This window comes from Pomacea canaliculata, linkage group LG5, assembly GCF_003073045.1.
Source record: "Pomacea canaliculata isolate SZHN2017 linkage group LG5, ASM307304v1, whole genome shotgun sequence".
Taxonomy (NCBI): domain Eukaryota; kingdom Metazoa; phylum Mollusca; class Gastropoda; order Architaenioglossa; family Ampullariidae; genus Pomacea; species Pomacea canaliculata.
In genome coordinates this window covers 30924504-31168296 of record NC_037594.1, presented here as the reverse complement: position 1 = coordinate 31168296, position 243793 = coordinate 30924504, and the positions used below count along the sequence as shown (strand labels likewise).

Here is a 243793-nt window from a genome sequence, read left to right as displayed (position 1 = left end):
GTCACAGGTGCAATTCTCACCTGGAGGCTAGTTATTGTGGGAACGAGCTCAGTGCAGTCTCCACCCTCGCCACACTCGTGTCTCGCAGGTCAATGAACACCCCTTGGATTATGAACATGATGTAATTATTCACATGTATGGATCTCAAGAACAAAACGAGAATAAAGTCAATAAAAATTCGTCCCCCACCACCACCACCACCACCACCACACACACGTAAATATTACAGAAAAATCTTAACATTATGTGACAAGTTTCAACAATATCAGTTAAAACAATGTACTACGACTAAAAAAGGGGAAAAACATCCAACCAGTATGCATTTTTTTCAAAGCGGTTGCAGACGATGTGAACGCAATGGTTGGTGAAATAAATATGAGCGTGACCACGCGGACATATACTAAGTGTGAGGAGAATAACGATATAACATGTCTGATATAGCGATGAGTCAGTCGTGTTGTTGCTGCTGCTGTTGTCGTCGTCCTTGCAACAAGCTAACGGCACTGAGTGCAAGTGGATTTTGTACTCCGTACATTTGTCTTCTTGCTATCTTTGCAATCATGGCCTGCTTGTCCATCGGTCTGCCATGATCGGGTCGAGCAGCGCGCGAGGCGACTGGCGGAACCTCCTGGTGATGCTGGTGTTGACTGATGCCTTTGGAAGCAGACCGACCCTCGGGCGCTGGTTTGGGGTTCGCACGCCTGGCCCCTGCAAAACACACATACACTCACAAGTAAGCAGCTTCATCGAAGTCGATACAAAAGTGGACAAAACGATGAGCACTACCTATCGGGATAGTGACAATAACTGTCAGAGTTACCATCCTTCATTCCCTTGTGCCGTAATAACAATCTAATTCTCTCTCTCTCTCTCACACACATGCACATACACACAAAAGCACACGCAAATTAAGCAATAAATTGCCCTAACAGATTTTACACGATCTGACGTGTTTATCCAGTTATCTCGCGTTTCCTTTCAAAAATACCGTTCCTATATTTAAATCTGCATGACACACTTTCCGAAAATAGAACTAGCGGTTCCCTATTATTACATTATTGATTCCAACCATTAATGCACTAATGGAATATTAAAGCATGAAGGTTCTGAAATTACTTTCTTATGCAAACTTTACAACTTCTTCAGGTGCATCTTGAATACATTTTTACAATTCAACTTGAATTCCGCTAGAATTAATCTCATACGGCATCCTCCGTGATGTTGCGTGCGTCCGTATGTCTGCTCACATTATTGTTGTTGTTGTTGTTGTTGTTGTTGTTGTTGTTGTTGTTAACCTTTCTTTTCGTGTATAGGAGATATTTTAATGCTTAACCTTTCTTTTCATGTTGAGGAGATATCTTTTTCCGCAAGATAACGTCGGGAGTTCTTTCCAGCTGATGAAGGTACTTTTCATTTAGACGACGCTTATGATAGTTTTCTTCTATTTCAGTCCTTGTTCTTGGAATTCTGATCTCCATACAGCAGCACACCACAGTCACTAGGCAATAAAACAACAATCAAAAAAAAAAAAAATGAATACGAAGCACTGGGGACCGGGATGGAGAAGGGAGGAACTAGGAATTAGGGGGAGAAGTCATCTTATTATCCAGCTGTTCACAAAGACAATCTCTTTAGAACCCAGATAAATTTAATCAATTTTGATGCATTTTACCATTATACTTCGAGTATTTGGAAGAATATTTCACACAGAATATTGTCTTCATCAGGTTCCACTATACAGGTGCATTGCTACGAGTTTTTGTTTTAGATTTTCGTCATCAACTAAAAACATACTTACAAACAACAAGAATAACACTGCCGACGATGAACACTATGTGCCAAATGCGCAAAGGTCCAAGAACCTCCTTTTCAATGCCTTCTCGTTCGGTCTCTGCGACGCTGCTTTCAGGAGACTTGATAGTTGTGTTGCTGTGAAGGACAAATATTTCATTCTGATTCACACACGCACACACACACAGACAAACAAACAAACACAATTTTAGAGAAAAAAAATGAAGGTCCCATTTATTTCTTCATTAATTACCTTTCTTTCTCAGGTTGTCTACCCCTCTATTTTTCAGAAATTGGAGGGGTTGAGAGACAGTCTAAGCCCATCACTGCCTCAGACCTGTCGTACGTCGTTATCAAACACCCCTTCTATGTTATTTGAACGACACATCTCAACACGATGATTGGTACAAATGGAGCAACTTAAATAACTCACTGAACCAAAAACAATATCTTAATGCACTCATCTCGCAACATCCACTCAGAACCTACTTGTAGACATCCGACGATAGGAGATGATGTCAAGATAATAAGCAGGGTTTCACCAAATGACTTCATTGTTGTGAAAAAATCCTTCCCGGGCATGCAACTCAACTCTTCAGTTTCTGCAATGATCACGGTATCATCCACTAAACTTCAAGAGGACGATTCCTCGCACTGAGTAAAGCCATGTCCGCGTGTCACTTCGCAGGAAAAACGGATTACAAATTTCCTACCGAAAAAAAGGCAACAACGGGTTCGATGCTTTTTCTACGGAGAGACTTCAACAGCCTCGGCCGTCGTCTCGGTGACGGTAACGATTATTGCTGATGACATGATGCTGGCAATGTAACTGAAGGCCTGGCTATTTCATTGATTGCCATGCACTTTTCCATCTCCATCGGCAAAAGGACATTAAGCGCAGCTATACATTTACAGAGGACAAGTTTACAGGCGATTGAGTTGGTGTCACAAAGAGAGAGAATACAAGTGATTTAACTATCAACTCCAGTCTTATCGAGTTTCTTTTGTAGACTTCAATGCCAAGTTTTTCGGAGAAATAAGGTAAAATAAATTTCGTGGTAACCTGGGTGTTATGAACCTTTGTATTCTTGTTCATTTTCTTCACGCTAACACATTTGCACACACACACACACGCACACAAACACACACACAAACACACAAACACATGCATTTGCACATACAAAAACATGTGCATGTGTGGCACTCTAGTAGTGTACTAAGTTATGTCTTTGTAGAGGAAAGGGGTCGAACAGCTCCCAGAACTGTCCCTTGTGTACTGAGTTATGATGTGTTGGTTACAATTTAATTGTTCACGAAAGAAATAGATCACATGTTTGTATATGCATGGGAGCATGCTTGCCAGCACATATAGGGAGCTATGCAGTTCCATAGCAACAAAAACCCACAGCCTCTCTCAAAAATGAAGAGAACCAAGCAAAGAGGATAGGAAGGCTGAGTAGGATTAAGACTTCATGACTTGGTGATCCTTATCTTTATCTAGTCCTCAATGGACATATTACTTGCATTTGCCTTTATACTATGGTATTATATTATACAATGGGCAACAGAACTGAAAATATGTGTATCTAAGTGGCAGGATTTCAGCACATGGCAGAAATGCTTGGCTTCTGAGTGAACGAGATGGAAATGAGCAAGAATGAAAAAACATGTGTAATTGTGGATATTGATGATAACAGACAGCTGTGGCGGTCAGGGTGGTATGGAGATGTTGTAGTTCAGAGGAGGCACGTACATTGAAGACATCTATAGACGAACATGACCACAATGGTCACTATACTTCAACAGGTTGGACCTGACTTGTTACTATAAATGTATTGTGACATATATATATATTCACTCCACATTAATGCAATAGCAGTTAAATTAGACAGACGTTAATATAAACCAATGCAAGAAAACAAAGCAACCCAACCAAACAAAAACTAAAATAGTCGGCCTGTCCCTCGATCGGTTCATCAAAGGCAGTTCATTTTACACAACTCGATCCTAGCCCCACTCTTATCTCATCGGCAAGCAGTACGCACAAACTAGCAGAGGAAGCAGAGAATACTGGCTTAAAGATCAACAGAAAGAATTAAGACTGAAGCGATGAGAATCAATGATCGCAAGCAGTAACTCCCAACCCAACTTCAAGGAGAGCTAGAACATCATGGAAACATATCGCTTCGTGTATCTGGGGAGCATTGTCCAAAAAACCACATCAACAAGGCCAAGCATGCTTTCAACAGCCTACGGCCCATCTGGAACTCCCGAGCATTATCCTTCCGCAGTAAGATCCGCATCCTCAATAACAAATCCGACTGTATACCCAGCCTGTTAGTTAGGAAACCTGGAGAGTGACAAATACCAACAACAACAAGCTCCAGACCTTTACCAACTGATGTCTACGCCATATTCTGGGAATAAGATGTCCTGAAAAGATCTCCAACTCCAGCCACTGTGCCAAGACATCAAAAAGCGCAGATGGGGCTGGATAGATTGTACACCCTGCGCAATCTACTTGACACCATGGCCAAGCAGGCACTTGACTGGAATCCTCAGGGAATGAGGAGAGTTGGGAGACCAAAGCAGACTTGGAAAAGAACCTTAGGACGTGGGAACCACATGTGCCCAACTGAGGGTAATGTTCAAAACCGGGTCCAGTTAAGGTGTTGCGTCTCTATATGCTCCTCGAGGAGTAACAAGGAATAAACCTCGCCCCACTCCACACTTCCCCTGTAAACAATTAATGGATCGTACCCGAGCCTCTCTTCCCTCTAAATAGGATCGACCTACCTATGACGTACTCCCGACACTCGATAAAAAAAGTGCGGTCATGTACAGGTAGCAGCATTCCCTGAAATGCTAATAATCCTGTTTTTGGATAAGACTTGTGCAAGTGTCTCTAAAATATCACTATTTTCACTTAAAGATTGTTTATATCAGTTGCCGAGGTGCCTGTATTAAATGAAAAATCATTAAATGTTCTGCAAGTGTCATACAATGAGAATGATATTTTCCCTTACGCTTAGACATCTCTGATGGAGCGATCGGCGTGATAGCAACCAGGGCGACTGAGGCTGCCTACAACCGAGCCTGCATGCATACCCTGTTTAGCCAAAAATATGACTGCGTCACAAATTGTTGCTTCAAAAGAGGTATTATGGCTTTTTTTCATGGGATGAATTATTTTTCCTGTAAAACCTACATATAAGTACAAAATTATATTTTTCTAATACAGTCCGGTCATCTTCATTTGGCACATCCTCATAACGCGGAATATTAATATGTCCGTCGTTTCAACGATCCCAGAGCTTATGTTATCAGAACCCGGTACATTTATTTACCTTTATGAACGAGGGGTCATATTAGCTTAGAAGCTTCAACATTCTAAATTAACATTACCAGCTGCACAGATCGCAATCGAGCAACTCATAAAAGACAATGGGCAATGTCTACAATAGCAACTATAGGTATAAACTCAGTCTTCGACCAGCAACAAAAGAGATGTTTTCCCACTAACAATCACATCCTTCCTAAAAGTAAACGAAGCCGCCACATGGAACAATAACAAGCGGTTGCTTTTAGGTTGCCCGTTTAGAGCAGTCTAAGTGATAGAGCCACTTATGGTTTCTAGTGCAAGTCTGTATTAAGATACTATGCGTACTTAGAAAGGAAGTAATTTAAAGGTCAAAGTGCACTTGGGTTGAAAGTTCAACATCGAGACTTTGGACCTGCACGGCAGATGTAGAAGCTTACCTTCGCCGTTGTCATTGCTACATCACGACATTGACAAAACGGTATAATTGAAAGATACTAATTTGTGGAAACAGAATAGAAAATGGAGATCATGAGCTACTCGTCTTGTCAGTGTGTGTTGGCAGAGTGTCAGGACTATCAAACACCAATAATCGGAGATATCACTGCCCATAAATCATTTGATAATTGTTAAAACATCATATTTGGAAAAAGTTATCATATGATAAGAAAGCTTTTTTGTATACCAGCATTTAGAGCACACTCGTCCTCCGTTACAGGTACAAACTTGCAGATTTTCACTACTTAAGGGAAGTGCCAGAGAAGTGATTGAGACATATCATTGTATTGATTTTACCAGATATTTTTTATTCTGTTTTTAAATAAGACATGTAAATTTTAATAATTTTTGTATGAAATGGAGGTGAAACTGTCAAATAAAGATGTTTATTTTCCTATGTGATTGGTAGCCATTTCTCACTAGTTTGAACAAGCTATACAGAGTGTTTTCTGTCAGGAAAACTGTTCAAAATAAAATTCCCAGAGATAACTGAAAATAAGGAAAAATGTAGTTGGATGTAATATAGAGTTGATACTAATGTAGTAATGAGAGAGTACTAAAAATGGTGAAGTGTGACTTTCTATAGTTGGTCTCTGTAGTTACAAAGCCATCTCATTGAGCACCAATTGCAATTTCAGTGAGTTTTAGGACATTGAAGCTGATTTGAAAAAGAGTTAAAGAATTGTGAGGAAATTATATAGTTTTTTCATAAACTATTTTATAGCCAGACATACGTACTCTTATTTGTATACATGTATATATAGTACATGATTTATAAATAAAGCTATATATTTTATCTTTTATCACACATTACTGTAGTAAGCAGAAACTTGAATAAGCTGAGATGCTGTCAGATTTAGAAAGAGCTGTCTCCTGGTGGAAACTGTGATAAAGTGACATCTCCTATTTTCATGAACAAAATATTAGTGGTACAATTCAAGATTGTAATGTAATAACTCTCATTATATATTTTTTGTCCAGAAAGAAAGATGGAAAATATAGATGCAATGATGATGTCAACAAATGAGAAAACATTCCAGTATCAGAATGAACTTCCATCTTTGCCTGTGCCACCACTAGAACAGACAATCCGCAAATACCTTGACTCAGGTGAGATAATCAGTTCTCCAGATTTTAATATGAGTTTTAGATGCAGATGATAATGGCAGTTGACTCTTTCGCAGTAATATTAAATACGTTCACCACACATCATCAGAAGGAGGAAAATGTACACTTTTGCAGACATGGATATACATGTATACATGTATATATCTTACCAAAACCATTTCATATCTTAATTGTTATATCCTTAAAAATTAAGGTGAACTGGCTACAGTAAACCTATTTTATGTGTGATAATATGGCATAAAGATAGAAATTATGATGACAGTGCCACTTCAAGTTAAGTTTGCAGTCTTATCAGAGGGCACTCTAGTGCTAAAGTAGTAATGTGTTTGTTGTCAAGACAGTGAAGATTAGTACTGAGTTCAGATGTTATCTCTGACACATGTTTTCCCTGTTTACGGGGTTTGCTTTCATAAAGTTTTCATTGTGAACATGCCAAAAAATTCTGACAAAGAAACTGATCACTCAAAGTTTATCAACCATCTATGAAGTAACTTAGGGCTTTATGCACATGTTTTCTAACCCCTGCTCCACCACCTTTTAATTGGAAAATGAATTTCAAAAAAAGAAAACAAACAGAGTATATTTGTACTAGTCGAATGCATGTGTATATTTGGCATTGATAATTGACAACTGAAAGAAGTGAAACAAAATGCTCTAGTAAAGACCAGGATATATAAGTAAATATTTTGCATTTTAATTACAGTTGCAATTAGTTGAATCTCACATCAGTGCAGTCCATCTTCCTTGAGTTTCATAGGATCAGTTACATCCTACTCTATCTTTCAGTTTCTGCCTCCAAAGGCCTCATGTTTATTTTTATTTTGCTCTGGCTGGATTACTGCAACTTTCTTCTTTTGGATCTTCCTAATTGCTGCTGGACAAACTTCTAAGGGCTCAGAATAATGCTGCTGATATTGGCTTCCTTGGGTGAAAAGTAGACCTTCCTACAACTCCATGAGCTTCACTGGTCACCAGTCAAAACTTGCAGTGATTACAAAATGGCAACACTGTGGTGCTATTATCGCCAGCATGCCTGTCTAAGCTACTAATGCCTTTAGCATCTGAGTCAGTCAATTTGGTCAGTTTGTGCTTCCCTCCTCTCTGTGCCACAGATCAGATGTGAGAGGTTTGTGTTATTCTATTATGCACTTTACAAATTCAGTTATTTTTATTATATATTTTCAGCTTAAGATGTGGCACATCTCTGTCTGTGTCATCTATTAAGATAGTAAAGAAGGATCAAGGGTATTTATATAAAGCGCATCTTTTACTGGCTCATAAACCATTTACATGTTAGCAAAGTATGCTTTCAACCTGATAATGATCACTGTCATGTTGTTTCTTCAGCTCCAAGTGTTTAGTGTAGTTTACTGATATCATCTTTTAAAGTGTGGGAAATATTTTTGTTGACAACAGATGATAGTAACACTGATATACATATTCACTTTCATAAATGATATTCTTCCTTCCTTTTTCACAACGAGATCCATGAAACAGGCCTTTAAAAAATACAAATAAAGTTCTTGATGTAACAAATAGCAGTTGCAAACAAATTTGTAAAATTCAGTAATAATCAGTCTTATATCAAGATCTTTACTAAACTTGTCATGATAGGATGTATGGAAAGTTTCGACATACTTCAGTACCATGTCAATACTTTATTTTGTTCCTACATCATACATTTTGTTTTTGATGATATGTCCTATTTTTGTGTATATGTGTGTGCATGTTTCAGTAAAACCATTCTTGACAAATGAAGAGTACCAAGCAACAGAACATCTGTGTTGGAAGTTTGCCCATGGTGAGGGGCAATTTCTTCATGATAAATTGGTGTTGAGATCTAAGCAGCGTAGAAATTGGGTAAGCTTAAAGCTATTTTGAGATTATTTTAAACTATTTTAAGTGTTTGTAAGACCATCGTGTATACAGTATTGACCTTCCTTGTCATGGGTTGTGTGCTATAAAACAACGATCATCAAATTATTTCTGACCATGTACTATAGGTACAGATACAGTGCATCATAGATAGTCTCATAATTAGTCACTCTTAAGTGAACTGTTTGACTGGACAGAGCATGTTGGATAAGACATCAGGAAAGCCAGACTGACAATGAAGAGTGCTGTATAACCTTTTTGCACATTTTGAAAGGCTAACCAAGTGCAGAAGTTATTTTTAAGTGAGAGGGGCTTAGCTTGTTAAAAGTAGGATTCTCAAAGTTGAAGTGAAAAGTGTAGTCTGACACGCAAATTCTGCAGCCAAGGATTCGGTTATATGATTCTTTACGCCATATACCTAATGTGTTAAGGACTATGTTTTATGTAATTCTACATTATCTCCTTCAGCACATTTAGGCATTTAAAGACTTTTTTCTTGCTTCTTTTCACTTTTATTGAGGAACAAAACAGTTATTTTCTTTGCTTGTGTGCTTTCCTTGCTGATTTGAGATTTCTTTTGGAATTACTTTACAGTATATCCACTGTCCAAGTAACTGCAGTCTATAATTTAAATGTTATAAAACACAAATTTTGTTTGCATTTCTCAGTTGTTGATATTGTGCAATTTTTATTTTCTGTTTTGAAACTGATATGTCTTTTGCCTACACATACCACACTTTTTGAATTTACTAGCTGTAAGACAACAAAACCTTAAAATTTGAAAAAGTCTTCTTTTTAAATTGATGTAAATAACTGTCTTTTTATAGTTATTTAGATATAGGGTTGGAATTCATTTGGTTTTGTGAGAAAATAGAAAATGTCACTTAGAATAAAGTGTGCATGATATGATTCTCATCTCTGTTAGCAACATTTGCTTTTAGCCTCATTTTTGATGCACACATGTATGGACACATAGCAAACCTAATACCTGTATGGTCATGTCATAACCAGGCTGAAAATATATTTATGTAAATCAGTGTAGTTGTAGATTATGAGAGCATATATCACCCATTTAGCTACAGGAATGGTGGGAAGACAGTTACTTTGAAACTCGGCTGCCTGCACCACTGATGAACATGTTTGGACCAGGCCCTTATATTTATGATATTTGGAAACCAGAAACAGGGACGCAGATTCCTAGGACTGCCATGTTGCTTTTCTTCACCCTGCAATTCTGGCAGTCGATTCGCAGGTAACAGCATATTATTTTCAAGATATTCAGATAAAGTTACGATTATTCTATATTACTTATTTTCTTTAAAGTACAGTTTTAGAGCTAATATTCATTTTTGGATGGGTAGGGTTATGCAGTCTTTCAAGAGTAAAAGTTATGTAAGTTAAATATAGTACCTTTGAAGATTTTTGAAATGCTTATGATTTTATTTCCATGCAGTCTTAAAATTAGATGGAAACATTATAAAAAAAATTTAGGTGTACAGTAAAACTTCCTCAAAGTATTACAACCCCAGCGTTAGATGCATCACAAAATTTTTTCATGGATGCAAATGTTATCTCTTTTACGATTTACGGCTGACAGTTTGTGCTTTATTATATGACTTAAAAAAAAATAAATTATGTACATTTTAAAATAGACTACTTCTGGCCAACCATTTGCCATAGAATATGACTTTCTACAAAATTAACATAAATAAAGAACATAAAGAGACTGCTTGATCACTGAGTCACCAATCATTTTGACTCGAAACCATAGTGACCAACTGCTTTTAAGGGAATCAATCCTGCCATGAACTGTGTTTGACTATAATTATTGTCCCTATACCAAAAGTCAGATCAACCCAGGCCGAAAAAATTCTTGGACACCCAAAGCTAAGAAACAGTCCTGGGTCACAAGAAAGTTGCTGAGTTTTGTGACCACTATTCATCCCTGAAGAAGGAAAAACTGAAAAACCCCGTGGCAGCCACTATTTACTGAGAGGAAATCCACGAGATACAGAAAGGCATAAAGGGCAGCCTGGATCAAAGAGATGATGCAGTGAGATTGATGATGGAGTGACTACCAGAAGGTATACCACCTGCTCAAGACCCTTACTATCAAGGGCCAGCAGAAAATGTCTATGATCGAAGACAGAAATTGCTACCTGCTCTCTAATGGCAAAGCTGTTCAAAACTGCTAGATGGAGTGCAGCACTGAGCTTTACATCTTCCTGCTGATGACAGATCTGAACATTTCCCAGGACAACCATGAAATCAGTGCTGATCCAGAGGACTTGCAGTTCCTACTTGAAAAGATAGAGCAGGCAATTCAGAGCCTGAAGAGAGGAAATTCCCCTGGAGTGGCAATGCCCCTGCAGAGTTGATAAAAGTGGCAGAGAAGAAATAGCGAAGAATCTTTCCATCATGTGTTGGAAGATCTGGGCAACCAAGCAATGACTACAAGAGTGGATGCAGCCACTGGTCATATCTCTGCCTAAAATAAATCAAATCAAATCAAATCAGACTTTATTGTCTGTCGAGGAGACCCAAGACAGAAATTTTTCTTTTGCTTACAAGGGCAGGCATACAAACTCATACAGACATCTAACACTCACAGTTAGGAGTAAAGATACATTATCATGGTAGTTGGATCTCCATCCATAATAAGGAAATGTGAGGCAGTGTCAGAACTATCCAATGATCAGCCTGATCAGTCACCCAAGTAAAGCTATGCTGACGGTGATCCAAAATCACTTCCATCACATAAAAATATAAATTGTTTAGGAGAGTTTCAGATTTTTGTTAAGGGGAGTCTGCTAATGTAAAAGAATTTATGTTGTAAGTGTCATTTGCATGAACCATTAATAAACAAGACATTTGAATGCTGATATTTATTTCATTATTGCTTATCAAATGTCAGTAACAGTTTTATATGCCTAAAAATATGAAAATCAGATTCTTCATACCAAGGATCAAGATAACAATTTTCAACGATCTGTACACTTTCTCCAAGATCTCCATAATTTTTACTGAAGGTTTGAAAACCCCTAATGGTCTGAAAACCCCATGCATTTTATGGATGGGGAACTGTTTATTAATCATTAGCTATTGTGAACTAGAGTTTTATGGGTTTTTTTTTTTTTTCAATATTTGGGTTACCTGACAGAGAGCAGTTAAAGCCTCAAAAGGATGGAAAAGGAACACCACTTTGTATGGAGCAGTTTCATCGTCTGTTCAATACATGCAAAATTCCTGGTGTTCTTAAGGATCATCTTGTTGAGCATTTTCACTCAGGTAAAGACTTTGGCATTGTTGCACTGGTGTTTTCCATGTCTCTTGTCAAGTGCAAATCTAAAACTAAATTTTCAAATTTAGTGGAAATGTGCATAATGACTAATTTTCCTGTCATTTTTTGCTTATTATTATACATATATTGCTAGAATGTAAGTCTTAATGAATGAACATGTTTTCAAAATTTGTGAGAAGTTTTCCCTTTAGATGGAGGACTGTATGCTTAGTGTTTTGGATTTTTAATAATAATAATGCTGAAAAAATGTTCACAGAGCTGGAAGGTGCATGCCCAAGCCATGTGGTGGTGATGTGCAAGGGTCATGTCTTCAGTTTTCAGTGTCTAGATGATCAAAATAACTTGTTGACTGTCCCTGAGCTTCAGGCACAATTACAAAAGATCATTGACAGGGCAGCATTACTGCCAGAGGCTTCTGGCATGCATTATTTCACTGCTTTAGAACGTACTTCATGGGCAGAGGTAATCCCACAACTGCTAGTAGATTTCAACAGAACTAAGATTCTCTTATGTTCTTTGTGTTTGCAGTTGGTATATGTGTGTATATGTACATTTAGGTGTGTGAATGAGAGGAATGGGAAAGAAAGAATTTGCATGATGTGAAGGAGTGAGTAAGAGATCTCTGTGCATATTTGCTTAGAAATACAAATGTAGCAGTGTTATGTTTTTCTCTAAAATCTTATGATTCAGTCATTGAGTCACAAATCAAAATTCAGCATTCAGAGTTATTTAATCACTAAAATTTAATATTTTTCAAACTTGCAGACTGACCAACTGGAATTGAATGTACCTGGTAATTTAAGAGCTTTAAAATGTTGTGCAAAAATGTTATAGGTACGGAGCCACCTGCTTGCACTACACCCTGAAAACTTTCATACTTTAGAAAAGATTGAGGAGTGCATTCTTGTAATGGGACTTGATGATGATAGCCCATCCAATGCAGATGATGTAAGTATTCTTTCTCAGTTTAGATGTTTTCTGTCCCTTTCAGTCTGTATATGATTACACTATTATTCAAGGTTAAGGTTTATATATTTCTAAGCTGTTTACCTTATTTTGAAAAGTTCAGGGGGTTTAGTTTTGGTTGGTGGGAGAGTAATCACCTACCACAGATGTAGGCATCATCTTTTTGGCATGGCAAATCAAAACTCAAAGTGGTGTTTAATTATTTTTAAGCATTGACCTCATCAAGACAAATATTTCTGTATGGTAATTGGGTGGATAAAAAGCAATACTTAAAAGCAATATTTCAGAAAGACATCGAAGTTCAATCTCCCAAGAATGTCTATGAAAGCATTATGTCACATCACGCTCATGTTTCTCTGCTCAGCCATGCATGCATTACAACATTCACACATTTTTTTACTTCACACCAAATGCAAAACAAAGCAATTGGCCTTTCTGTTTCCTGGTTATGATTACAAAGGCCAGATCGAAGCTCATACCCTTATGATACAATTTTTTTCTATTCTCACATCAAAATAGAACCACAATGCCTGAATCTCTCATATCTGTTTATATTGGAATTAGCTGGATGTCTGAATCAAAGGCCACATAGGCAGCTTTTGAGCCCTTTTTGTGCAAAGGAAGGGGGGAATAGTAGTTGAATGGATGTATTATCCCTGGCTTTGGATATATGCATAAAATATATATTACCATATTTGAGGATTGAGAAATCTTTGACCTGCCACATGGCAAATTAGCCAGTTGCACTGGTTTTCCTTTTGTTCACATATCTTCTAGATTATCTAGCAAAATTAGGTTGTTTATTTTATTTTATTTTTTTGCAATATGCTTCAGTTTTCAGTCTTTGCAGATAAGCTGTAATAAGCCCACCTGTGTTTATGTCATGATGCATTTTGTATCATTTGAACTGGCATTAACTGGCATGTTTTGAATAAAATGTTCATGAATGATTCAATTTTGTATCATTATCAAAGTATATTTTGTAGATAATGGTTATAAGAAGTTTTATTTATATTTTTCTAGCTGTCATTGAAAGCACTTTTTGGTAATCCTTTGAACAAATGGCTTGATAAGACATTGAACTTCATCTCCTTCAAGAATGGAACATTTGCCACAACTTGTGATGTAAGTAACTGAAACAATACTTAAGAAGTTTTCTGCAACACATGATTTTTATCTTTATTCTTTTATTTGACTGGAGAATCAACAATCCTGTGATATCTGTGCCTGTGTCATTAACATAAGCAAAAATAGACATGCTGTGGTTAATGAGAATTAATGCTGAAAATTTTATCTACACCTAATGAAATATATCTACATTCGCTGGGAGTTGTGTTATCAAATACAGTAATGTTCACTCCATGAGTAGATTAAGCTCTGAGATCTTTCTTTTTAACTCTTTAAAGCTTTGAAGTTGTGTACTCAGACATCCTATTCCTCCACAAATATTCTGGGCTGTATAGTTTATAGATAATCCTTGAAACCTCATCTCTTTGCCAATTCTGCATAATCTGTGAGAAGGATTTCAAAACTATTGTAGAAGGGAAGAACCTTGGTATCATTTGAAAGTGATAGAACATTATTGTCCTTTATTGCCATTTTAAAAATGTGGTTAAAGCTTGTCAGTTTCTTCACTTTTTAAACATATTACAATAAAACTATGAGAGATGAAATATGAAGTTAAATTATCAGTCAAAGCTATAAAGAATGTGATCTTTCCATTTAGTTTTCTGAATTCTTTCAAATTTCTAATCTCATAGGAAAAGAGGTATCTGGAATGACATTTTCAAGTCATGGAAACAGATGCAAAATACACTTCTGTTAAGCATAAATTGCATTTCCTTTTGAAGGGATGTAAAGCATGTTAGCAAAATGTTTATTTTCCTGTAAAAAAAAAACGTTTGAAGCTGCTTCCTTAAAAAATAGTACTTTAACTTTTTTTTTTTAACATTTTTTATTGCCCCCTAAACTGAGTTAAAGCTATACTTCCTGCAGTATACCTGATTTGTTAGGTTTTGTAGGAGTAAGTCTTGGCAATTTCCGACGCAGTCCCAGATGGTGGTAGTCAAGTAATGATACATTTCTTTTGCTAAAGTCTCATATAAGGTAAAGATTTTGAGTGAATAATACAAAAAGATTACCATCCCTGCACCTTAGCCATCCCTGCACTTAACGACAAGCATGATATTGGATTAAGAGAGTTGTAGGAGCCTGTAGCCAAATGGTAAAAGAAGCTTTTTATAAAGTTGAGATTGGCACTACAAAGTGATTTGTATACCAAGTATGTTAGATGATGTTTCTTCTTGAGCATGAAAATTATATTCAACATACAGTTGTGTTAACTGACTAGAATTTACCTTTAAACCTAACAAAACAAACATTACAAAGGCATTACAGGCTTTTTTTCAAACTTCTTCTTTCTTTCTTCTCTATATGCTGTTCTGTTTTCCTGGGTGCTGTTTTTGTGATTCTTGTGATATATACGTATATCCATAGTTTTGGGGAGTACTGTTGCTTTCTTCATTATTAAGAGAATTATGCATAATCGTCCAATTTTTAGATTCATCTATTTAGGCTTATGAATGTTCATTTTGTTTTGTACTGTTGCATGACTTATCTATAGACTTACCTAAGTTTGATGACTCAAAAATTCTGTTTTCAGCATTCACCGATTGATGGCATGATGCTGGTCTTCTGTACATATTATGTCCACTGCAAAATTCTGGAATGTAAAGGACAGTGGAAGGTAACAATGATTTGTAAACATGATAATAATGATATCAAACATCAGCACAACATATTCATATAGTTTTCATTATGCTGGTTTGATTACTGAAGTCATTTGAAAATAATTTTGAAGTTCATCAGTTAACAGAGCCATGAATAGACCTGTTTACACTTGGGGATTAGCTGTAATTATTACAGGAAATCTTCAGTAGTACAGAATTCAGAATTATATGGCTAAGGCAAAAAATTACCTAGACTTTGTTTTACAGCTTTGTTTTCTTTTTTTACCTTCTTGAGATCTTTGTTTTATTTATTGCTGTTGGATAGCTTTCAAATTGACTAACTGTTGTCACTTACTAGATCTGAGTTTCACATTTTACTACAGGAAATTGATAACGAATTAGTGCTTGCAAATGTTACTTGTCATCATCTTCTGGAGTTAGGAGAAAAATATTGAAAGGGAGTGTTATGAATCTATAAAGCCATATTTGTTGAAGAAAGGACAGAACAGATGAATTGAGCAACAAGAAAGACACAGTGTAGAATATGTTATTAATCAAAGTTAATGTAATATAGTTTAATAATGTTTTATTGAGAGTGATAACAATTATTTTTATATGTAAAAGAACAGAAAACAATCTCTTTAAAAAAAAAATACAGTAGAGACTGAATCATAATAAATCACCTGTCTATCAGAACTCAGTAAAAGTTGAAGAAAATTCAAAATGATTTTCAGAAATGGCTTGGTTAGTCAAAGAAGAGCATGGAATGAGACAGAACCAGACATTAAACATCTGGAAAGTTTACCTGTAGATACGAGGGTTAAGACTGCTAGTGGAGATTAATAGTAATGAAGGAATATTTGTTTCAGTAATTGATTTAATGTACATTGTGAATTTCATTGAGATTGTTGAAGTATTTTACATTGTATTCTTTTGTACATCATATATATAGAGAGAGAGTAGTGAAACTTGGGGAAATTGCTTTCCTTTAACAGATATAGTGTGGGTGTGTAGTGATACTAAAATTTGGCTGAATCAAGGCATGATATCCTTTCCTATTTCCTTTTCAAAAATTTGTTTTAACATACAGAGAATATTGTTATGAGCTGTGGGATAGAACATTCACAGATTGTGGTTTGATCAATATTTTGAAAGAGAAACTTAAGAGTTCAAAACAGTAACTAGAGAGTTAAAGATATTTACTCAGTAAAAACTGGTAAAACATTTACCAGTAGTTAATTTGTTAAAATATTTGAAATTTTTTTTTTTTACATCTTAGTGCACAGCTTCAAACCACTATTACAGTTATGAGAGAACTGTAATGAACCTGTTCATGCAGTGGTTGTTACAACACAGTAAGGCAATCACTCATATAGACAACCAGGAAACACAGTATATTAAATATGAGAATTGTTGAAATAAATAAGCGATCGGATAATATCAATCAAATAAAGAGAACTGATAGTGTTTCCCTACTTAACAGGAGGCTCAATGCATGTTACAAAAGAAGGGCAAAGAAGAATACAAAATCCATTTAAAAAAATACACAACCAAAATATATCAGCAGACAAATGACAGACATTTCAACAGACATAAACAATACAGAAAAATCTGTACTCAAAGAACAGCTCAGCATTAAAAAACAAACAACACGGACTAGCAGACAGCGCGAGTGGAAAAGTGAGTTTAAGGTAGTGAATGGAACCAGAAAAAAACCCAATAATAATTGAGTGTTTATGTAACATCACAACCAAAACAGGTCAAAATCTCTGTGCTGACTAAAGATAATAGATGACATTATCATTTGAGAAAATTTATGGAGATTTTGCAGAAAAAGAGATCAACTCTATTAAGTCTTAAGTTACATAATTTTTACACTAAGCAGGATGTAAATTCATTGCTTTTATTTTCTTTTCTAATGCCTTTTTTGTACTGTTTAAGGGATCTCGGAGAGTGCGCAGTATCCCTGAACCAGAATATCTTCATTTTCATCTTGACAACAATCTGTGTGACAGAATACCCGAGGCAAAAGAGAACTATACCAAACTGGTATAAATGAATAGCTTGAAACAATGTATTTTTGTATGTATATATTATTATGTCCATTCAAGTGTCTAAACACAGTATTGCTTAGGGGTAATTTCTTTATCCAATACTTTTTAAATTCAAAAGTCAAAAATGTGTCAAGAAGTAATTATTATTTTTTATAACTTTTTTCAGATCTATTTGCTGGTGAAGTGTGCTCATGGATAAAAAAATTCTGACAATATTTAGTGATAAATTGTTTTGCAATCAATGGTAATCTGAGCAATTCAGATACCATTTCCAAACTTTTATTTAACCAGTTTTGATTCTAACCTATCTGGCATACAAGTATTCTCTTTACTAATTTTTGTTGCTATGTTTTTGCCTGTTTGAGAAGATCAGTCCCTGTTGGCACCATTATACGAATCAAAATCATCATCATCATCATCTACATCATCCTGATTATCCACTTTTTTTTTTTTTTTTTTTGATAGAGCCAGAGTGTGGAGGTGAAGTGGCACGCTTCTTTGACTATGGCAAAAACTATCCCAAGTCTCAAATATTCACCCTGATACTCATGTTCAGCTAGCTCTACAGCTTGCATATTATCGAATGCATGGCAAGTAAGTAATTTGCTTTTGTAGATAAGCTCATAAGTAATGGGAATTTTTAAGAGGCAGGTTTGGGTAGTTCATATTATGGGATAGTTGGGGTGTTTGTAAGCTTACAACTCAAGAATCAGAGGGGGTTATTCACTGTTATTTAGTTGATAGTTTCTGGTACTAAATTCACTCCAGTTACTTGTAACTTGTGCATGCAGGTAGACCCATTGAAAAAAGAACAGCTGAAAAATCAAGTCTTTCAGCAGCTTCTTGTGTTTAGAAACATCTAGTTGCTTAAGTATTGTGACTTATAACAACTGTTCAAACTTTTTTAAACAGCTGTATGTAAGCCACTATAATTCACTGACTTTATAAATTTACAACATCTATTGATATTTGTTAAAAATATCAAATACAAACTGTTAGTATGATCTTTAACATTGTCTTTTTTAAAAAATTTGGACAATATAAATGAGATATGATCTATGATCTGTAAGCAGCAGCATCTCTTGTTTAATGTGTGTACATAAGTGTAGATTCCATCACTGTTTTCAGGTTTGCTCCAACTTATGAGACCGCACAACACGTCGGTTTTATCATGCTCGTACAGAAACTGTTCGATCATGCACTTCTGAAGCTTGCATATGGTGCCAGACCATGGAAGATCATCACTCAAAGGTTTTTAATGTTTACTTAAAACTAGATATCGAAGCACTGCATCTGTTATACTTCCTTGTAGAAATCATGCTATTTCACCTTCATGGCTTTTGGAAGACCAATTTGGCCATTCTAAACTTTATGAGCAGCCAAATGCTGTTAGACATCAGGTATCATAAGATAACTTTAAATTAACAATACTGCTTCTAAGAATGCTTGCTTCAGATTCTAATCCAGTTTGCATTGCAGTGTGAACATTGGTCACTGGTCAAGGCCAGCCAGAGTTTTGAAAATTCTAGCTATTTTTCTTATTCCATATTTGTTTAGTGGATTATTGCAAAGATATGCTTTCTCTGTGGTTAAAACATCTTTCTTGTAGACCATCCAGAATCTTGATCTGACCATCAACAAATCATTATCTCTTGAATCTCACCTCAGCGCAGCCTGTAAGTCCATCTTGAATTTTGCAGGATCAGTCATATCTGACCCTTCCTGTCAGATTCTGCAACTAAAAACATTTATCTCTGAAGCTTATATTTACTATGGCTTGATTACTGTGACTCTATTAAGTAATCTTCCTAACCCCCTGCTGGACAAATTTTAAAAGGCTTGGAATATTGTCGTATTATCTTTCATAGGCGAAAGGAAGACTATGCTAATGCTAAACCCCTCCTCCTCAAGCTTCACTGGCTGCTAGTCCAAGTTCGCATTCAATTACAAGATCGCCACTCTGTGCTACTGTTTTCACAGCCTTATCCCAGGATATCTGTCTAAGCTACTGACACCCTACCCCTGGACTTGGTCTCCTTGGATTGTCCTCCTCTCTATGCCATGGAGATGAGAGAAATTTATCAGACACTTCTTTTCCTTCTCAGTTCCCGTTGTTTAAAATTCTCTTTCTCTTCAACCCATTTTTTTAAACAAATATTTTGCACAATCAAAAGAACTGTTCTGCTCACTAAATAGTTCTCAGTCCATACACTTACTGTTTTTTCATTGTTTGCTGATGCTTATGTTCTTGTACGTATGTTTGGTTTCTTCGAAGTCTTTCTTGCACAGCACTGTGAACTCACATCCAAACGGGAAAATGCACTTTAAAAAACACAGTTATTATTATTATTATTAAAATGCAATTGAATAAGTCTATCAGATGTGGTAGCTTAAATTTAAATTGTGCGACTGGATAAATGTGTAAATTTCTCAAAAATTATTCATTTTATAATTGTTGATATAGAAAAAGTTATTGACAAACTCCATTCTGCATACATTGTTAAAAACCTTGACAGTATAATTTTTGTTCTTTGCCATTTTTAAGCATTTTTTTTTTTGGCAGGATGTGGACAGGTTGAAGCTGTTTAAGTCTGCTGTTGTGAAACATAATCAGCTCATGCAGGAAGCAACAGCACTAGAAGGTTAGCAATGATCTCTAATTGTTTTAGGTGCTTTAGATGAATAATTTTATTTGTTATTTTGCAAGAATATGATTTTATAAGAATTTCACCCTTTTGCAAACTACATTTCCAGACAGCCACAAATCATTGCATAGAATATTGGTCATATGTTGACAGTAATTGAACTTCTGTTAAGGAGGGGCAATCATCATTAGACAAATGACACACCTATTTATCAGTTTTGTTTCTTTGGGTTTTTTTAATTATAATTTAATGTTTTTTGTTGTTTTCAAGGTTGTGATAGACATCTGTATGGCTTGGCAATGATAGCACGAGAAGAAGGTTTAGAGACCCCCCAAATATTTGTTGATCCAGCATTTTCCAGAAGGTAAATCTAGAAATGACTTTGTTGTTTTTAGTTTCATAGATGTGCCTTTTCATTAGTACATTAGATCAGATCTAACTGAGGCTCCAAAGAAGCAAATCCAGTAGTTCTTTGCTCATAATATGTTACAATTACATGAATATGGGTATTATCAATACATTCACTGTTATCTGCACATTTTACAGAATTAGTAAAATTATGGAATTATCCTGACATGACAGGCTAGTATATATCATATACAACAAAAATATATTTACCATTCTTACAAGAAAACATAAATAATATGCAGATTTGTGCTGAGTAAAACCTCCAGACCATGGTTATAAAGGTCACAACATAAGAAAAGTTCAAAACCCTCAGGTGACTTTTAACATGCCAGGTCAGAGGAATGTTTTCTATGACAGTCATTAATATTAACTCATTAGCATCGTCATAGTGTATGTCATGAAGGTATTAGTACCCTCAAAATTAAAAAATTCAAATGGAATCTTTAAAAAATAAATCACAAAAAAAAAACTAAAAGAATACAAATCAGAACTATAATGAAATTCAGAATATATAGAAATCAACTGTTCCAACCTAATTCCTTCTGGACAAGACAGTATCTCTAAAATCTAAAAGGAGACAGATGTCTACTAGGACCTTTCCATAGTTTTGTTTTAAACACATGGTTATGCCTTCGTTCACATGAATTGAAATTGTTCTAGTATTTTTGTTTTTCTTGTTTGGGCTTTGTAGATATTCGCCCTGAAACCTCTCATCCTTGAGTTCTATCACTTGTAATTTTCTATATGTAAAGCGATATCAAATTTATTCAGTGGAGGTGGAGGTAACTTCATCCTTTCAACAAGTTGCATTGGCTACACGACAGTGTGCGGTGGGGTTGCTCCGATGTGTCCACATGGCTATGGAGTATTTTACTGCATTCAAGAAGACAGGTTGTATTTATGCTTCATATGGTGATTTCCTAGCTGCAAAAATGCTAGTATTGTGTTATTGAAATGACATGTATTTTCATGGTGTATGGCCAGATAAGTCAAAAAACTGATTTACACAGCAGATGCATGAATAGATTTGTTAGAAGAAAAAAAATTTTGATAAATTGGTCTTCATGCAATCTTTGGTCACCTTTATTAGTTTTGTGTTCCTGTATACATATTATCAGCAGTATGTAAAGAAAAGGGGGTTTCATATTTTTGTTTTTGGAAAAGATGGGTATAAATCGTGATTCTGGTACATTTACACTCTTCACATAGTTTCATCAGAACAGTCTGTTAGTGTGGGGCTCATTCAGCTAACTTGATGTAGACATGCACATAATACTAGCATGTGCCAACACAAATTGAAATACTACAGACCAAAATAGATAATATAGATCAATATCTCATTCAGCACAGACACAATACATGTAGAGTGAAAGCAAAACTAGCATGTGCATAGAGCCTTTTATTCTACAAGTGTTTGACTATGCTGTCTTCTTACTGTCATGTTTTGTTACCAGATTAACTTTCCTGATAACATCATGGACAGCAGACAAGGATACCAGCGCCATAAGGCTTGCAGAACAGATATGCCAGGCCTTAAGAGATATGAAAATGCTTCTTGAACAAAAGCCTGTGTCAAATTCACATCTATAACTGATGTGGATCTCAGAGACCAGCAGAAGGCTTAAAATGGCTGATTGACATTCAATATTTTATATTTTTTATTTTATTGAACTTGTTTTACTTTGGTCAAGTGGTTTTGCATGCATTATCTGCTTTTCTAGACTTTCAGTAAATGCACTATCTTCCTAAAGATCATCCAGGCTTGTCATTCATAAACCTATTGATTATAGTGTGTAAAAAAAGTTATAAACTTTCAGTCTGCTCTATTGTATATTATCAATTAATTGTAGCTTATCATTTAAACCATTTATCTAAAATAAGACTGCTTAGAAAATGTGAGAAACCACATTGTTTATCAAATATTTTATCTAAATGTTAAGCACTTTATGTAGATTGCACCAAAGCATCATCATGAGCTGTTGATGTCACATCCATATTATGTTTATACACACACATACACACAGAGGCGGCGTTAGGAACCGTTAAGAACACGCGGGGCCTGGGGCCGACCATCCGCGCGGGGCCGGGGTAATGGAGTATGTGTATCAATATCCCTATTGATGTGATGCCGGAAGCACTGATTTATATACAGTTAGATAGGCTGGATCCATTTCGCGAAATAACGCACGAATTTAGTGTTTTAATTGTTCGTAACCTTTCCCACCGTTTGTGACAGTACCTGCTTTTTCTTAAAGCGCAATAATATGGTGACGACAACTGAATAAACTGCTTGTTATTATTGTCGGGTTTAAAGTTAAGACATGGCTTCAATAATTTGCTTAATTAGAACTTAGAATCGTTTTCTGAACGTCAATTATTTTTGGTCACAACTTGTTTAACACAGCTGGCAATAAGTCATAAAGATGACCTCGGGGCTGAAGCGCGGGGCCCCTTCGAGAGCGGGGCCTGGGGCGGCCGCCCCATTTGCCACCCCCTAACGCCGCCTCTGCATACACACATTCATTCATTTGTTCCTAAAAACAAATTCAATAGTGAGAAAAATTCTTAATGCAATTCCTGATAATTGCATTTCAAACTTTTTTGAATTCCCCACTAGAATTACTGATAATAATGTTCTGTTTTTCAGGTTCTTTTGTTTTTCTTGTACATTGAAGTGTATGTAGTCCAAATCATATAAAGCAAATACAGTAATAATTGTGAAGAACACATATAAGACAGTTAAAGACCAAAACTGTGTGATGACCAAAACTGCCCGGTGATGTTTCTATACTCAGTGACTTTTATAAGGGTGTGATGACCAAAACAGCCCGGTGATGTTTCTATACTCAATGGCTTTTGTAAGTTCTTACTTGTCCCCCTACCCATAAATCTGACCCCACCAGACTTTCTGACACTCTATGGTGCATAGAATTTCAGGGAAATACACTGAACCGAACATTTAAAGTAAAGAAAAATGGAACTATCAAGCTGGCGTTCAGTGAGAGATACTGACTTTCTGAAATATTTATCCTTACAGTTATAGGTTTCAAAAGAATCATTTACTTAAACCCAGGTCTAGAATGGTACATGAAGGCTACTACTTTTGTGTACTCTTTCATTGAGGAAAGCAAACTGCCCTAGTGTGTGGTGTAGTCAAATCTATTTGATAAGAAGTGTCAATTGGTCCTTGTATATTGTTAGAAGTTTGCTGACTGGCCAGCACAAGCCTGATTTGTGGCTTTCAATCTGCCAGAAGCACAGAAAGTCTGAAATTTGCAAAAAGATATAACTTGGGGAATCATTATAAGCAGACTTGGGGTTGCATCCTATCTTGAGAAAAGCAGATTGATTAGAAAAGGTGGGTGCAAGGCACTGGATTTGTTTGTGTGCAGGGAATTCTGCTTTCAGTTCCACCAGTCTCAGTGCAAGTTCATTCTGCTTTGCAATGGCATTGTTCTATTTCACACAGAGATTGTTGGTTCTACAATTTCTTCAACAATCGTTTTGAAGCATGCAATAGCCATGTTGAAACTCTGTCACTGTTTGTAACTTTATCCTCTGTCATGCCAGTATTCTCCAATTCAGACAACTGTTCATTACTGTGCTTTGGTTCAGATTTAACAGCATGACCTCCAGATGCAAGATGCCAGTGTTTTTAATAATGGCATTAAGAGACTGAAAGTTAACACTTGCATTGGAATGGTACTGAAGATGTCACATAACAAGAAAACATGGCAGCTTCAGTGAACCAGCTCAGAGATGTGTTTTAGACATGACTGAAAGTTAACAGCTGTTTTGAAATGTCCAGCATGAACAATTCAGTACATCTTTATCAATTAAGCCCAGCTTGCTAGCTGATTTTAAACTTTAAAACAAGTGGTCAACAAGGGATTAAATGGTGTTACTGTAAGCAATACTTCAGGAGCATTTGAATTTACTAGTTTTACTGAGTGAAATTCTGTGATTTTATAAAACAGTAAAATACTTTGGACTGCAAATAAAAAATATAAATGTTACGATGTTCATTAATGGTATATAATTGTACTGTGCAATAAGGTATTTATGTAGTATTCTGCTGGCTACAATTGTCTTTTCATAGGTGTTTTTATGCATAGTTTCATATATGTAAGTTTTGAAAAAAGTTTTATAAGTTGTACAGTAAATGTTATAGATTTTCTTTCTAGTAGAATGTTGCTAAAGAGTCAAAAGAGGTGTCGTTGCATGTAATGCTTACAGAGCTAATTGTTAATCATTAGATTCTTGGAAGAGAAAAACTCATGAAATGCTCTAAAATTTTAGGCCTTATCCTGCCATAGCTGCAGTTTTAGGTATTCACGATGATGCTTGGGAAATAGATCATACATTTAAATCTAACATTCATGAGATACTTTTTAAATGATTTTTTCCCCCTCAGCTGTACTTGAAACATTATTGCCTCAATAGATGTTTAAGGAACTTGTATTTATTTCACTTCTCATTAGCACTGAAAACTGCTGACTAAAATGTTAGTTTTTATTAAAGGCTATATTGAATGCGAAGGTGTTTTTAGTTGAGGGAGTTCAGCTTCTATTACAAGATAGTTTACTTTCATAATCTAAGTTCACAGTACTGCTCATTTGCAATATATGTTTTGAACATTTGAATTGCTCACCTGCATTTTGGAAATATGATAAAGTATTGCTTACTATGACATCATCAAAGTAGACTTCCTGTTGTGAAACTATTTATATGCTTCAAAGTGCATCCTTCAGTGATGACAGAAGAAAAAATGTTTAAAGTTAGTGAAGTCATGATGTATTTTTGTGTGTCAAACTAGTAAGAGAACTGTGCTCTGTTATTGCTAGCTGCTTTTTGGTTTTAATATTCATCCCAGGTTAATGTGCAAATGACAGACTTCACAGAGAAGAAAGTTCGCAGAACAAATAAAACTGGTGAATCAGAACAGAACCTTGTCTTGGGAAGTTTGGTCACGCTGGCTGTGGATTGTATTGTCACTCGTATATTGACATTTAGATTGAAGTTTTGTTTTCTGAAATCTGTTTTAAAAATTTAATTTGCATTTATATTTCGGTGCAAGAGCAAAATACAAATGTTAACTCCACAAAGAAACTCTTTCGACTTGAAAGCTTTCATTTAATCCACAAAACAAACAGAACCTTTTTTTTTTTTTTTGCAAGCCGTGTAAACACTTGTGAAGCTTAGAAACTATCGTGCAAATATGATCAGTTGTAGCATAGATTGTTGGATAAGTAGCCTGGTCTTTATCAGTTTTCTTTTCGGCTGACACACAATCTTTTATTTAGATAATGAGAAAACTTAACAATAATTTCTCCACAACTGTTCGACATTCTTCCGTCGTCAAGGCAACGAGTTATTGACCTTTCCCCTCTTTCTCTCTCTCATGTCATGTTGTGGCTGCTCCCTTGACTGCACGACTCGGTGTGGTGCACATGGTGGCCAGCCCCGACAGCAAAATTAAGTCTCTCTGATGTTGAGATTCAGTTTTATTTCTCACTTTCACCAGCAACACAGGTGACACAAAGTCAGAGGTGCTTGGAGGTGTCATTTGAAAGTTGGTTCACTACTAATCAGAACTTTGTCAAGACGGTTTGTGGCAGTATCGTTGAGAATGTTATCTGTTTCATCTGATTTCCAAACCCTTTAGAAACCGATGTCAATGGTAGTGTTAGCATCTCCGCCGATAACAATGCCACTGTACCCCGGCTAGAACTGAACCATCACAAGCAGCTCATGCACCACCCGAGTATTGGAAGGGGATAGCGAGTGGTTAAAGCGCTAGCTCCGAACTGAAAGGGGCGCCGGTTCGATACCCGTGTTTGCTCTTCCAAAGTCGACGCTGCTGTGGGAATGGGTACACGACTCCACAGAGGGATGTGGAAGGTAAGGCAGCGAGGATTAGATTTGCCTGCAGGATACTATAGTCAAGCTAGTCTGCAACAACTGCTCCAGCTGGTTGATATTTGTATTGACACACATGTTGGCATCCCTCAGGTACTTAATTTACTGCTATCGCCATCCACAGGTCCAGGAATGTCTTTCCTTCTTCCTTATAAATGCCCCGAGACTTGTGCCTCATATTAAATGTAGAGACAGGAACTATTGACACCCCAAACAGGGACAAACTATGTTTCTGTGTTGGAAATGTGCAGATAATGAGTACAAAGGTTAGGTGTGGTCGAGGGGAACCTTTTAGCCAACATTACAAACGTGTACTACGTCAGCTAAGGTACAAAGTGATTTATTTCACAGAAAGATATTCTTTAATTGAACGTACGCAACAACAAAAAACAAAAAACAAAACAAAAAAACTTGGACAAACTACACTAATTTCCCAGAAAGAGATGTAGCAGAGTTTTGTTGACAAACTATTCGTTTGACTTCATGAGTGTCGAGGTCATCACACCGAGGTTGGAGGGTTGAAGGGGTTGATGCGGTTCTCCAAGTCGAAGCCTCTACTTCTGTAGGGGTAGGGCTTCTCTGGCTGCGACACCTTGTCCAGCTCCGCCATCTGATCACACAAAGAGGTCAACAAGGTTTAGAGTGTCACGAAGTAAGACATCCGGGCTTTCATGTCAACGGATAAACACTCCTGATAGCTATCAACACACATATTTACACGTTAACGCTCAACAAATGAGCATTGGGCAAGAAAGGCAAAGTGCAGTAACATTGCATGATGCTACGAAGTGTGATTATCAGTCATGTTTGGTAAACAAATCGTTGGTGCAATGCAGCAACAACAATCATGGCTACAGTAAAATACAAGCCACAAAGATGTACAACCGTCTGCTGTATACTGAGGTGCACACAGAGGTCACAGGTCGCAGGTCACGTGATAACCTACCTCTTCCGGTGTCAGTGTCCAGCCGTTGGCGGCGCCCATGTTGTCGTCCAGCTGCTGTAGGGTGCGCACGCCGATGATGACGGAAGCCACGAAGTCCTTCTGCAGCAGCCAGCGGAGCGCCACCTGGGCCTGGCTCTTACCTGTAGGACAAGCGGATGAGACAACATGTTAATTGTTGTTTTGACAAACCACGAAACGTTCGACAGATGTACTCGTGATGTGTGGTACAAAAGACAACTCGACCTTTGCTCTCAGCGATGCGTTTGGTGACGTCCAGAATGTTCCACAGCTGATCGTCTGCCCACACTCGAGGGAAGGCTGACGTCATTGTAGCCATGCGGCCAGTGTCGGGTAGGGTGTAGCGGGTAAACTTGCCAGACAGCAGTCCGCTGACACATAGTTGTTGTGTGAGATATAGGAGTTATTGTCGGCTCGGTGAAGAATCATTGCCTAGGTGGCCTTTGACCCGTAGCCTTATTTACTCAGTGATATTTTTATAGCCTTAGTTTTAAAAGATTTTTGACAAATATTTTTAAAAGTTTTATTTATCGCTTTACGGCCTTATATGTGTCTAGTGTTAAGTGACAATTAAAAGTAAATTAAATCCAATGAAAGCAATAAAACTACAAGAGCAATACAACACCAAACTACAAGAAAACAAAGCAATAAAACCAAAAAACAAAAAATTAAAGTTAATAAAAAATAACAAACAACAATAAACATTAAAAAATCAACAATTAAATCCTTTCATACTAGTAGGAGGTTAAGTGAAGAACTCACAAGCTGAGTGGGCTCCATGGCAACACCCCTACACCGCTTCCCTTGCACACCTGGAAGGCCTCCAGCTCTGAGAACCGTTGATGTAGGCTGTAGTATTGCTGTGGACCGCAGTATACAATACGTCACGTGACCTGACGAAGTTGTTTCATAGATTCGTTCATAAATCAACGTCGTTATGGAACAAAAAGAAGAATCCCTATTCGGTTCAGGTTTCATTTGGCACAATGTGAGAACACTAGCATAATGCAAGTCAGCAGAAAAACTAAGAGCTGCGATGTTCAACGTGTAGCGGTGGGCACGATCCCATAATTTCTAGGTAAATCTCACCACAGGATACTATTTACCCTAATCTAAGGAACGCTACTTTACTAATGGGGTGATTCCCTGGACAACCGTGACGTCATGCGTGACATTTCTTTCTGAGGACGGCGCATTTATATAAAGTTTGAGAAATACTCCGGTAGTTTAACTGTGATTTCAAATTTGGCCTGACTGGTCGTCAAAGTCAGGTAGTTGGCTTCCTCTCTAGTACTGATGAGAATAGATGATGTCCACGTGACCTGTAACGTTTCTGACCTCGTTTTCTGATTGTGAAGTCATTGTTTGTAACAGGTAAGGTTAGTGTTTCCTGTCCTTCAAGTTGTCTTTCCTTCTGCTGACTGTCAAGTACAGTCCATGCCGAGTCTTACCTGAAGGGATACAATAGGTTGTACAGTCTCACCTGAAGAGAGACAACAGGTTCCAGTCCCAGCTTCTCTTGCACCCTCAGGTACCTCTCCATCTGCCACCCCGACAGGTTGCTGGCCCCCAGGTAGCGCACCTTGCCACACCTCACCAGGTCGTTCAGGGTCCGTAACGTCTCCTCCAGGGGCACGGCGATGTCCCACAGGTGAGTCTGTCATGACAGGTAATGTCAGTGAGTCTGTCATGACAGGTAATGTCAGTGAGTCTGTCATGACATAATAATAATAATGGATGCTGATATCAAAGACAATGAGTTCTAGTTTACTTGTCCATTTTTACACTCGCTGCCTTCCCGCTAGTATCGGACTTTCCTGTGAGGCGGACCTTGGCTGGGTGCAGACAATGTCTAGAATTTAGGATTAGGCCAGTGAAAGATGAGTCGGAATATTTCATTTGTAGCTTGAGGGCAGCACGACTGAGACCAACATGTGGTCTACACAACACCTAGCAACCTGCATGGCCCGTCAATCAAGCATGGAGGACAGCAGAGTGACCCAAAGATGACAGACAGAAGCCGTTAGTGGAAGATGATGTGTATGTAAAAAATGAGTCCACAACACACACTGAGCAACAATCCATAGCAGAGGCGAAGGCCGCAACAAACATCACAGATGAGTAGGAGAACAAACATCACAGATGAGTAGGAGAACAAACATCACAGATGAGTAGGAGACACCAAAGATCACAGATCACACGTAGGAGACAGCAAACATCACAGACCAGTAGGAGAAACCAAAACTCGAGGAAGATCCATGGAGGAGACCAAAGGGCAAAGAGCCAGGTGTGACAAAGCAAAGGGACATCACTCTTTTCAAGAACATGGGACTGAGAAATTTCTCGAATACCACTGTATGCCTGTCTGTCTGATCTGGACATGTAAGTGCGAATGACGAATGTTGACACAGCCAGCCAGCCAGCCAGCCACACCTGGTAGAGGTCGATGAAGTTTGTCTGTAGACGGCCCAGACTGTCTTGCACGGCCTGTGTGATGTGTCGGCGGCTGAGGCCCACCTTGTGAGGGTTGGCAGGGTCTGTGGGCATGCCCACCTTGGTGGCCACCACGAACCTCTCCCTATCCTGTCTGTAACACAATACTATCCTGCCTATACCACAACAGCATCCTGTCATCCTGTCTGTAACACAGTACTATCCTGTCTATACCACAACAGCATCATCTTATCCTGTCTGTAACACAATACCATCCTGTCTGCAAGGTTACAATACACTATCCTGTCACGGTAACGGTATTGTGTCTGTAATTGTGTCTGTAACGGCACACAATGTCATCCTGTCATCCTGTCTGTGACAGTGCACAATGTCATCCTGTCATCCTGTCTGTGACAGTACGTGTCATGCTGTCTGTATGTGTACACAACACAATCGTGCCTGTAATGTCATAACGACACAACCACTACAAGCATGTGTGTAACCCTGTGTAGATTGTATGTAATTCTATCGGATGATGGCGAGGTTAAAGGTCAAATGGAGTCTGTCAGACGAACTGACAACGGTTCTCGGCGTTTGCCAAACATTGTGTTTATTCTACTCCCCCTCGTGTGCCAACAATGAGCAGGATATCATCGGTCAGTTTGAACATTCTGCCCACACAGTAGGACGGTGACCTGACTAAAGACCAACCCACTGCCCACATTGCCCACTGACCGTTGGAGCCAGTTGCCCACGATGATCTCGGAGGTGCTGGGACCGTAAAAGTCTGCCGTGTCCAGGAAGTTACCTCCCCATTGTGCAAATCGCTCCATCAGCTGATAGGCCGCCTCGTCCTGCAGGTTGTCTTTGAGAAAGTCAGCCGTCTGCAGACAGAATGACAGCTAAGGTGCTTAGGTCACGTCAGGTCATCGTGCTGTCTTGTCTTACATTATGGCCACACACACGGACACGGAGACACACACGCACACACGGACACACACACACGCGCGGACACACACACACATACAGGGACACACACATGGATACATGTACTTACACGTGATTGGCCAAAGGTCAACGTTCCCAGACACAGGTTGGAGACCTTTAACCCCGTCTTGCCCAGGAACACCAACTGACATTTGGACTGGTGCAAGACTGTACTCTCGGCCATCTTCACGGGACTTGGTCACCCAGTCTGTAGACCAGTCTCTGGGGTAGACGATCTGTCGTCGCGTCTGCTGCGATGGAGTGTCTGTATGCAAGTGTAGCGCGTGCTGTGACGGTGGTGGCTTCATGATCGTCCGACACTGGGGCGGGAGGGAGACATGGTGGGTAGGGGGAGGAACACTAATCAACAGCAGACTGACACGAGACGACAATGACTGACAGGCTGGGACAATAGCGCACCTGTTGCAAATGTAATAATAATAGTAAGGTATTTTTATGGTATTATTATTGTCGTTATTACTGTTATTGTGCAGACCTCCTGTGGACAACACAAACTGACGAGGACGAGTGCACAAACTCACGTGTAACTCAGTCTATCAAGACTCCGTAACGAGGGTGTGAGTGTAACAACCGGTTCACCTGGATGACACTGATGCTGGTGTCACCGCCGACTGCCACACAACGGGTGACATTTGTTTTCAAGAAATATTACATTAGCTCTGAATGTTCAAAGCGTTCAAGTGTCAGTGTGTGTGTCACTGTATGTGTGTGTGTGTCAGTGTGTCACCACACAGTATTTTGCCAGTGCTGTTGTCAGTGTGTACAGATATTTTTGCCACGTGACATTGAGAGACCTGTGATGGAAGTGTTGTGGGGCAACAGAAATAGGTAAGAGGGAAACTGATTGAGGAAACAACATCTATGAGAGTAAAGAGTTATAAACCAGAGTTTATTGCGCTTGATATCAGAGATGGCAACATGAAACCGTTACCTCTTTGAGGTACCTGGGAACTGTTTTTGATTGCCAGCTTGAATGGAGGAGCAGGAAGACGAGTCAACACAAAGGTCAATAAAAGCACAAGGTGAAAAAAGGAAAACCAACAAATCAAAGAGCAATAATAATGCAATGTGAATGAAAACGATAAACAACAACACAAACAACAACAAGAGGAATCAAACTTCAAACTGGTTTAGGAGTGGCCGACTTTAATTTTCTTTGTTTGGAAGGCTCGTTGTTGCATGCGTTCTCACACTCATAGGAATAAAGCAGTAATGATCTTGTTGTTTTATTCCCTCCTTGCTTGTGACTACACGAGACACTTAGTGATAATGGGATGGACAACAAATGAGTACATAATGGCGCTCACTTAATGAATTTATTGTGTAAAGTAACAGTTTGAATAGCTCACAACAAAACTTTCAAACCAGCCTTTCCTTTGAAGGCAACCGCCCTCGATGCTCTTGAACGACTCCATCAATGCTATTTGTTATCCTTATACTTTGTGTTAAAATGTTGCGGACTGTCGATTTCTAACGCTGTTGTATTCTATAAATTAAATTTCAATCAAATTAACCTAGTCTGAGAAAAAAAAAAAAAGAAAACAAGTGCACTTCACGTCCGTGGGTTCGACCCGCGGGCTGTACTTTGCCCTCCCTGTTATAGATGACAATGTAAGCTGGTCTGATGTCGTACATATGCGGATTCAATCTAGACTCTTTTTTTCTTCAGTAAATTTTCAATGTGAATATTAAGATACTATATGTTTTATCAATGTGTGGTCCGTACTGTGCTGATGTGTGTGTGCTGTGGATGAAATGTAAGAACGTGTGTTAAACAGTGTAATCAAACGTGTAATATATCAAGACTGACAATTTTATTGTGGGTCAGAAGTGAGCTGAGAGATTTGATTACAAATTAGAGACTGACCACCAGGGTGAGGTGCCTCACATTCAATCCACAGAGGGCGCTACAGGTGTCAAAGAGAAGGGATGTCACACGACTATTACTGCCGACACGGGGAAAGCAAAGGAGGCAACCTCTGGTTGTTCAGGAGGTTTCATTGCTGAGGGCGGTGCCTCAAAGATGCCAGATACCTATTCATCAGTCGCCAGCTATTCACTTACCCGACGTAGAGGTGTTATCTAGGATGAGTTCAAAGTAACAAGGACTGAAGTGATGAAAATGGGAGGGGTAGGAGAGGGGGTGAGGGCGTTGGAGTTGGGAAGGTTTGCCAGCAGTCCAAAGTTGACTTTCTTTCATATAGAACATCAAAAAGATTTACTGGACAGGTGATAGCAAGGCTTGTAATTACAGAAAACGCGGGAAAGAAGCCTGAACAGTCCACCTGGCATTTTACTGTAAGTGAAAACTTTGGGTTTTGATACAAAGATAACCAAAGAAACTCCATCGAGTGTTTTATTTTAAGTGTTAATGTTTACTTTTGTCTACTATTTCAGTAAGAGCAGGGAATCAATTTTCTTTCTACATTATACTTTTTATTGCGAGCATGGGAATCAAGCACAAAGACACAAAAAAGCTTTAATCAAAACAAAACTTGTTATTCCATGTCATAACAATACTCATTCATATCATAACAGTATACAATTTTTACTCATTCGTTATTCGAAGTATTTCGCCAGAAAAAAGGAAATTAGAGTATCTAAATGATAGGAAAATAAAACGCATCGCCTGTTGAAAAATAAATAACATTCGTTAGCAGAAGCTCACTTTTCTAAACCATGATTTGTCCATTCCGCTCCTCTTCTCATTTTGACTGCAAACGTGAACATGGCCACCATGAGTTGGTCAACGTGTGGTCGACCTGGAGGAACGAATATCGATAAGATCTCTCGTAGCAACACCCTTTGCCGCCTGCCCATAGAATTCATTGTCAACCGTGGACAGCGATCTTGGTCAGACATTTGTTGTATGAGTCCAAGCCCGTGACTAATTGGCAGTCACCAACCAAGGTGTGAACTTGTCGTCTATTCATCGCGGTGATTGATGTGGTGAAGGCCTAGTATGGTGGGCCAACGTTGAAAGGTTTTGGCGACGAAGGAGTAAAGGAGTCCGACAATGAAAGTATAATATGTGTATTGTATAAACATCAAATGATATACACGGGGAGACTATCGTGTAAACGAGAGACACTAGCGGTGTCGTGACAGAATGCAAGGCAGAAAAAGAAAATCACGCAAAACAAAACATCAAAACTATTAACAGTGAACTTTGACCTCATAAAGAGCTGGACAAAGGAAAGTTTTCAGTTGTGCGTGGATGAGAAGATGCGCCATTTCGCAGCAGACACAGTCAAAGACAGGTGCCCACGTCTTTTTCTCGTATTTGGGAAGAAGAAGTGTTTCCAAAATGCGATTTTTAACAAATGTAAAAACAAGAAAAACACCCAGTTAAATAATGTTCTGAGGGCAAAGACGACAAATTTGTCAAAGATAAACAGAGATGACTATCACGGAGGTTTCATCAACAACTATCCATAAATTCGTGTCAACAACAACAACAAATGAACATCCACTTCTGCCCTGTTGGTAGCCAAGTTAACACCGGTGAAGTCATTAAACAAACAAATAACGACCCAGAAAGTTCACGTCGAAATGAAAAACAAAAAGAAGGTCATATATAAGACAAGCAGCAGTTCAAGGTTCCCTTGCCCGGAAACTGAGTGCAGACGTCTCGTCACGCTTCAGCAGCCGTGTGGGTGTCTCTATTTCAGGTGAACTAGTCATTTTCGGGTATTTCCAAAGGGCTAACTGCTTAGGCCTGTGATATCAATCGCGATAAAAGAAAAAAAAATGCTAGCAGTATGAGGACCGCACTGAAAAAAAAAAAAAAGAAAAAAAAGCAAATACTGACAGTTTTTTTTTTTTACTGTAGTCATCATTATTTGAATTGATTCCTTTCCAGAAAACATTACATTCTCTCTCACTGAGTCCTCCAGAGAGAGAGAGAGAGTTTGAGAGACAGAGAGGCGTGGGGATAGGTTGTGAATGATGGTATACGTTTGTCTACTATTTTACCGGAGAATAAATACATCACAATGTAGACGTTATTAGAAATCCAAACAGTTCTATCACTCGCACAGCCCAAAGTGATGATCAGCACGTGCTCATTGTCGCGCGTCGCTTGCTCCTTGGAAAGTTTGTCGTCACTGGTGCTGACGTAAGATATGGCTATTACGTAAGAAGAACGGGTAATCCAGAGAGAGACAGGGACGACATATTGAAGGCCCGGGATCGGGTCGGCAGACAAAGAAAAGTTTCTGTATTGAGAAAAGCTGTTGTGCTCGGGATTTGCTGCGGTGCACGTGGGACGGGTACGAGCAACGGATCAGTTTTCTCCTGCGTTTTCTGTGTGTGACAGAATCAACGCGTCACGAACCGAATTGGGTGAGTAAATAGAGCTTTGCTGTCGCCTTGTCGCAGGCCGTTAGCTCGCTGATCAGTGCGCAGACATGATTTTTAAGTACTGGGGCTCTCCCATGCTGGTTTGTTTGTTTGTCTTTTCTTTTCTCTGCAATCTGTTTATTTTTATATCTTTTGAGGTCGGGCTCTGTGACCGCCAATGCATTTCAGTTTCCAGTGGTGTAGGAAGATGTTCGGCGTTGGGGGGGGCAAACTCCCTGCTGACAGTGAACGGCGTTCGCACTCGCACATTACGTAAAAAAGGATGGGGGGGGGTACTGCACGCACGCACGTACACAGTGGTAGCATCACAACACGCTGTTTATTGTTAAAAGGCAAAGCAGCATTGAATAAGAAAAAACAAATTAAAGAATGACTCTCCGGCTAACGCATTCACAAGAAATGTGATAAACGTTATAATCATATAAATCATATTAATCAAGGTTGGCAAGTCAGTGTGCCAAAAAACAGTGCGTCTTCGGTGATTTCTATTAATGAACTCCATTGCAATCTCGTCCAGATTAAGCAGATCAAACCCTCTCTTTAAATACATGGCATAATGAGACAGTTATTCAAGCGCGTTTGTGTCATGGAACTTCTCAGGTATGTTTTTGTTCGTTTTAAGGCAGAAAAACTGCGTTCTGCAACTAATTCGTTACTGGCTTTCTGTGTTCCCGATGGCCAGTGCGGCTCCTTTGGTTGTAAGCGATAGCAGATAATTTTAGGGTGACAGCGAGTGGGTGGAGGATGTTTTATGTTGGTCAAACGAAAACCGCCAAAGAAAAGGCGTCGCATTATGGGGCAGGGGGGGGAGGGAGACGACACTCGATGTACCGATGTACTGTCCGGCTGCTTTCTTCGCTCAGGCTTCAACACAGCCTGCAATTAGCATGGCAAACAATACCAACGGACTGTCCCCGATCTGATCGTCAGAGGTGTTCGAGCCTCCACTTGCCTCAGGGCCCGCTTTTGTGACGGTGATGACCGTCTCCTCTCTACGTTCTCCTACCTTTCTTCAGTTCTTTGCTCTTTGTGAGGAATTACGTCTCAAATATTTGGGGGGTTCAAAAGGATATTCCTGCCCCCCCCCCTATTTTCCTTGGGGGGGGGGGGCGGCTGCCCCTGCAGCCCCCCTGGTTCCTACGCCACTGGTTTCGTATTGTAACTTCGTGTGAGTGTTTTATGTCCACTGAAAAGTGATTGGGTTTGTTGCTCGCGTCGGGCGCGTGGAAGTTTGCCTGTGTGTGTGTGTGCGAGTGTGTCTGAGAGAAAGTCCTGCGACGCCCGATCGCGTCTCGCGACACTCATCCATAGTTGACATATTCACTTCGAGTGAAGAGGCGCACGAGACTGAATGTGCATAAACTTGATCAATAATATCCTTCACCTTGTCGTGCTCACCAACAAACAAACATGGAATTGCTGATGATGTTTTGTTCTTGCATGGGTACATTATATATTCCACTATCTGGACTATCAGGGAAACTGAGGACTTTCACCGCTCAAGAAATTATCCAGTAGAGAGGACTTACATCCCGATTTGTTTTGCCCAAGTTCAAACTTATCATTAAATATTTTTCTTGCTTATTCATCATCAAAAAACAAGCGTGTATCTTTTGTTACAGCATTATACTCGTAGGTTTTAACAGTTCCGTCCGCCAAAGTTTTCTTGCCACGTTTCTTCAGTGGCTGTGGGTTTTTCTCCATTGTAGACTGGTCACACAGGGAGAATCAACCTCTTGTTTGCACCACACTCTCTCCTCTCTACTCTCTCTGTGTGCATTCCACCCAAGTTATGCGTGCGACGTGCATGTAGGCTAGTGTCCATACTGTAGTATTATTATTTTATTTTCCAGTTGTTATGTATACTTTATTTTAAAATTCAGTTGTATTTGTGTTTGTGTCATTTCCGCTGTTCATCTTTTTCTCCTTTTTTTTCTTTATTTTATGGAGAATATACCTTCAATTGTCGGTCCTAACCCTGACAATAAGTTCAGTTGCAAGCCGTTTCAATTCAGGTTTCTAAATACCAACACCAAGTACTCGGCTGAGAAAGATGTTTTATTGCTCGGTTTATCTCCTGTGATCTCCACCCTGCCTCAGGACCAGGGTAGCAATTAGGGAAAACTGACCTCTGGTTCACCACCGGTACGCCCACCTTCCCTCGCACTGGCGAAACCATTTAAAAAATACGCCCACTTCGACATCGGCCTGCCTGCCTCCTCATCACAGCCAGAGACTTGAAAGCCAGCGGGAACTACTGCAAACATCCTTCTTCTGGATTGGTCCATTTTTTGATGACGTCAAACGGTTTGCTGTGCCTTCCCCGAGAACTCCACCCGTGTCCCCCATTGCACGCTGAGCAGTGACAGAGAAAGGTTCAAAGAGCAAGGCATTGAAGAAAGATAACTACTTTCTCCATACAAAACGAAGAAAATCAAAGACTTGTGTAAAAAAAAATTCATTAAGATGAGTAACCAGCAGCCAATCAAGGTCTGTGATGAAGCCTTCCTCCGCTGTGCGCCGTGGACACCAGTTACCTTTAGACTGCAACGGAACAGGGTCCTACAACCAAAGCCAGGCCAGAAAAGACGTTTTCGTGAAGCAATAAAGTGTTTGGAGGCTTTTGGTGTTCGCAGTGACATTGACTCTGTGTGCGCACATCTGAGAACTTTTAAAGGTTCTGAAATCGCCAAGAGAGTGTTCTGCAATATTCGTGAATTGCCACAACAAGAACCTTGCAGCTTACCTGCTGCTGTCGACCTTTCTGTTACCGTGGATACAAGAGACACCATGGCGCACCGAGCTAAAAGGCTCTTTAAGGACTTCCTACGTATCTTCCTTAGTCTCTGCCAGAACCTCATTGAAGATAATCAGTCTCTTGAGCAGAGACTGAAAGGCGCTTTCATTGATGTTTTCGAAGGACTGACAGATTCTAATTTCAGTCTTGAGCCTCACTGGAACAAAAAACGTATACACATGCAAAGCTCCATTTGCTATGCAATACATCTCGTCAATCGCTCCAACATAGAATTTCCAGAGTATTACAAAACGATGACCAGTAATCTGGCCTTCCTTGCTCCTAAAAAAAGGGGAATGTACCAGAGAGGAAATAAGTATACAGGAGACTATACAAATTGGTGTATACCTAAAACATTTAGCGGATTTGAATTGGACACCGAATCTGACACACCAAGGGATTGGGATGCCATGCAGAGAGAAAGGACAGCTTATTCTGAGAGGTCTACATTACTGTCTCCTGAAAAACATAAAAGATTTTCGGATTCGTCGTGTTCGGAGGAAGAAGGATCGTCCTTACGTAAGAGGAGTCGAACAGAGCGCTCAAACTCGACATCGCAGCAGTCTACACCACCTGACATTGTCGATGAATCTACTCCCTCCTCTAGGGCGTTATCACCATTAGAGAAAGAAGCATTTAATTCTCAAGGACTTGAGAGAAACAGAGAAAGTGGCAATATCGAGGAAGCAAACATGGCTACGGATACACCGCTGATCTGTCGTCGTCAGCCTTCCACCTCTCGTGAAAAGGAAGAACCGTCGACGTCTAGAGAAGCAGACGGCAGGGCCGTGGACTCAAACGACAGAACCGTTTCTTCTTTTGCAGAGGATAATGCTGAAATATTGAAAAGGCTATCGTCGACGACTGAAGTTTCCTGGTTTGTGAATGAATGTCTTAACGAACTGGCTCGTCAAAAATGCAAGAAGATGAGAGAGCTATATGGCCCAACTAACGATTTCACAAAATGACTTTAACAAAGTTTATAATGTAACGGATGACTTTGTGAGAAGTGCAATGTCAAAAAAACATTCTGTGAACCCGGCTACAGCTCGAGCAAATGGATTTTTACTCTGTAACAAAAATGGTAAACTTTATTCATTATTTTTTCGTGTAATTCAAAATTTGTAGAGGCCGTTTTTACTTAGACCTTTTTACTTCTTGATATATTTAGTACTGTTGTGGCTATTTCACAACTTTCAATTATTTTTCTAATATTCGATCTTGTTCAATAGTCTCTTGCATTAATCTCTCGTAAGCACTGATTTGTGCTCTGATCTTTCATTCTTTCTCTGCCTGTGTTTATTGTGTGCCTGTAACCCTGTCTTTATTTATCATATGCTTTTGTTTCTTTCCTTCTAAAATGAGGGTTCATGTAACGGACCAAAACACATTATAGCATCTCTTTAAAATGTGTATTCTTCTCTCGTTCTTTTTTCACACACACACGTAGAGTCTCCTGCAAAGGAACCGGTTAGCATAATGATAATGTATATAACTCACAATATTTTGCCATTTTTCGATATTTTGCAATTTTGTATACGGTGCTGGTGTAATAAGGTATTGACAAAATGCGTGAAGCTTTCCTGTTTGTTGATCACAAATAGAAGCTCAATCCACCATTTCAGTTGCCTGTAATGAGGTTTTCTTAACGGCACAAAAATTATCCATTGTGCAACCCAAAATTATGCTCAAATATGACTCAGTATTATCTACCACTGAAGCACATATTACCAATATAACCAGTTGATTTGTTTTATCTTTTAATCTAGGTGTCGTTTCGATACACCTATCTTGGTCTATTTAATATTTTAAGCTATCTACATTTTGATTACAATAAGAACAACTATCTACATGTTTAATAGCTGTTACCTAACAACCGTGTCTTTATTTAATCAGTTCTTCTAAATAGATTTTTCATGTTGTTAGCAATACTTTTGTTTTTTAGTTAAAATCCACAATTTATGATTTTTCTACTTAAACAAACTTTTTTCACGTCTCTTAGTAATTCGTCCTGCCAGGGATAACTACTGTGGAGGATGTAATGCCGAGTTCTATGATACCAGCGGTAAATGCATCCTTGACTTAATGATTAATAGTATAATATAATAATATGTTAATGATTTCTGATGATCTTGTGATGTTTTGAAAGTCCGATAAGGATAACACCATGTCTCTCTTGTCTAAAAGCCTCTGTTGAAACTTAAGTTGAGATGAATTTGTTTTAATTGCTTATTAAAAATACTACATACCACAAAGAGATCAAAGCGTTTCATTTGTGTGTGAGTTGGGGGGAGGAGGAGGAGAAGAAGAAGGAATGTCGTTGACAGTGGGGGTGTTTAACAGTGCTGATGCTGTGAGAAATGATTTAAATGGTGATGTAAATATTCTTTACGAGGTTTTCATCCTGTGTGTATTAAATGCACCTTTGTGGGCGCGCTGTACATACCTAGTCCAGCCCATCGCAGGTGCAGGAGGAGGGAGGGCTTCGTACTTCAACGAAAGCTTGGAGATGAAGATAAATCGTCTAAATATTCTGCCGACAAGAAGATCACAGCAATAAGTCCTGCAATGAAGTGTGTGTGTGTGTGTGCTTTCTTTCACTCAGACAAAAAAAGGAAGATGAGATGTTATTGTTATTGAGATGTTTCGGGCTATTCACGCCCAAGAAAACACTGAAGGATATAATCTTCACTGACCAAAAAGTACACGTGTGTGTCTATCGATAAACACATAACACTGGAAACACTCAAAAAAAACAACAACAAAGGGATATAAATGCAGAGACGCATTAACATTTTACAAAGTCTGACTTGGTTGCACACTATGAACACCAGTTACTTATGTTCACACTAATACTCTGTGTTGCTCATCCGAGAACCTTCAAAGGTTTATACATCTCTTTGAAATCCATTGTTTGATCTTCGTAATTGACAAGAATGTGAACTTGTTGACCTTGCAGCCCACTACAATGAGACTAAACAAACAAAGAAACTAAATCAACAACAGCTGTGAGTCTGTGACTACCGGTCAGAAAAATATTGACGCACGGCAAAGATGGGGCACCAAGAGGGATTTTTTTTTTATATAATTTTCCCCATCATCTTTCTCCATCTAGACAACTCATTCTACAGATATACAACTCTTTTCATAGCCAAACAATTCATTTCATCACGGACGTATTCGTGATTTCATAACTATAGAATACATTCTATAGCTCAACAATTTATTCTATAATTTTATAATTAGACGGAAATTTATTTTTTTTAATAAAAACCTCTTATGGGCCCCACAATAGTGTATTTTTAGCAGGTGGGTCATTCTCCGTGAGGAAAGTGCCGTGTGCACAAGATAATGGGTCGTTTTCACTCACGTGATACACACGTTAGCAACGAGGCACTGTCCGCCATCTTCCTTCCCTAACGCTTCGCGTTTCTTCAGCGGCTCTATATCGGCTTGTGTCACGACACCGCTAGCGTCTCTCGAGCACACCAGCGGAGTCGGACAATTGCGTGCTCTTTCACTCAAATAAACAAAACGATTTTGCCTATACGCGTCTGCCTATGTTTATTGATAAAAAAAAAATAAATAAATAAAAAACCCTATGAAAACACAGTCACTATAACAATGGCTCTTCCTTTCGTCAAACACATTTACCAAGTCCACCGAACTCCTTGCACACTATTAAAACTCACTGTCTTGGCAATGTCTCCTCTAACACAATCACACAAATTCCTGTATCTATTACTATTCAAACTCACTGTCTTGGCAATGGTTCTTCTAACACAATCACAAAAATCCACGGAATCTTCTACACATTATGAAGCACGCTGTCTTGGCAATGGCTCTTCTAGCACAATCACAAAAATCCACGGAATCTACTATTAAAACTCACTGTCTTGGCAATCACACTTCGACTAACACAACCTCCAAACTAAAATGTACTCGATCTCTTACACACTAGTGAGACACACTGTCTAGCAAATGGCTCTCTACTCTTAAACAAGCGTCCACCTCTCTCGGAATCCTTTTCTCTTCTCCCTATTAAAACACACTGTCCCGGCAGTGGCTTCTCCCTTCAATAAGAAACACAATCCTCCTCCCCTTCATTAAGTGTCCAGTTTCACCTCCTCTCACTCATTGCTTGCTACCCCAATCTCTCCCTCTCCAGTCACACCTTTTCTTTCTTTCTTCTTTAACATCAAACAAGAACTTTTGCACATTCAAATGCATATTTATTAATTCTTTTCAGAAAATGTTTGTGTCTGCTGACAGAACATAACATAAAAAAATCATTACAGGGTAAGAAGGAACATATCAAAATCCCAATCTAAATAACATCACTGATATGGATTACTAAGAACTATTGGTTAGGTAATCTAAAATCCACAAAGAAGCTCTGGCATCAATATTGCTCTGAATTAGCTTCTGAGGAAGCAAACGGCATTTGCATTCAAATGACAATAACATTTGATTCAATTATACATGTTTGAGTAGCCTGTTAATAAGCAAAAAATATTAACAATATTCTGTCAACAGCAAATATTTTGATCAACATCATACAAAGCATGACATCTCCAGCAAAGAACAAATTCTATATTGTTCACAGTTTCACATCAACTTACCAAGTAACTTATCTGATCAGTTGGATATCATCATGCTATTATAAATAAAGTGCGAAAGAACACGAAGTACAGTAAGGTAATTGTGCATTTTATATCTGAGAATAACTTCTCTGGTAATGTAAACATATACAGATTGCAAGCATGCATTCTGAAAATAAATGCTGATTTCAAACTAAAAAATTGCACTATAGCTACTCAATAGGCACTGTGGATTTATGTAAATTTACAATGCAGCAACAAAGGCCGAACTATTTTGTCTATGACTGGATTATCATCACCAGGCTTTGTTGCCATCAGGTCAATAGGCACTTTAGACTGCAAAATTCCAAACTTTCTGCGAACAAAGCCTATAACTCTCTCAACATGAATTCGTACAGAGGCTATTTTTCTCGAATTTTCAACTTGTAGTGGGTGAAGTTGCTTTTTCCCATGGGTAAAATCTGAATTATTAATTTAGCTTGATAAAAAAGAACTTCATCTTCAATGTTGAAACCTCTGTCGGCCATAATTATATCTCCTGGTAACAAGTTGGACAACAAAGAAGTATTTTCAATGATGTGTTTGTCTGAAGCCCTGCCACCAAATGCATCTGAAATGTAGCTGATTGAACCTTGTGGCGTGATCCCAATCAGATATTTGGCAGAATGATATTTTTTATAGTTGGAATAAACTTGGATCTGATTGGTTTGGCCCGATGGTTTCTGTGCTTCAAGTTCAAAACAGTCAACAATAACAGCAACTTTATCTTTAAAGTTTTCTCTAAAGCACATAGGCATAGACAGTTTCAGAGCTTCTCTTGAAGGCCAGTGCAACAAAAAAGACAACCGTGCTACAAGTACATCAAGAGTTCTATGAAAACTCCTTTGCACAGTTGACACGGATACTTTCAGCTGATACCCTATATCCTGGAATTGGTAGTCCAGTCTGATCTTAATTAAACACAGCAAAAACTCTTGCTCTTTGGACAGTGACTGTGTTTGATTAGACATGTATGGCTCTACCGTTCTGAAAATAAGGTCCATTACTGCCAATGAAGGAAGTCCTGTGTAGAATGGAACTTTAGCTTCATCTTCAACATACACCTGTCTTTCATAAATAGAACAATGTTGTCTGTTTTTAACTGAATCAAGAAGTCTGGTCTCAGAGTCCTGCATGATAGCATCTATATTTAGTCCAGTCAAATCTGTTTGAGTGTTCTGATCATTTGAACATGAATCTTCTATGCCACCATGTAAACTTTCTTTGCAAGCACTTGAGCAACCAAAATCTGTTTGAGTGTTCTTATCATTTGAACAGGAATCTTCTATGTCACCATGTAAACTTTCTTCGCAAGCACTTGAGCAACCAAAATCACTTTCACATAATTTTTCTTCCTGGCTTGTGTCACTGCTGATTGATTTTCCATTCTTGCTTGCAGTATGTAGAGTAGGGACGGATGCATTACTTCTTTTGCGAGACACAAGCCTCAAATACCTGTTTTTTTAAGTCTCAGCTTCTGAGCAAGTACTTGATCGCTCATGTCCCAAGTGTAGAGTGGGAAGCCAGGAAGGGCTGTTCCGGAAATTCACATATGCTGGCTTTCCTAGACACAAGAATAAAACAACCCATGAATTACATCTTTGTGATATTAACTACAAAAAAATAATAATAATCAGCACTGAAACAAAATAAACCAAATACACGTCTAAAAAGAAAAATAATGGAGTAGAAATAACATTTTTTATCCTCTCTCTCTATAGCTATAGTTTATTAGTCGTGGTCATGCATAATTCAAGTCTTGTTTTGATGTTCACTCAAATCACGTGAACTGTCACCAACCTACAATGAAGAAAATATTTATCACAATGTGTACAACATGCAGAACAACGTTAAATACTTTAGCAATTTGGAAAGCGTCTGGTTTCTTACCGCCAACAAAGTGTTTCGAACAGATAAGTATTTTGTTCCACTTCTCTTCTGTTGTAATATCCTCTCGGTAAAGCAGACGACGTCGTTCTTCTGTAAGTTTTCTTGTTTCGTCGCCTTGGTTCAAAATAATTTTGGGTATCTTATGAAAAGATACATCTAGAGGAACATTTCGTTTACTGCAGGGCTTGTTTCCGCATCCTTTTATGCCGCAGACGACCATGATAACCGATCAGTTGCCAGCAAGCTTCAGTAACCACTGCTTTAAGAGGGGAGGAAAAATGGCCGCTGAAGCAGCTCGCAAAAACTGATGACGTCACGTGAAAACCACCCATTAGCTGGACTATATATACGCAGCTGACTGCCGACACTTACTTATTCCAGTGTCTAGGTGTCACTGCAGCAGTCGTTGAAGATTCTGCTTCTGTTTTGTCTTATCGGCGTCTGCTCGTGCGCTCTCCTGAGTGCAACAGGTAAGCAGAATGCAGACAGGAAAGATGAAAAAAAAATCCCTTTGATGTTGTGGCACCCGGCCCCCGATCTCGGAGGTGTTGGGACCGTAAAAGTCTGCCGCGTCCAGGCAGTTACCTCCCCATTGTGCAAATCTCTCCATCAGCTGATAGGCCGCCTCGTCCTGCAGGTTGTCTTTGAGAAAGTCAGCCGTCTGCAAACACAATGACAGCTACAGTGCTGAGGTCACGTCAGGTCATCGTGCTGTCTTGTCTTACCTTATGGCCACACACACGGACACGGTGACACACACACACACGGACACGGAGACACACACACGGACATATACACACACGCAGACACACACACGGACACGGAGGCACGGACACACACACACACACACACACCTACACACACACGGACATATACACACACGCAGACACACACACACGGACACGGAGGCACACACCCACACACACACGGACATATACACACACGCAGACACACACACGGACACGGAGGCACGGACACACACCCCCCACACACACACACAGACACATGTACTTACACGTGATCGGCCAAAGGTCAACGTTCCCAGACACAGGTTGGAGACCTTTAACCCCGTCTTGCCCAGGAACACCAACTGACATTTGGACTGGTGCAAGACTGTACTCTCGGCCATCTTCACGGGACTTGGTCACCCAGTCTGTAGACCAGTCTCTGGGGTAGACGATCTGTCGTCGCGTCTGCTGCGATGGAGTGTCTGTATGCAAGTGTAGCGCGTGCTGTGACGGTGGTGACGTCATGATCGTCCGACACGGGGGTGGGAGGGAGACATGGTGGGTAGGGGGAGGAACACTAATCAACAGCAGACTGACACGAGGCGACAAACATTGACAGGCAGGCTGGGACAATAGTGCAGCTGTTTGCAAATATAATAATAATAGTAAGGTATTTTTATGGTATTATTATTGTTCTTATTATGATGACTATTATTGTGCAGACCTCCTGTGGACAACACAAACTCACGTGTAACTCAGTCTATCAAGACTCCGTAACGAGGGTGTGAGTGTAACAACCGGTTCACCTGCATGACACTGATGCTGGTGTCACCGCCGACTACCACACAACGGGTGACATTTGTTTTCAAGAAATATTACATTAGCTGTGAATGTTCAAAGCGTTCAAGTGTCAGTGTATGTGTCACTGTATGTGTCAGTGTGTCAGTGAGACACAAAGCTGTCCACACAGTATTTTGCCAGTGCTGTTGTCAGTGTGTACAGATATTGTTGCCACGTGACATTGAGCGACCTGTGATGGAAGCGGGCTGGGGCAATAGAAATAGGTAAGAGGGAAACTGATTGACGAAACAACAACATTTATGAGAGTAAAGAGTTATAAACCAGAGTTTATTGCGCTTGATATCAGAGATGGCAACATGGTCATGAAACCTGATGACAGATGTTAACAAATGACTGACATGACATGTTAATGTGTCCTACTGCCCGCATGGATATGGTTAGAGTCTCTCACCTGTAACCTCAAACACAGATTTTTATTTACCTGTCTGCCAGGACAACACTATCGATGCTCAGGTTGACACTTCAAAAATTTGATCCCCAAGACAATGACGGGAAAAATATTTTAAATTCCGGTAGACGATAGACAAGACCAGATCAGCAATAGCTTAGGAGTGCTTCCCAGTGGTACTCGCAGACTGGAACCCGAAGATCCACCCGGATACTTAACAACATGTTGAGCCTGGGAGAAACCAGCGACAACAGTTTCCCATAGTCTACAGACCAACAACAACAACAGTATCCCATAGTCTACAGACCAACAACAACAACAGTATCCCATAGTCTACAGACAAACAACAATAGTATCTCATAATGTAATTGTTGACAAGCAGGTAGATACAGGTAATGGTCACAAGGTGTCGCCACCAGATGACGTCACTGGACGACACGCATGAACTGCCCCGTCACTGCTGTGTCTTCTTCCACTCGAAAAATGCGTTGAGAAAAATAGTCTCATTGAGCTCCTTGCTCTGCGGCAAGATAAAACAGAACCTGTTACACTTAGGCCGTGGTGTCTGACAGATGGAAGACATGTTACAACTGTACACGTGTGACACCAGTGACATCACACACCAACCTTCCCGTCACCACTCGCACTCGTGGTTGTCAACAAACATACATGTGTCTGTTTGGTGTTGCTTCATGTCTGTCCGTCTCCTGTGTCCCTAAGTGAAACGTTGAGTAAAGGGTTATAGGTCTCTCTCTCTCTCAAACATCTTTCTTCACTCGCTCACCCACCCACCCCGCATCCCCTACCCTGCCATATTTCTCCGACAGGTGGCCCAGGGCAGCCACGAAGGTTTGAGGTGACAGTTCCTTGCAGCAGTCTCGCAGACTCTCGTAGAAACGAAAGAGCTCCACGTCAATTAAATAGCGACCTCGCTCCACGGGCCACAACCCTTGTTTAAGATAGGTTTCCTCCCTTGGAAGCATTTCTTTCTTGCACGCGAGACAGACGCACACACACGCCTGAAGGTCGTGCCGCCCTGGAACATACCATGTGACCTTACAACATACAGTGTGACCTTACAACATACTGTGTGACCTTACAGACAACCTAGAGACAACATACCGTGTTCTTACAAACAACATGCGCGTCTCCTGCCCGCCATTACCAACTGACCTCGTGTGTCGATGATGGTGATGTCGTTGCCAAGCTCCATGCGAAGTCTCTTGCTCTCGCACTGTCGGTTCTGGCACCGGCTCAACCCCTTCCAGTAGATCAGTCGTTCTGTCTCGAGGTCAAAGTTCAAGTATCAAGAAATGTCAGGAAATGTATATATTTATACAACGCCCGATATTTATTTAACTATGCTGCTAAGGTCAAGGTTTACCATGTATACTGCTGTTCCGGTCAAGGAGCAATGACCCTATTTCCTCTCAATTTGTATTTTTGTGTTAATTTACTGTTACCACGACAACCACAACCATCAACACCGCTTAACGATCTCTTGCGGCCAGAAGACAGGACAGGGTGCTTCTCGTTGGCCATGACACGAGGGCGGTCACAAGAGGGGTGAAGGCCATGACACGAGGGCGGTCACAAGAGGGGTGAAGGCCAGCCACACGTTCCTTGTTCCCAACTGAATTGCTCAGGATGCTTAGTCATTTCAGCTTGTTTGTGTGTGTGATGCTGCTGGTTGATTAGACTAACACATTCTTACCTTCGTGAAGGACTTTATACGCCTGGCGCCCTCTGGTGATAATCTCGTGTCCCAGAGTTCTCTCCTCCTCGTCATTGCCTTCTTCTCCAGCTGTTACATGAAGGCACGCGCTCATAATACACACACACATCGTTATACATACACAACCCCTTTGGGTGAAGAACAACAATAATAGTAATCACAGCTTGATCACACACAGATCATCTCAAGTAGATACACGTGTATGTCCCGCGAGTGATGTTCTCAATATCTCTCTGGCCCTTGGAGGCAACAGAGGTCCCCACCCCTGAGGTAGACATCAAAAGAAATGTTATGACAGTCTAAGTGTTACAAGTTATTACAGTTTACGTGTTATGACCAACTGCCATCACAAGAAATGACAAACCTTCCAGAACAAGTCGCTGCCTGTCTTTTGCACGAATCGTCAAAGTGTCTTCATCATCTTCCTCGTCCTTTACCTCGTGAAGGTCAGTCGGTAGCGGTCCTGCAAAAACATCATTTAGATGTAGACGAGTAGATGGTGTGGTTAGAGAAAGTACTTCTATCTTTTAGCAAGCTTGTACAGAGGGGGACGCAGTTGTCTATACACACACACTCACACACTGAGAACTCTATCATACCACACACATACACGCTGAGAAATCTATTCATTCACACACACACACACACTCACACACTGAGAAGTCTATCCATTCACACACACTGAGGAGCACGGGGTCAATATTTCCGATTGTAGCTTTAATTCCTCGTCATTGTCCTAATAATCACAAAATGTGTTGTTCATCATAGCTTGTAGTCCTAATTAATACTAATTATATAAACGGGATTTTCTTGCTACTGTTGTGGCAGACATGTCTTGATGGATGTTTGCAGAGTCACAAGGGACGCGTTCTCTCTGATGCCGAACATGACGAGCCCCCGAGAGCGCTTCCTTACCATTATGTGTACAAGTAAACATGTAAACAAGACCTTTAATCACAATCTCGGCCTCTGCTCCCATCTGAATATCCACTGCGCCCTTCTGGATACTAGCGCTGGTCACCTCCCCTGCCACGTCCATGCCTGAGGGAACAGAAAAAGTCGGTAAATGAAATCCTTCAGAAAAATTGATCAGGTGATTATTTCAAGTCAAATAAGGCTACACCCCGGCAAATAGGGTTATATCATGGCGGATAAATAAGGCTATATCACAGCAAGGCAGCCAGCCCTGTGAAATGATGTTCCAGACAAAGAAAGAATAGCGTGTCCGAGGCGAGATCTGAACCCAGGACAGGCAACCCTCACTCTCTTGGTGACAGGCATTAACCCTTGCGCCACCAGACCACCTAAAAGAGCAGGAAGAGTCAACACAAAATAACACAAAGGTCACAAGGTGAAAAAAGTAAAAACAACAAATCACAGAGCAATAATAATGCAATGTGAATGAAAAGGATAAACAACAACACAGACAACAAGAGGAAACTGTAGCGAGGCGCGGAGAGGGTCTAAAGGGAGAGAAGCATGTTCTCACCATGAACTGTCAGCTTGGCCTTGTCCTCCATCTTGATGGTCTGAGCCCCGGCCTTGACATCCACTGTTGTGCTGCCCAGGGCGTCCAGACGCAGCCCGCCACCTGGTGACACCCAGGTCACGTGGTACAGTTTGAAGTCAGGACTAACGGGCTGGTGCTTGGTAAGCTTGTGGTGGGTGAGAGGGTGGTGGTGGTGTGTGGGGGGGGGGGCACTTCAGTTGTGTGTGTCGAGGGCGCCATTACGTCAGCATAAACGATAAACATTAACGGAAGCAGTTTATCATTAATTTCTGTGTTTCAATATGTTTCAAAATAAACGTCACACGTTTCGTCACCAGTACCTGCGGTGTGAACAGTGACGTCATCGCCAAGCTTCATAGTGACGTCATCAATCTCGATCTTTACCTCCGCCTCCTTAGCCTTATTAGCGATCTCCATGTCGCCGCCTGGACGAAACAGACGTTAAATTAGTTATGAGTGTTACTAGTTATTAGTTAATGGTGCTCCCGTCATCCCGCGCTTGCTTTTGCATTCTCACCGTCTTGTCTTTCACACAAACACTTACACATTCTTACACACACACTCACACACTTACACACACAAACACTAACACACAAGCACACACACAATAATAGAACATCACGTGCCTTCCTTAAGGATCGTTGCCCTGTCACCTGCCTCGATGTTCACCGCTCCGACGCTGATGTCCACCTTGGCTTTGTCCACCTCGTTAGCAACAGACAGAGCTGGGCTCGCCACTGGATCACACACACACACACATATAGAGTCACGTGGTACAGGTCATCACACACACAGATACATGGTTGCAATATCTGACCACGTGACGCCATATTCTACATATTGTGGGTTCACAGTTCCGTGAATAATTGCACTCATCAGCTAATTACCCCATCAACTAATTACCCCGCCCTGCAGCCCCTCAATGATCACCAACAACAAGCGTTGATAGTCAGAGCTCTGGGCTCCTTCCTCTAGTTTGTTTTTATTTTAGTGTTTGTTTGAGGTTTTATATTTTTTTGGCTTTAGATAAATAAAGTGACATTTATATGACTTTGATGTTGTGGTGTCCCCCTGGTGATGACCTTTGTTGCCTGGTGATGTCCGCGACCCCTAGACAGTCAGCAGGGGACGGAACTTCACTGAAAGGAGGTCATCGGTTATCTGTTTTATCAACAACATCTTTACACCTTTAGTGAAGTCCCGTCCCGTGATGAAACTTTACCATAGAAAGGTAATCATTCCTCATAATAGAGCTTTTCTCTTTCTGGTGTGACCTCCCAGACTGCACCTGTGGGGTCAATGACATAGTCCTTCCTTTCCTCTTCTTTGTGCTGTTCTCTCTCGTCTGTCTTCCCGCTTTCAGCCTTCGTCATCTCCTGATCATGTTTCTGCTTCTTGCCTTTTTGCAGCAACAAATAAACAATATTAATCAGCTATTCAACATATAGTAGGTTAATATATATAGTAGGCTATACTGACATTACAGAGAAACACGCAGTAGACTAGTATATTGTTCAACCTAGTAGACTATACTGTCATTACACAGGAACACGTGTAATGTTCAACCTAGTAGACTATACTACCTTTACATAGAAAGAAAACGTGGTGAGTGTAGCCGTCGCCATAGCAATGTAACAGCCTAATAGCGAGTTACACGACAAGGATGTGGTTGCTATTGTGGACGTGTTGCTGACGATACTCAGTGTGGTCAGTGTGTGTGTGTACATCTACATTAAAGACCTTGTTAACGATGCCATATACTCATCTACAGTAGAAATATCTAGCTGGCATTGATGCCTATACATGACAGTAGACACCGCTGTAGACACGTGTAGATAACAATATTTGTACATCCACAGGTAAGAATTTCGTGAGACATCTACGCGAGACAGCGTTAACATTAAAGTATATTTCAACATCTACAGCAGTGACATATACACAGCACATCTATCAGTAGACACACTTGCAATCAGTTATACACAGACATACTGTGACGACACTAGCTGACCTCCCAGCTTGGCCTTTGACACTTGGTTCTTTAGGCTGTTGCCGATGCTGTAAAGGCCTTTACCCTTCGGTAGTTGAGTGGTCTCTTCCTTCCTGTCCTCCTGCTACATGTGCAGACACACACACAAACACACAGACCGTCAGAAACAAGCACACACACATACACACATACACACGAACATGCATACCTGTACTGTTTGTTTGATGGATCAGTGACGGAGTCAACATGTCGTGTCTACAGACAGATGACTGATCATTGTATCATGCTCTACAGTCCATATGATCCTTTTTGTGATTATTGTCGTTCTCATTATTATCCTTCTCGATTACTCCTCTCACCTGTACCTGTGACTGCCATGTGGGCACCTGTGACTTTGTGACATCATCATTACAGTCTCACCTGAGTTTCCGGCTCTTCTGGACTCGAACTGCCTTCACTGTCTTCTGTATGATCATGACCTTCTGACCTCAGCTGTGCCTCTTCCATTTCTGAGCTTAGAGTTGTGTCTGAGGTCGGCTTTTGCAGGTTCCCCGACACTAAAATTACAAAAAAAAAAAAAATGTTAATTATTGTAAAGTGATCGAGAAACGACATTCTTGTGATTTGTGAGAAGAGTCTGAGTAAGAGATCAGCTTCTGGCGGACTTGCCTCTCGAAAATAGGGAATGAGTAGTAAACTGTACAATATACGCACACATGCACAAGTAAGCCCATGAATATAAACACGCACACACACACACACACACACTAACACACACACGTGTGCTACTCTCATAACCACAGGGGATGAGAGGGAGGCTTCTGTCTCTTTGAAAAGTGAACTTGTTGCCCTCAGTCAACGTCTTATGTATGGTGAGACACGTGACAGGTTGAGTGGGGTCGGATGGAGGGAGGTACCAGTGTGTAGCAGACCCCAGAGACCCCCAGGGACACGAGCAGGGTACGTTCTCTCGCTCCCTGTGCCACGAGCTGTGGGCTGCTTGACTTCTGATTGTTGACTGACCCGCCGAATGTGTCACAACCAAACTCTGTGACTGCACCATTGTATTTCCCTTCACATGGACGACGAGGGTGAAACGTGTGAAATGAGAGAGAGAGGGAGATAGAGAGGGGGGGACATCCGGTGTCATCTGTTATCTAGAGTGTTCAGCAATCTTGTCATGCAGTGACAATATTCGGACATTGCGGGGAGGGCTGATTGGTCCTGTGCTGCTGGGTGAGTAGCTTCTCAGTGTGGCATGCATGGAGCACGGAGTGCGCATGTCAAGACGGAAACATGTCGAGGACTGGTGTTTCTCAAGCACGCTACCCGATCTATCAAATTTGTGTCCAATTTATACCCGGAGACAGGGCTGAATCCTGTATTCATAACCCCAGAGTCAACACAAGTGTTGGCGGAGAGTTTATGGGAGGGACAACCCGTGGATTTTGTTTCCGTGTAAAGTAAATACAGCGGCCACCCACACAGCCGGTCAGTCAACACCTGCGCAAGTGGAAGCTTTCGATATTTAACAAATAAACAAACACAGTGGGAGAAGAGTTTTTATTGAAATAATCTGACAGTAACAGAGGCTAACAACAAACGAAACTGAATTTTGTAGTCAACATGGCGCCATTCCATTGTTGTGAGTTATTTGTGTGTTAGCTATTTTGTTTCCCAGTGAAAATGGAATTTTCTCGTCTAATCTTGCTGGTGAACACCTTTTTCTATTGGTCCGAAGTAATGTTGACATTTCCTAGCTTCTATTTGTTCCATCACAATAAAGCTGTGTACTTGTAGGTTTCCCTCTTCCTTTGTTCATTCCTGCACAATGTCATCCTGACTGACCAAGTCCCGCTATGCCGGTCAGTTTAGAAAAACTTTACAAACTTAGTCTCACATGGATCGGGGATTACGTTCTCTTCCAACCAAAAGGTCCACCAACCACTCAGGACTCTCACTGACCGATCGGCACAGACCTGAGTCATCGAAGACAACAATGGCCACCTCACAGAAAGCAATGCTGTACTCAAGCGATGGACTGTAAGGACCAAGTTCCAGCTGAAGACCAATGCCACATCCTCCCACACAAGCAGATTAGACACAGTGAACCTGCAGACCTACCAGTCCTACGGGAAGTGGTTGAAAGAGCTGAGCATAGCTCCTCGGGTACCTTAGCTCGGTTTTATTCACGAACAAATTTCCGATGGCCTTGAGTTCGAGTTTTGATGCCTGTTTCGTCTCCTACCCGTTTACCACTTGACCCTTGATCCTTGGGACAAAACATCCTTGTGTGTACCCGACTGTGGGAACAAGCAGGGAATGTAAACTAGTTCTCCGCCAGGTATGTAGAGAGAGGACACCTGTGTAGTTAAGTGTTTGACTGTGGTACAGTAGTGTAGCCTGTAAGTCGAGCTCTTCGTGTGTGTGAGTTTGCCTCTGTGCTTCTCTCTCTCTCGAGTTCAGTTCCTTTTGACGGAGGGATGGGAGGATGAATACCGAGCAAACGAAGGAAACTTGTTGTTAATAAGGCGATCGGCTCATATGATGGGGACGACAGTACAGTTTATACAACACTAGTCTATTCCAGAAGACACATACATCATACATATTTTATATATCAGGGTAAGGAGCGCGTGTAGTCAGCAAAGAAGAGGCCTGTGTAGTTACAGCTATAGACTTGACCACAAGTGTCCAGCAAGGACATTGCCTGTATCTGTGTGGCAGGTAGGTCTCACCTGTGGCAGGTAGTGAGTACAAGACACCTTCTCTGTTCACTTTGCGAGAGACTGGGTCAAACAAGTCAAGTTTGTACCTACAACAGATGACCAGGTGGGTTCCCCATTCTAAGCTCACCTGCAGCATTGTTGAAGGTAGGAGAGGGTTGCTGCCCCTGCTTGTGTGAGTTCCGTGCAGCGCCCCGCGGTGGTGGTCGTGGTGGTGGGGGCATCTTGGACATCGTCAAAGCCTAGTGTACACCACAGACAAACGACAACATGCACAGACTGTTCTTCATTCACTGTTCATTATGATGTTCATAGACTGTTTTAACATGTTTTGTTGATGTTCTGTATGTTGCTTATGAACTGTTTATTGTGTGTTCACAGACCGCTTAAAACTGTTCAGTAGCTGTTCACAGTCTGCGGTGTTAGCTGCAGGCACACAGTAAAGATACGGTATTGTCACAGCGTGACTGTGTCACAGCTCCATAGCTTCACAGTCTGTCACAGTCTCACAGTCTCACAGATAAATAGTTCAAACACGTTATCGCCACTAAGAGGTGTGAGTAAACAAAACTGACAAGTGACATCAATGTGACATGACGTGACAGAATCGTTTAAACTGGGGAGCTCTATCCCTCCGTCATGACAGCCTTGCTTAAGTAGGGTGCCACAGCTGTGTCAGCAAACTCATATCGGGTGTCATTGTCATTGTCATTTTCATTGCCATCGTCATAATTGTCATCGCCATTGCCATTGTCATTGAGTCATTGAAGGACTGGCGGAGATATCTTCAGTCTTAAAGAGACTCGTGTCTGTTGGTCACGTACGTGTGTACAGTGTGCAACGTGTGTTGTTAAAGAATCGATTACATGTGTATCAGTGACACGGGTATCAAGGTGTGGAAAAAGAAATGAACTGACACCCAGCAATGATGAAGTCAAAACCTCAGCCCCATTGTTTTCAAACAACGAGCTGAAGATTACAAAATCAAGTCCACTTACCTCCCTCGTGTTTTCAACAGCAGTCGTGGTTTGCACCTGCCTGCCCACCTGCCCACCTGCGCACCTGCTGCTTCCAGTATGTGAGCCAAGAGAAGAAGGAGCTCCGTGTATCAAACACAAGGCGTGTGACCCGACTGGATGACGAGGCCTCGCTTTTATAACTGTCGGGAAATGTAAAGGAGTTGGGGGGGGGGAGGCAAGGGGAGTTAAGTGACGATTTTCTGAGAAAGACCTGTTGGGCAGGCTGGGAAATCCCCTACAGTGGTGTGGAGGCTGAGGTGTACTGCGCACACACACACATAGGACACAAGACAAGGACACAAGACACAGGACACAGGGATGTCATTGAGACACTAAGGGTCTGGGCCTGACAGACTGATCTTTGGGTGAGTATTCTATGTGTACATAGTCCCTGTGTGTAGTCTATAGTGTCATAGTGTGTATAGTGAATAGTGTCATAGAGTGTATAGTCTATAGTGTCTATAGTGTCATAGTGTGTGTAGTCTACAGTATTATAGTGTGTGTAGGCCGATGGTAGCAGACTTGTGTACATGTGTCATACATGTGGCCTAGAAGTTGTGGTTAAAGTAGATGTTGAGGTTACTGGTGTATGTGTCTCTAGGGTGAGTACCTCACGTTGGCAGCTTCCCTCCCGTGTGATGTGCAATGTTGTGGTGGGAACTTTGTCCCAAGGGCGGTAGTCTGTGACAGACGATGTCTTTGAGTATTTAGGATGTGGTGACATGGTATGAACATACTAGCAGGCAAGCCGCCAACCACAGAAATGTAATAAAAATAAAGTTATACACAAGACTAAAAGAGAAATATTTATTCCGAAGATACTTTACTTAAAAGTCACTACAAGGTTATAACACACAGTGCCCAACATGCAAAACTACGAAAGTATAAGACTGTAGGATGCAATATACGTGTCTACTTTTATATAACGTATTCTAGAAACAAATTTCAAATTCTTGCAAAGTGCCTATTGAAGGTAATTTAGAGTGTGCACATAAGTAGAGAAATAAAAAAAGGTTGAAAGCAGAGACCGATTTGTGCAAACAAAAGAAAAATAAGCAGAGTAGGATCATGCAAAACAAAACAAAACCAAAAAACTATAAAAACAAGACTAAAGGACAGCAAAGACAAAGATGGGCCATAACTCTCAAAGGACCTTGCTCAGTCAAATAAGACAATATTAAACTGAGTTGTATAGATTATGTTTGAAGTTTGAAGTTTGAAGACAAGTTTGAATATGCAATTGATGTTATCAGAGTGTCAGGAGGTCTTGTCTCAAGATCAGTACACTGAGGACAGTGATAAAGAAATCGTTATTGACGATGTATCGATGTATCACATAACTAACGATGAAAAGAATTAAATACACTCAAGTCAACGTTGAAATATTTACATTTGCAGAATAGAGAATGTTTCCTTAGAACATGTTTGTCACTCACAGGAATTCAAGTTTTAAATTTGAGAAAAACATCGAATAAAATGTACCACCGCCTTACTCTTAGCAAAACACATTAAATGATAAAAGTAATATAAATTCTTACAATGATAAACCACAATTAAGCAACATTCTAAAATATTCTACACAGGAAAGCAATTACATCTTTAAAGACTTTATCAAACTTTAAAAGAAAACCAAAGGATATTGTCAGTTTATTCATAAACTTGTCCTTGGAACTTAAGCCATCAAAAAGAATAAAAGCATTAAATTAGACAAAGAGTCTGTATTCAGTGCACAAGAACCACACAAAGCCTTCTAGTTATTATCTAGGCTATATTGTCAGCATTTATTCTACCACAATCAATGCCACACATATTTGTTTGATAAAAGTATGTCAACATCATAAATAGATTTATTTAAATTAATATTCTAAAATCAGATGTAAATATTTGTTATTATAGATGTGACGTTTGTCAAAAGTTTATTTAAGGCTGAAAAATATCTTCTTGTCATAAACATTAATACAATGTTATTATGTTAAACGATACAGAACTCATTCAGGATAGTTAAGCGTTTGACAAAAAAATTTTACAAATAAATGTTTTGAAAAATTAAAGCAAAGTAAAAATGAGACGAATATAAACCAAAAATCAAATAAATGGCATTACAAAAATTTAATTAAATGTAATGATGTTGCTAGTGGTATATATATATGTAAATTACTACATAGTGTACTGAGACAAGGGAGAGCACAAATTATCAGAAGATGACAAACTTCATCATTGTCAAAAGAAAAGTCAACTTTCTAGGACAAAACAAGCTACGATGTAGAAACAAAATACTTTTTCTATTTCTTTTTAGCCATTTACAACAGGCAGAGAACTGTAATAAGCAGGCGCTGGGAGACAGACAAGGAGCATGTAGTTTAAACTGTTTTAAATGAACAAAAAACTGAATACGACGGTTATGTTTTACTAAGAGAATTATGTTAGCGAAAGCAATAACAAAATATCTCAGCTATGATATACAGAAAATATTAAATTACAGTGTTTACAGCAACAGCAAACTTTTATACAAAAAAACACACTGAATGATGTGAGTGGTATTAAAACAATGAATAGAAGGCTATCAAGAAGGTCGGTTCACTTATAATAACTATAATAAATTGAATACAAGACTGACACCTTGGGACCAAGATTACTATTAGTTATCAGAAAGTCACTAGTACCATAAAAATAATAAAATTCGACTGGGTTGAGAAAGACAAGGAGCCTCATACAGAGACAGGTGTAACACAAGAGGAGATAATAGACAACATCTTCGTTCCCAGCATCCGTTAACATTCCCTCCCACACACTAGGTGCCACTGATACACTTACAAAACGTCAATAAGGGACAAAAATGAGAAAAATAATTAGCAAAAATCCTTTTAAAGAAAGCATGTGTATTCATAGTAAAACATCGCTCAAAATTCAATGATTTTTTTCCGGTTACGTAGTTTAAAATCTGAGTTGCATTATTTATTTCAATGTGACACACCATTTAGCAAAGACAACATTGCAGCTAATTACACCATGAGTGAAGCTACAATGGTCAGAATTGTCTCCGTTTCACTGCATGACATCTTTGCCATGTCCGTAGTGTACAGGTGGGCGGGTAGCTCTGGTCCCCAATGTACAAACGGATACGACATCCTCCATCTTTCTCCTGTCAGTCGCTCCAACCGCTCGGCCGCTTGCAGTAAGTCCTTGTTGTGCGTGGCTTTGGCGAGAATCTTCACTTCTGCTTTTCAGCCGGATGTAGCATCTTGTGGTCAGCGTTCTTGTAGAACAGCAGAGCCTTGAGGGCCTTCTCCGCGGCCTGTGAAACAACCATGCAATGGGAGGACAGGTCAGCGGACATGAAACAGACACAAAGGTACAAGCATGACAACCATTTTTCTTGTCAACAGAACTGTTGTCTGGGTTTGCTTTATCTCGGCAGATAAATCTGCTACTCGCAGGTACAGGCAAAATTGCCGTATTCATGGTCGCTGCCTAAACTATTTTTGGACCATCAGGTAATTTACCCAGGAGACTTTCTCGATTATTTCAGGTTTTCACTATCACTATGTTCCTGTCTCGTGTGCAGTCAGAAATATCACACACACACACACACACACACACACACACACACACACACACACACACACACAAGCACGCATGCACGCATACACGCCCACACACACACACACAAGCTCGAAGTCCCACCTGATGGTATATGAAACAAAGCCAGTTGTTTCCCTCTGAGCAGTTCTTGGCCATCTTCAGATCCTCAAAAGCTTGGCGTAGCCAGCGTCTCGCTCTCCTGGCTGTGGGTTTTCTCTTTTGGACTGAATGCCGACATTTGACTGCTCTCCCCTGGCGTCAGGAATCTGTGAGGCATACAGTTGACCCCGAGCGAACACCCGATCAAAGAACACCGCAGTTAACATCGGCTGATTGCCATTGTTAAGAACCGAGCTGGACTTACTTAGTGCTGATTGTCTGATGACACGTAAAATCCTCAAACAATCGTGTGGTTCTGTGGTCTTTAGGTCCGGATGCCATTGCAAATACAAACGTTTCAGCAGACTTAGCTGGAGGCGTTTGTCGCCAATGATTGGCAATGAAGCCTTAAGACAACCTTTAACCTGCTTCACTACTGAAGTGACTGACTTTGGATCCGACTGCACTGGCGTGGCTGTGAGGTCAGATGGATCTTGAGAAGTCGCTGGTATCTTGTACAGTTTGACAGCAGACACCGCCATCGTACGCTTATTGCCAACGTCCACTCGGTAGGACATGCAGCATGGGCGAGTAATGTGTTGTTCTTGTCCCACACAGATTCCTCTCCATCACTCTAGCGAACAGAAAAACCTGGTGAGAGCTCATCACCTTCACATCGTCGGCAAGCGTCTCTAGCTTCTTCATTAATTCTTCAAAGCCTGGGTTGCAGATTCCTCAACCTGCATAGATATTTCCTGTTCTTCCCTCAATATGTCTTTGCTGTCTATCAAAGGGTCATAACCTCTAGTACAACATTCTCATCATTGACATAGGCGCTGTCGACACTGTTGTCTAGTAAACAGAAGTCATCAAAGTTCACATACCATCCAGGTTGAATCGTAGGACCTTGATAGTAGGAAGAAATGTTGTGTTTGTCGAGAATGGCAGGCACATCATCTGACTTCAACATGGAAATTAAAAGAAATCGGAATTCATGGAGGTCCTTGGCGACTGTTTCGATGACAGCATCCGTCAGAATAATGTCAACATCATCGTCACTGACTGTCGCTCTGCTGTCAACAAAAACACAGGTAGGAAACCTTTTGTCTCTGAATATCTTATGTTTTGCTTCACTACCTGTCACCTTTTGCTCGCCGACGACCAGCACCGTATGCAAATCTTCTATCTCAAATATCTCGATTCTTCCTAACATTTCCTTCACTTCTTGACGAAAAGTGCTTTGAACTGGTTTGTTGTTTGCTACGTACATATGGTAGATAAGCCGCGTGATGCCATTCACAAAGTTCACATGAAATAACTTCCTCTTGAAATCCTGTGCCAGGCAACCAATTGTTTTGGTCGACAAAATCGAATCGGGCAGCATCTCCATGGTAATTTCAGAAAGCCTTGCCATCTTATGGCCATCAGGGAAGAAGAGAAATTGTATTCCAAGGACTGACACAGTCCATACCAAGCTGCATGAAGGTGGGGAAAAATCTTTCAGAGCAGTTCTTTAGTCTCGATTTCAGAGCATCGCTGTCACAAAATATCAGAGATGTTGATTGTTTCAAGCAGAACTGTTCGTTTGGCAAGTAAATCACCTCTTTGTTCAATTTGGAAGAAACCTCTAAACATCGAAAGAGACCTTGTACAGACTTTTTACAAGACTGTAGCCAGTCACCTTCTAATGGCTGATGTGGATGTTTTGCGTGAAGTTTGTTTAGAACCCTCACATAGTGGTCAGCTGTCACAGTGGAGGTAACTCCGAGTTCGGCAAAGAGATTGTCAAACATTTCATAGTTTCTCGGAGCTCGAAACAGCCAGCCATCCACAGCCTCGCTTGATGTGAGTTTTATAACCACTTGCTCAGGATACAACATGCAGGCATTGTAGATGTCGAATACCAAGGGTAAGCCCTTAAAGAAATGTTTTTCCCATGAAGGGCACTTTGTAAGATGCTGGTAGATTTGACGAAAGAGCCATTCTACTTTTGTTCGACCATCGCTAGACTGCAGAAGGACGCACGTGGAAGTGCTCAGCGCCTGACATACGTTCACAACATGCTGCTTGAACTGTTCTAGGGGGATGTCTTGTTGAAATTTAAGTTTCTCTGAAACATCGTTCAGGTGCCTATTCCTCAAATGGTAATTTGGTTCATCCTTTGGATGCAAAATGGCCTTCGTGCTCCACAGCAGCGGCCAGTGACAGGAACGACAACTTTGTGAGAAGGAAACTAAGCGTTTGGCTACAAACGGAGAAGAGAGTTGCTCAAGTCCTTGAAGATGTTCAGCTGTTTCCTTAAAGGACCAAGGGCGCACAAAAGAAATATTGCAAACAGAACTCAAGAGCTCAGAATTCAACAGATCATTCTTTTAAACAGATGTTGTACAAGTGTTGATGATCTTGTCAACGTTTTTTCACTCAGTGTATTCGCACCTTCTGCTGCTACCTGTTTGGCATATGAGATGAACATATTGACTGTCACCTCCTTCACCATACCAGCTTTCTCCATGAAATCGCGCTAATCACGATTGCAGTATGGTGCTGGCGGAAACCTGTCCACATCAAGCATTTGGTGAAAAACATTATTGTGCGGGCTGTAGAACTGCGATGGTATACACATCCTGCCTGACTCAATTCTAATGAAGGCTGTTTGTGACAGAATTCTGAATAACTCATCAACTTCATTGGCCTCTTTCAAAACAGTGTAACATGTCTTCCGAATGTAAAGAAGATGACCATTAACAAAATCATCTGGCAATATTCTATGGTTGAAAGAAATCGTCTCCAGAAGATCATGTGTAAATTGGAAGTTTTGTCCAGATGAAAAAGCCGACACAGTTCATCTGGTATAAGCTGTTGGTCCAGAAGAGTTGTTTTGGTTTGTTGTGACCAGACTTCCAGTCCGTCTTGTGGAATGTGTTCGTGTAGAAGGAGCACAACATTCCGAGAGTCAAGGGAGGTAACACGCCCTCCAATTGCACAGAACATCGGGATCTCTCGCAAATTAAATGGCACAAAACTGAATTTGGTTTTTTGCGTAGAAGTTAAAGTAGTTCAACAATAAGGTGGCATCCTGCTGTGTAAGTTGAAGGGACTTGCCGAATGATCTCAGCAGACCGACGATGCTTTCCGGGTTCCCGACAGACGCTACGAGTTTCTCCGCTAACCTTCGAGAGACGACGGACTGATCAACGACTGGCAACGGGAGCTTTCGAAGCACACTGACAGCTTGAGTTTCATGTGTCCTATTAAGTGGAGGAGGAAAGAAGAAAACACGTTTTCTATCTTTGATTGGGTACAGAAAACATTCTTCCTTCCCAGCTACCTTGCAAGGTATTAAACTCCATTCATTTAAGCACCAAAGAAGGCTGTCATCAGAGATGTTCTGTTTTTTTTATATTACTTCGCACTCGATAAACTCCAGAGACGCTGAAGCCAGTCCTCAGTAGGAAGAAGACCAGTGTTCAGTGCACATGGCTGTCCTATCTTGAACAAATCCTGATCAAGACAAAAATGCAATCGTTAAGCTAGATGCTGAATGTTGAAGACTGAAAGACATGATGCTTTGTTAAAATTAGAGAAATGTCCAGCAGACTGCAATGAAGGAATTCTTCAGACAGCATTGGAAAAAGGTCACAGAAGGTGGTAACAAAAGCCTTCCGTTCTACTGAAAAGACATCTAAAATGCCAGACTGAAGAAGACATAGTGGAAGACCAAAAATATTGTTTGGAAAATCTGCAGACTTTTGAACAAATGTAACCAGAGTTAGTACATCCTCCCCATCAAGTCCAAGGTCAGCAAGTGGCTGAGGAAGGTTCTTCAACTGACAAGTGTCTGAGGCTGTTGCTGTACAAGACTTCAGGAAAGGGAGGACGGCACTTAGAGTTGCTTCTTGTATCTTGTCAGCTCCGTAGTTCTTGAGAGCAGTGAAGACGTGCAGGGGAGCCTGAACTATCTTCATGTTCAAACGCTTCAGCAACTCCAAAAGTTTTCCATCGGAAACTCTCTTCTCAGTGTCATTCTGTGAGTAATAAGGTAAAACAGGAGATGAGTATTCTGGGGGTCTTCTAAAGTAACCGGCGAAGCTTTTCTCTTTAACGATGGAAGTCCAGATGACGCCTGGTGTATCTGCTCTCGTGACAGGAAACAGCGCCTGACGTCCATTGATGACCTCCTGGTAGAAGGCCTCGACTAAGGGGCTCCAGAATGAAGACTCAGTTTTAGGAATGCTGGGGAACAGGGCAAAAAACTCAACTATTTTGGCAGCAGCTTCCGTCGAAGTTTCGTCCTCATGTTTCGTCCTAAACCAAGCAAATTTGACCTGCTCGAGCGCCTTGACATACGAGGGTGCGATAACATCTGTGCAGAGCAACTTGTTCCAGGTGGTTCTGCTGTCATCTTCTCTGTCCCATAGGTTCCGGCGGGACTCGTGTTCAAGTGCAAAGTGACCGTTGATGTGGACTGGCAGGTCGGTCTTCACAGGCAGGGGAAGAGTGCAGAACACCCGAGACTGGATGTTATCTTGTTTGCTAAGCGGTTTGCTGACTCGGCGATGGTAGATCGGGTGTGTCTGCTACTGATGGTTGTGTTGTTTTTATCTTCACTGCTACTCCTCCTCGTGGCAGTAACCGGAAATGCTCTTTTCTCCAATCGTCCTGTAGTTTCTCTGGAGCTTTGGAGGCATCAAGGAAACCAGCTCTGTTGACTTGAATCCAGTCCTCTTGTACTCCATGGCTGTCCTTGAGGCTAAAGTTTACAATAGTCTCTGAAGATTTCATCTCCACTATGCCAGAGCTTAAACCATCATCTATCATCATCTCACTTTCTCCACTCAAGATCTCACGAAAAGCTTCTTTTCTAAGGGCATTACGCTTATCAATCACCATCTCTATTTCGTACTCTGTCTCAAGCTTACGGCCATCTTTAGTGGAGTAGATGCCAATTTTTTGTAAGTTGTTCAGGAACAGCAAACATAAACTTGCATCTTTCAGAAAGTCTGTCAGCAATGATGATACAATATATTCTGTCATTGGTTCCTTCTTAATTGAGGATTTTGTTGCCATCCACTTAGTTCTCAGAGGCAGTCTGAAAAGTGTTGCTGGCTGAGACATGTCGAATGTATTCAGTAGGTAACCATCAACCATATCAGGGTACTCTTCCTTTAAAGAGTCAATGTCATTAAGTTCCATTCCAGGTTCCTGCCATTCGTTGGAATAAGTACACAAGGGTCACACACGCAGATGGCCTGCTCTGTGCCATCTCGTCGAGTCCAGAACGAGGGGACGTCAGTGATGTGGTAGACGGCGTTAAACCCGACTCCAAACTGTCCTGTCTTCATCATTTCCTCCCCTTTGCTGCCCTCTCCCAGGTTCTGAATGCCTGCAATGTCCTTGCTGGTGAAGTCGGCGTTGTTGTACACACACAGTGCTGGGCCCTGAAATTCCTTCCAGCCGTCTGGCACACTGTCTGTTCCCAACTGTCGGAAATCTTTGATGAAGCGAATCTCTGTCGCCCCAGCATCATCGGCGTTTTGTATGAATTCCTTGAAAATGGAAACATCACACGTGTAGCCTTGTAACAGTCGCTTGATGCGGTTGGTCAATTTTTCTGACTGACCAAACCGCTTGACTTTCATATGACTGTTGAAAATGCTGCTGTTCTTGCTTTTTACCCCGAGAGTCTTTGCGACTTCAGGAGAGAACTTGCCATGGATGAAGTGCATACCAGGCTTCAGCCTTAGGCTAGAAGAGTCATCCAGGCACAAACTGCTCACACACCGCAAGAATCCTTCCTTGTCCGGGAGAGAAACTTGCTTTGGATCCAAAGGATGGACGTCTTGCGTTTCCAGACGAGCAAAGCAGAAGAGTTGTGCGGCCCTACAAAAGAGCTCCACTTGGTCGTCTGACAGCTGCCTGTCTCCGACATCTTGTTTCATCTCTTCCATCACTCCCAACATGTCCTGAGTGCCAAACTTCTCTCTGACTCCTAAGAACTGGAAAAGAGCTTTAAATTCAGACTTGCTGCTGATTTCCTGAAGGTACGGAGGGCATGCTAACTTAACAGTAAATGCCAGCCTTGAAGGGTGATAGAAAAAGGAGCCTGTCCAGATGATTCGTTCAGTTTTTAATGGGTTTTCAATAAGTTCCTCTTTGTTTACAACTTCACTGCTTTGAATGCATATTTGGAGAAATGAATAAACAGTTCGCGAAATTTTGTTTGTTTTCTGCGTCACACTTTCAATTTCCTGATGTGATTCGTGAAACTTGGCCACAGTGAGAAGCTGGTTCACAGCGGATTTCACAGTGTCTTCATGAGCAGGCAGCTCTTGGGTAACAATCTTTAGACTGTCGTGTACTATACTGCGAGATTCTTTAGTCGTCTTCAGCCGCAGAGACGATGTGGAGGAGTCGTCTAGCAATTTCTGTGTACATGATACAAGATTGGTCATTCTGCTGGGATACAGCTGGCACGGAGCAGCTAGCCGAGGCTGAATGTCATCCTCAAACCACGGAAAGGGCCAGTCCCGTGGCTTAGTCAGAACTGGAAGAAACTCTGTCCGGGACAACTGTTCTTTTTCATCAGGAGAATATTGTAAGATGCGAAGTGTTTTGCTGCAAGAACTTGTTGATGCAAGATAATCAACAATACTCACAGCTCTGGAAAATGCCAGACTTTTGTCAAGTGCTAATAAATCTTTCACTGAGTTGGCTCTTTGGATGATGTCTCTCCACTGGAGATCATCGTCATTCATGCCTAACTCAGTTAAGCGCATCAGACACTCCGACTGGCAAAAGTCAACAGCTCCTTCTTCACTTCCGTTTTGTGGAAATCTTCCATCAGCTGGCAAGAACAAGACAGCGGCATCACACAACGGATGGACGAGTTCATGCGGAGTCTTGAGCTCATGGGAGACATCGCAAGGGATGCAGGCAACTGTAGACACAAATCTTCTGACATGTTGACTTCCCCTGAGGATAGCGTGCAGTGTGAGGGTGTCCCTCACTTTTACTTTGTCTGGAGTCTTCCAGAAATCGCTGACGATGCTGGGGAAAAAAATGTGTTCGTAAAAGAAATCCTCTGACAAACACTTTTTAGAGAAAGCATTACTGTTTCGAGTCTTGCCAAAAGTTTCAGCTATTTCAATGGGAATGTCGACTAACATTATCTGGCCTTTCTTTAACTCCAGTGCAGTTCTAAACGCCAGGTCTCCAATTTGAGAGAAGCGAAATGCAGGGTCAAAGAATGTAGCCTCGTGAAACGACACCCAACGAGTTTGTGAAGGAAATACAGAATAGTTGTCATTTATCAGGCAGGTGTAGAAGCTGTCGACTAAGGACAGGCCGTTCTCAGACCTCGGCCAAAGCTGATAGTAGGATGAATAGTTAGCACCAACATGGTCTTGCAGAGACTGGAGCAGCAGAACGTAGGCTCGACACACAGCATCAGACACGAGGGCAGAGTTCCAGTTGCCTCCCTTGTTGTCGATGTCTTCTTCTGTACTTATCAACAGGTTTCGCCGGCTGGACGTCAGTGCAAACGTTCCGTTTAGATGAACTGGCAGCATAGGCTGCTTCCATCTGTTCTGGGAGGGGTAGGAAACAAAAAAGATGACCTTCCTGATAAAATCCAAAAGGACAATTGTTCATGCTCAGTATTGTCTTGTCTTTAAGTAGCACTGCTGCCGCGGCCAGAGGAATGAATCCTTGATCTTTGTTGGCGAGAGCCAGTCTTGCACTCTGGCTCACTCCACTCGCCCAGATAATGCGCCACTCAGTCTGACTGAGGCACTGCTGGACATCACAAACAGGTCTGGCCTCTGACCTAACATCCATCACTATAGACACTTCCTCTGCAAATCGTATATCTGGAGGAACTGTTCCGGTTTGGAAAAAGTTTTGGAATTGACGACTAAATATCTGTAGAATGCTTTCCATTGGATTTGGAAGAACATGATGGGGTCCTTGCGCTGACATCGCAGATTTCCTTGTCACTGACATCAGACATGTCATATTAAATGGGCTTTTTTCGTCTCGCGGTAAATGGAACACTTCCACACTCTTCACATTCTGTGTGAACAGCAGGAGGTTGCCTGCTCTTTTGATTAGCATAGCCAAAAACTGTCTACGTTTCTCTGGGGAGTAAGACTCCTTCTTGATGTCACTGAGAGCCGCCTGTTCCTCCGATCGGAAAGGTAACCGGAAAAGCGTCGCTGGATATCCGACAAACTGTTCTTGATTCAGAGAGCACCCAAAAACACCCTCAAAAGGTCTGAACTGCGATGGTACTGTTTTTAGGAGACTTCTATTTTTAGACAAGCTGAGATCAATCTTCATTCCAGGATTTCCTCTTGGCAGATGTCTCTTATGAGGATCGAAGAGAGCTATCGTGTTCCTGCTGATGAAACTAGGAACATCAGAGAGGTTGTAGACGGCGTTGAAGCCCAGACCAAACTTCCCCACCTTGGATGCATCTTCTTTTTTGGTGCCTGCCCCAAGCTTGACAATGTTGGCAAAATCCTGGTCAGAGAACGTTGCATCGTTAAACACCCAGAGTGCAGGCCCCTGAAGGGACGCCATGTTCTGGGTGGAGGAGATGTTCTCGGCAGTCTTCATTCTGTCTTTCATCGAGAAGAAACTTGACCTGCCTGGCGCCAGCATCATCTGCATTCTGAATAAGCTCTTTCGGGATAGAGAATCCATCAGTGTAGGAATCTTCTAGAAGGTTGTGGAGGCGTGTAGTGAGTGGTTCAACCTGATGGTAAGCATAGTCAATGTCTTCTGTTTCATCCAGCGCTCTGTCCATTAAACCTAGTGCACCAAGGGCCATAGCAGTGCTGACAGGCAACTTAGGATGAACAAACACAACCTCCTCCTCTCCACTGCACTGGGACTCAGCTTCCATCAGCCATTGGATGTCTCCTACAGTACATTCTACAGCAGGTCTGAATCGGAGAAGCTGACGTTCACGGTGTGCTATGGGCAGAATGATGTCTCTGCGTTCTTCAGGTGGAAAATCTTTCAAAGTCTCTAGAATCTGGATGACGAGCTTCAAATCGCGATTAGTCTCCCTTTGAGATGACTTATGAAGATGTTTAGCTTGTATTTCCGATAAAACCTCTCGCAAGAAACTGGCGTCCTGGCGCCTCCTGGTACCACAAGCTACAAAGAGAGTTTGCCACATGGTCGTTTCTTGGGACATTCTGTACCTGTATGGCCTGAGTACAACATCATCAATGTTGTCTTCAATCCAGAAGGAAGCTGGTTTGACAAAGATAGCTTCGTTTTCAACCAACAAGCATGGAGTTTCTGAAAGCGCAGCCAGCAATACTTCATTCTCCTTGTTCTTGTCCAAGAAGCTGTAGATAGAATTTAGCTGAGCCCGGTACTTACAGCTGTTGTGAGTGTTATAAAACTTGGTGATATTAGCCAAGTGTGTCAGGACGCTTTCTACAGGAACCTCTTGTTTAAAAAGTTCTTTGTATGCGTTCATGACAGCTCAACTTTTCATCCGCTACGGGTGAGACTGATCCTACGAGGGCGAGGTGCTGGTATGGGTAAACATCTCTAGGACTGACTAGGACAGCCTCTGGACAAGCCGTTGGAAGATCGCACGGATAACTGTCTGGCATTGACTTTGCGTGAAGAGCAGGTAAACACCTGTACTGTGACAGCTCGTGCAGGGCGCGCGAATCAAGTCGAGATATCTGTGACGTCAGCAATGTCCACAGCGACTGAGCCCGTCTGATGGAGGCTGGGTGATCGTGACTGGCGTTCAGCGACTCAGCAACTTGTAGAAACTCTTCTGAAGTCACTTGGCTTTCATCTCTGAGACCCAGTTTTTGTAGCTTGTCAATAAAGTCGTCTTCGCACTGAGGAAAAGAATCATCACTTAAGACCTCCTTCAGCAGTTTGTGAGACGGGTCACAGAGATCTTCCACAGCTTTCAGCTGCTTGGATGATGTTGTTGTAAGGAATTTTACACTCTTCTGGCCAGTTGGCATAGTAATTTGTCATTCACCAACTCATCCATGAAAAATATCATAAACTGCTGTTTCTGCTCTAGTGAGTACTCTTCCCTATCTGGCTGCATTTTCAGCAGGATCTCACGACTGATGTCTTGCAGACTCTCCACTCGTCCCCCAAGCTGTAGTGCCACCCTCCTGTCACGTGACTCCTGACACAGAAGCATCTGTCTGGGTACTGGTACTGGCGGCAAGTGATCGGGTGCTATGGCACTTACACAAGCTACATTTGTGATTGTGCGGTCAGGAAGACACGAGAACAAGTTCAGCTGCTGCAACAGCTTGCGAAGGTTGATGTTCAGTACAAAGTCTCGGCAGTCGTCGAGGAGTTTGATCAGACACGCTCGGTCCTCATCCGTGCTTGCTTGGTTGAACGAGAGCACAGTCGAACTCTGCATGCTCTCACCTTCGCTGATATGAGACAGTAAGGTGAGAATGTTCTGAGGTGAAGGCCACTGCACTAACTGACCGAGCACCTGTGGATGCCTGATGACGTCATCTGGCAGGTGAGAGAGGACAGTGATGCCGAGTTTTGTAAGGCAGGTGATGAGGTTGTCTGAAAGCGGGTCCATCCCACTCACTTCTTTGCACACGTAGTTTCCTATGAGAGGTTTGAGGACAAAGCTATTGCCTTGAAGAAACGGCATTAGTGGCATCAATGAAAAGTCCTCCAGGCTGTCTGAAAAATTCTTAAGTAGGAAATTCCAAACATCTTGGAGCCACTGGTCGTCTAGAGGAACGATAGGTTCTCGTTGCTCAAACCTACATTGAATACTTTTCATTAGCAGGTGGCTCACGTCCTTCTCCGCCATCAACCTCAAAGAATAATTTCCTGAAAATGTCATATCGATTATATGTGTATACATATATATGAGAGATGCATGTACACATACGAACACATGTACGTGAAAATAAGACACAATGAAACACTGGTATGTAGATACATGTATTCATAAACATGCACATTTATAAACACACCTGTTGGGATGAATTTGATTATTAAATTAGGCGTTTGAAAGCGAACATACATGGTGCCCCTATTTTTTCATTGCTCCAGGAAAAGCATCTTTCTCTGTATAATATATTCATGCATCTTTCTCAATTATATAATGTAAAGGTAGAAGTTGTTGACAACAAACCTGACACAGCGATGTCATGTAGATGATGTCGAAGGTCGTGCGGCAGTTTACAGGAACAGAAGTGGGTTTCAAGGCCAGGGAAAAGTCTGAGGTCCTGTTCTTGACAGAAGAAAGTCGTGGAAGATTGTCTAGTGAAAGCCCTGAAGGAGCAATCCTGGAGAGGAAGAAGTTGGAGACCTTGCAGCAGCGACAAATCTTTCTGATCACACAGGTAGGCAAGGAGGTGACACCTTTCTTGGCTTTCAAATTGTGACAAACACGACTGCAGCAGACGACTGAGTCTCTGTGGGGTTGCTAAGGCAACTGTTGACAGACCACCTGACAGACTGAGGCCTTCCAGGACATTCTGGGGAAGGACGATAAGATTCTCCTGACACACCAGGTAAGCTTTGTGAACTGTGCGTTTGATGTCGGTAGAGATGTCGTCTGTAATTGTACTCAACAAGGCATTGGCAAGCTCCACCCACTGGCCGCCCTCTGTGCAGTATACTGGTTTCGTTGCCATGGTAACGAACAAAGGCTCCACCAATGGCTGCCATTTTTCTGTCACACTGCTCATGTCAGGCCACATGGTGTAGAAGTGGAGGGGACGTGTCACGTGCAGCTCTCTAAGCCTGTGAAGAAATTTAGCAAATCGGATGACAAACTGATTGTCTTTCTCTCATTAACATGTTCCCTCACATGAAGACGTTCAAACATCTACAGAGCAACCGTAATAACGACTGTTCTGGCCTACAAATGGCGGACAGGCACGCTTTGATAAACATACACAAACTAATTTTAAGACACTGCAGACAAGTATTTGAATGTCCCTGACAGTTGGCAGCAAGGAATTCTTCAGGTTAAGCATGTTGAATCAAAACTTAAGAAGGTGCGCAAGAAGCCAGTTTCCTCACCTCGTCAGCAGCATGGAATAACAGGCTGGAAGCAGCTGCTCCACCAGCAGACGGTTCCAGCGGAGGGACGGTTCCACGTGAACCTGGTGGCTCATTTGGTCCGCCGTGGGCCACTTGACATGGCGGCGGTTCTGACTGAGGGCAAAGAAGCCGTTGACATGGACCGGCAGTCCTGTGGGGCTGCGAGATTCCAGGGGCAGAGGAAGGAAACAGAAGATCTGGCTCTGTGGCGATCAATGAAAATAGGCAGTAGAGCTTTTATCTGAGTGTCTGACACGAAAGACACTTAGAGATCGATATTTATTTACAATAATATTAATGTGATTTATTCATCCGTAATATACATTAAGCAATACCAGTTCTATTATTGCCTCCTCACAACCCGACCGAGATCGGTTCGCCTCCTGATTGTCGTTTTTTGCCATTGCTCTCAGACAGGTCGGTGCCCTTTGCCAAGGAATAAAAGGTCCCACCAACTTGTGTGTACTACCGAGAAGAAATGCAAATTAATTTGTTGTAGTTCTTCACATAAAATCTAATGAAAGTAAAACAGAAGAGAGTTTGAGTACCTGGAAATTTGTTTGTCCTTCCAGTGGAGCTGCCACGCCCACATAGGGCTTGTAAGACAGCTGGGGGTCATTGCACAGTTCACTCAGCTCCGGGGACAGGTCCGATCCACCAGGGTGATAGTTGACTACCAGCCATTTCTCGCTCTGAACCACAGACTGTCCGTCATGGTCATCTAGCATCTCCACTTCTTTGATGAGGCTGTTCCACACCTTAGTTTCCGGCATCTGTCCACCAGCAGCGATGATTGCCTCGATAAAAGTTATATTTTCCCTTCGAACACTGTCCAGGCAACTGGTAGCAAGTCCCACTTGAAAGTCAAGACTGAGTTGTTTGTCCTGTCGTCTCGTGTACAGCCCCACAGTCTCGATTTTCTTCAGGAACAACGGGATTCCAGAAGCTTCGGTCTTAAAGGCTTGCCACAGATCGTTAATCTTGTCAACAGAGTAGACAGTGCTGGACAGATCGTTTGCCTCGTGTCTGAGAGGGAACCAGAACATTGTACCAGGATAGTGACCTGACTGAAACATCTCCTCATCAACTCCAAATATTCCACTAAGTCCTTGCAGCAGACATTCCTTTTCGCTCCTTTTTATTCGTGAGAGTTTTTTAAGAATGCAGCACCGATCTTCGCCTTTAAACGGATCCATATACAGAAGAAAGTTTCCACTTACAATGGTCAGACGGTCTGCAAGCAAAATAATTTTACAAAGGAATATATAACTCAGAATAAAACGGAATTGTTTTTACTTTGCATGAGCCTTAAAAGCTTGCCTGAAAATGTTCCTATGGTGAGATTAGTTTGGTTAGTTTATGTTTACATTTATGTACATCTGTCTTATGTATTAGAGGAAACGTGTCAGCAGACACGTGGTTGAGTATGTACTTGCTACAAAACTTACCTGTCAGGTGAAATACCGACTTGAAGCCGAGACCAAAGCGTCCGACTTTGAGAGGGTCTGCCTCCTTGATGCTGGTGTGAATCATCCGGATGCCCTGCCAGTCCCTCTCGCTGAACTTTGCATTGTTGAAGGCGTACAGAGCGGGTCCCTGTGTTCCGAAAAAAAATCACTCACAATGAAAGTATTGTAGACAAATGAATCCATTCGAGGAAAAAAATCTCGTAAAAAAGGCATCAAAATAAAACATTTACTAGAGTAAAGCAATTAAAACACGAAGTGTAAAATAATTACCATTATTTAATAATGGGACTTGGATAGTATTGTTTACAACTATATTAATACAGTCATGATGATAAGAAATAACGGAAACTCTGTCAGGCAGGAGCATTAACCCAAACAAGTCGGTCAAGATCAACGATGGCAAGACCATAACAAGCGACGCAGGACAAAGAGACCGCTGGATGGAGCACATCGAAGAAATTCTATACCGATCTCTTCCACCATCTTTTCCTGACATACCACCACCAACTGAGCAACTCAAGGTCAACACCAGCCCCCTCCACTAAAACAAATATCAAAGTCATCACATCTATGGGTTATCGTCAACAACGACGGTGGAGCTGACGATGACATCAAAAGCCGCATCAACAAGGCCAGGCATGCTTTCAACACCCTACGCCCCATCTGGAACTCCCGAGCGAGGTGTTGTTGCGGCCCTAGGCTCCTCGAGGAGTAACAAAGGAAAACAATAAACTAAAGGAATCATGTCTTTTTAGTACAAAAGAAGTGACGATGTGGAAATGCAAGCACAATTCACCTTCAGAAATTTCAGGTGTGGATTTTTTCTTATGTCTACGGGACTGACATTCCGGTTGAATTCTCGGGTGTCTGACACAAACTTCATCATGGAGGCACCGGCATCCTCCGCGTTCTGAATCATTTCCTGCGAGAAAAAAGGTCACATAAACAACAGATTTACAGAGCTCGAGCTCTTCTTCATACAAATGAGAAACATCAAAACAAAGAACCGTCTCTTTAGGACCAGCTTAGAATATGGTTCCTTATTTTATTGGTATAATACATTGGCATTGAGTAGAAGGATAATAAAATAACATTTACTAGCCTTATAAGGACTATTTATAGTCACTCATATTAAGAAATGTATTTCTGTATCTATTTATATAGATTGTCTCTTAAGAAAGTATTTTATATCAGTATTTTAGCGATATGTGAATGTTCACAATCTGCACGAGAAAAAATAATAATAATAATAAAACAAACAGTGGATGACAACATGCTGCCATTGAGCAAAGGGAGATCACTACAGATCGTAAATCTAGGAATAATTATTTTTTCTAGAGTTTTTAGAAAACCAAACTCTTTTCTATCATTTTTTATCGCATCTTCTATTGTGTCAGACACTACCATGTCTACTGCCAGGTGTCACTTGTTTTGACAGTAACATAAAGTATGTATTCTATGTATGTTACTTTCTAAAATGGAGGTACAGACCATCATCAGCACCAAACATTTGTATTGTGTGTATTTGGAAAGTTCGCCTCCTTGAGGAAGGAAGTTTGTGTGAATTCAAACACACACATATCTTAATAACCTGTGTCAGTCCTTCTGTGATGTAATGTTTTAATGTGTTCACCCACCTTAAGGATCTGTCCATCATCAGGATACTCGTCCAGCACATTGCGAAGTTCCCGGATGAGGGTGGCTCGAATGATACCCAGCTCCTCCCCTTCTTCACCATCCGATTCAGCTCCAGAGGCTGTAGAACAATGACAATGAAACTGCCAGCCAACAAACCAAACAACCAGTCGGAAATCCAGCAAAACTGTAAGCAAGTCGCAAACTTGATTTTCACATTTGTGAAGCTGAGAGGAGGCTTCAGATCGTTACACAAGGAAAAGGACAGAAGCAACTTTTTACATTTAGAAAGATAATTACATTTGATATAACATGTCAGAACGAGAAAAAATGTCTTAATATTCGGTACTGTAACTCTGCCTTCCACATTCCGCCTTCTATTTCTATGCTCCACCTTATGTTTGCTTTGCCATCGTCATCCTGTTGCCTTTAGTCACTGCAAAGTAAAATGTCTAGTAAGCTGCGGTCGATGGGAAACACCCCGGGTGCTCTAGTTCAACACAAGTTTAGTCTGGCACTGTACTTGTGGATATCTCCATTTCTATCGAAGATTTATTTAAAATCGTTTCTGCTTCTGTAGATAAGTGTACTCTGGTATTACTCAGCAAGCAAATTAATTCCTGTGCAATAAAATACTGATTTAAGTTTGTACCCACCCATGTTGAGAAGCACAGACCACAGCGAACCCTCCACAGGTAATGTCTGTGACGATGTTACCTGTCAGCAGCTGAGTCTAGTGTTGTGTTGTTCATTAACACATTCTGTAAACAACAGGCATGAAGGTAGGTACATGGGTACATAGACTAAGAATCGAATCGAATATTTTTGTATTGCTTAGCTCATCGGCCCCTAACAGCACGGTGACATCACAATGCTTTAGTACATTGCTAATACAGATCATACAATTACACAAATTAGAACCTGGGTGCATTATATAGTTGTCTATCAGAGCATGTCATGGTATGTTGGTATTAAAACTACTATTCGAAATTAATGCTGTCATCGGCAGAAAGCAAGATAAACAATTCTAGGATATCTGGATTGAAGAGGATGCCATGTTTACCATCATCAATTTCATCTTTTACTAACCTACCAATAAATAGTGAAACAAAATATGGCAACACATTCTCCCTGGTTTAAGCTCATAAGATATGGAAAAGATTCTGTTTCATCACCTCCTAGCTATACTTTAGCTTTAATTCTATTATACATTCCTTTTATAGCCTGAAACACACTTATTCTCAACTTACTCTTTTGAAATATTCTCCACAGTTTTTCTTTTATAGCAGAAAAATTTTCATCATGGGTATTAAGACCAGACTGAAAATCTTTATCTTTTTCTGCACCCGGAGATCATTAAACACGACCAAAAAAAAAAAATGGTTGAACTATTCGTTTTTACTCATTACTGAGACACGAGAGAGAGAGTGAAAAGATGATGATGGAAATGAGTGAATATTCTTCACAGTGCTCTCAGAATTTACAATCAAACAATAAAAGGACTACCTCCATTATTTTTAATGGCGATATCTTCACCGTTGCAAATTAAAAAGTAACCACTTCAGGTTGTCTGACTTTCCTTCTTTCTGTGATTTGCATTGAGGTTTGAAAAAGGTGAACTACGACAGGAAATAGCACCTACAGGGCTATTGTCGTCTCTCCTTGCAAACCTTCTTCACGTCCCATTGCAAACCGTGTGCACAGCTGCCATTGCAGGTAAAGGCTGAGCTTACAGTCACGTGACTATGGAGTGGCTTACACTCTCTTGTAAAAACAACACAACCAGCAAGTTTCCGGAAGTAAGAAGAATAACAAAATTTTTGTTTGTTTGTTTTTTTCGCTTTTTATTTATTTATTTTTTTTATTTTTTAAAGGGGAGTGGGAAATGTCACAGAAGGCTGACACAAAATAAACGAATCAGCCCTGATTCCAATGAGTAACACTGTTTTTGTTTCGATAGCTGGAAGAAAAAAGGAGAAACAAAATAATCAACCGTCGCCAGTGTTTGGCTTCCTAGAGACTACGTGTGGGGAGTGGAGGCTGTCTCTCTAGTAAGGTGCACAAATCATTTATTTGGAGTAGTTGACTAGGAAGCAGCTAGAAGGAACTTGCTCACCAAGAGTAGCAAGACAGTTGTGGTCACCCGTTCCCAAGAGGTGGCGCCACCTGGCATAATGTCTGTGCCCTACAAACGGCCTCAGTTTTTTTTTTAATAGATTTGTAGAATTTTTATGGTTTCTTGGATCCGTGGAACACGAATCTCTAGTGACTTTATTTAACAGTATTATTAAAAAGAGAATTAAGTGTTAACAATATAAAGTCACCTTGTGCCGGACTATAAACGCTGTCGTACTTCTGTTGACAAACAAACTTGGAAAAAGAAACTTTATATTGGAATATTTGATAATTAGTGGCTGAATAATTACTATCTCTCTGGATGTGCATTAAGAATTAGTTTTTTTTCACAATTATAGTATTATTTCAATAAGTACTGTGCATTTTTAATATGATTAAATGTTCACAGGGCCAGCGAAGAGGCAGATTTAGTTGTTTTGTTTAGAACTTAAGAAAACACAAATGTCCAGGTGAGTGTGTGAGTGTGAGCGTCTGTGTCAAATACTATCCATGAGAACTGAACATGAAATACAAAACATCAGGATAGTATAACATCCACATGGGAAATATGTAATAACAATAATGTTGCATGCTGACGTTTTCACAAATATGCTATTTGGCAACATCGTAGAAAAAATGTGTTTTATGATGGTAAGCTCGATTCTTTCCTTCAATATTCTTGCTTTTGTTAAGTTAGCGTTTGAAAGTTGATACCAGTAAATTTTATAGTGATGTGTTACAATGCATTTCAAACATGTATGTACATAGAAAGGGGATATGCATACGGGTAGCTTTTTCGAACAGTTTTGGTATAATTCTCTGTATATGCATGAAATAAAATAAAACCAGATGTTTGCGAATGCACACTTTTTACACAATACAAGAAACTAGACATTTCCTGATAATCATTGCCACAGCTTTTTATTGTGAGTTGATTGGGGAACAGTTGTTTCCCTTGTCAAGCTTGTACTTCTGTCTCTGTCACTCGTTGACAGTACTTTGAACTTCTATTTCTCGTGCAGAATTAAAACTGTATCAACTGTGAGACACGCACGTGAGACACGCAAAGGTGAGACACGCACGTTGGTACAACACTGGGGTAGAAACGTGTAGTCCCCCACCCCCGCCTTAAACTATTTTTAGTAACACTCATGGCTGCTGCCAGGTCATCGGCGCGCGAGTGCGAAAAGCTGTCCATAGGACAGATCGATTTGATTGATAATAGTTATCACTGTGAACGAGCTGACAAAACTAAAAAAAACAAAAAAAAAAAAACCCCAAAGTGTTAGTATATGCGCAGAACAGAAGAGCTAAGCCCGACTCTCAGGATCTGCTTTTTAATAAAATTGTGAAAGTTGAGTGGCGGAAGCTACAAAGAATGAAGAAAAAGAAATGTTCCAAAATACAGAAGACAGGCGGCTATAGCTGATTTGCATAAATCTAGCAAGAGAAGGTGAGACTGTTCCGGTTGTCACACACATTGTCAATGTTCCAGGTTTTGTCATTGTTGAGTTCCACCTCGCCTACTCATGTCTTCCTCAGCTCCAACTTGAATTATTCATGATTGTCAGCAATGAGGACTGGTGTACTTAGTTCTCCAGGTTTGACAAGCTCACTGTCTGGTGCCTTTTGTCGGTGTAGACTGCACAGACTGAGCACATTATGTCCAAACAATAAGCGTTGAAAGCGCAGAAGCTACACGTGTATGTCGGGTGATCCAGGGTTAGTGACCGACATTAGTTACCGGGTGTTTATTAGATACAATGTCTGGTGTCTGGAAACAATGTTCTGAAACCTAGTGAATACCATTGGCTCAGTACGATTGACACACCTTATTCAGTATTTCTCATGTGACATAATAGATATCTAAATGTTTTCTGGCCGGCGAATGAAGCCAGAAAGTTGTCGATCGCCGGTGATCGCCATGAACTCCTTAGTAGCCGGTCAGGGTTGATGAAAAAATGATGGCCTCTGTCGACTGCGACTTCAACTGAGGCTTCAGGTGTTGGAAGACATCATCCTAATGCTGGCAAGCAGTGTAGAAGGAAGGCAAAAGAAAGAGCTACCTAATCAGCAGCTTAATTAGCTGTTAGGCTCGAGATGGAAGTCCCTTTCTCTAAACTATTCTTAGTAATGATCATGGATGCCGCCACTGGGTTCGGCGAGTGACGAAACTTGTCCATGGAGTCAGCCAGAGGTTTGTCGCCTTAAGCATCTGACACTGAATCTTTGCTTTGAATGTAGTGGCTGTTCTTGTCTCTTCGTAAATCACCTGGAGAAGCCCAGCTAAGTAACATGGGCAACAGGTATAGGATGTCAGCATATGAAAACATCACTGTCAGTAAATTATCTTCTTTGATAGTGCAATAGGTCAGCACAAACAAAAACAAAGAGAATTATGACAATGTCCATAAGTATTGCTGTCCACAGAACCTTCTTGACAGCATGTGTCAGGATTTGCTGGAACTGTAAAATTACTATAACAGAGGTTAGAGGGCTAGGGTCATAATGTGACATAGCACCCAGCAAGTTAGAGGAGTTAACTAAGCGGGTGGAAAGTAGACTACAAAGGTACAAAGACGAGACAGCTTGAGACCGCAGTTCGTTACACAGACACATTACATTAATACCTCCCCTCCATGTTTCTCTCTTTTTATAAGACTAAAGGTGACAGTCTTTTGACAACTTCAAATCAATTACAACAAATATTTTCTTTATGCTCCTCACGTGCACAGGCAGAAAGAACCTGTTGAACTCAGACTTCATCAACCTTTATTGTTTACAGCTTTATATTGAAGTCTATTTGTAGCGAGACTAAGAAAACAGCCCTGTAGCCGTTAGAGGTGTCATGGCAGCTGACGTCGTCGTGTGATATTTAGGGAAGATAATGAGAGTACTATAAGTTGACATCAGCTGTTGTATAACAAAAAACATTGGTCGAGAAAAAAGCAAAGTGTTTTACTTTTACTGAAAACGGAAATGACTAAACTGGTTTCCTGCTTGAGGCCAGTTAAAGCAGGTGACATCTAGTATGCCATGTCAGACATCTAGTATGCCATATGTCAGACATCTAGTATGCCATATGTCAGACAGGCGGCAGAAAATGGTTTTACCTTGCTTACTTGGTTGTAAGAGACATCTGCACTCGACGTGCCACAGACAGGACAGCAAACTTCAGTTCTTACTTCAGATGCAGCAAGTCTGTTGAGCCTATGACTGGCAGACATATGGTCTGTACATCACCTGACTAGTCGGGGCTCACCCACCCTCTGCTGGGCAACAGCGAGCGTTAGCAGGAATAAAGGTGTGGTACACCTTTCCTGGAATTTATGGTCTGTGAGGTTTTAGCAGGTGACGTCAGGTGGAGGAGCATTGGCACCTTGGCTGCTAACTTTCATTTCTCCTTTCGCTTTCGTTTGCTCGCTACACAGGAAAGTGCAGTGCACAGAGAGAGAATGTAATGCACAGAGAGAGAATATAGTGCAGAGAGAGAGAGAATGTAGTGCACAGAGAGATAGAGAATATAGTGTACAGAGAGAGACTATATAGTGCACAGAGAGAGAATATAGTGCACAGAGAAAGAATGTAGTGCACACAGAGAGAGAATATAGTGCACAGAGAGAGACTATATAGTGCACAGAGAGAGAATATAGTGCACAGAGAGAGAATGTAGTGCACAGAGAAAGAATGTAGTGCACACAGAGAGAGAATATAGTGCACAGAGAGAGACTATATAGTGCACAGAGAGAGAATATAGTGCACAGAGAGAGAATGTAGTGCACAGAGAGAGAATATAGTGCACAGAGAATAGTTCCCCAGCCAGCTGCTTATCATCTTCCACATTTCCATCTAACACTGATCGAAGAACGTGATGTTTCTTTATGGCTTGTGAGAAAAGACTTCCATGCAATGATTTACTAATCATCCCTCCACGACGACAGGAGCAACAACAACAACAACAACAACAACAACAACAACGACTTAATTAAAAAAAGAGTGAGAAGTGCAGGTAAAATAAGATGACTCACCTAATCCCGCCCCTCTCTAGCTTGTGATCCCTTGCATTATGCTAAAGGCTGAACAAATATCCTGTTGTCATGGACCACACGTGACATTACAGTAAGTGTAACGAGTTGTGATTGGTCTCTATAGTCATGGCCGCCGAGAGCCAGCCCGGGCCCCGGGACAGACGACCTCTCCGGGCCCCTTGTACTTGTAATCGTAAATTATTTTCCCAGTATATAATGTATGTTTACAATTCGAATCTCAATATCTACACTTCATTCAGTAATGAAATATAGACTGCAAACAGTAGGACAAGTGCACTAGGATCTACATCACTACTTGAACATAAAGTTGTTTACATGCGAGTGGTTAGTAAATGAGGAAGAAGGATGTTAAAGGATCAGACTTGTAGCACCCCGCTCCACAAACCCAGCTGACTACACTTCTCACGACAGGCCCCAGTACCCCGAAATTGTATTCTACAGACTTGAAACTCAACTTCTGCATGTGTAATGCTTGGGTGTTCTGTCCTTAGACCTTTCTTTAAAAGAAAAAAGAAAAGGAGAAGAAGAAGAAAAAAATCCACTGACCAAGGCCGGTGTCACGAGCTCAGGAATTGCCCGAGCCCAGAAATTGCCGTCGCACAGTGCGCAGGCGCAGAGGGGTCAACAGGTCATCTTTACCACTGACGGGTCATTTCCGCCAAGCTCGTGACACAGGGACTCGAAGTACACAATGACCTCGAGGAGGTCCCCAACCTGCAAAATATCATGTGCACCAACTCGGCCCTTCTTGGGCTTAAGATGTGCCCTACTTGGTGAAGCCACTCATCGGGCCACAGTGGATTTTGCCCATGGTGACCAAGTAGGCCCGAAGTGGGAAGCCCACCATAATATCCCTTTTCACCACCTTAATACCACGAACAGGTGGTCTACCTACCTCTAAACCACTTTCTCACCACCAAAATACCACTCTTTCACATTAATACCACCAGCAGGTGGTCTGCTACCACTACACCACTTGCTAACCACTAAAACCACGAGTCCTTCACACAGCATGATATCAATCTCTACCACACTCATACACTAATACCAAGAAGCAAAGGACAATTCAAAATGATTTATTTTTTTTTTTAAATCGGGGTGATTCGGTCAGGTTTATTTTTATTTCTTTTACTTTTGTAACTCGGGTATTGCTGAGGCAAACAGATGTCACATGCATAGCAAAAGTAGTAGGTCCAAGACGAGGTACTAAGAAACCCTGTGCAGCTAATCCTCAATGTATTGGTTCACTAACCGATGCACCACCAGACAGCCTGCTAGGGGAGTCAGAATCTGAACAACAAACTGCCGACAGAAATAAACTGTGACGTTGAGCAATCAGATGGATAAGGTTACAGTAGTCGTGCGATGAACTTAACATCCTTTTTTACTGGATGTACTTTTACTGACATGTTCACTAGTGATGCTCTATGATGAATTTCTTACTTTAAGAACATGGACATTCTCGTAATTATATCTAGATAATAGCATCATAAGGTCAAGGGTCTAAGGCCAGACACCTGCCAAAAAAGAACAAGGAATAGCGCGGATGTTTTGTATCAGCTATTTTGCCCTTGAATGGAGTTCAAAAAATAGTTTTAATGCAATTGTCACGGTCTCAGTTGCCATGGAAATAATAAAAAAACCGAGAAAAGAAAGTGAAAGCTTATAGTAACTTAGTTTTATCTAAGCCTTTCAAGTAATTTACCTGTTGAATTGAAAATATAACCATCTTTTAATGTGTTACTACATATAACTTTAACATAAGTAATAAATTTTTTTTCACTTTTAAAAATGTCAATTTAGTTGTGTTGTGTGCCCAAATGTTGACTAGGCTTCAAAGAAATGCACGGTAATTAAAAAAAAATGGCGTTTGCAAACACTGAGCTACACAGTTATAGGTTTAATTATATAATGGTTCAGTGTCCACTAGCCTCATGGGTTTTGACATCTTTGGTCTTTTGCTGTCTAACATTTGGTGATGCTGTCTCACATATTGCTTTCCCTTTTTGTAAGCTTCTATCGAAGTAGCAGCATTAATAGGAAATTAACACTCTCATCTTTCTTCCTGTGCAGGGAGATGGGAAGAATATTATAATTCTTTCATTAAAGAAATTATTTTAAAAGCTTCTTCCTTAAATATACAAACTGCACTCAAACTGAACCCTCAGGAAAAAAGTCTTTGGGGAGCATAACCTATTCATGGAATCTAGACATATATCATTGAATGCACCAGAATTGGAGCAGCTGCTGAGACGAAGAGTAAAGGTGGCGGCGCATCTGCACATCAAAGACAAGCAGTATGGCGCTGTCAGGATAGCTCGCAGACTTGCAGGCGCTGTTTAGAGAGCTACAATCTGCAGAGGAAATGTACCTCGAAATGTGCCAGACGAGACTACTAGAGGACAGTGTCTTTCAGAATTTTTACTGCAACTCTCTGCGTAGATGACGGAACTTAAGGAAATAGTTATAGGCAGCCTGTCGGATACTATCGCAGGTTGTATTATGTTTTCTCGAAGGGGATCTCGGAACCTATGATCGCCATGGAGATTCGAAACAAATTTGTGTTGATGTCCCATTGAAGCTTGTTATCGAAGATAGCACCTAAATATTTATAAGAGGCGACTATCTTGATGGCATCACCGTGGACAGTACTGTTGACTGGTTCGGCTTCTTTATTGAAAATCATTTCTTTAGTCTTTGAGACATTCAAGACAGGAGAGTACTCGTCACAGTGTACAAAGTCAGGAAGATCTCCAATGTGAACATTATGACTATCATATAAAAGTGACAGCAAGTCAGATATAGGGACTTAATTGTGAACAGATATGTTTCACAGAACGATGGTCTGCGAGCCTCTCTCCATCGATCGCGGAAATCCTACTTCCAAAGAATTTTGTTCAGTCATTTTAACATGTACCTCTCGTCTGCAGACGAACAGTAATTTTTGTAATCGGTGGTGGAATTGACTATTGGCTGTGGTTGAATCATGGCCTGCATACGGTGGTCAAAACGACCTGCAACCATGCAAACGGGTTACATTAAGGGCCGTGCAGACGAGGCATCTTCCTTCTATAGGACCCCATGCTTCGGATAGTCGTCAGGGGCCCCGCGCTTTTGATTAAAATCGTGGCGTCGAGGGCCCCGCACATACAGCAGCAGAACAACACAAAGCGGAAGAGCAGACGACACGATAGCTCTCGTCGTGATAGAGGTCCAAAAAGTTCACATTTACAAGCTTAAAACCTCAAATCACGTGAGACGTGTTGGACCAATCGCTCAGCAGCGGAAGTCACCATTTGCCGTTTGCTGTCTTAAACTTCCTCTTCATAGAAAATCGATTGGACTTCAGTGAATAGTGAAATTCGTCATGATTTTGCTAGAAATCAGAAATCTTATCGTCCAGGAGACATTGACTCAAAAGATCCGAAATGTGAAGGAGGGGTATGTAATTTATTGTATTCGTCTTTGTGTTGCTTAAGACGTCGATGACTAAACGACGCCTAAGTGTGTTATCATCAGAGGAGGGATGTGATGAGGAAGCTCAGCAATCCGTTATAATTTGTCATTGCTCTCAGTTAATATATAGGGTTTTGAATAAAATTGATTCTTTTTGGTACTTTTTTAATGGATTTTAATTTTTATACATTAGAGGTGCGTACTTCTAAAGGTGCATCTCAGTTCCTGGGTGAGAAATGTTTCCGCCCACCCGTGTCATGTTGACTGTAGCAGGATATTTAGCTTGGTCAATTTTGTACAGGAACAAACTGTGTAGATGACATGACAATAAATTCTGTTTCTGCTTACGCCTCATGATAGTCAGATCTTGCTTCTTATCTATAAGGAAAAACATTTAAAGCAAAGCTGGATTTTTTTATTAACACCTTTTGTGATCCTCTCAGATTAGTTGACGTGCTATGAAAAGTCGATACCTTTGATTGATTGCTTGTGAGGACAATTTTAAAATAGATTCATTTATATAATCTAAGCATGATTTTACTTTATATATTATTTTAAATAAGCCATCACCAGTATATGGAAATTGTGAGGCAACAAATCAGCACGAGATTTGATATTCATTATGCTATGTACTGCAACATCGTCCCAAACACCTTTTAAAATGTAAAACATATACAGTTACATTGCATTTGTGAGAACTGTGCATCATCGCAGAATGTACCATATGGAATATGCACATGACAACCCACTTAAGTATGGATCCACCTCTAAAGTTTTTTAATCTCCATACACTATTTCCAACTTACAGCACTACTGAACATAGTGTTTCAGATCACTGACAGTGCGTTCATATATTGTAAAAATAAATACATCCTTTGGTGTTTAGTGAAATGAATTCACAACTTAAAATGATAGAGAGAAAATCTTGAATTTGACTATCATTTGGTGCATAATGCTTTTAATCGATATGACTGTAGATTCTTTAACTGCAAGCTTTTGAACCACTTCAGCTAAAATTTTAGCACATCTTATTACAAAACAGCATTTTTTTCTTAAATTGATCATCAATTGTCAAAATTTATTGTTGTTTGACCGAAAATGTTTGCCAGATTTTAAATGGTTTTGGTTTTAAGGGATGTTACTAGCTAGGAGAAGGAAAGCAGTATTTACATATAGGTAATTTCATGTAAGCCTATTTAAAATTTGTATACAAAAGTGAAAAAAATGTCTTTTAAACAATTTCCAGGGGTTAACCAGACAGTGTGGACATTACAGTAGCAGGTAAAAAAATTTTTTTAAGCCAAAGATAAAAAGGACTGGCTGGATCTTGTTTTATAATACTATCAAACTTATACAATTAAACTTCAGACATATGATTTTGCTTCTGCAGTTAATATCAATAAAATAATCCTCAAATTATTTAAATTTAGATGTTGACATTTTAAAAAAAGTACTAGAAAGATAATATATGATAAATTTTTCCTAACATTCAAATTTTATTTGATAAAGCTTCATTTTATATCTATCATGTTAGTCAATACGGACATGAACCCAACTTAGTTGTATTTGTACAATTTACATAACTTACAAGGCCATTTTTTTATTAAAAAATTGTCTTTTCCAGATTTTGATGGTGTGTTGTACCATATGTCAAATCCAGAAGGAAACAAAAGCAAGATAATGGTAAAGTGTGTTTTTATCGAGAGAGTGAAAGAAGAGATATGGAGGAGAGAGTGTGTGTGTATAAAAAATGCATATGAGTTAGAGAGGAAGAGTAGAAAAGAGAATAAAGTGGTTATTCTGTAGACTTCTATGGAAAACATTTGCCTTAACTAGAGGACTAGCATTTCTGTAGATTTATTCCCCTTTGTCAAAAGGGTTTTTTGCTACCCTGTTCAGTGCCTAGACTTGCCTCCCACCATAGCCTAGAAACCTTAAACATCAGCTAATCCGTATCCCAAGATCTGTGTTGACGCTTGTCTTTTAAAAGTATATTTGTCACCCTGCTCATGTTCTCTGCTGATATTTTGAAGGAAGTATATTTATATTGAAGAAGAATTCATTTATTTGCCAAGTGACATTACAGTAGGAATTTGAGTTGATGATGGTTTGCTACATACTCGAGACCAAGTACACACTGACACTCATAGATGCCACTATTATTTGTTCACTTTAAAAATTATTCCTTCTATATATATATACACACACACTATCTCTCTTTTTGTCTCTCCCTCTTTTTCTTTCATGTACAGTATATACTACCCACAGATCAGCAGTACTTCTGTCTAAAATAAAACCACTCCTTAGAACTTTAATTTTATTCCCTGTACAGGTCTTCAGAACTACCACACCATAAGCATAAGCATGTTAAGAGGGATATATATATAAGAAAAAAGAATGTACATTGAGGAAGTTATTTCTTATGTTTAAAATTGTGTTAAAATTTAACAAGTCTAATATCTTAAAGAGCAGTTAATAATAATGAATATTAATATGGATGGCATGCACACAGGTCAGCATTTCTCTCAAGTTTTACAAAGATCTTCAAGAGCATGGTGCCGATGAGGTGAGCAAACATTTAAAATGTACAATTATGTAAGCTAAAAATTTTTTTTTTTATTAGTCTGGTGAGATTGCACTAGGAATTTAGCTTGATGATGATAGCCACTTAATGGAAAAGACCAATCACACCTACATCCATGCTGGCAGACATTACTGCTTGCACTGTTGTTTATACACATATAGTGGACATTTAACCATCTAAAACAGCAGTCACAGAACAAAACAATAATCAGGCCTATCATTGTGTCGCCATGTTTCTGGCACCATCTTATATAAAGTTGATTAAGAGAGCACTTGATCCACCATCAAAGGTAGGCTCAAAGTGCTTCACACTCAATAAAAGCTCAGCAGACTTTGCCAAGGTAGGCAGTAGATTTTGTGTTTGCATGGCGAATTGCTTTTGTTTGTGCGTTTACAAGGAACAAAAACTAAATGGGCAGTGGTTAAGATTAGGATGCCACAGTGGTGTAGTTGGGGTTGAGTTAGAGGCTAGAAGTTGCGGGGGTTGGTAGGGGGGCTTTTAAATATACCAGCTGTGAAGCTAAATAATGTTTGGCAGGAGCTGGATTGAAAGTCAATTTTTGTTAGGATCCGTTGACCTGAGGTGAACAGGGATCTCATCTTAGTTATCATATGTAGTTACCCATTTATATATAGGTCATTGGTTCCTTGCAATAGGTGTGTTTGTGTGTCAAAAGCGCTCTTAAATTTGTAAATATAATCAAAGGTATCCACAATTTTGATCAGACCTAATTCAAAACATCAATACCAATCATTTAAAACTTTAATATTTGCTTACTTTTTCCCTTATATATCATTTCTGTGGAATGAGCAATAGCCCAAGGTAGCCTTTACTAAAATGAGATGTGATAATTTTGGGAAAAAATAGAGGGAAAAGATTACTGCTTTTAAAAAGTTATATCTTTAGCAGTTATCTTATTTTTGTTTTAAATTTCAGTTGATAAAAAGAGAGTACGGATCATTCATGGTAACTGCTGAACCTGGTAAAGATTGAGTCCATTTGTTTCCTTTTGTCTCTTAATATTATTTAAAATAACTCATAATTTTGCTGTTTTCTAACATTGTGATGATGTGGAATTTTTAGTCATTTTTATACAGTACATTTCACATTGAGTAATTTTGTCAAAAGTATTTTCTCTTGGCACAGCTTTGTGAATCCTTGGATATGAAAAACAATCTAGTCTTTTCTATATCCCCAAGTCTTAATTTTTTTTAGTTGTGATTTATGGTGTTACTCACCCTTCTTTGCACAGACCATTATATTTCTAAAAATTCTAATGAAAATGTCAAAACTTAAACAAAAGAACGAGATTTTTTAATTATCTATCTGTTACAGGATACAATGTATCTGTTGTGTTTGATTTGGACAACGTGCCTAAAAACTGGGAGGAACTGGTCCAGAAAGCATCTCTGTTAAAAAGAAACTGCTTTGCTTCTGTCTTTGAGAAATATTTCAAGTTTCAGGAGAATGGAATAGAAGGCAAACAGAGGGCAGTTGTGCACTATAGAGATGATGAGACTATGTGAGCATTAAATTTTGAGTCAAGTAAAATGTGTCTAGTTTCTGTTATTCAGTTTAATTTGAATGTTTGAAGGTATTTTAATTCTATTTTAGAATGATAAGCTGTCTTATTTATCTTATTTATGTCTTATTTATCATGTGATTTTTGTTTGAAATTTAGTATTTATTTAATCTATGATTTCATTATAAATATAAAATTAGTTCAATAGAAGAGAGGACTAAGCAGTCACACAATCTACTTAAAACTTATTCTCAAGTTATGTGAGTAAGTCAAGCTAACATCTTTACAGGAAAGCAAATAATTCTTTAGCAGTAACATCACCTTTATAAATTATGGGAATTTTTTAACCTTTAAAAGAAGGCAAAGGTCATCCCTTAAAATTTGCATAGTTTGTGAAGTGAGGTGTTAGAGACCAGAGACTACACTGAAGACTGCTGGCAGTGGCAGTAAAATTTGAGATTTATATTTATTTGAGATAAAGAATCTTTCTTAGGGTGAAAGCATGAAGTACTATCTTGTATTGCAGGTATGTGGAAGCCAAAAAAGACAGAGTTACTGTGATTTTCAGCACAACATTCAAAGATGATGATGATATTGTCATTGGAAAAGTTTTTATGCAGGTAAGGCTACCCAGAGTATATTACTAAACAAGGTAATGTTAGAAATTCTTGATAGAATTATTTCAGTGATGCTATCACATCTGGTCATGAGATATGCTTGCTTGCTGCTTTTTTTCACAATTTTTTCCTTAGGCATTAGATTTCATCGATTTCAAATGATGTAATAGATTCCACTCTAAATACAGATTTTCCTTCCCTTGAATGATCAGTCTACTTTAAGTTGAAAAAGTTCAAAATTCCTGTAAGAATAGTCACAAAACTCCATAAACGGTTGACATTAGGTGTCTTTTCTATTGCTATCTTGCTTGAAAAGAAAGGGACACATGAAAATTCAAATATTTAAATAACCATTTTATTTTTCCCATGTTAACGTTTTTGGTGTGGTACTTGTGCCTGGAGTTTTATATTAATTTTAAATGTTAAACCAGGAGAAGTATGTGGGCTTAATGCAGCTTCTGGGGTTAAATCATTTTACTGGAAGTGAATCTCATTTGGACATAAAATGAGTAACACGAAGGTTAGAGCACAATTCAAAAATGGTTCATAGAGTGAAATGCTCAAATTCAGTTCCTTTTCACTGTCATAGTAATTTTGTAAAAATTAGTGAGTGAGGTGAGCACACACACACACACACATGCCTGGCACATGCGTATGTGTATGTATTTCATTTTCTTTGTGGATTTGGATTAAATCCATCTCAGAAAGTGATAATTTGAGCTCCCAAAAATCTGTACATACCCGACTGCGAAGAAATCCTCATAGGGAATGATTTACCAAACTTGGGCTACATAAGTACCTGTTTCAGTAGCTTGAGTTTCAAACATGAAGACCATTATAGGCCTTACATTTCATAAAACTGGTGATTTAAAAGTCTCAGCTTTTTTAATTTTATCATCTGTAGCTATAGTTATAAAACATCACTATGGGGATTTTGAATGATAGTATTATTATGCCTATTATTATTAGTATTATGCCTTGCCATTTTGCAGGAATTTAAAGAGGGTCGGCGGAAATACCAGCAGGCACCCCAAGTCCTATTCAGCCACAAAGAGCCACCTCAAGAACTACAGGATACTGATGCTAGGACTGGTGACAACATAGGCTACATCACATTTGGTAGGTATAACTTTGATTTTTTTGATAAAAGGAAGTATTGCATAATGTTGCGCTAAAGGCATTATATTAATCTCATTTAAATAAACTAAAAGCCATGACCAGAATTAGGTTAGCAGTGATGCTGAGAAAATTATGGATTGAAGAGTAATCCTGCACTTGTAAGTGACTTTGCAGGTGTATTTGATAGGTCAAATCTTTACCAATAACAAAACGAAAATTCGACAGACACCAAGTTTGGATTGAAGAAGTAAAACACTTATTATAATACGTATTATTGGGGGACTAAGGATAGTAAAGCACATGCTGCAGTGAGAGATGCTCATGTAAATCTCGTGTAAACATGCTAAATGTTATAGCCATGTTCCAGAGGAAAGGAAGGCAGTTGGTGAATGAAGCAAAGGATGAAACCAGATTATTTGCCAAAAATGATTTTCTTCTTACCTTCAGTAATTCAACAGACATATGTAGAAAAGTGTCATTCATGTTCATGACCCGTCAATGTCCTTTGAACTGCATGCCAAAGCATGATGTCACTATGCAAAACTAGAATATCCTACACTTACTCATACTGGCCTAATCTCATTAATTTTCCATTCCTTGAAGACAAGCAATCATGCTGTTCTTGTGTTCAGAGTGGCCTTGTCCTCTTTTTGTTAAAGCATTATAGTGAAAAGAATAGTAATGGAGGGAAGCTCATTCTGTTCAATGGAGTATAAATTAGTTCTCCATAATTGTAGTACATACGTTGATTGCTTTTGCTAATACAAATTTAACTACAAAGAATGAAAGAAAAACATGCTAATAAGTAAAAAAGTGAAAAAAAAGTATCAATTATTTGTGAAAGAATAAGAAGATAACTAGAGTGCCAGCACCTAAAATCAGCAGTGAACGCACTAGCTGATTTGAGACTGGCGTGGCACTGCTAACTGATGCAGCTGTTGACTGGATACCTAATTCCCTCCAAGTTTGGGGAAAAAAGCAGTGAGGGAGAGGAGATAAGCATTTGTGAAATATTGATGTGTACCTTGATGAGTTAAATCTAATTAGTGTTGTTTGTAGTCATACAGATAAGTCTTGTGTAGTGAGAGTGGATTTTTTAGGTAAGAGGTGATATGTAATTATATTCTGAGTAACAGAAATAGGAACAAATATACTTCACTGGGGTAAAACTACATTGATTTTGATGTTTCCAGTTTTATTTCCACGTCATACCAGTGCTGCTGCAAGGGACAACACCATCAATTTGATTCATATGTTGCGAGACTACTTGCACTATCACATCAAATGTTCTAAGGTGAGTCAGTTGTTGATCAAAAAAGAATCATTAGTTTTGTACTGGTTGTTTGGGGGTTATACTTTCATTTTGAAGAAATTGTTAAAATTGTCAACTTTAGGCTTTTTTATGTTTGGTTTGCGTACTGAGTCTCTGTCATTAACATAAAAGTCAAACTCATTCTTGTAAACTGATCATAGTATTGCTTTAGAGTGTAAGTAAAAGCCAGCTTTTAGCTGCTTTGTATGGGTTGTGGGTCTCTTAATAGAAAAAAGTCTTAAGAACAGGTTTTGCTTAGTAAGAGAATTTCAGAGCCCTGGTTTGAATTGTTGGGGGTATTTTAGACCCTCTGATAAAACAGTTTTGACCCTCGGTCCTGATAAAAATATTGGATGTCTTATCAACAAGTTACAGAAAAAAGTGCATAGGAATGACCATTTGTAAATGTTTTGTAACCTACTCCCCTTCCCCCATCCCATGTATTTTTATGCTGACATTGAATAATATGTATCATCTTTTATGTCTGGATTTGTAAGCTTATGCTTTGAGACTTGACCTGAAAGTTTACATTTTCTGACTTGCTATGCCAGAGTGTTTGAGTTTCCACATTTCCCAAATAAATTTTCTTTATATTTTCTCATCTATGGGTATTGAGCTTCTTTGCTTTATTTTCTGATGTGGTTAGATTATCTATCTGTGCATGTACAGGATACCAGTTGCATTCCAAAAGAGAAGTGTTTTTTCTGTCTCTTTGTCTATAGATTTTCTTGACTACTTCATGGTACTTCCTATTTCCTCTTTTCCAAAATTGATGACCTAGTGCACCTAGCAGTCATTATTATTGTATTGTATTGTTTTTATAACAGGCTTTGTGTCTACTTTGTTGATGAGGGAAAGTGAGATAAAGTCGCGTTATTAGCACTTATGTTGAACTACTGAAAAATCAACATTAAAAAATAGGCAGTTTTCATTTTCCTGAATTGTTTTTTTTTTTCAGTTCAGGTGCTTTTATCACAGTTTATCATTGAATAACAGTGTTCCACATATCAGGACTTAAGCCTTCATTGTTGTAAAGCTTTTATGTGTGTTTATTGCCCTTAGAAAATCTCTCTCATAATCATATCATTGCTAAGTCCTTACTGTTCTCCAGGCATATATTCACCAGCGAATGAGAGCTAAGACATCTGAGTTCCTGAAAGTTTTAAACAGAGCAAGACCGGAAGTGAAGGATAAAGAAAAGAAGACTATTACGTGAGTTTCTTATCATGTAGTGGAAATATGTACATGCCTAAATAGTCGTAAACACATGTAATTATAAAAAGAAATATTTTCATATTTTTGCATTCACATTTATATTAAGCCTTCTTAAAGCTTTGACCTTTACTCTTTCTTTACTCATTCACTCCATCTCACTCTCTACATCACTAGCCTCTCTTCTTTCTTGCTTTGTGTGACATACAAGGTGGCAATGGGTGTAAGTGTAAATGTATTGATGTTGGCTATCAAAGGTAGATAGTTATGCTACATAAAGGAAAATTGGTGAATTTCTATACTTTTTTCTTTGAATTATTAATTTTAGTGCAAATTGTTGTGTACTTCTACATTTGTGTAGTGATATTTAAAAAGTGTAATGCATAGTGTAAATTCATAGGCAGCTTTGTAATGTAGGCTGTGAAATGATGTAAAGATTTTAATTTTAATTTGGGTTTTATTGACTCTGTCTTCAGGGGAAAGACATTCAATCGACAGAACTGATTGAAAAGGTCATCATCAGTTATTCAATTTTGCAGAATGTGTGTACATACCTTGGACTGAGTGGAAATTTGTGTGCAATGGAGATATAACAGTTAGTAATAATAACTTGTTATACATGAGCACCAGATCTATGCACCTTGACCAATATTGTCTATCAGGAATAAAAGCACCTAAAAGTACCAGACATATTTAGTGTCTTAGGCTATTTTGTCTTCTTGTGCCATTTATGTACTTTTTACTTGAATACCTGCTGAAAATCCTTTCTTTGTACATAAATGTTTCTAAATAGAAATGTCTTTAAAAAAATACAAATTAATATATCTAGCTATAGGTCACAAAGTTGTGGACTGCATGTCACCAAAATAGTATCTTTGTAATAAAGAAGAATCTGTCCCCAGTTATGGAACTGTCTATTGAGAATGAGATCCTAGATTCTATTCTGTTATGTTTATTTAACACAGATCCTTTCTTGATAGTGTTAACTCAGTTAGGGACTTTAAGGTTCTTTGCTAAAACTGAGCAACATAATAGTTTTGAGTGTTTTAAAGTAACTGAAAAATGTAAGGGTACTAGGCTCAGTAAAATATTTTGAATATTTTTCAAAAATAGTTTTGTACTAGTTCAGTCAACAAATTGCATCTTTAGCTGTTGCTTTGTTTATTTCAGATGATGTTGATTTATACCTTGTTCTGTCAGCTGTATAACATTATATCTAAATCGTATTAAATTCTTTCCATTGCTTAAATGGCCTGGTGACATATCTCAACAGCAAAATTAAAAGAAAGTGTATTTTAGCTTATCTCTGGTTCAGAAGCAGTGTAGTACAGTTCACTGTTGCTTATGAAGATCAAAGCATAATTGTGATCTTTAGAAAAAGGATCACACCGTTCCCCACTAGCAGAAATTCTGTGGGAGATCTCTAAACAGTGAGGAAAAGCTCATTCTAGGATGTAGTATAGTCTGTCAGATCTTGCCATTCTCTTCTTTGTAGCCTAGTAAAATAATTTTACCATCCTTTAGCATTTTGTTCTCAGTAAACACGTAAGCTTCAGCTTTTGAATAGCATATTTTCCTAGCATGGAGAAATAGTTTGGGGCATGGTACTGTAAATGTATATGATGGCCTACAGTGGTTATGGCCTCATGTCTCCATTATCAGCACAAAATACATTCAACTTCCAAGCATGGTGTCATTCTCACAAAGCTTCACTGAAAGATATAGATAATCTTACACATTCGTTATGAAAATGTTCAGTTTCATGCTGGTTGCAAATAAACATATATTTCCATGAATATGAATTGCTTGGGCACTATTAACTTGTAACCTGTTCTAATTTTACTTGCATAATGTTTGACATTAATATATGGTGTGTACAAAGTTTTGAGTCTTGAAAAGTTTTAGAAAAATGGGAAATCATTTCCCATATCTGCAGATTTTGCAAAAATTTGCAAATTTCTTAATTTCGTTTGGAAAAATTGGGAAAATTGTGGAAGGACAGAGATAAAATGCATGCGAGTAGTTTCCACAAATGAAAGGCGTACATCCATCATCCAGACTATTTTTTTAAAAATCAAAATCCAATGTCAATCTAGATCCTACTCAGGTAAATGTTTCACACTGTTTGCATAGTGTATTACAAAAAAAATAGCAAGTGAATACTTGTACCTGACACACCCATAAATATATTAAATAGCAAGCACCACATTACAACAATGAAACACCGTAATTGTTAAGCAGGATGTAACCGTTTTCATAGCCCAAGATATTTTCATAAATCTTTAGGATTCTCGGACAGACCATTATTTCATGTGAAAGAAGAGATTAATCAATACTTAAATCAGGTACCTTGGTTCCATTGCCACTAGGCAAAGATAAAAGACCACATACTGCATTAAAATGCGAAATCACGGCTAGCTTTTGAAGTCCATCTGTTGGCAATTTTTACAAAGGAAGGCTTGTATGTATGCAGGCAAGTGTTTTCCATGCACATTTTCACTAGCTGATCGGGATAAAGAATAACAGAGATTGAAGAGTGGATGAGTCCTATTAAGATCAGCTCGCACACCCACACACAAATGCCTTTTAATAGCAGCATAGAGCCCAGGAGACATTAACACGATTCTCCATTATTTCTAGACTTAATATTGCAGGTAGCCATCTTTGATAACAAATTTTAGTGGGATATCAACACTGACATGATCCTCTGTAAGAGCCAACAATGTCTGTACCTCCTATGGAAACTAAGATCTTTCTCTGTCAGCTGTCATCCTCACTTGGGTTCAATCAGTCCTTCATTGAAGTCTTATCACCTTTTCTTTCATCTCTTGGTTCCACAACCTCTCCCTAGGGAGCAGGAACAGTCTTGTCTCCCTTGTTAATAACTATTCCAAGATTACCGGAACCAGGCAGAGGGATTTGGCAGCCTTATGTCATCAGCTAATCCTCAGGAAGGCATCCTGCATCCTCTCTATTTCTGACCATGTGTTGATATGTGAGTTTTCACTTTTGTGGTCTGGCCGTAGGTACACAATGCTTGTATGCAGAACCAATCATCACCCCAACTCATTCCAGATGCCATTCACTTGATAAACTCTACTGGCCGTGATCTTGTATTAGCCTGAGGTGGCCTGGGATTATTAGGAATGTGTGTATGAGAGACACTATTTCAACACGCACATTTATATTATCTCTTTAATATCATGTATGTTTATTTATATATTATTGCTAGTACAAGCAATGTTTTGAATTGCCCCTGGGGATCAATCAAGTTGTATTGCAGCTGGTGTTTAGATGGTGGGAAAGGAGCTGGTGTAGTATAGACAGTGGGGTGAGAAAAGGATGGGGAGATGTGACAGAAATTTGGATGCTGTCTTCTGTTCAAGTGTGCTTTGCTCTGCTCTGCCTTTAAATCATGGCTGCACATTCCGTGACACTCACTTTTTTTACACTATCCACCAAACCAAGCACGTGGTCAGTATGGACAGACAGTAATTTTGTTTAAGGCTGTTTTCAACAAGACAAAGTGCAGAAACACCAAACCTCCAAAGTAAAATAAGTAAGTACTGTCGGGGCAAATGTACTGCAAACAAGATTAAACTTAGGATGTTGGCCAAAGTTCCAATATCCCGAATGTTTACCCTAAACCTTTCCAAAGTTTCCTGTGACCCTCACACACAATATTGCCAAATGTTCAGTGACCAGTTTAGTAAGATCTCAATGTTTGTGCATGTGGAGTGGCAAAGTTGCCCGCAGTTTATCGAGTTCAACGCATGCTTTATTTTAAATCAATTTTAGAAAATACTAATTGTTGGAAAATGTTTGTACTCATTTGCTCACCTTTAAGACAGCAAGTAAGAAAACGCAAAATATGTGTGAATTTTCCATCTCTTTACTAGTTTCCTGATCATTCCTTCGTTCTTCCATCGTTCATTCATTCATTAAAAATCTGACTTAAAGACAGAAATTTGAATTCACTACCATGAGCCATATTGAATTCGCTCAAGAAGTCTTCTCTTGCAATTTGGGAATCTGTAACATTCATCAGCCAAAAAAATGTTTGGCCATAAATTTTAAAAATCATTATTTTTTAAGCAGTTTTGGCATTCTAGAACTCAAGAAGCTTCACGACAGCCTCCTCAGGTGGCACAACTGATGCCAGGACCATCTTCGGGCACACAACTGAGAGCAGATTATGTAAAGTTGTGCTACGATACTAACTGGATATTATGCATATATTTGTGTAATCAACACATATATAAGTAAAGAATCAAGAACAAGTTACTAATGAGCTCTATCTCACAACACTGTTAAAGCTTTTTCACAATATAAATGAAGTTAAAGTATATTCTAGAGATTCAGTTAAACTTGTTGACTCTAGTGTATAATGTTATAAAATTTGACACTTTAAACAAGCAAAAAGTATTGAGCATTTTGTCCTGATATAGAAAAACAACACCAAGGTAGAAGAGGAACAACCATGGAAACTACAGTTACATGTAGATGTCACACCAAGCTTTCTAGTTGGCGGCGTCGGTGTATAGCCTTTACATTCAGTGGATCATCTAATTAATGTCAGAATATTCAGGCGTTTAGTATTACAAGGAACTATATGCATTTAGATGTTAGTGTCCGCATAATGTCTGGTGTGAAACATTAGGGTAACAAAGATTAACATATTAATAAATATTAGTAAAATTAAAAAACAAGCACTTGTTGGCAATACTCCGATGTAAATGGCAACGTCAAATGAACATCCACTGTAATGTAAAAGGAAGCTTGCAGGTGCACGTGTCCCAGGAATAAGGACCTAAGATTTAGCTACAGTCATTGTAAGTCAATCTGCACATTACAACCTTAATCTCATTCGCGTCTCTTGCTAATTCCGGAACTGTTCATCTGAAATCTCAGCACAGGACAAGTATGGCACACTGACACTTTATACCTCTAGCAAGATGGATACAGGCCTGTAGTAGAAGCCTACACCGTTCCTTAGCAAGTGTGGTTTTTAAGCATTGGTGACACTTCCGCTGCACTGCAGCCATCATAGTCTCCCTCAGCTGCCTGAGCCGGCAAGTCTGTGTGTCCATTGTGAGTGTTTGCACATGTTTTGTCTGGATCCACTTGCACATTACTGTTGTTGGTAGTCACCAGATGTGATAGTCCACAAGTCCAGAGCTTGGAGTCGTCACATCTTCCGGATTCCACTCCTTTGTCAGCAGCACTTGCCATGGTTCTGAGACTGACACTGGACTCCACAGCCGGCAGTCTGCTGGAGTTTCTGCGCAAGTAGTCGCCTGCAGGTCCTTGTGAAATGCTGGCTCGCTCTTTGAACCAGAAGGAGGTGGTGGAGAAGGCCCGGGAGGAGCGTGCAGACACGGTGCTGTGGCGCCGCAGCCAGTGCCGAGTCCACTTCTTTTTGATCTCTTCTCGCACCTGCACACATGTCATGTGAAATTTTATATCACAATTGTTATGAACCTCTGCTGTTGTAGTCACTCACAGATCTTTCTACACATGTCTTCTTTTGTCATGTGTAGAGGAATAGCCGGTTCGTGCGTGCAATTGCTTCATGTGTTTTATTCACAGGGATGTTCTTGAAAAAATAAAGTACTTTAATCAATGGACTGCAGTTTAAACAGTATGAATTCGATAATGAATACACACCTCGCCATTGACGAAGCAGAAGAGAAACGCCACCACTGTTCCTGAAACAAAGAAATCTTGAAAAATAAGGAAATCAAACCAGCTGAACTCGCACAATACAACAGCAAGCAATTGTTATTCATATTAATATGATTGAACTCTTTCAGTTTCCTGTGACACCATTATAATATGTTTGAAGGACAGTGCTACTACCGCTGTTATGAAGCCCCACCCCCCATAATGTACAATCATAATGGTTACATTGAGTTTACATTGCGTATCACGAAATGTACAAAGCACGGCCAGAACCCAGTGCATATCCATGGCAACTCAATGAACATGTCAGCGCTCTTTAATCAGGTTAAAAGTTAATATTTTTAATTATAATCACAAAACAAACCAAATACTATAATGATTTGTATTACTTAAGTATAAATACGAATTGTTTTCTCAGCCAGCTAAAAGAGGACCATACCTGAAAGGAGTTGAGGGTCATTTCCAGGTAAAAGAGGACGACCTCCAGTGTAGGGTTAGCAGTGTTGTGCGCGTTGATGACGATGAAGAACATGTAGTAGACGCCAAATAACGGGATCAGAACCAAAGTGGACTTTGCCAGCTTCCTGCACATCCCGACAACAAACACAAATCTCATCAAACAAATGATGCAAGTTAGAGGCACTCGGCAAACCACAATCACCTTCAGATCTTGTTTTAGTTTCACAGTGTCTCCATCTACCAGTCTAAGTATTTATTGTTAAATGTTTTATTGGCTGCAGTTGTTGTGGAATGTGAAGTTACTTTGTTTCAATAGTTTGAAAACGAGGAAAGGTTGAAAGTAGTCGCCATGGAGACGTGACTGACAAAGAGAGTAATGAGGTGATTAATTGCATCTTTGTGATAATCAGTCTAATTATAGCTTTTTCCCTCTTCATCTCCTTTTCTGTTTTACTTCCCTTGTTCCGCCTTTTCTGTAATATCATGCGATGTGTTCATTTCTATGTATTTATGTGTGCGATGTGTAGGAAATTTTTAGCTGAAGCTATTTGAGCGAAGACACATAGGATACATCAAGACTTTTCTTCACCTGTATCGCTGAGGATCCCTGGTGTTTGTTGCCCTCAGTTTTGTGAACAGCACTCGGATGATGTTCAAAAAGAAGAAGAAGTTCACCTGGACATAAAAATATCATGAAAACTGAAGAGAAATGTAGATGATCGTAAAATTACATGTGACTGAGGTCTGCTCTAATCGAAGAGACGCCAACACAGGCCTTCCTCAAACATATACTCAATACCTATTCACATAACACTCATATAATAGCGCCAACCTTTCTACTTACAAATATAGAAACCATTATAGGGCCTTTCAGGATCCAATAGTAGCCTTCTTCATGGGTGTTCCAGCATCTGAACAATGGTTGTACATTTAAAAGCAAAGTAGATGTAAACTGAACATGCAAATGAATTACAAAATCGAAGACTTTGATTTTCAGGTCGCAAAATTGCACTTTAAGTCACTGTAGTCAGATTGTAACTTTAGAGACCAACCTCAATGGTTTGCAGTTTTTGCAGATATCGGTAGAAAAAAACGCAAAACGTTCAGGCTGGTCTTTAAAGTAAACCTAATCTGGCCACATTACATATCAAATAATAAAAAAATGAAATAATATTCATAAAGGTTGAAGATAAAAATTCAATGTTATGGCAGTGCTAGGTAGTACATGCTGAATATTTAAGAAGGTGGCTCACAAAGTGTTGTTCTTGAAAATTCGTACGAGAACCCACGGGATGAGGAACATGAAAGGCGTTGCTGGAAGGAAAGATCAAAATTAAACGACACAAAATTAGTCAGTGCCACTCTCATTTGTCATCTAGACTGCGATATTTTAAATGCAATGTATACTGGTTAACTGAAGACAAAACAAAACTAAAGAACCAAAACAACAATGTTGTCAGGTGCACTGGTTGAGAACACAATGTCTGACATTACTATAACATGTAGGGCCTAGTACACCGCTGACATCACTATATTAGAAAGGTGTAACATGCTTTGTCCTTCGGATACTCGATTCTAACATGATAAATTCTGTAGGACCTACCCCACCCAAGTCTAGTATCCCACTTGAAGACTATGACTTACCCCATCCAAGTATGATATACCATTTGAAGACTGCTTTCTGAGAAAAGACGGCAAAGAAGATGAGAGTGTGGAGGTAGAGACCTTCCACAAAAATCCACGTGTAGTTAGCGAATAGCGCCAGCTGAAAGAGTGTCATCAGCAGCTTGCACTCCCAGTGCTGAAAACAACAAACAAACAAGCAAACAGCGGTTTAATAACATCAAAGAGACAGTGTACGCTCTTACTGAACTACTTCATCTTGGCCACGTGGAGAAAGCTGGTGCAAGTGAAGAGAAGCCCACTCACCGAGCCGGCTGGGTTGAAGGAAATATCGCCATCTTGGTCGTATACCACGTCCTGCGGCAGCCCCAGGCCCCGCACCAGCAGCGAGTCCCGCAGCAGGCAGATGATGGCCCGCAGACCAAACGACACAAACAGGTTGATGTGGATGGTGTTGCGCTGACAGTACAGCCGCCTGACAACACAACATCATCAACTCTCACTGCACCTGGCAGATTAGATGTTTATGGGCACGACTCATATACTATGAATGGGCAACGGATATGTTTTTGTCATTATCGCTGTTATTAACAGTTTTAAATGAATCTCACCGGAAGACGAGCATGATGCCAATAGCAAGGACGAGGGCGACCAGAGAAATGGAGTAGCCTATCTTGGACACCATGGTGATCCTGGGCATGTGCTCCTACCAGACACACAAAAGTACAGGTGACAATTGGATGCAATATTAAGAAAACAATGATTTCTACTATCCTAGTTATTAATAAAATTATCTTAAACTGTCTTTTGTTTACAGGGATTTAATCTCCAATGCGTGTTATCTGTGGTGCTTTGAATGTCATTAAGGTGAAATTAATGAAATACAGATTTGTTTTCTAGATACTTTAAGTACTAGTTGGTATTAAGGTAACAATGATGTACTGGAGCCAACACATGACTCACCTTAATTATGGCCGCAACGTAGGGACGAGGAGGTGTCGTGGGTGGAGGCAGGACGCAAGCAGAAAAGTTAGTCCAGCCGTTGGACGAGGTGATGTTGGCTTCAGGTGGAGGTGGCGCCCACACGCCCTCAGGCAGACAGGTGCGTGTTGCATTCTCTGCCCATTGTCAGGACATGAAATTCAACTACTTCACCATGAACACCATTTCTACAAAGCAAACACGTCTGTCCCTTAACATTTGTTATCCATGAAATCCGTCTATAATCCTTTCTGGATTATCTGGTTGACGAAGAACTCCGTCTGTAATTATTTTCAATGCAGCTCACACGAAATTCCAGATCCACGATTTAATATAGTCTTAAATACATTATATTTAAATTTCTTTCTTTGAAGCATTCATCCAGACCTTTACCGCATAACTGAATAACGGTCAAATTTTAATTCCGTCCTTTATGAAAATTATTCTTTCTGTATTTTCTCTCTCTCTCTCTCATGCTCGTTTGCTTCTGTTGCCCCAAATTCTCTTTCTCCTTAATTAACAATTGATCGAATACACATTTTCTAAATTCTGTTATCGTATTGATCCTTATCGCAATCATGATGATCTCTGTCATTACAGTTATTGCTGCAGATAAATGATATCGCACGCTCACCAAAAGGATTCAGTCGGTTGACGAAGCCCGGACATGCCTGCATGGCTGTGGTGCCCGCTCGAGTGAAGTTCCAGCAGAGGATGTTGTCCCACTCCATGTCGCAATATACACCTGACAATAACACCACATATAATAAATAACACTACACTTGAAGCTATGGTTAGTTCATAGATGTTGATGTTTTGAATCTTTTCGCTTGAAACAAGTGGGGTTCTAAAAGCGTCTCCTTTCACATTATCCGCAACTCATCTAAAGAGATAACACTCGGTAGAGAACATAAGAGCATTGTCTGTATATTAACGTCTGTATATTAACAAAATACAAAAGCTGCCTCTCGTAAGCAGGCAACTAACCATCAGTGGGTCGAACAGCATTTGATTTTCTTTGAAAGCAAGCTGTCCTGGCCTCCTGTAGCTTTTTCATCAACTCTTCCTGAAAAGATACCGATACACAGAACATGTTTACAACAGAGGTGAAAATAGTTACTGTGTTCACTTGCATCTAGAAAATTCCATTTATTTTGGGCAGCGGACAGCAACATTTGGCGAACTCGTGTTTTAATTGAGTATCAAAGAACTTAACACTTCTTGAGTACAGTTGCGATCCTACTAGCTGAGTGGTTCTACTTATCAAGCAAACCTTGATGACATTCGTATTAAAGTGTAATTTATTAATAATTTCATTACGTAATACGTTGTGGTCATTGCCACTGACATCATGTAGGAGAGTGTTGATCCTGTTAATTAACAGCAGACATCAATGTATTGGCATATGTTAGAATTGCTTACTTTGTCTGACTCAACTTTGTTGGACTCAACCCTTCCCAGAAGGCAGCACAGCAAGAGGAGCAATTGTGTCGGACCCATGATGATTGTGCAGCAGACAGCCGGGGACCATGGGATGTCCTACACATGGCACAGCACCACCATCAAGTCGTGTCCGGCAAACGTGGCGGCAAGAGTCCCAATGTCTTCATGGCCGCACCTTTGTCATGTTCACCACAATTTTCTTCCACACAGCAAATAGCGCACAATGTTGTGTCAAGACATATATCTGTTCTTTGGCTTGTCTGATGGATTATCTGTGTTTAATATGAATGGTTATTTGTGGCTGCGATATTCTGAAGGGTTATGTGTGTTGCGGACAATCCCTAGAGACGTTGAACCACTTCGCAGTCACATGATCGGCCCAAACCAGCGTGAAAGACCCGCTGTTTTCTAACAGTCACTGGTGATGTATTTAAGTCTAAGATGTGTAACAGTCACTGGTGGTGTGTTTAAGCTGTGTAACAGCCACTGATGATGTATTTCACTTTGAGATGTCTAGTTTGTGTTGTCTTTTTGTGACTACATTGCTTCTCTTGTAGCTGCTGTCCTTTGTGGTTGTCTCCCCACTTGTCTTTAACTTCGAATATTGATAAGTCTTGTCTTTTGTGTCTTCTGACTGTGGTGATCATTTTTGTCGGAGATAGATGGCTTCCACAAGGGATGTCATATTCCATCACAGTTTGAATGTGCCACCCTGCCTCCTCGTGTTCCTAAGAGTTGGAACATCGGTGGTTGTCTTGGACTAACCTAAAGGTTCCAGCGAAGCTTGCTGGACACAACATTCAGACTCTGTAACAAAATTTAAATGTAACGTCAGCATCAACGTCTTCTTGAGGGGAAAACATTACTGTTTACAGTACAAACATCACAGTCTTGTAATGAGGCGATCCACTGAATAATACTCACTGCTCGGGTCTTCCGTCTAGCATACACTCCTGCAGCTTCTCTGGTCACGTGACCAACACGAGTAATTACTTTCATTGCTTAAATCATAGCCTTATATCACAAGGGGCAAACATTACAATCACTTGGCAAAGCTTGGGTACATATCAAAATATATATGGAATAATAGATTATATAAAACGGGTAGGTGCTATGTATATGCTGGCAGACTAGTGGTAGAGAATACCCTCTACAAGACAGGAAGTACTACACGGTGAGAGCACGACAAGTAAACAATAGTATTTATAGCAACATGGTGACAGCATGACAAGTAAACAATGGTATTTATAGCAACAAATGTGTGTCAGTGACGTCAAATTAAAGGCCTGATTGCGTGTATATGACGTCAACAGACTTTGACGTCAGAGAGCGGGAGGGGAGCAGAGTAGCGGGGCATGTTTGTGGACAGCAGTTGAACTCGTTATTTGTTTATTCTTACAATAGTTTTGTCTATAAACCCGCTAACAGATTGTTTGTTGTGTGTTAAAAGAAAGAACGAGTAACTGTCGCAAGCCTGTGTAGTGTGCTATGACAAAAATAAATAATAAAACAAAGACAGAAATAAATAACAACGAGAAGCTACTTCGCAGCATCCTTATTTGTCCGTTTGCTTACCGGGTGGATCACAAACCAAATAAGTTAAACAGGGGAACTCAAACTCTACAGACACGTGTCTCAGATCCACAAGGAGAAACAAGGTCCTGTCGCCAGGTTTTAGAAACAAACAAAACAAATTCTTCATTGGATTAAGGACGCAACTATTTCACGGCTTGATAGTTAGATATCTGGACAAAGGTTTTGCCTAGAATATGAAATAAAATAGCGCAGACATAAATATGTAGATGCTTATTAGGCAAACTAAGGTGAGTATTTACACGTTGTAGTGCAAAGATTTCTCTCAGTCACCTTCTAGTTGTCCTTTGTGAGAGATCGGCAACTTGGTGTGCATTGGTCACTTCACCCTGTCTTATACAATACATCTTAATTGTCTATGTCTGATTGCAACAGAGATAGAAATTTATCCCTGATATATAACACCATTTTCACTCAGCAAAATACATTTGTTGTGCTTTCACATCGCCTGTCTACACCTCAAGGCTTACATACACTACAACATTCGTAATTATCATAGGTACGAAGTATTGCAGAAGACACTAAGGTACATGTTGACACTATGAACACTCACAAAGTCACTACAGTCTCTTCATGCGGCATCGCTTCAACTCATTAATTAAATTCGCAATCAATATACAATGCTCTAGTGCATCAGTTACTGCGTATTGATGACTTCAGACAGTGATTCTTATCTTACCTGTTAAAAAAAGTAAGAAATTTTCCTAAACACCAGGCAGCATCCAGCTTCTAGGTGGTGTGTTCATAGTCACCCCAAATACTATGAGGGAAGCCAACATTTCTCGTTGCCTGCACGCAAGGTTGTCAGTGCTATGCCCGAGTCACTCACCGGTGACAACAGGTAAGCAGATGACTGGGTGAGATCAGGCGACACACGGCTAGTCGCCCCCTTAACCCCAGGTAAAGACTGACTCTCCTGCTCGCTACACGATGGACGGACGGTCAAAGAATGCAGCCAGCCGGCCCGCCACTCTGCGTGCGCCGTGTGAACACCGCGCTGTCTGGGGGCACTTGTCTGAACACCTCCCCCACCTTCTCACGTGTTGTCTGGCTGAACATTGGTGCCTGTGTGGGTCTCATTTAAGAACTATGCTATCATCATTGATGGCCGCCTGTTATACAAGGCGGTAAGTACCGTTAGTGAATCACACAGGAGTGGAGGGTCAGACAATAGGATGTAACACACAGTCTGGCTGTTAGCACAAAGCAGGATAGGGTTCACAACAGACTGTGGGGTGAGCTCACCGTCTCCCGGTTTCCAATTTTCCAAAAAGTAAGCAAACGCATGGCCCTCCCTTGATTGATAAAATGATGAAGTTGTCCAAATCGTCTGTTTCCTTTAGGGTGAGTGAAGCTAAAGAATGTGGATTAGAATGGTATATTCCTTAAGACCCCCATTGAATCTGATATCGTTACAGTTCTGTTTACAGTGCGGCAAAGATGCAAATAATTTATGAAGTAGGTGCCAGATTGACAGGGCGTGTCACAAGAACTCAGCATAAAAATATCAGTAGATGGAAAATAAATCTTAACTGCATTCAATTAGAAATGTGCAGAATTATCTCACCCACCACTTAGACCAAATGAACCGCCATGTTGCCAGTGTTGTACAAAATAACAAATATAGCCTGACAATACATCGCAGTTATATTCCAGATCTTTCTCTCTTGCTCTCTCTCTCTCACCTGTAAGTTTGCCGAGCAACTGATCTAACGAATACATGGCCGGAAAAGCTTTGTGATGCGAGGAGCATCAATAGGCAGGTGACCAGACTCACCCTGTCACCGGAACTGAGGTGTAGAGGAGACCCACTGGACTACAGGTGGACGGTTCTCAAGCTGAGGTGATCCACTGAAGTAGTCAGCGCCACCCCGGGACCTCCTCCATCCGACCCACTGAGGTGGGCACTGCTACCCACCCCTGACTGCTCGCCTTGTTGGCAGTAATCTGACACTGATTGTTGCCTCACTGCCAGACGCAAGAACAACAGAAAAGCCAAGTGGCATTGGACGTGGTGACAAACGAGTTTCCTTGTCGGTGGAGAATCACGGCAACTGGCTTGAGATGTGAGTTTATCTAAATTCAGGAAATGAGGAGCAGACAAGCGCGCTGGGTGATTTCGTTGCCCTCTCCATGGCAACCAGAGCCGCCTACAAGCGGGTGTCGCCACAATTACCTGCATCCACACCAGCTGTTGTGCTGCAGGTACGTCAGCATCTCGTGTAGACTAATACAACCTACAGTCGTTAGCACACTTGGAATCCCGGTGTGAAGATGACGGTTCTAGAACATCTGTTGGCAGCTGTTAAGAGAGAAACGGAGAGAAACGAGGCTCCCTGCGCCACAACAACACAGGACGAGCGGCGAGAACTGAATGAGCGGGTGTCGGGCTGACGGCCTCTGCTACCCGTCGCCAAGCCACTGAGAGAAGACAATGGCGCATGTCCATCCCGTACCCAGGCATACATGTCTAGACACCACTGTAGCACCACACAGACACCATTGTAACAAGATACACATAGACAACACTGTAACATGATACACATAGACAACATTGTGACATAGAACATACATACAAAACATTATAACAGGGTACACATGTAAAAGCATCCCCACTCCTGTACCTGTTTATCTATTTAGGACCTGACATGAAAGTCTGGGAACACAAGACAGGTTCTCTCTTGTCTGGCACCGTATTCCAGGCGAGGACCCGTTACAAAGCCCAGACTGCAGGAAGCTGTCCAAAGCAACTGTCTTCTCCAACAACGTGTGATATATCTGTATATCTATTATGTATGACACAGGCTGTGGCATATCTTTCAGCCAAAACCATTTTCAAATTTCCGGCACTGCTACTGTAGCTTTTCGCTTTACATCGGACATTAATTAAATAATAGCACAGTTTCTGAGTTTTGTAGACCACTTTAAAAAAAAACAAGTTAAAAACTGATATAATATAATAAAAGTTTTTCTACCTTCCTGATTCTTACAAAAGCAGTTTGGACCTGTTGAAATGTATTATTTCGTACTGAACGGCACTAAGATCTCAAAAGACATAAATATTCGTATGTTTGTGTATATACACTCTCCTTAATTACTTCTCAAGACGAAGTTCACATCGGAACCTCCCACGTGACAGTCGTCAGTTTGGAGGATAGCAGTACCTGTGGTGTTGTTATCTCAGAAAATAATGTTATCTTATAGAAACATTGTGACATCACTCCTTGTGACGTACTGTCCTACCTCCCACCTGGTGTCACACCTTGTCAACACAAACAAAGGATGTGGCTCCCTCTGCTCACAAGGTTTCTGCTCTCTTACAACTAATGTCAAGTGTGTGACAGGGTCAGGGCGTGTCTGAGACATGCCTCCAACAACAATAACCACCCGACAAAGGGTATACATGTTGTCGAAAGGGCTAAATAAACAAACTAAAGCCGTCATGTGACACTAGGTTCGTTCACTGTGATCACGTGTTCACTCGAGAGATCAATTCATCCAACAGTCTGCTTGTTATGGATGACGGCACGTGACTTAGGAGACAGCGGGGTGGCTACATATATGTAGACTATAGTCTGTGTCAAGCACCCTGTAGTAAGGCAATTTGTTTTATTGCAGTCATGCGAACAAGTGACACAGAAGCTGTCACAGACGTGTCACTTGTCATGTGAACATCATCCCACGATTATCTTGTGCTCGGTACATTTCTCGAGCTACTAACCCGGCATTTCAAAAAAGATCACAAACTACTCCTGTTGATGCGTTCCATAGATATTTGAAGACTCCTCTCCTACATTTCATATTTTATACACGTCACGTGTCTAAGCTCTCAGTTCCGGAATATCCTACATGATATCAAGCCAATATGCTTCTAACTGTCATCTAGACACTGTTCATGGATGTCATGCGATGTCAAGCCGATACTGCATTTCATACTCATGTCATTGCCCGCTGTGGCCATCACTCCTGCATCCATAAGCCTGCTTTTAAAACACGCATTCCATAAACATTTTCTTTCTTGTTAGTTGTGAACTCCTAATTATCATATTATTTTAATTATCACATGTATTTTAATTTGATGATGTGACCGAGGGTAACAATGTGTTTTGAAGGACTTACTTCCAGTAGAACAAATGCGTCGCAAGGCATCGCTGGACATGACATGGGTGAACTTCATGGGTGAGTCAGTCCAACAGTCGATAGAATCAAACAATTGAAATGCATGCGACAGAGAGAGAGAGAGAATCCAGCATCTAGGAGCACCTGACAATAAGAACCACAAACCTCGCCCCGTGACTGTCCGGCGTCCTCGATGGTGAGACAAACTGCGTTACTGACCGACCACCCGGCCAAGTCCACCCTCGGGGTATCCGGCATTAGCCTTGCTACAGACTTAACCTACAGACAAGCTGCTGAACGAACGGAAGTGAAGGCAAGTGAAAAACTGGGCTTTTACAAGTGTGGTAGACTTGACATCAAGGAAGATATCAGTGAGAGAGCCAAAACAGTGATGGATTTCATGACCCCAGCAACAACCTTAGTACACAAAGCAGTAATAGGGGAGGCAGCAGGCGAGCCCAGGAGGATACTCCACAGACAAGTGTGTCCCCAGACAATGACCACAGCCTGCACCAACAACACAACAAACAGCAAGTGTCAGTAACAACTGTCACAAGTGACCATTTCGACCACCACCCGAAAAGTCGACACACGGTTGGTGAAAGGCTTGCAGTGTGTATACACCATCACCCAGTCCACACGAGGAGAGCAGGGACACTTCCTTACTTACTGACCGCTTGACGGACACAGTGTGGACACCCACCATACCCGCCACCCGCCACCCGCCTACAACACTCACAGTCGTGCACCCTGACACAAACAAACAAAATACAACCTCTTATTTCTGATGTCATGTCTATTTGGGTGTTTATATATATTCCTCCTTGTTTCACTGCCCACAGTAATATTCGCCCTCAGGCTCCTTCAAACTGTTCCACCAAACAGCGAAAACAAAATGCTTATTGACACATGTAAACATGTAAACAATACACACAGTAGCTTGGCTGCTATTCAAGTGTTTCAGGTTAAGAAGGGATAAACTAACTACTGAGATGTGAAACATGTCACTGGGTAACACTTTTAGAATCCCAATATAAGGCTGCCTCAAGTATACAGATGTACATGTCTGTGTTATGTGCAGGTGAATGAGAGCATGTGTATGTGTGAATGTAGGTAAACACCTACTGATACTGGTAGTAATGGTCAGATGTCAATAAACAGTTCCAGTTCACACATAACTCTTACTCATACCACTTCTAATAATAGCAATACGTTCATCTCGACACAACTACATCACATGACATAAATATAAACATCTAATGACACAAAGCATATGAACAAATAAATATTCTAATGACACAAACATCGCTGGCATGACAGCAATGTCACCTAATGACACATCAAGCTGCTGGTGTTTGCTCCATACAAACAAATGTCTGTCATATCATGCCAGGGCTCTGTACAGATGTCTACCCCAACACTTTGAAAACATTTATCCCAGTAGACATGTAGACATACACTAGTCTACAAGCCTCTCGCTTGAAAGTGTGTCTATGCGCATCGACAAACAAGACTTTCTACCTATTCTACATACTCTTTGAACATATTCACCTTTATTTGTACATATTCACCTTTATTCTGCTTACATAAAACTAAAGACATACAGAAAAGTGTTAGCACTAAAAACTTGTATCCAACTCACCATACAGCGATGAAAGTGATGTTTAGTGAAGCCTTCCTCCACACTCTGACATCGTTTTGTAATTATTCTATTTCTCTGAACGGCGGACGACCAGACAAGAACTAAACACATTTAAATAAAAGATTCACTAAGCACATCCTGAAGAAATCCATAAAAATGTTGTTACTCAAAGCCTAAGCGACAAGTTCAGTGAGCGCCATCTTGTTCACTTGTCCAAGTGTTCGTGTCCCACAGTCTGTCTCCGCTCACTTGTCATCGACTTGTCTACAGACTCCAGACACCAGACCTCGTGGCTCCTGCCTGCAAAACCTCTCCACCTAACTTGCTTTTGAAAGCAAGCGGCTTCTAGAAAGTAGATAATCGTTGTTTTGTTTTTGCGATAATCTATTACAGTGATCACATGTGGGGAGAGGGCGCGTGCGCGTGGACTGAGTGAGGATCCCCGTGTGTATGATGGAAAGCAAGCGAAATGATAACACAAATTTAATGTTTAGGCTAGCCTGGCTATTTGTGTATTGCAAGAACACTGTGGATGTGGTCAGCAGGACATTATGAAGTGACATACAGAGCTGTATGTGTGTGTGGATGTGTGTCCACACCTGATGACCAGCGCCACGTGAGCGAGCGACTGTGTGACTGACGGAGTCTGACTGCAGGCAAGACACTGGTAGTGTGAGCTGTGAGCGGTACTCGAGATGTCAGCCCTGCCTCCCAATTAGCCTGCACCTCCGCTCACCTCCCGCCAGAAACATTGTTTAAAAGCGAGGAGAGGCCGGTGGTCACACAGTTATTACAAGTCATGTCGACTGTGAGGCGAACACTTGGTGCGTGTCACCACATTCAAAACACAAACAAAAACGGAAATCCACTGACACCACGACAGCCACGTGATTTGTTGGACAAATGCTCCCCAGTCGTGTTTACAACACTGAGTGTACAGTATGTGAGTGATACACCCTCTCTCTGGTGGTGGGCCAGTGAGGGAGAGAAGGAGTGGAGAGAGTGGCTAGCAGAACTAGGGAGTGAGGGAGAGAATGAGAGAAGGAGAGAGCGGTTAACAGAAATAGCGAGAGAGAGACAATGAAGGAAGGAGAGAGAGGTTAGCAGATGTAGGGAGCGAGGGAAAGAGTGGGTGAAAGAGATAGTGAGAGTGGGGTCTTGGAGTAACAAAGACAATAGTGGGGCTGTTGTGTGTGGCAGGTGAAGGTGTTTGCAAGCATGTACATTTACATGTGTATATATGTACAAGTAAGTAACGCATGTACCAATGTATTTTCCGGGAGGAAGAGAATTTTTCATTAAGTAATAACACGAGGCAGGTCATCTACATCAACACTGTGTCCACACACCTGTCTACAGAATAGCCCTATTTACACATGTTGATGTTACCACACACCTGTCTACAGGACAACATTACTTGTATCTGTCCACAGACTTATTTCTGACCCCCTATTGTACAGTGTTTCTACTGACCTCCATTGTACAGTGTTTCTACTGACCCCCTGTTGTACAGTGCTATGTCTACTGACCCCCACTGTACAATGCTGACGCCGAACCATTTGTCCCGGTGGACTAAGGTATGATGATGGTGACGGGGGAAGGAGGTGCAAGGGAGGAACAGCAGAAGGCCCCATAAAAGACCTGTTGCCAGAAATAGCCGTCACAAAAGACAAAGAGTGGCGAGGTAACGAAGCGTGAGTAGCCAGTGACGAGTGCATCCTCCCAGCTGGCCGGACACCGGCCGCACGCTCCATCACGTGTAATGGCCGCGCTAACCATCGCCATCGGATTTCTCTCTCTTTCGCGTGTCTGGCCGCCTCCAGTTCCTCCCGGTGCTAAACGGGGGAGGAAAACAATGGCCGCTGAGTGTCGGGTTGTGCAACATGGACACACCATCGCTTCCGGTCTGCCTCCCAGCACGTAAGGTCGGCTGCGCGCGCACCACGCTGACTCCTGACCTTCACGTGATGCACGTGCGTCCTCCATTTGTTTCACAAAAAGGTGTTTGCCTTCGTGTGTGTGTGTTTTCGTGTGCGTGTGTGTGTGTGTGTCCCAATAAAAAAGCCGCGAGTCGATTCTGGTGTAAAAAGTTAAATGCAAGATAAATACTAGGTCTCCGTCCCATTGAGCTTATCATTTATCTGTGTAAGGAACACTCGCATTCTCATTTATTAGAAAAATTTATGGCGCGTGTGTGTGTGAGAGTGAGAAGGGGGAGCTCAGTGTTTTAAACAAGTTTAACACAAATGTTGTACTTTCAAGTAGAACAACGGTGAAAGTTGGGAACATCACCTCCCTCCATTGACTGCGGGTTGTAATATTTGCTCCCATCTCCCCCTTCATACATTTCCTCGGTTTGGGGCAGTTTTACTTCGTTACTCAACATTGTTAAATAACACCTCCTCTCCCTCTAAACAACAATTATTACAAGAAAAGCGGGTTAACTGTTAAATGTTCCGGCAAGGAGGACACTGGATATGAACTACGCAGGAAGTTGGGGTGAGTGAACCTGTTGAGTCACTCCCCACGCTGTTCAGTCGAGGCTCACCCCGGAGCTACATTATCAACTTGTGATGTATGGCTGCCTCTTACTTATCATGTACGTGTGCAGGCAGCCACCGGACAGCCAAGTGCCGGGCGATAATACCGGCGATAATACCGGCGTCTGTTTTCATCTTCACAAACACTTTCAAGGAGATCTTACTGTTCCCAGTCTGTCAGTCGTGCAGCTGGATTCGTAGGGGAGGCAGTCTTGGGAATACTTGGGAATGATCTTCACTAGAGGTTGTTACAGTCTCAGCAGAAGCAGCAGCAGACCGATGATCATCCAGAGATCATCACACTGACAGTTGGGCATGTCATCACTGACTATTTCAAACTTGTACCAACCTGACAGCCATCCGATAAACTCGTGCAAACCTGACAGCTATATGGAAAACGGTGCTAACATCAGCCACCTGATAAACCTCTCCACACCTGACAAACTTGTACAACCATCACAGCCACCTGATAAACCTGTACACACCTGACAGCCATCTGATTAACTGCTTCTACTTCTCAACTTTGTCAGAATTCTTACTATTGTTTTTTATTTAATCATTTCTTTTTTGTGTTCTGGATCATGCAATGTGAGCGCCGCTGAAGCCTCACCCTTGTACCTACCAACATATACATGCACACAGCTCACGTGCAATACCCTGCACCACAAATATAATGAGGTGTAGCATCTCCACTGTGACAGAAAGGTGAGAATCATACAATGGAAAGGTTTGATACAACACTCAACAAGTGTTATTTTCTCTTTTCTATACTGAAAGTATCTCCTCGGTTTACACACAAACAGTCCGCCGGAACTAGTTTCTCTTTCTGAGGGTTTCAGTTGCGCATGCGCTCTCTAACACAGCATGTGCAACAGAAAACCACTGAAAGAGGTAACAGGGTCAAAGCCAGCTTCAGTCTCCTTGTACAATAAGTACAAACACAGGTGTCTGGTCGACTGACTGATGGGGACAGATCACACAGCTATGGTGGTCCACCTCGGGTAGATGTATCAGCGGAAACAGATTAAAGCTTGTCGGATGTGCGAAGGTGAGATGAAGACATTCATCTTTGTCAGCTACACATGATTCTCTGAACAATGAAATTCTTTTCTGCTATTAAAAATTCTTTTCTGCTATTTTCTGCTGATAAAATAAAAACTGGTTTTAATATACAGTATATTATCTCTATTGCACCTCAAATAATAGACAGTTCAGTACATTATTAATTTTGAAATTCCAGAAATTCCATACAATCCAATTTACAACTTCACACAGTTTCCAAGGCCACTACACAGCTTCACAGACTAATACACGAGCATGTGAAAAATGTTATAAAAGGAACAGAGTCCTTCTGTGCTGCCGTCGAAAACATTTAATAACAGGTTCTCAGTCCAGACTGGAGGTGGAGGCTTCAACTCTACACAAAGGTGAGCATTTGTGCTGCTTGGTGCAAACATGTGCCACACGAGGCTGTCTGTCATCTCAGGTCACTAAACATGAGGCAACAGGTCTGCTGCTGTATGTACCTACAGGTCTTATATGTACTACAGGTCTTATATGTGACTACCTGTCTTACACTGACCCTCTATGTAACTACAGGTCTTGTGTGATATTAGACTTTTATTAATTTTAGCCAGCATTGTACCTACACTACCTCGCTATCTGTTAACTACAGGTGTCACGTGACACAGCAATGTCTAATCAATGTCTAGTGTACAGAAGTTTCAGTTCCTTGTTCTAACCCAAGCGACAAAAGCAGGATTTCAGTGTTTGCGAGCGTGCACACCTATTCCATTGACTTGGTTGAATGGATGGAGCACTCACGTGCAGCCAGCATCCTTGTGGGCTGAGACAGTTCTCCCCAACACAACACATGCTAAGTGACCATGGCAATGTAAGCAACTAGTATATACTGCATATTGTCACATGATGTGATGTCATGGAATGTTTTCCTGTTTGTTGTTGCATTGTTAAACTGTTTCCGCATAGTTTGTTGATGTGCCATCTCACTACATCTCTACATCAGGGTGGAGGATGTCCGGCGCGCGACATTGCATCCAGCACGGCCAGACAACCGCATGTGAGATTGGAACTTCAGTAAATGGGCTTTTGTACATAGCAACATAAATAAACTTTTATAAGAGGAATCATAATAATACTGTAACATCGAGAGACAGAAATGTTCATTAGAGGACAGACAGGACCTAGGTGAACACATGACGAGAGAGATATCCCGGTGCCAGGGTCTGTATGCACGATTTTAAGAATTATTCTTAAAACAAAAATGCTCGTCCTCATTGATGTCTTCTCGGTGTACAGTTCAAGTCTACAAATGTCCAACATTATCCTTTCATTTATTTCTAACAAGATGAGCAAATGAAGAAGATTTGGCGATTGTCCATGTTCATGATGGCGGTTGCAGGAGGAGGAGAGACAAGGGTAGGACCGTAGGAGGGTTTAGCCATTCTTACTCTGAGCTTATCTTGAGATGCATGGGCATAAATTATCCACGCTTAGCTACAGGTAGCCTGACATTTCATATCGGTGCTTAGCCACAACAACTACCCCACGTTTGTAGCTGTGCACGTGGTGGTTACGTCAGACAACTGCCGGAAGTCCGGCCCACGACACGCACGTGCCGCGCACTGGGGAGCTGATAGCAGTGTTATACAATAGTAACATATCATCTACATTATCGCACAGTGATGACGCTGGGCCATCTTGCACAAGTTTAGCGGAAGTAACCGGGGTGGCGATAAGGTATCTCGTCCTCCTGTGTATTTACTGCAGGGTCACGTGTTACACTCGGTGTACACGTCACTACCGGTGGATGGCTTCAGTTCGCAGTGTACGTCACTACTAGATGAGTTTAAGTCTTCAGGTTCAAAGGTCCTCACAGTGTCTAGCATCCCATGACTCAGCTTATTTTATAGCCAAGTCGCCCACAGGCAGTTTATTTAACTATTAATTTCACAACATATTTCTATCGAGGGTGTTTCGGAGAATTTATTTACAGTTTGTTTTGTTAGTAAGTTCCTCTTTCACAGGTTTAACTTGTCAGCATAAAAAAGAAAGCTACTCAACAGCACAAAGATTCGCAGTGGTAACTGTCTAATAATCTGAAATAACAGCCTTGTCACCTGTACAACAACTTGACAAAACAACACAAAGATCAGTAGTGGCACTTGTTCCATAACTTGACACATAGTCCCGTGTCACTGCCATATAGCATCAGTCAGCCAGTGATACAAGGATGCACAAGCAGTTTCTCACATACAACAGTTTCCACAAAAGAACTTTTGAGGAGAACAGGACCCAGAAGGGGCTGGTCATGCTCAGAGCAAACATTGAAAGCATATTTATTTACTCCAAGTAGAAAACTACAATAATTCTCGGGCTTATCTTGAAAATAAAATGCTGGGTTGGCTGCTATGGGTTACCAAGTGTTTCTCATTCAGGCAACTCCCAAGCAAGAAAGATAATTGCTGTTTCTAATATCCTCCCTAATCTCCATGTTTCCACGTGACAGCGGGTGGAGAAAGTAATGGCGGCGCTGGTGTAGCCTCCCTGAGAGCAGATTACAACGACTGTGGAGTCATCAGTAAGTAGAGAACACAAGGAGCAACTACAGAGTGATCAGTAAGTAATCAGAACTGGTCAGTTAGACAGTTCTCAGTAATGAAAACGAGTGGGACAGCTACAACGTGGAAACTACAGTGTTCCGCAAATAATTTGTACACGAGACCCCTGAGGGGTTCACAGGTCATAAGAACATTGTATATGTTCACACAGTGTTCAGACAGGTGAGAGAACTTTGGGAGAGTTTAGTGGGTCCCCAGGTCACAAGGGGACGTGGACATGTTCTCTGCTTCAGACAGTTACAGAGTGCTCAGAAATCACAGAAACTTGTTTAATTTTGAAGTTGATGAGCAATAATGCGAGCTGAGGTGTTACTTGCGATGACTTATCAACGACCACACGAGCTCCTCGTGGATGCCCGTGACGACGACGCCGATAACTGCAGGTGCAGCTGCACGAGGCTGGCAGGAGGCTGGCAGGCTGGCAGACTAAGGCGTGTACAAGGTGCTAATCTGACTCACCTGACGGTGATAGCCAGGTAGCTAGCTAGTCTGTAGTCATCACCACACACAGTTTATCAGCCGTTTGCGGCCATTTGAGTGTGTCTGCTAATGACCGTGAAGCACAGCGGCGCCAAGGTGTGCGATAACTGTCTAGCTCCAGCAGACGATAGCTGCAATAAGGAGATGGAAACTCTCTGTCAGAAGGAAGTGGTCTGTGCTCAGATAGATAATACATAATAGGTAATACATAAATTATCCTTAAACGGTGGTTGATGGAAGTAATAGTTGTACTCAAACATCGTTTAAAGGTGAGATTAAAAAGAAAGCTTTCCAGGTGGAGGTCCATCTTAGGGAATCGCCACTAGTATCAACATTTGACTGGAAACAACAAATAAAAACAGCCTTCAGTGCACCACCAGCAGCAGCAGCAACAACACACGGAGAGAGGAAGATAGATTCTCATCAACAACGGGATCCGTTAACAAAGTCCATTAACAGTCAATAGCTATTAACAGTTCAACAATCAGTCTTATACCTTCTCTCCTCTACAGAAGCATCTACGATATCACTATTTCACTGTAGCTAGGACTCGATAACACAGGTAAAATGTTTTCTGTGCACGTGCACCCGCCGACAACAGAGTGCCACAACTTATCAACAAACAACTTATCACACAGCTGTTTATTGAAGACTCTTCCCCTTCCAAGGCTGTAAAATCTTTGTAACAATTTCTTATCAGGTCTCTGAGGCACAAAGATGGTCTCAACACTAACTTCAGAAACACGGATTGTTTCCACGAGCCTCTACCATCCTCTGACCACAGTCCACAACACGAGACTCAATGGCGGGAAACTTCACAGACAACTGCTGGTGTCTTCAGAACACTGTCTAGAGAAATAAACCGAAAAAATAAACCGATAAAAACCGAGAAATAAACCGATTAAGAAGGTATAGGGGAGAATCAAATGTATGAAATCACTTTGATTACTTGACAGACAACCTGCTGGTGACCACCTTCAGACCTTTACCATGGACATCCACGGTCACCTGAGGACATTCAAAGCCATCAGTGCGTCCACCTCACTGTTTCATTTACAGATAGCCGCCTCTCTCTCCAGTGATTCTACATTTAGTAATTGGAAGGAAGAGTACAGAGTATTCATGACACTGTAAAGAACAGTGGTGACAAAGTGGTGTTGCTCATAATGAAGGATAGCAAACAAATGAGTCATTACTGTTCTACAATCTCTCATTCAAACATCAAGGCTGCTCGAACAAGAAGACACTTGTACTGACATGTCGGGATCGAGTATTAAGACCCAACTTTAAAAAGAAATTAGAGAATGAATGAGTGTAGGGTGTGTACCCCTCTCCCTGACACACACCAGTGCACGCAGGTAGTCACTGGGGAGGGGGTGAGCAGAAAATGTAAGGAAGCAGTCGTACCACGTGACATGATATCACCTCCCCACCCAGCACCCGACCTTTTCCATTCAAGGTCGATCCTCAGACAGGTCAGAAGGAGATTCAATGGATATTCTTGTTTCCTCAGGTGTGTGTGTGCACGCGCTGTAAGCTTGGTTGTGCGCATGCGCGTATTGTTGTATTTGATGCTCACCCTAGATGTGCGCTCATACCTTTGTGTGTATGGTAGAGATTTTTGAGCCCGACTTTGGGCTGGGGAAAGGAATTTTATAATGCTGCATGCAGAAACTGAATGGCTTGCGAGTATTTGATGGCTGTACAGGATTAGAACAACATTTCTTTTAAAAAAAAATGTCCGATTGTCGGCAGATAAAGCAGAGAACAGGTAGAGTGTGTACCCGCACCACCAAGGTCCCACCCCAGTCTAAACTGGCCCACCTGCTACAGCCCCTACTTTGTCACATAGTCCACCTCATTAAGTTAAACATCTCGCGGCTTGGTGTCTGAGAAATGCTCATTCCAGACACTGACTGCTGACAAAGCCATGGAATCAGAAAAAGCCTCCGCCATTGTCTGGGACCTCCTGTCGGCACCTCAGGTCTCAGCTTGTCCGCCACACAAAGCAGCTCACCCGACCCCACACGGCTCTTTATATTAACACACACACACAGATATGTTACATTATTTGCATTGTGGAGATGCTACACTCGGAGCTAGCAGTTTATCTCCTGGTCATTCAGTAACAACAGATACTTTGTCACCAAACTTTACCTACCGCCTTCGCGCAGGTGGAATTACATTTACCTTTGTGAAATCTGATTTGTTAAGGTAGTCATTACACGACACTAACAGGTGATTACTCGATTGTATGTTTGTTTTGAACATACCCTGTACCCTAGTTTTCTCCGATATGATCAAAGGTATTTTTGTGATCAGTTATCTTTGCTGACAGTGCCTCGGGGACAGACTGACCAGTACTAAGGCCACGTAGGTATTGTGACAGTCGTCTGTCAGGTAAGGGCGAGTGGGTTCCGACCTGGTGCACCTGAGTGTAGGATGTTCTTACAGACATTGTTGTGGACTTGTTTGTTGGAGTTGTGTGTATAATTATGTGGAATTACCAGTTCCACAGATACGACTGTACGTGTGGCAAAGCCCATATGGACCCCCACCTACCCTGGGGTAGCCTAGTGCTTGGTACCCAGGTGGAGACGTTTGCCCTACCCGCTTAGATACCCACTTGATACAGTGTACTAGCCCCCCGTTGCCCCACCTGTCCTGGATATCCGATCCGGTACAGGGTTGGGGGAGGTCATGTAGTGAAGAGAGGAGCACTGACCTGTCTTGTCCAAGACAACTGAAGACTAACATTCACTGCCTATGATTGTGAGGTTTGCCGACTGCCATTCTTTGTGATATCCGTGAGTCACGTGTACAGTCGCCTACAACAGTGGCTTTGTGACTTTCCTCTTTTCTTTTTGTTTAAATTTTCTTTATTTAGTAACAGTACAAAAGCTCTGATTACGAGGTAATCTCAGCAAAGGTAGTAACTGCGAAATGATCTCGACTCGCGAGACTTGCTTTGTCCAGGTTCACCGCCAACCGACACGGAACATGACTACAAGGTGGCGCTGTTCGTCATCAGTTAGCTGTTATTTACTGGACATACTTTCATGGAAAACAGGAAGCTCTCGTGGCTCATGGCCGTTGATTACAGAGCTGACTGCTGACGAGGGACCAGATGCACACGATATCCATGGGCGGTGTGAGTGGTTCACAGTCACTAAGTGAAGGTCTCACAGTCGTGGGCATTGAACTCTGTGGCCTTTGATCGCAGTCTTTCCCTCGACTGTATTACAAGATTGTTATTACTACTACACCTATTTAGTTCCCAGTTTAAAAGAATAAAACACTTTTAGTTATAATTGGGTCTTAAGTTGCCTGTGATATCAAATATTGTGTAAAGGGAAGAAGTTACAATTTTGGATCAGGACGTCTTCGGAGACAGCTTTCTGTGGGCGAGAAGATCGGGTAGTTCAATGAGAGGCCTCTAGGCCCCAACTCAGAAAGAAACTGTCGATCAGCCTGTGGATTCTCTATATTGTATAAATATAAGCAATATGATGCTATAAAGTGATTCACAGACGCTCCCAGTTGTAAAACACTCGAGATGATACCCATTGCAAATTTCTCATTTTTCCTTCAATGCAAGATTATGGGAGAACACACTGTCCATCAGTTATTTTTAACATATACCCTGAATAAAATGTGTTAGCAGCTGCCAATGTGTTAAAATTAATAGTTATAATCCTTGCTTTGAACATACAATACTGTATTGCAGTAGGCAATGAAGGTTCACACATGAAACAACTGGTTTGTTATGTTGCAAGCACCGACTAGTCATCTCATTAAACACATTTCATCTGCACAACGATCAACGCAAGTGTATCTCGTGGTTTAGATTATGAGGGACTCAGCAAAAGGATTTATCTCCTGAGTTCCTAAAAATGTTTTAGAGAGTCGCGAAGGGGCAACAAATTGAAATAACAGAATTACACACAAAAACACAAAGTTCTCCTTGTTTGAGTTTCTCCGGTATTCGCGCCATAAACTTCACGCCTGGGCTTCAAGAGAGTCAGTCAGTGTTTGTGATGATTAGACTGACGGACGCATGCACGGACACATAGATATAAAATAAAAATACTGATTACCTTTGGTTGTCTTTGAGTTTGTCTGGCCCATGAACCTCTCGCCGGCCTCCTCCGTGTGGTGGGTTAGGATTTCACTGCCTGGCATCCACATAAAACCCATAATCTCAACAATGACATGGAAAGTATGAGAGTTCTGGAACTCGTGCCAGGATGTTGACTGCCGAGCTTCTCTATCGGACCGCTCGGGCCGAGTGGTATTTAAAGCACGGAGGGCTGATGGAGACTATCTGGCTACAACTGCGGGGTGAGTGGTGCGTCCGGCCCAGTCTATCTCCTGCAACTGCTGGCTGAGCGAGGAGGACATCTGCTGGGGCTGGTCCCAGGAATCCTGGATGATGCCTGGCCTGCTACGGCACGTGTCGATAAGAATACGCTGTTACTCTCAGACCAATTACAGAGACCTTTCACTTACTCTCCGGGTTTATCTTTCTGACATTTGCACACTCGGCCCCGAGATGTTGCAGGCAGTTATGGCGCGAGCTGAAGACGACACCAGTCTCCCCCACATTCACTCGGTCCTCCTTCACAAAGTACCCGGGAGCTTGGTGCGGGTGTGGGATGTGGGGATCGTGTGTGTCTACAACTACAAGCTTGTTTCACTAGTCACTTGTCAGAGTAGCAGAAATCGAGAAGTCTGAAGATGTTTACTTTCTGGCTCTGTCGCAAGTAAAACACAACACAACCCTCGTCACTGCTCGGCCATGACAGTCACCCCTCCCCAACCTTCATAGTAGAAGGCCAATAGGTCAACCTCAGAAAATTAAACAAAGAAAATGTTGAATGGTCACTGACATTAATATGTGTGTGAGATTGGTTATTTACATAAAACTATTCTTATAATTTTCGTCATCTTTTTTGATAGACTGATTTAAAAAACTTCTACAATTGTCTCGAGAATTCTAGTAAAGGGCAAACCGATAAAATGTTCAGTTAATTACAGGTGGTTAATGAACAACACTCTTGCCGTGCTGTGTATGTGCGCACTTTAACTTCTCATTTAAAACAGAAGTTTGGTGTAATCAGATCCACCCTCCATTTTCCACAGGAATAGAGTTTTCTTGAAATAACGCCAATGACATCAGTGCGGCTGTCGGAAGCCATGAATGGTGGAGGTGTATACACTTGTCTTATGTTGCCTATCTTACAGGAGCAAGTACAAAGCCAAGCTACATTTGCTGGCTGTCTGGACAATGAGAGTAAGACAATGCCATCTACACTTGCAGTCTGGAATGAAGTGCAACAAGAGTTTCCCCATGTCAAAGATCATGTCCAAGACAACTCAAAACATTATTAGCTGGGGAGGGTTCATAGTGTACTAGATGCACGCGAAAAAGAAAATTGTAGGACATCTGTATGAAAGAGGAATCACTATGCTGTTGAATGTTGAATAAGAAAGTATATCTACATATAATGCAGTAGGTAGTGACACGTCATTGAGTCATCATCAGTTTAACGGACACAATGACATGTAAGTGAGTGTATGTTAGTGTGTGTTTTGTGCGTGTGTCAAGGCTCATTTGATGTACACGTGTTGCAGGACGAGGAGAGGACGAGGGACTAACATGTAATGAAGCTGATAATAACTACCTTGCTTACCCTGTGCAGCTGGGGGCCCGGGGTACGCGAGTGGGGTTCTCACGGTGAGAGTTGTCCAGACACGAGAGTTGTCTGTCCCCTGCACGAGAACGGCCTGTATCCGTGTGAGTGTGTACCACCTACTTCACATTGCCATCAGCATCCCCACCTCATGTCCGCCAACGACCGACACCGAGCTGTAAGTTCTCCGCCATTCTGTCTTCACGAGGCGAACACAAAGAGTCTCAGTCCCACCAGGGGATGCTAGTGGTGCACACAGGATGCACTGTGTCCCCCCCACCATCCACAACCGTCATCCTGTCCTGCGGCTCGTGTGTTGTTTCCTGTGTCGCCAGGCTACACGTGAGTCAGCATCAGCCCCGAGGACAGTCGCCATGGTCCCGGGGAGGACGGGGCTGGCACCACGACCGCCTGATATCAAAGTGGGGCAGGGAATCGGATGGTGGACGAGTATTACATTTCTGCAGCATCAGTCACGTGACTGCTCTGCTCAACTCTTCTCACTGGTAGATGAACCAATGACCCTAATGCAATTTCTTTTACCGACTTTCTCTTTCTCATCACTTTCATTTCTCTCTCTCTTCCGCTCTTCATTGTGTGGCTTCGTCCGTTGAGGCGTCAGTCTGTCCGTACAGCTGTCCTGCTTGGTTTCATATCCGTGTAGTTTTTAGTCCTTTGTACATGTCTGTATGTCCTTTGTCTGGAGTAGATGGGTCACAAAGAGCAGCCAGCTATATGACCAACAGCCGTCAGTAATCTGACTATCGGAGGTTCGTGTCCCGGTGATGACTGCGTCTGACATCTTTAGTCGAGAGTCCAGTCATCGTCAGTCCACTCATGACTAGATAAACAAGGTGTTGATAATGTGTCTGATGATTGACTAATGACGAGCTCAGTGGCTTTAACGAAGGAGATGCAAAGTGAAGGTATGAGGGAAGATACTCAGCCTCTCAGCTCTCAGCCATTTTGTCAGGAGGATAACTGCCAGTCTTAAGTTCAACCCCGGACTTACAATGACCTTTGTGGTTAAACTGTAAGCACTGATGAGCAGACTGTGGAGTGGACAACGTGGGTCAGATGCCAGAAGCTGAGTAACATCGTGTATGTGAGACTGCTCGCCATCACCAACTGCGATCAGACAGGTGGACGTGGAACCAACGAAGGACGGTGAAGCCACTAGGAGAAGAATGTGGTCTAAAGTGTCACAAGTACAGGACCGATGGACAGACGGGACTGATGATGTTTAAAAATCTGATTTTCAGTGCCCCTCATACTATTACATTTCCTTTATATGCATTAAAGAAAATCACGAGACCTAAGGAAAAACTATTGTATCTTTTTAGAGAATTTAAACTAAAACAGTTTTATACAAAATGTTTCACTTATTTAAAACGTTTTAGTCTTTCTTTTATCACGGCGCTCTTCCGACCACAAACACTTCTCGGCTTTAATCTCCGAAAATAATTTCTCCTGATGCTTTTGTCTCTTGTTTTTCTTGCGATTTCACCATCTGTCTTCTCACTTAGAAAGAAATGATTGAATATTGCACTAATTGACTTTAGTGAGTTAGAGGGTGGAGAGTCGTCCCAAAGAGAGGGTTTGCTAACTGAGCCTCGGCTTGTGTGACTGATGCGCGTGACATCACACAACAAGTACAAACACGTTGAGAGAAACTATCTACCCAATTCTCTGGCACCCGGGTATTTTGTGAGCTGACCACCAGTCGGACAGTGTGACAGTCACAACAAACACACAAACGCACGTTTGTGAGTGCTAGTGATCGTGTGTCTCTTTAAAGTTCTCACTCAAAATTAAATAAAAACAATTATATTAATATTTTCGCATTGCTAGAACTGATATAATATTACATGCTAACCAGAAATGAGTAGCTGGTGAACATTTTAGACCTCTAGGACCATAGCAGGTAGGTGAAAATTTGATTACAAAATTCCAACGACACATACATGGTGAGTTAACATCGATACATACATCGTGAGTTAATAAAAGTGTGTAAACAGCAATTCTACCCACTCACCAAGAATTTCTTGGCATTTACAAGAACTAGAGAAAAGCTGTGCGCATCGTGCAATGGCGTCCTCCTCACAAAGTATTCGACCTGCTGAAAGTTAATGACGAGTAAAAATGTTTTAATTAAACTTTCACTCTCTTGCTCACGCGCGGGGTAATACTCACGTGCAGTGACTGAGGCTGGAGAAGGGCGGAAGACAGGAGGGTTGACAAGGTGATGGCTGAGTTGTGTTGGCTGCCATGTCCAGTCAGCTGACCTTTGATCTTTCTTGCTGTGGGGTGACGGACTGAGGCCTGAGGTGGGCAACATCTTGTTAACATGGTCATCAGTTAACACACATCAATATCAGTTTCTTGTTGTAAAGTTCGATGCTCACCACGTCTGAGGTCCAATCAAGTCACGTGACTTGTATTTCAGGCCATGTCTATAGGAGAGTAGCTGGTCAGGAGTCGCGGTGTTCTTGGTTTCTGTGTTCTCGAAGCTTCTTTCATGAAGATGTTCTCTTGTCAGACTTGTATGTTGGAGGTGATCTGTCAGAGTGCATGTCTCGACTGGAGTTGTCATCAGGACGCCATCCTGCACATCTTGTAAATTTTTCTCTCGCTCAATCGTCAGCAATCATGAAGGGCTGGGTCTGTGTCCTGCAGGTGTCTGCAGGCTGTCCCCTGTCCACCCAGAGGGTTTGTCGGACAAGGTGCACACAATGTCTTTGGTAGTCAACGCCACAAGTCACACCACACCTCGTCCTGCGCATGTCCAGAAGTGCTGCCTCCATCATGGTGTCTCGTCTGACATCTGGCTTCAAACAGTTTCTCTCAACCGCAGTGTTGTATCATGTCACCTACACAGACCGGAGAGTTGAAGACTTTCTCTATCACTGAAGTCCATGCCATTGTTGGTGAAGCCTGTTTCTTTATATCTTTGGTCTGAAGACCTGGACACACGAGCTCTGCCTGTGGCCGGGACAACCAACACCACAAGTCCCCAGAGGAGATTTTCGAGAAACATGTCCGTTGTCCGGATTAGTAGCGGGGTTCCACGGAAGGAGGGACTGACTGTGTCTGGCACAGCTCAGGCGGAGGATGCTAAGCTGCTTTAGAGACAACTGGTGAGCCCTCGGGAGCAGATGGTTTTAACCGAGGATGTGGCGATTGGGCGGGACTGGCAAGTTGGGAGGACAGGGTTGGCCACAGGACAGGTGGCGACAGGGGAGTTCGTGTCGATGACATGACGAGGGTGCAGCCAGCACAAGCCAGGCAAATGCGATGACAGTCGTCTGACTCGCAGAGAACAGTTTTGGACATTTAGATGCCCCCTCCCCTCTGTAGTTGTCATTAAATGACAACCGACCGAAGAAGGTTTTTTTTTTTCAAATCCCATTTGGCCCTGCCGTGCACTGTTGTTGCCCTGGGTGTCGTCGACTGAGAAGTTTCGACACCATCAGTCAGACCCTCCCGAGCAGGGGATGGGCAAAGCTATAGGCGCTGGTGAAATACCAAAAACACAGGTCACGTGACTACACAACAAACCTAGGTACAATGGAATGGAGAACAAATGAGTGCAGACTGGCGTTCATTACTGAATTTATTGTGTAAAGTGAAGATGTTTAAATAAAATAAAATGCAATAAAACTTTAAAACCAGCCTTTCCTTTGAGGACAACCGCCCTCGATGCTTTCTAACGACTCCCTCAGACATGTCAACCACGTGATTTGTTATCTTTATACTTTGTTAGAATGTTACTGACTGCCGATTTCTAACTCTGCTGTAACTGATACATTAAATTTCAATCAAATTAATCTACGATTAATAAAAAATGAAAATAAGTGTACTTCACCGCCTGCTCAACCATCTACCATAGTGGCATCCTGATTTCTTCACTAGCTTTAAAATATATATACCATATAAGCCATAAGACAAATGAAGAGAATCGTTAAATAATAATCTGAGGATCGGCAAGACAATTGGTTTAAAAAGTGTTGACGACAGCAAGTTTTTAAAACAATTTAAAAGTTCTTAATGTCCGTGTCACGACCTGGCATTTCCGGCCTGGGCTGGGTGAGTACAGGTTACAGGTTAAATTAACTGTCTGACGGCTAATTACGGGGCAGAAAAAGTTTCCCTGCTCTCTACTTTCAAGCGGGAAATAAAACCCTGGCGATTTATTGCAACAACACGCGATTTCCAGGACTGAGGGCAGTCTGTCCATCTCTGGGTGGTCTGTTGATGCCCAGGGTGAGCTGGCGAAAAAGCTGAGGTCGGACACTTTGGATGCCACGTGTCGCATGGCGAGCACGCACACAGATCCCACGTTTGCAACTATTCATTAAATTCTTTGACTGGAATGCAGCTTTCACACAATGGCAAAGTCCGGGTCACCAGAGGTCAGGTGGGGAGACAATGTTGTTGTGCCCTGTACAGTTGTGACTCGTGCTGACAGATGTCACTCTACGAGCGAGCTCTCAGGTTGCTGCACGTGCGCTCACCCGTCACCTCATCCCCCGCCATCCTCCTACTCTCACTCGCAGAACCCTCTACTTTTATTTCTCCTTTTACTCTTTCACTGAAGCCTTCCATGAGTTTGGCCATGGCACAGAGCACACAGTAACGACCACCTGATGTGTCATCAGAAAAGACGACAAATATTAAACAACCTCTGTTCATAGATAACCGTGTCTGTGTGGTGCACATGTTTCTAAACAAACAAAAGACAATAAAAATATTAGAAATTGTCTGAAAACGCACCTATTCCCTAAACATGTCTCCTAACAACCTTTCCCACAATCCTTTGTCACACCCTTCTTTTTGTAACATCATGGTACTCTCAGCTCTTGTTCTTGTTATTGGGTTCCTCTTTGTCTTTTCTGTATTTGATTTTATTCTTCGTTTAGTACTGTTGTTGGTTCTTTTATAGTTCATATGTTATTCGTTTGTTTACCTGTCCCTCGTATGCTGTCCATGTTTCGTTCTTATTCTTAAGCGCTAAGAGCATGCTCCTTAGGAGTGTGAGTATGAGCTTTACGAATTTTACATTTATTATTGTTAATGCGTTCTGCACATGAAAATTTTACAGTAAAAATATTGTGTAAAATGCAGTACTTTTCCTGTTGCGGAAGACTCCTGGCTGTGGAAAACGTTGTCAGAGACTTACAGGCCTGATCAACATTCTCTAGTTTACACTACAACATTTACTAAAATAAAGTGCTGTTACAAATTTTCAAATCAGAGGATCCCCGACAAAAACGCCTCCTTCAAATTTTGTGAAAAGATTATGAAAGGCTCGTGTTGAATATTGAAAGTAAAATATAAAATACTGGGGGGCATCAAAGTAGGAAGGATTGCACTCCCTGAAATTTTAAACTTTCATAAAATGATCTGATGGCTGGAGAGAGCGACGTGGACGGTGATGACAGTTAGGGTGGCGGGGCTGTGAGCTGAGTATCTCAACACGACCCACGTGACATCCAGGGGCTGCGATGGAAAATTGCTGACATGCACCATGTGCACACCCATTCCCATCCACATCCGCGCACTCCTTCATTGTTGTTTTAAACCGGTATCTGCTCACTTCGTTTATCATCGGTGTCCTCATGATGTTGACATGCACACTTGTCAGCGATAATCAGAAACCGAAGCTGTAGTTAGTCCGCACTCTCCAAAAATGCTGCCACCACCATCACGACTAGTACCACTGATGCTCCTACAAGTACAAATCATGGCCACAAGTCACAAGACAGGAGATTAGACATGGATAATCTGATAGTAACCCTGAGCCGTTTCTTTGCTGATAGCATTCACCTCCTTCTCAACATGACAACACAATCAACTTTTTGTTTTGAGGCCATTATTATTATTATGTTGTGTATTTACATTTTTTTTCTTTGTAAACAGCTTTGAGGTAGTGGTGTGATTTTGTTAGTGATGACTATTTTGATGGAAGGTGTTCCCATCACATGCACAGATATTTCTTTCTCTCCCTTTGTCCCCGCCATCCATTCTCTGTGCAACATCTTAAACCCTACAAACTCTCACCTGTAGTTGTCGCCACCATGTCGGTCTGCAACGACAAGCTTGACAACGTGGCTGCATGGTGACCCCACCAACAAACTGCAGGCTGAACTGCTGGGTTGATGACTTGCTGACAAGTCTGTCCTCACCTCTAAAGCTCACCAACACCTGCGCTTCCCTACCATCCCTCATCCTCCATCCCTCATCCTCCACCTCTCACTGCGCATGACGGGCGGGGGTCAGCGGAGCACACGGGAGGGAGGTCACAGGTCAGCGTTTGTCGTACAGTGATTTTCATACACAACGAGCTCAACAAAGTCCCATCTACAAGGTCTTGTAATAAACTAGAAAATTTCTATTTGGTTATTTTGAAAAGTAACGTAAAAAAAAAAAGGAAAACGACAAACAGTTCTCCAGCGTGTATTGTGAATTAACATTGTGACCAGTGAGGGTGTCTGTGTGTCTGTGTGTCTGCGTGTCTGTCTGTGTGTCTGCGTGTCTGCGTGTCTGTGTGTCTGTGTGTCTGTCTGTGTGTCTGTGTGTCTGCTTGTTTCCTTGTGTTGCTGTACCTGCCATGGCATCACCACTTCGAGTTCCTCCCTCGGCGATCCGGCCAAGGACCAGACAAAAGCTCTGACATGTAGACAAAGATAGACACAAACACTGGGGCCAGAAGCACGGGTATATAGACAAACCATAGACAAGCTATGAGGCCAGAGAGAGGCACTGACATATAGACAAACGATAGACACAAGCACCGACTGACCGATGCAGGACAGATGCAATCGTGTGAAGGAGAAATATATTTTGTGTCCATTAGAAACCAGAATACATCCTGTATTTTGACATATTGCCACATCGCTTTGTTTGTAAAGTGATTGTGTGTATCTGTGGGGTACATGAGATGTTACATTCATCAATCTGCACATTTAAGCTTTGGCGAGGTTTCTGATAAAAACACAAACTGACAAAAATGCGTGGCACGAATTTTATTCCTTTTGAAAATGTTCTTTAGCCAAGATCAGTTGTCACAAGTCCCCGACTGCACTTCTATCAACCTGCAGATAGCAAACACCAGACATTATTTGTAACAATTCACTAGTATTACAGGTTAACCTTATTTTCGCGACCGATAGTTAGCTCGTTATTTCTTAAAGGTCACACCACATTAAAGTCGTAAATGTTTAAAAAATGCTTTCAAACGGTGTGTCCCCGATGATTGTCTTTGGTGTAAATTAATGGTTAGAAATATTTAAAGACTGTACGGCTCAAGTGGTCAATCGTGGCAAGTGAAAAGTCCGTAGCGAACCGTAGCACCAGCCTACAATGAGTTAAACGTGAGGAAAAGACTGAAAATAACAGTTTCTAAGACCTTTGTTTGTACAGAGATTTGTTTTGCTTTTGTTTGTTATTTTGTTGTTGTTTTTTTTAAATAACTACTTTGACTTTGAAGCTTGTGAAGATAATGGCTGGCGGCCAAGAACTGAGTGAGAAGGACTGTGTGTCCACCCGAGTATCATCACGTGGTAGGTTACATGCTTACCAAAGTTCGCCTGACGTCGGCCTCGTTGACAGACGATGAAGACAATGAGGCCCAAACACAGCAGGATGACGACAGCAGTGACAACAGCAAGAGCTATCACAGTCGCTGATGTTAAGAAGCAAACAGAACAGGTAATTACACCACAGATCAAGTCAACACCTGTTTATACAGTTCGTGTAGCTCTTCATGCATGAGTGAACACAGTCACCCTTTGTGGTTCTGTTTGCTAGCTTAGCGCGTATTCATAAAACATGAACGAACCAAAGACCTTAGTATGTAGATACAGTGAGTGTGAGGTCATGATGGGGTCATGGCGTGAAATCATAAGGTCGTGGTGTGAGGTCATGTTAGGGTTAGTCACCCTTTGTGGTTCTGTTTGCTAGCTTAGCGCGTATTCATAAAACATGAACGAACCAAAGACCTTAGTATGTAGATACAGTGAGTGTGAGGTCATGATGGGGTCATGGCGTGAAATCATAAGGTCGTGGTGTGAGGTCATGTTAGGGTCAGTGCATGTGAGGTCATAAATACTGATAGGTTAACGGTGTGAGATCATGATATGGTCATGGTCACTCGACCATTTCTGTGACAAGGACCACGTGCCCTGCACTGCCAGCAGACGTACTTTTGTCATCATCATCATTCTTGTTGCTTGGTGTCCCAGGGGTCGGCCTGGTATTGCCGCACTCAGCGTCCCAGTCAGCAGGAATCCTGGTCTGGGCAAACTTCACAAAATCCGTCAGCGGACAGTAAGAATTATTACAGCCTGAAAAAAGACGGTGGGTACCCTTGGTCAGGGTGGTTTATAAGGGTACAGGATATACGGTCTTAATGTATGTAGGACATCAAACGACACAGAGGAAAGCATCAAGGTTCTATGTTACTTGTTACACTCTAGCCTTATACACCTTTGCGATGCTCGCTATAGGCTGACTTCCATTCCATTCCACGCCAGCTTCCATCTCTCCATCTCTGCCCTGAGTTCATTTCTCGTCTCGCACGCTGAGCACGTGGCATTGTTTACATATAGCGAAATATAGGAAGAGGCAACTTCCTTTTTAGGATTTCAGAGACAATGCAAATGACCTCCCTTTATCTATTTATAAACGTGTCTCCGCCTAAATAAACCACATTGTATCAGAAGTTCAATTATGCCTTGATATCAATTTATTGCATATACAATGTTTGTACTAAGCAAGTCTGTTGAAAGTAAAGTCAAACCTGGAGCATATGAGAAACACATAGTGGGATGTGGGCACTGCAACAAGCTCATAATACAGTCTACAAGCTCATTGTGTATACGATCTTAATGTATATGTAGGACATCAAACGACACAGAGGAAAGCATCAAGGTGCTATATGTTACCTGCTACACTCTAGCCTTATACACCGTTGAAATGATCGCTCTAGGCTGGCTTCCATGCCACGCCAGCTTCCATCTCTTGTTTAGCAAACATAATGAAGGGAGGCAACTTCCTTTTTAGGGTTTCAGAGACAATGCAAATTACCTCCCTTTATCTACTTATAAACGTATGTTTCTGACTAAAGAAAAAAGCATTGTATCTGAAGTTTAAGTACATCATGTGTACATCAATTATGTCTTGACATCTGTTTACTACATATACAATGTTTGTGCTAAGCAAGTCTGATGAAAGTCAAGTTAAACCTGGAGTATAATTATGAGAAACACATAGAGCGATGTGGGCACTGCAACAAGCTCATAGTGCAGTCTACAAGTTTATTGTGTAGTCAACAAGCTGATTTAACAGTCTACAAGTTTATTGTGTAGTCTAGAAGCTCATTGTACAGTCTACAAGTCTATTGTCATTCTTGTACAGTCTACAAGTCTATAGTCCTTATGATGCAGTCTACAAGAGTAAAGTGACTAAAACGCAAGCAGGATCTGTAAGGAGCTTGATATATATCCTCTACCACCAACACATTCACAACCACGCTATCTTTGCAATATCCGGGTAACAGACTCCTTGTACCGTGTACCCCGTGTACCCTCACGATGCTCAAAAGAGTCGTCATGTTAACTCACCCGGAATCACGAGGTTGTAGGGCTCAACGCTGGTGTCGTTGCGGTAGCGGAGGCGGACCACGTAGTCGTGGTTGTGGTCGTCGTACCACAGCTCCAGCAGCACGGCGGCGGCGTACGGCGTCTGCATGTTGTTGAACACCTGCAGGGATGTCAGCAGCGCTACCACGGTGAAGTCATGCTGCCAACAGACACTCGGCAGTCAACTGCCAATAGTGTGATGCAGTCTCAACCACTGTCACAGCTAATGATAATAGCCCAGATTTATATATAATATACATTTATATCCCATTTCTCCCACTCTGCCCAGTGTTTGTAAGGTTTGGGTTTAGTTGTTGGACTGGTTCTCAAGCTAGAGGATGACAAAGAAGAAGGACAGTCTCGTGTAGTAGTGGGAGGGGCAGCTCGCGAGCCCTCTCTTCTGCTCCATATGTGAACTTGATATCAGAAGACAGCCAGACGTAGATTTCAGTACAGGAAGTAGTTAATGATGTCCTTGTCCTACAGATGCTACCAGGAGAGGATTCTGTCTGCTCCATGTTCTGCACATGTTGCCATGAGATGGTCCTGTCTTCGTAAGCCTTAAAGTACAACTCACCAGGCTCAGTATTTGTACCAACTGAACTCATCTGGCTCAATATGTTAACCTATAGAACTCCTCGGGCTATTTCCACCATGATAGACAATACAAGTAACAACAGACTCAATACTTGTAGCAACATTCGTCATGATGGTTCACTCCATTTACTTACCACTGAGTACATAAACATCTTGTAGGTCTGACTACCTGGATCGTGTACCGTAGAGTTGATATTCATCAACATCTCTTTCAGTAACGGACCTGATGTTTTCAAACAGAACAGTGTGGATAACATTAGGGATTTTTGCAACGGAAATCATAACATTTTCAGACAAGACAATGTTGATGAATTTTATACTTTTTCAACGAGGAGAAGAAGCTGTTTATACATTAATGTACGTCAGTACCTAAGATAGGATTTATCGAAATGAGAAAAAAAATGAAATTAGTATATCGTCAAGTACACACAATATCATAATTAGCTATTAAACAATTAATTCGCTTACAAACATCTATCTGCACAACTGGTAAAATCTGTGACATCTTCGTTGCTCTTGCCACTATATATATATACACACAGTATATAGGTGCAGTTACTTGCCTCCCCTGAGACGACTCATCTCAGTCCTGTTGAACATCAGGTTGAAAAACAAGCCAGAAAGACTCTGCAGCTTGTTGTAGACCTCGTCAGTCACCCATGATGGCAGAGACAAGTTGTGAGCTCTCTGGCAAACAGAAACCGTCAACAGTTCGATGATTAAGTGTAGCCAGGCCAGCAAGAAACAGGGTGTGTGTGTGTCTGTGTGTTTGTGTGTGTTTGTTCCTGAATGGAGAGAATGCCACCAAGTGCATGCAGGCAGCCGTTGCAGTGGGAGGCCATGAGGCGCGATGGTTGACGGAGACTAACGAGTTTTAACAACTAGTACAGTGAACGTGGTGGACAGCAGTCACGTGGTGCTATGGACTGTGAAAATCCGGAACTGGTAGCGTCAAGTACTTTCAAGTATCTTCAAGTTGAACCTTTAATTCAGGGGTGGGGAACCTTTCTGCCCCAAGGGCCATTTTGACACACAAAATTATCTACTAATAAATTATAGTCTGCTTTATTTGGTCAAGATGTAGTGTTTCCACAGTGTGTTTTAAACACTTTTGCAAGATGTATAATCCCAGCCTGCCTTGCACTGAAGTCGTTCTAATGATTGAGTCACTTTCGCAATTTGGTGAGCAGAGAACTATGTTGTTGACACAGGAGTTGTAGGCATTTACAAAGTATCTACACAAATAGACATTTTTAAACTTACACCTAAACGCATTTTTACCAGCCAATGCTTTTGCTAATCCTTTGGAAATCCATGAAGGGATGATATGTTGGATGTTTGTAAGTCCGAACTGTATACATTAATGTATACATCAATATTGACGATCCTTTTTATCAACGTAGGAGTCGACACGATCAAAAAAGGTACAGCACGCATCGACAGCCGACATCAAACCGGATGTTGTCTCCCCTCCACTGGGGGTGAAGGTCACATGCATACATAATTCTCCAGAATCGTCCACAGAGGCCGCGGGCAGCGACTACAAGCACACGTGTCTACTCCCTCATTTTCTCCTATGTCTTCTGTCTATCTCAGAATGGAGTTCTTTCCTTTTCTCTCAAAATGTCCATCATCATCATCATCATCATCATCATCATCATCATCATCATCATTATTATTATTTACATTTAATTTGCAATGAAAAAAGCTCACAGACAAAATTTGCGGGGCTGCCTTCAGCACTCAAATCTTCGACCTACCTCGCAAAATGTAGTATCAGCTATTCCCCAGATTATGGAAATATTCACGTAAGCCAACCCGGTGTTGTTCACAACCATAGAATAAAACTCCTGCAATGAAAAAATCATCAGCATCGTAAGACAGGGCTTCTTCTAACTGGTTGACAGGCTTCAGAGAATGTGGGCCCTCACTTAACTACTGGAGAATTTCGTACTTCACTGGGTGGGGTTAGTGGGGTTGGTGGGGTTGGGTTGGGTTGGTTGGTTGGTTGGTTGGTTGGTTGGTTTTGGTTGGTTGGTTGTTGGTTGTTGGTTGTTTTGTTGGTTGTTGGTTGGTTGGTTGTTGGTTGGTTGGTTGGTTGGTTGTTGTTTGTTTGTTTGTTTGTTTGTTTGTTTGTTTGTTTGTTTGTTTGTAGTAGGGAGCCACTATCGGCATACTTTGTTTACGGCAAAAGTGAGTTATTTGTGAGTATATATCACCGGAATGTCAAGGTAAGAAAGATGTTACTTGCCGCATTCTCTGTCTCCTCTTGTCGGAATGCATCTGACGTCAGCTCCTCTTTAAGCATCATTGAATGGCGCGGACACGGCGCCACAAAGTTTAGTGTCTAGAACACAGCATCACCAACTTCAACATACAGAATAAAAGTGCAGAATAATCTCTCTCACTCTCTCTCTCTCACACACAAGCACCCTACTTATATGAAAAAATGTAAAAGAATTTGTAGAAAAGGCTTGTTTTAGTCGTGCCCGGGTGAATGGCAAACGACTGTAAAGGGGAATTACAAACTATTGGTGTCGTGTACCAAATGTTTGATAGATGGCCAGACATACTCCAGATAACTCACATTGTCTTCTTCCTTAGGCCGAGTGTGAACAGGAATGGGCTGCCAGTTGATGTTGGAATTCCACACCTGGCTACCTGTAGGTGGATATAGACATGCCAGGTTGCAGTAAGCTGACATCAGACAGCGCTGTTCATCCGAGCTCTGTACGTGGATCTAGCACAAAAGAAAAAAAGAAAGTGTAAACAAACAACTTGAAAGTGTTTCTGGACTCATTGGAGTCATGAGAGGGAGACAACACCGCGGACCCGGATGGAGCTGAAATGGAGAGGGGAGTCAAAAAAAAACAAAACAACCTGTTGCTTTATTTATTACCTTTTTGTGCCTAAAATGGCGAAGCATGAGTGACATCTACAGCTGCAGTAAGAATGGAGTGACGGTAGCTGGGGGAGGGTATTTCTCTCATACGGGTCCATCTGCTGGTGCCATCGACAAGAATCATCAGAGACCCTCAGACTTGCTAGTGTTGTTGTCCTCTTTCTTGTTCTCACATCCTGGTGCTAACATCTAGTAATAATGCGCACATGCACCTCCTCATACAAAGACCATAAGTTCAGCACCTGTACATACCTCTGACTGTACGTAAGTACTGTTCAGCAACTGTCCGTACTCTTTGCGAAGAAACTGGCCGAGCTCACATTGCTGTTCCATCCCCCTCTGGAAAATAAACAAAATACAACAAAAGTCAACACGTTGATGAATATTTATAAAATCATTGTGGACGGGTAACCTGTGTTACAAATGTAATCATTTACGATTTTCCAAAGCGCTTAATACTTGAAAAATAATCCTTGGTGAATTATGCAAATGCGTGTCTGATTACATATACAATATAACAGCTACCATAAACAGATTACATAAACAGTTTACCGGCGTTAGACAGCCTGGACCTTGAGGCCACCAGGGTGCTGTCAGTTTATACGGGTCTGTCGGGTACACCATGGTAGGACTGCGGTCTCCATGTCTGTACAGCTACATCCAACACATAACAACAAACGCACTCACAATGTGTAATACACAAACACACACACACCATACAATGTATAAATAAATAATTGTACAGCAAAAGCCCTCAGCCACACATGTTACGAGTCCAAATTATGATTTTTAAACTTATGTATGAAGTTTACGATATACAGTAATCCCTCGGTGTATCGCAGTTTACTTATTTGAATACATCTCATTTTCTATGGCGAAATTTGTGCGGTATATAGGTATTTACATAATATTAAATATTTTATTCATTTTTGCCTAAAAAATTTACAACAATATAGAAAAGTAAATTAAAAAGTTACAAGAATACTAAATCAAAATAAAAAACCAATATGTAGCTCTTCACCAGCTGAGTACCGTACTGTACACAATGGAAACACAGGACTGTACACCACTACCGCCTGCCAACGGGAGATTGTACACGCCACAGGTTTATAGGAGTGTGGGAAGGGTGTATAAAGCTTTACAATATAAATAAATAAGGAAATAAATATAACGCCGCTACTTCGCGGATTTTTACCTATCGAGGGTGTCTCTGTAGCTTAGCCCCCACGACAGGTGAGAGGTCACAGTGTCATTAGTGGCATCACTAGTGTCAGTATTACTAAGAGTCAATGTTGAGAAAGGGAAGGGTGGAGGAAGAAAGCCAGGAATAATACATTCCATGTCTTCACTCCGTAGTCTTTTAATAATGGATCTACGACTTTATATGATAGGACTAAATGAATTCTGGGCAACTGATAAACTTTTTCTAATCACTGTTCCAAGTCTCCCTTTCGTGGCGAAGTTTTTATACACATTTGAACCTATGATGAAATCGCCCTATATAAACTTAGGACAAGCGTGTACTTTTGCCCAAGCCCATGCACCCAGCCTCTCACCCACCCGTTACACACACACACACACTTTCAGAAGCACATGCGTACACACACACACACATATAGATATACTATCGCGAAATAAACCTAGTTGCATACCACCGAGGTCTAACTGTTTTAGATGACATCAGCAAAACAAAGATACTCACCACATTGACCATTCTCAGCGTGAGGTCAGCATACGATACAGTGACCAAGCTCATCAGTACCACGGCCACACTACATGGGTGGACACCCGAGTGGAACATGGAGACGGACATGGTGAAACTCCTAGTGTGTCACATCCACCCGAACACCACGCTTTTCACCAGTCCCGACACGTGACTCCAGGGTACTCCAGGGTCGACTGTACTTTTCATGCTCACCTTCAAACGGGTAGGACGATCTCTAGGGTCCAATGTAACAAGATATTAATGTAACATCCTGGTTGTTACGAGAAATGATTTCTTTTTAGCTGGATTATTTTTTTCTTATTTTTTTTAAACTGTAAGTCTGGATTGGGGTTATGGTATGTATCATTAGAAAGTCTATATGTGTGTGTGTGTGGGGGGGGGGTCATTGTGCTGTGAGAAAATTCTTGTATCTTAATGACCACCTTCGTCTTCAGGGCTGTTCTACAGAGAGACCAGTCAAAACCATCGACTTGGAAAACATACCCTTGGGTTGTGATTTCTTACACGACTACCCACCCCCTGTATACCCAAGTAATGGAGACATGTGGGCCTACATTCCCCTCAGGTTTTATACATAGATTTTAAACATACCATCATTCATTCTCTAGCACCCACCTACACATGCGTGTCATACAGGCAAGCACACGAGTACACAACGACCTGAAGGAAAACGCACAAAGACGTTGGATATGAGCTCTGATGATTCATTGCCAACACCATCATGACAGTCATCATCCTTTCCTCGGCCACTGTCATGTTGGTATGTGACCTCGTTAGAGACTAGCACGACCTACAATACATATCCCGCTCGAAAAACTCCTTTCCTATCAGTTATTGCCCCAAACACGAAGAGACGCAAATGTTTTCACGAGTCACCGGGGTCCAGGTTCTGAGCCTGCAACATGTCACGTGCCTCGAAATAGCTGCATCACAAACTTTACTGGATTCAAGCTCAAAATGTCGAGAGGCATCATGCTTTGGGGAAAAATGCTTTATCTGACCTAAACCTCGGATAGCGCAGATCAATGATGCTACAACATCAAACGGTCACGAAAACTCACAATCTCAGGTATTTTCTGAAGTTTCAGTTGTGCGAAGCTGGGCAGTCCTAGTGTTATGTTGATAACAAAAAAAAAAAAACAACAAAACAACACACACACACAAAAACGACAAAAATGCGTGGCATGAATTTTATTCCTTTTAGAAATGTTCTTTGGCCAAGATCAGTAAGTATCCGACTTCTATCAACCTGCAGACAACAAACACCAGACACATTATTTGTATTAATTTACTAGTATTCCAGGTCATCCGTATTTTCGCGACCGACATTTAGCTCGTTATTTCTTACATCACACCACATCAAAGTCGTAAATGTTTAAAAAATGTTCTTTCAAACGGTGTGTCCCTGATGATTGTCTTTTAAATTAATGGTTACAAATATTTAAAGAAAAGTATCATAGTGTGGTACGTTACAAGCTTACCAAAGTTCGCCTGACGTCGGCCTCGTCGACAGACGATGAAGACAATGAGGCCCAAACACAGCAGGATGACGACAGCAGTGACAACAGCCAGAGCTGTCACAGTCGCTGATGTTAAGAAGCAAACAGAACAGGTAATTACACCACTGATCAAGTCAACAACTGTTTATACAGTTCATGTAGCTCTGCATGCATGGGTGAACACAGTCACGTTTTGTGGTTCTGTTTGCTAGCTTAGCGCGTATTCATAAAACATGAACGAACCAAAGACCTTAGTATGTAGATACAGTGAGTGTGAGGTCATGTTAGGGTCAGTGCGTGTGAGGTCATAAATACTGATAGGTTCCTGGTGTGAGATCATGATATGGCCATGGTCACTCGACCATTTCTGTGACAAGGACCACGTGCCCTGCGCTGCCAGCAGACGTACTTTTGTCATCATCATCATTCTTGCTGCTTGGTGTCCCAGGGGTCGGCCTGGTATTGCCGCACTCAGCGTCCCAGTCAGCAGGAATCCTGGTCTGAGCAAACTTCACAAAATCCATCAGCGGACAGTAAGAATTATTACAGCCTGAAAAAAGACGGCGGGTACCCTTGGTCAGGGTGGTTTATAAGGGTACAGGATATACGGTCTTAATGTATGTAGGACATCAAACGACACAGAGGAAAGCATCAAGGTTCTATGTTACCTGTTACACTCTAGCCTTATACATATTTGCAATGTTCGCTATAGGCTGTCTTCCATGCCACGCGAGCTTCTAGCTCTTCTCCAGCAAACATAATGAAGGGAGGCAACTTTCTTCTTAATCTTTCAGAGACAATGCAAATGACCTCCCTTTCTCTATTTAGAAAGGTATGTCTCCGCTTAAATAAATCACATTGTATCAGAAGTTCAAGTATACATCAATTATGTCTTGATATCTGTTTACTGCATATACAATGTTTGTGCTAAGCAAGTCTGATGAAAGTAAAGTTAAACCTGGAGCATAATTATGAAAAAACACATAGTGGGATGTGGGCACTTCAACAAGTTCATAGTACAGTCTACAAGCTGATTGTACAGTCTACAAGTTTAGTGTGTAGTCTACAAGCTCATTGTGTAGTCTACAAGCCTATAGAACAGTCTACAAGCCTATTGTGATTATTGTACAATCTACAAGAGTAAAGTGACTAAAACGCATTGCAAGCAAGATCTGTAAAGGAGTTTGATCATTTTCATAACCTCTACCACCAACACATTCACAACCACGCTATCTTTGCAATATCCGGGTAACAGACTTCTTGTCCATGTACCCCGTGTACCCTCACGATGCCCAAAAGAGTAGACATACTAACTCACCCGGAATCACGAGGTTGTAGGGCTCGACGCTGGTGTCGTTGCGGTAGCGGAGGCGGACCACGTAGTCGTGGTTGTGGTCGTCGTACCACAGCTCCAGCAGCACGGCGGCGGCGTACGGCGTCTGCATGTTGTTGAACACCTGCAGGGATGTCAGCAGCGCTGACACGGTGACGTCATGCTGCCAACAGACATTCGACAGTCAACTGCCAATAGTGTGATGCAGTCTCAACCACTGTCACAGCTAATGATAACAATGCAGATTTATATATGTATTTATATATCCCATATATAGATATATCATTTCTCCCCCTCTGCCCAGTGTTTGTAAGGTTTGGTTTAGCTGTTGGACTGTGCTCAAGCTAGAGGAAGAAAGAAGAAGACGAAGAAGGACAAAGAAGAAGGACAGTCTGCTGAAATGTTTCTGTGATGTTGATGATGTGATTGTTACCAGAGTCTCGCGCGTAATTTTCCAAGGCAAGACAAAACAAAACAAAAAAAAAATCTCTCGTGTAGTAGTGGGAGGGGCAGCTCGCGAGCCCTCTCTTCTGCTCCATATGTGAACTTGATATCACAAGACAGCCAGACTTAGATTTCAGTACAGGAAGTAGTTCATGATGTCCTTGTCCTACAGATGCTACCAGGAGAGGATTCTGTCTCCCCCATGTTCTGCACATGTTGCCATGAGATGATGCTGTCTTCATAAGCCTTAAAGTACAACTCACCAGGCTCAATATTTGTACCAATTGAACTCATCAGGCTCAATATGTTAACCTATAGAACTCCTCGGGCTATTTGCACCATGATAAACACAATACAGGTAACAGCAAATTGTCTCCAGACTCAATACTGTAGCAGCATTAGTCATGATGGTTCACTTCATTTACTTACCGCTGAGTACATAAACATCTTGTAGGTTTGACTACCTGGATCGTGTACCGTAGAGTAGATATTCAACAACATCTCTCTCAGTAACGGACCTGATGTTTTCAAACAGAACAGTGTGGATAGCATTAAGGATTTTTTTTTGCAACGAAAGACACAGCATTTTCAGACAAGACAATGTTGATGAATTTTATACTTTTTCAAGAGAAGAAGCTGTTTATACATTAATGTATGTCAGTTCCTAAGATAGGATTTATCGAAATGAGATAAAAAAAAATGAAAGTATCGTCAGGTACACACAATATGATTTGAATTGGTATTAAACAACTTGCTTTCGAACATCTATCTGCACAACTGGTAAAATCTTCGATGCTCTTGCCAGTTTATAGATATATACACAGTATATAGGTGCAGTTACTTGCCTCCCATCAAACGATTCATCTCAGTCCTGTTGAACATCAGGTTGAAAGACATGTCAGAAAGACTCTGCAGCTTGTTGTAGACCTCGTCAGTCACCCATGATGGCAGAGATAAGTTGTGAGCTCTCTGGCAAACAGAAACCGTCAACAGTTGGATGATTAAGCGTAGTCAGGCCAGCAATAAACTGTATGTGTGTGGTGATCCCTTTTATCAACGTAGGAGCCGACACGATCAAAAAAAGCGTCACACATCGACAGCCGACATCAAACCGGATGTTGTCTCCCCTCGACTGGGGCGAAGGTCACATGCATACATAATTCTCCTAAATCGTCCACAGAGGCCGCGGACAGCGACTACAAGCACACGTGTCTACTCCCTCATTTTATCCTTTGTCTTCTGTCTATCTCATAGTGGAGTTCTTTGCTTGTCTCTCAAACTTTTCCTGCTTATTATTATTATTCACTTTATATACAATTATTTTGCTATGAAGAAAGCTTACAGATGAAATCTGCGGGGCTGCCGTCAGCACTCACATTGCGACCTACCTCGCAAAATGTAGCATCAGCTATTCCCGAGATTACGGAAATATTCACGTAAGCCATCCGGGTGTTGTTCACAACCATAGAATAAAACTCCTGCAATGATGGTAAAAGTGAGTTATTTATGAATATATCACGTGGTAGTCTTTAAACTAAATGGTGATTAAGATATACAGTTTGATAGCATACACGTGTAAGTATTATATTGTATTACTGACTGCTTTGTGAGTGTCGACGCCGTAAGTATTGTGAGGAATGTCAAGGTAAGAAGATGTTACTTGCCGCATTCTCTGTCTCCTCTTGTCGGATTGCATCAGACGCCAGCTCCTCATTAAACATCTCTGACAAGAGCGGACACGGCGCTCCCATGTATAGTGTCTAGAACACAGCATCACCAACTTTAATTTCTCGTGGTGGTCGTGGTGGTCGTGGTCGTGGTCGTGGTGTTATGATAACTGAGCTTGTAAATATGGAATTTGTAAAACAAATTTTCTCGTGTCTTAACCACACAAAAAACATCAGCATCAACAAGCCCATGATGCCACGAAAGCCGATCCCTAAAGGTCCTATACGATGTTCTGCAAACAACCATCGGAAGATTTAATTTATCCTAGAATCTCTGCTCACACGGCACATGGTAGAAATGACCTGTTGCCGGCAAGCACCTGATGGAGGTAACTGTAGATGGTTATCACTGAGATCGTGGCACTGGCTTGAAGTCACACTTTGCTAACCGCTTCTATCTCATCCGACAAGGACCCTCACCCTCTTGCTCGTGGTCAGTCCAGTGTTTCTCTCCTTATGTTAGAAGTTCGGACTTGGAATAGCTACACAGTCGTAGTTAAGTAAATCCTTATCAACGTACAGACACAAAGGTCCATCCACACATACGTACAAAGGAGTAAAACAAACAGCTCTCTAAGCTCTCTGTCCTGCACTCAAGTAACATAGTAAAAAATATACATCATATTTGTAATGCAAAGGCTACAGTACACAATTGCAACATACAGAATAAAAGTGCAGAACTCTCTCTCTCTCACACACACACAAGCACTCTAGGATATCATAAAGGCTCAAAACATTTGTAGAAAGGCTTGTTTTAGTCGTGCCCGGGTGAATAGCCAACGACTGTAAAGGGGAATTACAAACTATTGGTGTCTTGTACCAAATGTTTGATAGATGGCCAGACCTACTCCAGAAAACTCACATTGTCCTCTTCTTTAGGCCGAGTGTGAACAGGAATGGGCTGCCAGTTGATGTTGGAATTCCACACCTGGCTACCTGTAGGTGGATATAGACATGCCAGGTTGCAGTAAGCTGACATCAGACAGCGCTCTACATCCGAGCTCTGTACGTGGATCTAGCACAAAAGAAAATGTAAACAAACAACTTGAAAGTGTTTCTGGACTCATTGTGGTCATGACAGGGAGACAACAGCGAGGACCCGGATAGAGCTGAAATGGAGAGGGGAGTAAAAAAAACAACCCTTGCTTTATTTTTTTTATTTTTATTTTTTTGTTTTTTGTTTTTCGTTGTTGTTTTTTTGTTTTGTTGTTGTTTTTTTTTTTTTTTTTTTGTTTTTTGGTGCTTAAAATGGCGAAGCATGAGTGACATTTACAGCTGCAGTAAGAATGGAGTGACGGTGGCTGGAGGGTCCATACGGGTCCATCTGCTGGTGCCATCGACAAGAATCATGAGGTGGAGACCCTCAGACTTGCTAGTGTTGTTGTCCTTTTTCTTGTTCTGACATCCTGGTGCTAACACTTAGTAACAATGCGCACATGCACCTCCTCATACAAAGAAAAGGTCACGGCCATAAGTTCAGAACATGTACATACCTCTGACTGTACGTAAGTACTGTTCAGCAACTGTCCGTACTCTTTGCGAAGAAACTGGCCGAGCTCACATTGCTGTTCCATCCCCCTCTGGAAAAATAAACAAAATACAACAAAGGTCAACACGTTGATAAATACTGACAAAATCGTCATTGTGGACGGGTAGCTTGTGTTACAAATGTAATCATTTACGATTTTCCAATGCGCTTATTTCATGAAACATAATCCTTGGTGAATTATGCAAATGCGCGTCTGATTACATATACAATATAACAACTACCATAAACAGATTGCATAAACAGTTTACCGGCGTTAGCCAGCCTGGACCTTGAGGCCACCAGGGTGCTGTCAGTTTATACGGGTCTGTCGGGTACACCATGGTAGGACTGCGGTCTCCATGTCTGTACAGCTACACCCAACACATAACAACAAACGCATGCACAATGTATAATACACACACACACACACCATACAATGTATAAATAAATGTATAGCAAAAGCCCTCAGCTAAGCATGTTATGAGTCTAAATTATGCTTTTTAAACTTATCGCCCAAGATAAACTTAGGACAAGCGTGTACTTTTGCGCACTCCCATTCACCCAGCCTCTCACCCACCCGTTTTACACAAACACACACACTTTCAGAAGCACATGCGTACACACATATATATATATACACTATCGCGAAATAAGCCTAGTTACATACCACCGAGGTCTAACTGTTTTAGATGACACCAGCAAAACAAAGATACTCACCACACTGACCATTCTCAGCGTGAGGTCAGCATACGATACAGTGACCAAGCTCATCAGTACCACGGCCACGCTACATGGGTGGACACCCGAGTGCAACATGGAGAAGGACATGCTGAAACTCCTAGTGTGTCACATCCACCCGAACACCACCCTTGTCACCAGTCCCGACACGTGACTCCAGGGTACTCCACTGTACTTATCATGCACACCTTCCAACGGGTAGAACTATCTCTAAGGTCCAGTGTAACACCCTGGTTGTTACAAGAAATGATTTACTTTTTGCCTGATTATTTTTTTCTTTTCTTTTGTTACTGTAAGTCTGTATTGGGGTTATTGTAGGTATCTTTAAAAAGTCTATGTGTGGGGCTTCTTTTCATTGTGCTGTGAGAAATTCTTGTACCCTAATGACCACCTTCGTCTTCAGGGCTGTACTACGGAGAGACAAGTCAAAACATCGACTTAACTTGGAAAACATACCCTTGGGTTGTGATTTCTTACACGACTACCCACCCCCTGTATACCCAAGTAATGGAGACGTGTGGGCTACATTCGCCTCAGGGTTTAAACATAGACTTTAAACATATCATCATTCATTCTCTAGCACCCACCTACAACATACAGTCATACAGGCAAGCACACGAGTACACAACGACCTGAAGGAAAACGCACAAAGACGTTGGAGCTGAGCTCTGATGATTCATTGCCAACACCATCATGACAGTCATCATCCTTTCCTCGGCCACTGTCATGTTGGTATGTGACCTCGTTAAAGACTTGCCCGACCTACAATACATTGACTACTAATATTGTTGTGTCCGTTAGAAACCAGAATACATTCTGCATTTTGACATGTGGCGACATCGGGTTGTTTGTAAAGTGTATTCAATGACTAACACTCCAAACATTACTGTTGACATTAACAGGCATTTTACTGGTGGAATTGTTCTGTCTCACTTGTTCTGTTGAACCTTTCGACATTTTCTGAACGATGATTTTGTGTATCTGGGGTTACATGAGATGTTACATTCATCAATGTGCACATTTAAGCTTTGACGAAGTTTCTGATAAAAACACAAAACAACAAAAATCGTGGCATGAATTTTTTATTTATTTTAGAATTGTTCTTTGGCCAAGATCAGTAAGTTCCGACATTGTCACCATTAAGTCCCCGACTTCTATCAACCTGCAGATAGCAAACACCAGACACATTATTTGTATTAATTCACTTGTATTACAGGTGATCTGTATTTTCGAGACCGATAGTTAGCTCGTTATTTCTTACATCACACCACATCAAAGTCGTAAATGTTTAAAAAATGTTATTTCAAACTGTGTGTCCCCGATGATTGTCTTTGCTGTAAATTAATGGTTACAAATATTTAAAGACAAGTGTCATCGCGTGCTTACCAAAGTTCGCCTGACGTCGGCCTCGTTGACAGACGATGAAGACAATGAGGCCCAAACACAGCAGGATGACGACAGCAGTGACAACAGCCAGAGCTGTCACAGTCGCTGATGTTAAGAAGCAAACAGAACAGGTAATTACACCACAGATCAAGTCAACACCTGTTTATACAGTTCATGTAGCTCTTCATGCATGGGTGAACACGGTCACGCTTTGTGCTTCTGTTTGTTAGCGCGTATTCATAAAACATGAAAGAATCAAAGACCTTAGATATGTAGATACAGTGCGTGTGAGGTCAAAATGGGGTCATGGCATGAAATCATAAGGTCATGGTGTGAGGTCATGTTAGGGTCAGTGCTTGTGAGATCATAAATACTGATAGGTTCATGGTGTGAGATCATGATATGGTCATGGTCACTCGACCATTTCTGTGACAAGGACCACGTGCCCTGCACTGCCTGCAGACGTACTTTTGGCATCATCATTGTTGCTTGATGTCCCAGGGGTGGGCCTGGTATTGCCGCACTCAGCGTCCCAGTCAGCAGGAATCCTGGTCTGAGCAAACTTCACAAAATCCGTCAGCGGACAGTAAGAATTATTACAGCCTGAAAAAGACGTCGGGTACCCTTGGTCATGGTGGTTTATAAGGGTAGAGGATATACGATCTTAATATATGTAGGACATCAAACGACACAGAGGAAAGTATCAAGGTTCTATGTTACCTGTTACACTCTACACCTCTACACTTATACACCTTTGCGATGCTCGCTATAGGCTGGCTTCCATGCCACGCCAGCTTCCACCTCTTGTCCAGCAAACATAATGAAGGGAGGCTACTTCCTTTTTAAGCTTTCAGAGACAATGCAAATAACCTCCCTTTATCCTATTTATAAACGTATGTTTCTGCCTAAAGAAAAAAGCATTGTATCTGAAGTTCAAGTATACATCAATTATGTCTTGATATCTGTTTACTGCATATACAATGTTTGTGCTAAGCAAGTCTGATGAAAGTAAAGTGAAACCTGGAGTATAATTATATGAAACACATAGCGGGATGTGGGCACTGCAACAAGCTCATAGTATTGTCTACAAGCTTCAAGTGCTTAAGTACAGTCTAAAAACTTGAAGTACTGTGTACAAGCTTGTAATGCAGCCTACAAGCAGAGTGTAATCTGTAAGCTTATACTGGACTCTTGAAGCCTATAGAGTGCGGTCTTCAAAGCCTGCAGTGTGGTCTTCAAGCCTATAGTATAGTCTACAAGTCTATAGTGCCTTATGGTGTGTCTACAAGAGTAAAGTGTCTAAAATGCATTGCAAGCCAGAATCTGTAAAGGAGCTTGATGAATTCTCATAGCCTCTACCACCAACACATTCACAACCACGCTATCTTTGCAATATGCGGGTATCAGACTCCTTGTCCATGTACCCCGTGTACCCTCACGATGCTCAAAAGAGTCGTCATACTAGCTCACCCGGAATCACGAGGTTGTAGGGCTCGACGCTGGTGTCGTTGCGGTAGCGGAGGCGGACCATGTAGTCGTGGTTGTGGTCGTCGTACCACAGCTCCAGCAGCACGGCGGCGGCGTACGGCGTCTGCATGTTGTTGAACACCTGCAGTGATGTCAGCAGCGCTGACACGGTGACGTCATGCTGCCAACAGACATTCGACAGTCAACTGGCAATAGTGTGATGCAGTCTCAACTTCTGTCACAGCTAATGATAATAATGCAGATTTATATACATATTTATATATCCCTTTTCTCCCCTACTCAGTGTTTGTAAGGTTTTGGGTTTAGCTGTTGGACTGGTTCTCAAGCTAGAGGATGAAAGAAGAGGATGATGACAAAGAAGACGGAAAGTCTACTGAATGTTTCTGTGATGTTGATGATGTGATTGTGCCAGAGTCTCGTGCGTAATTTTCCAAGGTAAGAAAAACAATCTCTCGTGTTGTAGTGGGAGGGGCAGCTCGCGAGCCCTCTCTTCTACTCCATATGTGAACTTGATATCACAAGACAGCCAGACTTAGATTTCAGTACAGGAAGTAGTTCATGATGTCCTTGTCCTACAGATGCTACCAGGAGAGGATTCTGTCTACCCCATGTTCTGCACATGTTGCGATGAGATGGTCCTGTCTTCCTAAGCCTTAAAGTACAAGTCACCAGGCTCAACATTTGTACCAACTGAACTCATCAGGCTCAATGCTTAAACCAACTGGACTCATCGGGCTATTTGCACCATGATAGACACAATACAAGTAACAGCATATGTCTCCATACTTAATGCTTGTAGCAACATTAGTCATAATGGTTAAATTTATTTACTTACCGCTGAGTACATAAACATCTTGTAGGTCTGATTACCTGGATCGTGTACCGTGGAGTTGATATTCATCAACATCTCTTTCAGTAACGGACCTGATGTTTTCAAACAGAACAGTGTGGATAACATTAAGGATTTTTGCAACGGAAGACATAACATTTTCAGACAAGACAATGTTGATGAATTTTATGCTTTTTCAAGAAAAGAAGTTGTTTATACATTAATGTACGTCAGTACCTAAGATAGGATTTATCGAAATGAGGAAAAAAATTAGTTAGTATCATCTAGTACACACAACATCATTTGAATTGGTATTAAACCATTAATTCGCTTACAAACATCTATCTGCACAACTGGTAAAATCAGTAACATCTTCGTTGCTCTTGCTAGTTTATATATATATACAGTATATAGGTGCAGTTACTCGCCTCCCATGACACGACTCATCTCAGTCCTGTTGAACATCAGGTTGAAAGACAAGCCAGAAAGACTCTGCAGCTTGTTGTAGACCTCGTCAGTCACCCATGATGGCAGAGATAAGTTGTGAGCTCTCTGGCAAACAGAAACCGTCAACAGTTTGATAATTGAGTGTAGGCAGGCCAGCAAGCAGCGGTGTGTGTGTGTGTGTGTTTGTGTTTGTTCCTGAATGGAAAGAATGCCACCAAGTGCGTGCAGGCAGCCGTTGCAGTGGGAGGCCATGATGCGCGATGGTTGACGGGGACTAACGAGTTTGATGGACTGGATGTTGTGAATGAACAACTAGTACAGTGAACGTCGTGGACAGCAGTCACGTGGTGCTATGGACTGTGAAAATCCGGAACTGGTAGCGTCAAGTACTTTCAAGTATCTTCAAGATGATCCTTTAAATCAGGCGTGGGGAACCTTTCTGCCCCACAAGGGCCATTTTGACACACAAAATTATCTACTAATAAATTATAGCCTGCTTTATTTGGTCAAGATGTAGTGTTGCCACTGTATGTTTTAACACTTTAGCAAGGTTAGTGCCTTGCACTGAAGTCTTCTAATGATTGAGTCACTTTCGCAATTTGGTGAGCAGAAACTATGTTGTTGATAGAGGAGTTGTGGCATTCACAAAGCATCTACACAAATAGATATTTTAAACTTACACCTAAACGCATTTTTACCAGCCAAAGCTTTTGCTAATCCTTTGGAAATCCATGAAGAGATGATGTTGGATGTTTGTAAGTCCGAACTGTATACATTAAAGTATACAGCATTATTGACAATCCCTTTTATCAACGCAGGAGCCGACACGATCAAAAAAGCTACAGCTCATCGACAGCCAACATCCAACCGGATGTACTCTCCCCTCGACTTGGGGCGAAGGTCACATGCATATATAATTCTCTAGAATCGTCCACAGATGGCCGCGGGCAGCGATTGCAAGCTCACGTGTCTACTCCGACATTTTCTCCTATGTCTTCTGTCTTTCTCAGAATGGAGTTCTTTGCTTTTCTCTCAAAATGTCCCTTGTTGTTGCTGCTGCTGCTGCTGCTGCTGCTGCTGCTGCTGCTGCTGCTGCTGCTGCTGCTGCTGCTGCTGTTGTTGTTGTTGTTGTTGTTGTTGACGACTTTATATACATTTATTTTTCTACGAATAAAGTTTACAGATAAAATTTGCGGGGCTGCCTTCAGCACTCAATCTTATTGCGACCTACCTCGCAAAATGTAGTATCAGCTATTCCCCAGATTATGGAAATATTCTCGTAAGACACCCCGGTGTTGTTCACAACCATAGAATAAAACTCCTGCAATGAAAAATCATCAGCATCATAAGACAGGGCTTCTTCTAACTGGTTGACAGGCTTCAGAGAATGTGGGCCCTAACTAAACTACTGGAGAATGTCGTACTTCACTGGGTGGGGTTGGGTTGGTTGGTTGGTTGGTTGGTTGGTTGGTTGGTTGGTTGGTTGGTTGGTTGGTTGGTTGGTTGGTTGGTTAGGGAGCCACTCTTGGCTTTGTTGACGTACAAAGTGAGTTATTTGTGAGTGTATATCACCGGAATGTCACGGTAAAACAGTATTGTGAGGAATGTCAAGGTAAGACAGATGTTACTTGCCGCATTCTCTGTCTCCTCTTGTCGGATTGCATCTGACATCAGCTCCTCATTAAACATCTCTGTATAGCGCGGACACGGCGCCCCCATGTATAGTTTCTAGAACACAGCATCACCAACTTCAACTGGGTGTGGTGGTGGTGGTGGTGGTGGTATGATAGCTGAGTTTGAAAAGCAAATTTTCTCGTGTCTTAACCACACAAAATTTCTCGCCTTATGTTAGAAGTTCGGACTTTGAATAGCTACACAGTCGTAGATAAGTAAATCCTGATCAACGTACAAACAGACACAAAGGTTCATCCACACATACGTTGATAGGAGTAAAACAAACAGCTCTCGAAGCTCCTCTGTCCTGAACTCAAGTACGCGAGTAAAAAATGTACATCATATTTGTGATGAAAAGGCTACAGTACACAATTGCAACATACAGAATAAAAGTGCAGAATACATCTCTCACTCTCTCTCTCACACACACACAAGCACTCTAGGATATCAAAAAAGCTAAAAGCATTTGTAGAAATTGTTTTAGTCTTGCCCGGGTGAATGACCAACGACTGTAAAGGGGAATTACAAACTATTGTGACTATGTTGACTATGTGACTATTGTGTCGTGTGTACCAAATGTTTGATGGATGGCCAGACCTACTCCAGATAACTCACATTGTCTTCTTTAGGCCGAGTGTGAACAGGAATGGGCTGCCAGTTGATGTTGGAATTCCACACCTGGCTACCTGTAGGTGGATATAGACATGCCAGGTTGCAGTAAGCTGACATCAGACAGCGCTGTTCATCCGAGCTCTGTACGTGGATCTAGCACAAAAGAAAAAAAGAAAGTGTAAACAAACAACTTGAAAGTGTTTCTGGACTCATTGGAGTCATGAGAGGGAGACAACACCGCGGACCCGGATGGAGCTGAAATGGAGAGGGGAGTAAAAAAAAAAACTCTTGCCTTATTTATTTGCCTAAAATTTGCAGGAGGGACATTTACAGCTGCAGTAAGAATGGAGTGACGGTGGCTGGGGGGGGTTGTTCTCTCATACGTCCATCTGCTGGTGCCATCGACAAGAATCATCAGGTGGAGACCCTCAGACTTGCTAGTGTTGTTGTCCTTTTTCTTGTTCTCACATCCTGGTGCTAAGATCTAGTAACAATGCGCACATCCACCTTCTCATACAAAGAAAAGTAAGTTCAGCACCTGTACATACCTCTGACTGTATGTAAGTACTGTTCAGCAACTGTCCGTACTCTTTGCGAAGAAACTGGCCGAGCTCACATTGCTGTTCCATCCCCCTCTGGAAAATAAACAAAATACAACAAAGGTCAACACATTGATGAATATTTATAAAATCATCATTGTAGACGGGTAGCCTGTGTTACAAATGTAATCATTTACGATTTTCCAATGCGCTTATTACATGAAAAATAATCCTTGGTGAATTATGCAACTGCAAATGCAAATACGTGTCTGATTACATAACAGACTATAACAGTTACCATAAACACATTGCATAAACAGTTTACCGGCGTTAGCCAGCCTGGACCTTGAGGCCACCAGGGTGCTGTCAGTTTATACGGGTCTGTCGGGTACACCATGATAGGACTGCGGTCTCCATGTCGGTACAGCTACACCCAACACATAATAACAAACGCACCCACAACGTATAATACACACACACACACACACACATCCACACCATAACACTGTATAAATAATTGTACAGCAAAAGCTCTCAGCTAAACATGTTATGAGTCCAAATTATGCTTTTTAAACTTATGTATGAATTTTACGATATACAGTAATCCCTTGGTGTATCGCAGTTTACTTATTTGAATATATATGTATATCTAATTTTCTATCGCGGAGTTTGTACGGTATATAGGTATTTCAATAGTATTTATTATTTTATTTATTTTTACCTAAAAAAATTAAAACAATATAAAAATATAAATTCAAAAGTTAAAAGAATATTAAATCGAAATAAAAACCAACATGTAGCACTTCACCAGCTGAGTACCGGGCTGTACACAATGGAAACACAGGACTGTACACCACTACCGCCTGCCAACGTGAGATTGTACACGCCACAGGTTTATAGGAGTGTGGGAAGGGTGTATAAAGCTTTAAAATATAAATAAATAATGAAATAAATATGACGCCGCTACATCGCGGATTTTCACCTATCGAGGGGGTCTCTGTAGCGTAGCCCCACGACAGGTGAGAGGTCACAGTGTCATTAGTGGCATCACTAGTGTCAGTATTACTAAGATTCAGTTGAGAAAGGGAAGGATGGAGGAAGAAAGCCAGGAATAACACATTCCATGTCTTTACTCCTTAGTCTTTTAATGATGGATCTACGACTTTATACGATGGACTAAATGAATTCTGGGCAACTGATAAACTTTTTCTAGTCACTATTCCAAGTGACCCTTTCGTGGCGAAGTCTTTATACACATTTGAACCTATGATAAAATCGCCCGAGATAAACTTAGGACAAGCGTGTACTTTTGCAAACGCCATGCACCCCGCATCTCACCCACCCGTTTATACACACACACACGCACACACTTTCAGAAGCACATGCGTACATATATATATACACACACTATCGTGAAATAAACCTAGTTGCATACCACCGATGGTCTAACTGTTTTAGACGACACCAGCAAAACAAAGATACTCACCACATTGACCATTCTCAGCGTGAGGTCAGCATACGATACAGTGACCAAGCTCATCAGTACCACGGCCACACTACATGGGTAGACACCCGAGTGGAACATGGAGACGGACATGCTGAAACTCCTAGTGTGTCACATCTACCCGAACACCACCCTTGTCACCAGTCCCGACACGTGACTCCAGGGTACTCCAGGGTCGACTGTACTTATCACACCTTCAAACGGGTAGAACTATCTCTAAGGTCCAGTGTAACAAGATATTAATGTAACACTCTGGTTGTTGCAAGAAATGATTAATTTTTTTCCTGATTAGTTTTTTGTATTTTCTGTCCTTTTCTTTTCTTTTGTTACTGTGTCTGTATTGGGGTTATGGTAGGTATCTAGGTAGAGCTCTGATGATACATCATGACAGTCATCATCCTTTCTCGGCCACTGTCATGTTGGTATGTGACCTCGTTAGAGACTTGCCCGACCTACAATACATATCCCGCTCGAAAGACTCCTTTGATATCAGTTATTGCCCCCAAACACAAAGTCGCAAGGAGAAGCAAATGTTTTCACGAGTCACCGGGGTCCAGGTTCTGATCTTACAACATGTCACGTGCCTCGAAAAAACTGCATTACAAACTTTACTGGAATCAAGCTCAGAATGTCGAGAGGCATCAGGCTTTGTGGAAAGAATCCTGCAGTCTGCACTATGATAGATACTTTTTTTTTAAAGGTAGGTCCTTTATCTGACCTAAACCTCGGATAGCGCAGATTGCTGATACTACAACATCAAACGAAAACTCACAATCTAAGTCATTCTAAGGTATTTTATTACTTTTTTTTTCTTGTTTGTGTAAATGACACAATGTTTAGACCATTTCTTTCGCAGGACTGAATGGGATCATCCACCAGCGTTTTCAGACATCATACACCATTCATGAATGGACGTGCAGAGAGAGAGAGTGTAGGAAAAGCCGACTCTCATTGTCCTGGTGACAGGCGATAACTGTTGCACCACCGGACCGCCAAAAGAGAGAAAGAAAGAGAAATACAAGTAGTCAATGAACTAATTATCTCTACCAGCGAGGACAACGTTCACACACACGAATGGATTTGCTTTACCAGTGTCCTCACGTGTCCTTATCCAGTGTCCTTACCCTGTGTCAGTTGTGCGGAGCTGGGGAAAGGAGTGTGTGTTGAGGGGGAGATGGTAGATAATAAACAACAGTGATGGGATTGTGCTGCACGTGACTTCTATAGTCGTGATCAAAGAATGGATTCGACAGAGGTCGACATCTGTCGCAGAGAATGGATCCATCGCAGCTGAGTCAGGGTACATTAGTCCTAGTGCTATGTTTATAACAGCCAAACATCAGAGGCTAGTCCTAGTGCTATGTTTATAACACAGTAGAACATCAATCGTGGAGCAGCTTTTCTAGGTGTATTTTAATTTTTCATATCATTTATATTATAATACTCGTACGCAACACTTCGAATACACTCTCAACATCTTGTATAAAGTCTATATAGTTAAATGAACTAACAAATAACTTTAAGTTACGCGGTCCAGGTGTATTAACACTAGATCATACATCCATCTACCCTTAAAAAATATTACGTTTACAGATAAAGATGTCAGTAATCTCTTGTCGAGGAAAAGATATGAAAAATACAATGGATAGAATAAATAAAAGTGTGTGTGTGTGTGCGTGTTGCTGCACACACTTTGCAATATCCTAGTATAGTGAATGCAACTTACAACTACCGTTACTGCCTGCGCGTGCTGAGACATGCAGCAATGATAATCAAGTTCAAGAAAAGATAGCAGAAACAGCCCAGTGCTATCTGTTGTTAATCAGAAAAGAAAATACGGACAGCAGCAGCAATCGTTCTATGCTATATGTAGAAAAGGCAGCTCTGCAATAATGTACTGTCTTTTCCATCCTTTTGTAGAGGTTGGGCCTTTACAGCCTGTTAGCAGGAGCCACATTTTCAAAAATCGAAAGAAAAAAGCTGTACTGGTTTGGCCACATTTTGCTCGACCTCATGGGTTGGTTATTTGCTTGCAGGCGTGGCCGTGCTTAGGGGCAGGCAGACCAGGCATCTGCCTAGGGCTCCGTGCTTTTGATTAAACCCGTGGCTAAGGTGACCAGACGTTTCGGGGGCGAAAGCGGGACACGTGCCGATGATGGTGTCGTCACCGTCAAAGAACGCCGAAAAAAGTGATTTTTAAAGACAACCGGGACATTTGATGGAGTTGCCAGAAAGCCAGAAAGCGGGACATTGGGCATCCCGCCCGATGAGCAGGCGGGACACGAGGTCTAAAGCGGGACGTCTGGTCACCTTATCTTAGCATTCCAGAACAGTGGCAAATTTTCCATATCCACAGCATGTAGCACTAATCATGGTGTGCCTCTGATAATCGCCGTTTAAGGGCTGAATGCGTAATTGTGCGGGTGATCGAGAGTGATGTTTTGTAATTTATTGTTTATGAGATCTCCCACCAAAGAAATTTTTTTATCTCTTGATGACAGAAAACATAATAAAGACGTATTGTTTGTGCCTCTGCAATGCGGTAAACACATACTTCTATGACCTGTGATCCCAAAACCATTTTACCCGGAAGTATCGAAAAGATAAAATTGCGAAATCACTTCATCTTCTTCGGCTATTCGATATCCAGGCTCTTTTTCTAACCGATGAAAAAAAAAGTCCATATCAGGACATCAACAGTTTATTAACGACATATGCCCCTCTGTGCAAGTGGATAATACCGGAAATGTTCTCCTTTCTGTTCAGAGGATCTTTGCACTTCCGCTGAGGGACAGTGATGCTATCATCGGAGATATGGTTTGTACTAAGTTTGTTTTGTTTGTTTTTAAAAGGACTTTGCCTGGCACATGCAGAATAGGAATCGATGAGATATATGCAAAACTACATCATTCCAACCATAAATAGGTATCGAGACAATCGCGTTTATGCATACTTCTCTAAATCTAATATAATATCTAAAAGATGGCCGCTCTTCGTTGTGTGACGTCTGCAGCTCTCACTTCGGATTCAAATTTATTTCAATTTTTCATCGCTTTCGTCTGACCCTGTGTATGTTAGTTGTCAAGTTATAGACTTAGGGTGTTGCGTCTGTGTTTAGTGATAATGGTTTTACGTTCATTCTTGTTAGGCATGCGTTTTTCATTTTGGATGGCTGTGGCCGTTACCACTAGCCGACATTATTAAGATGGCGGTCAGCTTATTTCATGCTGGTCCCCGGCTTCTCTACTCCCACGAGCTCTTGCTCTGTCTTCGTTCATCTCCCTCTGTTACCCGGAGTTTTCGGGCGCTGCAAGTCGACATCGCACGGCTCCGTCCACTTCGCAGATCAAGAAGGAGAGGACGCACAGGCGGTGTGAAGCGGAGACTCAATAAGTTTCGTCTGGACGATCGACGCAGATCTCCACCTCTTCCTTCTATCCTGCTCTCCAATGTCCAGTCGATTCGTGGCAAGATTGATGAGCTTGAGGCGTGGGTACACAACTTTCGACAGTTCAGGGATACTTGTTTGTTGGCGTTTACAGAAACATGGCTCCACGAAGGTGACGCTGATCTAGACATCGCCGGCTTCTCTGGCCCGTTTAGATCTGATAGATCTGCTGCAGTTACTGGCAAGGCGCGTGGCATACATCGGTGGCGGACTTTGGTTGAGGCCTTATTTGCAACCTGATGCACGAAGAGGAACAGATAGATAGCAGACACTCAGCATAACCAATGTTATTATTTTATTGTCAGGTTAATGTCACAGAGTGTGTGGATGTCCTTGAGTTGGTCTGTTTGTTTCATACTATCTATTTTATAACCTCATATATAAATCTTTATTCATGCTGTGTGAAATTGTAAATAAATGTATTTGTATTTTTATATTTAATGAATTAGTTTGGGAAAATACCTGAGTATGTGTTGTAATCTTTATATATTGTGACGATTCATAGATAACTCATTGTGACAAACGAGGCGGGGAGGAGGACGGGCCTAACTCTCCCGAGGGGAAAGGGGACACTTCACCCGACTTTCGCCCTCTCACACCCCCTCACCTGCCTATTTGCACATCCACATGCGTACGCACTAGTAACACTTTCACCCGCTTGTGCAAACACAACCAACAAAACAGTTGTAAACATATAAAATTATTATTAAAAAAAGAAGAGCAAAACTAGGTTGATATGAAATCAAACATGCATCTAACTACTTAAAGCAACCCGGCATCAGGTCAGGAAATTGAGAGTTACAGAGTAGTAAATATGGAAAATAACTAGGTCTTATGTCAATATGCATACGTCCAGTCACACGGTCCATTCCTGACCTACAGTTCACAGTCTCGGAATCTGACAGGGCCCCAAAACACAAACTGTTCCTTTGCACTGGAACTGCTAGCACCACTTGGCCACCTTGCCCTCGTTTACTTGGAGATGAGCACAACTGACTGCAAACGCCTTGCCTTCTCGAAGGTTCCCTGTTGCTGCTCCACAACAGTTGCCCCTGGAAATGGACGGCAGTGACAATTCTAAACAGTAGAGATGATTAGTCTGCTGTTCTCTGAAGACCACCACAACTTGACCAGTGGCGCTGTGGGGTCTGCCAGCTGCTGCCTCACACTTCTTGCTGCCGGAACACGGTTGGCTCCTTCGCTTGTCGTATGGGAGAACCAGCTTCTTATTTTCACCACACTCTCTCCACTCTATACAACCAAACCACAAGTGCCAAAAGGTAGTGATACATTCTAAACAGAACAGGTTTCCTTTTCTCAGACCTGCTGCCTGCGACTGAAAATCACTCAGATAGCAACGTCTCTGCTGGAACACGAGGGAAAAGCCTCAACTACCGCTCTGTCCTAGCCTATATACTATTAGACCACGTGACCCTCTTAACCGCATTTAACTTGCTCTGACGCTATCGACCTTTGACTAAAGTGACCACATCCCCCTGCGCTTTACTCCGGATACCTGGCTCTATCTCTACCTCTTTCTCAGAGTTGGCCACATCAGCCTCCAACTGTCGTGACACCCGTCTAGCTCCCTCATTCAGCACTGGTGTCCAGTCAGTGGCAACGAAAACAAACACTGTTCTCCGAGCTAAGTATATCGGTCCTAATTAATGGACGTACCCCTGAAGCGATTACTGCGGGCCCCCCTTACGTAAGCGGCCGCAATTCACAGGCTCAGTTAATGCCAGGGGAGATAAATATTCTTACCCCTTTCATCCAACTAAATGTCTGGTATCGCCCCAGGGCGACCGCTGCTCCTCTTTAAAGTTTTATTACCAGTTTCGGCCCTGTTTTTCTGGCCTTGAACAAGGCTGGTTCATGACACTCATACGGAGTGTTTTAAAATGATATTTTAAAAATTATAACATAATTGCTTGTCATTATTGACTTTGTTGTTAAATCAATCCTTAAGTAATCACTTGAATTATTACTAATAGTGAGGTAAGTCATACAGGGCATTGCAGTCTTCATATTCATTTGGTTTCTAAAGTATTTTAATAGCAGTTTTGATGTTTATGTTTCATAAACTGCAGTTTTTATAACGGTGCTTTTACTTGCAGATAAGAAGCAGAACTACAAAGTAGCAACTACAGCAGAATGATTAATTCTCAAGATAAGGACAGGATATCAACACAGCCTTTTTCAACTTCAAGTATGGATCTTTTTGCTTCACCACAAGGTCTCGACATTGAAAAAACAAAAAGAAAGAAAAAGAAAAATCACAATTTACTGTCATCATATGAAAGTTACATAGATGTAGCTGAGGATCATGTAAATGAATGTTCATCTAAAAACAAGCAGACCATAGAAGAACAAAAGAAATCCAAGTTACAGGGGTTTGATGAAAGTGAAGTACATGCACACAGTGATCAAGAACAGAGGAAAAAAAGGCCTAGATCGCAAGACATGGATGTTTGTGATGTGCACGTATCTAGAGATTTGGGCAACAGCATGGTGCTGATATCTAGTGATCAAGAACAGAGGAAAAAAAGAAAGAAGAAAAGGCCTAGATCGCAAGACATGGATGTTTGTGATGTGCACGTATCTAGAGATTTTGGCAACAGCATGGTGCTGATATCTAGTGATCAAGAACAGAGGAAAAAAAGAAAGAAGAAAAGGCCTAGATCACAAGACATGGATGTTTGTGATGTGCACGTATCTAGAGATTTGGGCAACAGCATGGTGCTGATATCTAGTGATCAAGAACAGAGGAAAAAAAGAAAGAAGAAAAGGCCTAGATCGCAAGACATTGATGTTTGTGATGTGCACGTATCTAGAGATTTGGGCAACAGCATGGTGCTGATATCTAGTGATCAAGAACAGAGGAAAAAAAGAAAGAAGAAAAGGCCTAGATCGCAAGACATTGATGTTTGTGATGTGCACGTATCTAGAGATTTGGGCAACAGCATGGTGCTGATATCTAGTTATAGCAAATCACACACAAATGTACCAGGGGATTCACCAGCTTGCACAGAGCACAGAAAAGACAAATACAAGTTAAAAGTGTTGAACGAAAATGAATCATGTGCAGACAGTGAACAAGAACAGGGCCATGCTGTTAAAAAAAAGAACAGAAAACATAAATCAATAGACATGGATGTTTGTCATGTGAATGTCTCTGGAGATTTAGATGATGATCAGAATGGAGGGGTGGAGGTATATCCATCTAGGAATGAAATATATGCAGATGGCAAAAAAGGTCTCTCTGAGGCAGAAAATAAATGTGCATCAGATGATGTACATAATGGTGATGCAAACACCAAAACTTTGAGTGAGTGTTCCAATAGCAGAAAAGGCAAAGAAAAAGGCTTTGACAAAAACCATCAGTGTTACTTGTGTGAAGTGAGTGTTGCAGGCAAAAATAATTATATAAAACATCTTGGAACTGCACATGACAAGCCTGTTTTTCAGTGTTCACAGTGTGGCAGGTGCTGCACATCTCAAGAGGGACTTTCCTTACACCAGAGATTTGCATGTGACCAGGAAAAGAACCTTTCTGCCAGAGTCTACAAATGTAAGGAGTGCCCCATGTCTTACAAAAGTAATCGATCACTTCGGCGCCACAGAAGCGAACAACATAATATTGGAGGTACAGTTAGAGAACATGTGTGTCGTCTTTGTAATAAGTCCTTTCCTCGTCAGGCAAGTTTGCCAATTCATCTTTTAAAATGCATGAAGCGGAAGAAAAATTTTGTTGAAGAAGGGAAGGTAGAGGTTTCTTGTGAAGAATGTCAAAAAGTGTTTTCATCAAGACGCAGTCTAAAATATCACATGTCAACTATTCATGAGCAAAGACTGTTTGAGTGCTCCACATGCGGAGAAGTTTTCCGTTGGTCCAAAAGTTTGTCAAAACATAGGCAAAAATGTCTGCAGATATCTAGTGATAGCAAATCACACACAAATGTACCAGAGGATTCACCAGCTTGCACCAGCTTATCTAGAGATTTGGGCAAACAGCATGGTGCAGATATCTAGTGATAGCAAATCACACACAAATGCACCAGAGGATTCACCAGCTTGCACCAGCTTATCTAGAGATTTGGGCAACAGCATGGTGCAGATATCTAGTGATAGCAAATCACACACAAATAAATTTGAGAAATTTTGAGGCCTTAAAATGGATTCCACTCCAGTCATCAATTTTTCACCAGGTCCAGCAAAACTACCAGCGTCGGTACTTGCACAAGCCCAGAAAGAAATGGTTAACTACAAAAATACGGGTGTCAGTGTCATGGAACTCAGCCATAGGTCATCAGACTTCACAAAAATTTTGACAGGTGCAGAAAACAATCTCTGAAAACTGCTGAACATCCCTAACAATTACAAGGTGATATTCCTGCAAGGTGGTGGAACTGGACAATTCTCAGCCCTCCCTCTCAATCTTTTGGCCCTGAAACCGAGCATGTCTGCTGACTATGTTGTCACAGGCAGCTGGTCAGCCAAAGCAGCCCAGGAAGCAGCAAAATATGGCAAAGTCAACCTTGTGCTTCCAAAAACCAAGAAGTACACAGACATCCCAGACCCAAGCACCTGGACTCTTAACCCAGAAGCATCTTATCTTTACTACTGTGCCAATGAGACAATACATGGTGTGGAATTCCAACATATTCCAGAATTCTGTGGTGTTCCCCTGATTGCAGACATGTCTTCAAATATCCTGACACGTGACATTGATGTGTCCAAGTTTGGTGCTATATTTGCTGGTGCACAAAAGAACATTGGTTGTGCTGGTGTCACTTTGGTCATTATTCGTGAAGATCTGATTGGGAAGGCATTGCCCATCTGTCCTATCATCTTTGAGTTCCAGGTTCAGGTTGGAAACAACTCACTGTATAACACGCCACCAACTTACAGCATCTACATCATGGGCCTTGTCTTTGAGTGGATTTTGGAGCAAGGTGGTGTAGCAAAAATGGAAGAATGGGCCATCAAAAAGTCTTCTGCAGTTTATGATGTCATTGACTGCTCAAATGGTTTTTATGTATGCCCTCTGGACAAGGGTTGCCGAAGCCGCATGAATATTCCCTTCCGGATTGGATCAGCTCAGGGTGATGAGGCTTTGGAGAAGAAATTTATTCAAGAGGCAGAAAATGCAAAACTCATTTCTCTTAAAGGCCATAGATCTGTGGGTGGCATTCGAGTATCACTGTATAATGCTGTTACAGTGGATGAGACATTAGTTTTGGTCCAGTTCATGAAGGACTTCATGGCTCGGTATCGTCAGTAAAGTTCTGTGCAGAACTTGGGTGTATCACAGCCAACGTGACATTGGTGGACAAAAAAGACAGTTTTTTTTTTTATGTCTTTTTGATCTCTTGCATTATCTTTCACTCACACTCTCAAACTGTGGCCGATTCTGTATGTGAGAGAGCAAGTTTAAATTGTGTGTGTGTATGTGCGCGCACGCTCCAAAGTACATGTCTGGGTGTGTTTACCAAGAGTGAAGCTAAGAACTGCAACAGAAAGAGAATCTCAGCATGAAGTCTTTCCACAAAGTCTAATTGTGATACTGAATTCTCTGCCTTCTGTATGATATCAATACTTTGATGAGACCATTACAATCTAATTTAAGACCATGTTGTAGATGTGTGTGGGCTTTATATACATGCCTGGTATGAAGAATCTTAACTCCAAAACTGCAACTAGCAAACTAGACATGAACATAGCCAGTCTAAATGTGGGCATGTTGAATGTGGCCTGCACAAATTTGTTCTTTCCATTCTGTTTACCTTGATAATAATAAATATAACCATGTTAAGAGTATATATATATATATTGCGTTATTCATTACCATCAGACTTTGTAGTTGAATCCCATCGGTATAGTATATCCACTTTGTTCAGTTTAACAATTTTATACTTGATCATAAAAATAGCTTGTTTAAAGAAATTCGTGCCTTGGAATTAATCATCAAACTGTGGGTTAAAAAAAATCTTTTCACTTTGTGTTTGAAAAAGGTAGCAAATGCTCTTTAGAAGAAAATAGAAATTAAGGTGACCCTATTTTACTCTGTGGCAGAGAAGATGGCATATATATACGATGATGTATATATGACATAATGTTTGATGTGCAGACTAAAAACTGCTGCTGTAAATCCTTTCATATTGAAAGCATTAATATTTTTAAACTTATAAATACTATTGAATAAAACAGAATCTAAAGCAGAGGTATACTGAAGAAAAATTATCTTTTTAAAACCTAATGTTGTTGTTTCCATAAAGAAACTGAGTAAAAAAAAAATCCATCAACCCACATTGCAGTTTGAATTTCCTTCATGGAATGGAAGACCAATAACTTTGTACAGAGCGTAGTAGCCACCCAATTGGGACAAAAGGAACTTCATGCAATAGTGAAATTATATAAATCTAGTGGCATAAATGTGACAAAGCATTTTATGCCTGATATGCCTTGTAAGTCGTTCTGTAAGGTAATTTGCAAGCATTTATCCTCTAGTACAATTTGTCAAGTATTATAAAATATTTCGTGGGTAAGGTTCCTAATGGTATTCATAATTGGTATGTAAGGATAGATGTGTATGCAGAGTGGATGAAAAACCTATTTGACAATGCAGTTTTAAAATGCCATTTTTCTGTTAAATTAGTAATATTTTAAAGAATGATTTGTTTCTTGAAATAAAATCTTACTCAACCCTTCATGTGCTTCACTGAAATGTAAAATCCAGCACAACACTGCGCATGCATTTTGTACAGCACAATGTAATGATTTTTTGCTGTGTTCCAAGACATGGGGATCTCAAATTGTGTTTATTTTGAAAAGATGCCCTGTATTGACATCTTCAATTTAACCAAACAAGATTCAGCATAATTTGTACTTTCAAGTGCTGCATGACTAACACAGTTTTTGCCCATTTTCAGTTAGACATGCCTTCTTAGCATATTCCTGAAAACAAATGTTCTGAAAATACTGTGTGCTTTCACATCGTGGTCTTATTTTGTACATAACCAAAGGACAAGTTGGTTGATACCTCTCACAGCAGACTCACGATGGCAGACAATGTGCAGGAGGAGTAGAGACCGGTATTTTTATTTACATTCTTTGTGGACCACTTGTAAAATCCAAAGGCAATAAATTTGTAGTGGAATCGAGACAAAAAAAAAAATTTGAGAATTATGCAAGTATTTTAAAATAGTTAATTGTCTGCCAGGTAGAAAGCAATGTTCTAGAACAGTTACGAAAATATCTACTCATACAATTAGATTTTTATTTTTTATGAGGAATAACTGAATAATCCTGGACTACTGACAGGGATACAGAAATGTAAAGATGATGTAAAGTCCTGAATGCTTCAGAACAGACTGCAACTGAACGATGATAAGACTGAACTGCTACTTGTCCAAAGAAATTTCTGTCATCCTTTTCTTTCTTTGTCTCTGGCTATAAACGGCTCATATATTCCTTTGTTCGCAGCTTGGGTGTCATTCTTGATCAGCATTTGACTTTTCATCAGCATATTTCTCATGTCTGCAGAAATGCCTACCTTGAACTTCGTTGGATCAGTACAATTTGTCTATTTCATGGGTGGGAGCCAGAAATTTTCCTGGGACTGAAGATTTTTCAAGAGCCATGTAGTACTAGAGCATATGCATATAACGTTATATGACACATGGTTGCATACGCGTTTTACGTTTTTCACATACATAACACACATAAGTCATACAATGTCTTTAGTAGTTAACAATGACAAATGTCCAACTTTATTAACCCTAATGGGCAATTATAACTTGGGAAGTGTGTTCTGTTACAAAAGTTTAAAAAAACTGCTAGTTACAATATTAGGCTATCTATCTATCTATTCCTCTTCGTGCATCAGGTTGCACATAAGGCCTCAACCAGAGTCCGCCACCGATGTCGATCGGCTGAAACCCGCTCTAGGTGACCCCATGTCCAGCCCTTTCCTTTCATCTCCCTTTCCACTGTTCTTCTCCAAGTTTCCTTTGGGCGGCCTCGTTTTCTTCGGCCGTCTGGAGTCCATCGTAGGGCGACTCTGGAAAGGTCTGCTGTCTGCTGGCGGAGCACATGTCCAATCCATCGCCAACGCCTTCGTTGAACCTGCGTGGTGATGGACTCGGTTTCAGTTCTTCGGTGGAGTTCTTCGTTGGTGATGGTGTTTGGCCAAAAGATGTTAAGTATGCGCCTGAGGCATCTGTTTTGGAAGACGTCAAGCTTGTTACTGATGGTTTTGGTCATCTTCCAAGATTCTGATCCGTAAAGGAGGGTGCTGATCACATTTGACTTGAAGATTCTCAGCTTGATCTTCTTACAGATGTTTTTTGTCTTCCATGTGCTCCTGAGTGAGGCAAAGGCCTGACTGGCTTTCGCCAGTCGGGCTCGAATCTCTACCTCCGCATCCCCAGTGTTTGACATTTTGGACCCAAGATAGGTGAAACTGTCAACTTCCTCAATCTCTTTTCCATTTAGTTTGATGCTGTCTTGGACTCTGGCGTTCACTCTCATACTGTTAGTCTTTTTTGTGCTGACCTTCAAGCCAAGGTTTCCAGCTGTTTCTGAGAAGGCCTTTGTTTTTCCTGCATGTCTTGGTGGCGGTGTGACAACAGGGCAATGTCATCAGCAAAGTCTAAGTCTTCCAGTGCTGTTGTTGCTGTCATAGTCATGGTCCATCTGAGCCCTCTCCTCTCGCTGTCGTGGAAGTCTTCATGATCCAGTCCATGGCCAGGATGAAGAGGAACGGCGACAGAATGCAGCCCTGCTTCACCCCGGTACTGACGTTGAAGGGGTCTGTGAGCTCCGTGTCACAGACAAACCTGGGATTTGAAGTCGCTGTACAGCATTGCAATGACCTGAACAAGTTTTGCAGGGACTCCGTAATGCCTCAGGATCTTCCATAAGGACTCGCGGTGGATGCTGTCAAAAGCCTTCTCCAGGTCGATGAAATTGATGTACAGCGGTGTGTTCCACTCGTTGCACTGCTCCAGAATCTGTCGCAGAATGAAGATGTGTTCGGAGCAGGATCGCCCAGGGCGAAATCCTGCTTGCTGTGGTCGGAGGTCTTTCTCAAGAGTTGCCGTCAGTCTTGACAAAACAATCTTGCTGAAGACCTTGCTGGTGAGGGAAAGAAGTGTTATGCCCCTCCAATTATTGCAGTCTCCAAGATCTCCTTTCTTGGGTAACTTGAAGATGAGCCCTGTCTTCCACGCAACAGGGACCTGCCCTGATTCCCAAATTTGCCTGAAGATTTCAGTCAGCTTGGAGCTGTCACATTCACGTCTGCTTTCAACATCTCTGCTGTTATTCCATCTGCCCCTGGTGCTTTGCCGCTCTTCATTGTCTTGACTGCTGCTGTCACTTCTTCCAGGCTTGGCGGGTCTGTGCAGATGTCAAGGTCTATAGCTGCTGGCTGGATGTCTGCAAGCTGAGGGGGATCTGGTCTGTTCAGAACTGACTCAAAATGCTCCCTCCAGCGCTGTAGTTTTCCTGCCTCTCCCTCGATGACATTACCGTTCACGTCTTTCACTGGCACATCACTGTTCTTAAACCCGTTGTTTAGCTGTTTGTTTATCTTGTACAGTGTCTTCAGGTCATTTTTACTTGCTGCATTTTCTGCTTCATCTGCCAGTTTCTCTATGTGGTATCTTTTGTCGGTTCTTGTCATCCTCTTCACCTCTTTGTTCAGTTTTGCGTATCTTTGTCTGTGTTGTTCCTTCAGGCGTTCAGATCTGGTGCTGTTGATTCTTTGCTTGGCTGACTTTCTCTCTTCTATCTTCTTCCATGTCTCTTCTCTGATCCACTGTTCTTTCTTTTTCCGTTGGAAACCCAGTATTTTCTCTCCTGATTCCTGTAAGACTCGATTGAAGTCGTCTAAGGTCATCTCTTGTTGCTCTCCTAGTGCCTGGAACCTGTTCTTTACTTCCATAGCAAAGGCCCTTTCCGTGGCTGGATTTTTCAGTTTGCCGGAGTCCACTCTCTGCTGACGTGTCTGTTTTCCTCGTGATCGACGCAGCTTCAGAGAAACTGTGGCTATCACAAGAGTGTGGTCACTGGCAATGTCTGCTCCTCTGTAGGCTCTAACATCTTGAAGTGAGCTCCTCCATTTTCGGTTGATGATGACATGGTCTATCTGGTTCTTTGTGATCCCATCTGGTGATGTCCACGTTGCCTTGTGGATGTCTTTGTGTGGGAAGAGTGTGCCTCCAATCAGTAGGTTGTTTTCTTCACAAAAGTCTGCCAGTCTCTCTCCGTTGTCGTTGATGGTTTCCGATTCCATGTTTGCCCATGACATGCTCCCTGCAGGTGTTGTCACTTCCCACCTTGGCATTGAGATCGCCGATGATGAGCAACAATGTCGTGGGCTGGAACGCTTTCTGAGGCTGCCTGGAGCTGATCGTAAAAAGCATCCTTGTCTTCTGCCTCAGAGTCATTGTTGGTGCATAGCAAGCTAGCACTGTCAGCTTGGTGTACTTTGAATGGAATCTTGCTCTCAAAAGCCTGGGTCCATAAGGCTTCCATTCCAGCAGTGGCCTTTTCTGTTTTCTTGTTGAGGAGTAGAGCTACTCCTTCAGAGTGCTGAGCGTCTGATCTTCCTGAGAACAAGATGGTATGTCCTGACGCTAGTCTCCTCTTTCCCGTGCCGGTCCATCTGACCTCACTGACCTCCCAGGATGTCCAAGTTGTAGTTGTCAAACGTCCTTTACTAATGGAGGCATCCTGCCGAGTCTGGTACAAAGGTCATGCACGTTCCAGCACACCCACCCTCAAGTTTTGCCATCGGCTTAAAGTAAATCCGCTGTCGGGGCGCCAGCTCCTTTCGGTTTGGCTGTCGTCCGTCATTAGTCCTAGTCTCCTGGTGTGCTTCATTACCTCCGCCATCTGTGACGAGTTCTCTGGTTTTAGTTTCTGTAACATGATTTTTTTTTTACAATGGTGGGGTTGTTAGCCCTACACAACCTATTTTACCTCTAGGTGAGGTGTCCACCTTAGTCGCCTCTTACGACATGCCTGGCTGGATGGCAGGGACCCTATTCTTACAATGCTTGCTAGGCAAGCATACCCCGGTGTCCCACAGGGGTAAAATATTAGGCGAGTGGTGCATTATAAGAACGTGCATTCTTATATATAAAACATTCTTAAGGTACACCTATATCACACACCCATGCACACATACAACTGACAATTAATCTATAATCTATGGTTGAGCATGTGGACTGCAGAGGTAAACCATTTCAAGTCCCTATTGCTTTTGCATATAGGCATAGTATGTTTGCCTGCCTGAACTCACTATAACAAATTCTCCTGCTAGGACATGTTCTGGTATGGACAAAATGCTGTAAACTTTTCTGACAATTTGCTGATCATAAAAAGGAATCCTAATTTCTGTGCTTAACACCAATTACCTAAGGAAAAATATGGACAGTATGGTTCAAACTGTTCATATCATGGACAGAAAACTGTAAAACCAGCATATGAATGACTGATAAAAAAACAGCTCAATGTTGCTGTGGCTGACTGAAAAAAACTATTCAGCTATTGGAAAGGTACACATGCTGATATACATTTTCATCCCATTTTAGCCTGCAATCAAAAACAGAGCCTACGTACCTGAAGGAGTTAACTGTCCTCAACAGGTACACAATAAAACAAAATTTTATTTTCCTAAAGTCTATGCCGTATCTCTTCTGTCTTATCTACATTTAATTTTAATAAGGCAAATAAAAAACAAGTAAAAAAATCCAATACCCACCAAAACCTAACACTTCTTATTTTTTTAAAAATCCAGTGATTGATGTTTTGGTCTCCCTGACATTCTGGGAGCAGACTTTCAGGGGTATTTGCCAAAAATGTCCAATTTGTCCAGTTACTATGTTGCAGGCTGTGTGGTTTCTGTTGGTCTCTTAGCTGTCTGTGTTGATGGCTCAGTTGCTGATGAGGTAACTGCTGCTTCTTAGTCGCTGGAAGCTGATGCAGTCCTCCAACTTCCTTTTTTGGACAGCATTCTGGCAAACAGATGTCTGTTTTGTTTGGGTTTTTTTTTTAGCCAGATGAGCCTCTCTTGTCAAATCACTGTATATGATGGCATGTGCAGAAATCACATTTTTTATCATTTGGTCACTGGGGACCATCTGTATGGCTCTCAGTCCTCTGGCCCTTAATCATACTTAATAAACCCAATGGCTTCAACATTTTTAAGCGTGTAAGGTTGGTTCTGTCTTTTCAAATCAATGTCATCCATAATATTAAAGGTTCCCGCTGCCCGGCATTTATTCGCTTCCAGTAATCGTTTTCTTGAGTACGGATCAGTGACTAAACTTATGTCGGGAACGATACGAACATCGCAGTGAAAAGACAGTAAAAGGTGGAAACACTGAAAGGACTTTTAATTGTGAGTGCAACTTTGACAGCGGAAAATTCACGAAATCCCTGCGAAAAAATGTATAACACAATCTTGCAATGACTGAAACTTTACAAGGAGATTCACGGTCTATGAAGTACGGTTTGGGAGCAACAGCCCCGCAAGATGACAAAGGTGCCTGACCATTATTGCCACGATAATTTATACAGCGACTCACCTGCACGTCCGCAAAGTTGGCTGAGCGGGAGATAAGGTAGAAATATTTTAATTTAAATTTTAAATACCGGTTTTCTATTTAAAATGGAATACTGTAGTGGGCGTGGACAGATCTGCCGTTGAAACCATCACTACTCGGTAAAAGTCAGAGGAAAAGTCCCCCCCCCCCCCCCATTTATCGGCGTTTCTTTGTCGGTGACGACATCCATCATCGGCACGCGTCTCGCTTTCGCTCCCGAAACGTCTGGTTCACCTTACCCGAGGTCATCTTTCTGGACTTATTGCATAGCTGTGGTAAACAAGTTGTGACAAAAAAAAATCGACGTTCAGAAAACACTTCTAAGTTCTAATTAAGCAAATTATTGAACCCATGTCTTCACGTTAAGCCCGACAATAATAACAAGCAGTTTATTAAGTTATCGTCACCATATTATTTCGCTGTAAGAAAAAGCCGGTACTGTCATAGACGGTGGGAAAGGTTACAAACAATTAAAACACTAAATTCGTGCGTTATTTCGCGAAATTAATCCAACCTATCTAACCAGTGGCGGCGTTAGGGGGTGGCAAATGGGGCGGCCGCCCCAGGCCCCGCTCTCGAAGGGGCCCCGCGCTTTAGCCCCGAGGTCATCTTTATGACTTATTGCTAGCTGTGTTAAACAAGTTGTGACCAAAAAAAAATTGACGTTCAGAAAACACTTCTAAGTTCTAATTAATATAAAATTATTGAACCCATGTCTTCACGTTAAAACCTGACAATAATAACAAGCAGTTTATTAAGTTGTTCGTCACCATATTATTTCGCTTTAAGAAAAAAACCGCTACTGTCACAAAACGGTGGAAAGGTAACGAACAATTAAAACACTAAATTCATTCGTTATTTCGCGAAAATATATCCAGCCTATCTAACTGTATATAATCAGTGTTTCCGCGGCATCACATCAATAGGGATATTGATACATGTACTCCATTACCCGGCCCCGCGCGGATGGTCGGCCCCAGGCCCCGCATGTTCTTAACGGTTCCTAACGCCGCCTCTGTATCTAACTGTATATAAATCAGTGCTTCCCACATCATATCAATAGGGATGTTGATACACGTACTCCATTACCCCGGCCCGCGCGGATGGTCGGCCCCAGGCCCCGCGTATTCCTAACGCCGCCTCTGCCTATTACCACTAGCGTATGGTATCGTTCACGATACGAGAAATTTTCGCTTTTTTTATTCATAGTCCCTGGTCCTTCGTAATCAGTGAAAATTTTGAATTTTACTTTCCGTCCCAGTTCCGTCCTGAGATTTTTTCTCAGGACGGAAATCCGTCCCCCGGACGGAGAACTCCCATCCCTGTATTTGTATTTCCAATGCAACTAAAACTCTAATCTGTGCCTTTGTGCTATCAAGGATGGACTATTGTAATTCTCTTTTAGCTGGAATTCCCAAGTATCTTCTGGACAGATTTCAAAGGATCCAGAATAACGCTGCTTGACTCATCTGTAGACCATCTAGATACGTACATATATCGCCTATCATTCGCTCTTTTCACTGGCTGCCAGTCACAGACCGTATAGCCTACAAACTTTCTACTTTGATTAACTCGGCTGTTTCTTGCACCAGTCCTCAGTACCTCTCTGAATTCACTCTCATCTATAACCCGCTCAACCTCTTCTGACACCAAGCTTCTGCGAGTCCCACAAAACATGTGGACAAAGGTCTTTCTCTTACCAAGCCCCATCAACTTGGAATAGATTACCTGTCAGCCTTCGTATCTCTGATTCTCTTACTCCTTTAAGTTCAAGCTTAAGACACATCTTTTTCAGAACGACTTCAATGTAACCCTGAGCGTGCATGACATGTCTGTATTTACTTGGTGTATGAGTGGCGTCTGTAGTAGCAGTGAGCATGTCTGTTATATGGGTGCATTTATGTATGTAAAGTGCTCTGAGCAAAAAAAAAATTATTATTAATATCAAAGACGCTTTGCTGATTTCCTTCATGAATTAGCCTGGAGAGGTGCTATTTCCCTTGTCTAAAAGCATGGTTACATATTTACTACTAGTAGCCTTGCACTGTTCCATGCAAGAGTACGTCATGCAGTTGTTGGAGTCTGTACATTTGCTTGATGTAGTTTGATACTTCTCTGCCCATTTAATTATTTTTTCCCAGTTTACCCAATAAAATGACTTCACTCTTTAAAATTGTAGTTTTGTTCTAGTTTTTGAACTTTTATTTTCAGATTTATTGTTGTGAATTATGTATTTTCTGGTTTGTTTACTGCAAGAAATACAGACGAAGTGATGTTAAAAAGAAGAAAGATACATATAGAGAGAAAAAATCAAATAACAATGAAATAGTGTCCAGCAATGTGCTTTCAAATTATACAAATACGTATAAAAATTCATGAATATGCAAAATGATCACAGATGTCTCCAAGAACTGAAGGGATAAGGAATAAAATGCACATAAATATCATTTGTACACATGAATACAGGACAAAAAGAGCATAATTAAATCACAAAAGCTCTATTTATAAATGACTAAAACTATAAAAGCAAAGACAATGCTAAGTACTGATTTAGCCAAGTGTCAGAAATAAGATATATCAGTAATTACAAAAGAGTTACAAACTGACATCACGAATGTTGTCAGGAACGCTGTTTTAAATCACTCTTTCACTCACTACACGTACGCGCGTCCCCTTGCGTGTTCTTTCAATCACATAGCACAAAGATTTGTCGTGGGAATCAAAGAAAACTTTAAATCAATCAACATTAACTAAATATATACAAGACTTTCAAGCAAATCAATTTAAACCATTCCGCCCAAGTTATCACTCTTGTCTGTTCTAAATCAAAAGGTATACGTCATATATTATTCAACACCGAAACTACGACAGCGCACAGGCTGCTACAACAGTTCTCTTAATGTCACCAAACACATGTCCGTTTCAATCCACTCCTAACGATACGTCTCTCCGAGCACTTTTCTGGCCACCAGCAATGTCCGTGTGCCCATTAATGTTCATCACACACATACACACAGTCCGTGTAAACCGTCTTACTCTCCCTGGCCGTGGCGTCGAAAGCCCCGCACATACCCTATGTCTCGTGCCCCGCAGGGTTCTAAGAACGAGTATTTCAGAAAGTCGGTACGTGTATAAAGTGATACATATCCGTGATTCTCTAATTCCATCATTTATCTTTTTCATACAATTCAAAGACCAGTTCTTGAATATGCTTCTCTAACATATGTTTCGTCTCTCATTCCCCACTCTTCAGTACGAATACCGCCTGCTCCGGCACATGTAACATCATTTGAAAATGATTGCTCGTGCCGTCGCTCATGTCTGATAAATTATCCAGTCTCTCCAGCCTTTAGACCAGGGGTGGGCAATTAATTTTCCCAAGGGGCCGCATGAGAAATTGGGATGGTTTTAGAGGACCGGACTTATATATAGGTAACTTAGTTTTACCCAATACTGTATATATAGTATATATACTATCCCTTCGCCAGTGGGCGGGCCGGTCAGAGACAGGAGGCGGGCCGGCTTTAGACAAATGAACGATGTCCACGTGATCAAGCCAGAGAGCTTAGATGATCAAGCATCGTGCAAAGAAAGATAACTCTAAACGCGAGGTTTGTTCTACCGATGGTTATTTCCCTTGCTATTAAACGTCTACCGTCATGAGGTTCGTTGACAGGGACAGCTCGTGACGGGAAACACAACAGGTGGAGGCGCGGGGAAGTAGTTTCTATGGCAGGAGGCTACGCTGCCGACTGAAGTTGACACCCACTATTACCAGAGCTTCTCGGGACGTTAAATAACCATGTTGAAAGGCAGCAAAAATATTACACTGGTCAATTGTTTATGTTTTATGACGGCGGCGTTAGCAGCTGCACCTGACACCCTGAGACTCGTGAATGTGGTGAGTAACTGCAAGCTGTGCATACGGTTCTACGGTTGCTTTCACTGCTGTGCTATGCAAAAATACAAGTCATGACTTCTGATTGTGTAATAGCTATCAGGACCATAGTAAACTTGAGATAAAATATAGATGAAGCAGGAACTATATAGTTTGCTAGACGTTGGACTATCTAATCAGTAAATGAAATGCTTCTGCCATATCATATGATAATCTAGAATGGGGTTCAAAGCCTGTTAGAAGATATATGAGCTATCAGATAATATTTTTTAATGGAAACAAGTTAGCCATTATAGTGTTAATGTGTATAGCTTCTGCACAATACATATCTAAAAGTTGAAAAGCAAAGTAGACCAGTAGTGAAGAAAATTAAAATGCAGCTGTCTGTTACAAAGGTGGAAATGGCAAGCAAAAACAAACTAAAAACCCCAACAACAACACTAACTAAAAAATTTTTTTTTACAATTTTTACTCCAACAGCATTTTAATTTTCACTTTTTATTGTACCAGTATGTACATAGCAAGAGAAAGTATTCTGTCAGATGAATAACAGATATACTTGGTTTGTGCTAAATGTACCTGATGCAGTACTGTGAACCTCATTCTGAAGATTTTATGCTATGTACATATCCCATCTCCAAAATTTTGGCCACCTAGAGATCACATTCTTATGTAATTTTGTTTGTCCTGTATGTCCCAAACTAATAATAAATAGCACATTTGTACAGTGCCTTTTTCCAGCATAAGCCAGACTCGAGGTGCTTACATACAGGCACGCAAGCACATCATATTAGTTTATACATATAATAATTAAATAATATAAAATTAATTTATCATGTTAACAGAAGAAGTAGAAAAATGTGATTGCTAGATGCTATGGAACAGGTTTTCCCCCTTTCTTTAGTAATCCAACCTGATACGATCCACCAGACCCAGCAGGGAGAGGTGGGGCAACTTGCAAAAGCTTGGGAACAGACAGATGTGAAAGACATGCCATTGATTGCAGAGTCTGATATAAAATTTACAGACATGTGACTGCAGTGTAGATAGTGGTTAGGTTCTGTTGTAAAACGCAGTGGTCTGGTGTATGGACTTGAAAACCTCATGACACAGATTCACGCCAAACAAATGAATAATTCTGTGCAAGGCCTTGACAGCAGCAGCTTCAGTGCCTGCATTGGCAAAACGATGGCTGTGTCACTGATAACTTGAGCTCAGACTCTTGTTACCTACCAACTTTTTTTTTAACACCACCTTCCCATCATTGTCAGATGTCACCTAAATCCCAATGAACTCTCTAGACACAAAGGTAGAGTCTGGAATCGATGGAGGATGTGAACTGTTTTGCTGGGGTTGGGTAAAAAATAAGCTGGCAACTCCCAGATACTCTGTCACTACATTACTCTTTCTCTTGCTGTCCTGTTTCTAGTCCTTCATACAGCTGACCAAGCCAAAAGATGAGAGATGACATAAGACTCTTGCACATCTCTGTCCAGCCCTTTCTGTTTGGTACCTTTTTGTCCTGTGGTGCCACTTCTGATGATGTGGTCTTCTCGCAGCTTTTCACAGACATTCAACTGCTTTTCCAAACGAATCAGACTCAACAATAGACCAGAAACATGGACAAAGCAAGATGCATATTGACACCAAATGCTTCTTATAACCAGATGACATCGCTGAAGCAGTGAGATCTTAGATCTAAACTGAAACTATAGCAACCTGAATGGTCCATCAATCAAAAAAATGAAAAGCAGCCTAATTTACAATGTCAGAAAGTTTAAGTGTCAATGAAGAAGGCTCATAATCCTGTTAAGTCAAAAAACCCAAAACAAGATGGTAAGCAAAGCCATTAGTGGATGAAAGTGTTGACTAGAAGTAATAACGCAGCACAAGCAGTGAAGAACAGTCCAGAACAGAGAACGTGCAACAAACATCACAGATCGGTAAAATTCCTAAAAACTTGACGTAGATCCACTGACAAAGCAAAACGACAGAATGTGTCATTACACCCACATGAATCTAGCAGCTGAAAACAATAGACAAATACAGTGATTTTTTTTTATGTCACATACCTCAGACTATTCTCACAATTTACACCTTTGTTTTTGTCAGGCTCACCCTAACACCAAGTTTCTGTACAATTCAAAGTGGCATGCCCCAGTTCTTGTTGCACTCCAGGGCTTGATTGCATTCAGTCTTCTTTCTATAATATTTCCTGTTAGGATGCGTTCACCCCCTGAAATTGGAGCCTTTTTTAAAGAAAATAAAAGGGTATCAAATGTGTATTAACAGTTCTTTTACTCATGATTGCATCCATCAATATCTTTAGGTTCTCAGTCAATGCTTCTCAATCCTTAAATGTTTATAGTGTGTTAAAGTGTGTTTCAGCATATATTACAAAAAGAAATCAACATCATTATTGTATGAGCACATTAACACCTGCTTCCTGTATTTTCTCTTTCTCCCTTCCGACCCATCCTTTCTCTGAATGTGGCATCTATTTACAAGACCAGTTGCTTTGCCCTGATATAAACTTAGTTACTGGCTCATGTAAAACACCAGTTGTTTTCCCAATGCCTAGCCCACCCCATCCTCCATCCATTAAGTAGTCCAGTGGCCTTCGACTTAGTGATGTACATTACTGATGTCATGCAACATATTTCCAGGGCAAACTTATAAGATTGAGACTGTTAAATTTACATATTTATATTGCCCATCAAGATTTGATACATTTTGTAAACACATCTGGGAAAAAACTTTTAAGAGGGTTTGTAAAGCATTGACCTTGGTTGTTATGGTCATAAAAGGGAAAAAAAAGACCTTACCCTAACCCTGCACTTATTCTCCCCCTTTTTACTGTTTGTTAAAAATTGTTGTGTCCTCTCCTAAAGTTGAACCTAAATCACTTGACAAATTATCATACTTGTACTATTTAATCTGTCGCTATCTATGCTTCTTGCGGAGTAACAAGAAATAAACTAAACTAACTATTCAATGCTTTAAACTATTCATTATTTTCTGCATTCTGTGAAACATAAGCAAAAATGTCTTTTTTACTAGCTATATCGGCATGGAGATCGTAGCCCAGTCTCAATTTACCCCAAGGATCCCTATCAAGCAGATGTGTGGCCTCAGGGACTGGGATGGCTGACAGAGGTGTGTAGCATCAGCTTTTGAAAATCGAAACATAGATATACTAACCTTTAATGCCTGACTGACACTAATTGCAGATGTTTGTGCAGTATAGTTGTTTAGTCATCTTTTAAATATGTGCCTAGCTGCAGTGTACAGAAAAAGGTAGATGTTTGGAATTTTACTTTTAAGATGTTTAGACAAAATATAAGCTTTAAAAAGGTTTCATTGTATCCTTGAAAGATGTTAAGAAGGTAAAAAATTGTGTGATAAGCTTTCATGCTTTAAATGATAAGAATTGTGATTGCTTATTAAATATTTTTGCCATATTGATCATTTCAGTTTTTACAGAAAATCTCATATTCAGTGTTTATAGTCTGTAGTCTATAGTTGTGATTTTTTTTAATTCATTCCTTTGCTATCTAGATTGGAATGCAGCAACATTTTAAACTGGGACAGTTCCTTCGATCAGAATACAGAAATCTTCTAAATTCAACATATGTCAATTCTGAGGTAACCAGAAAGGAACAGTTTAAAGAAGATAGCTTGTTTCAGAAAATTTGTAATCTGAAAATCGTTACCTTACTGCAGCATATCTGGAAATATTATTATATGTTGGCACACATTTGTTCACATTTTCACCAATCATAGAAGATAATCATAAATCCTAAAGACATGATAATGGATTATGAAGCCATTAGGATTTGTAATATTTCTAAGGCTTATGTGACTTTTAATTCTGTTTCTTCATTCTTTCTGCATATGTCTTTCTGGATTGGCGCGCATGGTTTTGACATTATGTGTGTGCCATGCCTTAAGAGGGTTGAAAAACATCCAGTTTTATGATGAAAATTATGTTTATATGCAAGATTCATATAGAGAGCTCTGATGAAGACAGATGCCTGATGTCAGCTTACTGCAACCTGGCTGGCTTGTATCCTCCTGCAGGTAGCCAGGTTTGGAATCCCAACATCACATGGCAGCCCATTCCTGTTCACGCAGTTCCAAAGTTTGAAGACAATGTAAGTTACTGGTCATCTTGGCGACAGTTTTGCATCTGGGCATCATTCTTTCATATTTTGTGATTCTGGGTCGACTTGAAATGTCCATATTGTCCTATAAATGCTTATGTACACTTGTACACTTGGAATAAGTAGTTGAGCACTGGTGTTTGAACATGGAGGTTTGCTGGTTAAAAGCTTATATGTAGTGCATCAGACGTTCCCCATTCCCCATAACAATTACTGTCACTAGTTAATATGCTTCACTGAAGCTCCATCAATATTCTTTATATGGTTGATAAGCTGCACTTGAATTAAAGGAAAAAGTCAACCATTTACAAGTCAAGGTTTACATTAGCAGGTCATGTTAATACCTCTGAAACTTAACTACACATATTGTTTTCAAGATAGACTACAGGAAGCTAGAGGCTTTTATACTTTTATAGAGATAAATGAGATGTGAGCTAACTGATGTACTCTGGAATGTGGGTTATTTTTAGAAACTCAATATGGGAGCTGCATGTCCACAGTACAACCAACTCTATGATTTGAAATTACAATCCCCAGATGTCAAGAAGATTGAGAAAGAAAATGCGGTAGGCATTTTTTTTTTCTTTCATAGAATCATTGCGATGAATAGCTTCTACTTTATTTTCAGGAAAAGGACGTAAAATGTAGTAAGGTTTTGTTTTCATGTTGTTTGTTTTAGATTTTGCGACTTCTTTTACCTTCATGGTGAGATGAAAATGGTGGCATAATGAAATATAATTTTCTGCACTCATGGTAAATCTTGAAGGTGCAAAATGAGAATACTTTTGATTGCCCAAACGCTCCACACATACATGTGTCTATGTACAAACACATGCATGTATGTTCGTAGAATTCTGTGTAATTTTGAATTACCATTTATGTAAGTATTAGGTTCTCTTCGGTAAAACATGGTCTAGATTATTTTCTTCTTTAAATGCCAAGCATTTGATTTTTATGTAGAACTAAGTCTACAGTTGTAACTTGGGTCAGATTGACAGAATGGCAAGACACTAACATTTTTCCTGTAACATTGGTGAAACCTTACTCTGCCTAAAATAAAAATAAGAGTTACTCAAGGACTATTTCCTTAATGATCAAATGAGAAATATTTCCTTGTGTGCATTGTTTGATATGATATTGAATTGTCTTGTAATTGTTAGCAATACTGTGTGTCTAAAAAGAATGCAGTATATACATGTCCATGGACAAAACCTCATTGGTAGCCTATTATAACTCAAGTCATCAATTTAGAAATATCCCTGAATGTAAGTTTTATGTGTTGTAGAACTAGATCTATTGACCTAAATGTAGTCATTAGTTATTTTGTTAATTGAAAAGGCTTTTTTTTTTAACCTCTATTTTTTTGTTCCAGAAATTTTTTGATTTTATTGAAAAACAGACTGGAGTGAAAAAAGAGAATGCAACTGAAGTGTGGAAAATTGGTGATACTCTTTTTTGTGAGGTTTGTTAATCATTAGCTTTCAAAATTGTTAATATTGCACCTGTTAATATTTGGGTGCTAATAGGATCCTGCTGATGATAAGGCATAACTATAGCTTTACAAATGTGATCCTCAGCTTTCCCTACAAGAATATGAGAAATTGAGAATTACTACAACTGTAATAGGCAAACCTGGGAATAGTAAGTCTGTAAGTCAATCTCTGATGAGTGCTTTTTAATTTGTTTTTAAAAAAGTTTCATTAGCTGTCATGTCTAGTTTTTCCTCCATGCTTATGCAAATGTGAATTTGGCTTTATTTACAAATGTTGTTAATAACAAAAGATCCAGCTTTCATTGACTTTTAATTGTAGTATTCATATTCAAGAAAGAACCTGTCACATACAGTACAATATAACTTTATTACAGAGAAATTAAGCTCAACCTCAAAACCCAGCTCTTTAAGAAATATAATAATACAGAGAACTCGTCTGTTCTTTTCTCAGTTCTTGATCTTCACCCATATACTTTTGTGTTCGCTATGTTTGTGGCGCTTGTGTTTTTTTGTTATATACTTAAATGTGAGTTCATTTGTAGTCTTTTGTGCACAGGCCATTGATCTCACCTCCATTATTATTATCATTTGCAGTTTGAGTAAATTCAGTGCGCATTTAAAATATACTTTAACAATATGTATAAGCTAGTCCAAAGAAATGTTATTATCAGGCTCAATGCTTGTCATGTATAACCTAACTTAAGCTGTAAAACTGTTTTCTTTGATGTGCAGAAGAGTCACAACATGATGCTCCCCAACTGGACTGAAGAGATTTGGAACAGCAAAACTGCGTATGAAAATCTCCGTTCTCTACAAATATGGTCTTTTATCCTCCAGTATAATGACACAAATCTCAATCGCTTAAAGGGAGGTAAGCACAGATGAGGCATGGGAAAAAGTGATCCCTTCATTACTTAGGTGAACTTTAGGTTTTTAATAATAATTTGAAGTGTATATTGCATAATAGTCACTGGTGCAGTAGTACTGACCATCAACAGTACAGTATAGCAATTAGGTATTTTATAGAAGTCTACATTTTTTGGACAACACTTTACAAGTATTCTGAATGTATAGTTTTACTCAATGTTCCGAGACCTGTTCAAACCATCTCTAAGTATTTCTTTTTTAATTGGGAACATAAGATGTGCTTTTGTTAATAGTCAATGCAAGCAAGTAGAAATTCTTGTGATGTCAGTTCATTAAAATCCAAGCTACTGAAACAATTTTTGCTGGATTACATCATAACAGGGTCTCTTCTTTGCTCATAAACAGTTTCATTTCTTCCCTAAAGCAGATTCTGAAAAACAGATGCTTTGAATGTATATTAATCAGATTCTTGGATTAATTTTTTTCAATTGCAAACTATATTTTGACATAAACTGGTGTACATTACTATGATAATTTTGCAAAAGAATTTCGACCATCTTGAGAATCTTATTTGAAGTGGTTGCCTCTTGTCTCAACTATGTCTATTAAGTCTTATGATGATATCAGCAGTGTTTATATCCTATTGTATTCAGTGAGCATGCCACATTGACAAGCATGCTGTTTTATTCTTAATTTTACAAGTAAACCTTCCAATAGTTGTGCCCTCCTCTGCATATAAATTTTTTTTTTCTGCTTTGTAATGGTAGTATCCATTTCTGTGCTATCATGTGCTGACAAGATAAGATGGCAGTGATCTGCATTAAAACAGTCTTAATTAAAATAATTTTAGCTAAAAATATGTTGAGGACTGCATTCAGAACCCCTCTGTAAAGCTGATTTTACTAAAAGATGTAAGACATATAACTATTTAAATTTAGAAATGTGTTGTGCAATTAACCCTGGCTCAGTAAAAGAGAAATCCTGTTTTATTTTCAATTGTAGATTTTTGCTGTTTGACTAGAATAACATCCAAAACATCTGTTTGATGCTGCAGATATGAATATGTTGTTGTTTTTGTTGCTCTGCTTCCATACAGAGCTGCCTTTAATTGCCCCTGGGATGACTAAAGTCTTATCAAATCAACCTCACAGCTTTAAAATGTTTATGGTTTTCACAAAGAAATTTAAACCGTCCATTTTAACAGTTACACTGAATGCTGATATTGTACCCGTAACGTGTTGCTAAAGAACTATTTTTTATATACAAAATATTTATTTTTAATGTATGCTAGCGCTGAACTCTGTTTGATATAATACTTCTTTTAACTGTTTTTTGCCATTTGCATTAACTTTTGCTTAGAAATGACTACTTACGATGGTGCCTATTTGTTTGTAAATAGGACCTCTTCTTAAGGAATTTATTTCTAACATGGAGAAGACAGTCAGCAGTCCAGCTAACCAGACTTACAAAGTGTTTATGTATTCTGCTGTAAGTTTATGTTTATTTTTCCATAAAAGTTATTAAACATTTGTAATAGGCTTTTTATAGATTATGCTATTTCTTGACCTTCGATAGTTTGGGCAGTGGATAGGAGTGATTAATGAATTGGCATCCAAACCAGTAGATATGCCAGTTTGATACACTAATCACCACAGCTGTTCAAAATGGGTACCTGACTCCACAGATGGTTGGGAAAGGTAAAGTAGATAAAAAGAGGAGATGGGCGTTGCCCTCACAAGCAGCTGGCCCTTAGAAAATATGGTCTCTAACACCTCCAGTGACCTAAAAACGTTTGGGGATGACCTTTACCATAACCCCTCACCAACCTTAAATAACTCAAAATGGTTTGTATAATTGAGATTAGGTTTCTTTTATAAATTGTGTATGTTGTTTTAACTAATATTTTTTTTTAGACTTAAATATTTCTTGGCCTTTGAGATTGAAGCAAGGTGCAAATAAAAATGTATGTTAAAGGTACAGTTTCTCTGGGTAAAAGGAGAGGGGAGAGAAAGTTGTGTAGTCTCACAATAACATTTAACTTTGGTGTCCTTTGCTTGGTTTCAGCATGACTCAACAATAGCTGCAGTAACCTCTGCAATGAAGGTCTTCAATTTTCTTAACCCTCCATATGCAGCAGCTCTGTTTGTCGAACTTCACCAGATAGGTGACCAGTACTTTGTCTGGTTGCGCTATTATAATGATTCAGGTGCTCCATACAATCTTACACATCCAGGTAATCCTAATAATTTGAGTTTTCTATAGGTGTACTAAAAATCTGCTGAGGGTGAACCTGGCATTTAACACTTTAAATCTGTCATCTTCACTCATATTGCTACCTTGGTGTGCAAAAAATTAGCTCTATAAAAATATAAGTAAATGACATAGCATAGACAAAAAAGATTATAGATCTAAATATGCAAAAATAAATCTTTTCTTACTGAATCCATGTTGACACCAAATATTTGCAAATTAAAAAAGAAATTAGGTTTAATGGACTTTCCAACAAAATATTCCCTGCATGCTGTTGATACTCATGATATTCATCAATATCAATATCATTCTTTCTTCCTCATCCTTCTTTTTTCCTTACCTCTTCCATTTCCACTGGCTATTTAGTTTAGAAATGAGCAAGTTTATAAAATTGCATTTCATTATGAATCAGTTATTTTGTATGTATTTTTGCATAGAAATTTTTTATTTTAGTAGCTGTAAGATGAAAATGGATCAGAATACAAATAGACATAAGGTTTATGCCATATACCAAATGTATTATAGATTTTGTCATTAGAAATTAATAGGTGGGAAGTGCAAGTGGTACAATCTATACTGTGTGTATTGTGTGTTGACAAGCTCAAAGCCCATCTCTCTCACTTTACATAAGTGACGCACTGAGTACACATTTCAGTTTTTTTTCTGTTAAGAATGTGCACAGAAGCAAGCAAAAGAATCTTTATTATCATATAGCTGCAAATCATTTTTCAGATTGTGGTTTGACTCTGTGCCCTCTGGAAAAATTTATTGATGTTACCAAAGACCATATTCCAGATAACTGGCATGCTGAGTGCTTTGGAACTGAGAAAAGCACAGTGTCCGGTACAGTAATTTAGTTTTACATAGTTTATTTTCACAGATTTTTTAATGATTATTCAAAAAAATTTTGTTACAAATGCATTTATCTTTTGCTTTATTCAAATCTACTTGGAAGATTTGAATTATGCACTGGTTTTCGGTAGAGACTTTATAAATATATTCTGTAAATTTCAGCGTCTGAAACACAGCCATTAATTTATTTAATTTCAAGGTTAGTGATTTCCACCTGTAATCAGAAAACTTTGCAGTATCTTGTTCCTACATTCAATAATCAGCTTTGTTACAATGATTGAATCCATGCTAAGCATGTAAACAATGATCGAATCCATGCTAACCGTGTAAACAATGCCCAGCGGTCAAAGTGATAGATTGGATTCGTAGGAACGATGAATGATGAATAATGATCCACAATGTTATGATGAGCACAAGTGAATGTTTGTTAGTTTTTTTATTAGGTGTAGCTGATCATTAAAGAAAAGACAAAACTTTCATTGAGCAACATCTAAAAATATATTGGAAAAAGGAAATGAAGCAGTAAAATATAGACGTATTTTCTGGAATGCTGTTATGGGTAGTCAGGATTGATGATTTACTGGGTTCTTCTCTTGTCTCAGGCATGCTGTTTTTTTCTCTCTGCATGTGGCATCTGTTTACAGTTTACAGTATCAGCTATCTTGCTGTGATATAGCCTTAGTTTCTGGCTCAGCATAAAACACCAATTCCTCCCCTCCCATCCATGCTCAAAGTGCTCCACCAAGATAGCTGTCTTCCTCAGCACCCTAGTTGTTCTGTGCATTATTTTTTTTTTCTTGTGCTTCATCTGTCCCATGACACTGTGCAGCTCTCACTGTAGCAGTGGCCAGCTTTTGAAAAAAAAAAGTTATGCATAGTACCCTGCTGGCATCTTTAATGAAAATGTCTGCCTCAATCCCCACTGTTGAAGACCTTTTCTGCATAAAGCTAGCTTTAAGTGGCTACATTCAACAAACCTGAACTTTGTTAATTCTATACCACAGGTAAACTGCTTGTTCTCAGTCCCTCAATCAGCTCTGACTTATTTCACTACTTGCTGAATTTCTTTTGCAGTATTTATCTTTTCCTCTGCTACAAGTTTGCCTGGAGCTGTAATATGGTTATGTAAGAACCTGTTACATTCTTCATGTCTTATGAAATTTTTTTTGCTTAACTTCCCACCCAGTTGCAAACCTTGCTAAAAGAATGCACCTATTAACTTTCCCATTGTTTTTATTTATTATTTTTGATGCATTGACATAAACTGACAAGGAAATGTCAGATTTGATATGTACTTTAGTAACAGAATGCTACCTCTTTAACAATGCTTTGTCACACATGGCTCTTAATATAAGCTGGAGACTGATAGCATGGTAGTGAAGATTGAATTTGTGCTTGTCACCATTGTGACAGATTCTGAGAGCACAGTTGCACAAATGCTGGATGTTTTTGACTGAAACTGTCGTGTTGTTGAAAAAAAAAATGAATTCTTCTGTACAGTAGTCCAGGCCTCTATGATAGATGCTATCATCAATACCTAAAAACTTTAGATTTCTCAGGATTCCTGTTTCTCCCTTGCAGTTTTTTGTTCAAGGCATTGATAATTAATATGGAAGGAGTCTTTTGAAAGTGATGTCACCACTCAGGAAGGTCTTTAAAAATGGTGATGGTGGTGGTTTTTTTTTTTACTGTGCACAATTACTTATATGACTTGTGCAAATGTGAGCTGCTGTATAAACTTGTGTGCACGTTTGTGCTGTTAGATGTTCCATTGTGTTTGTGAGATTATGGTTACAGTGAAGTTGCTATTATTGTCTTATCTCCTACCAGTGGAGTATTAGTCTGGTGTTCAAAGTTGTGCATGGGTGTGTGTGAATGTGTGTGTGTGTGCATGCATTCTCATACAGTTTCAGTGATTGCTCTGGCCACAGCTTGTGGTGTGCTGCTGTTGCTCCTTGTGGTTCTGACAATAGCCTGTTTGCGTCATCGACACAGCACCAGCCGTTATCAACTGTTGCACTAGTTTTTTCTTTACTTTTAATTTTTTTAATTTATTTTGGGAACAAGCTACCACTATTCTTTTTCTGGTTATCTACAAACTTGATAGTTGTACCATGACATTGACACATAGGCTGTAAAGAAGGTAATTCCTTGTGGAGTGTCCTCTCCCTCTTATCGCACAACTGAAACCTCTCATCTAAATACTCATGAGATTAAAGAGGATGGTTCTGTCTACAGACACAACTGGTAAATAAGTCAGTTCTATGACTTTCATGGCCACACAATTGCTTTATGATTTTAGTGTTCCTTAGTGTGCCTAGCATTAGGTGTCTCATTTTTTGTTTTTTGAAAAAAAGGTTTGTAGTTAATATCTCATGAAAAAATCAGTGGATAAAAAATATCCTGTGATAGATGGAAGACATTTTGTTCTGTAAATGGATTTGTGCTCAGATCATGACCTTATTTTGGGAAACACTATATAAATGTACATTTAATTTTGTTGTTATATGTAATAGTGCATTCATTTCCATCAGTGTGTGTATATAATTATATTCACAAACATTTCCTGAAACTGATGCAGATGAGTAATTTTCACATTTAGAGACTTTTTTGTGAGGCAAAATGCTGATGTCCACTCCCGGACTGCCAATCTGTATATTTAGGCTTTTGCCAACCTTTCAAGCCAATTCAAGTTTATAAAGATCATTTGACTACAGTCTCATAACTTACACTTATTTGTAGAAATTATGTTTATTTTTTTATTGTATTTGTAAAGAAGTACAATTATTTTTGTATAAGAAAGATCTGAGCTGATCATGATCTGAGCTGCACAAAACTGTAAACTTGGCTCAGCAAGTCACTTGTAACATATTCTTCTTTATATAACATGTATTTTGTATGAAACAGATACGACTAAAAAAAATATGGTTATATACTTGTCTGGAAATTGGCATGGGATTGGTAAGAAAGATTAGGACATTATACACTCATGCTGTGCATGAAGGTAGACTATTGAAAAGAAGCAAAAAGCAGCTAGCTTGGCTAACTTGATTAACTATGGTATAGAGATCTTGTTCTCAGTTTTGGTATTCAGTGTTTAGACTTGACTGTATATTTTGAATACTACAGTAGTTAGGAAGTTGAGTAGAACGTTTTCTATCTTTCTTTACAATATTTTATATGCGAGCTGGTTTTGATTTGGTAATAAAATAGATATTTTGTATTTACAAAGCCATTTTTTTACATATATGTACATAGAAAATGTACAACAACACATAAGACATTAAATACATCTGAATGTCATGTTCCTTAGGCTGGGTGCAGGCTTTTTTTTTTTTTTTTTTTTGAAAATTCGAATATTTGTGTGGAGCAGGGATTCTCCAATCTTTTCCTGAATATGTATTAAGGACTGTCAGGGGTATAGTGACATATAATTATACTAACCTATCACCTTAAACTAGCTAACCATGACGAGTTTAGATTTCGGGCAGAAGTGATATAAATAGGTGCCCCATTCTGTTTCTCCTCATTAACAAGAGAACTTTTCACATTGTTCTGAAAATTTGTATTTCACACGTGTCATGTATGAGTATAATACATAAAAGTTTACAAATTATATTTTTTATTCTAAGAAAAACAGTCTGCAATACCACATCTTTATAACCATATTTTTGAAACCTTAAATGTTAATATAATCCCCATGATTTAATTTCTATAAATGTCTTGAAAGTTCAGTCATAAGATATTAGGTTTCAAGTCGAGAAAGGCAAATAACAAATGTTAAGACAGAGTTCATAATAAAAATGAAGAAAATGAATCAAGCATATTCCACTGTGTGTTTCTACATGTATAATTTTAAAAGAAAGCAGTCAAAATGTGTCGCATGTATACTTTGTACTCCTTGGAGATCTTGTTGCTGGTTGTATACTTCATTACATCAGCCACATATAACAACAGCCACATTTGCATGAGTCCAGTTTCAATTCAAACACACTAATCTAGGGAAAAAGTCATGCATGTTCTGACTGACTACAGCTTGTAGGGGAGGAGAGATTTCTGCATTTAGCAGATTGACATTGTCATGAGGATGCATGAAGTAATGATCTATCATGATAGTGGCATGACACTTAAAGATGTGAGATGTTGAAGAGTCTTGCTGTACTGGCCATCTCCTGCTGTTAAACGAGCAGCACGTTCTCTTGTTCGCTCCAGTTCATGCCAGCGACTAGCTTCTAATGCTTTCTAGAGAAAGATGTTTAAAACATATATAGATATTGAAATGATTATATTCATGCATAGATGCATACACAAGACAGTTGAAATTGTTATTTACTTGGCTCTGCAAAATGATTTCTAATCAAAGACAAACCTAATCAAAAACTTATTTTGTTCTGTCTTGAAAAAGATTGGGTTGCAATAATATCAAATAATGCAGGAATATTCCACCGTAACTTAAGTGGAAATATCCAGCCATCCCAGCTTAGCCTTTTAAAGTTATAGGCCCTAAACGTTATGAAATTTCAAAGCACTAAAACAGCAAAATGCAATGTATATGATTTACATAATAAGATAAAATGATTACAAATATTGACTGAGCACACACAAAAAAATGTTGAATTGATGTGTACACGTTAAAAATTTTTTTAAACCTTTAGAATCATGAATATGCATAATCTTATTTGCATAACTAAAAAAGCAGTATACCTCTCCAGTGTCATCATTAACCCCATTTTTCTAGAGAAAGCTAATTTCTGTTGGTTTTTTTTGAAGAAGACATGACCTTTACTACATACTCTTGTGTGCTCAAATAGAAAATGTTTCTAAGATACTATTTGAAACGGAGATGACAACAGCAGACAAATACATACCTTCTGGTTCATGAGGCTGACATAATGTGCTGAAGATGTTGGGCTTGTTTGCATTTTAGACTGTTCTTTTACTTTCAGTCTAGCACATCTCCTTTCCTCAACTTGCTTCTTCAGATCTTTCAGTGGTTCAGAATCTGGCAACATCTGTTCGGGTTTTTGCTTTTTGTGCTCTTCCAACCTATGTATAATGCATAAACATAAGGTAACCTGTGTACAACACAATAGGATATAAGACATCATTTTATTATAAAATCTTCAAATTGCTACATGACTAAAGTCATGATCTCTCCACTGTCAAAAAATGATTTCTAGTTTGTTTAAACTGAGAATTCTGGCATTTTGTCAGATGGAAAGATTGACTTGATGTAAGTTTTTAGGTCACTGACCTGAGTGCTGCAGAGCGAGTCTGTTCTAGACGGTGTTTGGAAATGCACTCCAAAGTCTCAATCAGCTGCTGGTCCTTGGCCTGCCAAAGGAGATGATGATTATCACATTCTCTCCCTTACAGATATGTCTAATGTTCATATTTTACAGTTCAGAAATACTGACCTATAAAATATGTTCTTTCAGTTATTCCATGGCAGCTGCTATTAGCAGTTCTAATTATTGCTCAGAAAACCATACCATTAATACTAGAAAAGTGTGTTTGAAAGACTAGAGAATTTGGGGAAGGGGGGTAATGTCTGTTTTGTTTCTTCGAGGCAATTTATGACTGGGAAAGGAACCATTTATCCCAAAAAAATAAGAAAATGTTTATCATAAAAGTATAGAGAGATTACTCTTTTTCATTACTACAATGGGGCATAAGGGCTGTCACTTTATATCAATGAAACTATAGCTGATGCGCTCTGTTATCGAGACTACCTGTCATTTCAACTTGAGGTATGTGCACTCAGATTTTTTTTTTCTGGGTTTGTTTTGAGGTGAAGGGATCTGATTTCTGGAGGACACATCTGCCTATGCTCTTGAGCCTTTGAGTGACTGATCTTATTTGCCTCTTAGTGGGGGATATCTTCCCTCATGGCTTGTAGTTGTGTTAAAGCTAGCAGCCAAGCCAATTTGTTTTCTAATGGCATCTCCAAAGGCAGACAAGATTTTACCAGTACTACAATTTGCGCACATGTTAATTGATGTAAGCAAGGATTCATCACCATGTTTTCTTATTGGTGCAAAGAATCTGAGCCCTGCACTAAACATTGCTGAACCGGTATAAACATAAACAATCCAGATACAGACAAAAGCAATGAGGGGAAGAAACCCTAACCCTCTTTAAACTGGAGAGCATAAGTTTGAAACTATGTAAGAATAAACTATTTTTCAGTCAATACAGAAAGTAAATATGTGCTGCTGACGGCAGACTCGGATTTGAGAACTGTACATATTTCTCAGTTTCATGAGCATCAATTCTGTAATTCAGTAATATATTTGTGATTACTTTTAATATTTTTTGATAATACATTAAGCCATATAATTGAAGAAAGACCATGGAACTGAATTAATGATATAGTGAGGTTCGTTTTCATAGCTTTTTATTTGAAAAGAGCAATATAAAGAAAGGAAACTTTTTGTGGAATGTGTCCACAAGCTTCTTTTTTTTTTTTTTTTTTTTTTTTAAGACAAAAGGCACAGTGTGCTGCAATAATACCTGCTTAGCCTCCAGAATTTCATCCTCTTCTTCTCTTCTATTTCTTTCTGGGACACCTTCAGCAGGGCAAGACGTTCCCTCAGCTGAACAATCACCAAATTCCTTGTTACTGATATATATATATACCACCATGTGGCAGCAGCTTTTTAGCCCTCTTACTTTAGAATTAGCTAAAAAACATAATGCTTTAGTGAGGCAATCCTTTCACAGTAATGGTTCATAAACACTATTTATAGTATTACTAGAGCATTTGTCAGTTATATTAGCTGGCATTTAAAGAAATGTTTTTAACAAGAGAAAATGTGGTTTAATGCCATGCAATTTGAACAAGAGAACTTTACAATGGTCTATAACTCTATATGACCACAAAGTTATATATCTCTAAAAGTCTCTATGGATTATTTCATCTAAATTTGCTTTTGATATAGATTTCATTATTTATAAATAGAACTTTAGCCATGCTCATCATACTGTTAAGCATGTTATGCGAATTATTGAATGCAATAGATATCGATTGCTGTGTTAACCAGCTCATCATCAGAGTCTCTTACTTCAGCAATGGACATTTCACTTAAAAGCCTGGCACCAGCTGTAGATGTCAGATCTAGCATTTTGCGGCGTGGAGCTGGAGCTATTTCAACAGCTCTGATCTGGTAGATGAGCTCCAGCTTGCGCTTCATGTCTGCCTCAGCCTGAAACAGAAGATGACTGTTTAACATGATTTTAAATTCAAAGACTAAATGTATTGTGTAGAAGATATGGTGTATATTCTCTTCCATGTGGGGAACAGATATTGATGTCACTACAATATAGGGGAATTGGTAAACTTCAGAAGATTTGGTCAGATAGCTTCTTTCTTTGTGCTTTTCCCAGTTGACACTGAGGAAATATTGAATATTGAAATAAAAAATAATGGCTAAATCTGTGCGTCCCAAATTGAAGAACAGTTCAGATGATGTATCATCAGTTTATTTTAAATTCAGTTTCAAGATCCTCTCTTTGCCTTTTCAGCTGTCTTAAATGGATGGATAAAAATATATCTAGTGGAAAAACTAAATGCCCAAATATTTCAATAAATTCACAAAGTTTACTGAAACATTGCAAAAGTTCAGTTTTGATTGCTGGATATAAAGCCACAATTGTGAAAAATTACACAATTTTCTTATCTAAATTAATGATGAGGCTTAAGCACTGAGCATTGGCAGAAGAGGTTCAACTGGTTTTGTAATAAATAATTGCATCTGAGGTTTAATGCAGATCATGGGCAATGAGGGAGATAAATACCTCAGTTAAGGCTGAGTTAGTTAAATGGTTTCTGTTCCTATTTCTGTTACTTTTTCTAGTACATTCCATAACTTATTTCTCAGTTAGGTCAGTTAAACTCAATAAATGATATAATCCACAAAACTTACCTCTTCTAGGCTTTTCTCATCAATTCCTGGTTTTCTGCACTCATCTGCTGCACTGTGATTTCAAACAAAACAGTGGTGACTGTTAGCTGGAATTTTACATAGCTTAAATCAATTGTATTCTCTAATTTTTCAACCGTTAAAATCTGCTTGTCACCATTCTCTATACAGTAGAAAGGGACATTTGCAAATGAAGCTTAAATACTTCAACTTATGTTAACTTTAACAGGTGGGACTGTCACAAGCATATGCCTGTGTATAATTAAGTGTAAATAGTATGCAAGAGAATGCCTAGACTTATTCCACAGCAGCAGACTGTGTTCACTTTTAATTATGCAAACCTATTCTTCTTTTAGATTCCTGTAGTCGTTTCTGGCTGTCCTTTGCATTTCGGTGTCCCTGAAGTGTTTCAATCTTCAAATTTCTGCATTAAAAAAATGATACTAAGAAACAGATTTTTTTAAAAATGCCACTTAATGAGACATCAAAATCACACCAGAAAAGAGTAACGATATTTAAAATAGGTAAAAATATAGATCATGAATGACATTGATCTTGTGTGGGAGTGCATGTTGGGGAGAGCAATGTTGTATGAGAAAGGCAGCTGACAATGCCATTGTCCTGGTTAAAAAAATAAGTCTCATTGACTTATTTTACTAATGAGCATTTCGTGTTTGCTTATGAGAAATGTGGATGGAAAAGACAAATGCAATATTTATTTGCACAATAGATTTAAAAATATTGCAGCAGATTACATCTGATTGATACAAAAACACTTAAGTTCTTATAATCCAGCTGTGCACATGTTCATGAAAAATGGTCCATAATGCTTTCTCATCTGTCTAAAGACGATGTTTAAATGCCCTGACCTGATACTCTGCTCTTCTTTCAATTTCTGCTCCAAATACTCCTGCATTAGTGCTTCTGCCTGCAACAGTAAATCCAATGTAAAAATGCTCAGAAATATGTAATGCTATATGAAAAATCTATTTCCATGAGTCCACTGTAAACTTCTCATTCATCTTGAAAAATGTTCATGACAACTTGCTACCAGAATATTTCCTTACTTCCTAAACAGCAGCATAAACATCTTTAATGAAATGTTCTCTGAGCACAGATTGTACAGTATATGATTTTCATTTTCAACTGTAAACATAAGTTTTAATATGCATATTCAAAGAAAAGCCCTCTTGTGTTTCTGACCTCTTTTTTCATCTGGGCCACCTTGGCACGATTCTCCTGCATAAAGTTTTGGCGGGCTAAAATGGCATCTTCATAGCTAAGTTTTCCAAGAAGTCTGCGCCGCTCCACCTCTGCCAGCTTTGCTTCTATATCTTTCTTGCGCATGCTGCTTTGCCACTCTTCAAATTCATGGCTGTTGCGTGTTCCAGCTTCTAATGTGACTATCCTGTCAAATTAGCAATTACAGCATGTATACACACTTAAGTAAAATCATTTTATCATAAAATTTATATAGATATACATGTATAGCATTGTAAAGTCTCAGCAGTTACATCTTGTTGGCTTGGCACCATTAGCCCGTTGCAAACCTTGGTGATAGCTGACAAAGATTAAGTAACAGATACGCAAATAAGATGCCAATATCAGCTGTACCCCCGCTTCTCTTCCTTGCTGTCTGAACAACTTGCTTTATTTGCCCTTTATACACTGCCTGTGATAGGTAATCAGCTTTATGCCTCAAGGAAAACTGCATCTATGGGTTGTCATTATACCAGGAAAATCATAGACAAACATCATCTTGACTAACCAATTTACACCATTTACACCTTGATTAAATTTTTAGGGTTTTTACTGCACTGTACTGTACTTTGTGTGTGATTGACCTTTTCTCAATGTACCTTTGATTGGTGTATGTATATGTAACACTTGTGTTTTCTCTGCCATGTTACTTATGACTTTTTTTTTTTTTGCACTCATGAAAAAATCATATTTATTATTCTCTCTACACAGACAATTAATGAGGCTATGTGTGCAACTGTGTAACTATTATATATATACACATAGAGAGAGGTAAAGACCATGACATCTTATTGACAAGAGGCAGCATATCCTTAGGTGTGGTCACAGCTGGGTCAAGGGGAGTAGGCTGTCCTATTGTACATGACTGAGTTTGGAAACCCCTGCTCTAACCACTAAACTATCCACTCACCCTTCATTGTATGGAACAGCGCATGAATATTGCTTGGGGGTGATTATGCAAAGTCCAGTGCATCTGACAATTAGCAGGAGCAGTTGACAGCACAATTAATGACAGATGATGATGACTGATTTTAAGTTCTATAGCAAGTCTGATTAATAAGGCAAATTTGGAAACTAGAGTCTAAACTGCATTGGGCTGTCCTCTTGTAAGCTATGGCAAGTGGACAATGACTGAAAGCTTGGCAAAGGAAATTACAAGACAGGAAATCCATTTATAGTATGTTAAGAGACAATCTAAGAAGGGGTGAACTGAAAAAGTTTCAGTGCACATGTTTGAACACAAAAAAGCTACTTATTAACATGCAGCGCCCATAATCAAAATTATAAGGATTCAATGAAGTTCCATCATATTGTCATATTATATTATCATATAATTTTTTTAAAATAACAGCTCACTTTTTCAGTTCCTCTTCCTCTAGTTTTTGATACAGCTGTCCCTCCCGCAGTATAGCTGCTGTATTCATCTTGATGGAAATTTCCTTTCCTTCATGTACATTGAAAAAAATCAACAGTTATTCTGTTTCTTCTGATTATGAAAAAATCTTACAAGTTTTCCAATTTTAATTTTCGAAAGTTTTCTACATTTTTTCATATACTGAAAACAAATTCTGAATGCTATCCACTTTATTTTGAGAGCCCCACACCAAGTCAAAATTATTTATTCTGCTCATGTATAGTAAGTGCCCTTTGATCATTTATCCTGGTAATAATTATACTTGGTATTTAAACAGTTAAATTTATAAATAATGTTTATCCCAAAACTATTTCTTGTGCCCACTTTGTTTAAGTAGGAGTAATTGCTTTACACTATTAATGAAATATATTCTCTTTTTTTCAAAACCCACCAGCATTATTAACAGTAATGTATTCATGCAATAATTTTCTTTGCAGCTTAAGAAAAGCTGAGAATAAAAGATGGGAAAAATCATATTTTTGTTTGATTTATTTAGGGTTTTATGAGCTCATTACATGATTAGCCCTGACGTGTTCAGTTTTATATTATTTGGAGTGTCAGAAAAGAAATCTTATTTCAGTGTTGATCGCCAAACAAGGAAAATAAGAAAATGCTATTCTTAAATATGTCATTTACACTGAAAATGAATAGGAGCTTAATCAGATAAGAAGAAAGTCACTCATAATCTATGTTAGTATCGTGCAATATTCTTGTACACTATAATGTAACAAAGGAACACATTTCAAATATTGTAATCTGGAGATTTATCAGCCCAGTTAAAATTTTTTGCAGTACCAGAAAAGATGGCAAAGGCCGTGCTCGATGTTTTTCAAAGTCCAGTTTGGAGTCTTGTTCTGAAATTATATCTTTTAGAACCTCCATTGTCTTTCCTGACTTCTCAGGATTGGCACAGGTAAACTGTTTCCGTGATGCCTCCATGAGAATCTCCTGCAGAATAAATAAACTCTCCTTTAAGGACAGTCTATGGAAGATATGGACCTTGTGAGGTAGCATATCTCTCTATCACATGTCTAGTTCTCTAGTCCCTTTACATACTATGCACCTGACTTCTTTCCTTTCCATTGCCTTAAATACCAAACTCCTCATCCATTAGCTATTATGGATTAAATTGCAAAACATATAGTTCTTGACATGTTTTTAAATATAAGCTTATACAACGTCTAGTGTAGCCAGGAAAAAGTACTTATTTTCAATTGGAATGAAAAAGTCAGTGAAATTCTGAAGCATAAAGATTTTGACTATGTGGTAACCACTTCAGAAGGATTCTCAGGTCAGGGAACATGATAAATGAGCCATTACCATCTCCAAAATAAATGAAATGCCAAATTTTGACTACATTACTTAAAATGCAAATGAAGTCAAAGCTAGCAAATCTCTTAAAAGGGATCTTAAAATATTTGTTAAAAATACTAGTCAAAACAGTCTGCAGTTTTATACAACACACAGCACCCAGCACAAAAATACCTCTGCTTTGCGTCGGTTTTCTTCCTTCTTTTTGGCAATGACAGCCTGGTCAGAATGTGCTTTATACAAAGACTGAGGCACTGGATTGTGTTTCTGCAGTCTAGGAATCTGAAGAAAAAACTTACAATTATCTCTGGATGAATTTGTTTCACAAATTTCTTAATGCTGTCTCTTACATGGAACTTCTATAATTTATTTTAAAGTTTTCGGAGAACTGAATAGACTGTCAGTTATCACTCAACAGTTAATCATTACAGTAACTAAAGGAAATCTGAAAAATTATAACAATACATAAAAGAAATGATTTTAGGATTAACGATTTCTTGCAATGAACATTTGGAAAATGCACTTAATCATAGCCATATTGAGTGGCCCTTTCCATCTCTACATTCTTTCCTTCCAAACATTCCCATTCAAAGGACCCATAGAGACAACAGAGATAGAACTGCAGAGAGAGAAGAGAGTATGGTTATTTTATTCTGAGTTAAGGCAGGTAGCAGCTTGAAAAAATAGTAGCTGCTTTCATCATTTCCTAACATACTATATCTGTGTGTGTGTGTGTGGTGGCGGGGAGGAATGTATGGTGTGCACTTCATAGTCATTGGAACTGAGCTTCATGCCACTGAATGTGCATGTAAACATTACAATATCTGGAAAAAATTCTGATCACTTAACCGACCGCACGATCCTTGGTTTTCTGACACTGCCGCCATTGCTTCACTTTATCACGACGTCATAATTGTGATGATGTGCAATGTTTACTTAAATATTTCATGACGTCATAATTGTGATGACGTCATGCAGTATTTGCTGTTAACACCTGAGACGTCACGGTGACATTCAACTGTACGCAACAATTGTTATAATTAATTGTTATACGTTTAATTATAATTTTATTGGATTAAATAAAATCATTAATAAATATTAATCGTATATTTAGAGAATGAATTATAAAAATTCCCACAAACGATTACTCTGGCAAAGTTTGGTTGGGTCCCACAACAGCTCGTATTCCCAAATAATAAAAAACTTGCCCAGCAGCGCCAGTCAAGAAATCTTACAGTTTGTTCTATTAGCTGCCATGTGAGATACTGCCACTAGTATATTTTTCTATATGTAATAATTGTTGTCTCAAGTTTGGCGCCCATGCCAGCGTTGGATACAGTCGATCACGAACAGACTCGATGGTGCTGACTCGGGTCACCATGCCTGGGATGCTTATTGTGACGTCCTAATGGTGCTAAGTCCCCTGGTTTCAAGTTTGGTCTCAATAGTCGACAACTTAGGACTACAACAAGCTGGGGAGTGTATAATCAACACCCAAGCTGAATACATTAATCTTTGTCAAGCTATTTAATCACTTCGGTCTTTGCTTTCGCTACCAGATTTTTTTTTTCCTTTGCACTAACGGAAACTAAAATGCTGTACGTGCCTGGCCACTAATGACTTGTCACAGGAAGGACAGAGGACAGCGAAGATGAGCAGTTGTACGTGCTTGATTGCCCAGCGCGCAATGCAGGAGCCGTCTCGCTTTGTCTTGTTTTTGTGTCATCTCTTTCATTTTTGCAGGCACCTGTGTCGCTTTTTTCTTGTAAGTGAATATTTATTTATTTTTATTTTTTGAAATTTCTGATAGAAAATGATTTTTTGAGGCAGGTTCATAACTGTCATGATTGTTCTACAAATGTGTGGTATGTTTTCACAAGAATACGTGGTTTGACCTGTATTCTAACTATACTGACGTTAATTAAGGCTGCAACCAGTTGCTTTATTCAACCAAGAGAGCTACCCAGCTGCACGCGTTATCCAATCACATTCTATCCAACCACGTGAGCTATCCAGCTGCATGCGTTATCCAGCCACATGTGCTATCCAGCTGCTTGTGTTATCCAACCACACGCGCCACCCAACCACACGTGCTATCCAAAATACGAGCCTATTTTGTCCTTTTTCGTCCGAGCTGCGATGGTCGAAATCTTGCAGTTCCCCAGGTGGAACAGATTTTCGTTCAGATCTTGCGACTTAATAGTTTCTCTTATTAGAAAGTGATTTTTCATTTCGATTAGCTGGGCAGAACGAGGCGCACACATAGCTCTGCACCTATGAACACCCATCAAATAGCCAGTGTATGCTAAATGCCCGCACATGGGGTATGCAAGTAAGCGCATTTCTACAGGTATAAACGTCATCTATACAGGTATTAGTGTCATCTTTGCAGGTATAAATATCAGGTACAGGTACTCACCGGCTCCGGCACAGGAACGCTGCGCGGTCTGGGCTTGGTGATGCTGAATGGCTTCACTTCTGTGACAGGCGGACAAGAAAATAGTGAGGCAAGCAGACAGACAGCGAGAATGAATGTCCAAAGAAAGCAGTGGGTACTTCACATTACTCTAAAACATTTATCTATATTTCAAGTACAACTGTTCATTGCAACTCTCGCGGCAGCATGGCTGTGAGCTGTATACCAGTCATGCTGTTTTATAATAAATGTATAGCTAGCGATGTATCAACCGTTTTCGGTACACAGGACAAGTCACCTCTGTTTTTAAAATCTGTTAAATTCAAACGTGGATTCATCAAACCATAATCTCCTTCTTTGTCAATAAACTGGGCATATTCTCTCCTCTTTGACATTCGACCCTCTCCACTACCCAACCACCACCACGAACCACAGAAACTGTCATGTCGCACTGTAACTATCAAAAGACTTGAGAGGTTTTCTGTTACAGTGACTATACCCTCCCAATTTTTATTAATGAAACGCCATATTCAGGTATTTTTTTAAACCCACATAACATCGAGTATTTAAGACAGGAGGTCAGGTATAACTGTAAGCAGCGTACTATTTCCCCACCCGGACAACGACGGTGGCGCACCTGTGGAGGTGAACCTATGGTGTGTGTGGGGGGGAATTGTTTCCCGCCGAACCAGCAACTAAAACTATATCACGGCAAGGCAGCCAAGTCTGTAAACAGATGTCACATGTAAGAGAAAGAACAAGCGTGCCTGAGACGAGAGCTGAACCGAGACATCCAACCTTCACTGTGTTGGTGACACGTGCTCACCGTTGCGACACCTGGCCGCCCGCGAACGCGCACAACATGGCCGCTGTGTTTCAGTTTGTCGCGGGGCTACTAAGGTTATGTGTATCACACGTATATCTCTCCGCTGACGAAATCGAAACTTCGTGGGAACAAACATGACACATCTACAGTAGACAGAGAGCAGAGCTAAAAATAGATGTGTCTAACATCTATACGCCACTGTCAACAATGCTGTGTCATGAATTATCCGGATAGGTTAATCTATTTAATCCTTGTCGGGAGTCAGCTACCAAGATGGCGCCTCGTACTGTCTCTCATAACAACGATGAGTGAGACAGAGAAAACTTGGTGAAGCTTTCCACCACTTGCATCATTTGGTGCGCGCTCCCCGCAGTGCAGTGACGTAGGGTTGGTGCAAGAAGACAAATCACACACCTGGTGTCCAAAGACTCGGCCGTTAGCAAACAAAACACTTCACCTGTCCTAAATCTTAATCTGAACAACGTCTCAATATACCTCCGTGAGATGTTTGATAATATGAGGGGAGAGGCTGGCCGTCTTTAGCACAGCATGTGTAAGTACGTGGAGATGACACTCTCCTTCTGTCGCCTTTATAATTCCTGCTGTCGGAAATGAGATGCTTCTACAGAAATACTATTACATGTATTTGGGGGTTAGGGGGTCAGGAAGAAATGATCGAGGCACGCACAGGCAAAATGAAGCCTAAAACTACTGACCTTTTACTCAGTCAATAGCCACTAGGCTAAGAGATTTACACATTAATCACTGCTGTTTTATAAAACATGAAACAAAAGCAAAGAAGTTCCTTTGTAAGCTTAAATGTAAAACTGCAAAACAAACCTGTAGTGGGAATCACTTCTTTTCTTGGTTTGATCTTGTTGTCTAATTTCAGTTTTAAATGCTCTGTTATTTTTTGTAGATCCGGAAGCAATCTGGATGATAAACAGATAAACAAACAACATTCTAACTTCGATAAAAACTATTCTCAATACAGTACATGCCGCATATACATACATCTGATCTGCCTTCCAATGATGACAGATTGTTTACTACTAGACCAGTTACTGAAAATGTTAAAACAAATCAAGTGTCATCGCATACTGCTGCAATAATTATGTTATAACGAAGCACCAGACGGAGACTACCAAAGCTAACAATGAATAGTCAGGTGTGAGTGAAAACATTGCATAAGTCAGGGAAGCGTGTACTGCACAGACAATATTAAACCTGTACAAAAGTATAGAAAATGCTTAGTGTGCAATATTGATGGCAAAGGTTTCAGTACTGTTTATTGTCTGACATCTATAGAACTACAACACTGCTAAGAGAAAGATGAATGCGGCGCTTGGAAAACATGATGTCCTTAACCGTAACCTCTAGTTGTCTTCCCACACTTCTCTCCTTCTGTTGTCTCCCACAGTTGAAAACATTGTCTGTGTCCTCGCCCCACCCCACCCGTTAGACGGAGAATGTAAATTACTCTCAAGCAAAAAACATTAATCTTTGTAAATTTAATTATATCAGTTGAGTCTTTGCATTCCCAATGAAAGATTTTTTTTCCTTTGGGCGAATGAAAAATAATGTTAAAGTGTCTGAGACTGTGAGTGCAGAACTGGTTGTGTCAGCTGTTTGTAGGTACGTATATCACTTATTGTGGGCCCCGGCACAGCCAGCTACAAGGACTCTTTGTTGTGCCGCGACAGCCACAAATACCTGGTGACCCGTCCTGCCACTGGCCGTGACCGAGCAACTCAGACAGTACGGCGCGGGTGGGGTACGGGTAGGTGGGTGGATGAGTGGGACAGATCGACTGACTTTGTGACTCACTCTAGGAGCGGCGACAACAGTTGGTTCTCCACAAAGATGGCGTCATAAATGGTGTTCCAGCCATCCTTAATCCAAGTCACTAGGTTCTTCTCTTGAAGGAAAAAATTCAGGAACTGAAACAAGTCGACGTTATTTATTTGAAAACACAATACCTTATAACATACCTGACAATACAACAATACTTTAGAACGCTACAGCATTTTAAAACCAATGTGTGTGAGAGAGAGAGAGAAAGAGAAAGTAAACCTGCATGTGTGATTGTTTATCGTGGATGTATTGTGTTGCAGCCTGCAGGTCTGTGCTGCAGGCAGACATTGCGACAAGTTGGGGGAGCAGCCCAACAGCCTACATCCTACATCTCAGTTCGATTTCACGTGGTCCTGGTGCAAGTTCCCACTAAAGACCTCAGCTCCACCTCGACCCGCGCAGCACGAAATTGATTACAGGTATTATACACCGCACTGTCACGACCTCACCACCACCATCACCACCACCACCGTCGTAAAGGTCACTGCACCCGCTTCTGTACGGCTGTCATCGCCATTCACTTGCGACAGTTTACGGCGGATCCTTTGTCGCTATCAGATATTAATTCTGAATGTTTTTAACGAAATGTACATTTGATACAAGCATTAAGTCCTTTAATTTCATGAAGCCTTTAGTTCTAGATGGTGTAGATGAGTGATTTTTTACAGACCACTCGTATTTCCCCTTGAACAGTGTGCGGGTGAGGGCCAGCCAAGGGGTGAGCAGGCCTGCCGAGGGTCGAGGTGGGACAGGTGGGTCTGGTGTACCCGGACCCGCGACTGTGAAGGGGCCCAGCCTTGTCTGTGGATTTTTTCTCCTTTTTCTTTTTTCTTTTAAGAAATTTTGGTGTAATATTCCTCACTCTAGGAATTTTTTCTATGGAGTGGGGTACTACAACTTTGATCCTCTAGTGTCAGTTTTCATCATTTACTGACCTGTAAACAACTCCATTCTCAAGTAGTGATGTAGATCCTATTGCACTTGTCCTAATGTTTACAGTCTATATTACGTTACTGAATGTAGATATTGGCAATCCAAATGTAAGCATATTATGATATACTAGGAAAATAATTCACGATTACAATTACAAGGGGCCCGGAGGGATCGTCTACCCCGGGGCTCGTGCTGGCTCTCAGTGGCCCAGGAGGTGAGTACCGTCACACCGCGTGTAGCGACACCTGTCGCGCGTGGACTAGACACGACTGCTTGTATGACATGCACGCATTCTCACACGTGCGGCACGTCACGACACTGACATCTGTCAGTATTTATATTTACGGTCATTTTTATCAACTGTAATTGTATTACGGTCTTGCGCACACCCGTGCCTGACACGTGACGTCTCTCGGCATTTCTCGTTTCTCGTCACCTGCTCTGATGCTAAAAGCCAGTGTGTCATCTTCAACGCCTTTAAATGCCGACATTCCCTCGTCATGCCCAACAGGTGACATGTCATAAAAATGATACTCGAGGTCATCAAATGACGTTTTATCGTCCTTACATTAAGGGAATTATTTGAAAATAAAAGTTTCATTGATGAGCCGAGGACAGAAGTTCAAGGGACACATAAAGCGGAAACGATAAATAAGACTGATTTAAATGGCCTTTTTTTTTTTTTTTACTTTATGTAGAATAGAATATAAAAATTTTAAAAAAACGCCGAGGAGTAAAATTCAAGGTCGTAAAATGGCCATAGCAACTCGCGGGTGAAAGAGTTCATTAGAGGCTTCATGCGTTCATGTACAACTTTCCGTCAATTCATGGACGTGTATAGGTGGACTGCTGTCTGTCTGCCGAGACCAACGCTTAGCTTCTTGCGAAGTTCTCTGCTGTTAGTCTCGGCGAGCCATAACAATGAACGTGACTAAACCGGAGGTTTTGTAGTAGCATGCCTCGTTTTAGTAGTTAATCTGAAATATGAATAAACCGGAAGCTTTGTAGTCTAATGCCTCGTTTTAGTCTGGAAGAAATCGTCTGCCAGCAGTCCAGTAATACAAGCCGGTCGTGGTCTGATGACGGAGGCCGACTGCATGAGTTATTATCACCTTGTGTACATATTCGACGCACGGTTGGCGCCATTTTAAAGTCAGTTATCAGTAGCTACTGTGGGGAAAGTAAGTCGCCTATATTTCGCGTGTGAAGCAGGAAGATACTACTTGCATAAACAGCCATTGTGGCAACTCCAGTTGAAATAAATAAACCAGTCCAAACGTTGCTGAGTTGTTACGTGTCACCCAGTTGCAATCATTTTCTGCACGTGATCACAAGGCCATGTGCATGTTTGCCTGGCTGTGGATGGATGGCCTTTGTGTCTGCTCCTAGGCAGCCAGCTGACGTGACCTCGTCCTTTTGGAAGGACGACTGACGACATGTAGGTCCATCCACTGCAAGAGATAATTATTTAAAGGTGACATGGAGTTTCACAGGCCATACCTTATACGCTTTTCTGGTGTCGAAACAATCCACAAATTTCCGATAGTGGAGTATTCCCAGCTCTTTCACCCGAAACATTGTTAGATAGCACAGCACTGCAACAAGAAGATTGTGATGCTTAAAGTCAATTTTCAGCTGCACAAGCTTTTTCGCATTTCTTTTTTATACAAAAAGTCCCGACTTATGCATGCATTTAAGTGAGTAAAACAGGGCCTTCATGCACTTGTTTGTATGGACAAGGATAAAAACACTCATCCAAGAAAAGACTTGACAGAAAGGCAACAACAATACAGCTTTTTTTTTTAAAGAGTGCATCAAAACACTGTAGAAGCACAAAGAAATTACTGATATAAAGATGCGAAGAACCAGAGAGCAGTTATTCTGTCTTGTTTCTAATAACAAATACTACCAAACTGACTTTACCAGCCACTTACCCACCCAATCCACCCAGACTCACAAAGGGTGTTAAGAATCTCTGCAAATTTCTAGCTTCACCAAATGCTAAATAATTCTCAGACTCACGAGACTAGTGACACAGAAAACATACCAATAAATCTCTGACACTCTTCGTGTATTCAAGGTGAACTGCAAGATTTTACTGTGATTAACTGTCAGAAGGTAGTCTTCAGCCGACAATTAAGTGAGCCCTAAATCCATCCACTTGATATTTGTTATTCACTTCCCAGGTGTCCTTTGAACGACTTGTAGGGCTGGAGGTATGTAAACATGGTGTTTGTATAGGCATGTGAGGGAGGCTTTATCCCTGCACGGATAATTAAAGGCATAATGTTCTGATGCGTGTCATGTGTCTACTAAAATGATGGGTGATGTCAGATTTGAAACTTTATAACATGAATACGGCGTCGGGTAGGGCGCCAGGGGTTACTCCCGACGGTGGAAAAGACGCATCCCAGCGGACAGGTAGGCAGCCCTCCAGACAGTAAGGTTCTGTCCCGCCATGGTCTGCGGTCCTTATTCGGAACATGGTGATTAGGTAACTTCCAAACGACAGATTGAAACCATCGCTACAGATATAACATCAACGCAACGGAAGAGATCAGTTCTAAGACTGGACTGCTGGAATATCCGGACCATGTTGCCCAGCCTCACAGCAACCATTCAGGAAGTCGATGATCCCAGAAGAACAGTTGTCATAAACGATGAGCTCAGGATGATGTCACACGTAGATGTCACCGCCCTCCTGGAACATACCTTGCACATTCGGGAATATTGAAGGAGAACAACTACACGTTCTTCTGGTAATAAAAAGACTGTGATGAGTCCAGGGAAAATGGAATAGGTTTTGCAGTTACAACTTACAAGCAGCCTGCTGAGTAAGGTAGAGATGGACAGCTACAGCTCAGATCGTCTCAGGACTCTTTGCTTCATTACCAGTCGTCATTATTAGCGTGTGTGCCCCAGCATTTATCCTGGCACCAGAAGTAAAGGTCAAGTTCTACATGAATCTTCCATCCCTCATTAATAACATCCATGTAAATTGTTCTTCTGTGAGATTTTAACGCCAGGGTAGGCACCGATCAAGAATTATGCTCCCCCCACTCGTCCTTTAGGGACTTTGGCATCCTGATCCAGCTCTGTACCTCTAACGGCCTCTGCACCACCAGCTGATATTTCAGTAAATTTCACGACTAAATCTCAGCACAAGGTCTCCTGGACACAATCACCCCGTAAGTACTAGGACCAGCTGGACCTCGTCTTAGTCAGGCGCGCCTTCCTTACACGTGTCCTACCCCCACGTTTCTCAGCCTTTTACTTCTGACCCCTCCCAGAAGAAAAAAGGTAGGTCTGCACGCCCCGCTTACCCAGCTAATTTCCCTAATACCCATATGAGATATGAGAAAGATTTTAGAAAAAAGAGCGCATTCGCGCCCCTTCCCCCTTACCACAGCGCGGCTTGCGACAAAGACCACGCGCCTTGATGCGCTTTAAAGTCCGACTACATCCAAAGAAATTCCATCATTAAAAAGAAAACAAAAACAAACAAACAAAAACACAGGAAACCCCCGCATTAATGTTATTAAGATGTCAAACCCAGACCTTGTGAAGTAGTTTACAAATCTGTGGGAGAAACTGATAACACAAAGCCAGCTGCCACTGCCACTGTGATGTAGGACACCCTATGAGACGCAATATATCACACAGCCCTAATCATCTCGGGGAGGGAGGCCTCGCGGAAACATGGCTGGTTTCAGTTTTGTTCAGTGTAACTGTTACGCACCACAAATAAAGGTCAGCAGATGGAGAAATGGGTGGAATATTACTCCGACCTCTACTCCAAACAAACACTGTCTACCTCAGCCCTTGCAGCCATCAAGCGTCTGCCGATAATGGATGAGCCTGACCCACAGCCGACAGGAGAGGACCTTCAATAGGCCATTAAAAGCCTTGCCTCCGAAAAGTTCCAGGTAGTGAGGGAATTTCACCAGATCTGATCAAGAACTTTAGAATATCCTTTTGCCTCTGTTTCATGAAGTCTTTAACCCCTACTGGCAAGAAGGAACTGTACGTGCCACAGATATAAGGAATGCCAGGATTAGTACCCTCTATAAGAACAAGGGCACAAGAAGTAACTGTAACAATCACATGGGCATTTCCCTTCTCAGCATTGCTGGCAAACTCTTTGCTCAAGTCCTCCTGACCTGCTGACAGAAACTGGTACATTGTGTCTACTTAGAGTAACAGTGAGACTTCCGAGCTGGCCTGTTGACCTTTCTGTTGACCTTTTCCCTTTATCAACTTCAGGAGAAAGAGAACAGCAGCTGCCACTACATACCACTTTCACCAGTGGTAAGTAAGGCACCACAAGGAAGGAATCTCTCTGAGTACCTGGTCAGACTTTTCAATCTTGCCCACCTCAAAGACAAAACAGAATCCTTTATACTATCATTAGAGATGTACAAAAAGGAGTGTAAGCATTCCACCAACTCAAAGAAAAAACAAACAGACTGCAATATAAACGTGAGTCCAATGTGATAGAGGCATGCTGATATATGGGCCTCTTCAGCCACATGTGCAGCTGCCACAGTCAAACAGCTGAACAGTAACATTAGTAACATTCATCTTAAACCAAAGAAGGCCATCACTATCTCAAGAAAGAAAGGGGAAATTGCGTCTTGCACTAAGAATCATAAGAAAAAAAATGTTCCACCTACTAGTCGATCTTTAAGCCATAATAAATCTTCCATTATTATGTGTATAAATCAAAACAATATTCTTAAATTTTATGGTAATGAGGTCTAGCTGAATAAACAAATCAAGCAACTCTAATGTTATATTAAATATGATTAAACACCTATCTTGACATATTTACAAATGGATGATGTTATCTGCAGAACAAAAGAGAAGTTATTAATATTAGAAAATACACAAGAACTTTTTGATGACAGTGTATAAGGGCATAAGCATGCATGCATTCATGCCAACAATAGTAATAAATGCAGAATTTGTATAGCGCATACTCACACTTATAAGCAGCGTACTCATAACACTCTAGACAAGAATGAGACATGGACAACAAACAATTAAAGGAATGGAAGGATGAACAACAGACTGATGACTAATAAAAGACAAATAAGAAAATGCAAAGAGGAATGGGGTAACAAGAACACATATGCTCACATCTGTGTGTGCGTGGGCATGAGTGTGCATGTGTCTTAGATGATCCTTGGATCTTTTTTTTTCAACTATCACATTCTACTTCTGTAATATTATCAATTATGCATGTTGACATTATATTTGTTTTATAATACAATACTTCATTTGTAAAAGGGAGTTTAAAAATACCAAATTAAAAACATCTTTCATTATCCTGTAAAGACAGACGGAAATCTTGTGGTCTGGTTTTGTATGGCCTACTTTCATTAATCCACCCTTAAAATTTGGGAAAAATAGCTTAATGGAAATAACTTTAAAAAAGCAAGAAAACTATTACATGTATTTACCATGATAAATGCTTTGTTCTGAGCGGAGTGTGTTTTGTCCATCTCTATTGTAAAATCCTTCCAAGACAATAGATATGGCTGCTGCATATCTAATGCATCCAGAGAAGGCCTCTGTAATAAATGTCCTGTCAGATTCATCCTCATTCTGCAACAATGAATAGACTCAGATGAAAATAATGGACACTTCTCTTTCTGTTATGGGAAAAAATACTTATTTTTACTTTGGCATTTGACATCTCATCGATGGAGATTAGCATATCCAACATAAACAGTTTCAAAAGATTTCAATTTGTATATCAGCATAATTACAGAAGAGTATTTTAAGAAATGGCTATGTCTACAGAAGTGTAAAATAAACCTGAACCATATTTTTAAATTGTCAGAAAATGATATAATCATAAAACCAAGAGTTGTCAAAATCACTATCCCACTGATTTATGCCATCCTTTTCTGTAAAATGTAGAAGAATCACAGCTGTGACAGTTTTGCCCAGTTTAACTAATAAAAGGAGAAAATACTGCCAAACAACAGAGAGTTCTTGCTGCTGCTTAGAAAGATACAAAACAATTTTAGAGATAACAACCAGCAACTCTAAAAAATATGTTATTCAGAGAGACATTCACGCAGCACTATGAATAGCACACAATTCCTAGCATGAATATCTATGTCTTCCTCAAAGATTTAGTGTAATCATTTTAAGTCTTTGTGAAAATTTATGGTGATGTACTTTGTAACTACTAATAGATGCATTTATTATTATAATTAGTTGTCTGGATGTTTTTCTGTCAGTAGCTGCTATTTCTTTTACAGACTAACTACAACTGAAACCCAAGTGTTGTGAAGAAAGTCTTTCTTGGATTTGATGCTTTAAAACAAAATTTAAATATGATGCTAAGATTTTCAATATGATAAGACAACTTACAACAAAGAGATGCACATTGATAGCATTTTAATGTCTATGAAAACATAAACGATATTTTTAAAGGCCGAACTTTTAACCTTCAGCAAGATCTAGATGGATTCTATCTGGTAGAAAAAGGTGAGGGTACTTTATGGGCGAGAAGGTAGCAATTACTACCATAAGATTGACTACTAGAGTAGCCGGTACATATGCTCCTCACCTCCTTACCTTATGCCACCTTATCCTGATAGAAGGTCAATGTTCGACCTTTAAGCATGCATATGTTTTATACATCTATTTCTTGCATTAGTGCAGCTGAATAAACTGTAGAAACATAGACCACTAATATAAATAAAACAAGTGTGTTCATGAAAAAAGCTAAATATCGCCAAATGAAAAAAGCTCTAAAATAGAGAAGTAGAGTTTGCAGTGTTCTAATTTAAGCAAGACTAATAATAATTAAAGTGATTGGTGACCAGTGACCTTTTGGGTATGTAGAAAGTGAGTAACATGCTCTTCCAGAGACCTGGTGTTGGCATCGTAAGTGGCCAGCACCTGACTGCACAGGTGCAGCATATTTTGGTGCCATTCACTCATCATCAAACAAAAGACAGTGACTGAAGATTGAGATTACTGCAAACAAACACCATGTGAATTTTTTTTTTAACCAAAAGCAATACTACATTTCAGCAGTGCCTTTATTTTAGAGTTATAAGCATGTTTGTGAAATTCTTGACAATAAAGCAAACTTGAATGATTGTGTGAATGTTTTTCCATTTTGTGTTACCCTAGAGTGATTCTTTTGTCATCACGGACAATCAAATGAGACTTAAAATACCATTACTCCTGTACCGCGGGATTACAGATCTCTGCATGAATGTTTGACGATTTCCTATGTGTGACATATATGAGCACAACAAAATCAAATTCTTTGTCTTCGCTAAACAGTTTTCATCCGAGAAAAAAATACCTGTTATCTTTCTTTAAATACCTCGTTGAAGATTCCTTTCATCAATAACTAATTCGACTCATTAATTAACTGTGGATCGCGTAGTCTGCCATATTGTATTTCCACAGCAACTGTAAACAGGATTCTACTTCCGGAGCAAGCGCGCTTCCATGTTGGAAGGAGGTGCTTCACGTTGTGCATCACGTGATATGTAAATGAGGGTCAGCCGTTTCGAGGACAGTCTTCGCGTATTAGATTTCTGGTGCTTAGTGTTTACAGATGAGGTTCTGATCGGCTTATTTTAATAGTAAACGTTAATCAGGGCCTAATATCAATAAAACTGCACCTCAGATGTGTTTGGACATGCCTCTTTTCACGATATTTGGAGGTTTCTATAAATGTAGCAAAGCGAAATAAGGTGAGCTTCACGTCTGTAAACGACCTTGTAAATTTGAACACGTCTCTAGTCCTACAAAATTTAGTAAATAGTTTGCTTTAGAATGCATGGTAACTGTGGTCATGTCTATAACGTATCATAATTCTTGTTGTGACCATCAAAGCTCATGCAAGTTTATAAAATATGCATCTCGATCACTTCAAACAGAATGTGAAGTGCAACCGTACGTGGTGCATGGCTGATAAGGATGGAGGCTTATGGCTGGACTTCTGTTTGCGGTTTCCTTTATCTTTTTTTGGGATGGTGGTGGTGGAGAAGTATGACTTTATACAGTGACTGCATTAATGCGCTCTTTGGTCGTTCTTTCCTCTCAAAGACTGGTACAGAACAGTGTAGGGGGGGCCTCTTTTGTGGTTTCTTGAGCATCTCGATCAGCACATTATCAGCGTCTGGACTTTCCTCCCTCCAGACTCTTTCGACCTCTTCTAGTAGAACTGGTAGGTCTGCAGGTTCACTGTTTCTAGTCTAGTTGTTTTGAAGGATGTTAATGGCATCAGTCTTCAGCTGGAAGCTGTACAAGTCTTTGCAGTATTCAGTCCATCGATTGAGTACAGCAATTGCTTCCTGCGGAAAGGTGGCCATTGCCGTCATTGATAATTGAGGTCTTGTGCTGACCTATCTAATTAGTGTGGGTCCTTTCGTAGTTTGTAGGCATTTTTGCTATCTCCTAGTGCCATTCCCTCCCCTAAGCGAGAAAAATAAAATGTTTACATGCTATGTGAGTAGTGTTTACAGATGAGGTTCTGATCGGTTTGTTTTAACAGTAAAAGTTAATGAGGGCCTAATATCATTGGTTATTAATAAAACTACCTTCATACTTCCTTGATGGCACAGTTCCCTTCTTTGTATTTGGAAGCTGCTTCGCTTTTATTTTTTCTTTGCCTTCCTTGGTCACAGAATATGTTATTTGTAAGCAGCTATGACTGTTTCTTATTCCTTTGTCGCCCTAGAACTTACTGGGATGTTGACGGTAGCACGTATCGGATGTTTCTAGCGAGAGAGTCTTCATCACAGCCCACCAGGTTCAGTGCGGAGAATTTTCCTCCAGCTTTGGTCTTGAAGACATTTGCAACGTTTTGGTCCTGCAAGCTTCTCCAAATCCAGTCCATCCACCGAATACATCAGTGATGTTCTTTTTCGGTGGTGCCTTCTTAACCTCGTTGTTGGTAAAACTCATCTACTTCGTTGTCTCCATGCTTGGAAGTCATTGCGTATGGTGATATTGTGGGTCTAGCTGAGACACGAATGAAAATCAGCTGCTGGGTATACAGGTGTACAGCTGATGACGGCTACGACCACCTTACCATGCAAGAGGAAGCCAATGCCGGACGCGTGCCTGATGTCCTCCCTAATACACCACTAGCTGTTTGTGGCCTTCGTCCGCTGCTTGATGAAGTTCGTTCCATCTGACTTCCCACAGTCACAAAATTTCCCACCGGAGACGGCCCACGTGCCAATGGATGTTCCCTCTCTCAACTTGATATCTGCTATGGTTCCAGTAGCACATTTTTCGCTGTCCTCATCCTGGAGCCTGCAGGGTGCGATCGTTGTTGATCCGGGCATCGATGTCTCTTTTGCAACGCATATCCATGGTCCTAACTGGTCCCATGCATCTGCTCTCCATGTAAACTACAGCCAGTAGGTCGACCTGGTCACGAACACTTAGGCAGTGGGCCGTTGCCGTTCGTTTTCGTCTGGAAAGTCTCTCCCCACCGATGCCGTGCTAGCATCATAATTTTCTGCAGTGGTTTACTCCCGTAAATCTTTCCCAAGATTACCCCCAAGGCAGTGGGGCCATTTTTCCTTGGCGAAGATTGTGGTACAATAAATGGTATCGACCGATCGATCCGCGCCCATCTGATGGTAAAATGACGGCAGTGGTGAACACATGACCTCTTAAATTAGCCAATCAAAGTTTGAATTAAGAATTTTAAACCTATGGTTGTATACAAACCTAACTATTTGTAGTTTGAAAATATATTAAGACCTTCGAAAAGACAAACGTTATGTGAGACATACAAAATAAGGTAATCCTTCTTCTCTAGTTAAAGATCACTTTAAGTATGACTCGATCCATTTTGAGTAAGCAAGTCAAACATCTTCCATGAACAAGGATAAAATACATGAAGTATTCCAGCAATGTAGGTATTTTTTCTATATTTGACTTTAATTTTAACGAAAATAATGAAAGTTTTTTCAAAAGTCATGCATGGCGCAACAGCTGCTTATATTGATGATTGAATATATCATTTCACTCGGTCGTCTACAACCGAGAAACAAAATGAATAGAATGGCACTGGGATTGGGGTAAGTCCACGCTTCTTTTTCTCTTCAGTCTTCAAACTTTAAAAAAAACAAACAAAAAAACTACAAAAGTACGATATATTAATTGTAGCGTTAATTAGCATCGAATGCTTTTCAGATAACTGTGATCGGAAGCTATTGCTGTCCTCCACGAATGTTTTGCTGACGTACAGTTGGCAAAGAATTTAGTAGATAAGTATCCTTTTACACGTGTATTTTACTTCTTTGATCGAGTACTCTTCGCTATGTATATATATCGCGATCCCCTCCCTCTTCGAGATACCGGCTCACGATTGGGATGTGCTCGATTGACAGTGACGTTAAAAGCCAAGCACACATGCATATACATGCTTCAGACAACTTTCACTCAAAAGTGTTATATTTCAATAAATCAACAATGTCTAGTCAATGTGGAAAATTTATTGCCATCGTACTCTATACTACAGTACACCAAAACACTGGGAGGATAAGCTGTAGGAAACATCTATAGAAGTATTAGTATGGTGCCCCCTACGAGTTATAACGCCGCTGTAATTAACGTGCCGAAAAAAAGACAAGTTTAAAAAAAAATCTGCTTGTAAACTGAAGTCATTCGATCTGCTACCAGAGTTCATATTAGAGAACTAACGCTCAACAAGTGATGATTACACGTTCAGAGAAATAACTATCAAACGATATAGGAACCCCTCCCCATCCCCTCCCCTCGAAAAAAATACTGCTGCGAGTACGATCCGCTAGTCCAAAGGTTTTGGGGTTTTTTAGTATTTTTTTTAAAAAGTAAACAAATTATTAACTAGTGTGAGGGAAGTCACTGAGATTTTCCTTAATCACATCTTTCAAGATGCTTCCACCATTAAATGATATTTCTACAGCGTTTTGACCGGGCTGGTGTGCCATACAGTGTGTTTACGAACCAAAACGAGGTCAGGCGAAGTGCGTCAAGCTGTGGGGCTCGCATTGTTTAAATACTGCGGCGCTCGCTAGCAACTCGGATACCTCGGGTCGGCTGTGTTTTCAAGTGGACTCTCTCTCCTCAGCTGCTCCACACAACAGCAAAATGTCCGTCTATGAGGTAAGTCATGCATGAGATTGCAGAGATGCTTCTCGTTTCCAAAAATGAGTGCAGACTGATGACCTTGAGTCTGGAAGTTGGTCAGGTGCTGTCGTGTTGCTGTTGCTAGCGGTGCATCTTTGCTGACACTGTAAACAATGCTTACAAACCACTAAATGCGTGATACATTTTCGCTGTTTGTATTAATGCATAGTGCCAGTGCTAGCATCTATATACATGATGATTTTCTGTATTGCAGCAAAGAGAAATTTCCGCACCAAGGGTGGGGCGATTCAAGGTTTTCATTCAGGTACGTGGTTACATAGATTGCTTCCATGCAGTGGTAAACACGACGGGACCAGGTAACGTGCATGCACGCTATGATATCATGCGCTATCTGGTGCATGAGATTTGACGCACGTGCATGCATGGTATGAAATCCTGCACTATCTGGTGCATCAGATTTGACGCACGTGCATGATGTTGCTTTGTTAGCCTTCTTTTGCATCAAGGAACAGCAAAACATTACATCTTAACATTTTGTGCATTTCGATTCATATGTTATACACTATTAGTTTTTCAACAATCAAAATAAACTAACTGGACTTACGTAACGATATCAGAGTTTCCATATTCAGATTGCAGCTTGAAGCGTTAGCTCCGGATATACAATTTGAAATACTCTTATAATTGGTAGAAAACATGCTCCAGATTAATTTGTCTTCAGATTATTAAAATTTTCCTTTCTGGAGGTACACAAAAACTGTTTCTCCTGTATCATTCCATGCAAATAATAGAAATTTATGTGGTTTCTAGAGAAGAAAAATAAAGGAAAAACAAACACGTCTTCTGTTGGAGCAGATAATCAACATTCAGAACATGCATAAATGTTATGGTATCAAAGCAGCAGACAACATTGCATATTTTGGTATAGATGACAGGTAATAGAAGCTATGTTTTTAAGATACAACAACATGACAAACAGTGAATAACATTTAGGAACTAATTTTTAAAAATGAAACTTGGGTTTGCAAGACAGGTGTGTTATTAAGACTCTAATAAAAAATTAGTGCAGTTAGAAATTATCATCTGAGGTCAAAAAACACATTGAGTGTTAGCACCAATTACCAAAGGGAGTTTCTGTGGCATGGCCAGGAATACTGTCACTTTAGTGTACAACCTAGGCTGTGCTTTGTTGTAATAGCGTAGCAGATGTCATGCAAAGTTAGGCAATGCTCTGCTGCAGTAGGCAGGTGACAATTGCTCTGGAGCAAGGTGAAGCCACTGAAGTGGAATACAGCGCAGGAAATGAACCAAATTGAAGTGTTGAAAAAAAGTGGTGTATACATTTTTTGGTAAAAATTATATATATATTAATTTGTAGCAGCTATAAAAAATTCTTTAATTCTTTATTTTATTAGAATGTATGAAATATATCATTTTCATCGTAACTACTATGGGTACCTTGTGTAAAACTTGCATCAAACTATTAAGTCATTCCCGAAAGTAATCTCACCTAGACAAGACTGTTAAGTGCCATGAAATCTGTGTCACTTTTCTGTTTTCGTGTTCTGCAGTTAATAAGATTTGTTGCGAACTAGTTTTTTAAAAAGTAAGGTCTGGCTTAATGGGAGGAAGAACATATTTAAGATTTGAATCTTAACAGTATGAAGAGCAGTGTCTCTGATTGCATTTTCTTGCATGGTATTTTTCTTATCCCTTGCTTTAGTCTTATGACATGATGATGATAATAATACTGTGCATTTATATAACTCTTTTCCATACCACTCAAACACTGACTCAAAGCATTTTAATACAGTAATAATAATGGTTATTTATAAAATGCTTTACCTGACTTCAAAGGTAGCTCAAAGCGCTTTACAGATTTAAAACAAAAAAAGGACATTTAAGTTGCATCATTTTAGTTTGTGTGTTCTGGACACAAAATCATTTATCCCTCTCTTGCACAGATGCATACATAAATATAACAAATAAACATAGCATGCAGTTCGTATTCAAATAAGTTGCATTTGTTTTTGTGTGAGAGTGAAAGAGTGCATGTATTTTTCTACTTGTGTTCATGTTTGATGTTACTGGAATGCTTACATATGCATTATATCTATATTTGCATATAGCTGAACTTTTGTACTGGACCAGCATCTTTGAGTGCACCATTCTGAATGTTTGAAAAAATGAAGAATTAAAGCATTCTCTAATTTTGATGAATCAAATTTTCTTGTAAATTTCAGTGCTGCATTTGACTGCATGTTATTTTTTTTTATTTTTTTGGAGGGTGGGGGTTCATGAATGGTTTAAAATTGGGTATTATTTTTAGCTCAATTAAGGAAGCAAAAAGCAGTCCTTGTAGTTTGTGTACATGTTTTACTGCCACCTGTGAGACAGGATGGATTGGGGGTGGGGGTGGGGGATAGTGGGAGCAAGGGCTATGTTTACAGTTAGCATGCTGTTAACCTCAGCAAAAAAAAACTGGGCTGAGTGACAGGTCACCTTGAAGAACAGACCTGAAGGGCAGGTAGGCGTGTACACTCGCATGTTTGTGACACTGGAGCCAAGGGGAGCATAAGCATAGACACACCAGCCTCAAAACAAAACTTCCGCTGAGGCCAGGCATAATGTTTTTATGATCAGGGTATTTTCATCATTGTTGTGGTCAAGGTTGTGGTACTGGTTGTGATGTGATACGCAGTATTTTGACCAAGTCTGACAGCTTTGGATAACAGGGCCATGTATAGGGTTGCTACTATCCTAGCTTATGACAGAGAAAACAAATTTGACAGAATTCGAAGGCTTTTCCTCCTTAGTCATCATCCCCCCACCCCTAGCTGGTCAGTAAGTTTTTTCCCCCAAAGATAGTAAGCAGAGCTACTTATATCAAGTGAAACAATTTCTTAGGTAGTTCCCATCTTTTAGGAGCACATTTGAACTGATGGAACCACAAATTCTACTGTTTGCTTCAGCCAGAAAGTGATTAGATGCAGAATTATTTTGTGTGATGGAGTATGGGTAGTTTTTTTCTGTTTGCATATTTTTTCTAGGTCTATTTCACTTACTATGCTCCCTTGGCACAAAGTCTCAAAAAGTCATGGATAAAAAGGAAATGTTTTTCAAGGGCTGGGAAAGTCATGGAATCGGTCACTTTGTTCTTAGGTCTGCAAAAGTATTAAAATTTGAAAAGGCTGGTGTACCAGTAAAAGGCTGGCAATTTATGTTAATAATTTTCCCAAAATTAAAATTTAAAGTTGAACACAGTACCTAGAAAAACTTTTTTTTAAATCAAAATATATTTGAGTGGATCTATTTGATAAACATAGATTTCATAGAAGACAAAGAAATGCTACAGCCTTGTAGACTACACTACTTTGAAGTTGTTTTTTTTTTTAATTGCTATTTCCAATGGACAGTGGTCTTTAAATAGGTGTGAAAATGAAAAGGCAAATTTTGTTCAAGCAGTCATGTATGAGCCCATAGGTGTGAGTGTGCTGGTGCGATTGCACATCTGTGTATATATGCATGTCTGTTTGCAAATGGGTGTGCACACTTGCTGAATGCGGTTATGGCCTCTAAATTCCACTGAGTGTCATTTAACCTATTGCTTGTCTTCAGACTGATTTTAGGTAGTCTGTTTGGAGGAACAACCACGAGTAAAATAATGTATAAATTATAATTTATGCCATGTAAATGAGAATGGTTATGGTTTAGATCCTTTTATGATTATAAATACTATAAATTAAATTCTCTTGGAATACATTGCTAAAAATGAAGTTACCCTAGCTTAATGGCAAGTGCAGTATGTTAACAGCAGTTTTAAGTACCACTGTGTCCCTTGAAAACATACTGGAGTGCAGTTGTGCATGTGTGCAGTGTATACATATATGTGGGACTAGTGTGCACTAAGCATATTTGTCGGAAAGTGATTTGATTTATCAAACAAAGGAGGAAGTTTTAAATGGCTTAAAAATCTTGGATTACTATGTGCTGTCTTGGCTTAGTTTTATCTAATATAGCTAAATTGTAGAAGATAGCAAAGCATGATGTAACATTTGTTTATATATTTATTATTACATTGCATCAAGTGTCTTATCTGATGGCTGTATGGTTCATTCAGAAAGTAGTATCATAACTGTTCATTTTTTTTATTAAAGTATTATCTTTTAGAGTTTAAACTTCTTATTTTGTTTTCAAGTGAATCCCGAATGATTCTTGTAAAAAAAAAGTTTTAATTTTTTTTTTTGTTGTTGAAAATATGATGCTTATATTTTTGCTTCCCAGCATACCGTCATCTCAAAGCTTTGTGTCCTGATTTTCAGTCGCCCAAGGTAATGAAAATAAAGATTGTTAATTATAGAACAAAGTATTTGCTAAAGAAAGAAAACTGACAACATGATGGCAAATTAGTTGACAGATCCAGTAAAATCCTCCTGGAACTGATTTTTCTTTGTCTTCCAGCATGATGACAAAAATTCAAGCATTTATTCTCGGAACAGCTCTCTAAAGTTTCCATACAGATTTGGCTCTGGCTTTTCAATAGAATAGCTTACATTATGTGAAGTTGTAATCACATTGCCAGCATGCATTGCTTCTCAGTGTCACCCCAGTTATTATACTATTCCCCATTCTTCCTCTCATTTTGAAGGATAAAAATTGTCAGATGTACTTAAAGAAACTACTGGTGAAAGATTTACAATTTGCTTGTAGTGAGAGAAACAAAATTTATGATCTTAAGCTGCAGGAATAATTTTATGGATTTTTTTTTTTTAAAAATATAAGAATGTAGCTATATATATATGTGTGTGTTCTTCAGAAATAGAGAGAGCATGTATATGTTTAGATATGGGTTACACGAAATACCTAAAAACATTTTCCTAATCAGAACCTGAGTGACATTTAGCACTACATGTTAATGGAAACTCAATTGAAAGTCTTACCCAAATGAAAATAATAGGTCAATGGTCTCACAAATTCACTTCCAGTTGAAAACAATGTTTCAGTGAAGAAAGCACATTTAAAAGAGTGATCAGTTGATGTTTGGGGAAGTGCAGGTCATGATTTCTGCATATTTTTTGTGCACATATACTTTTTATAATCAGATTTTCTACTCGGTACTTGTTTGGTGTTTTTGGTATAAGTGAATTTCAGGATTTGATGCATACTGTTCCTCCATGTGCAGTTAAAATATGGGACTAATCTTTTTCCTTTTTAATACTATATTTCTAAACACAGTTTAGAGAGATTTTTAAAGTAATGTGCTTTACAGTTTGTCAAAGAACACAAATCTTACTGCAACTTGCAAAAATACTGCAGGTCAGTTTCTTTTTTGTGTTAGATGCCTACAACCTTAGAAGGCTGCAGAGATACACTAACACTGGGGTCAAAACATTTCAGTGTTCACATAGTTGAAGATGATGTCATGACCTTAGGGATAACTGCCAGCATTATGTTTGTACATGCCCTGGTTGCTGTGAGCTTCATGTGTATTTTGAGTAACCATCTGTTCTTGTCATTATTGTGTCAGACTTTACATTCTTCTACTTATTGTGAATAAACATATAGGAGAAGAGGACGCCTCATTTTGTATGGCATTAAAAATACCTCTTTTTTGAGTCGCTGTGTTGCATATACAGACGAATTAGTGCTTTTTACATGAAGTCTTATGGTGTGTGATAGTTTCGTTGTTTTCTAAATACTGTGAACTTGTACCTATTAAAAATTCTGGAATAAATCCCACATTGCCACATTTGTCAGAACATGATTTAAAAAAAGCAAGATCACAGCGGAAACATCAGTCAGTAACTGTCACACTGTTTTTAATGATCTGCTTACTGAAAAACAATTGAATCGAAGAACAGAAATTTTAAGAGCAGGCTTCTTTTCACTACATTTTTAGAGTGAAAAAGTATGAAGAAAATTTGCCACCGTAGAAATAGAAGTGTTAACAAGCATAATGTTCCAGAAGTTGAATAATTCCTGAAATCTATGAAAGAGCTAATACCACCTGTGATTATTTCAAGCATGATGATACAAAGAGAAAGTACTGTGCTCCAGATGCACTTTAGGTAGATTTCAGGCATTCTCACAGCCCATGCACAGGCCATCTGTCAACATCTGGCAGCTGGTGATTATGTCTCATAGTTATCACTCATAAAGGCAAAATATTAAAAAGGAAATTTTATTATAAAATTTTTATTCCAATTAAAAACTTTGCTGCTGCACCAAATCATGCATCAGCAGAAAAGTTTACTTACAAAAAGTTAATGCAAATTTAATTATAAATAAACAAAATGTCAATGTTAAGTCATCATGGCAGCAAAGCAGCATGGCAGATTGTACAAAAACGCTTTTTACTTCTGTATTTCTCTCTCACCTTGAGAACGAAAATTGCTTTTAGCTTGCCCTTTGGATTATCTCCTCCGAATATAAGAGAATATATGAAGAACTGTGCTTCCAGTTGCATCTATCATCACTCATCTTGTTGCATTTGCTCCCATCTTCCAACAAATAGATTATAAACTGAGATCTGTTTCCATGTCCTCAACCAGAGCGTTCTTTTTATCTTAAGGATATTCTGTCTTATTTTCCTTCCAGATCTCTGTACTCTTCATCTGGTTCTTGGACTTTGATGATTCCTCATTGCAAAAGGAAAACTCAGAAACAACGAGCTTTTTCTTATTTTGGTCTGGAATAACTTAACATTTTCTCTCCAAATTTAGAGACTGCTGACTACTTCAGAATGTGTTTTTAAAAAATGGGTCTTTTCCAATTTATGTACCAGCTCTGTTGGTGACTTTTTTTTTTCAATTCCTATGAACATTTGAATATGGGACATATATTTTACGTGGTTGATGTTGGACAGAAGTGTATGGCTTTTAGATGTAATGCATTTATTTGTATGTGCATATGTATTTTTATTTTTTTGTAAATTCCATAAGCTCCCACATCAAGGGGGGATATGTGTCATAAATATTCCTTAATATTATTAAAATCAAGATCAGATTGCTTGTAGTGTCAAAGTGCTGCACAAATGACCTATTAAAGATGCGAAACTATAAACCATTTATGATAGTGCAGAAAAAAATTAAATTGAGTGTGCTGGCAGACTGAACAACAATCTTCTGTTCATTCATCGGTATTCTAGCAAGAAAGGGTGGAAAATGGAAGTAATATTTCACTGATCGTTTGAAGTGTGAGTTGAACTCACATTGGCATATTCTCTGTGGAAACAGTAGGGAGTTATTTTTAAGATCATAGTCATCTTTGATAATGCTTCAAGTCACCTTGCTTTCTAAGATGTCAAGGTAGCATTTCTCCCTTCAAACAGCAAATCACTTCTGCAGCCAAAAAAACTCCATTCAAAACCCTGTGTATGAGGCATGGCCACCACAAGGTAGACGCTAAGGAATGTTGGGTAGGTGGGGTTGGGACCCTTCGTGCAGTTCCAATGGACAGTGTAAATGCTGTAGGAGGTTGCATGTTACCAAGAGATACTTAAAGAAAAGAGAGGCAGCAATTTAAGCAACTCATCAATGTCAAAGCATTTTTGAATGGAGCTGCCTGCACTACTCATGTGCCCTTAAGTTCAAAAGAACCTTATACTTTCATTATTACTAGACCCAGTTCTTTTCACTTCCATTTTCTTATCACTCTTTTTTTTTTCACAGAATGAAAAAGAGAAAAGACCCTGACAATCTGCCAAGTTCTGAGAATTAAAGAAAATTATGATGTGTAGAATGTAGATTATAATATTACAGGAAAGCCATTTTTCTGCTTTTCTAAAATCTTGCTAATAATTATACAATTAAATAATTTTATTGTCAACATTTATTATTGTTTAGACATTGCCTAGGTGCATTCTGAAATTATTAGATGACCATTTCATTTAGTCCATTGATCTTTGGTAATGAATAATAAACATTTATCAGATTTGAAATTGTTAAAGCTTGGACTTAAATAGGATATAACCTGCTGAAACAAAGAGAATAGGGAATGTTTTATGTTGTCACAAGGATTTAGAAGGGAAGGCTGTGGTCAACAGGATTAACATATAAGGCTCCTTGTAAGTTTTTTCCCCTTCTCAAGAATACCTGAATATTACTCTTATGAAGCTAATGAAATGCCCATAATAACGGTGTTTGCTGGAGTTCATTATCATTCTGATAAGATTTTGTTTCATGAAATGTCACCATTAGCGGCAGAAAATCTGTCTGGGAACTTAGTACAGCAAAGTAAAATTATATGACAACAGTATGAGAATGTTAGGACTTACATTGCTTAGGATCACGACACAATTGAAAATATGATAATAGTATGGCAGCATGTTATGACCTACATCACCCATCAAATTACAGACACTATTTGCTAATAACATGATTACAATTCTAAAACTTTATATGCAGTATTATATGTAACTGGTTTTTTGTTTCCAGGGAGACTTGAAGTCATGCCAGTTTGTCATCCTCACTGTCCATGATCTTGGTAGCAATCGTAAGTGGATTGCAATTAATTTGTGTGTGTGCGCACATTCACATGCTCGGATGCATATTCATTAGATTTTTTGTGGGGTTTTTATTTTTTGCAGTAATGTGTCATGTTTTGTATATTGTGATGTGTGAAGGACATTGATGCATACATAGTTATTATTGTGGTTCATATGTGAAAATGCTTTTGCCATCCCCTTACCTCAATCAGAGTGAATAAACACCCACTCAAAGTTATAAATGATGGATCATTACAATGTTAATTTTCTTTTTGCAAGATCTGTTTAGTGTGTCTTTTTCTATTGTTGATAAAAAGTGGTTAGGAGGCACATTGGAAAGCAGCTGTCACCCAGAGAGGATTGTGAGTTAGGGCATATGATCATAACTAGATTTTAGCATTCATAGTAGTGTGAATGGCTAATAGACAAAAATAATCTTGTACATTGTGTACCTCATGTGCGCTTCATGTGATGACTCTTAAGTGTCACACAAGATGAAACAAGTAAACACCTGACACAAACTCTAAAATTACACTAGAATAAATCTCGTTATGATTAGATGATTACTTGTTTGTGACATAATAAAGTACTCCTTTACCCATGACACACAAAGAGGTAAGGAGACGTAGTAGTACATTATTAGTTTCTGCAGTTTCCTTAATAAGCTAGAAAGTTTTTCAGTCAGTATTTAAAAAAAAACCTGATAAGCACATTGATTTGAAATCTTTTTTAGGGGGCGTAGGGAGGCTTTTGTCTTGATTATTTGGGTGATTTCACACCAGGCTTGTGAAGATACAGTACAGATAGTTGTTAATGTCCTATGCTCAATCACCAAGGTTTGATCTAGTCCAACCCTGTAAACATCTTGGAGAAAAAACATAAACACACATCAAACAGCCATGTCTTGATGACAACCACTTTATCACTGCATCACCCAGGGAATGGGAGGGTAAGTGCATGTATGTTTGTGTCTCCTTGTGTATGGTTTGTGAGTGGTAGGAGGAGGGGTTAGGCATAAGAATGACATAGACTGATGGGTTCCTAGCAAGTGAATTATGCTGCATGTGATGTTTACTATTTATTTATGGTGGTGTTTTTTTCCATGTGATAGCATTCTCAATTTTTTTGATATATTGCTTTTACAAATTTTGTTTAGATACAATGTGGACCAATTTTTTAAACCACTATGCTATGGAAGAGATCATGAGGCGAGCAGCATTTATTCATGTTGATATACCAGGCCAGGAGGACGAGGCTAGTGATTTGCCTGCAGAGTGAGTATGTTATCAGTGATTTAAAGACAGTCTGTTGGTTTCAGAGTCTATTTTGCTAAGAGAGTGTATTTATGCAACAATATTTTTTTTGCGCGTGCTTGTGTACATGGAAGATTGTGTATTTATATTGTAGTTCCTTCACTTTTTTTAATAAAATGTATTTTTGTAATGACTCCTGCACTAGACCCACTAATATTTTGGCTTTTTTTCCAGCTACATATTTCCATCCATGCAGACTCTTGGAGAAGATCTGGTGTGTGTTCTAGATCAGTTAGAGTGAGTGAATATTTCATTCTTTGATTTCTGATAGTTACTTAACATTATAATGTTATCTTGTTTACAGGAATGAACACAAATTTCTTTGTCTTGTTAACTATACAATATATGCAAAAAATTAACCTTCATGCAGAAGAGAACAAAAAATGCAAAAGACAAGCAGTAGCTTTTGAAGAAAATTTGATACAAAATAAAAATCACAAAGCAAATAAGAAACAAATGGTCTGGACTCACAGAATGACAACAATTTTATGAACAGTATACATGAGCTCATGGATAAGCACTTTTATTTTGTGTGGTTTTTTTCAGCGTGAAATCGGTGATTTGTATTGGAGAAGGTGCAGGAGCAAATGTTATTGCAAGATTTGCGGTAAGAATGTGGAAAATGACAAGGTTATTTAATGTCAGTTTTTTAATTCCTCAGAATTTAATGTTGAATTACAGATTTACTTTTTTTTAATATGTATGGTTTATTTGTTATTTTATTAGAAAGGAGCCATTGTTTTAAGTTAAAAAGAAAAAATGGGACTGGTGCAGATTCAGTTTGACTCTCATACTCTTTTTTTTGCTCATTTATGTACTCTTTTGGCATTCCTTTGCTCTGGTTCTGAGAATACTCCTAAAGATTGTAAGACACAAAGGTAGATCATAATGCTCACTTCCAGTAGTTTTTGCACCAAAGTGGAAACCGTGTTGTCAGGTATGAAAATGACATTGCTGAAGAGGAAATCTCAGCATGGCTGTGAGCACTGCAGAGTGATTTATTCACAAATCCCAAATATTGTTTTCCAGAAAAGTTTTTAAAGCACTTTAAATGCATTATTTTCCATTCTGATTTTTTTTTCCAACACCCTGAAGCTTTGATGATTAGAGTTTGGGGTGTTCTTATGGTCTGAGGGTTGTGTATTTGTAGTTTTTGCTATTTTGACAGTTTTTCATCTTTTTCATTGTTCTTTATGTGTGAAATTGAAAATATTGTGAATGTATGAGGCTTTTTTTTTTTTCCTCCGTGCATGCATGCGTTTTTGTACGTGCTTGTGTTTACTCGTACGTGCCTTGATAACTGTGACTACCCATTTTATTATTGTTAATTATTGTGTGTTTATTATTGTTAATGATGAATTAAATCTGTTGGGGCTGCTCTTGCAAGCTATACATGATTTTTCAATGGTGGTTCTCTCTTGTTCTCACCAGGCCTAACTTAGGTGGGGAAAGCACAAGAAGTTTTGCTTTAAAAAAACCCATAAAAATTTAGTATAATATATTTCAGTTTTTTATGAAAAATCATTAATAATAAGCCCTTTTTGTAGTATCCATACACAAAACGGCAATAGATTCTAAAAAATAGATTTTAAAGTAGATTTTAAAAAATATTGATTGCATGGTGCTTGAGTAGAGAGGTTATCTCCCTTACATAGACCATCACATTTGCTGCGTGGGGTGCATTGATGTGCATTAACCCTGCTATGAACTACCTTTGTGTTTTATGATCTTTGGTACCTTTCAGATAATGATAAAATTTGCTCTGCATGCAAAAGTGTTGCAGCTCCCTCTATTTAGTAGACTTTCTTTTTTCAGTAAGAGCAACCACAAATATCTACACATCAAAGCAAAGTAGACAAACCATGATCTACACACATGTACACAGTCTTCCCTCCCCTCCAAAGAATCTACAGTTTATCATTCATTAATAATCATGAATAGCTATATTGGATATACAGCGTTAAAAGAAAAAGTAGATGCACATTATTTATTTTGGTGATTCTTACAGATCGCACAGCCGGATCGTGTCATGGGAATTTGCCTCATACACTGCACAGGCACCACTGCTGGTTTCATGGAGTCTTTGAAGGACAAGGTATTATTGCTTCCAGCACTTTCCATTTTTTTTGTTTAGACATAAATGTTTTCAACTTGAGATTTAGCATTGGTTAACTTCTTTGAGGGTTGTGTGAGTTGATTTTTTTTCTGTTGAAGTAGCAGTTGTCACAAAGTTTTAATAGTGTGTTTGAAGCCAAATAAACTAGCATGTACCTTTTGTGATTCTGCAACATTTAGAAAATGAATGCTATTGCATTGCATTATTTACTGATAAAGTGAACCAGGGTTGCATGTCATAAATGTTTTTTTGAGGTTAAGTGCTAGGAACATTTTTAAGAAGCATTGAACTTCTGCTAGGAAGATTGTCAGAAAAACTGATATTTATTTTCCAGAAAGAGTTGTGATCATTTGCCAGGTAAAGTAGTCAGTTGACAGAAAAGGTGTTGTCATGCTAGATAAAGATACAGAAGTAATGAACAGTGTTGGTACAAATGAAAAATGACACAAAGCAAAAGAATGACAGGGCATTACTGCACTTAGCATTCTGGTGTAGAGTGAGAACATTGCTCAAAATTGCTGTTATTGTTTCTGTGATTGGTCCACCAGATCATTCTCTTTTTTTTTTTTTTTTTTTTAAAAAAAAAAAACAACAGCTGATCAACTGGAAGCTGGAGCAGATTGGAATGAATCCCACTGCTGAAGCATACTTATGTCTTCATCGCTTTGGATCTGTGAGTGAACTCTGTTCTTTAATTTGATGTTTCAGCATAACCACAACTATTGAAATCTAAGCTCAGAACCATTAGACTGGCTGTATGCATGCACCTGTGCCCATACATGTTACAGCCTAGGTGCACTAGCACTCACTAACACCAGCATCCAGACACTTCTACGTGTTAATGAATCTTGTGGAAACCCACAAACTGCCACCATGAAGACTGCTATCATGTTGTCCATCATTCACACCTTAAATGACATGCCCTGGTTCGAATATATATGTGCATGTGAGACAGAATAGACAGTTATTTCATGTGATCTTTTTTGGTTTTTCACTTGAAATTGTAATTAAAAATGTTAACTCTTTCTTTGAGAGAACCTAACCAAAGGTGAACAATATGGAAATCGCAAAATTTAGCATTTTCACACTAGGTCATAGATGTAACAAAAATCCCCTTACTATAAGGAGAGAGCAAGGACATCCTTTTTCTTTGGCAGTCCCTTTTTGCTATCAAAAAGTTTCTATTCTGTTTCTGTCCATTTTGAAAACACAAAAAATGTTCTCAGTGTGGGCTTTTTTTTTTTTAACTTCTTCACTGAAATGCTGAAAAAGAACATTTGATGCCTCTGTGGACAAAAAACCTATATCTGTTCAAGAGCCACTTGTTTCATCTAATGTTCTGACCTGGCAGGCATATTTGGTTAGACAAAAACTGAGACCAAACTAAGACTTCATAGTGTGATTGCAGACAAAAGAATTACCTTATAAAAGAAAGCTGATTCTCACGAATTGATATTTTGTAAGCTTTACATCTACTGTCTAGACAAATAGCTCAATGGTTAGATCAGCAATACTCAAACCCAAAGGCACACACTAGCTAGTTTGAAACGACTGCCTAGTATCGGACTGCCCCATCTCCTCTCTGCCTTGAAGCCAGTGGCTGATGCAGACATTCTATATGTAGCATTAGACCAAGGAGGAGGGACAGCTTCAAGATGAGAAACAAAAACAAACATTTTGGATTACCTATGTACAGGGTGACATGACTTTTAGAACAAAGTGGACTGGCACCATCAGACATTGTGCAACTGATTATTAAGGAAACACAAAACTTATGTTTATGTCTTTGGCTTGTGGAAGCCACACATAGATTTTTGGTTTCTTTGCCAAACTCGTAGGGTTTGCACCCACAGATAGGAACATATTCATATCTATGGCTCATCTACATCAATTCATCCCTATTGAAAGAGATAAATGAGTGTGCAAATTTCATCTTACATATCTACAGTTCTTATGTGCTGACAATGTTCATTGCAGACTCACCAAATGTTATACCTGTGTAGCTAAATATTATACTGTATAACTAAATGTTATGCCTGTATAGTTTACTATATGATCAGATCTCACTTCCCCCTCTCATCAGAACTATGCTGAACATGCAGGGGTGCGATTATGAGTTGATACTGTATGCATGATAACAGCCAAGTAAAGAAGTTAGTATTGTTTTTATCCCTTTCGCTGATAGCAAGAAAAAAGACTAAGTTCCCATGTCCGGACCAGACACTTGAAGCTCAAGAGAAATAAGAGTTCAAATTTGGTAGTGTATATTTATCTAGAGTGTTTTGAGTTAAAATTTTATTGATCTTTTTGTTTGGCATTCTGTATTTGTTATTGATTTTTTTTAAAGTTTAAAAGGCTTTGAGTAACTTTCCAAATAGCTACATATATTATTAGTGACAGTATATAGTCATGTCCATGGGAGGCAAGGAGTAGTGTTACCGGTAGAGGCCTAATGGAGTCAGGTTTATGAGACAGAATCCTTCCAGCATTGATTGAGGTGTTATATTAAGTTATCTTTATTGTTTGACTTTTAAAATGTTATTAACATTTGCAGAAGCATGCATGTATTTTACTGTTGGGATTTTTCTCTGTCGGTGTACTGTAGAATAGGCCTTGTGTTTTGTCTAGTGGAGGTATCTTCAGGCACTAAGGCATTCATGAATTTACAAAACTTGGAGATGAAGGAACCTTTATCCGTATTTTGGTCAGGAGATGAATAGGGTTGAATCATAACCCAGTAAAATCTCAATGTTTCATTTCTTTAAAATGTTAGGTAAGAGTTTCTCATATGTAAATTAGCTCTCAGCTGTAGCTTCTTCCAGCTTCCACACTCATTCTGTTCACAGTTGTTTGGCAAACATTTCTGTAAACAGACCCAGTGAATCCAAGTTGATGTTAGCAATTTATTATTGTTCTTTTAAGATTCATTTAGAAAAACGTGGAGCATTACAAAGCAGGATGCAAATGTGCACACATCGACTTTGGTATTTCTAATAAAAAATATGCTGGAACTTCTGTCGCTGGTCCGCTGGCAGGATTTTATCTCATTAACTGATGTGGTACAGATTTTGGGGATTAGTATCTTGTAGTGAAGGATACATTTATTTTAAAAAAGTTGACTCTTTTATATCTTTTAATTCCATCAAGATGTTTTATCATTGTGAAGACAAGCAGCAGTCAACATGCACAGCCTGACATCTCAAATGAGTTCAACATATTTGGTCTCTTTTTTAAAAGTTTTTGTTTTAAATGATAAAATACTCTGGCTTTAGACCCATCCAGGCTGTTGGATGATGTATCTTTCCTGCATTGGTTGAATGTCAGCTGTTTAAAATACGCTATTTAAATTTCTCAACATATCTAATATTGCTTTATGTATTTTCTATGTTGTCATTGCTGTGTAGGGCACATCTGAGGTAATGTAATATGTCTCAGCAAGCTTTTGTATCCAGAGCATTGTTTCATTTTATTTGAGATAAAATGTTAGTATTTCTTCTTTACCTTAGCTGTCTTCCATTGTCTTTGTTTTCAAGTGTAGTCAGATGTGTATGACAGCATATATTCAGAACGTTTAGCATATTTTTTAAACATTTGTTTATTTAGTTTTTATGAGAGTTAACTGCATGCCATTTAGCCTAAAGCTTTTGTTTAATGCTGCACACTGCAGAGGGGAAGATCCTTCAGCAACTCAAAGATTAGCTTATGATAAATGAAATTGTTGGTGCTTGCTATAAGACTGGAAATAATCCATGCTTCTGATTGCAAATGTTATAGATACTTTGTAAATGTAGTCAGAGTAAATGTAGTTGGGTATTCTACAGTCCCTTCAGCAGTTTTCCAATCGAGAACAGTAATAATAGGAACTGAGTGTTGAACTATATATTTGGATGCATTACTGACAAACCTGCTCTAATTTTGCTTTTTGGAATCGTATTCATGTTACTAACAATCTAAACAGAACTTTTATTTGGGGTGAAGGAAGGGAGGAGTAATTAGCCTGTCTGGAAGTCCTGTCAGTTCTGCAGACATATTTACACCCAACGTCAGTCCCCAGTGCTCACTGCATGTTCATCTTTTTTTCATTAGCATCACCACCACTGATTCTCTTGTGCACTTAATTCAGACAAAAGTTTTCATATGGTATTGAGCACATCTTTTATTCTGCCCTCTGGAAAACAGAACGCTAAAAGAATTTTAAGAAGTTTGTTTTTATGTATTTAGTTGTTGACTGCGTTTCATTCTAGATAGAAAACCTGTTTTGATAATGTTAAAACTTTTTTTCTTAGATGTTGGTGACAGTTTGCTTTTCTCATTTAGCCACAATCTTAAGCTCATCCTTGCTCTATTTCTGGAGCAAAAAGTGTCATGGAAGTTGACTAACTCAGGTGATTATTCTGGTGCTGAAAAACAATATATGAAGGCTGAAGATGATGACTATAAACAGTTTCCAGGTATATATATTTTTTAACAGCCAGAAAATATTGCAGGCCTAAAGTAAAATCTCCTAGATTATGAAAGAATTTTTACAAGTTTGGGCAAATGACTGATACAAAGGAATGATTGACTAATAGTCAAACCTCGCAATTAAAACTTACTGATGGTAAATAGAATTAAACCTCCCTATTAAAACTTGCTAAATCCTTCAAAATCAAGTGTAACTATCAAGTCATAGTAGGGAGATTAAAGAGTCTGGTTTCATTCCAGGAGCTGTCTTCAGACTCTTAAACTCAAGTTCATTTAGTTAAGTGTTGAAATAAAGCTCGTTAAAAACCATATCAAAAGGCTTTTCTTGGACATTTTTACTTTCATTTGGTCATGCTTATTCTGTCATTGTTGCAACTGACTGGCAGTTTATAAGAGAACTTACTCTCCAGTATATATAATTGGAATGATATGCTTTGGGTCGAAATGACTGGTAATTAAACTAACAAGCAATCTCTTTCAAAATGTACTTAAATTGATGTTATGTGATTTCTGCAGAAAATCATAATATAGGGTAAATGGTTGGCCAGAAGCAGTCTAAAATGTACTTAATAATTTTTCAACATGCATCTCCTACAAAAAAAAAGTTTAAATATAGCAGAAACTGTTGTTTGTGATTCAGGTTGGAGAGGCAGTGGTAATAGAGGTGACTTTTTTATAGCAAAGTACGCCCATGAAAATTGTTGGGTTGTGACTAAGAGGGAGTCATAATAGGGAAGGTCTTAAAAAAGGCTTTGCTGTTATAGATCTTTTCCTTCTCTAAGTAGTTTATCAGAAGTGCAGTCATACTTTTTTCAAGTTCCCAACCATAAAGATTTGAAAAAGATTTTTTTTTCGGGGAAAGTGGGGGATTTGATTATCAGTTTGTTGGTAAATAATTTTGTTACCCTCATTTTTAAAACTATCATGCTAGAGATAGATTAGAATGGCCCATGATGACAATTGTGTCAGCTGTTTAGCATATTTGGTATCCAATGTTTGGTACAATCGGAATTAAATTTTGTTAGTCTTAACAGATTCCACCTTATCATGACATCATATTTATTTTGTGTGTGAGAGAGTGAGAGAAAGTAGTATTTTGCTACATGTCACAGTCTGACTTCCTTATGCTTTTAAATTAATTTATTAACCAGTTTAACAGTATGTGCAAAGCTTTTTCCTTATAATGTATTCAACCAGTACTCAAGAGAGGCAAGCATTTGAACCTCCCATAACAAAAGCAACAGCAATGATGATACAATTCCCATAGCTTTTGGGGGTTTTTTTTGTTTTTATGAGAGTCTAACAGATCATTTGAAAGAAACAGCAAGAACTAAACAGCACATGCTCAGAACATGAAATAACATGTTTTGACTTTATTTGACCTTAAGATATATCAAATGCTAGGTTTTATAAACATCTCAGTGATGAATTATAAAGACTTACAAGAACACCCATGACTGTGTGGTCTATAGCCCTATCACCACCTGTCTGGGCTGTGTGTGCAAGAGTGCAGTTTAGTTGCTGCCTGTACATTATCATGTCATATTTATATGCCATTACTTTTTAAAAATCTACATATACTGCTTAAAAGATAAAAATAAATTTTTTAGTCTATACAATTTCTTTATACAATTTTTATTACTTTAGAACTATGTTCATCATATGGTGACAACTTTCAGCTACATGCATGTCCTCACCTAGTTTGCTACAATTCAGAAATTCTATTATTTAATATGCCTGCTCTTCCTTTTCTGTGGTTAAATTATGCAGTGAAAGTGTTAGAACTTTAGGCAGTTGTATCAGTTTTTTAATTTTGATTGGGGAATGATCCAAGAAGATTTTCGATAGTTTATTTGAAAATGATATTTACACTGTTTAACAGAATCAACCAAGGGCATTTAAAAAGGATTTATGTTGCATGTTTTTTTTAATTCTTTGTTCAGTCACAGCTGTTGGTGTGTAATATCTAGTCAGGGAGCACTTGCTTGCTTTCAAGAGGTTTCTTTTGGGAAAACGGAATTCTTTAGGCATACATGTATCAGTAATGAATCTTTGTACATGATGCTTTCCATGAAAAGCTGCTGAATGTGTTGCTCATCAGTACATCTTTAATTCAATGACATGTCTTTAACTTGATTTGTTCCATTAGATATTAAGGCTGTTGATAGAAAAATCTTTTAATTCTATTTCTAAGGATGAAGGCTCCACATGAAAGAAATTAATTTGGCTGAAATACTACTACTGATGTTTATATTATTAGCTGACATGTCTATGCTGTGTTGATTTGAAAAAACAGCAGAATATTGAGTAAATTATTTTGACATATTTTTGGTTAACATGCATGATGATCACTGTGCAGAGTTACTGATTGTAACTTTTAAAAATCAAATCAGTAAAAATCAGTCATTACATTTATCGGTGTGCATCTGTTAACAAGATCATCGTTGTCTTTCTCAGTTCGAGAAGGCTGAGAGCAAGGATCAGCTGCAGAAGGTCATTGAAAATTTCCAGGAATCATTGCGATCTAAAATCAACCCACGCAATCTCAAGAAATTTGTTCAGGCTTTTATGAAGTATGTCTTTTTTTCCCCCTCTCATTAATGTTAGAAATATCTAGTGTTACTTTTTTACATGAAAATAAAATGTAGCCTGTAATGAAGTCATAGGTTGACTGTTTTAAGCAATGTCTTAACTGAGTAGTCCTTCCTGGTTCTTGGTTAAAAGCCAGTTAGCTACAAACTGGTTTGTGGAAATCAGTAATCTAGGTTCTGCTTATTAATTTTCCCAATCCTTTAGCAGATCCATTGAACATGGTTGCTGCCAAATGCATGAATGATGTCACGTATAAATTTGTACTGTACTGCATGGGACTTTCTTTGTGCATATTTTGGGCATTGTATTATGTTTTTACTGCTACTGTATTAATTTCTGTTATATCTTATTATTACTGGATTAATCTACATGTCCAGTTTGACACATTTTAACATTTTATTTTGTTGCATGCTAAGTAACTATGCTGTCACCATTTTTCACTTGTCTAAACTACCACCACAGACACCAGTACTGCTAACTCCTATTTAATATGCTTTCTTTGACTCAAGAAGGCCAGTTGGCTGCAAGGATTGACTAGCAGATGATAGGTTCCTATAGCATTTTGTGGGAACACTTTTCCCCTCTGAATCTAGTTTATGACCTATGAACCTTGGTTAGAGGCACTCGTTTTCCTAATTAACAAAACTTGATATTGAAGCAGGCTTAGACCAGAAAGGATCACTCTAGATGGCTTTATATAAATATATAGTTTAACTTCTATGGCATGACTTTAAATTTAGCGTTATGAATAGTGTTTAAGTTAATTTTTTTCTTATTAGGTTCAAATAGCAGTGTTATTTTTCTTGTTATGAACATTCTTAATACAGTTGATTCTTGATAAAATAATAGTCACATTAATGTTGGATTGTTTAGAAACCTTAGGCAGGCAGTGAACGGGCATGGTGTGTCTCTTAGCCATTCCTGCTTTCCAGATAAATGGTTTACTTAAAGATGTACAATGTGCTAAGTAAAAGGGTGTACCCTAAGACATTATATTTCAAAGAAAGTTGTACCTTTGTAGCATTTTCACTCCTTTTTCTCGTGAGTTGCCCCATGCATGCCAAACTGATCAAGCTTGTCATAAAGTTCAGCACAACTGCTAGAAATTTGTTGTAATATCATCAGTGGTGTCATAGAATTCTACTTGCTACTGTTATTTTTAATGCATTTTAACCAGGATGGTTCTGTGTTTTTATTTGTAATCTACAGTCACTTACCAGTATATTTTTGTCTTTGTTCAAGGCGAAGCAATATTGCTGACAACATCGGAAAGATAAAGTGAGTAGAAGCAAATAGAACATGCAGGATGCTCTTGATCTGCATCTTAAGCTTCACTCTGAAGATTTAAAAAAAAAAAATTTCTCTCCACATTATGTAGCCTATTTCACACGAATATTTAACAAATCAGTTGAGACATCAGTGACAACAAGAAACAACACTTTTGTAAGCAGCAAATTCTCAAACGAACTTTAACATAGACCAACTAAAATGTTCACCAGCAAATGAAAAAATAAATGCCACATTAGCAGTAAATTATGCTAGGTTTATGTCTGACTTCCTATATTAAGATCAGGTCTCCAAAGAATGACAAATTAATGCAGCCATCAGAAAATATGTCAAAATTTGCAATGATAAATTCCAATCTTGTATAAATTCAAATCAATAAATTCCAAGTTTCTTGAGATCTGTTATTGATCTTTAAACAAGTCTTGCATTAACAGTTCTCACTTTCAGTTGTTAAACTGCATTATTGTAGAACAGTAACCAGTAACCAATCATCAGTAAGACTTTGTGTGTTTAAGTATTTACTTTTTCTTTTAGACACAAACATTTTGTGTTACAGATAAGTTAATTAGAGAGGGATTCTATTTGATCAGTATATTCCACTTTAATTCTGTAGGTGCCCAATCTTGATGGTGACAGGCAGCAAAGCATCCTGCAATGATGAAGTTCATAGTTTGTTTAGCCGAGTGCGAGCAGTATTGGACAAAAAGAAAGTAGATTTCCTTGAGGTGGATGGTGTTGCCAATGTCATTGAGGAAAAGGTGAGTAAACAACTAAGATGCATTGCTGTATTTTGTTTGCATTTCTATGCATTAACTAATTTTTTTAGACCAATTTTTTTTTTCTTGGGGATTGCATTTTTCATCATTTACAAGGTAGAAATGTGACATGTTGGCCTTCATTCTTCTACCTGTATTAATGTGATGAAAGTAGCTTTTGCCTCTGAATTTTACTTAGCATGAAGTTCTTTGTAATGTGCTGACTGATGAGAATGGTGCTTATATTTCAGCCTGAGAGGTTTGCTGAGAGCTTCTTGTATTTTCTTCAAGGACTTGGATTTGGTGAGTGAACAATATAGATTATGGATCTTGTTGTAGCTATAGTTTTCAGGTGTATTTCTTTAGATTACTTTTTGTGAAATCTTTATAACACCACTACATGATTCTTAATATTTAGATGAAGATATCAAAGTTAGCAGAAAAGTCCAATGCAATATATATTATATGTATGAGAAGATATTGTCAGAAGAAAATGTACAAATGTGACAATATAGGACAGGGCTCACAGTCACTAAAGTCCAAAGTTTTCAGCAATTTGACAAGCTATTACGTATTACCAATCATTGTAACTCAAAAGCAGTTGAAAAACATGTCACTACAAACAGACATTATTGTTAATTTGCAAAGAGCATTGTCATTGGAATGCTGAAAACTGATGCAGAATGAACATAATATAAGAGATGTCAAATGATTCTCTAATTTTTTTTATAGTTTCTATTTGGCTTTGGTAAAATCATGAGGAATGTATCCAATAGCTTGTGGAGTACACATTATTGCAGTTGGAGGAGTGCCTATGCCACGAGTTCAGCGGTCAGCATCAATTGAAGGCAGTCCTGGTGTGATGCCAGGCCGCACCCGCAGCATGTCTATGGAAGAGGCTGATATGCCTCGTGGTATCTACTCTATGTCACCTCCAAAGCATGGAGGATCAACACTGTCCTCCAGTCCTACAAAAAGCTAAGTCTGCAGTTCCTCCTTCATACTTGTGAACATTCTGCAAGTTCTGCCAACTGCCCATTTTTGACTTGTCCACAGTCACCAGTACCTTGTGTAGAAAAATTGTTCTAAAGATTTCTCATGCACTTCCTCTGTAAAAACACTTTAGGCATTATATTGCACAAAGAACCTCTCCTTCAGTGCTTAAATTGACAGATTGTCATTGTCAAGATTCTTTATTCTTTATGGGTTGTGTTTGGTATTCACTGTACCATACATCCGGAAGCATTTCTTCACAGTAGTGTTGGTCTTTAATGAACCAACTTTAATGTAAAAGTTTGTTAGTAGGCTCTGGGTTTTGCTTTTTTTTTTTAGGTCGGGTAAACATTAATAAGTGCCATTGGTCTTGGATAGTGAGTGTTCAAAAAACATCAATAGGTCAAGGTGACTCATTTTCTGAGTCTTCCTATACCTACCTATATTGTTGAAGTTTTAGAATGTGGTACAACAAATTTAATGCCATTGTCTGTATTAGAGATTTCTAAAACATTGTTGTGGAAGGAAAAAAAATATAAAGAACTCATGCCTGTTTTAATAAAAAAAAATGTTAAAGCTGGACATTGCAAGTATTACTAATTTCTTAACATTACCGTAAGGAATATTATGACGTGTGAATGGAATTATGTTATGTAAATATGTAATTAATGACACATTCATAACATTATAACAGTTTAATGTGAATTTTATTGATGCAACCATAAACAGTATTCCTTGGAATACGGTGGCATTTGTTAGGGTAAATATCAACTGAGCCCTAAGCAGTAAAATGTGAAGTGTTTAGTTACCATTCCTCATCAAGGCATGTCGGTCCAAATGCTGTGTACATTTATGTCTTTTGTGTAGGATGAATTTTGTTCTTGAGTCAAGTTCGTGGAAACCTGAAGGCTTAATATTTACATATAGAAAAGGTCCATTTTGTGGTGCAGACACAATTATTGGGTTAATGCAGCATTCTTGATGTCACATCTTTAGAGTGTTTACCATTGTGGAAACTGAACTTACTATTTGTCTTGAGTATTGTTTGGACCACACATTATGTTATGTGTACAGTAAGAACAAGAACGAAAATAATATGCACTGTGGAATAAGCAATGGTATACAAAGTAACAAATGCAGACCTGAATGAGTGAACAAGAAAAACATTCTATGCACCATCATCCACTGTAAGCTTGTGGATTATTGTTAATTCATTATGATTATTTCTTTCCTTCAGCTGCAATGTAGCTGATTTTGCTGAGATGTTCTCAACGCCTCTCAGATGTTGTGCTTAACCTGAAGTTTTCCTAGGTAGCAATGAAGTAATTGTTGGTGTCTGCAGTGACAGTGAGTCCATGCAGCAGTTATATGGCTTTTATTTCATGTTTTCTAATGCTGTTGATTATTTGACCATGTATTTTTGCTATGTTGAATAGTCATAAACATATCTGTATGTCTTTCTTCAGGCATACAGAATTAGAAAACCTGCTTTTTTTCTGACAGGCAGCTTAATATGCACTCCTTGGTGTAACCACAGATGAAGTTTTTAGAAGATTGCATTAGCAAAATCAGAGAATTATTTGGTCCTGTTCATAGGCATGTACAGGAGTATTCTGGTCATTGTTCTTTTCTTGAAGTCAGAAGTGTATTTTTCATTTTTATAGTTCCCCTAAAAACAAAAAGAGTATTGAGTTCATTACAGCTTCTCCATTCAGTAATATGTGGTTTGACATTATCTTCTTGAACTGTTAAGAAAAGTTGTTTTGGGGAAACACTTTGCTCCCTACTAGAAGCAGTGACATGGCAAAATTACCAGCTAAAGAATATGGTGTGATTCTCTTTCCTGTATATTCAGTGTCATTATTTCTATGCAGTGTTTTCAGGAGTACATGTTAGATGCACCAGTAGAATGGAAAACTAAAACCTCTTGATAACATTTGCTGGCATTCACACAGTTTTAACGTAACTAGAAAGTCATGCTGGTGATGCTGAAAGTATACTGTTTCAAACAGTTGCCCTTGCTCATTGATTCAGGTTTTTTTCCCCCAAAAGATCTTATTTATCAGCAATTGCCACATGGGTGGATGGCGGATATTTATGGGAAGAAATTTCCACTGTTTTGCAGCACAATAAAACTCCGGGAAAGCCTGCTGCTAATCCAGCAACTAAGTTTGCCTGATGGAGTAGGGGAGGTAATAACAGGTCAATGTGAACTTGACGTGACCACAAGGCAAGGAAACAATTACTGTTGTCATAAAACTGTTTGCAGAGCTCATTTGCAGTATTGATAATGTCTCATTTACCTGATTATTGCTAGACCTGTTTGCATGCAGCTGTTCATGTTGGAGGAGGCAAAGTCTGCTTTCTACTACCTGGAGTCCTGAGACACTGCAGTTGGAGTATGAACACAGACTGAATGGCTCTTTTTACATGCATATGCATAGCTGCCTAGTTCAGCGATCAGCTAGCTTTCATTGGGTTTTGCCTTTGGCAGAGTAGAAGGATAGCTTTTATACACACATGATCATATGATCAACATTTAAACGATCCAGAAACATAGAAGAAAAGTGCTTTCTGTGTCTCTTACATTTACTGATGACAACAGTGACAAGGTTAATTGCTCAAGTTGGAAACAAATTTTATGAATATTTTAGAAACCCTCACTTCATTTTTTTTAAACATATTTCTTTCTAGAAACCTGATTTAAATACTGCATTCCACTGGCTTCGGTGTTGCTCTCTGATTCTCACAAGAGAATAACACGCTTCTTGTCTGCAATTCTGAGAGCCACAACTGTAATGAAGGCATGCTACATAACATACCATCTGTGAATAGTTCATGCAGTAAGACTCTGTTATCCAGTCTGACAGAAAGCAGCTTACTTATGCTGATAGTTGATGTGGAATTTGCTGTATCATGCCGTTTGAGAATACAGTATTAAAGATGGTCAGGATTAGGACCTGGCCTTTATTTATTTTTAATGACATTTCAATAAGTAGCTGTATTCTGGTGGTATCTTGTCATTTTCATTATTTTTAAGGCAAAGTTGGGGGCTACTTAGACAAAAGATGCCATAGTCATTTTTAAAAACAGTAAATTTTATTTATTCCTGATTGATTTTAGTCATAAAAGAGAAAAATTTCTGTTGTCAAACTGCTTTCAAGTTGCAATACAAACTTTACATTTTGTGAGGATTCTTTGTGTCTGTTGAAGACAAAGCAACAGTTTAACAAGCATTTTACATGCTGTTTGCATATTGTTGTACGATATTTATTTTATGTTTATTATTCAAGAACAGTATTCATGCTGATTGTCTAGATGCAGTTTGTTAGATCTGGGAAAGTACAAGTATGTGCCTACAAGTGTAACTTTAGGTGCTTTCTTCAGTATTTCTGTACCATGAGCGGGCTTATCTGAAGCAGCTTCAAACCTGCCCATGCACTTTCTGTCAGTAACATCAAGTTTGTTTCGTATGTGTTTATTTTGGTATTGTATGAATGTTTTACAGGTTTAGGTTGTCAGACTCAATAACATGTTTGTTGAAATGTTGTGGTGTCAGCATTTATTTTAAATGTCATCCTTCATATTCTGTTATTTACCATTTTCATTTAAAAAGACATGCAGTCTACTTTGGCTGGTTTCAGGCAGGCATGATCACTTGTTCTTTAGTTTCCATGTTAACACTTCAACAGAGTTAGGGGTGTTTAGTCTAAAATATAATACTGAAGAGCTCTGACAAAATCAGAAACACTGAAGCAAGCATCTGAGGCAATAGTCTGTTATTAAAAAGGATCTGAGAATGGCTGTATATGATAATCATTGCATCTGTGTATTAATTGAACTCACAAACTGTATCTTTGGAAAGGCCAGAGGCAGTTCTTTGAATTGCACAGTGGTGATCTGTGGAAAAGTGCTTTGCATACTAACAACACTTAATTTTGGTTTATTGGTGTACATGTATATACATCTTGTTTCCACCACGCAGAAATCATGCCCTAATGTACATGTTTTATGCGAAAAGCTTTCTGTAGCCATGATGCATTTACCCATTTGTATTCAGAAATCTTTAAGATATTTAATCTGGATAAAATCCCACTATAGTTTTCCTTTAAAGGAAGTTATCCAAAATAAAAATTTAGAGCTATGCTGTGTCATTATTATTTGAGGAACTGATTGAAGAAGCTTGAATAAATCTGATTAAACATAATTTCATTGCCATCACACTTTTTCAGGATATTATTTTGACCGTTGTTTGAGAAGCTTCCCAACAGGGAAGCCCCAGCTTACCATTCACACATGGACACTCGGACAGTTTCTCTCTCTTTATGTACTTGTGACAGAGAGCATCAACAGATGCATAGACATACTTATCTAATTTCAGAACAGATCTTCAGGGTTTGTTTGGAATAATTTTATAGGCTTCTCCAATCTGAGGTAATAAGGACAGAGGAAAACATGTTTATTTGTTTTAAGCCAGTCTTCCCCAAAGAGAGTTTATAATGTCCAGATGGTGCAGACTGAAGATTGTGATCAGAAAGCGGATATCTCCTGCATCTGGTGAACTGAGCACTGTGCATGGTTACATGATGTAGTCTAAAGCCTGCCTTGTGTTGGGACTACTGTGGATGTGGAGTCTCCACTTGTACAAGCACATGGATGTGGATGAGGACTTGCCACACTGTATGGCCATATCTGCGTCCATGGTATGACTACATGGATGTTTGGCCGCACCAGTGAAAGACCTGGAGCATACAGCTGATCTAAAGGAGGATTAAAAACTGTATCATTGGGTTAAGTGTGATAGGGAATTCTGTCCTTTGCAAGGTGCACAAAACTTTAAACTTCTAATGCTACAATAAAGTATTTGACATGTTGAAATAATCATAGCTGGCACCTGGTAGTCATGTGGACGTGTTGTAGACCTCCAGGAGGTACATATTTGTTGCTGCATCTCCGTCCACTTGGGTGGAAAACAAGGTACAGGAACGCACAGGGTACCGGTGAGCAGTGTGGACAAGGCTAGAAGGATTTTAGAGGCGGAAGGGTGGCGAGAGGACGTGGAGCGCACGATTTGCCGAGGTTGGCCCAGACAGGAATCTGATGCAAGCGGGGGGAGGCTGTGGCGTGGGAGGGTGGGATAGGAGTGGGTGGGGAGAGTTACGGATGGCCAGGCGGCGAAGCGTGTGTGTAGGGGTGTGTGTGTGAGGGGGGACTCTCCTCCTCAGTCCCTGTGTCCGCAATCGATCGCCTGGCGCAAGCAGTTGGAGGAGCGGCGGCCAAAGAAGCGCCGAGCGTCGGCGGCGCCACACGACGGCATGTGGAGCTGCATGCCGCGCCTCTGCCGCGTCCTTTGACGCCTGGCAAGCGTGCAGCCAGCTGGGCGGTGGTAGTCCGGGCCGGGAAGTAGCCGATGGGCGACATATGCTACCTGTTTGTGGAGCTCTTACTCTGGATAACTCGTCCGTCACACCGCCCCGACTTCTGTATCTTGTGCACGGGAGGAAATGAAGTGTGTCGTGGCTGACAAACTCCGGCTGAGAGAGTTGTGATGATGCGGTCACTCACGGACCTCGAGATCGCCCTTCTCACACTTCAGTAGCCTGATAAACTGTGGAAGTCCCTGAGTCTCAACTAACTCACAGATGTGGCCACACGTTGGTGTCATTTTCTTGTTTAAATTAAGGAGGTAGACGGCAAGACTTAGACCCAACATGGCTTTAGAACAAATTCTGTGGCAGTAGGTTGTCATTTCAGTTGCAATGTGGTGCAACATATGACTGGCCTCGTGCGGGAGTGACGCAATACTTGTAAGCAACTGACTCAAATGTGACTTAATAACAAAGGATGTGAAGGTTGTGACCTGTTGTGAGCGCCACACCGACTGTTGTTATTGTGAGGTCCGGACATCGCCTGACATTGTTACCTGATGTGACGTGTGAGACAACACCTGACAGCGTGAGGCCAGTGACAACACCTGGCAGCATCCCCATGTCAGTGAGGAGGACCACCAGCTGCTGTAACAGGGAGGAAACACCACAGCGGCCAAGTGGAGACAACTCGCGGCCCCTGACCGAGCCCGTAGCTGAGTCGTAGGCGCACAGAGCATTTGTCTCCCCTTGTTGCTGCTGATATGTCAAAGGTGATGCACGTGAGACACTTTTATCACAAACTCACAAGTACACGCTTTCACTCGTACACACAGTCTACATCTCACCCCTGCCCCATCTCCATAAAAGAAAAAGTCAAAAAATTTGCTCTGTGCATGTCTGTGAACAGTGTACTTCTGAATATCTCTTGTTACCTGCCGTTACACACCGATTGGCGCGAGTGTATGATTATATATTGTCTGTTTTGCTGACTGGCTGACTGGTTAGTTGGATTGCTGAGAGAGTCAAAACTGACCCAACTTCAAAGGTTGCCAGGAACTGGCATCGCGGTATAAACACAAGACAGGTACCACTGTAATCGTCTCTTGCTACCCACAGTCTGACCCTGAAGATAAAAGAAATGAATCTCCAGAAAACATCACCCACCCTCCAGATTATAAGGCACTATCACCACAGTGGGTGAAACTATAAGGCAATATCTTTGAACTGAGCTATAAGGCAAAAAACACTTTCCAGCATCTTTTCCAAAAAACGAGATTGACTCCTCGCGTGCGCGTGTTGCTAATTAGAAGGCGGCGCAGTAATGAGACATGTCTGTCATTGTTGTGGCAATATTGTCACAGTGGGAGGAGCTGTAGATGAAATCACATGACATCAGCATCTGTATTTTTCATCCGCCGTATCCTGCTGTGATGCACTCACTAGCTTCAGGAACAACTGCTATTCTCGTCATTTGATCATTTTATTGCAAGGACTGGTTATCAATCGTGGCCATAAACATAAAGAGAAATGTGGAAACATGTGACATCTGTAGCTCGATCAACTCACCAACGAGTGCTGGACGTCATACATCCCATAAAATAACAACAAATGAGACCTCATAAGTGTCGAATGAGGAGATGTGTCTGTGCGGGGAGGAGGAGGGTTAGTTCAGAACTATGTAAATCCGGGGTCCAGTTAAACCGAATTTTACACTTTTCTTTTTGTCTCTGGGAAGATCGTAGATTATGTTTTGTTGATGCATTTTGCTCCGGGGCATACGCACTGGATTGTGTGAATGTTGCCCTTTACACCATCTGCTGCCAATGGCTTCAAACGACAATAAATACAACAAAGATTTCGTCGTGATTGACATCGAAACCATTTGAGAGACAAACAGGGGATCACAAAGTGACATGAGGTTCACCATCGCTAGACCAAAGCCACACAAGTGAGTTACTGAACTGAGGTTGGCACCAATGAAGAGCTAGACCCACAGCTGGCAATAAAAGCAAACAAGAGCCAGAAAGGTCCTAAAAATCCACACAGAAACAAGCTGGAAGTCACAGACATGGGGCAATGTTGGGTATCTCTGCCAGTAACACGAAAATAACTTAGAGTGACAGTAAGTACAAACTCACTAGATGCTCACCATGTGAGGTCTGGCACAGAATTCAGTAAACGGCGTTTTACTCATTAACGGCAATCACGGCAACAAATAAACTGTCTGCAGGCTGTGTTCACTGCATCCCCACCCAATGCCAGAAATTGTTTCTCCAGGGTCATTTCGCCTGAGACTATGGGAATGTTGTTCTCTTCTCCTGCGATCTGATGAGATTTCGGTTATTCATCCCTCGTTCATGCAAGACTCAGGAGAATGGTCATGAGCTTACAATGGCGAACTCAGGCCTGTCCGTGTAGCTTGCTTGCTTCTCCAATGTTTTATGTTGTCCCTGTGTGCTGTCAGGACATTTCTGAGGAATGTTTCTGTGATAAAAGACAGTTCTGTGCATACCTTCATTCTGGTCTCACGCCACTGACTGTATGACATCTCTCATGACCTTAAGGACGACTGAACTCTGGGGGTCAGTTAGACACACATACCGACAGTGAATTTTGTGACACGTTAGATCCGTCCTATACACAACAAGTACGATGAGAGGTAACAGTAATAACAAACAAACAAATATATCCTCCCCCGCAAAAAATATATATATATATGGCGAAAGCGCCTCTTAAACAGCCGGAAATGCGCAAAAGGTTCGAACTGCTTAGCTTTTGCTGCAAAATAAATATTTGTTGTTATAAATGTAGAGGTGAAGTAACTCACTGATGGTGTCATCAAACAGCTCTTTGTCGCAAGTGATCAGCGCTCACCCTTGACACGTGTTTGGCTTCCTGGTGGCGCTACGGGTAAGAGCTTGTGACGATCGGCTCTTTCTCGTCACGTGACACCTGTTTGCAAGACAGACTAATGGCTGGCTCGGCGTAAAAACCTCGCATCACGCATCCCTCCGTGTCCTCTGCTCGCAATGCATTGCGGGACAGGTGTAGTCTCTCACCTGGGCAATAACTAGTCGCGTGATTGGCGCTCATTGCCTGCGCTGTCGCATCTCTCTTTTGTTTGCCTGCATCACATCAACGGGCGCTTATCAGTGTTCATGTCTTGTCAGTTTATCAGCGATCCATGCAAACACACATACACTCTCTCTCTCTCTATGTATATATCTCTCTCTCTCTTGATCGAGATGCAGTTTGTGCTTGTGTCACGAAAACCGATCGTCGACAGATTTTGCGACTGGTCTTTGAACAGTGTCTTCGGCACTCTGTCGCTCATACTGGGGGCTCATTGCTGAGACAACAATCATGTTTGACTTTCTTTTTGACATTTACTTTCATGTCTGTCGAGTGTTCGCCTTGACAGCCAGGTCGTCTGCTGTGAAAGCTTGCTTGGCCTGACCTTTAGCTTTCGCCGTGAACCACTCGCTCCGCGCCAGCCAGCATTCTGGCATTGCCCCCCAACCCTAACCTGCCGGTGCCATCCAAAGTCTTATTCCATTCGCTCATCCCTTTTCTCTTTTGTCTTTCGTCCTCGCTTCCTAAGTATCATAGGTCTGCGCGTGTCCAAGAGTACTGACAATGCCAGGCAGGAGTGGACACGTAGAAACAGATGGAATGAGGGACGACTGCTTCATTCATTCATTGATGAACAGTTATGCACGTATGGTGCAACTGGTCGTCAGGGCAAACAACTGGATAGACGCACCGTCTGACAAAGCTCGCCATTGAGCGATGGTGAGCTCATCCCTGGTGGTGTAGATGTTTTAAACCAGAATGCAACAGTTCAAAAGGTTTTCACCTGTACTTCTGGCTAATATGAAGCAAGCCTCAGCGGTGGTGTTGATGCGATTCTGGATTATTTTCAGCATCACTTTGTTTGTGTTGGTGATTAGGCTCTCAGTCGCGTGTTTCAGCATTTTTACCGTTTCCTTTCTTTTGGCGAGGCACGATTAGCTGCTGAGGAGAAAGATAATCACAGTAAAGAAAGTTTACCAGACCTACGTAAAAATAAAGCCAGGAAGGTTGCTGAATGTTGCTCGAAGAATAAACTTTCTTGTGAAATCTTCAAGGCAACAGAAAAAGCTTTAGCACTAAAAGAAAACAATGTCATGTGGAAAATACCAGCCAATCGATTTGCGTCTGCGGGCTGTGACCTTTGACCTGTGTGTTTCGTGCCCCGAAGTCCGAGCACGCGCATGGACTGTCGACCACTGACACAGTTCGTACACGTTGCTGACAACATCTTCGAAGAGATCTTGTGCCTACACGTGTTCATACAGAAGGATGGTGTGATGCCAGGAACAGTCGACTGCCTCAGATGTTCTGCACCAGCAAGTCATCGGTCACATCCCTGTCTCCACGCTGTCCAGACATTCATCCACATCATCACCGGTCCTCCCTCCAGCCTTGTCTTCAGCCTGATATTTGAGCTGTTTACAGTGTAACTGTGTCTGACTGTCTGTTTGGACCATACCAAAAATAGAAGAATCCCGAAGATTAATTTGTCTTCTTCCTGTTTTGCATTACTAATGGACAGATGTTTTGGCCTGCATTCGTTTTTCTCTCTTCTCCAAATCAAGGAGTTTCAAAAGGAGAAGACATGTAGCCGAGAAACCGAAGTCGTGTCCTCTGGGACATAAATTCTCAACGCTAAATGGATTCCGAT

General features: G+C 40.1%; 16 protein-coding genes and 2 pseudogenes across 37 annotated transcripts in view; 7 read left to right on the top strand and 11 right to left on the bottom strand.

Moving 5' to 3' along the window:
* Positions 1 to 219: 219 nt before the first annotated feature.
* LOC112564555 lies at positions 220 to 3113 on the bottom strand. The gene is made up of 4 exons (XM_025239443.1): positions 2281 to 3113; positions 1799 to 1952; positions 1334 to 1498; positions 220 to 708 (listed from the first exon to the last, which is right to left on the bottom strand). The coding sequence occupies exons 1-4, from the start codon at positions 2371 to 2373 to the stop codon at positions 449 to 451; spliced, it is 672 nt and encodes a 223-aa protein (XP_025095228.1). The 5' UTR covers positions 2374 to 3113; the 3' UTR covers positions 220 to 448.
* Positions 3114 to 4574: 1461 nt separating this feature from the next.
* LOC112564556 (peroxisomal carnitine O-octanoyltransferase-like) lies at positions 4575 to 22731 on the top strand. The gene is given in 19 exon segments (XM_025239445.1): positions 4575 to 4635; positions 4824 to 4949; positions 6590 to 6718; positions 8472 to 8596; positions 9688 to 9863; positions 11772 to 11899; positions 12169 to 12374; positions 12747 to 12860; positions 13902 to 14003; positions 15541 to 15624; positions 17549 to 17656; positions 18127 to 18195; positions 18197 to 18255; positions 18790 to 18809; positions 18812 to 18912; positions 20225 to 20303; positions 20577 to 20670; positions 21486 to 21605; positions 22169 to 22731. Coding segments are annotated over 19 exon segments (2022 nt in total). The 5' UTR covers positions 4575 to 4589; the 3' UTR covers positions 22305 to 22731.
* Positions 22732 to 26957: 4226 nt separating this feature from the next.
* Positions 26958 to 31319, bottom strand: LOC112565384 (uncharacterized oxidoreductase YajO-like). Its single transcript, XM_025240809.1, has 8 exons — positions 31088 to 31319; positions 30766 to 30914; positions 30031 to 30184; positions 29081 to 29254; positions 28360 to 28457; positions 27823 to 27968; positions 27580 to 27719; positions 26958 to 27243 (listed from the first exon to the last, which is right to left on the bottom strand). The coding sequence occupies exons 1-8, from the start codon at positions 31199 to 31201 to the stop codon at positions 27133 to 27135; spliced, it is 1086 nt and encodes a 361-aa protein (XP_025096594.1). The 5' UTR covers positions 31202 to 31319; the 3' UTR covers positions 26958 to 27132.
* Positions 31320 to 46556: 15237 nt separating this feature from the next.
* On the bottom strand, positions 46557 to 55832 carry LOC112565042. The gene is made up of 14 exons (XM_025240277.1): positions 55661 to 55832; positions 54793 to 54904; positions 52357 to 52493; positions 51958 to 52060; positions 51238 to 51348; positions 50576 to 50686; positions 50270 to 50374; positions 49929 to 50030; positions 49388 to 49480; positions 48804 to 48902; positions 48419 to 48508; positions 47878 to 47985; positions 47511 to 47740; positions 46557 to 47224 (listed from the first exon to the last, which is right to left on the bottom strand). Exons 2-14 carry the CDS (start codon positions 54893 to 54895, stop codon positions 47159 to 47161), a joined length of 1458 nt encoding a protein of 485 aa, XP_025096062.1. The 5' UTR covers positions 54896 to 54904; positions 55661 to 55832; the 3' UTR covers positions 46557 to 47158.
* Positions 55833 to 56474: 642 nt separating this feature from the next.
* On the bottom strand, positions 56475 to 64477 carry LOC112564815 (sacsin-like). Its single transcript, XM_025239888.1, has 3 exons — positions 64094 to 64477; positions 59366 to 63939; positions 56475 to 58976 (listed from the first exon to the last, which is right to left on the bottom strand). The coding sequence occupies exons 1-2, from the start codon at positions 64475 to 64477 to the stop codon at positions 62893 to 62895; spliced, it is 1431 nt and encodes a 476-aa protein (XP_025095673.1). The 3' UTR covers positions 56475 to 58976; positions 59366 to 62892.
* LOC112563602 lies at positions 63938 to 68998 on the bottom strand (annotated as a pseudogene).
* Positions 68999 to 69196: 198 nt separating this feature from the next.
* On the bottom strand, positions 69197 to 81349 carry LOC112563603 (sacsin-like). 6 transcript variants are annotated; one of them, XM_025237723.1, is made up of 10 exons: positions 81258 to 81349; positions 75204 to 75308; positions 74942 to 74983; positions 74550 to 74668; positions 73709 to 73834; positions 72892 to 73039; positions 71992 to 72677; positions 71423 to 71646; positions 70527 to 71140; positions 69197 to 70219 (listed from the first exon to the last, which is right to left on the bottom strand). In XM_025237723.1, the coding sequence occupies exons 5-10, from the start codon at positions 73829 to 73831 to the stop codon at positions 69342 to 69344; spliced, it is 2673 nt and encodes an 890-aa protein (XP_025093508.1). In that variant the 5' UTR covers positions 73832 to 73834; positions 74550 to 74668; positions 74942 to 74983; positions 75204 to 75308; positions 81258 to 81349; the 3' UTR covers positions 69197 to 69341. The 6 variants fall into 6 exon arrangements, with proteins under 6 accessions (XP_025093508.1, XP_025093503.1, XP_025093507.1 ...); XM_025237718.1 differs by lacking the exons at positions 74942 to 74983; positions 81258 to 81349 and adding exons at positions 79776 to 80085; positions 80691 to 80930; XM_025237722.1 differs by lacking the exon at positions 81258 to 81349 and adding an exon at positions 79776 to 80248.
* Positions 81350 to 83976: 2627 nt separating this feature from the next.
* Positions 83977 to 94335, top strand: LOC112564017 (actin-related protein 2/3 complex subunit 2-like). The gene is made up of 11 exons (XM_025238545.1): positions 83977 to 84152; positions 85414 to 85448; positions 85792 to 85850; positions 86680 to 86733; positions 87688 to 87733; positions 88087 to 88273; positions 88800 to 88893; positions 89883 to 90009; positions 91203 to 91303; positions 92433 to 92533; positions 93010 to 94335. Exons 3-11 carry the CDS (start codon positions 85815 to 85817, stop codon positions 93035 to 93037), a joined length of 774 nt encoding a protein of 257 aa, XP_025094330.1. The 5' UTR covers positions 83977 to 84152; positions 85414 to 85448; positions 85792 to 85814; the 3' UTR covers positions 93038 to 94335.
* Positions 94336 to 96409: 2074 nt separating this feature from the next.
* Positions 96410 to 125544, bottom strand: LOC112564016 (secretin receptor-like). Of its 11 annotated transcripts, none has more exons than XM_025238536.1 (15): positions 124623 to 125544; positions 120834 to 121177; positions 102701 to 103528; positions 102266 to 102344; positions 101913 to 102023; positions 101261 to 101415; positions 100909 to 101003; positions 100604 to 100772; positions 100319 to 100475; positions 99928 to 99988; positions 99519 to 99585; positions 99264 to 99349; positions 98655 to 98799; positions 98201 to 98242; positions 96410 to 97969 (listed from the first exon to the last, which is right to left on the bottom strand). In XM_025238536.1, the coding sequence occupies exons 3-15, from the start codon at positions 102776 to 102778 to the stop codon at positions 97526 to 97528; spliced, it is 1689 nt and encodes a 562-aa protein (XP_025094321.1). In that variant the 5' UTR covers positions 102779 to 103528; positions 120834 to 121177; positions 124623 to 125544; the 3' UTR covers positions 96410 to 97525. The 11 variants fall into 11 exon arrangements, with proteins under 11 accessions (XP_025094321.1, XP_025094329.1, XP_025094319.1 ...); XM_025238544.1 differs by lacking the exon at positions 124623 to 125544 and adding an exon at positions 122421 to 123013 and having other exon boundaries at positions 98201 to 98241; positions 98654 to 98799; positions 120834 to 121584; XM_025238534.1 differs by lacking the exon at positions 124623 to 125544 and adding an exon at positions 122421 to 123006 and having other exon boundaries at positions 120834 to 121490.
* Positions 125545 to 129439: 3895 nt separating this feature from the next.
* LOC112564414 (lysosomal acid phosphatase-like) lies at positions 129440 to 138343 on the bottom strand. The gene is made up of 12 exons (XM_025239207.1): positions 137272 to 138343; positions 136122 to 136223; positions 135822 to 135908; positions 135255 to 135407; positions 134919 to 135014; positions 134428 to 134517; positions 133231 to 133354; positions 132802 to 132890; positions 132053 to 132230; positions 130634 to 130774; positions 130009 to 130113; positions 129440 to 129523 (listed from the first exon to the last, which is right to left on the bottom strand). The coding sequence occupies exons 1-12, from the start codon at positions 137380 to 137382 to the stop codon at positions 129519 to 129521; spliced, it is 1281 nt and encodes a 426-aa protein (XP_025094992.1). The 5' UTR covers positions 137383 to 138343; the 3' UTR covers positions 129440 to 129518.
* A 128-nt stretch (positions 138344 to 138471) lies between these two features.
* LOC112564415 (prostatic acid phosphatase-like) lies at positions 138472 to 144727 on the bottom strand. Its single transcript, XM_025239208.1, has 12 exons — positions 144544 to 144727; positions 144096 to 144197; positions 143792 to 143878; positions 143161 to 143313; positions 142236 to 142331; positions 141960 to 142049; positions 141417 to 141540; positions 141001 to 141089; positions 140113 to 140290; positions 139204 to 139344; positions 138777 to 138881; positions 138472 to 138544 (listed from the first exon to the last, which is right to left on the bottom strand). The coding sequence occupies exons 1-12, from the start codon at positions 144652 to 144654 to the stop codon at positions 138540 to 138542; spliced, it is 1281 nt and encodes a 426-aa protein (XP_025094993.1). The 5' UTR covers positions 144655 to 144727; the 3' UTR covers positions 138472 to 138539.
* A 903-nt stretch (positions 144728 to 145630) lies between these two features.
* On the bottom strand, positions 145631 to 153259 carry LOC112564814 (prostatic acid phosphatase-like). Its single transcript, XM_025239887.1, has 12 exons — positions 153026 to 153259; positions 151865 to 151966; positions 151549 to 151635; positions 151004 to 151153; positions 150347 to 150442; positions 149946 to 150035; positions 148696 to 148819; positions 148274 to 148362; positions 147421 to 147598; positions 146419 to 146553; positions 145951 to 146055; positions 145631 to 145726 (listed from the first exon to the last, which is right to left on the bottom strand). Exons 1-12 carry the CDS (start codon positions 153134 to 153136, stop codon positions 145722 to 145724), a joined length of 1272 nt encoding a protein of 423 aa, XP_025095672.1. The 5' UTR covers positions 153137 to 153259; the 3' UTR covers positions 145631 to 145721.
* A 557-nt stretch (positions 153260 to 153816) lies between these two features.
* On the top strand, positions 153817 to 163656 carry LOC112564413 (zinc finger protein 774-like). Of its 2 annotated transcripts, XM_025239206.1 has the most exons (4): positions 153817 to 154343; positions 155810 to 155860; positions 158609 to 159344; positions 159459 to 163656. In XM_025239206.1, the coding sequence occupies exons 3-4, from the start codon at positions 158646 to 158648 to the stop codon at positions 160521 to 160523; spliced, it is 1764 nt and encodes a 587-aa protein (XP_025094991.1). In that variant the 5' UTR covers positions 153817 to 154343; positions 155810 to 155860; positions 158609 to 158645; the 3' UTR covers positions 160524 to 163656. The 2 variants fall into 2 exon arrangements, with proteins under 2 accessions (XP_025094991.1, XP_025094990.1); XM_025239205.1 differs by having other exon boundaries at positions 158609 to 163656.
* LOC112564416 lies at positions 160590 to 163656 on the top strand (annotated as a pseudogene).
* A 9083-nt stretch (positions 163657 to 172739) lies between these two features.
* LOC112564410 (lysosomal acid phosphatase-like) lies at positions 172740 to 185933 on the top strand. Its single transcript, XM_025239197.1, has 11 exons — positions 172740 to 173009; positions 176067 to 176162; positions 176565 to 176651; positions 177008 to 177160; positions 177640 to 177735; positions 178542 to 178631; positions 179394 to 179532; positions 180928 to 181016; positions 181593 to 181761; positions 182511 to 182621; positions 184538 to 185933. The coding sequence occupies exons 1-11, from the start codon at positions 172911 to 172913 to the stop codon at positions 184651 to 184653; spliced, it is 1245 nt and encodes a 414-aa protein (XP_025094982.1). The 5' UTR covers positions 172740 to 172910; the 3' UTR covers positions 184654 to 185933.
* A 747-nt stretch (positions 185934 to 186680) lies between these two features.
* Positions 186681 to 208055, bottom strand: LOC112564813 (cilia- and flagella-associated protein 99-like). Its single transcript, XM_025239886.1, is given in 22 exon segments — positions 186681 to 186872; positions 187499 to 187676; positions 187885 to 187964; positions 189144 to 189169; positions 189172 to 189226; positions 189695 to 189851; positions 190556 to 190607; positions 190894 to 190976; positions 191422 to 191480; positions 191756 to 191960; positions 193169 to 193251; positions 194022 to 194174; positions 194712 to 194819; positions 196957 to 197015; positions 197297 to 197482; positions 198620 to 198711; positions 199607 to 199719; positions 202067 to 202161; positions 205550 to 205576; positions 206029 to 206173; positions 207413 to 207562; positions 207900 to 208055. Coding segments are annotated over 21 exon segments (2208 nt in total). The 5' UTR covers positions 207530 to 207562; positions 207900 to 208055; the 3' UTR covers positions 186681 to 186737.
* Positions 208056 to 208099: 44 nt separating this feature from the next.
* LOC112564411 (uncharacterized protein ZK1073.1-like) lies at positions 208100 to 237847 on the top strand. Of its 6 annotated transcripts, none has more exons than XM_025239198.1 (17): positions 208100 to 208296; positions 210758 to 210835; positions 211481 to 211711; positions 211950 to 212000; positions 216019 to 216027; positions 220132 to 220189; positions 221338 to 221455; positions 221669 to 221731; positions 222041 to 222101; positions 223503 to 223589; positions 224206 to 224283; positions 225796 to 225867; positions 230532 to 230647; positions 231909 to 231944; positions 232567 to 232711; positions 232960 to 233011; positions 233509 to 237847. In XM_025239198.1, the coding sequence occupies exons 3-17, from the start codon at positions 211697 to 211699 to the stop codon at positions 233688 to 233690; spliced, it is 1143 nt and encodes a 380-aa protein (XP_025094983.1). In that variant the 5' UTR covers positions 208100 to 208296; positions 210758 to 210835; positions 211481 to 211696; the 3' UTR covers positions 233691 to 237847. The 6 variants fall into 6 exon arrangements, with proteins under 6 accessions (XP_025094983.1, XP_025094984.1, XP_025094989.1 ...); XM_025239204.1 differs by having other exon boundaries at positions 208101 to 208296; positions 215981 to 216027; XM_025239202.1 differs by lacking the exon at positions 225796 to 225867 and adding an exon at positions 227015 to 227026 and having other exon boundaries at positions 208102 to 208296.
* Positions 237848 to 238955: 1108 nt separating this feature from the next.
* The window catches only part of LOC112563605 (guanine nucleotide-binding protein G(o) subunit alpha-like), a 49485-nt gene continuing 44647 nt past the window's right edge, over positions 238956 to 243793 (top strand). The window contains exon 1 of the mRNA XM_025237728.1: positions 238956 to 239840. Coding sequence (XP_025093513.1) covers positions 239832 to 239840 — 9 coding nt within the window. The 5' untranslated portion in view covers positions 238956 to 239831. The remainder of the gene's footprint in view (positions 239841 to 243793) is intronic.

What these genes read in the sequence shown, in the direction of transcription:
- LOC112564017 (XM_025238545.1), top strand. Translation starts at nt 85,815, where the DNA reads ATGTCAAATCCAGAAGGAAACAAAAGCAAGATAATG. An exon ending in TATAGAGATGATGAGACTAT is followed by an intron (nt 88,274 to 88,799) that starts GTGAGCATTAAA and finishes CTTGTATTGCAG; the next exon opens with GTATGTGGAAGCCAAAAAAG. An exon ending in AAAGAAAAGAAGACTATTAC is followed by an intron (nt 92,534 to 93,009) that starts GTGAGTTTCTTA and finishes CTCTGTCTTCAG; the next exon opens with GGGAAAGACATTCAATCGAC.
- LOC112564413 (XM_025239205.1), top strand. Translation starts at nt 158,646, where the DNA reads ATGATTAATTCTCAAGATAAGGACAGGATATCAACACAGCCTTTTTCA.
- LOC112564555 (XM_025239443.1), bottom strand. Translation starts at nt 2,373, where the DNA reads ATGCCCGGGAAGGATTTTTTCACAACAATGAAGTCATTTGGTGAAACC. An exon ending in CAGTGTTATTCTTGTTGTTT is followed by an intron (nt 1,499 to 1,798) that starts GTAAGTATGTTT and finishes TTTATTGCCTAG; the next exon opens with TGACTGTGGTGTGCTGCTGT. An exon ending in TCCTCAACATGAAAAGAAAG is followed by an intron (nt 709 to 1,333) that starts GTTAAGCATTAA and finishes TGTGTTTTGCAG; the next exon opens with GGGCCAGGCGTGCGAACCCC.
- LOC112565384 (XM_025240809.1), bottom strand. Translation starts at nt 31,201, where the DNA reads ATGGCCGAGAGTACAGTCTTGCACCAGTCCAAATGTCAGTTGGTGTTC. An exon ending in TGACCTTTGGCCAATCACGT is followed by an intron (nt 30,915 to 31,087) that starts GTAAGTACATGT and finishes TTCTGTCTGCAG; the next exon opens with ACGGCTGACTTTCTCAAAGA. An exon ending in CCATGGAGCCCACTCAGCTT is followed by an intron (nt 27,969 to 28,359) that starts GTGAGTTCTTCA and finishes ACTATGTGTCAG; the next exon opens with CGGACTGCTGTCTGGCAAGT.
- LOC112565042 (XM_025240277.1), bottom strand. Translation starts at nt 54,895, where the DNA reads ATGTCCAAGATGCCCCCACCACCACGACCACCACCGCGGGGCGCTGCA. An exon ending in GTCAAAGGCCAAGCTGGGAG is followed by an intron (nt 51,349 to 51,957) that starts GTCAGCTAGTGT and finishes TGCTGCAAAAAG; the next exon opens with GCAAGAAGCAGAAACATGAT. An exon ending in GTATAAAGTCCTTCACGAAG is followed by an intron (nt 47,986 to 48,418) that starts GTAAGAATGTGT and finishes ACCTCGAGACAG; the next exon opens with AACGACTGATCTACTGGAAG.
- LOC112564410 (XM_025239197.1), top strand. Translation starts at nt 172,911, where the DNA reads ATGTTGAAAGGCAGCAAAAATATTACACTGGTCAATTGTTTATGTTTT. An exon ending in GACTGGGATGGCTGACAGAG is followed by an intron (nt 176,163 to 176,564) that starts GTGTGTAGCATC and finishes TTTGCTATCTAG; the next exon opens with ATTGGAATGCAGCAACATTT. An exon ending in CAACATATGTCAATTCTGAG is followed by an intron (nt 176,652 to 177,007) that starts GTAACCAGAAAG and finishes TTTATATGCAAG; the next exon opens with ATTCATATAGAGAGCTCTGA.
- LOC112564815 (XM_025239888.1), bottom strand. Translation starts at nt 64,477, where the DNA reads ATGTCTCAGCCAGCAACACTTTTCAGACTGCCTCTGAGAACTAAGTGG. An exon ending in GCCTCAAGGACAGCCATGGA is followed by an intron (nt 63,940 to 64,093) that starts GTACAAGAGGAC and finishes AACCATCAGTAG; the next exon opens with CAGACACACCCGATCTACCA.
- LOC112564016 (XM_025238536.1), bottom strand. Translation starts at nt 102,778, where the DNA reads ATGGGTCCGACACAATTGCTCCTCTTGCTGTGCTGCCTTCTGGGAAGG. An exon ending in GGCATCATGCTCGTCTTCCG is followed by an intron (nt 100,773 to 100,908) that starts GTGAGATTCATT and finishes TTGTGTTGTCAG; the next exon opens with GCGGCTGTACTGTCAGCGCA. An exon ending in CCTTCAACCCAGCCGGCTCG is followed by an intron (nt 100,476 to 100,603) that starts GTGAGTGGGCTT and finishes TGTTGTTTTCAG; the next exon opens with CACTGGGAGTGCAAGCTGCT.
- LOC112564411 (XM_025239199.1), top strand. An exon ending in CCATGATCTTGGTAGCAATC is followed by an intron (nt 220,190 to 221,337) that starts GTAAGTGGATTG and finishes AATTTTGTTTAG; the next exon opens with ATACAATGTGGACCAATTTT. An exon ending in ATGTTATTGCAAGATTTGCG is followed by an intron (nt 222,102 to 223,502) that starts GTAAGAATGTGG and finishes TGATTCTTACAG; the next exon opens with ATCGCACAGCCGGATCGTGT.
- LOC112564414 (XM_025239207.1), bottom strand. Translation starts at nt 137,382, where the DNA reads ATGTCCGTCTCCATGTTCCACTCGGGTGTCCACCCATGTAGTGTGGCC. An exon ending in GTCCAGGCTGTCTAACGCCG is followed by an intron (nt 135,909 to 136,121) that starts GTAAACTGTTTA and finishes TTTATTTTCCAG; the next exon opens with AGGGGGATGGAACAGCAATG. An exon ending in CTACAACCTCGTGATTCCGG is followed by an intron (nt 130,775 to 132,052) that starts GTGAGTTAACAT and finishes GTCTTTTTTCAG; the next exon opens with GCTGTAATAATTCTTACTGT.
- LOC112563603 (XM_025237719.1), bottom strand. An exon ending in CACACCTGAAATTTCTGAAG is followed by an intron (nt 73,040 to 73,708) that starts GTGAATTGTGCT and finishes TTCGGAACACAG; the next exon opens with GGACCCGCTCTGTACGCCTT. An exon ending in GTCGGTATTTCACCTGACAG is followed by an intron (nt 72,678 to 72,891) that starts GTAAGTTTTGTA and finishes TTTTGCTTGCAG; the next exon opens with ACCGTCTGACCATTGTAAGT.
- LOC112564415 (XM_025239208.1), bottom strand. Translation starts at nt 144,654, where the DNA reads ATGTCCTTCTCCATGTTGCACTCGGGTGTCCACCCATGTAGCGTGGCC. An exon ending in AAGAGGAGACAGAGAATGCG is followed by an intron (nt 142,050 to 142,235) that starts GCAAGTAACATC and finishes CCATCATTGCAG; the next exon opens with GAGTTTTATTCTATGGTTGT. An exon ending in GATGAATCGTTTGATGGGAG is followed by an intron (nt 141,090 to 141,416) that starts GCAAGTAACTGC and finishes TGAAAACATCAG; the next exon opens with GTCCGTTACTGAGAGAGATG.
- LOC112564814 (XM_025239887.1), bottom strand. Translation starts at nt 153,136, where the DNA reads ATGTCCGTCTCCATGTTCCACTCGGGTGTCTACCCATGTAGTGTGGCC. An exon ending in CTGATACTACATTTTGCGAG is followed by an intron (nt 148,820 to 149,945) that starts GTAGGTCGCAAT and finishes TCTGTTTGCCAG; the next exon opens with AGAGCTCACAACTTATCTCT. An exon ending in CAACAATGATGATGCCAAAA is followed by an intron (nt 146,056 to 146,418) that starts GTACGTCTGCAG and finishes TCTTAACATCAG; the next exon opens with CGACTGTGACAGCTCTGGCT.